General features: G+C 41.1%; 2 protein-coding genes and 2 long non-coding RNA genes across 5 annotated transcripts; 1 reads left to right on the top strand and 3 right to left on the bottom strand.

Annotated features, from left to right (window-relative positions):
- Positions 1 to 17,936: 17,936 nt before the first annotated feature.
- Positions 17,937 to 236,842, bottom strand: LOC142094976 (uncharacterized). Of its 2 annotated transcripts, XM_075177663.1 has the most exons (15): positions 236,736 to 236,842; positions 235,334 to 235,448; positions 234,477 to 234,561; positions 232,132 to 232,242; positions 231,398 to 231,514; positions 228,931 to 229,003; positions 228,345 to 228,405; positions 227,367 to 227,455; positions 226,233 to 226,376; positions 223,321 to 223,464; positions 222,626 to 222,690; positions 221,347 to 221,404; positions 220,517 to 220,580; positions 218,568 to 218,854; positions 217,129 to 217,335 (listed from the first exon to the last, which is right to left on the bottom strand). In XM_075177663.1, exons 2-15 carry the CDS (start codon positions 235,419 to 235,421, stop codon positions 217,312 to 217,314), a joined length of 1,410 nt encoding a protein of 469 aa, XP_075033764.1. In that variant the 5' UTR covers positions 235,422 to 235,448; positions 236,736 to 236,842; the 3' UTR covers positions 217,129 to 217,311. The 2 variants fall into 2 exon arrangements, with proteins under 2 accessions (XP_075033765.1, XP_075033764.1); XM_075177664.1 differs by lacking the exons at positions 217,129 to 217,335; positions 218,568 to 218,854 and adding an exon at positions 17,937 to 18,059.
- Positions 62,721 to 101,369, top strand: LOC142094975 (uncharacterized). The gene is made up of 4 exons (XR_012677727.1): positions 62,721 to 62,961; positions 77,900 to 78,098; positions 78,627 to 78,829; positions 101,319 to 101,369. It is a non-coding gene; the product is annotated as an uncharacterized LOC142094975 (long non-coding RNA).
- On the bottom strand, positions 97,713 to 177,257 carry BPIFB1 (BPI fold containing family B member 1). The gene is made up of 16 exons (XM_075177662.1): positions 177,188 to 177,257; positions 173,923 to 174,104; positions 162,424 to 162,538; positions 158,645 to 158,773; positions 143,818 to 143,973; positions 141,985 to 142,048; positions 141,414 to 141,477; positions 137,423 to 137,514; positions 124,192 to 124,368; positions 115,440 to 115,499; positions 112,683 to 112,850; positions 108,587 to 108,654; positions 106,362 to 106,404; positions 105,027 to 105,090; positions 102,786 to 102,862; positions 97,713 to 101,104 (listed from the first exon to the last, which is right to left on the bottom strand). The coding sequence occupies exons 2-16, from the start codon at positions 174,032 to 174,034 to the stop codon at positions 101,051 to 101,053; spliced, it is 1,443 nt and encodes a 480-aa protein (XP_075033763.1). The 5' UTR covers positions 174,035 to 174,104; positions 177,188 to 177,257; the 3' UTR covers positions 97,713 to 101,050.
- A 9,056-nt stretch (positions 236,843 to 245,898) lies between the features above and the next one.
- LOC142160522 (uncharacterized) lies at positions 245,899 to 271,670 on the bottom strand. Its single transcript, XR_012693256.1, has 3 exons — positions 271,629 to 271,670; positions 270,605 to 270,683; positions 245,899 to 246,150 (listed from the first exon to the last, which is right to left on the bottom strand). It is a non-coding gene; the product is annotated as an uncharacterized LOC142160522 (long non-coding RNA).
- Between the last annotated feature and the right edge of the window lie 16,688 nt (positions 271,671 to 288,358).

The following is a 288,358-nucleotide window of genomic DNA, read 5'->3' on the forward strand; positions in this document are numbered from 1 at the left end:
TGAGACCTTAAAGGACAAGCAAGAGGCCTATCGTTCCCTCCACAACTTCGTTCCCGCCACAACAACATACGCATTAGAAACCTGGCTGAAGATATGGCGCCTGCAGTTCTCTAAGCTTTCCTCAAGGCCCTTTTCCTACACCTCCTTCCGGATCTCTCTGAGGCGGGCTGTCTCATTGACAGAGCTCACCAAGCCCTGAGAGGCAAACCCTCTATCAGTCAACCTCCAAGGGATGTCATATTTTCGGTTGCACTACCTCCGCACTAGAGACCGCATTCTAACAGCTACCAGAGACCAATCCATTCTTTCCTTCAGAGACATGGATATCCAGTTGTTTCAGGACCTTGCTTCTTCCACAATCCAAAAATGAAGGGACCTTCAACCTGTCACCAGAATCCTACGCCAACACAGTATCCGCTACTGCTGGTGCTTTCCTTTGCAGCTTCAAGTTTTTGCTGCTAATACCTTTCACTTTGTTAAAACCTTGGATCAAGGTCAGGCCCTCCTTGCCAAGTTGGATATCCTCCCTGAGTCGTCTAATCTTCATTCTACATTTTCAATGACCCAACACTCAGCACCTCCACATCCAGAGTGGTGCTGTAGCTCTCGCCAATGTCCCCGGGATGCTGAGCTGACATAAGTTGTCTATCGTCTTGTTTTACTTAGTGTTTGTTTTCACACATTCTGTTTTTGCAGGTGATATTTTAACAATAGCTGGAACTGATTGCCCGACACTGCTGATTCCAGTTTTCTTATTTTTCAATTCTACCATGTATTTTGACTTCTTGATTCTGATACTCAGTTTCCATGTGTGTATTGTTTACGTTATTTTTACCTGTTATATTGCACCTAGTAACCTGATGTTATATTGTTTAACTTTGCCAACCTCCTACTCCATCAATAGGTGAGGCTGTACTCATAATTCCTTCTCCCCCCCCCCCTTACCTCTTCTCTTCCACTAGTATGTTTAGTTCAATCTGTGCTCTATTTATACGTTGTTCCCCTAGCACACTGCTCTCCGGTTAGATATATCTATTGCAAATTTTTTCTTAAGAATTTATTGTGGGTCCCTAGGTCCTGATCGCCTTCTCTTACAGAATCAGAACCACCCCCTACGCACCCTTTGTACGCTGTTTTATATATACTTTTCGTACTATGTCTTTGAATCCTCTTAGGATTCCTTTGCCTCCTTTCCCCTTTTCTCTCTTGTGGCTTTTTTCCATATATTTCCATGCTCTCAAATTGTCAGTTTCTGGGACAGACTAATGTTTTATCTACTCCTCTTTTGTGTTTAGCCATACTCTTGAGAACTGGCCCTCTCTCTGTGCCAGGGCCTTGAAACTGTTTTCCGTTAATGTTAATGGCCTCAACTCGCCACGCAAACAAACGATCCTGCTGGGGGCCTGTAGGAGTGAAAGAGCGCCAACCAGTAGCTCTGAATCACATTGATAAAATCCGACAGTCCTCCTCAGCAGTTGTCACCTATGACCCATCGGCTATAGTCCCGACTATTCCGAGAGTTTTACTCTTCCCTCTACAATCTCTCTGCGCCCCCCTCGGGGAGACCTCTCAGTTCCTACCCTGGAGGACTACATTCTAATCACTCCTCTTCCTAAAATCTCATCAGTCTACGCTGAATTCTGATATAACCTTGCCTAAGGTCCTGGCAGCTATTAAGTCTTTAAAAATATTGTCGGCTCCGGGCCCTGATGACCTTACCCCTTAAATATTACAAAAAGTTTGCCAGGGTTATTGGTCCGCATCTAATGAAGCGCTCGAGAGGGCTTCCTTTGACTCTGCCACCACTAGGGCTAACATAGTTGTTATCCCGAAACTGGGGAAGGATCATTCTCTTTGTGCCAGCTACAGACTACCATTACTTAATGTTGATTTGAAACTTTATGCCAAAATCTTGGCCTCCAGACTGAACCCACTCCTCCCTTCCCTCATTCATCCTCACCAGGTGGCTTTCATCCCAGGGCAGCAAGCCCCTGATAATACCAGAAGAGTTATTTATCTGATTCATGCGATTAATAAAGATAACCTCCCCTCTCTACTTATGGCGCTCAAAGCCGAAAAGGAGTTTGATCGCATTTCTTGGTCCTTTTTGAATGGGGTACTCGGAACAATGGGGTTCTCTGGCAAGTTTATGAATGGCATCTCGGCCTTGTATCATTCCCCCTTGGCCACAATCTCTGTGAATGGTCTGACCTCGGTGCCCTTTGCTATTTCGAACGGCACACTTCAAGGTTGCCACCTCTTCCCCCTTATTTTTGCTCTCGTTATTGAGCCTTTGGCTGCCAGGATCCATGCCAACCAGGATATACATGGAATACCTGTGGGCCCAAATGCCTATAAAATTGCATTTTATGCAAACAATGTCCTACTCATCCGACCTCCTCTCTGCTTTCTCTCTTGACCAAGTTGGATCTATATGGTCACTTTTCAGGCTACAAGATCAACTCGGAGAAGACGGAGATTCTGGACTTCAATGTCCCTGCCCTTGACAAAGTACTGTTTAGAGCACTCTTTCTCATTTCAGTGGCGTCTCCAAAAAATTAAGTATCTCAGGGTTTTTATTACCAAACACTACCGTCACCTTTTTCAAGCAAATTACCCTTGTCTCATTGCCCAAATAAAATCAGACCTTTCCACCTGGTCGTATCTTTATATTTCCTGGATCGGCCGTATAAATGCTGTTAAGATGAATATTCTTCCTAGACTGCTTTACTAATTCCAAACCCTGCCCATCCGTGTTCCCCTCGATGTTTATAAGTTTCTCCAATTTCATGTCTCTAAATTCATTTGGTCTGGTAAGTGTTTTCGGGTTAGGCCTAAAGTTCTTCAGAGGTCCTCCCAGGGTGGGGGACTGGGGATTCCTGATTTCCGACAATACTACCTCTCCGCCCAACTTGCTCAATGCGTCCTGAGATGCGGTTCAACAAATTGTAGAGTCTGGTCTAAAATTGAGGCTGAAAGTCTGGGATTACTGTCCACTTCCACCCTCCTATGGCTCGTGGCCCTAAACGCTCCCTACTCCAACCTGTCATTTCACACTCCCTATCCATATGAGTTTGCTCTTCTCAAAAGTATGGCCTGTTTCCTCACCCATCTCCTCTAATTCCAGCTACTGACCACAATCAGGAACTGCACGCATTAGGCTAATTAGCAAAAAGGCTATAAACCACATTAGGGCTATTAGACATCAGAGCTTTCAACTATACTAATTAGCCCACAAGCAGCAGAGCAAGAAGAATAATCTAAACACAAATAACACATCCAACTTAACCACCTCCACTCATGAGTACCTTGTAGGGATGGGACCAAAACCAAAACTCCACAGAACACACTATACCCAACTTACTATTCAAGTATAATAACAATAAATACAGTTTCATAAGAATGTGTGTGTGATTTTCAATTACAGTCTGATTTTATAAGTGATAAGTACTCACGGAGAAAGGTCCCACATCGGAGTGTTTGAGATCAATCTTTATCCTAGAAAAGTAGAAGAATTACAGAAATCCAGCTGAGCTGGCATCATACGGAGTTCAATATAGTAGACATATTAATCAAAGGAAGATTTTTTTTACATACATGAATGTATTCTTAGTTATAAGAAACAAATGCAGAATCAGCATTTATGGAAACATCAGTATCTGTTTTTCTAGCACATCTGAATGGCATAAGGTTGTCAGTCAATGTTTGCCTATTTATTCTGCATATGATATAAAACCAGGCTCTTCTCGTTCCATGCTCAAACTCCTGGAACATGTTTATATGAGTATACACTATAGAGTTTACGATTCTTCAACATTTGTTTTTTGGGAGAATTCTGTGTATATTATTCCTGATGGACTTTTTACATGCATAAAATTGATGTTTTTGTGTTAAATAAATAATTATAGCATATACTATTAAACACTCCAGATAATTTGGTGTTTATATAGTCTTTATTTTAAACAAGTGATGGAGGACAGAAGACGAGAGTATTCCAGGGAGAGAGGAGAGAGTGCCAGAGGAGAGGAGTCCCAGGAAGCGGCAAAGTGTCTGGGGACATGATCCCAGGGGAGAGGTTATGAGGGAATAGGAGAGACGGGATGCAACAGGCGAGTGTCCCAGAGGAAATTATGTCAGGGGATAGGATACCGGTGGGGACAGTGTCATGGATAAGGGTATTAGGGGAAAGAGAAGGGGGTGCACGGGGAGGAGGGAAAGGAAGTGGTGAGAGAATAAGGGTGGTGCAGAGGGAAGCAGTGGACAGGATACCTGGCGTGAGGGCTATTTGTTAGGAGAGAGGGACAAGGGTGCCAGGGAAGATAGTACAATAAATGCAGTACAACTGAATCTCTGTCTAGTATTGTAATTTTCAACCTTCTCTGTCGTGTTCTCCTTTTTTTATTCAGGTTCTCTCTGTCCCTTTCTCTGTCTCTTTTACTGCCTCTCTCCATCTCTTTCCGTCTCATTTATCCTAATTTATTTTCCATGGTGGATATGTTTCTTCTCACTTTCCTTGTGTGACGGCAAATTAGCTCAGGAACTTCACCACAGATGTCTGGCTTATTTGGTAATAGTCATAATGCCAAGAAAGTTGCCACTATAAGCTGGAATCTCTAACTATGAAAGACAATTCTAATTTAGACTTTTGTTCAGCAGGGTTTGGTTGAGCATATTTTATCCCAATATTTTATTTTCAAAAGTTGGGATGTATTCCTAGTGATTAGTGTCATGAATCCAAAACTATTTGCGTAAATACCAGGCACACTTGCACCATAGAGCATCTCAGTGCTAGTGTGTCAGGAACTCAATGTGCAGGAAAATACAGAGTGTGAGCGCTAGTTTACCATAGTTTAGTGACATGAGCACACTTGTTTCACTAGCCTAAGACACAGGGGTAAATTTATCTAACCTTCTAATAAAGAAAAGTGGAGGTGTTGCCCATAGCAACCAATCAGATTCTAGCTATCATTTTCTAGAATGTACGAGATAAATGTTAGCTAAAATATTATTGGCTGCTATGGGCAACACTTCTGCTTTTCCTTTTTAGGAGGTTTGATAAATTTACCTCACAGTCTAGCCTCCAGCTAATGGATCTCCTAGCTGGATTTGCTGGCTTCCTGTTCACAGTGTAACAATTGAAAAGAGATTTAAGCTAGCATGAAGTGAGAACAGTGTCTGAGGCTGCAAATACATCTTTATAAGAATATAGATGAGAAACCATATAACCTTATAACAGCTGTTTCACATTACCAACATAGTTTATATTTTAGAGACAAGCACCACACTTTTACAATTCCAAGAATATATCCCCCACCCAACACATAATAACATTTGCCTGTTCTTATTATCTCTTATTATTTACCTGCTGAGCTCCAGGTTCCCCACAATAACACCTGAAGTAACTGCAACCTTTGCCATAACATCAGTTGTCTGTCAAAAAGATGGATGAATATTAGCAACCAGAGGATGTAGCACATATGATCTGTTTGATACTGTATACATAAGATTACACCTAGACTCTGACATTTGCTATGGGTTACAGGACATTTGTTTATTGCACCATGTTATTAAATAAGCTATCTCTGAGGAAATCACCTATACGGTGATGAAACGCGTCAGCGGAACATCATACTCTGTCTGTTGATACCGAGTGCCTTACCATTCAGTGCATCTTTATTGGCAACTACCATTCCTTAACACTATCTAGAGAATCTTATTGAAGACGGGTGCGCACCTCTGTGACGTCGGATGTGCACGCATCACAGCGTTACCGCCCGCTGACAACGTGGAGCGATCAGGAGCAGTTTTGGAGCTTTGGTTTTACATCTTTTAAACCTACTATCTGGAGGAGGTTAATACAATATAGGCATTGGATTACATCCACAAGGGACTGGTCTTGCGACAAGATACCAGGGATCTGGTAAGAGACTTCCATATATCTTGATTACAACTATTGGAATCCCGCGACCACCTATTTAGTTGACCCTCCCGTTTTACAGTGGTACAGCTCCATACTATCTATCTATGACAATTGAGAACTTTGTCTCCACGAAATAGTCAATATACAGCGCTACATATAGTTAAGAAGAGTGGTTATATAAGTTGCTGGAATGGTTATACCATCATTATCTGACTAATTATATAGCATGTAGGTGCACCTACTTTGCTATTGTTCTGATTGGCACTAAGGTTTCGAAAACGTGATATATTGTAATTACCACACATATGGTTTTTAGTATGTTTTAATAAATGTATTTTTGATTGCATACTGTGCATGAGTGTTTTTTGTGGCAGACCTGGTATCCCATTGCTTACCTTGGGTGTTTATGTTATTAAATAAGCCCCCTAGTGTTAGTAAGCGCCCAGGGTAAGGTTTTAGGTGGCCAGCAGCACTTCCCAACACTTAAACTGTGTGCAGATGGCACAAATTACATTTCACTTGACAATATGTTTTGTGAGATAGAAATCCACAGAACTTTCACAACTGTTCAGTGGAAACTTCCCCTCGTCCGCATATGTTACCAGTTGAACTTGCCTTAAATGTTCTCACTCCTACCCAACCACACCACATAGCAGAATGAATTGACCTTATTATCCCAGCTCTGTTCATAGACAATATATAATGTGAATTAAAATACATAGATTGTAAGCTTGCGAGCAGGGCCTTCTCACCTCTTTCTCTGTTTTACCCAGTTTGTTTATTAGTTTACTGTGTTTGTCCCCAATTGTAAAGCGCTACGGAATATGTTGGCGCTATATAAATAAATAAATGATAACGATGATACAGTAAAAAATGGCAATCAGCTGACACCACATATTTGAAAGTGAACATGTCCTTTAAAGCTGTCTTATCTAATGTGTGGTTTTGTAGTTTTAACAGAAATGTTGGTTCAACTTACTTCCGTATTCTAACTTCTGTTTGAAATAAGCTGTTAGTGTATGCAGACTTTTGACAATAAAACTTACTTATTCTTTTGCATCTTAATTGGTTGTTTACATTGTTTGCAACATAAAAATCCAATAGGACTCTCTATGTATAACCTTTTAGAGAAAGTGTCTATTTGAGTGTTTAATCATGCTCATTACCAATACTTGAAACTAAACTAGGACCTTGAGTGTTGATTATACAACGGCATTGAACACTATGGAAAAAAGACAACTTAGAGGAGACCTAATTAAGATGTATAAATATATTCACATTTATCTTATGAACTTTTCATCCCAAGGATGGATTTGCCATGAGCATGGGAAGGGATTCTTTACTGTAAGGGTGGTTAAGGAATTCTCTAACAAAAAAGGTGGTGATGGCAAATTCACTACCATAGTTTAGAAATGTATTGGATGGATTTCTTGCAAGAAATAGTATCTATAGCCATAATTATTAGAGGGATTATTGATCCAGGGAATTTATTGAATTATTATATATTTTGGGTCATGAAGTAATTGTTTCCCTCTTAAGATTTTAAACCTACTATGTAACTAAGTGACAGACATGACTAATATGTATCTGTAATGCATTGCATGTCTTTTATAGAAGGTGTTAGGACTTTGTCCTTATATTATACCAGGCCTGCAGGATCTCTGTGTCACCAGAAATAAAATTAGAGAATTTCTCCTCCCCTGCAAGGAGTTAATCCTATTCCTCTGCTGGATCACCTGCGACTGCTTCCCTTTCTATTTATTCCTGCCCCTCATGATGCACCTTGATGGTCAATGTTTTTTGTTTGCTTTATCCTGAGCCCTGGACATTCTGCTTACCATTTTGTGTTCCTGTGTACCTTTGGCTACCTTCTATCATCATTCCATACCCACAGCTTACCTGAATTCCTTCAGCGTCTAGTTCACAGCATTTGCTTATGCCTAGTAATTTATTTAACTGCAAGTTTCCTTCCTTCCTTGTTCCTGCAAATTACCTGTTATCCAGTTTATGTTCAGGAACTGTTTATTTCTATCCAGTCACACCCCGGTATCTGTTAAACCTGGACTGTGTTCTAATTATTACCTGCTATTCCTGGATTGTGTTTGTTTATTGCATTACTGGTCATGTTCTGCAACAGTGTGTTTGTGCTTCAATAAAGTGGTACATCCTTCACCTATTCCAGACTTCTTTGCTATCATTACAAACACCCAGTTAATCATAACAGCAGGTAAGTTTTTGTCTGCAATTTTTCCCGCATACTTCCTATAGTCATGCACATCTGATGCAGAATTAGAGATGGGCGGGCTCGGTTCCCCGAGATCCGAACCCACCCGAACTTTGCCTATCCGAGTACCGAGCCGAGCAGGCTCGGTACTCTCCCACCCGTTCAGAATCGAAATCGAGGCAAAACGTCATTGTGACGTATTCGGATTTCAGAGCTCAGTTCTCGTGAGATTTGAAAAGCATAAATACCCGCCTACACAGCAATCCATCGCCATTTGAGGGAGAAAGCAGGGTTAGGTCACAGGCTGTATTAGAGCAGGGACAGAGCAATAATTGTACACTTTATTCTTTGTATTATTATTTCAATTATAATCTATTCAATTCTACTATTATTACCAATTCTATTAGCAATTGTTAGAGCAGGAAGAAAGGAGGATAGAGGAGGCTTTTTTTTCAATATTTTGCACTACAAGTGCTTTGGGGTCTCCCATATTCCCCAGTGTGAAACACTAATTTTTCTGGCTGTCAAAAGTGATATTTATCAGCAGTATCTATACAATTTTATGCACTGCAAGTGCTTTGGGGCGTCCCATATTCCCCAGTGTGAAACACAAATTTTTCTGACTGTGAAAAGTCATTAGCAGCAGTATTTATCTATACAATAGTTTGCACTACAAGTGCTTTGGGCTCATTAAAATGGAATCAAAGCAGTCCACATATGAGCAGAATCAGCAAGCAGGTGCTGGCACCAGTTCTGATGGTAGTGTTCCCAGTACGTGATCTGGGAAAGGTGATGTAAAAGTACATAGTCTTTTTAAATCAGGGAAAAAAACACACACCCAAAAAAAATGTACGGTGTTGAAGCGAAAAAGAAGTGTAACTGAGGAAAAGTTAACTGCCGATAAAAAAAAAATTGCCAACATGCCATTCTACACACACAGTGGCAAAGAAAGAATGATGCCTTCGCCTTTCTCTATTAGTGGCAGATCAAAAAATGTTACCGAGCCTTCTTCTTGTACGGTCACTCGTGAGCAAGCAAGACCAAGTAATTTGCAGTCTAAAAGTGGTGCACAACTACTGTTACGCGGGAAAGCCGAGCTGCAAGAAAACAGTAAGGCTCTAGAGGATAATGTATGCTCTGAATCAGAAATGACACCAATCCCTGTGGAGAGTCCATCAACAGTGGTATGTGTAATCATGACCATTCTGATAGTGTACCCATAAAGAAGGGCACTTTCAGCATTTCTGCTGATGTGTGCCTGAACAGCCCGAGTGTAGCCGGTGATACACCAAGTGAGGATGACACTTTGGAATTAGAAGAGGATGTGCGGGAGATTTGGGTATCCGACGAGGTTGCTGATGAGGATGCGGTTGATTGTGTAAGTCCTGCAGCAGTGTCCCACCGATGGCAGGTGAGGTTATGGCACCAATTTGCACTTTCCAAACACAAGCAGGGATGACGCAGGTGGCAGACCACAACAGTTTGACATCTGGGCTGGTTTGAAGGATTTGACCAAAACATTTGTGATCTTGACCATAACTCCAACCAATCCTACTATTAACATGCAAAGGATGGTGGAAGGCCTATCAGGGATTAAACTGTATTTTTACTAATTTGCACTCATAAGGTTTGGATGTAATATCCACCCAAAGACGAGTGCTCAATTGCTAAGAGTCATTGATGAAGAGGAAGACAAGCAGGCTTGTCTATAGAATTTGCAAGACCAAGTAATTTGAATTCCAAAAGTGGTGCACAACTACTGTTACGTGTGAAAGCCGAGCTGCAAGAAAACACTAAGGCCAATCCCTGTAGAGAGTCCATCCAACAGTGGTATGTCTAATCGTGAGCATTCTGATAATGTACCCATAAAGAAGGGCCCTTTCAGCAGTTCTGCTGATGTGTGCCTGAACAGCCCGGGTGTAGCCGGTGATACACAAATTGAGGATGCCGCTTTGGAATTAGAAGAGGATGAGGGGGAGATTTGTGTAGGCGACGAGGGCACTAATGATGATGTTGATGATTATGATGCAGACAGATGCCAAACTGCCTTTGTCCATTTCTTTTAATATTCTAATTCTACAGTCTATGCAGGCTGCTTTTTTTCTATTCAACTACAAGTGGAGTTCGGGGGGTCATAGACAGCCACCAAACTACCTTGGTCCATTTATTTTTTATATTGTTCAATCTATCCAGGCTGCTTTTTTTCTATTCAACTACAAGTGGAGGTCGGGGGGTCATAGACAGGCACCAAACTACCTTGGTCCATTTATTTTTTATATTGTTCAATCTATCCAGGCTGCTTTTTTTCTATTCAACCACAATTGGAGGGTGGGGGGGCTATAGAGACAGAAACCAAACTGCCTTTGTCCATTTCTTTAGATATTTAACTATAAGTGTAGGGTGTAATATACACCCAAAGACGATGGCTGCTTTGCCAATGTGCATAGATGGAGAGGAAGACAATCTGGTTTGTGTGTAGAATTAATGAAGGCCTACCTACCAGGAATTAAACTGTTTTTTGGATAATTTATTAGCTTTACAATAACATTACTTATCCAAGAAACAGATGGAGCACTAAATTTGGTTAGTTTATGCCCAAAAACATTGATTTTTCACCAAAATAGCAAAACAAAACCAAAACACGCAATGGCGGTTTTGCAAAACCAAAGCACGACGGTAATCAAGATCCAAAACCAAAACACGGGGGTCAGTGAGCATCTCTACTTTACAGACTCATTGTAGATATCAGATTGCTTTTGTTTTTCTATTTTTGATAACTTTATCTAGCTCTAGGGTTGAGGGGGAAGGCTTCTTGACCTGGCTAACCTTCAATCATCTCCTGCATATTCCTCACTTTAGGACAGGTGTTGGCAACCTTTTTCTATCAGAGTGCCGGCTAATATCTAGTCAAGCCCAGGTGTGCTGTTGGGTGTATATATATATATACATATGGCATAGGTACAACAGAATGAAGGCGCAATGGTGATGTTAACAGATATTACTGAACAAGGTGGGTAAATAATAAATAAGCATATGGATTCAGTACAAATCTCTGGGTTGGTATTCAACAAGATATACAATTCATCCAGTCTTAATCCAAATGTAAGAGAGTAACCAGTCATATCAAAACATGAATGTACAGGATTCCACTCTAAAAACAGGGTGGAATAGAAAAGTTCATGTGCAACTCGTACACACTTACTAGGCTGCTGTATCACAGCTACAATTCATTGTCATCAGAGGACAGAAATGTGCAAAAGGTGTATAAAAATTCAGTTCATCAGATAATACAAATCAATAGATGAAGGCGTACCAGAGAGTAATATAAAACCAGCTTATCTGTATCGGGGTCTCCAGGGGGGAATCCCAGCTCCGCCTAGTAGATCAGGAACGGACAAACAGGAACCACAAACGATATTTCTTAGATACGGCAGACGTTCCAAGTGTATACACTGCTCTCAGACTCCAGTCAACCAGATAAATAGAGATAAAGGAGCTATATAGTGTAGTAATTTATGTATACCAGATAAATATAAAAAACCCAATAATTGGGAGCGTACCAGAAAATAGTGTAAAACTGGCTTATCTGTATCAGGGTCTCCAAGGGGGAATCTCAGCTCCGCCTAATAAGTCAGGAACGGACAATACAGCGACCGCAATAGACGATATTTCTTAACCACGGACCGACGTCTCAATGGAAGTACCGCTCTCAAACTCCATTCAGCCAAAATGTTAAAAATAAAGGAGCCATATAGTGTAGTAATTTATGTACAATGGATTTATTCAGCAAACATAAAAATGCAAACTCACATTCAGCAAGATAAATAAAAGCTTATCTGTACTCAGCAGTTAGTCAACTTTTACCAGTATGGATCCCTGGAAGGTTTCTGGGTATTACCGGCGATCTCCGCACAGAAGTATCAGGTATATAACATCAAAAATGGTCAGGGTGGAAGTATGACCTAACTAGCATATACAGAGATAGTAATGCCTCAACGCGTTTCGTCTGGGTAGACTTCCTGATGAAGGAAACCTTCCAGGGATCCATACTGGTAAAAGTTGACTAACTGCTGAGTACAGATAAGCTTTTATTTATCTTGCTGAATGTGAGTTTGCATTTTTATGTTTGCTGAATAAATCCATTGTACATAAATTACTACACTATATGGCTCCTTTATTTTTAACATTCTGGCTGAATGGAGTTTGAGAGCGGTACTTCCATTGAGACGTCGGTCCGTGGTTAAGAAATATTGTCTATTGCGGTCGCTGTATTGTCCGTTCCTGACTTATTAGGCGGAGCTGAGATTCCCCCTTGGAGACCCTGATACAGATAAGCCAGTTTTACACTATTTTCTGGTACGCTCCCAATTATTGGGTTTTTTATATTTATCTGGTATACATAAATTACTACACTATATAGCTCCTTTATCTCTATTTATCTGGTTGATTGAAGTCTGAGAGCAGTGTATACACTTGGAACGTCTGCCGTATCTAAGAAATATCGTTTGTGGTTCCTGTTTGTCCGTTCCTGATCTACTAGGCGGAGCTGGGATTCCCCCCTGGAGACCCCGATACAGATAAGCTGGTTTTATATTACTCTCTGGTACGCCTTCATCTATTGATTTGTATTATCTGATGAACTGAATTTTTATACACCTTTTGCACATTTCTGTCCTCTGATGACAATGAATTGTAGCTGTGATACAGCAGCCTAGCAAGTGTGTACGAGTTGCACATGAACTTTTCTATTCCACCCTGTTTTTAGAGTGGAATCCTGTACATTCATGTTTTGATATGACTGGTTACTCTGTCTTACATTTGGATTAAGACTGGATGAATTGTATATCTTGTTGAATACCAACCCAGAGATTTGTACTGAATCCATATGCTTATTTATTATTTACCCACCTTGTTCAGTAATATCTGTTAACATCACCATTGCGCCTTCATTCTGTTGTACCTATGCCATTCTATTTCGGCCTTACCAGCCAGTGTTTTGAAGGAAGGCTGCCTCCTTACATGGAAGAGGTGTATATGTGGGATTGAATTGATTTAGTTATTTATACAATACTGTGTTGAGCGCCAGTGTTTACATCTTGTCTGCTACATATATATATACATATGTACACACATACACACACAGGGGTGCTTAGAGAAATTCAGGGCCCCGGTACAGCAACTTCATGGGGCCCGCCTTATAGTTGAGCATTTGGCGATGCAAAACTGCGAGTGGTCGTATAATTGGGGGCATGGTGAGCATCATTGGGGGCGTGTCTAGCAGGTGAAAAGCACTAGGCCACCCTCTTACAGCTTTGCTCACATATGTCCCCTCTGCCCACATGCTTTAATCACATGTGCCTTCCTCTGCCCACATGCTTTAATAACACTTGCCCCCTCTATGTCCAGCAGCTATAGTCACACATGCCCCCTCTCCAGCACCTTTAGTCACACATGCCCCTTCGCCAGACAAAAGTGGACAGCATGCCACGTCTGGCACGCGTGCCAGGGGTTGCCGACCCCTGCTTTAGGAGATCTCTATCTGGTAGGACACTAATGGAGTTTATGTCATGTTGACTTGAGCAAGATTATTGTACATAAAGCATACATTCAACCAACTATACTTTATTAGACTGCCAGTGTTTTGATTATCCCTATCATTTTTTCACTACTTGGGATTTTGTTGTTTATGCCTTTTTATGTTTCACAATTTTGTTTATCAAGTGTTTAGATGGTAAATTTATGAAGCATCGGTTTCTGCAAGTCCCCGGAAATCGGCAACTTTGCAGGGGAAATTTAAAGAGGCAATGGCTTTTAAAGGCAAGCTTTAATTTTCCTTTGCAAAGTTGCCAATTTCTTCCGACTTGCAGAAACCGTTGCTTCATTTAATTTTATAGTGTAATTTAAAGTTACCATTTAGTTTGGAATTTGGCTGAATCTTTTCTGAACGCATTCTGTGTTTGGCTGAATATTACAGTGTGGATTTAATGCACCACCAATAATTAGTAAATATGGAAGCACAGTAGTACACAATGGAAAGTGACAACTTTTGAGACTGATGGAGGAAACTATGGTGTAAGTACTACACTATATATTTTTTTAAATTCTTTTTAAATATAAGTGATAAACAATTTAGTGTCCCTTAAAAATGAAGACACTAAGTTTATCTACTTACTGCCCACTGATAGACATAGGACACAAGATGGAAAGGAACTTCTAATTGGTATTTAAAAATTTTCACAATGTCAGATCACAGAAGTGTATTCCTCATGAAATGTATGGAACATATTAAATCCCATGGTCTATTGGATTAGAGAGATCCAGAAAACTCTGTCTCAGACATAAAACTGAAGATCTTACTGTAATCCTGATGAACTTTCCTGGATTACAAGGTCCAGTTTTTAGTGGTGCAGCCTGTGGCTTTTCTTTCTATGCTCATTGTTGTGTTATCTCTTCAGAATCTATCTGGGCAACTGAAATTCAGAGTTTACCCTCATCCTTGTATCTTACTAACCCCTCCATACCTGGGTCTATTGTATATGTTCATGACCGCAATACAGTTTTACTATGCGTTTAAAACATTTTTAGCATTATTTTGGTGTCCTAGTAAATTTCATCTTTGATTTTTTTTTTTTTGCCACAAATATGACTTTCTTTTGGTATCCTAGTGAAATAACATTTTATTTTGTGTGGGTTAAAACAGGTAAATTTTGCAAAAAATATATGAAAACAATTCTCCCCATGGTTACGCAAATTAGGGAAACACCAGAAAGTTGCCTGGACTAATTCTCCCAAGTACAGGGAAAACAAATTTGTGTTTTATGTTAAGGTATGACAGAGATATAGGGCCTGAAAACAACACAAATTTTTATATTGTTGTACCTTTTTTATTCATTTTTATTTTATTTTTATTTACTTAATTCTCCTTTTGCCACATTGATTGAGAGTAAACTGTATCTGACAGTAGCTGACATATCAACAGCTAATAGATTCAGCATACAATAGACCGATTAGTGCTGACAGATTTGTTTTACAGCTCTATAAGCTTCTCTACCCATAGGGAAATTCCAGATGACATTTCCTGTGATCAGTGGGGGAGTCTACACTGCCCGCTGTGCACAAGGTTCTGGTGGCCAAAAGCCTTTACTAATATTTCCTGGCCACTTCACCAGAACCTGAGGCTGTCATTGACAGCTGAGCTCTGTGTGTATGGGTCGGGTGCTGCAGCAAATTTAAGTCCTCTGAGCCCAAGGTTGGGAGAAAGGATTAAAATAATTTACATATTTTCCATGTAAGGAGATATGTTCATGTACGTTTTCATTTTAAAGAAATATTATCTGTTTTCATTCATTGTTATTTGCATGTGAATCTCACGATGTGCTTCCAGACTCTTAAGAAGCTCTTGTATTATTGGCCAGGAGGATTTGGCATATTATATAGGCTTATAGAAGTAAGAAACTGAATACCAACATTTGTAATGCAGTAATTTATTATGACAAATGCTCTGTATGTAGAAGGCACTCCCCCTACATTATACATCCATAACTAGCGTGTACAAGCCTTGTGTTTATTAGTTACTAACAAATGTGTGTGCAAGCGAAGAAGAACTACTAATTGATTAAGAAAGGAGAGAGTCTGGACCTCCATGAGTTTATTATGATGCTCTATTGTGCACAAGTACAGTAATCCTATAAGAGAAAAAAAAGAAAATGCAATATGTTTATTTTTGCCATATCATTGAAATAGACTACATCGCATTGCAACTAGTTTCACGCATGCATCTCTTCAGCAGCCTCATAAATGCACAACAACGATTTTTTATGTTACGGTTTTTAAGGAAACTAGTCATTTGTGACCGCTTAAGATTGGGCTTGTGTTATTATCAATGGATGAAGTTGGAACACCTGTCATTATGGTATTAATTGAAACCTATGTTAAACATGTCTTCTGTACTACAAAAAGAACACTGCCCAATACCTCCAATCTAGTACTGGCTAGAGTACAGTATGTCAACATTAAGTAAATAAAGGGGTTTTGGTTTTTTTTTAAATCCATTTTTATTGAAATTTTTTAAGATATAAACATACTAAACAACAAAAAGAAAAGAAAAACAATCGTATACATATCGGAATTAAATGACGGAATTTATAAGATTACATTAAAGCATAATAATAATAAATGTGCTATATTCATTCAGGATCATACATCGTAAATGCTTATACATAAGTATGTTACACATGCAGGGTTTATTACATGGACTCAGATACTTATTATAAGAACTGCGGTAGCCATACATTTAAGTAGATAGAGCATCTGTACTAGATGACATAGGATAGAATGGAGACTCTAACCATCTGTACCATATATTCTCAAATTCCTTCAGAGCCTGTCTGCTAGTATAAACAAATCTCTCGTGCCTTATGGTGGTATTGACCAGTGCCTTCCAATTTTTAACTGTGGGACTCGTCGGGGCCAACCACAGCCTCACTATACAGACCTTAGCCAACATCAATAACTGTGAAATGTACATTTTTGTCAGTTTATTAACTTTCCCCTTCAATCGGACTCCGTCTTTACTGCATATGACTGGCCGGAGTTTCTGAAGTATTGGTACTTTTTGTTCATTGTTATGTATGGTTTCACCCTGTATAGTCTACTGTTAGTACTGTGTGCGGCGCTGCGGATACCTTGTGGCGCCTAACAAATAAATGATAATGATAATAATAACAATGATTTTTTATGTTACGGTTTTTAAGGAAACTAGTCATTTGTGACCGCTTAAGATTGGGCTTGTGTTATTATCAATGGATGAAGTTGGAACACCTGTCATTATGGTATTAATTGAAACCTATGTTTAACATGTCTTCTGTACTACAAAAAGAACACTGCCCAATACCTCCAATCTAGTACTGGCTAGAGTACAGTATGTCAACATTAAGTAAATAAAAGGGTTTTACTTTACGCTGATCTGCAGATCTGACAGGTCCTCCAAAACCCCCAGCAGTTTTGTTCTGTTCTTCTGTATACTATTAATATTGTGTTGGTTTGACATGTCACCGTCACTGTCCCAGCTGTCTGTCCAGTAGGTGTCAGTGTAAAGTATGTAGGGTAGGGGGAACTTATAACACCTCTGCCTGTGTGAAACAAGCCAATGATTGTAGTAACCAGAAGATTGCATGGAACTGCTGGTGGCTTTGTGGACCTGATACATAAAGAGAACTACAGATAAGTGTTAAGGATGGAGTTCTAATGTACATGTGGGAACCCACCAAATATAGTACATGCTGTGTTCCAATTATAATGATAGGTGTTCTAGCTGCTTCATCCATACACTGCCTGAAGATGAAAGTTATATGCCCCAGATTGTGACATCACATGAATGAGAATATGTATAATAATCACTGACTGATATTGTGCTATTGGTAAATAGGTTGTGTGAAGGTCACATACTGAGGCTTTAGTAGAATTATTCCTGGTCAACAGGGTTAAATGCTTCCATCAGGCTAACTGTTGTCTCACCACTGAAATAATTTATTTATCAATATGTCTTATACTTATGTCAGAAAGAGCAGGTATTTCTTAACCAGAGCAGCCATTTGTGAGATGACTCCTGAGTAATTAAAGAGTTGATGACTTTGCTCAGTTTCATGATGTTGCTACATAGTAATACTAAATTGGGTGAGGACAATTTAATATTTTTTAAAAGTAAAGCCCAGGTTTTGTCATGAGCAGGTTTGCATTTGTGAAGTAGCAAAGTCATTTGGTTTCTAAAGTTTTGAACAACATACAGGTCTTATTAGCTCCTAGATGTAAAGGAGATTACCGGGTGTGGTTTGCAGGGAGTTACCGGTCCAGGTGTTACCGGTGTTCCAGGTGTTCCAACTGGTAGTGCTAATGGGATTTTCACTTTAAGCTTACCTGCAAGTGGCATACAAACCATTAGCCATAGCAATCATTCCAAACAAAATTTATTGTATTAATACAACCTTATAAATATCTAGAAATCAAACCCATTACATTTATGGTAGATCAGCTGATTTAGCACAAGCTTTTATATATCTGATTGGATCTATGAATTAAGCTGATATTTAATGTAGTAAATGTTGGGGCTGGTTGAAAGCTTCTCTTGACCCCAGAAGGTTGGGGACACAGTATGTGTGTGCAATTTTAATGTAAGATCTAGATTACTTGTACACTACTGATGAAGAAAACTGCACCAGTTGAGTCTATTTCTTATTTACTAATTACTGGTATATAACCCTCAGGGCCGGATTAAGGGAATGGAGGCCCCTGGGCTAAGGGGGCCTCCATTCCCCCGTGAGGCCCCCCCCCCCCGTGATCCGAGCCGCCCCCAAGGCACTTAACTCCTTCTCCTGGCATTGCAGTCTTTCCCCGACGCGCTGTACGCTCCTTACTGAGGAGATCTCGTGAGAGTGAGACTCACGAGATCTCCTCAGTAAGGAGACTACAGCGCGCCGGGGAAGGACCGCAGTGAAAGTGCTCAGCAGCCTGACCGATCAATACTGTTGCTGAGCACTTTCAAGGGCCCCCTGTAGCCCAGTTAGCCCTAGGGTTAATCCGGCCCTGATAACCCTTAATATTATTTTAGGGCTGCACTCCCAGAACAATAACCATATACTAGCCAAGAGGAAGAGAAAAATGTTCTGATATTGGAGGCACTGATACTCGTAATACCAGAATATCTGTTTCTTTAAACAAATTAATTTTATTAAAAAAAAAAAAAAAAATATATCATCCAATCTGTGTAACAGAATTAAAATGAGGTGGAAACGAAGAAATTGACCCCTTTATCGGTTCTCAATGGTCTCCATATTTTAATATAGTCACACTATTAATTTTCACTTTGGAATATTAAGTTATTTATGTGACTTATGGCAAATGTGTGTCAAAATCAATTCATAATAATACCTATATTACACCAACTGATGTAGTAAATATTCTGTATAAATTCATATTCTTGTCATATTGTTCATATGAACTTGGGAGAGTTATCTGTATCTTGGTCCATTGCACTATTTAATTGTAATGTAAGCTACAGATCTCCTTATTACAGATGTAACAGTTCTTTATTATAATAATCTGTTAGGTGCCAACATGTGTTCTTAGAGCCGTAATCATATGAAGTTGCACTTAGATATTACACCAGCAATTTCCTTTGTGTTGTCAAAAATATATTATTCTAGACCTTTTTAAAAGGTAAAAGTTTATTATATCAGCACAGTTTCTTAAATTCTGTTATTATTAATCATGGATTATATCACCACAGTTTTTACAGCTTCTATAAGTTATTTCCAAGTCATGTGACTTTTATTCACCCTTTTTTCATATTGAAAAAGAAAAGCAAAACGTATGTCGTAGGATGCGCTATCATAGACGCCCTCTATGCCCTCAATGTGTCTGTTAGTAAATTAATGGGAAATGCTCTAGTGGTGTCTAGCCAGCAGCACATAACATTAATTCTTTTAAAGAAACAGACATAGATCGGTAGATTAAATGTGAGCTCTTGTACTGGTATTACTAGTAATAGTGTCTCCAATATCAGAACCTTTTTCTCTTCCTCTTGGCTAATATAAGATTTAGATTACATCAGCAACTGTTATATGTTAACTGTTAGATGTAATAGGGATTGAATGTGGGTATATCATCAGTAGGTAAGGTTCTGCAGATCTCAAATAGTACTAAACGAAGGTTTGGTTCATTTGTTAACATGTTCAGGCATTAAATATGGTTTACAACTACAGAAAATGGGGAGGAAACCTGTGTACACCCCCCATGTTCAATATGTGTTTCAAGTCTATACCACTAGCCCAATAAATCATACTTACATTTGAATTGATCCCAAAATGTATTAACAAATTGTTTGATAAGTTCAGAAACTGTGGTGATTACCTAAAAAAAAGCAAAAGAAAATAAGAACAAAAGAGACTATAAAGCAACAACCTTTGTCGCCTACTTGAAAAGAAAGTGTAAGGTAATATTTTCTGTGTCATTCCTCTCTTCCTCTATTAAAGTCAGGAGAAAATTACTATGTCCATAATACACAAGTACCAAGAGAACGGGAAACAAGAAACATACTCAAATGTTTGCTTTCTGTTTTAATAAGAAATCACCAAGGAGTTCTGTATAAAAAAAAAAGGTCACAGAAGGGGTTCTATTGTCTACTTTATATTGCTCTACAGTAGTACTATATAACTGGGAAGGTAAAGACTTGGTAAAATGGTCTTGTGACCATCAATTCATCATTTTTAGATTTAATCATACATCCAAACCATTTTTTGCAAACAAATTTTCAATAAAAGTACTGTTTTTAACACAAGGTTTGTTAGAAATAAGTTGAAAAGATAGCGCTTCATATTACAAAGGCAGTCACCTGTAGAAACAACACTGTATGCTTACATCACATACAGGTTACTACAAGTTGTCCTGCCCGGCCTTCCCCCTACACTGAACACAGCGTAAACACGGTTTAAACAGTTATTGCTATCGGTATAATTGATCCCTGTGAAGGGTTCTCTATTGCAAGAATATATTTAAATAGCTGATAATAGTAGCAAGTGTCAGTATATGTGTTGTTATGCTCATGACTAAAAATGAGGATCACATTTGTAAAAAGGGGGGTGGTAATTGTCGAAGTCAGCAAATTGGATAAAGTCATTTCAATTAAAATTGAGCAAACGTGGTTGTCTTTGTCTGAAAAGATGCGTACGGTACGCTACGGCATAAAAGGGCACGCTACGGCGTGGAAAGGCGTACGCAGCTGCAACACGTGGCAACAACAGTATTTAGCCTTTTACATACATTCGCACAAACACGCATACTTGTAAAATAGTACACATTAATGGTAGTTGCAACACATATAGTCATTTATGTCGAAATATAGTAGTATTTAAGTGTAATATTATGAGTTATATGCATATCAGTAAAACATATGGTACAGGTTGAAGGAAGCATATCATGTGTGGTATCATAACAATCCCCTTAACATTTGCTACTGTTCGGTTCACTCTGCGAAGGAATCGCAGAGTGCATACGCAAGTTATGAATTATAAGGAATTATGGACTATTAAGACTAAGGAACCTTGGCGGGAAGATCGGAGCCAACCCCCTGGAGACATGACCCCCTCCTTTGGATTCTTTAGGTTGAACTAGCCAATGATTGACAACTCCTTGGACCTTCCTGAAACCTGGACCAATAGAAGCAAGCTTTACCATCTGCATTGTGTTACTGTATTTCTGTGTGCATATAAGCAGCAGCTCCTCATCTAGTGTGCAGACATCTTGTCCCCAGACTTCAGGATTGAATGACTGTACACTGGATCCAGAGCGCCTGCGATAAGTAACGGCTGTACTTATTATCACTTCGCTTGAATATATTATACTACTTTTTGAGAATAAATCTTTGTGCGTTGGAAACACAAATCGAGGTTCGACAATCGTTATTGGTTAGCGACAATACACACATAACATAATGGTATGCAACAGTCTTGGTACTTACATCAGGGCATCCACAATTCTTATGTGTAGAGATCACTTTCATATTAGGATCAATAATAACTCTAGAAACAAAGAAAATGATAATCAGTACTAACCCTTCACATATGGTTAACCTTCAGTTATTCTGTTATACTTATTGCTGTGGAAGACTATTTATTAATTAGCAGAATACAATATATGGTCCAGAATATGAGCATAGTACAAGTAAACTCATCCAATATTTTTCTTTGGTAATTGCAACAATTTTTAAAGAGAAACAACAGTGTAAAAGCAAACTTAAATATTGTACACAATAGCGCTATAGACAATGTCTTAATTTTTACATAATTCCAACTTCTGGTGTAATGACCTCAAATTTGGATAACTGGGGATTGGATTGTATAACTTTTAGGAAACAAAAAACAGGCATGTATTGAATTTTATGTCATTGTCACATGGGTGTCCTGATTTTTCATTTAAAACATATAGTAATTAACTTTCTATTCCTTTCAAAATTACAGTGACAGGGGCATTTTTATACCTTAATGTGTCCTGAGTTAGTCTTGTTTTTGTTACGCACAAAAAAATGTTAATTTGTGGTGGTAACTCTACTTTAATGAGTTAAAATTTTGTGTTTTTTTATGTAAATTTGTGACATTGTGCGGGCAAATCTAGCCCTGGAAACTCATTACAAGCTGTTGTGACAATGAACTGTAGAATCTGAAAAGTGATCCAAGGTTCAAATGATTCATAAACATCTTATTTGATTTGCTGGTCAAAATAATATGGAAATGAGTCTTACTTTCCTTTGGTTACTATTCCAATATGTCCATCACTGTATGAAAGGTCTGCCTTCGCCGCTGCATTCTGTCATGGTAAAAAAGGAGAGAGACATTAGGGCTCATTTTACTAACACAATTTGTACTGAACCACAACAACCATTAAACAATTAGCCTTGTCCTGTCTACTGCAGGCTAGATAATGACAGTAAGGGTCTGCCTGGTTGCTATTGAAATGATGCACCTAAATGCAATGTCATAGCAAATGAGCCCGAGCGACTGGGGAATTTTTTTGATCGGCATATTGGTAATAGAGAAAAGGTGAAACCCCTACCCTACAATCCTTGTGCATGCCTTTAAATAACATGGGTCCATCTATACAATTAAAATAATTCTATTGACACTTGCTATTCATGACAGGAGGTAGGACAGAGTTGTTCTGTCAATTCTTGTACTGATGTAAAGCTGGGTACACACTACAGTAGTTTCATGCAGTTATCGTGCAGATCACACGACTGTTTGGTCAGATATAGCATTAGTGTGTACTCTCGCAGCACTCAGACAGTGCTCTAAGGAGCCTGTGCTGCAGCCAGCTTCACCTTATAGGCTATATGTGTTTGCCTGGAAAATGGCACATTCGAAAATTCCCATGTGACATGATCGATAGAGATTATTCATTGTCAAAATTAATGTTTATATTAGTTATTGGTTGACATCTTTACTTACAACTTCCACATCGATTAATGTATTAAGATAATTGTAGACCTCTACTTCTAACACTAGTTCTAGCACCAATCCACTTGCTGATATGTTGGATACTGGAGACGATTTTAATGACACTTTAATCCTGACTGGTCCTTGGCCCTCAGCCTGTAGAAAGGAGAAAAAAAATACTATTTATAGATACTAAAATATATTTAAACTATTAAAATCCAATTTATGTGCAATATAAAAATGAATGAGATATCTGCGGGTTAGGTGCACCCAGCCACATAAGTGTAAAGGATTGTAGAGAAGGTTCTTTCTTCCACAAGCTGACTCTAAAATTACCTTCAGAAAACATTGAGATATGGAACTTTAAAAAGGAAACTATCATGTGCCATGTACAAAAAGGTAAACCCCCATTAATGGTATTAATGGAGTTCAGAAGTGATGATCACTAGAATAAGAAGGCACTAAAAGGAGATATAAAGTATTTGTTGTAGTTAGAATGTTTACACCCTTATTTATTTAACTGGTGCCTCAGAGATCAACGCAGTAAAAATTATCAGGTGCAGCTCAGCTGAACATACACCTTTATTTATATAAAAGAGTTACAGTACTCATCCTTTATAAAGCCCCCATCCCTTAGCATCAGGTATATATTTTTTTTTTTAACTTCTACTTTATAAGGTAGTTTCTCACTATAGCAGCAGATTTAGCCTATGTTTTAAGCTGGTGGTATCAAAAGGGAGCGTTATACTAATTAGAAATTGACCAACATAGTTTGTTCTACTTCCTGGATGCATGAAAACACCTCTCCCTGGTGTTCCTCAATTGTGAATCTTGCTTCAACGCTGTATATAAGTTTCATTGCTTTACACACACTACAATCTACCGTCAAAATAAGACAAATATGTCAAATGTTTCTTAAGAAGATAAAATGATTTCCATAGAAACCTACAACATATTTCTCAGTGAGGCTTCAAATAGAAAGTGCAATTGCGCTACCCAATAGTAAGGCTAAGTATGTCAATAAATGAAAACTTACGTCTTTAAAAATGTCCAATTCCTTCCATGCAGTTTTATCAATTTCCTGTGAAATAAATAATAGAACAATATATTATGTAAGCATGACATAAGTCAATGTTATTATTAAGCTATAAAGTTCAACATCAAATGGATAAATATTTTGCTAAAATGTCCTTACCAGGGACACAGAGGGGGCTTTAGAAATAAGCACTTGGTTAGAAGGTGACATCACTTATAAGTTACTTTAATTGGCTGATTCTTTTAATGATTGCAGTCAGCTCATTTCTGTGTGTATCTAGTCTCAGGCTGTGCAGATAGATGGTGATGTGATTAGGACACACATCATACCTACACAGCAATTCTGACACTATTGGAAACTTTGGCTGCAATTTACAGCCCTCTTTATGTACAGATCATTATAGTGATGTCATCTAGTAGTCACATATAGCCTTTGTAAAGTTATTAAGTTAGAGCTTCTAGTTCCTGGAGAATAGATTTTTTCAATGCTGTGCTAACTATGGCATGATGGGGATCCTGCTGTTCTTCTGCCAGTTTGGAAAGGGGTCAATTAACATAAAAAAAATTGATTCTAATTATTTCAGATCTTTCCCTACATTTTTTTTTTTACGCTTAAATCTTTTTATGCTTGCTAATGTTACATAATCACTTACACATAAAGCATAAGGAAATGATATATTTTATTATAAAAATAAAATAAGATTTTAGAAAAAAAATATTCAACAGTGGTCATTAAAGAGAAAGGGGCTTAAAGGTCTATAAGCTTTGTAATTCAAATATATTCACATATACAACCATACAGAGAAGCATGTATATTACCTGATCAAACACTTTTTCGACAAGACCCAAAAACGGAACAATCACATTCAAAACATTTTTATGAACTGAGATTGAATGTAATTGACCTTCCATCATTTCATATGGAGTCGAATCCCAGGTAATTTTATTGCATCCAATAAAAGTCTAGAACACAAGATGATGATAAAATTGTTAATTATATTGTGAATTCTTAATTAAATATTCAAGGTTTATAAATTGTTTAAATGGGAAGCTTTATAATTTTGCTCTTTTATGGATAGGTTTGTTCAAGTGATGCAAGAGTTGTGTTGCACATAGCTCACAGCACAACATTATATACAGCTATACTGCTGAAACGTAAAGCAACATTTGTAACAATACAATTTATAGACTAAAACATAAAAATATAAGAGACACTATTAATATGCACTTTTCATCCCACTTACAGCAACATTTTCTCCTTTATCCAGTGAAAGTGGCAGCACGGTGGCTTAGTGGTTAGCACTTCTGCCTCACAGCACTGGGATCATGAGTTGATTCCTGAGCATGGTCTGTGTGGAGTTTGTATGTTCTCCCCGTGTTTGCGAGGGGTTTCCTCTGGGTGCTCCACTTTTCTCCCACACTCCAAAAACATACTTGTATGTTAATTGACTGCTATTAAACTGACCCTAGTCTCTCTCGGTCTGTGTGTGTGTATGTTGTGGAATTTAGACTGTAAGCTCCAATGGGCAGGGACTGGTGTGAGTGTGTTTTCTGTACAGCGCTGCGGAATTAGTGGCGCTATATAAATAAGTTGATGATGATGATGAGAAATGATGGTCTAGCTAATAGTGTGCTTAATATAGTGACAGATAGAATCATTGTTTTTTGTCTCCCACATTTGTATAGAAGGCTACTGGTAATGGAGGCAGCGGTTAAGACGTAAATTGCAAATTTTAGTACCACATAAAAATATACTTCATGGATTGTTTCTTCCTTTCCCTTCTACCTTCTTAATTTCAAGTGATTACTCCTACACCAAAATATGAACATAGTGAAACTATTTGAACAAGAGCTTTTAATCTGAAAGCAAATGAGGGAATTGAGTGCAGACAATGTTCACAAGGTATAACCTGGTTAAAGTTATAAATACAGGAAAAGGATTTTGACAAAAAAATTACTTACAGTAACGCTTGAAACAAGATATCCAGTCTTTGATACTATGCTTGTGATTTCATTGTGACATTGTAAGTTGTTCCCAAGTGTATATACAGCTGCAAGATACAATAGGAACAGCAGGTTTAACACAATCTATACTAAATGGTTACAATGACATAATATTTACCAAATAAAATCTAGACATACATTGTGTTTGTTTTATATCTCTGCTCTTGTTTACTTTGAATTTAAATATCCGGTGTGTGTTTAAGAGGAATTATATTTCATTTGATATTGAACAGGAATGTGTGTTCTCCTCTGTTCAAGTCCACTAATCTCCCTCCCAAAGAATAAAGTTTAAATTAGTAACTGAAACATAAATCTGCACAACTAATACATCTTGAATGACAGAGATGTGTTGTTGTCGGTACCTGTACTCAGTGCGGGGCTTCTCTAATGCACTAGAATAGTCACCTATGTGAGTACAGTACTTAGATGTGAGCGGCCGTTCCAGTCAGCTTGTGCAAATTCTTTTACACCAACAGTCATAGTGAGTTATTGATTCATTACTTGGTTGTAACTACTCAATAGTGCAAACTCTTGTTTTATTAGGAAAAATTAGCTTTTTAATTGGTGCAGCCAGGGTCTTTGCTGCATTACTTGTAATTACTTGTAATGCACCGGATAACGTAACCGTGAGATTAAGAACCGCACTTTATCTAAATATACTCAATATTTTGTATAGTCAGTCACTGTAGTGTAACACCTGGTGCAGAGCACTCCTTGTTTTCTGGATACTCCTGAGGGATTTTGTAAACAATCCCCAACAATGTAACCGCTGCAAAGTAACTACTGGAAACTAATTTAAGAGGAAGACAGAATCCTTCCTGTAAAGTTACATTTTGGACTATTTATGTCATACTTTTGAATGTTAGATTACTCTCATCAGCATTGTTTCAGAGGAGACACTATACAATATGGAGAACACAGCTGCTAGTTGAATAGTTATTCTTACCTTTGAATTTCTTGTTCTGTTCATTACAGGTGTCTATGACTATTTTCATGAGATCTTTACACTGCAATGTAAAAATAAGTTTGTTATTCACACAGTAAAACGGCACAAATGAGACACAACTTATAGAGACAATATCACTGCTACAGAGGGAAATCTTGTGTAAATTGAAATACAATTGCTATTGTGGTCTAGGAAGAGGAAGTTTAGATGAGTAAATAAATCTCCATATGTATTATTAGAAAGAGTGACACATATGCATAAGTAAAGCAATAAACACATAGGACGTCCTGTAAAGTCGAATGTTGAAAATACTTTTACTGCTAATTTTATAAAAAAAATTAATGACAGATGAAAATGTAACAGATATATTTCTATGGTACATTAAAGTATGTTCAGACCTGAAAGTAGAAGCAGCATCTACAACAATCAGAGATGGAAAACAAAGTGTTTACAACCCTACACTGGGGTATATTTAGCAAACCTTCTTAAATGGAAAAGTGGAGGTGTTGCCCATATCAACCAATCACATTGTAGATATAATTTATCTAATAGAAAATGATAGCTAGAATCTGATTGGTTGCTATGGGCAACACCTCCACTTTTCCATTCAGAAGGTTTAATAATTATATAGAATAATCTTAAAAATATAGATGTATTGTTTCTGTCTATATTATTCTATTCTTCTGACAGGTGAAACATGAAAACTGTTCTTTTCTTTTATTAACTGTCAGTAAATTTACTGATGAATGGCCATTAAAAGCTATAAAAACTCCCAAAGGATCTGTTTGTAAATAGAATTTCTTTCCTAACTCTTATGGTTGGTTATAGACACCATCTAGCAGAGTATCTATTGGTAGCTGTTTCTGAAGGCATACACCTGTCCGTCACCACCTTGTCATCTATCTTACATCTTCACATGCCCTTGTGCCTAGTAATATAATTATGCACTTTTAATGGAATTACTTGCAGAATATATTATTATTATTATATTTTTATTTTTCTTGTTATAAAGAAACTTAAAGCAATTTACAGCATTGGGTACATCATTATTTCCAGTTGTATGTACATAGAGGAATAAACCTAGGCATGCTACTTTACAGGATTGTGCTAACTGAATACACGCAGTGCACAAATATATTGGTTAAAAATGAGGCACAAAAAGGCCCTATCATTGTAGCTTTCAACATGCGTACTTACCGGAGCAATTAGTTTTTCTTTTATTTGAAGTAGAAAATCTGCAGGAATTGTTTGTGATCGTCGTGGTACCCTGTAAAGGGAAAACAAAAACATAATTTTATTATGTGCACATCTAAGATCGAGAGACTAATATGTACTACTCAGAGAAATGTCCACATAGGTAAAACAGTGTAAAATATGTGTTTTACTAAAGCCACATTACTATCCCCTAACAAAAAAAATGTTAAAGTGGTGCATTGTAACATAGGAGCCAATTTTTTTAACCAATTGGGGGTGCTCACATTACCCTCTCCCCCACCCACCCATATGACTGAAATGACATACATATACAGCACATCATATTGGGGGTGCTATAGCACCCACAGAGTTGGCTTTTATTGATTCATTTAAATATTCTCAGCGGAGGCCCAGTCTTTCCCTGTGCAATTCTGATCTAGAAAGAGAATGTTTAAAGCAAAATACTTCAAGTATGAGTAGAGTTACTTGTGTCCTGGGCTGCTTAGTAGTTTGCTTTATTCTTCTGCAAACCTGTAAGGTGGACTAACCCTTGTTAAAATATCCTGCACTGCCCTCTGGTCCTCTTACCTGATACCTAATACCAGATGGCAAAACAGCTCACAATGGTGAAGGGCTCAATACTCTTAGCCCTCTCACCGCAGCAAAACTGAGCCAATCACTGCTCCAGGCTTCAATTCGTAAGAGAGGAGGGCTGGTTATACCATGTTGGGGTCATCCCAATGTGGAATCCTTTGGCTTGTTTTCACATAATACAGATCCTGATGCATCCAAATTACCAGGAAACGTCAGAATCGGTAGCATGCCTGGATTTAATGGCATGGAGAATTTTCGGGTCAATTGCTGTTCTTGTTTTTCATTTCAAAATTATGGAAGTATTAACTAAGAGGCTTGCTGTGCATAATAATACACTTGGGATACGAAATTTGGATTAATTTATAATCCATGGCTCAAGCAGACGCCAATGCCCCCATAGCAGTGTTACTCTGTCACTGGTCACTACCTCAGTTTGGGCTGTGTGATATATGTGATCTCGGACTTATTGAAGAGACATCACGAGGACTATATTTTGTGCCCAACACTGTAACAGATTCTGGATACTATATTACTAATCTTGATTAGCACTGGCTTACCTGAGGTGCGGAGTCTAACGATCTCCCCGGTGTTCACCAAGAACCGCTGCAAGGCGGGGTGGGCTTCGCTGCCAGGAGTCGCAGGTCGCGGTCCCCAGGTTCGCCTCAAGATGTAGTACAGCGGAGTGAAGCGGTGGTAGCGGAGTCAAAGAGCCAGTTCGGTACACAGGAATGGAGTCAGGCAGAATCAGAAGGCAACTCGGAGTCAACAAGCCAGGTTCAGTACACGGGTCACAAGAATAGGAAAATGGTCAGCAAGCCGGGTCGGTACACAGGGAACGGAGAGCCAGGGAAGTCAGACAGGCAGAGATCAGCACACAGGAAGACACTGGAAGCTGGAAGACACTGCAATCCACGAAGAGCAGGAGCCAGGAACAGGTAAGTGTTGCTCTGACACTCAGCAAGTGTCAGAGTGAGGTTTTTATACTGAAGGGGATTCAAAATCCCCGCCTCTAGGGTTGTGGTCATGTGACCGCCTCCGGGTGCGGTCACATGGTCCTGAATGCAGAAGTGCGGCAGGACGGAGCGGCGGGGATCAGGTAAGTCTGTGACAGTACCCCCTGCCATAAAGGTGGACTCCGAACACCTAATAGGGTTTCAAAGGAAATTTTTTATGGAAGGATTTAAGTAGACGGGGAGCATGTAGATCAATGGCTCTTACCCATGAGCGCTCCTCAGGGCCGTAACCCTTCCAATCTACCAAGAACTGTATGTCACCTTGAACTTTACGAGAATCTAGGATAGTTTTAATCTCGTATTCAACTTGATCCCGATCCACAGCAGGAGGAGGAGTTCTGGATGAGGTGGAGAATCTGTTGGTTACCATCGGTTTTAACAAGGAGACATGGAAGACATTGGGTATGCGTAAAGAGGGAGGCAGACTCAATCTAAAGGCTACGGGATTAATAATCTCAGATATAGTGAATGGGCCAATAAACTTGGGAGCAAATTTTTTACTGGGAACCTTTAAACGAATGTTCTGGGTGGATAGCCATACCCTGTCACCAACTGAAAAACTTGGAGTCATTCTTCTCCTTTTATCGTAGAATTTTTTGGAACGAGTAGTTGCTTGCTTTAAATTTGTCTTGGTTTGTTCCCAAATATCAGAGAAGTTACGAAACAGAGAGTCCACTGCTGGAACTTCAGAAGATGAAACTTGAGAGAAGGTGGGTAGTCTAGGATGGCAGCCATACAGAACAAAAAAGGGGGAGTTAGAGATGGCCTCATGGAAATGGTTGTTATGGGCGAACTCGGCCCAAGGGAGAAGATCCACCCAGTTGTCTTGGTTACTAGAGATAAATATTCTTAGAAACTTTTCTAATTCTTGGTTGGTTCTCTCAGTAGCCCCATTGGACTGGGGATGATATGCGGAAGAAAAGTCAAGCGTAATCCCGGATTTATTGCAAAAAGACCGCCAAAATTTTGATATGAATTGTGATCCCCTATCGGAGACAATATGTTGAGGACAGCCATGGAGGCGAAATATTTCTTTAATAAAAATATCGGCTAAGGAGGAGGAAGAAGGAAGGCCTTTGAGAGCAATAAAGTGGGCTGTTTTAGAGAAGCGATCCGTGACCACAAGCACTACAGTACAGGATTTGGAAGGGGGAAGGTCCGTGATAAAATCCATGGAGATCTGTGACCAAGGGTAATCAGGAATGGGTAATGGGAGCAAGCATCCATAAGGCTTCTTCCTAGAGGTCTTGTGTTGAGCACATTTGGAACAAGCAGCAACAAATCTCTTCACATCCTCCAGCAAGGAAGGCCACCAGTAGCTTCGGGACAATAAGTCCCAGGTCTTGCGAATGCCGCCATGCCCAGAGAAGAGTGAGTGATGAGCCCAGTGAAGGAGCCGGGTGCGTAGATGTGGCAAGATGAATGTTTTGCCTGGAGGACAACCCTTTTTCAGGTGTGTAGCTGCCAATACTTGACATGGATTTACAATGAATTTATTATCTTCCGAGGATTCCATGTCAGCTGGATCAAAAGAGCGAAATAAGGCGTCTGCCTTCGTATTCTTAGATCCCGAGTGAAAAGTGATGTTGAAATCAAAGCGTGAGAAGAATAAGGACCACCTTGCTTGTCGAGGGTTTAGACATCGAGCAGTGCGTAAGTAAAGCAAATTCTTATGGTCGGTATATATGGTGATAGGAAATTGCGCTCCTTCTAGTAAATGTCTCCATTCGGAGAGAGCCAACTTGATGGCCAGGAGCTCTTTGTCGCCAATCCCGTAATTCCTCTCAGCAGGTAAAAAGCGACGGGAAAAGAATCCGCAGGGATGAAGTTTTCCAGAAGGACCTCGCTGTGATAGTACAGCTCCTGTGCCAACAGAAGAGGCATCTACCTCCAGGACAAAAGGACGAGAACAATCTGGCTGTTGAAGAATGGGTGCAGATGAAAAGAGAGACTTTAATAATATAAAGGCTTGGATAGCCTCAGAGGACCAAATACCAGCATCAGCAGATTTGCGGGTCAATGCTGTGATGGGAGCCACGAGAGAGGAGTACCCCTTGATAAATTGACGATAATAGTTGGAGAATCCTAGGAAGCGTTGAGTGGCCTTAAGGCCCGAAGGTTGGGGCCAGTCTAGTATGGCTTTCAATTTTGTGGGATCAATCTGTAGACCGGTGCCCGAAATAATATATCCCAGGAAGGGAATTTGTCTCTGCTCGAAGGTGCATTTCTCCAATTTGCAAAATAACTGATTTTTTCGGATACGAGAGAGGACCTCCAATACATGAGTACGATGAGATGCTAGATCTTGAGAAAAGATGAGAATGTCGTCCAAGTAGATGACTACAGATTGGTACAAGAGGTCTTGAAACAGCTCATTCATAAAGCTCTGAAATATGGCTGGGGCATTGCATAGCCCGAAAGGCATGACCAGATATTCAAAGTGGCCGTCTCGGGTGTTAAACGCCGTCTTCCATTCATCCCCCTCCTTAATGCGTATAAGGTTATACGCTCTGAGGTCAAGTTTAGAAAAGATGGTGGCACCCTTAATCCGGTCAAATAATTCAGAAATCAGTGGCAGTGGATACCGATTTTTAACGGTAATGGCATTCAGGCCTCTGTAATCAATGCAAGGGCAGAGACCCCCATCTTTCTTTTTTACGAAGAAGAAGCCAGCCCCAGCTGGTGAGGAAGACTTGCGGATGAAGCCACTGTTTAGATTTTCTTGGATATACTCCTCCATAGCCTTAGACTCCGGGAGGGAGAGGGGGTAAACCCGGCCCCTGGGAATGGGTTTACCAGGTATCAGATCAATGCCACAGTCCCAGATTCTGTGAGGAGGAAGTCTAGTGGCCTCTTGTTGACAAAAAACATCAGAGAAAGTTTGGTATGGTTCAGGTAGGAGAGTCACAGGAAATTCTTGGGAACGTCTAGGACTATTCGGAGGAACCACTCTCTGTAGGCAGCGAGAGAAGCAGGACTGTCCCCATGACAATATGTGACCAGATTTCCAGTCCAAGGTGGGAGAGTGGACCCGAAGCCATGGAAGTCCTAGGATGACTGGATTGGTAGACCTCTGTATTACTAAAAAAGAAATCTTCTCTCGATGAAGTGCTCCTATCTGAAGCAGAAGGGGAATAGTGCGTACCAGAATGGACCCCTCAGGAAGTCTTCCCCCATCAATGGCCATCAGAGAGATGGGTTGTTCCAACGCTTGTGTGGGAATAGCGAATTGTTTAACTACAGTGGCAGAAATGAAATTTCCTGCGGCTCCGGAATCTAGAAGAGCCGACTGCGGGAAGGTCTTTTGTCCTAACTGGAGGGAAATGGGAATAGACAGGCAATCATCACTATTGGGAACTGACTGACACTGAGAAAAGAGGCCCAACGATACAGCTCCAGAACTCGTTAGGCCCTGTCGTTTCCCGAGCGTTTAGGACAAGAACTCAGAAGATGGCCGCTCTCTCCACAATATAAACACAACTTGTTCCGAAATCTCCTCTCCCTTTCTTCGGCTGATAGGCGGGTCCTCCCAAGTTGCATGGGCTCTTCAGGAGGGAGAACCGGGGTTTGGAAGTTGGGGGCCAAGCGAATCATACTACGCCGCGACTGTTCCTTCTCGGAATTACGTTCCTTGAAACGCAAATCAACTTTGACACAGAGGGAGATAATGTCGTCCAAAGACGTAGGGAGCTCCTGGGATACCAACTCGTCTTTGATTCGGTCTGAAAGGCCCTGCCAGAATGTAGCTACTAGGGCCTCATCGTTCCAGCGAAGTTCAGAGGCCATAGTTCTGAAGTGGACCGCATACTGCCCCACAGACTGGTTTCCCTGGAGGAGACGTAGAAAGCCGGAAGCGGCATTGGACACCCTTCCTGGCTCATCAAATATTTTCTTGAAGGTGGACAAGAAGAGGTTGAAGTTATGTAGAATGGGGTCGTCCCTCTCCCATAAGGGGGAAGCCCATGCTAAGGCTTGACCGGACAATAACGAAATCACATAGGCCACTTTCGTTTTTTCGGAAGGGAAGTTCCCAAGTATAAGCTCGAATTGTATGGAGCATTGATTTAAGAATCCTCTGCAATATTTAGGGTCTCCGTCGAACTTGGGTGGGTTAGGTAACCGTAACTGCGAGGAAGAAGCTGCTGCTGCTGCCTGAGGTACAGGAGCCACTGCCGGCCCAGGTGATCCACCAGCCACAAGGGTGTTCTGGACAACATCCAACCGAGTGGATAGACTATTGAGGAATTTTAAAAGTTGCTCTTGGTTGGCTTCTTGCTTATCCATCCTTCCTACTAAATGCTCCAACAGATCTTTAGCTGTGGTATCCATGGTCAGAGCAAACTGTAACAGATTCTGGATACTATATTACTAATCTTGATTAGCACTGGCTTACCTGAGGTGCGGAGTCTAACGATCTCCCCGGTGTTCACCAAGAACCGCCGCAAGGCGGGGTGGGCTTCGCTGCCAGGAGTCGCAGGTCGCGGTCCCCAGGTTCGCCTCAAGATGTAGTACAGCGGAGTGAAGCGGTGGTAGCGGAGTCAACAAGCCGGTTCGGTACACAGGAATGGAGTCAGGCAGAATCAGAAGGCAACTCGGAGTCAACAAGCCAGGTTCAGTACACGGGTCACAAGAATAGGAGAATGGTCAGCAAGCCGGGTCGGTACACAGGGAACGGAGAGCCAGGGAAGTCAGACAGGCAGAGATCAGCACACAGGAAGACACTGGAAGCTGGAAGACACTGCAATCCACGAAGAGCAGGAGCCAGGAACAGGTAAGTGTTGCTCTGACACTCAGCAAGTGTCAGAGTGAGGTTTTTATACTGAAGGGGATTCAAAATCCCCGCCTCTAGGGTTGTGGTCATGTGACCGCCTCCGGGTGCGGTCACATGGTCCTGAATGCGGAAGTGTGGCAGGACGGAGCGGCGGGGATCAGGTAAGTCCGTGACAAACACTTGACTAAAAAGTATCGATGTAGGAAATCAAAAGGGCCACATGGTTTCCTGGGACATTCTTCAAGTAGACGCTAAACTTCTGTGCATTGAATACATCTATTTACATAAAGTTTATGAGACCGCAACAGAAATTTTCTAACCTATTTACTATCAGTAGTCTTATTATTGCTATAGTTATTGCTGTGGTTTGTTTTCACACATGCATATTATATAAACCTGGATTCAGATAAATTACACAGTGTATTTTGCTGGTTTTTAATAATATTTTGACAGCTAAAGATACATTTATTTTAATAACTTTTGAATAAAGGTTATGCACAAACCATATTAATATTCCTAGCATTGCAACACAATAGACGCAATACTTTTAATTTCTACTGTACATTGAATACATCTAAGGTCCATTGCCTTGATAGGAATTAAAATATTTGATTTATAACCTTTACATATCTTACTGCAAGCTATTGCCCTTTTATATCAGCCAATCCAAATTTATATAGACAGACTACACACAACCTTTTAAGGGTTATACATGCAGGAATTTTAGCCTGTCTAGCAAAGCATGTCTTCCAGCTTGAGAAAAACCTTATCTTATTCTTACATATGCATATATACTTTTCAATGCTATAAACATATAAAGCAATATGCATTCAAGGTTTGTTCATTATTTAAATGAACATTCTGGGAGATCAGTTATATAAACAGATCGGAGCGACCAGCTTGCTAATTGTCCCATTTTAACCTGCTCCATCTGTTCAACAGATTTAAGAAGAAAAGTTTGTGAAAGTGTATTAATGCTTTATGCTCAGATAAGACACATGACACTAAATGTTAGGAACCTAAGGTTAGGCTCACTTACCTCTTTATCTTCAAACTCACTTCTAACGTATCCATGTCAGTAGCCAATGAAACGGCTCCTCCTTTAACATTGAATGTATCGTCAAACGTTAGCTTAATCTCAAAATCCGCCCTAATCAGTCTTTAAATAGGAAAAGTTAAACAAACTGTTAATGAAAATATTTTATTATAATATTGATTTATTAATATATTTATATATTACACATTTAAATATTTATTGTGGTTAATTTGCAGAATCTGGTAGATATTAAGTAATAAATACTGTATAATCACAGGATTACAATGATACAATTATATTTTGGACCAGAGGCTCTTGACTTTCTTCCTCTAGGATCCATATTATATTTGTCAATCAGCTTTGAGTCCGTGGTGGAACAGTTTACATATTGATGTTATTTCACTTACTGAAGTGTACAAGTTTATTATTGTTAACAAATGTAACTAAAAGAGATTCACGTGTTATGCCGGTGGTTCCCAAACTGTGCGCCGCGGCGCTGTCACTGGGGTGCCACGGGCCAGACATAAAAAAAACCAAAACACATAAACTTACCAATCCGTCGGGCGCCGGGACCCAGCAGCCTCCTCTCTCCTGCAGCTGTCACTGAATATCGACGTCAGTAACAAGCTGCAGGAGAGAGGAGGCTGCTGGGTCCCGGCGCCCGACGGATTGGTAAGTTTATGTGCTCTTTCTTTTATCCTATGGCTGGCGCCTGGCGCGGGGCAGAGTGAGAGGGATCGTGGCAGAGGAGGGGGACAGAGGATGGTGACAGCGGGACAGAGGAGGAGGACAGAGGATGGTGAGAGGGGGACAGAGGATGGTGAGAGGGGGACAGAGGATGGTGACAGCAGGACAGAGGAGGAGAGCAGAGGATGGTGACAGCGGGACAGAGGAGGAGAGCAGAGGATAGTGACAGCGGGACAGAGGAGGAGAGCAGAGTATGGTGACAGCGGGGCAGAGGAGGAGAGCAGAGGATGGTGACAGCGGGGCAAAGGAGGAGAGCAGAGGATGGTGACAGCGGGGCAGAGGATGGTGACAGCAGGGCAGAGGAGGAGAGCAGAGGATGGTGACAGTGGGACAGAGATTGGTGACAGAGGATGGTGACAGCGGGACAGAGGAGGAGAGCAGAGGATGGTTACAGTGGGACAGAGGAGGGGGACAGGATGGTGACAGCGGGACAGAGGAGGAGAGCAGAGGATGGTGACAGCGGGGCAGAGGAGGGGGACAGAGAGCAGAGGATGGTGATAACAGGGCAGAGGATGGGGACAGAGGGGCAGAGGATGGGGACAGAGAGCAGAGGAGGGGCACAGTGGGGCAGAGGAGGGGCACAGCGGGGCAGAGGAGGGGGACACAGCGTGAGAGGGGCAGTGGAGGGGGACAGAGCGTGAGAGGGCAGAGGAGGGGACAGCATGTGAGAGGGCAGAGGAGGGGGACATTGTGAGAGAGGGCAGAGGAGGAGGGACAGCGTGACAGAGCAGAGGAGGGGGGACAGCGTGGCAGAGGGGGCAGTGTGAGAGAGGGCAGTGTGTCTGGATGCAGAGGGGGCAGTGTGTCTGGATGCAGAGGGGGCAGAGTGCCTGAGGGCAGAGTGTCTGTATGCAGAGGGGGCATTTTTGCATACAACTAAATAAGTATTTCTGTCCTGACCTAAATACTAATTACAATTTTTTGACCAAACTACTTCTAAAACAGGACTGCTCAATAATTATTTTGGAGGGGTGCCTTGAAAAAATTTGGAGACTCTAAGGGTGCCACGAACTGCAAAAGTTTGGGAACCACTGTGTTATGCTAATCAGTGTTAGTGATTCTGATACATTGCAACTTACACTTTTTATGATTGCATCAAACATTAAAATATATTTACTTATTTTCCTTCATTTACCAATTAATAAATTGACCTACAGATAGAAAATGAGTGATCCAAGAATATACAGATATGTAATCTTGAGCCATCTAATTTACTATTGCATTAAAGCTTATCAGATGGCTCCAGAGATAACATCCTGGACAGATTTGAAAAATCATTTCAATGATTAGATTTGTCTAAATATATATTTTAAAATATACTTACTGTGAAATGCTCACATTGCTCACAGCATGAACAAACACTGTATATCTCTTAGAAGCAGTATCATTCAGTTGGAGTACCACCTTTTCTATATCTGTGTCTAAAAGTACAATTCTGGCAGAAGAAAGTGCATTGATTAATCAGTGTGAGTGATAAAGGCATACTAACCTCATATGAGTTATCTAATGAAGTTATAAAGAAATACATTTATAAAAACATTTGCACATTTGCACATGCGCTGACTGCGCCTGATACAAACAGTAATTAGACATGTGTGTGTGTGTGTGTGTGTGTGTGTGTTACCATCCCCCACCCGCTTTCCCTTTACTTTCCAATTAGACATCTGTCTACAGGGAAGCGGGGCGGGACTGGAGAGGGGCAGGAATCAGAAGGGACCTCCTTTGGCTTTTGTTATGTGTAAACAATTTCATTGTCTCCCACAGATGTGTCTTTATCCTGAGACAGAGCATAAAAGCATATACAACAGACTTTGTTTTCTCGTTTACTTTTCTGCACGTATCTCAAATAAAGAAAGAACAATTTTGTGGTTAGTGCCTCTGTAAAGTTTGGAGGTTTATTTTTATTTCACAATTTGATTTAGCTGTATTTTTTGTTTAGTTAGACATTTGCGCAATGTTTGTCATAAGGGAAGGACGTGGCACACAATTCTCCCCTTTTTAGTAAGAAGAATGTACTGGGTGTCTTTCAAATAACAATCTATTATTTGACACTATACCAATCACATAGTAGTTTGGTCCAAATACTCTCCTGCTTTCAATGTTTCCTTTGCCAGTTGCTGTCAAATGCAGCAATCAATATAACACCAGGTTACATACTACCTACTGTAAATGTTACTAAGTGCAGTTTTTTGGTGGTTAAGGGGGAAAGAGAAAAAAGAAAGAAAAGACTGATAGGATGATGAAATAAAGTGTCCAGAGTGTGATATTCATGCATGAAAGGACATCTCTTCTTTTAGCAAAATATAGTATTTTGCTCTTTTACCTTTTGAGTTACATCTACCAATTATACTCAGCTGTAATAACTATGGTCAAGCTAGGGGTGATTTGAAATGACTGATGAGATCATAGACAGCTCACCAAATGGAACCAGAACTTGTTTGCTCAGGATGATCAACCTTCCAACCACCAGATGTGACATTAGTAGACTAAACTGTTAAACAGAATTATTCACTCACAATAGTCCACAATGGATCACTATTGCTGGCACTGTTTTTGGTGTGGGAAGGCTACAGTTGCTGAATGCTAAGAGAAGATGGCACTTGTGAAGATAATATGGGAAAGCTGTGGGAATCTTGAGAAGATACTAATTATGTCATTGCTGTGTCTTTGATAACACATTCACCACATGCATAATAGAGAAAATTATGTTTGCTTTTCCTGATCTTCTTTCCTTATTTGTTTAGTATTGTGTGACTGTGTCCTTCAAGCTAGTCCAGCTCTGCTAAGCCTGTGTACACACTTTGCATTATTACCCTGCCCCTTCACCCGCAGTTACAATTATCATTATTCTCATAGTATGACGTATGTATAGTAAATGTATTTCCAAAATTCATTTATTTATTTTTCACTCCATTGAGAACTTACTTTTGACGAGGGAGGAGACCACTGACCGCAATATTTCCAAGAGGTAAGTTAGACAAAATAGAGCTGTGTTTATCACAATTTTTCTTAATCTCTGAAAATAAAGTGAAATTTGAAAATATAAGTGCAATTTATTACTAAACATTTTGCAGTAAATGCAAATGCACAGATTATTATAGTTATCTCTTTAAAACACGTGATCCCATATGTGCTTCAGGGGCTGTTCTAAGCAGAGAACAGAACAGTAATTATAGGTATAATTGTACCTTGAGAGGGACTTGTTATATTCCCTGCTCTAAACATGCATCATTCTTACACAGCTATAGGATAGAGTTGCACATTGATAACATTATCATAAACAATGACTGAACACTTCTATAGCTTTACAAAGGAATAATAATTGAACACAGCTCCTCATTACAATGGAGAAGTCTTGTTTCTCACAAACTGAACAATATGAAATAAATAAATAACCAAATAAGTTTGATGTAAGAACTATCACGTATAGGCACACTTCATACATTTTGCACAAATATTTTGCTGCAGTTCACATCACAAATATTTGGCAACTGTTGCTACCACCCCTCCAGGAGAATCTGGAGGGGAGGACAGGTGGCAAGTGCAGGAGGGGACGTGGTAATGCAATCATGTCACTGTGACATCACGCAGTGGGGGGCAAGGCGCGATAATGCAAACCGTATCATTAACCCTCGCCTCCACTTGGGATCCAGTAGGGTGCCTCCTGGATTGTCTTGGAGATTAGGCAGGTGGCACAAACACTAGCGATAAATAATATTATACAAAAGTATGGCAAATCCACTTTTCGATATTTAATCAAGAAAAAATATATTAAGCGTGAAACTTACGTTTACTAATAGCATCGTGGGATGTACAGATTGTTGATTCAGTAACGCATATGAAAATGCCCAACAGAAGAACACACAATTTCAACATCTTGCTGTCTTGTATCGGTCAGAAGCACTAGAAGAGTAAAAGTGTATTGTCAAATCTATGTTACAGTAAAAGTAATCAAATATAAGAATACCATAATTAAATACCAAATTCTAATTGAATTTAATGTTAATTGTATGGCTTTCTTCATCTCATGGCACAACTTATAGGTTAATAGATTAATTTCCTGTAAGGAATAGCATCCACATGCACCTCTGCTATTGAAAAACTGACCAGGAGTGGGGAAAAAATGGGACCAGGAAAGACCAAAATTTTGCGTAAATGTATGTGCAGGGGTAGAATTCTCTTAAGAACTGCAAAACAGGAGCAAGTACAGGGTTTTGATATGGGGATTTTAACTTCACCTTTGATCAAAGTTAATGAATATACATACACAACAATAATACATACTAGAGAGGAGATTATAGACACATTATCCCCCCTGTCCTTGCGCTTGCCTATCATGATTGGTCCTATAATGAAGCAAGCTGAACAAAATGCAGTGTCTATATTAGTGGTTTTTCCCATGCTGGTAGATCTGGTAATGCTTAAAGGTGATAATATTTGTCTACGATTATATAGTTTGTATAAAGGACGAGCAGGGAGTTAGCTGCAGCCTCAAGCAGAAGACTGGCTGAGCACATTCCTGTTGTATTAATGCATTATTAGTTAGAAAGCATAACATGCTAAATTACTAAATTCACTAAAAATTATTTATGTATTGTGTTTAGGGTAAAAAACAGAAATAAGATGATTTTCCACTTTTTTGGTGGGAAATGTTCTGTAAAATATATCTATATATAATGGTCATATGGAATAGAGCAATTTTTTTATTACTCTTCTATGACATTACTAAAGGCTGCAAAGAGGATTCTGTAGATACAGCCTGTAAATAATTATTGCAGTAAAACAATCTGTAAATCTGTAAATTATTATTAAAATTGCTATATTCAAGGCATTGCTTGCATAAGTATATAGGATGGTTTTGATATATTTTATTTGTAAAATATACCAAAACCAAATACATACCTTCCCCCCCCCCACTCAAAAAGCACAAACAAACAAAGACTAGTTACACCTGTGGTGTGTTCTACAATTTGTGTAGCCCAAATAACTCAGATTCAGTATTTATTAGCCAGATGCTATAAGCCAGGGTTGTCCAACCCGCGGCCCGCGGGCCACATGCCTTTAAATGTGGCCCAGAAGGAGTTTTGGTTGTGGCAAGGGGGCAGCACTGCAAATGGAAAAAAAAATCCTGCAAAAAAAAGAAAAGAAACTACTTACCTTGCGGTCACGTGGTCACGTCAGCTGGTACTCCGGCTCCCTCCCTTGTCTCTCCTCCTCCGTGCGGTGCTCGCAGTGAATGTCGGGCGTGATGTCATCACGCCCAACATCCATTGCGGAGCGCAGCACAGAGGAGTCACCCGCGCGAGAAGAACAATCAGCACCACAGAATTGGAGAAAAGAAGAGTAGAGGACAGGAGAACAAGCCGATTAAAAGGTAAGTTAAGGGGGATTTTTTTTATTATTTCAAGAGACGCTGACCAGTGAATAAAAGTCACCTGGTCCTGGAGCATCATGGACCTTATCTCCCTGCTACATACTTCTACTTGTAATACTAATGGGGCATTATATATTATTCTCTTTGGCCCATTATAAGTTGTTATCCCTTAACTAACATAGTGGTGTAATTAGCAAAACAGGTCACAATTGGGGTCACAGTGATGTATATGTCAGGTACCGCAGGCCTGGTCAGGGCACCCTGATATACAATGCCTGGCTTAAATGCACTTTATTGATATTGCATCGAAACAATACAAAAAGTGATTATAGTATAATAACTAGAGAGGATTTTTTGAACAGGGCGATTGAAAGGTAAGTATAGGGGGATTTGAAAAATAAAAAGTGATATATATATATATATATCACTTTTTTTCTCATATATATGTGTTAACTATGTTTTCTATGGTTTTTTGGATGATCAGCTATCGTTATTGTTAGTGTATCTTATGTGCGGCCCAAACCAACTCGTCATCTTCCAATGTGGCCCAGGGAAGCTAAAAGGTTGGACACCCCTGCTATAAGCAATGCTCACATGCAGAAAGCTATAATTGTTGCTGCCCCATAATACAAAATGGTCAAAAAATTAAATTGTCAAAAACTGTGACATAACATTAATTTCTAACATTAGTTTATTACCTGTGTCCTGCACAACATCACTATCATACAGCCCTGTCCAGTATTTGGTGAATGATCTTACCTGGATTGTCAGGCAAAGATGGCTGACTTTCTGCTAAGTGCAGCTGATAGACTGGTACATGTAGATCTGTCCTTTATATACCTAGCAACCAGCCTTAATCAAGGAAACACCCTAGATTTTCACATGACCGTGTTATTTGTTGTACGTTGTCCAAAAAAATATAGTTCTTGGCAAAGGTTGGAAAGTGCTCACGAGCCATCTCCTTTTGAGAAACTTGTACAATATGTCATGTCTTAAACCAAGGTTTTTCATTCAAACTCAACTAACTCTTTCATTGAAATGCATGAACCTTATATTGATGAACATATTTCACCAATGAATCTACTACAAATCCATCAAACACTATAATCAATGGCTATTACTTTTCACATTGAGCAGTATCTACGACCTCTTTTCCTTTTTTTTTTAAAATGTAATAGCTCTGAATAAAACATCAGTAGATTGTTCGAAATTTAAAGCTTCATTAATAGCCAAAATTCAAGACCCTAATAATTTGGCAGTCTTCCTCAATATCCCTCCCTCATCACTTTTGACCTTTGGTAATTTTAAGGCCCTTTTCGCTCTTTGATGTTACTTAGTTGCAGCCAAACCTTTGTAAAAAATGTGTGTCAGCCAGTATGTTTTATGCTCTGGTAAGTGTGAGGCACTATAAGCAGAAACATAGCAGGTGATGTGTTTTACAGCTCTTGCTAGCAGTCATCTTAATAATGTTTACTGTTTTCTTCATTTCACATAGAGGGTGTGAGCAGCCTTTCTAAAAATAACTAGCATACCAGAGTCTTGCCCTTTTAAATCTAAACCTGCTTCTAGGGACTCAACATCTAGGAGGACCTGACAGGACTGTGCAATGATGCGTGCAGGAACATGTTGAGCAGAACCACCACTAAGTCATGGGAGACTCCACCCCACAGGTTTGCTTGGAGCTGTCCCACAGTGAAGATTTATCAAAGTTTCCCCCTTTCCCAATGGCTTCTATTCAGTTTTATCCAAGTTGGAAGGTTTCTCTGTTCCAAATCTCTTTGAACATAATTTTGCAAAGTGGCCTGCACTACATATGTGGTAGTGCCTTCACCTGGACCTTTATTCTTGCTTGGTCCATCAAGAGATTTGAGTCTTTCTCCAGGCCCTTACCTAGGTTCCAATGTAAACTTCTATGACCTGTTAGCTTGGACTGCAAGCAGTTTGGTTATCTGCACTATTCACTCTTGGATCAGTTTGAACAGTTCATCTTCTCTCTTGAATACTTCCAATCTGGGAGTCACCACAGTGAATCTCTTCAACAGATGTTCCTGAGCCTCCACCATGCTCTCCTTTTGGAGCACATCTTTTGGTAAGGCTAAGAATGAGATGGGCTTCCTCTCTGGCTCTGTAAATCAGTGTCTCCGTGCCACTCGATCATGGGTCAATGCTCTTTTGTGAAGCTTATGAGTGAATGAAAGAACCCCACACCCCTTATATGAGTGCGCTTACTTTCAAAGAAAGTTGTTACCATCTTCAGGGGAAAACAACCCTTAGGTAAACCTGCTTACTCAATTTAGACCATGTTGTAGGCTTTAGAGCAGGGCCCAGTTACCTCTTTGTCTGTTTTACCCAGTATTGTTTATTACTGTGTTTGTCCCCAATAGTAAAGCGGTACAGAATTTGCTGGCACAATATAAATAAATGTTGATGATGATGTTGATGTATCGTTCAGACTGTATAATCCTCCATTCATATGAAGAGATCCAATGACTTACTCCAATTCTCATACATAGATGTAATAAGAGAGAAAGAGGCACATAATGCATTACCTCTACACAAATCTAATTTAATAGGATTAAGCAATTGAAACCAAAATTAACAGGTGTGGTGTCTCTGTGATCAAATTTGGATAATCTAGACACCTACCAGAGCTTGTAGATCTTATTCCTATACAGCAGTTACTTTAAAGGGCCTGAACAGACAGCTGTGTTGCAATGCAGCCAGGGTGAAGGTCCTTAGATGAAGAGAAGAGAATTTGCAACACGTTTAAAACTTTGAACATCTTTTTCAAGGCCATACCATACCTACATCCTGTTTCCTTTTTATTGTCCACAAGATTTGATTGACATAAAATGATTCAGATAACCTTTTAACATAAATTTAATAAATATTGTACATATTTCAATCTTATAACATCTAATAAACAATACAAGGTGATATATACATTTTTTACACTTATGAATCCAAAGAAAACAATACAATAAAAAATGTAAACAAACTCTAATTATGTGAATTGAATTATCCAATCAAATAAATTCCATGTAATAAATCAGATCACATAATGTTGTCCGCAACATACACAAATTAGCCCATTGATGTGTATTGCTTTTAAACAACATCTCTACAATTCTCTGCCTTTTGGGTACCTTTGAACAGTACCACTCTTGCAAATAATGGGTAGTAGTGTCCCTCCAAGACTCGTACACTTCTTCATCTGGGACAGATTAGATATCAGAGAATGTACGTAGTCGCTTGTAACATCCTTTGTTTGGGGTTCTACCTAAACGATCCACTATTTTATTCATTTCCATCATAAAAAATGTGGTTTGGTTGGACCCAGGTGTCTCAGGAGACCAGTTTGCAGTGGTCTCCACACTTAGTTGAGATGGTGAGCAGGATAGGTAAGTGCTCCCTCTCACCACTGATCTCTATCACTTTTGTGTCTTTGTGCCTTTGTGCACTTCTAAGTCTTTTTTTTCTTTTTTGCAGGAATGAATGCTAATAAAGGACACTGTATACCTTTAACATTAGACAGTGTTTTGTAATGTTTTAAAAGACTTTTTGGATCATGTACCAATTTTGGTGGTGTTATATGTATGCAGAAGGTCCCTGATGTCTGTTCACAGGGTGTGAACTGTGTATTTATTCCTAATAAAGGTTTTCTACAAACAGTGTTGGTGTATTTATTTGCTATTACTTAGGATTTGTGAAACTATATGTTCCAGCAGGTGAAGGCGGCCAAGGCAAGCTGATGCTCGCAGACTATTGAAACTTTTAGGTGCTAATGTAAATAGTTGCTGAGCTGTCTGGGCCTGGAGCACATTATGACAAGGGGGTGCACATTGGGACCTGTATTATGACCATCCCGGCTTGGCATTGCTGGTTTGGCAGAGGGAACACACTCTCTCTGTCTCCCACACAGGCTGCATATCCTGCTGCACTTGTGTGCCCCTGATCCACATCTCCATGTGAAGGGGCAACAAGTGCATGTTGTGTTTATAATACACTTTGTCTTACTGCACAACATCATTTGTATCACAGAACACCCTGCCCACTTTGCAGGCAGGTAAGTGCCCATGAGCGAGAGTTTACCTGCTCTCTCAGGAGGCATGGAGGACTCTATCTTATTTGTGAAGTAGTGAATGCTGCTCGCTGGTCCTTATTTATGTCTTAAATAAATCATTACAGTAAATGAACAGTGAGGTTGCTATTGTTTTCTTTGTAATGATTTTATCACATTGACACTTGTACATATAGACACATGCATTCTCATACAAAGTTTCACCTTGACCGTGTTCCTTGAAAGTATTTACAGACCCTGATCTCTATTACCCCATAGGGTGTGTAAAAATTAGGCCATTTAGCCATACTTGCCTAGTCTCCTGGAATTTCCAGGAGGCTCTTGATTTTCTGGGAGTAGGCATCCTCCCGGATCCTTGTGGAGAGGGGTGTGGTGACATCGTCATGTCACCATATCCCCGACCCCACTATAAAAATTCCAAAATTTGTGGCATTGAATAGCGGTGGGTGGGGCTTAACAACACAATCACAGCATTAAGGCTCGCCCCCTGTTAGTCAATGCTGTGAATTTCAGCATTTTATAATAAGGGGCAGGGCACCCTCCTACCCCATGTCACATGACCTGTCCTCTTTGATCTCCCAGATGACAGGTCAAAAAAGTTGGTAAGTATGCATTTAGATGAAATAAGCTCTAAGACTAAACTGAGAATGCCCTCTATATATGCATTGTCCCGACCCCTTGTACTTCTTTAAAACATCTTGTCCTGCAACAGAAAAAGTAAATTTTTCAGTTGGGCAGAAAGTGAGGCACTTGCAGTAACTAGCTCCCATTCAGGAAGCAATGTCATGTTCTACACAGCTTATTCAACAGGAGCCAAATTTTGCATACATTCATTCTGTGCACATTAAGCCTTCGCTTACTTGTGTAAATGGCCATAACTGTGCTACACACACACACACACACACACACACACATACACATACACATACACACACACATACACATACACATACACATACACACACAATCTCCATAGGGCCCTGGTCCGGATACAAATTCATAACTTCAGTGCCACAATGGTTCAGAATGCCATAGGTAGTAGAGTACAAAAACAGCAAATTAAACAAACAACAAATAGCAAAATATATAAATATAAGCAAAACAGGCGCTAGGTGAAAACCAATAAGTAATAATTGTGAACAAACCAAGGAATCAATTAATGTAACATACAGTAGGCTGTCTTTAAGCACTTGTTTGCAGATGAAGAATCTAAGAAACAAAACAAAAAATGGAAGTGCCATACATAGTGTAAAAAGGTTTTTTAAACCAATATTATCAGGTATAGAGCAAAATAGCCGCATACCAAAACAAAGAATATAGAAGGCTTATCTGATATGTTTGATGGAGTGTGTAAGGAGTCTCCCTTGTCAATTTGTTATACTGTGATGATTATTTCAACAGAGGTCTAGAACTCAAAGGAGAAACAAGAGTGTGGTATGTTCCTTAAGAAAGGGAATCAATCACTATAATCTTAATTCCTCTTTTCAGGCTAATTTTAATAATTAAAAAAATTCATAAGAAGCATCCAAACGCCAATATCTTAGATAAATTATAAAAGGCTTATCTGACTTCCTTAAAATTGCACAGATGTTCCAATGGGGTATGAGATCCTGGCCAGCAGGATAGTCCCAGTGCAGGCTTGTAAAGGTTATACGATTCCAACCAGATGATGCTGACACGTTTCTTCCAACAAGGGGTCATAGACAGCACTGAGAAAGGTAGGTTTATATAGTCCCATAGCTCTAAAATCAACGTATGGATGTCACTTCCGCCCTTTGTCTAGCAACTCTAGATGATGTAATTTCTGGTCAAAAGATAAACAACATCCATGTACATATTCAATTAACACTATGGGGTAAATGTGTCAAGATGCGATTTTTTTTTCAGCATTTTAAAATCGTGGCATTTTAGTCAAATATTTCTCAAATTTATTAAACTGCGATTTTTACCCTGATCTTCAAAATCGCTGGTCATCTCTGGCGATTTGCTGCGATGTCAAACACTCCCATGTTTAGCTAACTCTCCCATGTTGTAGCTGCGAGTATAGTAAACCAACACTGTTACACTGCCTGTCATACAGCCGGAGGTCCCGGCAGCTGTCAACACTGTAAAAAATAGATAAAAGTTTTTTTGTTTTTTTTTAAAAAAGAGTGGGGTCCCCCCGCCCGGACATTATTAACCCTAGTGCTGCCAGCCTATTGCTGCTTCCGTGAAAATTGGGGGAAAAAATTGCGTGGCGTCCCCCCGATTTTCACTTAACCAGCACTAGGCAAACTAGCCGGGGTGGTTGACACTATAGCAGGGGGACACGTGGCAGCGCGTTGTATCTGGCATGTTTGAAAGTTAAACTCTGGAGAGTTTGCTTAATCGCAGCTTCATATATTTGACACTTGTATAGCTAAAGTGGCAAATAGTCGGGAATTTGATCTCTATCGATTTTGGGAATAGTGCTTTTGCCAGAAACACATCTCTGGAGACTTTATATGAAATCTCAGCTTCATACATCTGCGAGTGTCAACAATCCTGAGAAAATTGCTGATTTTGCAAAATCGCACCTTGATACATTTACCCCCAGGTGTCGCGACACATCAACTGAGCATATGTTTGCTATACAGTAAACAAAACTGCAATACATTACAAACATCGTTACTGGTATACCTGGGCGGGTACCCCTGACCTCTTCCTATGGATCCAGGTTGCTGTGGATGGATCCCCCCTGGCCTATCACACTGGCCAGAGCTGCTGGGTAGTGGGCAGAGAGGTGGTACTGGGTGCTTGGTACAGACCTCAGAACAGCCAGGAACAGATTAGAGTTTGGTCTTATCTGTTGGTCACAGGAATCAGCATAGAGACGTTTTCAAGCAGTTCTTTGAAGCAAATTCAGTTTATTTGCTGGTTAAAGGTACCAGTGATCAGTCAGATGAGAAAAGAAGAACAACTTTTTATACAAAACAGAGCCTTTTTTATACACATTTGGAAACTAGTCTTAGCAGGAGGTAAACCATCCTCCTGTCCCTTTAATCAATCTGGGCTGATTCATGCAGCCTGCACGTGAATCAACCCAGAGAGGTTTAAGACCGTTAACATTGTTGCTAGTGACAGGGGAGAGTATACTTCCCCCCCTGTCCACGAGCTGCCAGGGAGAGAGGGGCTCAGCCCACTCCCCTCCCCTGGTACCTGTCTGTCTGTCTAGGGCGAGAGATTTATCTTTTTAATCTCCCGCCAAAAGTTACTTCCAGGGACCCTGCTCCGGGGTCTGGCTCTGCTCCCTGGCCGAAAATATACCAGGGGAGAGCAGCCAGATTCTGGGGCAGCAGTCCCTGCCCTGTCGCTACTTGAAGCTCTTTGAGCTCCAAATAGGAACTTAGCTTCCTGGGACCCCCAGAAGGCGCTGCACCTCCTGGACCTATTTGATTACAGTAGGCTATCAAGTATTTGTGTGCTACATGAAAAAACAGCCAGTATTTAACTTTTGTGTAAAATAATAAACTAATTTGCACCCCTTGCATTGTAACATGGTTTGTCCAGGAGAACATTTACAACCCATTTTTGCTATATGAGATAATTTATACATATGAAACTGCTTACAGGAAAGAAAAAAAAAGTACACAATAAATTCCAAAAAATGAGAAATTTTACATATATGAACTACCTGAATCTGTATAAAAACAACATGAAGGAAGAAAAGAGATAAGATAACATTATGTTAGTATCTTACAACATCAATTAAAAGGTGAGTGTAGAGAGAGATGTATTGAACAAATAGTAACAAACTTGCATAAGGCAGATAGGGGTGAAGATACGCAGGAAACATGCAGCTTGCAGCAAAACTGTGCCCAGGAACATGGGTGAAACAGTAATGCTGCAGACGCAGAAGGACGAGATATGGTGACCTGGCAGATGGCACCTGATTGGGGGGTGTGGGGACGACAGGATAGGAGAGAGCAGTAAATTAAGAAGAAATAGGCCTCTGCCTGTGAGAGTTTACAATCTAATAAGTGTAAGATTTTGAGAACTCACTGTATAATGCACTCAGTGCTCAGAATAGTACCAGTAGTATATGTAATGAAATAAAGCAAGGCAGAATTTTTAAGAAGCAAGGTAAAGACTTTGTATTAAGATAAATATGAAGGGTGTTTCCACTCTTACCTCCATATTTGCCTTTTGACCAAATCTGTGTGTGTTCATTGGCGGAGTTGAGGTGGAGAAAATACGTTCATGTATGGTATGATATTAATCATTACAGTGCAGCCCGTTGCTCTGCTCACGCCCTCCACCCTGCGCCGAAAAACCTCAATATTACCTAAAGCCCTATTGCTCCAAAAACGGGCCACTATGGCTTTATGCATGTTAGTACATAGAATTCAACATATACAGTATACTGTATAAGACAATAGGAAAGGACAAAGCAGGAAGAAAAAGTAGGAAAGTAGGGTACAAAATAAACACTATCCTTCAACAGATGTACAGAACCGCATTTACTTTCATCAAATTATTTTAGATTGGCTTTGGTGCTTCCAGTTCTGAGAACTTGTATCCAGTGATTTAGGACTCACATGGAAATGTCAAGTGTAAATTGTGATGCACAGTTCTGGTATTTGCTTTGTACACGGAATATTTATCTTTAAATTATAATTGCATCAACTCCACCAGAAGCAGCCAATGTCCGTAAAGCTAAATTATGTAACCCATGGAAAAAGGAACAGATTTATTTAACTTGGATTACAAAATTACCAGGATGTTTAATATTCATAAATATTTCATATTTGCAGCTGTCAATCTATTAGGTTGTATTAGCTCCAACATTTTACACAGACAAAACATACACGTAAGCAGTAGATTTAGACAACCCAATTGTGGCTTCTTCACAGTTTTCAACAGGGAGCTGATATGAAGAAAAGTCTCTTGTTCAAACCGTATTAAAATTAGAGATGAGCGCACTCGGATTTCCTGAATCTGAGCCCACCCGAACGTTGCCGATCCGAGTCGGATCCGAGACAGATCCGGGTATTGGCGTCAAATGAAAAATTGAAACCGAGGCTCGGAGTCATAATCCCGCTGTCGGATCTCGCGATACTCGGATCCTATAAATTCCCCGCTAGTCGCCGCCATCTTCACTCGGGCATTGATCAGGGTAGAGGGAGGGTGTGTTAGGTGGTCCTCTGTTCTGGTAGATCTCCTGCTGTGCTGTTTAGTTCTGTGCTGTGCTATGCTGTGCTGTGTTCTGCAGTATCAGTCCAGTGGTGCTGTGCTCTGTCAATTTTGAGTTCAGTGGTGCTGCTGGGTCCTGTGTGCTGTGTCCTGTTCAGTCCAGTGGTCCTGTGTCCCGTGCTCTGTGCTTCTAAGGGCATAGTTATTTCCCCAATATTCCCAAGTGTTTAAAAAATAAAAATAAAAAGTTAATAAAAAAAAAATACCAAAAACTAATTCAATTTTTTTATAATTACAACAAAATTTGCCAAACCAATCCTGCAGTATAAGCCCATTGGTACTGCAATATTCTCAAGTTCACACATTCAGCAGTAAAAGTCCAGTGGTACTGCTGCAATATTACAAAGTTCACACATTCTGCAGTATCAGTCCAGTGGTGCTGTGTGCTGTGGTCTGTCAATTTTGAGTTCAGTGGTGCTGCTGGGTCCTGTGTACTATGTCCTGTTCAGTCCAGTGGTCCTGTGTCCTGTGCTCTGTGCTTCTAAGGGCATAGTTATTTTCCCAATATTCCCAAGTGTTTAAAAAATTAAAAAAAAGTTATAAAAAAAAATACAAAAAAATAATTGTAAAATTTTTTAATTACAACAAAATTTGCAAAACCAATCCTGCAGTATAAGCCCATTGGTACTGCAATATTACCAAGTTCACACATTCTGAAGTATCTTGTGCTACATATAATGGAGAGCAAAAATTTGGAGGATAAAGTAGGGAAAGATCAAGACCCACTTCCTCCTAATGCTGAAGCTGCTGCCACTAGTCATGACATAGACGATGAAATACCATCAACGTCGTCTTCCAAGCCCGATGTCTCCTAGTACAGGGCATGTAAAATCCAAAAAGCCCAAGTTCTCAAAAAATAGCAAAAAGAGAAACTTAAAATCATCTGAGGAGAAACGTAAAGTTGGCAATATGCCATTTATGACACGTAGTGGCAAGGAACGGCTTAGGCCCTGGCCCATGTTCATGACTAGTGGTCCAGCTTCACCCAAGGATCTTAGCCCTCCTCCTCCTCCCCCCCTACAAAAAATTGAAGAGAGTTATGCTGTCAGCAACAAAACAGCAAACAACTCTGCCTTCTAAAGAGAAATTATCACAAATCCCCAAGGCGAGTCCGAGGGTGTTGGTGGTTGTCAAGCCTGACCTTCCCATCACTGTACGGGAAGAGGTGGCTCGGGAGGAGGCTATTGATGATGTAGCTGGCGCTGTGGAGGAACTTGATGATGAGGATGGTGATGTGGTTATTGTAAATGAGGCACCAGGGGGGGAAACAGCTGATGTCCATGGGATGAAAAAGCCCATCGTCATGCCTGGTCAGAAGACCAAAAAATGCACCTCTTCGGTCTGGAGTTATTTTTATCCAAATCCAGACAACCAATGTATGGCCATATGTAGCTTATGTAAAGCTCAAATAAGCAGGGGTAAGGATCTTGCCCACCTAGGGACATCCTCCCTTATACGTCATCTGAATAACCTTCATAGTTCAGTGGTTAGTTCAGGAACTGGGGCTAGGACCGTCATCGGTACAGGGACACCTAAATCCCGTGGTCCAGTTGGATACACACCAGCAACACCCTCCTCGTCAACTTCCTCCACGATCTCCATCAGATTCAATCCTGCAGCCCAAGTCAGCAGCCAGACTGAGTCCTCTCCAATAAGGGATTCATCCGAGGAATCCTGCAGCGGTACGCCTACTACTGCCACTGCTGCTGTTAGTCGGTCATCTTCCCAGAGGGGAAGTCGTAAGACCGCTAAGTCTTTCACAAAACAATTGACCGTCCAACAGTCGTTTGCCATGACCACAAAATACGATAGTAGTCACCCTATTGCAAAGCGTATAACTGCGGCTGTAACTGCAATGTTGGTGTTAGACGTGCGCCCGGTGTCCGCCATCAGTGGAGTGGGATTTAGAGGGTTGATGGAGGTATTGTGACTCCGGTACCAAATCCCGTCGAGATTCCACTTCACTAGGCAGGCGATACCAAAAATGTACAGAGAAGTATGATCAAGTGTCCTCAGTGCTCTAAAAAATGTGGTTGTACCCACTGTCCACTTAACCACGGACATGTGGACAAGTGGTTCTGGGCAAACGAAGGACTATATGACTGTGACAGCCCACTGGCTAGATGCATCCCCTTCCGCAGCAACAGCAACAGCTGCATTAGTAGCAGCATCTACAAAATGGCTACTCGTGCAAAGGCAGGCAACATTGTGTATTACAGGCTTTAATAAGAGGCACAACGCTGACAACATATTAGAGAAACTGAGGTAAATTATCTACCAGTGGCTTACCCCACTTAGACTCTCATGGGGATTTGAGGTGTCAGACATTGCCAGTAACATTGTGCGGGCATTAAATATGGGCAATTTCCAGCACGTCCCATGTTTTGCCCACACCATTAATTTGGTGGTGCAGCATTACCTCAAGAGTGACAGGGGTGTGCAGGAGATGCTCGCGGTGGCGCGCAAAATTGCTGGACACTTTCGGCATTCAGCCAGTGCCTACCACAGACTAGAGGCACATTAAAAAAGCATGAACCTGCCCTGCCATCACCTCAAACAAGAGGTTGTGACGCGCTGGAACTCCACCCTCTATATGCTGCAGAGGATGGAGGAGCAGCAAAAGGCCATTCAGGCCTACACAGCCACCTACGACATAGGCAAAGGAGTGGGGATGCGCCTCAGGCAAGCGCAGTGGAGACTGATTTCCGTGTTGTGCAAGGTTCTGCAGCCATTTGAACTTGCCACACGAGAAGTCAGTTCCGACACTGCCAGCTTGAGTCAGGTCATTCCCCTGATCAGGCTCTTGCAGAAGCAGCTGGAGAAAGTGAGGGAGGAGCTGGTAAACCATTGCGATTACACCAAGCATGTAGCTCTTGTGGATGTAGCCCTTCGTACGCTTTGCCAGGATCCGAAAATGGTCACTCTTTTAAAGTCAGAGGAATACATTCTGGCCACCGTGCTCGATCCTCGGTTTAAAGCGTATGTTTTGTCTCTGTTTCTGGCGGACACAAGTATACAGCGGTGCAAAGACCTTCTGGTCAGGAGATTGTCCTCTGAAGAGGACCGTGACATGCCAAAAGCTCCACCCTCATTTTCTTCCACATCTATGGCTGCGAGGGAAAAACTCAGTTTTCCTAAAAGAGCTGCTGGCGGGGATGCTGATAACATCTGGTCCGGACTGAAGGACCTGCCAACCATTGCAGACATGTCTACTGTCGCTGCATTGGATGCTGTCACAATTGAAAAAATGGTGGAGGATTATTTTGCTGACACCATCCAAAAAGACATGTCAGACAGTCCATATTGTTACTGGCAGGAAAAAAAGGCAGTTTGGAAGCCCCTGTACAAACTGGCTCTATTTTACCTGAGTTGTCCCCCCTCCAGTGTGTACTCGGAAAGAGTTTTTAGTGCAGCGGGGAACCTGGTCAGTGAGCGGCGAAGGAGGTTGCTTCCTCACAACGTTGAAAAAATGATGTTTATAAAAATGAATAATCAATTCCTCAATGAAGTACAGCACTGCCCTCCAGATAGTACAGAGGGACCTGTGGTTGTGGAGTCCAGCGGGGACGAATTAATAATGTGTGAGGAGGAGGAAGTACACACTGTAGGGGGAGAGGAATCAGAGGTTGAGGATGAGGACGACATCTTTCCACAGTAGAGCCTGTTTAGTTTGTACATGGAGAGATGAATTGTTTTTCTGGTGTGGGGGCCCAAACAAACCAATCATTTCAGCCACAGTTGTTTGGTAGGCCCTGTCGCTGAAATAATTGGTTTGTTAAAGTGTGCATGTCCTATTTCAACAACATAAGGGTGGGTGGGAGGGCCCAAGGACAATTCCATCTTGCAACTCTTTATTTGGCATTATGTGACCATTAAACAGTCGTTTGCCATGTTCAAAAAGTAAAAGAAAATGTCAACAAATTCAAAAAATTAAATCAAAAGTTAAATGCCCTGTCATTATTTAAAACAAGAGGTATTGACGTGCTAGAATTAGTGTAGTGTTAATATGTTATAAACACTACACTTGGAACTTGGAGGAGGTATTGTGGCCCCGGTACCAAATTTAGTACCGGGGCCACCCCACTACGCAGTCCATATACTTGTTTGGTGGAATTCTGACCAGTTGAGGGTGTATTTATTATATTGTGGCCCCGGTATCAAATTGGGTACCGGGGCCACCCCACTACGCAGTCCAGATACTTGTTTGGTGGAATTCTGACCAGTTGAGGGTGTATTTATTATATTGTGGCCCCGGTATCAAATTGGGTACCTGGGCCACACCACTACGCAGTCCAGAAAATTTATTTGGGGAATTCAGAGCCGTGGAGGGTTTTTTATTAATTATATTGTGGTGACCACTCCTCTATGCAGTCCAGGTACATTATTCGGTGCGATTCATACCAGTTGATGGTTTTCTTATTATATTGTGGTGACCACTCCTCTACGCAGTCCAGGTATATTATTTGGTGCGATTCATACAAGTTCAGGGTTTTTAATTTATATTGTGGTGACCACTCCTCTACGCAGTCCAGATACATTATTCGGTGCGATTCAGACCAGTTGATGGTTTGCTTATTATATTGTGGTGACCACTCCTCTACGCAGTCCAGATACATTTATTGGTGCGAATCATACAAGTTCAGGGTTTTTAATTTATATTGTGGTGACCACTCCTCTACGCAGTTCAGGTACATTATTCGGTGCGATTCAGACCAGTTGATGGTTTTCTTATTATATTGTGGTGACCACTCCTCTACGCAGTCCAGATACATTTATTGGTGCAATTCATACAAGTTCAGGGTTTTTAATTTATATTGTGGTGACCACTCCTCTACGCAGTCCAGATACATTTATTGGTGCGAATCATACAAGTTCAGGGTTTTTAAATTATATTGTGGTGACCACTCCTTTACGCAGTCCAGGTACATTTTTTGGTGCGATTAAGACCAGTTGATGGGGCTCTTATTATATTGTGGTGACCCACTCCTCTACGCAGTCCAGAAAGATACCTCGTTGCAACGTTTTGGACTAATAACTATATTGTGAGGTGTTCAGAATACACTGTAAATTATTGGAAATGCTTGTTATTGAATGTTATTGAGGTTAATAATAGCGTAGGAGTGAAAATAAGCCCAAAAACTTGATTTTTGAACTTTTTATGCTTTTTTCAAAAAAAAATCCGAATCCAAAACCTTAAATCCGAACCAAAACCTTTCGGCAGGTGTTTTGCGAAACAAATCCGAACCCAAAACACAAAACACGAGACACCAAAAGTCGCCGGTGCACATCCCTAATTAAAATGTATCTAGGCAATACCTTCTATGATGAATACGGTACTAAGTAGAGATGGGCGGATTCGGTTTCCCGAGATCCGAACCCACACAAACTTCGCCTATCCGAGTACCGAGTCGATATCGAGGCAAAACGTCATCGTGATGTAGTCGGATCTCAGAGCACGTTTCTGGCAATATTTGAAAAGCATAAATACCCGCCTACACAGCAATCCATCGCCATTTGACAGAGGGAGAGAGCAGGGTTAGGTCACAGGCTGTATTAGAGCAGGGATAGAGCAATAATTGCTCTATTATTATTTCAATTCTATTCCATTCAATTCTATTATTATTACCAATTCTATTAGCAATTGTTAGAGCAGGAAGAGAGGAGGATAGAGGAGGCATTTTTTTCAATATTTTGCACTACAAGTTATCTGGGGTCTCCCTTATTCCAAAGTGTTTTCGACTAATTTTTCTGGCTGTCAAAAGTCATATTTGTCAGCAGTATTTCTAGAATTTGTTTGCACTACAAGTGATTTGGGGTGTGCAATATTCCCAGTGTTTTACACTAATTTTTCTGGCTGTCAAAAAACGTCATCTTTGTCAGCAATATCTATATAAGACAATATTTTGCACTACAAGTGATTTGGGGTGTGCAATATTCCCCAGTGTTTTACACTAATTTTTCTGGCTGTCAAAAAAAGTCATATTTGTCAGCACTATCTATATAACACAATATTTTGCACTACAAGTGATATGGGGTGTCCAATATTCCCCAGTGTTTTACATTAATTTTTCTGGCTGTCAAAAAAAAGTAATCTTTGTCAACAGTATCTATACAAGCCAATATTTTACACTACAAGTGATTTGGGGTGTGCAATATTCCCCAGTGTTTTACACTCATTTTTCTGTCTGTCAAAAAAAGTCATCTTTGTCAGCAGTAGCTATCTAATACAATTTCTGGCACTACAAGTGCTTTGGCCTCATTAAAATGGATTCAAAGCAGTCCACATATGAACAGAATCAACAACCAATTTCTGTCAACAGTCCTGATGGTAGTCTTCCCAGTACTTCATCTGGGAAAGACGATGTAAAAGTACATAGTCTTTTTAAATCAGGGAAAAAGCACACCCAAAAAAAATAAGTATACTTATAAGTATAAGTATAGGGTGCAATCGACCCCAAAATAGGAAAGGGACTTGAGGCATTTCTATATCACATACCGTCTTGAAATGCTGCTGTTTTGGCAATTTCTCAATAAGTGTAGGGCAGGGGTGGGCAAACCAGTCCTCAAGGGCCATATAACAGTTCATGTTTTTAGGATTTCTGTCTGTAGAAACAGCTGGGATAATTACTGACCCAGCCAAATAGATTAACTCAGCTGTGCATGATTAAAGAAATCCTAAAAACATGTACTGTTATATGGCCCTTGAGGACTGGTTTGCCCACCCCTGGTGTAGGGTGTCATACACAGACTGACTCCAAACTGGCTTTGTGAATTTCAATTAATATTGTACAGTCTATGACGGCTGAATTTTTTTGAATTTTCTACAAGTGGAGGGGGGCCTATAGAGACCGAAACCAAACTGCCTTTGTCCATTTCTTTAGATATTTAACTATAAGTGTAGGGTGTAATATACACCCAAAGGTGATGGCTACATTACCAATATGCATAGATGGAGAGGAGGACAATCTGGTTTCTGTGTAGAATTAATGAAGGCCTACCAGGAATTAAACTAATTTTTTGATAATTTATTAGCTTTACTTATCCAAGAAACAGGTGGAGCACTAAATTTGGTTATTTTATGCCCAAAAACATTGATTTTTAAACAAAATTGCAAAACAAAACCAAAACTAAAACCAAAACACGCAAGGGCAGTTTTGCAAAACCAAAACCAAAACCAAAACACGACGGTAATCCAGATCCAAAACCAAAACCAAAACGAAAACACGGGGGTCAGTGAGCATCTCTAACTTGTATAATGCACAAGATAAATTGCACTGTGACTTTGTCTATATATGCAGAATAAGCACAGCACATTTAAAGCACACCTATCATACAGAAGGAAAGTTGTACTGCACTAAACTGGTACTATCTCTAGAAACAGTTGACATTTTAAAATATAGTTTACCGGTCAAATAGGTACAAATAGTTTGTGTATGAGTGTGAATATTACTGAGTGTAAAATAGAGTTGATTTTTATTTAAATTTTTAAATTGTATATACAAAATTGTGAGTTTGAGTTAATGTGGATTATGTCAAGAAGTGTCAATAAGAAGTGACATTTAGGTGCTGCACATAGGAAAACTTTTGACCATTTTCAATAAAATTTCCCATTCTCCTACAAAATTTTGCATTCCCTTTTAGACAGTAGACAATTTAGAGTGTATGCAGAGCCGTAACTAGGGTGGTGCAGGCGGTGCCATCGCCTAGGGCGCAAGCCCAAGGGGGCGCAACAGCCGCCCGCTACCTGCCTCTGTGCCCTGGCTCAATCAAGCACTTTTCTTTCAGTAAAGTGCTAGCCACACCCACACATTAGGTTGGCCACACCCACTTGCCAAATGCCACTCCCACTTAGATGGGGGGCGCCGGTGCCCTGTCTCGCCCAGGGCACCAAAATGTCTAGTTATGGCACTGCCTGCCAATATTCCCAATTGCAAAATCTGAACCAATTAGGCCATGTTTCTGATCCAGGCAAATTAGATCCAATCTTCCCAAACCACACTCATTTTAGACGAGGTCATGACCCTTTCGGGGGCTGACGTCAGACTGAGTAACTTGCCGTTGCCTTGCAATGGGATGCTCCTGCGCAGAGAAAGCTGCCGGCCGGGTCTAGCGAGTCTGGTTGCCAGGAAACCAGACGCGACTTCCAGGAGGAGAAAACGCTTCCGTCCCTGTGCGGACGGAAGAGCACAGGGACGGCGCCTGACAAACAAATTATGTTGAACTCAGCATGAGCCCCTATAAGTTATACTACTATAAAATATAAAACAATTAAATCATATCACATCAAGTATATTTCAATTATTTGTTCCTACTTTCTGAATGTCATGCCTTTCAGCAATTGTTGCACATGTACTCTGAAAGAAATTGAAAGAAATTGTTTGTTTTGTAATAATTTTTTTTACTTATTCAAGTGTGTGTTACACCTATATATATATATATATATATATATATATATATATATATATATATATATATATATATAGCTGTTATATTAGTAGTGTAAAAGTACACTTTAGGAGAATGTTTTATGCTGTACAAAATGCCAGCATATAATTGTTGTTATACACTTTAAACTACACGTCCTATGCTGCTACGTAGCCTATGCACAGAGAAGGCAGCCATTTAGGGACTGAACCAATATTCATGATAATGCAGCCTACCAAGAGAATTGTCCCTTGGCAATACCATCATATGCTAAACAAGTTAACCCGTGCATGATACTCATGCATTCTAGTCAAATAAAGCTACTTAAGGTGTTAAAAAGGTTCTTGTCATGCATTTGGGCCATAGCCCAGGCCTCAACCACCAACCACTCCCCACTGTCACCCCCGGCAACCACCAACCACCCCCAACTGTCACTTCTCCTTCAAGAAATATATATATTTATTTTTTTAAATCTTTATAAACACTTTTAACAATTAACAAATTAAATTAACAAATTAAAAACATCTTAGTATACCAAATTTCAGCCCTTTCTGAATTTTTTTTTCCACACACACTAAGAATTTAGTAGGTCAGTGTATAACTCCGCCCAGCAGGTGGCGCTGCAGCTTGGTTTTATTTTTTCCCCACACACACACAGACAGACAGACTAACACACGCCACTAGACATTTATATTATAGATAACTGCATTTGTGCATGACTATGAATTTGCAACATATAGTGATGCTCAGTCACAAAGATATGCTTCTATTCATGTGACTTCCAATCTATTCTAAACATCATATACATAACTGAATTTAATGTAATGAGAAACATATAATTGGTCCCCAAAGGATTAGTTAGATAGATAGATAGATAGATAGATAGATAGATAGATAGATAGAGATTCACTATCAATAATGTGAAGGTTTAAGTATGACACCAGTAGCATATGTTGTAATATCATATTTCAATCATGTCAGCAAACAATGTATCAGCAATTGTCTAGAACACGGTGACAGATAATGCGGGGAAAAAACAAATAAACCTATTTTCGTCTCTGTTTCCATGGAAACAAGATCCCAGACATGTTTTGAAGTAATTTGTTGCTACTAAAGCACACACATTAGATACAAATAAACTGCAGATATCTATTTAAGTTTCTAATATTTTCAATGTGTAATTTAACAATGTAATTTTTTATACAAACCAATTAATCTTGCAAAAATAATACAAAGTAAAAGCATTGTTGAGCATACTTTAATGAGTTTTGTCCTTGCAGTATGTATTGTAAATTAATTTTATTTTGTGGGGAAAGTACGTTTTGTGAGTTTTATAATTCTGCACATTTGTGGATATTAAAGAAGTTCAAATTTTACATAGGAACCTGCCTCCTCTCCCCCCCCCCCTAATAGAACTGCAATGGTCCTATTAACCAGACTCTGCACTTCAGAAGATATCGCTGGGATGAGCACATTTGAATTTAATCTACACTCAATGTAGGACACCCATTCCTGCTGATGGAGTTCATGTGGCGGCCATCCAACAAACTACAACAGACATACTGGATTGAGTGTTGATTAAATGTAAACATGTCTTGATGCTCCCCAGCCTAATACAAGGAGCTAGGTCTTGTCCTGGCTCTCTCCCCTAGTTAGTACCACCCTTTATGTGTCTCCCACTTCCCTTTAGGTTGTTAGCTCTCATGAGCAGGGCCCTCTTTCCTTGTGTGCTCCTTCTACTGTTCCTTCACCCTCTGTACCTCTTGGCCTGCTTCGCTAGCCCTGTTTTCCCTGTTTTATTAATCTTCGGCCTTCTTGCTGATTTCTACTATCCCTTTCACTATCTGTCAGATATAATTTGATTTGCTTTACCCTGTCACCTGTGTTTGTATATATTTGTGTATCATGTTGTGTCTTGGTTCTGTTTTCTGTATATGTAATGTACGGCGCTGCGGACCCTTTTTGGTGCCTTATAAGTCAAAGATAATAATAATAATAATAATAATAATAATAATAATAATAATAATAGGTCGGGTGGGTGGTAGGCTGAGACATAGTACACTTGCAATTGATATTTGCAGAATTCCTGCTGGAAATTTATTGTGGGTGAACATCACCTTAATCTGCCAATGAAAAGATCATTATTTTGTTTATATGAAATCCTTCTCAAATATTGTGCTTTTGTTATATTATAGGTGCATTTTAATAGTACTAATTCTAGCCATAGGAATTACCCTGATAATTGTTCTGCCTTTTCTCTTTAATTGCTTTAAGCTTACACTAAATAAAAATATTAATATTATAAAAATGGTCAGAAATGTAATTAATTGTGGTAATACTTGGGGAATTAAGCAGATATTACTGCAAGCAATGAATAGGCATCAATCGTGATCAGTTTAAATACTCGTTTTTATTTGTAAAGGATATAAAAGCCACTTCTTTCTTACACTAAGACTGGAGACTAATCGCTTATTCTCTATTGAGGCAAACACTTCAAAGCCCAGCAAACTGGCTATGAGGTGGCGCAGTATGTACAATGACACAGTCTTTGAACTGGGAAGCTAGTTTTAAATCCTGTTTTAGCTCTTTGTGGCTCTTGGAAAGTAATTTTACTTGTGTGTGTCCCACACTGCAGAATCTTTGGGCATTTGATGTGCAAAAACAAATAAAAAAATATGTGCCCTGAGGTCTGAAAAAATTAGTAAAGCTAGGTACACACTACAGAAAAGTCAACGATTAACGATATACCAACAGCAGAATAAATTAAAAAAATCCCGATCAGCATACCGATTGACGTGTACACACTATACACGATTATCATCAGATCTCTGCTCTTCGTCTGTCAAAATTATCGGCTGCAAGGTAGTCCATAAAAGGCAAAAGTGGCAGCTCAGGTCTTAATTCATTGAGAGACATTCAGCCCGGCAATTGTATTGGGCAGCCTGTCTTGACACAGCACTGTGCCTAGTGCAGAACTGTAAGCTGGCTGTAAATACAGTGTGACAGCTTTATCTCCGGCACCTGAAGCTTAGCCCCAGGAACGGATAACGCTGCTCTAATCTCCTCACACTGCACTAATCTTATCAGTTCCAGTCAGCACACAGAGGGTTAAGACTACATGTGCAGGGGGAGAGAGGGGGGAGCAGCCCGTACCATCGATATCAGTCTCTTCTCTAATGCAAAACAGCCCCAGAGAGTTGACAGAAACCGTGGATCATGACAAGACCAGCAGCAGGCAGACCAGGTGAATGAGACCTGTCACTCTGAGATACATTATTGGCTGATAGTCGGGTGAATTCATACACACTGCAGGATTGGAAGGTGATTGGTCAGCAAAAATTAAACAGTACGACCAACCAAACGACATGATGATCAGCACTTTGGGGCGACTTTAGATCATTGTGTAAGTATACACACTACACGATATCTGATCAAACAGTCGGATGCCGGCTGATTTGTCCAATTATTGAACAAAAAACCTATAGTGTGTACCCATCTTAAGCAAGATCAAAGGGAGATAGAGAACTGTGAATAAAATACAATAGTCCACTTTCTAACAGGATTATGCAGGAGAATTTGCTATTGTCAGTCAAGTAGATGTTAAGATTAATAGGGTTCTTTGCATCATTGTGCTATGTTTTAACTTGAACAATCGCCTACTCTGTCTTTACTGGGAGGACTACTGAGATTGGAAGCCAAATAATGTTTGGGCAGGAGGGATCGGCTTTCAAGATCAGTATCACACGTATGTCAAACTAAACAAAACTAAACATTATATGGGTTGCATTATAGCTCAAATAAATATAATAAGGAGTAATAAGCATTGCTACTGTATATTCTAAGTGATCCTTCCCAAAGGAAACTGCAGTATTTTGTGGAGAAGCACATCCTGCAATCTATAAAATCTATGTCAGTGAGGTATTTCACATGAATAACATCTTATTTTCTAGGAGAGTTTTTGGAAGCGAACAAACATTTATTGCACTTGCTTGATCTGTCGGTCTATCAATAGACAAGACCTGCCCACTAGGTGTTTCTATAATGTTGCTTGTTATACTCAGGTAGGGGCTGAAAAACAACCTGGACCTGAAAATGGAGCTAGGAAGTACTGATATAACATGTGTTAAACTGTCCTCTAATACCAAGTGATTTCGTTAATTTTTCCTGTTGTGTCTCTTTAATGAAACAAATCACATAGCAGCAAGTGTATTTCCCAAAGCGTAATATTAAAAATTCCTGCAATCATTTTCTCTCCCACCAGATGACACTTTGAGGGAATTGTACTATCCATTGTTAGATGAACGCAGTATGCTGCGGTCTGTAAATCTAGACAGTAAAATTAACTAAGGTTAAGACCCTGAAGAGGGTAGGATGATAAAGATCACTAAGTGAGGGTTAGAGGTGAATAAGACGAGTTCTCAGGCAGACAACAGTTGAGCAACAAATTAACCACATTAAATGTTTTCACAGCTAAAGCACAGTATTAATACCTGGGCGGAATAGTGCATCACCAGACCACAAAGCAAACTTCTGGTAGTACAATGCCTTTCTAGCATTTTGAGAGCAGAGTGGGGGCTCTACTGAGCAGACATGCTTTCACACATACTCCCACTGTGCATGAACCAGTCAGAAGAGGCCTTCACTCTGCTGTTTTGAGAGCAGAATGGAACCTCAAGCAAAATGCAAGGATGCCAGGCAGGAAATGGAGCTCTGGGCCTGGGCCCCATAGTGGCTGATCTCCTGCACCCATGATAATTCTGACACTGTTAATAACTTTTACAGGCAAGACGTATTGAGAACAGGGGCCCTAAATAAAATAAATGTAGGAGCAATGAAAAGATAGATATAGTTACAGTTCGACAATTGAGGATCTATCTATCTATCTATCTATCTATCTATCTATCTCACACTTGGTGACCAGTCCTGCAGTCACAAGTTTGACTTCCAATAGATATAGCTGCTGTTACTCTGCTCAAACCGCCCTGTCTACCAGTCCGTTGAGTACAGCCGTTCTTTGGATCAGTGGTGGGGGGTAAATCAAATTACAGCCTGTGCAGAAGATACCAAAAAACAGACTTTTAATATAAATATGATTTTAATGTTCATTTGATATATTAAAATATTGTTTTGATGTTGTACTATTAGCATTTCTTGTGACCTATATCCTGTATTAATGATTAAAGGAACTTAGTAGTCACGATCATGCAGCTCTGTGTACCTTTAGTTAGAATATAGTTCATCATCATCATCTATTTATTGATATAGCACCACTAATTCCGTAGCGCTGTACAGAAAACTCAATCACATAAGTCCCTTCCCCATTGGAGCTTACAATCTAAATCTCCTAACATACACACACACACAGACCGAGAGAGACTATGGGCAATTTAATAGCAGCCAATTAACCTTCTACTATGTTTTTGGAGTGCGGGAGGAAACCGGAGCAACCGGAGGAAACCCAGGCAAACACAGGGAGAACATACAAACTCCACACAGATAAGGCCATGGTCGGGAATTGAACTCATGACCCCAGTGCTGTGAGGCAGAAGTGCTAACCACTAAGCCACTGTGCTCCAGGAATACTAGATACAAAACAGATAATAATAGTGTAATACACTATAAAGACACTTTAAAAAAAAATAATAAAAATAAATAAAAATAAAATAATATATATATATATATATATATATATATATATATATATATATATATACATACATACACCTTGACAATTGCACCTCGTCTTAGTGCCCATAGTGCATAGTGTCAATGACCAGTCAAGTCTTGAGCATACTGCTTCATGCTATCGTGAGGTACTGTCCAATCAGTTCACTGACTGTTGTGACTGGTTTGTGTAAGGAGGGTTCACACATGCTTCATATGCAGGACACATGGGGCGTAAAGGGAGAAAGTAAAGTTTTTCCTGGGTAACACATTTGGCGAATGAAATCATAGGATAATCATTCAACTACAAACAATGTAAACTGTAAAGGTTTAGCAGACATGCTCTTTACCCCTATAAATTTATTTGAATACTTATACAAGTAGCATATTTATTTTCATTAGCGGTGGTGAGCCACCCATTGGAGACAGCAATATACAGCTATATGACTTGGAAGTGTCTGATAATAAATGAAAGATGTAAGATGGATAGGATGGCATGTGATTGGATTATAAATCTGACTAGAATTCACATGTTTGGTATATAAACAGGGTAAACAGTTGAATAAATGAAAGGGTGTTGTATATTTCAAAAGGTGCACTAATTAAATGGAAGTTATGTTCTTTTTACTGTAGCTACATCTAAAAATCAGCTCATCCAAACAACTTGTTAAGTTACTTCAGTCTCTTCCTATTTAATAAACAAAAACAAATTTATTTAACAACATCATCAAAATTAAAAAATAAGATTTCTCCGAGTAATATTTTATAGACATGTAAGGTTGAAACTCAGTAATACATTACAGATATAGTAAGGTCCTTTTTTTTTTATCAATGCTTCCAATTATCACACATTAAAATGTCTCTCAAACAGATTGCAATCGAATACAGATGTCTCATTTATCATACAGGAGTGGTGCAACCTTTAATATTTTTGTTACAAATATTTAATGTAGAATTATTTTAAGTTAACAAAGTTTATAATCTTAATTGACCAATTTAAGTCGAATTTAAATACTTTTACACTGGATTCAAAAAATGCAAATATGTAGAGTTGTTCTTTTCTCTAAGTACTGTTTATTTTACTATCCATTAAAGGAACAGATCCTGTAAGTTAAATATTGTTTTCTTTTGCACAGACATTTCATCATCATCATCATCATCATCTATTTATTTATATAGCGCCACTAATTCCGTAGCGCTGTACAGAAAACTCAATCACATAAGTCCCCTCCCCATTGGATCTTACAATCTAAATCCCCTAACATACACACACACACACACACACACACACACACACACACACACACACACACACACACACACACACAAACACAGACCGAGAGAGACTAAGGGCAATTTAATAGCAGCCAATTAACCTTCTAGTATGTTTTTGGAGTGTCGGAGGAAACCGGAGCACCCGGAGGAAACTCACGCAAACATCATGTGCACCTAAAGCAGTGATCGGAAAAAATATATTAGTTAGGGGTCTAAGTTTCGGCTTATGGTATTGGGACTTTACATCACATTTGCAACATAATTTTGAAATTAAAAGATAAAATTGTCCCAAGTCAGAAAGCTGGCGTAATGTCGGTAATTTCTTTTGCTTAGGAGGGCCAAATGTGACCCTCATAAGACAACCTCCACCTGGTGCCCATTGATGATCTAGAGGGTGGTTTTAATCCGTTAGAGAAATCAGAGATGAACTGAGCAGCAAATCAGAAATTCCAGTCAATATGCTTAAACTACAGTAGCAAGGGAATTGGACGGTGTGACATATCTGCTAGAACATATCTAATAAGTTGATATTTAAAATTTTATGGCCTCAATCTTTTTTTAACAGAAATAATAATGAATAGAATCTATATGGTTTTCAGTGATTTCAATATTCTCAAAAGTATTTTAACATTTTAGAAAGCCGATACGACGGTTCCCTAATTAAATGTGTCTTTTTCTTAAAGCACATTTATAATAAAGACAATTTTTAATATTTATATATATAGGACTTTGTGAAAGGGGATTGCAAAGTTCCTGCAAGGTTCCATCTTCACTTGAATTAATATGATGAAAAGCAAAATCTTTGTGCAAACAGAGAATGGCTTCAGGCAAAAGCTGAATGGTAAATATTTTATTACGATAATCTCTTTACCAGATAAAAAGTGTACAGAAGGAATTAAATGGGTTTCCAGATTTTCTATGATGCATTTTATTTCCATTAAACAAGCTAGAAAAGCATGTTAAATGCACATAATCTAGCTATGTAGCAATTTAATGAACCACTATAAACGTGTAGTTAAACATAAATGGAGATGCAAGACCATAGCCCCAATGTAACCTAGAAAGAGGTACAATAAAAATTGGTCAGTAAGTTTGCTATTAGAGTATAGCTATTGTAGGCTCTGTTAAAAATGTTTTTGCTAAGGTAAAAAAAAGTAAGTCATTCTATGAAGGATAGTAAACTTAAATAAAAGGGTGCCTATGACCACACGTACCGTATTTCCCCAAGTATAAGACGCACCTTTTTCCCCCAAATTTTGGGTCTAAAAAAAAGGTGCGTCTTATACACTGCAAGCGCTACTTACCTTAATAAAGAAGTCGGCACCTGGTGTGAGAGAGGAGTCCCCGCTAATCGGAACAGCGTGTCTCCGCTGGCTGTTTCACACAGCTTGTCTCCGCTGGTTGCTTCACACAGCATGTCTCCGCTGGCTGTTTCACACAGCATGTCTCCGCTGGCTGCTTCACACAGCATGTCTCCGCTGGCTGCTTCACACAGCATGTCTCCGCTGGCTGTTTCACACAGCATGTCTCCGCTGGCTGCTTCACACAGCATGTCTCCGCTGGCTGCTTCACACAGCATGTCTCCGCTGGCTGCTTCACACAGCATGTCCCCGCTGGCTGCTTCACACAGCATGTCTCCGCTGGCTGCTTCACACAGCATGTCTCCGCTGGCTGTTTCACACAGCATGTCTCCGCTGGCTGCTTCACACAGCATGTCTCCGCTGGCTGTTTCACACAGCATGTCCCCGCTGGCTGTTTCACTCAGCTTGTCCCCGCTGGCTGTTTCACACAGCGTGTCTCCGCTGGCTGCTTCACACAGCGTGTCTCCGCTGGCTGCTTCACACAGCGTGTCTCCGCTGGCTGCTTCACACAGCGTGTCTCCGCTGGCTGCTTCACACAGCGTGTCTCCGCTGGCTGCTTCACACAGCATGTCTCCGCTGGCTGCTTCACACAGCATGTCTCCGCTGGCTGCTTCACACAGCTTGTCCCCGCTGGCTGTTTCACACAGCTTGTCCCCGCTGGCTGTTTCACACAGCATGTCTCCGCTGGCTGTTTCACACAGCATGTCTCCGCTGGCTGCTTCACACAGCATGTCCCCGCTGGCTGCTTCACACAGCATGTCCCCGCTGGCTGTTTCACACAGCATGTCTCCGCTGGCTGTTTCACACAGCATGTCTCCGCTGGCTGTTTCACTCAGCTTGTCTCCGCTGGCTGTTTCACACATCATGTCTCCGCTGGCTGTTTCACTCAGCTTGTCTCCGCTGGCTGTTTCACACAGCGTGTCTCCGCTGGCTGTTTCACACAGCGTGTCTCCGCTGGCTGCTTCACACAGCATGTCCCCGCTGGCTGTTTCACACAGCATGTCTCCGCTGGCTGTTTCACACAGCGTGTCTCCACTGGCTGCTTCACACAGCGTGTCTCCGCTGGCTGTTTCACACAGCGTGTCTCCGCTGGCTGTTTCACACAGCGTGTCTCCGCTGGCTGTTTCACACAGCGTGTCTCCGCTGGCTGTTTCACACAGCATGTCTCCGCTGGCTGTTTCACACAGCATGTCTCCGCTGGCTGTTTCACTCAGCTTGTCTCCGCTGGCTGTTTCACACATCATGTCTCCGCTGGCTGTTTCACTCAGCTTGTCTCCGCTGGCTGTTTCACACAGCATGTCTCCGCTGGCTGTTTCACACAGCATGTCTCCGCTGGCTGTTTCACACAGCTTGTCCCCGCTGGCTGTTTCACACAGCATGTCTCCGCTGGCTGTTTCACACAGCATGTCTCCGCTGGCTGTTTCACACAGCATGTCTCCGCTGGCTGTTTCACACAGCATGTCTCCGCTGGCTGTTTCACTCAGCATGTCTCCGCTGGCTGTTTCACACAGCATGTCTCCGACTGGCTGTTTCACACAGCATGTCTCCGCTGGCTGTTTCACACAGCATGTCTCCGCTGGCTGCTTCACACAGCATGTCTCCGCTGGCTGCTTCACACAGCATGTCTCCGCTGGCTGTTTCACACAGCGTGTCTCCGCTGGCTGTTTCACACAGCGTGTCTCCGCTGGCTGTTTCACACAGCGTGTCTCCGCTGGCTGTTTCACACAGCGTGTCTCCGCTGGCTGTTTCACACAGCGTGTCTCCGCTGGCTGTTTCACACAGCGTGTCTCCGCTGGCTGTTTCACACAGCATGTCTCCGCTGGCTGTTTCACACAGCATGTCTCCGCTGGCTGTTTCACACAGCATGTCTCCGCTGGCTGTTTCACACAGCATGTCTCCGCTGGCTGTTTCACACAGCATGTCTCCGCTGGCTGTTTCACACAGCATGTCTCCGCTGGCTGTTTCACACAGCTGTCCCCGCTGGCTGTTTCACACAGCATGTCTCCGCTGGCTGTTTCACACAGCTGTCCCCGCTGGCTGTTTCACACAGCATGTCTCCGCTGGCTGTTTCACACAGCTTGTCTCCGCTGGCTGTTTCACACAGCTTGTCTCCGCTGGCTGTTTCACACAGCTTGTCTCCGCTGGCTGTTTCACACAGCTTGTCTCCGCTGGCTGTTTCACACAGCTTGTCTCCGCTGGCTGTTTCACACAGCATGTCTCCGCTGGCTGTTTCACACAACTTGTCCCCGCTGGCTGTTTCACACAGCATGTCTCCGCTGGCTGTTTCACACAGCATGTCTCCGCTGGCTGTTTCACACAGCATGTCTCCGCTGGCTGTTTCACACAGCATGTCTCCGCTGGCTGTTTCACACAGCATGTCTCCGCTGGCTGTTTCACACAGCATGTCCCCGCTGGCTGTTTCACACAGCATGTCTCCGCTGGCTGTTTCACACAGCTTGTCTCCGCTGGCTGTTTCACACAGCATGTCTCCGCTGGCTGTTTCACACAGCGTGTCTCCACTGGCTGTTTCACACAGCATGTCTCCGCTGGCTGCTTCACACAGCATGTCTCCGCTGGCTGTTTCACACAACTTGTCCCCGCTGGCTGTTTCACACAGCATGTCTCCACTGGTTGCTTCACACATCATGTCTCCGCTGGCTGTTTCACACAGCATGTCTCCGCTGGCTGTTTCACACAGCATGTCCCCGCTGGCTGTTTCACACAGCATGTCTCCGCTGGTTGCTTCACACAGCATGTCTCCGCTGGTTGCTTCACACAGCATGTCTCCGCTGGTTGCTTCACACAGCGTGTCTCCGCTGGCTGTTTCACACAGCTTGTCTCCGCTGGCTGCTTCACACAGCTTGTCTCCGCTGGTTGCTTTACACAGCATGTCTCCGCTGGCTGTTTCACACAACTTGTCCCCGCTGGCTGTTTCACACAGCATGTCTCCGCTGGCTGTTTCACACAGCATGTCTCCGCTGGCTGTTTCACACAGCATGTCCCCGCTGGCTGCTTCACACAGCATGTCTCCACTGATTGGCAAAAGGACCTTAAGGTCCTTCAGGCACCTCCCACAGTCTCGGAGCTGTCAGTCTTTATGTAATACATCTTTTTTTTCATTTTGGGCCCCAAAATTAAGGTGCGTCTTATACATGGGTGCGTCTTATACTTGGTGAAATACAGTATATATATATGTTTTCCTTTATATGAACCTGCATCATCTCCATACCATCCAAAACAATTAACCAAAATCATATCATGGAAATCTCAATTTTCAGTGATCCGAGGAGACTATAGTTTATAAAAATAAATGCTGAAATATAGAGGAACAGTTCTAAAGAATATCTGTCCTAGGTCACAAATCTTCCAAATTCTGGATTATTATAAATATAAATGTGGCAACCTTGTACTCCCAAATAGTGTTATTGAAAATAGTATACTTGTTCTAAGTGGAATATAGTATTCATATTCCACTTAGAACAAATGTACAGTTGGTGCAAAAATGTAAGTATGATTATAGTGTTTAAAACAAACATTTGAAGGAAACATTAATAAAAACAGGGAGGTCAAATTACTTCAATGTAGTTCCCGTATACTGCATTTCCCTTAGGTAGATAGAGACATCTAGAAATTATTTTATCTACATGTTTCTTTGCAAACATTTGTATGTAAAAATATAACCTAAAACGGAAATTGTTACCGTATGCTATGACATTATTAGTTTAAATAGTGATGTATGTAAATAAGAATGCTTTCAGATCTTAAGAAAATCTTTATTTTTAATCACTTAATACTTTATTTGTACTATCTCCTACGCACATTTTGAACAGGGATTCTTAATGTAGGTTATAAAGTAGGTCAATGTAATATTAAAGCTACGAACAAGCCTAAACGCACATTTTTGTCCCCACTTGAACAAGCTACTTTTGCTTTGCTCCCCAGACTTTCAAATTCATAGCCAAATGTATGCCAGTGTACTGTCAATTAAAGATATACATGGACTTTTATTCTGATAGGCATAATATATATATATATATATATATATATACACACACAAGTTAACCCGTGCATGATACTCATGCATTCTAGTCAAATCAAGCTACTTAAGGTGTTAAAAAGGTTCTTGTCATGCATTTGGGCCATAGCCCAGGCCTCCTCAGGGGAAGAGCGTTACTTCCCGACGTAAGCGCCCATTTTTAACATGGTTTTTCTCCACATGTCACCACCTCATCATTCTTCTCCATCACCTCATCCTTCATCTTCATCGCCACATCTATCCAGATGTCTATCCAGACACAGGGATCTCTCTCAGCGGTCCTGAGTATCACACTCCTCTCACTCTGTCACCCCCAGCAACCACCAACCACTCCCCACTGTCACCCCCGGCAACCACCAACCACTCCCAACTGTCACCCCCGGCAACCACCAACCACTCCCAACTGTCACTTCTCCTTCAAGAAATATATATATTTATTTATTTAAATCTTTATAAACACTTTTAACAATTAACAAATTAAATTAACAAATTAAAAACATCTTAGTATACCAAATTTCAGCCCTTTCTGAATTTTTTTTTCCACACACACTAAGAATTTAGTAGGTCAGTGTATAACTCCACCCAGCAGGTGGCGCTGCAGCTTGGTTTTATTTTTTCCCCACACACACACAGACAGACAGACTAACACACGCCACTAGACATTAACGGCTGAATTTTTTACTATTTTCTACAAATGAAGGGGGGCCTAGAGAGACAGAAACCAAACTGCCTTTGTCCATTTCAATTTATATTCTACAGTCTATAACGGCTGAATTTTTTTGTATTTTCTACAAGTGGAGGGGGGCCTATGGAGACAGAAACCAAACTGCCTTTGTCCATTTCAATTTATATTGTACAATCTATAACGGCTGAATTTTTTACTATTCTCTACAAGTGGAGGGGGGCCTATAGAGACAGAAACCAAACTACCTTTGTCCATTTCAATTTATATTGTACAGTCTATAACGGCTGTATTTTTTACTATTTTCTACAAGTGGAGAGGGAACTAGAGTGACGGAAACCAAACTGCCTTTGTCCATTTCTTTAGATATTTAACTATAAGTGTAGGGTGCAATATACACTCAAAGACGATGGCTGCATTGCCAATATGCATAGATGGAGAGGAAGACAATCTGGTTTGTGTGTAGAATTAATGACGGCCTACCAGGAATTAAACTGTTTTTTTCATAATTATATAGCTTTACAATTACATTACTTATCCAAGAACTAAATTTGGTTATTTTATGCACAAAAACAATGATTTTTAAACAAAATTGCAAAACAAAACCAAACAAAACCAAAACACGCACGGGCGGTTTGGCAAAACCAAAACAAAAAAACCCCCACGACGGTAATCCAGATCTAAAACCAAAACCAAAACCAAAACACGGGGGTCAGTGAGCATCTCTTTATTTTTCTGTAACAAGAACATGTGCACATTTGACACAGTAAATTTTTAAAAATTAGTCTTTTCTACTATGCTGATAGATATGACAGTGATCAAAGTATCAAAATAAGTCTTTCATAAAATACACTACATCTATTCAAGTATTTATTAATGTTGTTGTAAAGGACAAAATAACGGTGCCATTTCAGTTGTCGCCTTTGTAGCAGAATGACTAGGCGCACTCATCAAGTGTTGGACAATAGTTTTTTTACAGTTCAGGTGCACTTTATTCAACAAAGCGCATTTATAAGCACACAATTATCAGTGTAATAAAAAAAAACTAAGGTCCTGAGTCATTAAGAGAGTAAAGCATAAAAAAGAAGTAAATTTGTACCTGGGCAAAACCATGTTACTTTGGAGGGGGAGGTATATTTAAAATGTGGGGACAGATTTATAGTTAAGGTAGGGCATGTCCTAAAAGTCAGTGTATAAATAAAGCTATCAAGTATTTGTGTGCTACATGAAAAAACAGCCAATATTTAACTTATGTGCAAAATAATAAACTAATTTGCACCCCTTGCATTGTAACATAGTTTGTCCCAGAGAACATTTACTTCTTTATTTGCCTTACTTTCCTTAATGACTCAGGCCTTATAATGTACTAATTGGGCCTGATTCATTAAGACATGCATACTGAGCATAACGTGCGTTTGTTTTAAACTATGGTCTGCATATGTCCTAATTCAACAAGGAGCAGATCTGAAGATACGTTGCTTGATGAATACGGTCGTAAAGACACTTCCGTGATGTGAAAACTGGCGTACTCATCACTGCGTCTTCCTTTGCCTCGATAGCTTGTTCACTGGCACACGTACGTTTGAGTACTCTATGCATATGTATTGCAAGCCATGGGAAATCCCCATGTTAGAAATAAGACCAGTGACGCTTAAGAGCTCACTTAGCTGCAGATCTCTTAGGAGCTAGTTTAGCGCGTCACACAAGTGGGAAACCAGCAATAAATATGGTAAATGAGGGTTTTGCAGTGGTATTTTAATTTCAATAAAAATGTTTACACTGTGTATGTGTTTTTTCTTTTTCTTTGGTGCACTACAGGTTACATCAGGCCCTGGGTGTCAGGGCACGCAGGCACTTGTGGTTACCAAAGTACCAGCATGACCTGGCAGCCATGGGTATGTTGGTGCTTGTAGTACTGCAAGCACCAGCATGCACAGACACTTATTGACAGCCTGGCATGCTGGGAACTATAGTAAACCATGGGACAAAATGCTTTTTTACCATTACATCTTTTTTTATTACTCCACACCCACTGCCCAGGGATGTGTGAGGAGCCCTAATGCTTTCAGCGCTGGCCTGGGTACCCCTGGGGGAGGGGTATTTTTTGTGGACATCATCCCCTTAGGGAACCCATGCCCATGTGGCTGACCTGGGGCTGGTTTGGCATTATTTCAGGTGGACCCTAGGCTGCAGGTTTCTCTGCTATAGTGTCACTATTCCTGGCTGGCAAAGCTCAGTGCTTGTAATAGTAAAATCAGGGGAACCCCATGCTTTGTACCCTCCACCCATGTTGCTAGTACCATGGGGCAGGGGCATGTCTTTTTTTTAAAAAAGAAAGTTTTTATTTTAACGTTAGTACACCATGCTTACCTACTTTAAATCCACCAGGGGATCCCGAAGGGGGGGGTCCTGTGGCAACTGCAGCAGGGGTCGTGGTGACCCCGTCCCTGCTATGAAATGCCGAAATTCACGGCACTGCACAGTAGATGTTGGGGCTTCATGACATCATTAAACCCCATCTCCACCAAGACCTGGGAGGATGCCTACTCTTCCGGGAGATCGGGAAGCCTCTCCGAAATTCGGGAATCTCCCGGAAATTTCGGGAGAATAGGCAAGTATGTAATACACATTTTCTTTACATTAATCAAACACACCCACAATTTTAAACAAATAAACAACTTTTTTTGAAAACGTTTTTCTTTCAACAAACTTTCTGGTAGTATAACCAGGAGAGTGCTGACAAAATTTAGCCTGGGGGACAAGACTAGATTCAGCAGCCTATTAGAAACATTTTAAAGGAAAAAAAAATGCAGGGAGCCCAGTGACCCAGCCCAAGGTAGCCCACTATGTGACCAACCCAGGGGGCATATGACCCCCTGCCCCCTAGCCCAGCCTGCCCCTGAGTATAACCTTGGGTGGGGGAAGTGGACTTGGGGGGGTGGGGAGTCTTGATCAGGGTCTGGAACCTGGAACTGGTGAGTTGTGAACTTGGACTGGGGGGCTTGAACTGTGGGGGATCTCTTAATCATCCGAAAAATAAAGAAAAGAAAACAATTAAAATAATGCACTCTTACTAAATTGATAAAACATATCCTAGCTCTATGGTTGTTCTTTGTTCACACTTTTTCCAAGCTCAGCAGAGTTCACAAGTGTTACATTACGTCAAATTCTCTGCAAAAGTTCATGTTATCCTGAACAAAGTAGTACCCAGAGAAATAGTAGTGTTTTGAGGCACATGCAGATATATATTATGTGTGGGGGGAGATGGTTGTACAAAAACAATTATTAGGCCCATGATGTTAGACACCTGTGGAATGTCAAACTTTGCCTAGGTCTAGGGTAAATCACATTTGGGAAAGAAGGGTTTTCTGAGGACAACACTTTTATGCTGCCAAAAGGAAACACCTGCACAGAACCTTATTCACTTTCACCAAATTGTTTTAGATTGGCTTTGATGTTTATAGTTCTGAGAACTTGTATCCAGTGATTTAGGATTCACATGTAAATGCCAAGTATAAATTGTGATGTACTGTGGTGATATTTTCTTTGCACACGGAACATTTATCTTTAAATTATAATTACATCAGCTCCATCAGAAGCACCGAATGTCTATAAAGTTAAATTATGCAAAACATGGAAGAAGGAACAGATTTATTTACCTTGGATTACAAACTTACCAGGAAGTTTTATATTTATAATCATTTCATAGCTGCCAAACTGTTTGATCCCATTAGCTCCGACATTTTACACATACAAAACATACACGTAAGCAGTAGATTTAGACAACCCAAACGTGGCTTCCTCTCAGTTGCAACCAGGTTATATCTTTAAGGGTCTTGATCCAACAATTCAAACACTTTATCCTTTACATACAGAGGGCCTTATTCATCAAGGAACGCAAAGCAAATGAAATGTGCAGGTTTTTTTAAAAGCACTTAAGCAGGGCCCCCCTATTCTGGGGGGCAAGCAGACAGCGCTGGCACATAAGTAGCGGCCCATCCATAAAGGGTAGTTTCTTTCGTATCAGTCCAACCAGATTATTTTTGCACTCTGCTGCCAAATATTTTGATATAGACACAGGCTGCTGACTAGGATTTTTGTTTTAGCAACCAATATGCAGCCCTGTAGCACTGTCATTAGAGATCTGCAGTGCAGGCAGCCTATGCAATGCGTGCACAGATGGCCACATCACATACTACTAGATACGTGCACTTCATCCATTGATATAATATTGTACTATTGTAGTACAATATTCTATCAATGGGTGAAGCGGCCGCATCTTGTAGTATGTGATGCGGAAGGGAAATCTTGATCAGGGTCTGGAACCTGGGACTGGGGAAATGTGAACTTGGACTGGGGGGCTTGTACTGTAGGGGATCTCTTTGTTAACTGGAAAAAAAGAAACAATTAAAATATTGCAATCTTACTAAATTTATAAAACCTATCCTAGCTATATGGTTGTACATTGTTCACATATTATGGCAAAGGTTCATGTAATGCTGAATATAATATTAGCCAGAAGAATGGCACTTTTTTGTAAAATAAATTATTAGGCCCATGGTGTCACACCTGTTGAGCAACAAACTTTGCCTAGGTCTAGGGTTAATCTTTATTTGGGAAAGAAAGGCTTTCTCTGGACAATACAGGTGCGTGAAATATAGAACTTATGCCTATCAATCTCAGCCTTCAAATCGCCCAGTAGCTTTGGCTGCCTTCTCTGCAGATCGCTCCAGCACCACTGTAATTGGACTATAATCCACCTACAGTTGAACTGCATCTGTATGCTTCTGTCTAATGCCACGTAGGCTTTTAATTTGTCATCATTCGTGATGTACTGAGCCGCGGGTTCAAAGCAACATTCCAGTGTCGCTGTCAGTACCCGCAGCTTCAAATGGGAGAATGTGGCATGTTTGCAAGTGAATGAGACCTTTCAACATTCTGTGCACTGATTGGTTCTCAGTGCCCGTATGGGTGTAGGCATGTCAGTCACAGATATCTTCAATACCATATGTAAGATGGCTGACTCACCTGCCAATTAATCACAATAATTATCCATTTCCAGGCAATTAGGGGTTTGGCAACGACTAGCCAATTACGGGAGAACACACCTGTATACTCTATATAGCAGCTGGAGAGTCCATCATTCAGTCCTGCCATTTTGTGATTTCTCATCTCCTAGATGTTAGAAAATTGGGATCATGATTTTTCATACCTAACTTTTATTTCAGCTGCTGTCATATTGGTGAGTACAAGGCCCTATGTGAGCCACTTTATCGGGCATTTAAGTAATTTTACTAATGACTGTCTTTTTAATCCTCTTTAGATTCATGTCTGACCAAGGACAGCCAGGCCCATGTTAAGCCTCTGGCTCCTCCACTTCAGGCTCACAGTGGATGCAGCCAAATTTTACACAACGGGAGGTTGAAGTGCTAGTCCAGCTGGTGGCGGAGAGGCTGCAGTCTACCACCCGGCAGCTCTCTGTCCCAACCAAAGGCTGAATATGGAAGGAAATTACCACACAGGTCAATACAGTGGCTCTAATTAGCAAAAAAACCCTGTAAATTTTAATGTGTGCACCACTAATTCATATATTGTGCTCTGTATGCCTAATACAGGTCTTTGTAAGTTTTCATTACCTTATAATCATTGTTTAAGGCAGTGGTTCCCAAACTGTGCGCCTAGGCTCCCTGGGGTGCCTTCGAGATCTCACAGGGGTGCCTCAGCCAGGGCCAGTGGTAAGCAAGGGTGGGACTACTTGGTAATTATTTTGGCTTAGGGTGCCTTGAACTGAAAAAGTTTGGAATCCACTGGTCTAAGGTATGAGTGACCAACATTGTTACTTCTTTTAAAAACTTTGCTATTATCATTTCTACTTTGTCACATTTTTGGAAATATTCTAATTAGGTATTAGTGCTGGCTGGCTTGATGTTATTAGTCTTTCACCTCTGGGGCAAAGACAGTTCTATCTATATGTATGTCTGCACAAGTCTTTTTTAAATATATTTTAGTTTAGACACTGCAGCTGTCTTATCTTTGAACCTTTCACGCAGGTGGCAAAATTTTAAGCATCTCCAGAAGGACAAAATAAGAGACCACAGCAGCCATGCTAGTGCAACAGGTGGTGGTCCCCCAGTCGAATTAGACCTCAATTCCCTGGAAACCACGGCATTGGTCTGAATTGATGAGCAGTTGGTGCAAGGCGTGGGCAGGATTGACACTGGAGCTAGCCCACCCCTAACAAGACCACTCACAGGTACATTTCAAATTACAATACATGACTAAAATAAATGATTCATTTTTGATTTACAGAAAACAAAACACACCTGAAATCAATAGCTGGCTTTTTTTAAAAACTTTTAAAAATTAGCACTTGCCAATTCTAATACTACAAAAAATGCTAAATCCTTGGCACTTATACTGCAAACTAGTCATTCTATTGTAGAATAAGAAAATGTTTTCAATATTATTGATTATTTTCTGCCAAGATCACTTTAAGATTTCTAAAGGATGCCTAGGTTGATACATTGATATATGACCTTAAATAAAAAACTTTAGAAAAGTTGATCCCACAGATACACACTGACTTACCTGCTAACTAGACAATTGCCTCCCCCAGATGAGTGGCACTTTCACCGACATTGACACTACCCTTACCCATCTTGCTGACCTATTAGCCCACTACCTGAGCATCAACCCGTCTGAACCAATGTCACATGTTTCCTCTCCTTCCCCAATTTCACAAATCTTCAGTCCCATCACTCTGGGAGACTTAAATACACAAGACCCTAGGACCTAATATCAAAACCTTAACAACTTCCCCATAATTTTCATCCAAACATTTCTCATCTTTTTCCAAATCAATTTGGCCACGCTGCCCCACTGGACTCCTAAGCACAAATGCACTATGTTTCCCAAACCCCCTTTTTCAACCCAGGCCCTTGTTTGGCCACAACAACATAATTGCCCCAACACACCTCTTTTGCCCAATTCACGTCTTTGAACCAATTGACCTCTTTGCTCCAGTCCACATGTTTTGCCAAATCCACCTCTTTGCCCCAATTCTCCTCTATTGTCCAATCCACCTCTTTGCCCCAATGCTCCTCATTAGCCCAATCCACATTTTTGCCCCAATACTTCTCTTTTGCCCAGTCCAACTCTTTGCCTTGATTCTCCTCTTTTGCCCAAACCTCCTCTACTGACCGCCCGCTATCTCTGTTGTACCTTCACTCTCTGTTGCACCTTCACACTCGAATGTACCTTCACACTCGAATCCACCTTCACACTCGGATACACCACTGGCCTCTGCTTCTTCCCCACTGTTGTCTTCCACATCATGGGTAACCAGAAGCCAGGTCAGTGTCATATATGACTTACAGTTCTGTGTGTGTGTTTTAAAGAGGAGTGATGAGCCAAGGGTGGAAAGTGTACGTGTTGTCTCCTATACAGGGTGACAGGAAAGACAAAATAAAAATGATTAGTAATGAGTTACTGAAAAGATCCAGTTGCACAGAAGTGCAATACCGCCAACGGTTTGGTCAACGGCGGTATTGCTGTCAGGATATTGCGCTTTGGCTCTAGGTCACTCTGCACATTGAACAGGGTGTCCATGATCACAAAAGGCGGGAGTCAATAGTGATGGACCACCTCTGCATCAGAAATCCCAAAGAGGCTGACACCTGGCCTGAAGACACTCTCCCTATGCCGGTGATGGTGGTCAAGTTGCTGGTTTTGGAGAGGACGACGCCTGTTGCCCGTCTGATCCTTATCCTGGGCATGCACCATGCCCATGCCTGGATATATGTGAGAGAGATGGAAGAAAAATTACCTCATGCCTTGCATCCTTTGTAGTCTGCTTGTACATTAAGCATTCTAAACATACTTACAGTTATGCATGACCTTAGAAGGCTCATTACATTTCTGCAAAACAAAAAAACAGCAAAATAATCATGACATGAAAATGAATAAATATGTAATTTTAATGACATCCAATAAAAAAGAAATAGGTATGGTACTACATAAGCGATGAAGGAGTTTGGAGGGAATATGAGGAGAGAACGGGGAAATCTAGCATTTCAAAAGCGCTATGCATGTCACTGGGGTGTGGCCACACTCCCATTGTTTCATGGTTACACCCCCATCATGCTGTCTCCACGACCCCATCCCTAAGCTGCCTACCCAAATGTTGGGAGCTATGTGATTTCTCACACCATTTGTGCTCCAGACCTCTACTGTTATTGCGCTATTCAAAGTCACCTCAGATTTCTGTTACACTTGGCCCTCAGCCTTGTGTTTTATATGGTGACAGAACTCCTCAATGTTTTCTAATATCCATATAATTCACATTAGGGAGTGCAATTTTTCATATATTACCTCAGCACATAAAGCTGAGAAACTGTATATAGTGATATATAGAGTGGTACAATAATGAGTGTCTGCAGACAAAAGTGATGGATGATGGAGGTTTCTTGCAAGTTTGGGGCTGCATTTCAGCCAATGGAGTTGAGGATTTTGTAAGGATTCATGGTGTCCTCAATGCTGAGCAATACAGACAGGTACTTGTCTATCATGTAATACCATCAGGGAGGCGTCCGATTGGCTCCAACATCATTCTGCAGCAGGACAACAACCCCAAACATACAGCCAAAGTCTTTAAGAACTATCTTCATCATAAAAAAAGAACAAGGGAACATTAGGGAAACACGTCCCATATTGAATATAGTACCATAGAAGTCACAATAAGCCATTTCTCCCTATGGAGTACTAATGCAATTTAGAAACCTCAGTTCAATTTGGATACTAATAATTTTTAATTTAAATATGTTCATGTGTCCATGATTTGATGCCTGTTTATGTCACAGTTAGATATTTAGTCTCTGCTCCATTGGTATAAGAGACTAGTCTTTCTCATTACTGTGTTGTAGCTGCATTATTTACTGCCATTGCCTGTTTATATGAGACTAAGCATCTGTGCAATATTTGTATCAGCATCTTATTTACGTATTATCTTTGCTATAAATGGTATTATATGCTTTTTAAATAGAGTGGTTCCCTCGGATTATTGCCTATTATTACATTATATTTTTTCTTTCAGCTCCTTGATACCTGTTTTGTGCTGGTGTTTCTTGTTTTTTTTGCTTTTACTTTGGGGCTCTCACTTCCCCATATCTAGCTGCAGTAAGGTTCTAGGTGGGAGAGATTATTCAGTTGTAGCGCCTGATATATTCTTTGTTAATGGCATAATCCAATGCAGGAATACTACTCCAACTTATGCATTGCAAAATCAATACATTAGACTGGCAGTCACATTCAGGATACCTTGTATCTGTGGACAATTTAAAAGTCCAGTGGGGAAGGAATATAGACATAAATTTCAAAATATCATGATAGATGTCAGATTAAAAGACAAAAAAGTAGGTCATTCCAATTAGGCACAAATCAACATTTGGTTTTGGGCATCTGAGAAAAATAATGATCCCCTTTTATTTTGTTATAACATAGCCTTAAAGTAGAACTAAAATAATTCTTCATCAGATGAGGAATATAGGCTTCAATTATTGTATAAGTGTGTGAAATATATATATTCTTTAATATTATTAGACAAAACATTAAAGACAATTAATCAGTACATTTAATAATTGTGGGTGATATAGTTAATAAATAGTTCTGTTGGAATAGAATTTAGAACTAATATTTGAAGAGTAATGTATCATTGACTCTCACAGCATGTTTCAGAATTGCCTTCAATAGGATGTGGTTATAAATGGATGCACCCAAAAAGGATAACATTACTATTATGTGTAATATAGTTTGTTTTCAAAGGAAGTCCCATTGTTTAATGTCTAAAGATCTATATGAACGTAATCAATTTTAACACATGTTGAACAGGAAACTTTAGTGTAATTAATTTTGTAATTTAAGGTTCACGAAAAGAAACAGAAATATTTTTCTTGTGTGACGGAAGGACGTTGTTAACTGCTAAAATCTTTGTTCTACTGCCATCTACTGGTTGATATTGAGTTTACTGTGCCTGGCTGATACCATAGAAGAAGAACAGTGAGTTGGGATGTCTATGAAGTTAAGGCTAACCCTATCCTGGAGGCATCATATCCTGATACCAACCCACTTATATTCATGAGATGTTGTCTATTTAAGGAAAGGTCTTACTTGATCTCATTAAGACTTTCATTAGTGATGGTTTGACTGGATTTAGTATACTGTGTTATCACTGAATAATTTATTTTGCCTTCCAAATAAACCTCATTACATTTTTTCTTAATCATCCCCTAGACTGGAAAATACAATTATTAATTTAATAACTTGTAGGTGGAATAATACCAACCTTCCAATAATAAATGGCATTTTACACAATATTCAGACCTAGATAGATGGATGCATGTAGGAGCAGCAATAGGATGGGGTATGTCATATACACTTCGTAGAGGATTGTATTTTGTGTTTGGGAGGGAAGTCTACTCATGGCTACCACCTGGTACAAATGAAACCTGTTATTTAGGTAAGGTAATATCAGGAACAGTGATAATACAAACACAGTTTTAGAAATACTCATGAACATGTTTTAATCAAATGTGATATGGCTTACAAAAATAAATATGAACAATTTTGTTTCCACAAGTAGGTATAGGAATACTGTCTGTCAGACTTCAAGAATATTCAGAAATCTAAGATAGTTAACGAAACTGGATTCTTTTAAGAAACTAAAAGAAGTGGTATCACAATTTAGTAAGGTAGCTTCACAAAATAGTATGACGCTTGACTTCTTAATAAAAGATAGAGGTGGAGTCTGTGCCATGGTAGGTCAAGAATGTTGTACATATGCAATATCTGATAATTATAATAGCACACAGGGACGTATTAATGAGATAACCAAACATCAGCAAAAAATTAGGAATATACTAGGAGAAGGATGGGATGCTTTTGGATGGTTAGGTAAAGTAATATCAAATATAATTGCAGATTTTATCCAATATGTAGTTATTGTTATGGTTATTGTACTATGCTTTATTACCGATGTATTATTTAAAAGAATACCAATGATTTCCAGTTTATGTAGAAAACTTTAAAATAAGAAAATTGTTCCAGAATATATATATAATAAGATAATCGAGAAAACAGGAGGGTGAGTGATTCCTTGTAGTTCTGTATGAAAAATACAGGCACTTGACCCAAACTTCTATGTATTTTTGTTGTACCCTTGTTTATATATGACCCTAAGTTGTTTTTTTTATTGTATAATGTTATCAACATTAATCAAAGGGAAAAATGATGTGGAAGCCAACTTGATTGACAAAATATTGACTATTTATGGTCAATATTGTATCAATTAAACAATACAATATACTTTTAGTTAGGAAAAAGTGTGTCCAATTGTGTTCTTTTCAGTATTCAGCTGGTAGAAGTCAAACGTTGACACGGTCTGAATAGATGTATAATTTGGAGAAAACTGGGGTGCCACAGCACTGTCACAGGGGTGCCGCAGCCATGGCTGCCTGTCCATCGGCCAAAAAAAGAGATAATAAAAAAAATACTTACCAATCCAGCAGCGGCTGGAACCAGACATCCTCCTCCCTTCTTACAACATGCTAGGTGTAATGTCATCACATCCGGTATTTTCAGTGAAGATTGTACAGAGAGGAGCCACAAACAAGAAGACAGAAGAGAAAGAGAAAGAGAAGAAATAAGGACAAGTAAAAGGTAAGTAAAGTAAAGGAGGGGAAATAATGATGAGAATCAGCATTGGAGGGCCAAAAAAATCATGATGGAGGGCACAGTGTGATCATGAAGGGGCACAGAATAAAGGTGAAGGGGCACAGTGTAATCATGAAGGGGCACAGTATAAAGGATCATGAAGGGGCACAGTGTGATCATGAATGGGCACAGTATAAAGGATCATGAAGGGGCACAGTGTGATCATGAAGGGGCACAGAATAAAGGTGAAGGGGCACAGTGTGATCATGAAGGGGCACAGTATAAAGGATCATGAAGGGGCACATTGTGATCATGAATGGGCATAGTATTGATTTATTATGTCTGATCTTATTCCTGTTAGCAGTGTAAATTGTTCTTTGACAGAAATATAATTGAAAAATATATTTAAAAATATTCTTTTCCCTTAAACTTATGTGTATTTTTTTTGCAAACAACTTCATACGTATTTCTTTCCTGACCTAAATACTTATTACATTATTTTGACCCAACTACTTATAAAAACGGGACTGCTTGCTAATTATTTTGGAGAAGGGTGGCCTTGAATAAATTAGCGAGACCCTAAGGGTGCCTCGAACTGAGAAATTTTGGGAACTAAAAAAGGTCATGAGAAAGGTCAAGCAAAATAAGATGAAGTCAGATTTATGATGCCACCACATATGCTCTAAAAAATGTTAATGTATGGGGGCGTGGCCTGGACGCCATTTCGATCAGTCCAGATATTGCTGAGCTCCGTATAAAACTTGTAAAAATGCTTAATTTAAGTGGTCTGACCCCAGCGCTGTGGATATATTTCAAGATCTAAGCCCTCCAGGCATCACCAACGACCTTTGAGGCTCAACATTTAGCCCTACAGGCTGACCGCTGATCGCCGGGCTGCCTGGCCTGGTCTATGGCCGGCGCTGAATATTAAGGAGACCCCACTGTGACGCTGCTACCCAGCGCTGAAAGAAGTTCTTCTGGAAAAGGTATCTTACCCTGCTTGTGCGGCTCCGGATCCTTCAGTGGCGCTTCTGAGACTTGTGGCCTATAACTACCCTCATCACCGCGGTCCCCAGTGAGCTAGAAGCCCTTCTGACTCGACTTCCTGTCCGTGGCGCATACAGCCTGAAGAAAGCAGACTTAGCTGCAAGTGAGTGCTCCCCGCTGCCGATCCAATAGGACCAGTTTGGAACCACTTGTGGGGAACTTGCCAGGGGACACTCCCATCAGTCATCTCTGATCCAACGCTTCAATAAACGGAGCACAGGGGAGCCACTCTCAGGGATCCAAGCCTGGATTTGTCACTCTCAACCCCTCCAGCGCTGCCCAGACTGCCAGCAGAACAGTCTGAGGTCTCCGAACCGGAAGTCCCCTTTCCACCATTGTGGCTTCGCTTAATGTAGGAGTAGCTGCGTCTGTACACCTCACAGCTCACTTGTGAGTATACACTGCCATCTGGTGGTGAAACAAAGAAAGTGCAGATAACTATATCTCTGAATTACATATAAGGGTTTTTCTAACCCCTTTACCTGGCACCTGCCACACAAAAGATATCTACCAAGGAGATCTTTCCTACATCTGAACCTCCTGACATCCCATCACATAGAGGTCAGACAGGAACTTATCTTTCTCTACAAGCTCCCACATGCCAATGTAGCCCTGACTATGGCCGACTAGCGAGCGCCCCCCTGGGGAGGGGACTCGGCTGTCTCCTGATCAGTACCACCCACATGGGTTTCCACCTGTACTCGGGGATGTCGATGTATATGTAGTCATTGTATAAATGGGGAGAGACAAAAAAACTCCTGCTCAAAAAGCACCGAAGAAAACTAGAGATTCTACACCTCGTGGTGCTTTTCAACAACTCTTCACTTCCAACGCCTCTACAACACCCCCACAAACAACACCTCAAACACCCTCACGGGATCCTGCAGATTCTCCTCAATCTACTTTGTCGGTATCTTCTATCATCATGTCAGAGAAAGGAGACTTAGGGGAGATTTTAACCCATCTGAAATCTCTTCCAACTAAAATGGACTTTCAAGCCCTAGAGTCCCGGATACAAGAGGCCTTGCAATCACAAATTGCTTCAATCAAGTCGGATCTTTCTCAGATGGCTGAAAAGATTGTTTCCATAGAGGACCACTCAGAAACGGTTGAACACGAATTGACAACCTCCAGAGTATGGTCACTCAACAATTCGGTGAATTTCGTAGAAGATTAGACGACCTCGACAATAGAGGCCGTCGCAACAATTTGAGAATAAGAGGTGTCCCAGAAGATATCCCCCCTCTTGGGATTACGGATGCTCTCACCAAAATATTTAATGAGCTTTTGGAAGCAGACCCAGATAATCAAATTATCTTTGATAGAGCTCACAGAGCGTTACACCCTAAGAGTTCTCAGGTTGACAACCCACGTGATATCATCTGCAGGTTGCACTACTTTTCAGTCAAAGAAGCTATCCTCAGGAAAGCAAAAGGTGTGTCTAGTATAGACTTCAACGGTCACGAAATTCAAATATTTCAGGACTTGTCCTGGTATACATTGCAACAAAGACGGGCTTTAAAACCCCTTACTGATGAACTTAAACAATGCTCCATCCGGTTCCGATGGGGATTCCCGTTGAGTATCCAGGTCAACCACGATGGGAAAACGGTGACCCTCCATAGCCACTCGGATGTTGGATCTTTCTGTGAAAACCTGAATCTGCCTAAAATCCAGATTCCTGATTGGGACAATCTAGGGATGGCGCAAGTCCCCCTCCCTGCCTCCAATGGAGGAGGCTGGCAGAAGGTCTCAAGGAATAACAGAAGATCTCGCCCAATGGTTCCAGTTGGTTCTCGGAGTGGGACTTGACATCGAAGTTGTGTTTGTTTTAGTTACCTTGTCTATTTACCACCACTACTTGTCCCAGTCTTGGATCATTGATCCTGACTAGGATTGTATAGTTGCATACCTCCCACATAGGTTGTCAGTTGCTTCTCTATTATTAGCAATGTTCAATATTAAGATTTCTGTTAATCTCTCTCTCCCCATTGATCTTAGTTACAATTATTTACACTAGTACCAATAATACTATTGAAATCTGAATGGTCTGAACCGGGGTTATCCCAGGCGAGCCATTCCATATACATCCCCCTTGAGTTTATTTTGATATCTTGATATTAACCCATAATTACAAATATAGTCTCATTTCTCATTTCTGGTCGGTAGACTCCTGACGTCCCCTGCTAACCCTTGATTTTTCCGTCCTGTTAGATTTGTCCAGGGGTCTTGTTGTCCCCTGGTCTGTGTGACGGTTGTTTACAATGTCTTCTTCTATGTTTCGATTATTAATGATATGTTTTTTGTATGTATTCTGTTTTCTTTCTCTCTTGCTCTTCTCCCCCTCCCCTTTGTGCTCCCCCTTCCTTCCCCCCTCCGGGAGCTTCTCTAGTGTCTACAAATTTGCTGGAGCGAATCCTTCCTCATGGTTTATACCCGGATTTCCAGATGTCATAATCGGGATCTCGACTGCCGACCTCCTCTTCAATGGATAAGTTGAAATTTATTTCTACTAATGTTAGAGGTCTGAATATACCCCAGAAACCTTCACGCCTTTTGCACACATTACATATAGATAAAGTAGATGTCGCATTTGTCCAGGAAACCCACTTTAAAAAAAGCCATGCCCCCACACTCGCCAACCACTACTACCCCACAGTTTTTTTTTAGCAATTACTCGTTATCCAAATCTAGAGGTGTCGCAATTCTTTTTGCGAAACACCTACGCCTCTCCGATATATCCACTACGGAGATAGTAGAAGGTAGAGTCCTGCTCGTTAAAGTAAAGATCTTTGACCAACAATTTTCTCTAGTAAATATATACGCTCCCAATACTTCCCAGGTTGCGTTCTTTACCAAAATTCTGACAAAGATTGAAGACCATTTAGAAGGTGTGGTTGTCCTAGGCGGGGATCTGAATTGGTCCTTTCTCCCCCAAATTGACTCCTCGTCTGGTGCTCCTAGGACCTCTCTTCGAGATGCCCGTAAGGTTAGGAGGGAGTTTCACGATCACCAGCTGGCCGACGCGTGGAGAATATTTCATCCTGCAGATAGAGATTACACCTTTTTCTCATACCCTCACTCCTCTTACTCTCGCATAGATTATCTATTTATAGACCACAGAAGTCTAGACCTGGTAGTCGACTCCTGGATAGGACAAATAACGGACTCTGACCATGCCCCGATATATTTGTCTATCAAATTGGTTTCTCCTCCCCCCAGACAGTGGTCTTGGAGACTCAACGAATTGCTGATGCAGGACCCATACTGTAGATCACAATTGAATGATGCTATCGGGGAGTATTTGGATATTAACGATAATGGAGAGACGTCCAAGTTGTCAGTCTGGGAAGCTCACAAATGTGTTTTGAGGGGGAAGTGTATTCAATTAGGCTCATTTCTCAAGAAGCAGAAGGACGAGGTTCGCAAAGCACTCTTGTCAGATATCAGGGATTTAGAAACTAAACACAAAAATACTTTGTCCCCTGAGACCTTGGTAGAACTCCACAATAAGCGGTCAACTTTAAATTCTCTACTAAATGACCGCATGAAAAAGGCCTGGCGGTGCTGTAGAAACAAATTTTATCAATGGGGGGATAAGCCGAGCCGCTTTTTTGCTAGAGCCCTTCGAGCCCAACGTAACCGCTCCTACATACATAGCATACAAGACTCTGGAGGCACCACTAGGCACACAGATAAATCCATTGCTGAAGCCTTCCGTTCCTATTATGCAAAGCTATATCACATTAGATCCCAGGTATCTGATAACGATAATGCCCGGGCTGAGGAAGCTATAGGAGATTATCTTCTGGGTATTGATTTTCCAAAAATATCCCAAGAGGCAAAAGATCTTTTAGACTCTCCCTTTTCTCTTACAGAACTAAGGGGAGCTATAAAATCTTCCCCCCTTGGAAAAAGTCATGGCCCTAATGGGTTCTCCATATCATATTACAAAACATTTTTGGATAAGCTATGTCCCATTCTGCTAGATGCTTTCAATGAAGTGTCGGACACAAAAGGTTTTTCACCACAGTCGCTGGAAGCGCATATTACAGTTATCCCTAAAGAGGGTAAAGACCCAGCTCTATGCCCTAGCTACCGCCCAATCTCCCTTCTAAACGTAGACATTAAACTTTATGCGAAGATTCTTTCAAACAGGTTAAAGAATCTCCTCCCGGAATTAATTACAAACGATCAAGTAGGATTTGTACCAGGCAGAGAAGCAAAAGAGAATACTACTAAAATTATTAATCTAATACATTACGCCTCTTCTGTTAACCTGCCCACAATTCTCTTGTCAACCGACGCTGAGAAGGCATTCCATAGAGTGGACTGGGGCTTCATGAAGGGGGTACTTCTCCATATGGGACTTGGCCCCTCTTGTTTACATAAAATTTTAGCCCTGTACAAATTCCCTTCCGCTAAAGTTAGAGCAAACGGCATTTTATCTGACTCCTTTACCATCTATAACGGCACTCGTCAAGGTTGCCCATTATCCCCTCTGATATTTGTACTCTGTATGGAAGCCCTGGCCAGGGCGATTCGATCTAACCCAAACATCACGGGTCTGCAGATTGGTAAAGAAAACTACCGATTGGCCCTATTTGCAGATGACTTGCTTGCGATCATCACAAACCCCATTACATCATTACCTAACCTGATGTTAGAATTCTCTAAATTTGGTACTCTCTCCAACTTCAAAATAAATTTCTCTAAGTCGAATGCTCTTAACATCTCAGCCCCAGAGCAATCAATAAAGGGCCTCAAATCAGCATTCCCATTTAAATGGCAGCCTTCACATTTTTGTTATCTTGGGGTTTCTTTCGCAAGGTCCAATGACCAGCTATTCCATCTGAATTTCCCCCCTCTCATAAATAAAATTAAAAAAGACTCGGCAACCTGGTCGTCCTCCAAATTCTCATGGTTTGGCAAAATGAACATCATAAAAATGAATGTTCTTCCCAAAGTACTCTACCTGATGCAAGCACTTCCGATCATAATCCCTCAGAGATTCCTTGATAGTCTCCAGCGTCTGATACGCGACTTTGTCTGGGGAGGTAGGAGACCCCGATTTAAGCATGCTCTTCTTTATAGGCGGAAGCATCAAGGAGGGGCGCAATTGCCAATGCTCCAGGGTTATCTTCAGGCAGTTTTCCTTAGCAGGATAGTGGACTGGACCAGAGGGGGTGACCTCAAACAATGGGTGGTTATTGAAAATGAATTTAACACAACTCCGCTAAATGTGGTACCTTGGTTATCTAAGATACCCAGAATCCTTCACCCAACCATCGGCCCAACCTTAAAAGTTTGGAAGAAAATCCGTTTTGGAAAAAGCATCTCAACTTTTCCTTCACCTATCACCCCCTTCGTGTTCAATCCAGACTTCCCACCGGGCCAATCGGGTTCTGACTTCAGAAGGTGGTCTCGGGCGGGAATCAAGGGCCTCGGCCAGCTGGTGACGAATGGTAGACCCCTCTCTTTTGCGGACCTACAGTCAGCTTTCTCGCTTCCCTCCTCTGAACATTGGAAATATGTTCAAATCTTCCATTACATTAATTCTATTAAAGGAACCGGAACTCTTAACAGACCTCCAACTCCATTCGAAAACTTATGCTTATCCAAATCTGCTCCAGTCCATATTATCTCTGAAATTTACAAAATTTTGTTGGAGGACCAGTTCAGTTCCCCGCCTCCTTTTGTCAGATTATGGGAACGGGACCTAGCGCCACATATAACCTCGGCATCCTGGCAAAAAATTTTCACAAATACACACTCCTGTTCACTAAGCATCTCAGTAATAGAAACTCACTATAAGCTCTTGACCAGGTGGTACAGATGCCCTACTCTGTTACATAAATTTAATCCCCAGTTATCTTCTTCTTGCTGGAGATGCTCCCGCTCCCTGGGTTCTTTATTCCATATTTGGTGGGAATGTCCACTCATTACCCCATTCTGGAACGAGGTCATTAGATTATCCAGTACTATTGTGGGACACGAGGTTCCCAAGGATCCTGGCTTCTGGCTACTTTCATACTCCCCTATTCAATCCTCAAAATATAAAAAATCTCTACTGAAACACCTCAACAACGCGGCCAGGGCAGTTCTACCTACTCGCTGGAAATCCCGAACACCCCCCCTGATTATGGACTGGTTCAATAGAATTGACTATTATATGTCCATGGAAGATATTATCCTTTCAGCCAATGACAAATCCACAGAATTCTTAGCCACATGGTTTTCCTGGATTGAATTTAAAAATTCAGAAGATTTTAAGATAGTTTGTTCTTTACTTGTCTGCGCTTGTTAGCTCCCCTCCCCTCTCTCCACCTTCCCTATGTGTCTTCTGCTCCCCCCTCCCCCCTATTTCCCCTTTCCTTTCTTGCTGTCAGTCTTTGTCTCCCCTTCCTTTGGGGAGTGTTTTTTCTTTCTAAGTCTGTGTTCTATTGCCAATTTAAAACTTTTGCGTAGTGAGTTACGCCAATGTTACGAGCTATTGATGGTCCATGTGTTACAAATGTTATGTACTGACAGTATCTCTTCCTAATGGATCATTCTTTTGGTCAAGTTTGTTATAATTCTTGCTCACTCGCAATGAAAATAAACAATTTAAAAAAAAAAAAAAATGTTAATGTACCGTATATACTCGAGTATAAGTCGACCCGAATATAAGCCGAGGCACCTAATTTTACTACATAAAACTGGGAAAACTTATTGACTCGAGTATAAGCCTAGGGTGGAAAAGAGCGCTAAATTAAAAACCTAAATGAAAATGATAGGTTCAATCTATGAAATCATTTCTAGCTAGATGACAAGGAACATTCATAAATGATTATGAAATCATTGGGTACAAACTAACTTAAATAAAGAGAGAGAGAGAGAGAGAGAGAGAGAGAGAGAGAGAGAGAGAGAGAGACAGACAGGCTTTCAATGCATACTGTGCATATGATGCGTTTTTATAGAATATCTTAGCAGCATACAGTTGTTCTATGATAGCAATATCTAGTGTCTCCAAACCTACGTCTGCTTACCTGTCAGCCGCCGGGAGGGAACATCAGTATAGTGAGCTGCCGCTGCTGAGATCAAGACAGATGAATGGAGAAGGCAGTGTCCAAAAGATGCCGCTATTCCTGACTACAGGTGGAAGCGGACATAGGGTGAGATTTTTTGTTACCTACCCGGCAGTGGAACGCATATGCGTTCCAACAACAGGAAGTTCGGCATTTGGAACGCAAGTTTGCGTTCCAAATGCCGAACTTCCTGTTGTTGGAACGCATATGCAGAAGTTGACAGCCAGGGACCGGACACCAGGTAAGTTCACCCGTGTATAAGCCGAGTGCCCTTTTTCAGCATACAAAAGTATGCTGAAAAACTCGGCTTATACACGAGTATATACGGTATGTTGATTTTTTTATCTCAAGGTAGCCAACGTGAATTAGAAACTTATTCTTTTACCACATTTGGAAACTGAATAAAAGTAAATATCATTACACTGTATAACAGATGTTGTGAAGAGGAATCAAAGCTTGAACTTATCTACATAAGGATACCTTTCTCTCTCTGCTTGAGAATTGTACGCATCTGATGTGAATGCAATAATGACTTCATATTTCATTCTGAAGATTTTGAAAGACTTGCCTTATCTGTGGCATGGCACTTTTCATTGTAGCTACAAATTTGCATTTTGTGGTAGTTTTAAAGAAAATTCTTCTTGAAAGTCCTTGCTTTACGCTAATTTTAGGACTGTCTGTGTTTCTCTAAGTTTGTCATTGGTGCCAATATGTATGATGCCAGCTGGGTCATCCTCAACTCCTCCCAAAAATCTATTGACCTGATCCACAACATGCCAAATCCAAACTCCCAAGATACAGCAAACTGCTCAGCCATCCCACAATTTTTTCAGCATATAAATACAATAGGGAGACGTATGTGGGGTTAGACGTGTGTGATTTCTGCACTAAGTGGGATTTTCTCACAAAGTGGACGAAAATGCACAGTTAGACAACACAGTTGGACAAACATTGGACTACATTTGACTTGCTTTTACTCCCAGCAATAAGCAACATCTGCCACAGCCTATTTCAGCACTACTTGTCTATTTATATGGAATACTGCTAAGAGGTAATTCTTAAAATATCCTTGCTTTTTGCTTTTACCCCTTTTTTCACAATGTTTCACAAATTGCTTTTCTTAGTCTCATTTCATGGCATGATCTTTAGGACTGTGTCATCTTTCACCCCCCCACCAACACACAAATTTGTTCATATTGCACCTGCATTACTCCACTCACCTCTATTTAACACCCATGAACTGTTGTCCTATTTATTATCTCTAACAAGTACAGCCTCCACCTGTCGCCAGAAAATAAAAGGCCACACATCTTACAATCCCCTTGCCTATCTTTCGCTCACTCTGCTTCTATTAGCTGGTGATATATCACCTAATCCAGGTCCCCCACACTCCTCACACACACATACATCAGAACACTACCGTTCTATAGCAAACCTCAAACACATCACCTGTCTACCCTCTCTTCCCAAGTCCTTTAAATGTGCCCTTTGGAATGCACGATCTGTTTGTAACAAACTTACCTCCGTTCATGATCTCTTCCTCTCAAAAAACCTCAACCTTCTGGCAATAACAGAAACATGGCTCATGCAATCAGACACTGCCTCACCTGCAGCACTTTCACATGGTGGCCTCCATCTCACCCACACCTCCAGACCTGAAGGCAGACAAGGAGGTGGGGTTGGACTACTTCTCTCCCCACAGTGCACATACACAGTTCTACCAAATGTCCCATCACTCACGTTCACATCTTTTGAAGTACATGCTATTCGCATTTTTAATCCATTCTCCCTACGTGTTGCGGTGATCTATCGTCCCCCTGGAGCACACCAACAATTTATTGAGGATTTCTCTGCATGGCTCCCTCACTTCTTATCTTCAGACATCCCCACCATCATCATGGGTGACTTCAACATCCCCATTGATAACCCACCTTCCAAAGCTGCTTCCAAACTACTCTCTCTAACATCCTCACTTGACCTCTCCCAGTGGATTGAATCATCTACTCATAAGGATGGCCACTGCCTTGATCTTGTTTTCTCTAGACTATGCTCAGTTTCTAACTTTATTAATACACCCTTCCCCCTCTCGGATCATCACCTTATCAGCTACACTCTCACCCCCACTGCTCTAACCTCTCTACTGTCTAACTCAACCAAGCCTCCTCATACTCGTAGAAATCTGAATTCTATTAATCTTCAACAATTTTCCACCTCTCTCCAACACCTTCTCTCCCCTATCTCTACATTCTCATCCCCTGAGATGGCAGTACCTCATTTTCACCTAACCTTAGCAACGGCCCTTGATCAAGTGGCTCCAGCGACACTTCATACTACACGTCGACTTCGATGTCAACCGTGGCACACCAAAGCAACACGAAATCTTCAAAAACTGTCCCGTAAAGCAGAACGTCACTGGCGTAAATCTCGAAGCTCTAATGACTTCTTCACATATACTTCTGTCTACCACTCCTATCGAAATGCTCTGGACACTGCAAAACAAACATACTTTCAATCTCTTATCTATGCTCAGGCTTCTAACCCCAAACGCCTTTTCAATACATTTAATCATCTTCTCAATCCTCCCACCCCGAACCCTCCATCTACTATCAGTGCTCAGGATCTTGCTACCTACTTCAAGGACAAGATTGATAAGATCAGACTAGAAATGGTATCCTCTTCCTCAACAAGCCATCAGCTCATTTCCTTCCCACTACCCTCTGACACCCTCTCTTCATTTGACCCCACAAATGAAGAGGAAATTTCTACGCTCTTCTTATCTTCCTACTCTACCTCCTGTCCTCTTGATCCTATTCCCTCGCAAATTGGTAGATCCCTGTCTTCTGTGCTCATTTCACCTCTAACTCAAATCTGTAATCTCTCACTCTCTACTGGCATCTTTCCATCACTATACAAGCATGCAGTGATTACTCCTATTCTAAAAAAACAAAACTCCGACCCAAACTCTCTCTCAAATTACCGTCCCATCTCTCAGCTCCCTTGCCCCTCCAAGCTTCTAGAGAGACTTGCCTACACTCGCCTCACACGCTTTCTTTCCGCAAACAACCTGTTGGATCCTCTTCAGTCAGGCTTTCGTTCTCAACACTCCACAGAGACTGCGCTGACCAAGGTTGTTAATGATCTGATCACTGCTAAGACTGAACGCCATTACTCTCTCCTAATTCTCCTTGATCTCTCGGCTGCATTTGACACAGTTGACCACTCTCTTCTCATACAAACGCTGCAATCCCTAGGTCTTCAAGACACAGTTCTATCCTGGTTCTCATCTTACCTCTCTAATCGCTCTTTCACTGTTAATTTCTCTGGAGCCACATCTGCTCCGCTTCCCCTATCAGTTGGAGTACCACAAGGCTCGGTGCTAGGTCCTCTGCTGTTCTCTATCTATACCGCTTCTCTTGGAAATCTAATAAGTTCCTTTGGCTTTCAGTATCATCTCTATGCGGATGATACCCAAATCTATCTATCCTCTCCTGATATCTCGACATCTGTGTTGTCCCGTGTAACTGACTGTCTTTCTGCCATTTCATCTTGGATGTCCTCTCGTCAACTCAAACTTAATCTTTCTAAAACAGAGTTAATAATATTCCCACCCGCCAACAAGAGCATACCTGACATTTCTATCTCTGTTGATAACATGACCATAAATCCCACCCCACAAGCTCGCTGCCTAGGTGTAATCCTTGATTCACGCCTATCCTTTGTTCCCCACATTGACTCTATATCTAAATCATGTTACATACATCTAAAGAACATTTCCAGAATCCGCACATATCTCACACAAGACACTGCTAAAACCTTAATTCATGCACTAATCATCTCCCGCATTGACTATTGCAATTCCCTCCTTACTGGTCTTCCCAAAAACAGACTCAAACCCCTAAAATCTATTTTGCATGCTTCGGCAAGACTGATTTTCCTTGCAAATAGCTATTCCTCTGTTGAATCACTCTGTATGTCTCTACACTGGCTGCCTGTCTTCTACCGAATCCAATATAAAATACTTTTACTAACCTACAAGGCCATCAACAAAGCTGCACCAACATACATCTCCTCTCTTGTCTCAAAATATCTCCCAACTCGGCAACTCCGTTCTGCAAAAGATCTGCGTCTCTCATCCACCCTCATTACATCCTCCCATTCCCGGTTACAGGACTTTTTTCGGGCTGCACCCACTCTATGGAACTCTCTCCCTCGCACAATAAGACTCTCCTCTGTTCTACAAACTTTCAAGCGTTCTCTGAAAACCTACCTATTCAGACAAGCGTATAATATTCCTCAACCACCATCTTAACCTCACTACCTTTAGCCTGTTACACAATTTCACACAAGACAACTACCCCCGGACCAACATTATTGTGTGACAGGATCATTTAGCTTATGAATCACCCTACCTTTGCAGTCTGGCTGGGCCAAGATGCAAAATGTATACTTAACCTCATGTGTCAATCTCCCATTGTCCCATAGATTGTAAGCTTGCGAGCAGGGCCTTCTCACCTCTTTGTCTGTTTTACCCAGTTTGTTTATTAGTTTATTACGTTTGTCCCCAATTGTAAAGCGCTACGGAATATGTTGGCGCTATATAAATAACTGATGATGATGATGATGATGATAGTTAAAAAGAACCCATGTAAATATAATTCTTCCTATAATATAAAAAACAGATGTTTATTCTGTGTGGTGTGGGGTGGTTGGAGTAAAGGTGGGTACATTTAAGGACAGATCTGCTGGTGAAATGTACAAAAGACCAAATGCAGGATATGGTAAATTGCTCATCTCTAACAGTAAATATATATTGCTGGTACTGCTATGGGAACAGTGCTGATCTATCAAACTATTTTAAATATAATTAATATGTTTTATTAAACGGTTTGCTGGTGTCTTTTTTTCATTGGAAGGAGCATTGCATTATAACTTTATTGTTGTTTTTGTTTAGGTGTAAAATAGGGAAACCTTTTCAAAACTGTTTTGTAGAATATTTTATCTTCTTCCGCATTTGACTGCGAATTAGCACATTTTGGCAGCTTAATTTGGACCTACATGTTCCAGTCCTACCACAATCACACCACACAGCTATTGAAAGACTATAATTTCCACTAAAACAAATTTACACAGACAGGGCCTAAGTCATTAGGAGAGCAAAGAGTAATAGATAGATATACCAGCGCTCACCCTAAATGAATAAGCTGCCAAATGGGGAACAAGGAGAGGTGATCCCTAAATCTCTCCAAATAACCACAGATTAATATATAACAACAGTCCCCGGCGCTAGTGTAAAATAGTAATGCAGAGACAGAGATGTAAAGGATAAATGAGTAAATTTATAAAGACAAACACATGTATAAGCAATGATATTTGCAAAAGCTAAATAAAAACAAGGTCTGCAGACACATTGAAAAATACAAACAATTATATGCATATAAAAAAACACAAAAATAAAAGAAAAAATGTGTTTATAAAAAAGAAAATTGTAGGGCCTGTAAGGCCCCCTGGAGGGGGAGATAAATTTAAAATGTGGGGACTGATTTATAGTTGGGGTAGGACAAGTCCTAGATCAACTTTAAATGTCAGTGTAAAAACAAAGCTATTAAGTATTTGTGTGCTACATGAAAAACAGCCAGTATTTAGCTTATGTGCAAAATAATAAACTAATTTGCACCCCTTGCATTGTCACATGGTTTGTCCGGGACACAATTTACTCCTTTGTTTGTCTTGCTTTCCTTAATGACTCAGGCCCACAGCGTGGAATGGAATTCCATGCAATGGCAAAACAAAAGTGTCACTCGTAGGTTATATCATTGAAACTTTACACCTCTTTGAAATGATTTTCAGTCATCTCCAGTTTAAACTCTACAGTCATCAGATTTGGATATTGAAATTGAAACATCGCTGTTTTGTATTTTCCTTGTGTTTTTGTGAAGAATATGTGCTAGTGTAAATAGCATTTCTAGTGCACATATTTGTTCATCTAACACCTACATAGACAGTCCAGTTTTTAGAACGGCCCTGTAAAATAAAATCTGCACCTACTTTTGTGGATTTGATGATCAGACTGGAATACACATGGAGGGAATAGTAAAAATGTCACTTCAAAATCATGCTTAATTCATGCCCCCTTCTTTCATTTCAACTTTCCTGTGTTTCCCTCAAAGTGTTGACCAGTTTAGTCTCACACCTATGTCTTAACTTAACCATGAGAGTTGAGATGAGAGAAAAAGCTGAATGGAGACCTATTCTGAGCAGCGTATGCATCTGACTGCTCTATTGAGGTCATTGAGGAGGCAAGAATGCCATGGCCCGGTCCACACCCAAAGTTTGCTATGAGACCCAGAGAGGCATTGCTCCACCCCTGAGCCGGGCATACCTAGCTGAAGAGGGGGGCCAAGAATAGGAAGAAAGCCAATTGTTGTGAACATAGAGAGCTAGGAATTATTTATAAAGTATAATTCATAACTGCAGTGTAAATATGTTATATCAAATGAATCCATTGATAAGCTTGAAATGTAAAATTTAAAGACAGAGTTTCTGATGTAAATGTGTTTGATGGCTTTGCACATCCCAGTGTGAGAAGATAACCATGCCACCTCTAGCAGCTTCAAAGATATTTTACTTACGGTCTTAGACACTTGAATAGACTTTGTGGGGCCGATCACAGCTGGAGATCCTGGTAGGCAGCATGTGAAAGCCTATACGGGTATATAGAAATATTAGCTGCCAAAGGAAAATCCTTCATAGTTCATATTTTGGGGGATCCGGGTGCTACTACATACTGAGGAGGAGAAATCACACCAGGGTTGTGAATGACAGGTACGGGTGGTATCCGTTAACAGCTACAATCACATATCTTTGGAAAAGGTATGTCACATTGTCATAATTCCCTCATGTTTGGTATTTAAATGTATGGGAGATTATGACTGGTTTTTTGAAGGGGGAGTTATGTCGCTGGGATATATCTGTGAAAAGATAAGACAAGTGAACACTTAGGAATAGTTTTGAACAGGCCTTAGGTGACACCCAGGGGACATCCCTGCCCCCTATTAGCATTAAACACTGCCCCTGTGAAGACCATCCCATTTCATTTTGCTTAAAAAACCTGTGTTGGGAAGGACAAGCGTAAGTTTCTTGGGGAATCAATCTAATTGAAGGACTGTCCATCTTTCCTGCCTACCCCCAGGCATACAGATTATAAGTAAGTTATGCTCTGTACTGTTATCCCTTTTGTTTTTATATCTGTTTGACATTTTTTATTTGTATGTCAAATCTTTATCTAACTGTTTTTTTTTTTATTCTCTGTAAGCATTGTGCTTTTTGTATATTAAATCGAAAATGTAATAGTTCTGTCCTTAATGCTCTTAACAAATTCATTAGCCTATTAGAAGAGATTGCTCGACCAAGTTAACCCTTGGAAGGCCAGTGTGTGATTTGTTGATACATCTGATTAACAAGCTGTGTGTGCTTGTATGTACATTTATGTAACAGTCTGGAGGTGTGAAGAGGTAACCCTTTGTGTGCTGGTGTGAGTCTTGCTAGTCTGTGAATAGCTGGAAGCCTGCGTGCCATTGTGGGACAGTATATTGGGGTCCTATTGCCCACATTCAATAGGCGGTGGCTGAACCTTGAAGTGTCTGGGGGTGTGAGAGCACTGTGTGGGGGCGATTCCATAGGTCTATAACCTGTGTAATAGGTAGGGAGAGACTGCGGGCTGAAACCGTGTGTGACCTTATATAGCAAACACCCCAAAGTCACGGCAGCTGGGAGCATGTTCATGACACTAATCATGTGATGTTTACATCCAGTAATGATTGTCTTGGTTTTCTTTAAATTTGAATTCCAATGGATAGCTGTTTATGAAATATTCATTTGGTTTTATTGCATGTCTTATTTCTTAGCGGAGCTGTCAAATTTAGGACTCTTAATCCTCAATCCTGTGTGCTAGTAAAATGGAGTCATTACCACATATCTGCTGTATGCTGGTAGCCTGGATGCAGAATGTTTGAGTACTTGAGCGGCAGGAATACATTTTTAGTATATTAGAGGAGGTATGTTTGATACATACAGCACCCGGCTGAATGGCCACAACACCTCCTCTAACACTTTTTGTTTTCCTAAGGCTTGTGGGTTCAAGACTTCTGCCTCCAGGTATGAAGCATTCTACATCAAGGTTTACTCATACATGCCAATTTTCAAAACTTCTACCCCACGAGAACCCTGGGGAGAAGCCCTCTCCTACCTCCTGTCATGTGACAGGGGGTAGGAGGGGGCGTGGTGACGTCCGTGAAGTCACCATAGCCCCGCCCCCACTATAAAATGCCAAAATTCACAGCATTGAATAGCGGGGGAGGGGCTTAATAATGCAATTAAGCCCCACCCTGCCATTCAATGCTGTGAATTTTGGCGAATCCGGGAGGCAAGTATGGGTTTACTGTATATAACATGCAATAATAAAGATATAACATTTGCTCTGCAGGCACCATTAAGTAACAATACACAAGCACTGGCTGCAATATTCCATTCTGGAATATTCTCTTTCTCTCCAAAGTGTTGCCGTCCAGACAGCAGAAGTTGTAAGAATGATTAAACATATTTATAGAAGGCTACTTCTTTTTTTACTTGTGAACCACTTTGGCAAACATTTGCTTTCAATTGCCCAAGATTTCTTCATATTGGACATCTGCTCCCAAGAGGAAGTAGTGCTAGAAACAAAAAGAAATTTTACTGCAACATTATGAAACCAGAAACTTAAATTGATATAATAGAGTAAAAACCTAACCCTCCAGAAAGCAATTTTTATATCTTAGATATACTGTATAAGAAGTCTTAATTTTAATTTATGACACTGCCATATAAGTTTTCATAATCTAACAATGTCGGTTTATAATGTACTGTAGTGTCCTTTTCTCATTCTAGGGTATATCCAGGGGAGTAATGGCTGCCGTGGCAATGGCTTCCGGGGCCTGAGGTCTAATCTTCTGAGAATTTGCAGGGGCCGGCGCATATGCAGTTGATCCCAGTTTGAGCAGACTTGAGACCTCCAGAGAGAGTTGCTGCAGCCTGTCCCCTCCCAAAAAATATTTTTGTTGTGGGAACCGCTGATTGCGAATTATGCCCCTGATTTCATTGAAAATGTCTAAAGTACAATACAAAACATTCTATAAAGCAGTAGCTCAGCAGTTAAGAATGCTGATCATGTAACAGTGACTGACACTAAGGTATTTGCTGGAGATCCCAGTTGAAATCCCAGTATCAGGTCTTTGTGGCTTTGGATGTTCTACATTGTTTCCCTGCAGTCACCAAACAAGATAGCAAATTTAATATTGCAGTGGGGCAGAGTCCAGTGTTCTGCATTTTATGGATTCAAGTGACTTCAGGAGACGTAGGGCACGTTGGGAATCCCACCCTTTGGCATGTTGGGGAACATACCAGGTTATGTGCTTTAAACTGAATAAAAAGAGCTCTGTTGACCATGTAAAGTATATCTGTACTTTTGGATGATCATTAGTACATCTAACTAGTGTGTAACGATCCTTATAAAGAGCTTTTCTGAGCAATAAACATCTCTGTTTAAAGATCATGCTTTGACGCCTATGTACCTGCTGTAATTCCTGTGAACTACAGATTGGTCCACTCTAATCCGTTATCCGACTATTCTGAGGTTTTGGACCCAGCATCTAATTACAATGCTCTGCCCGTACCCTGTCACTCTGGCCATTGTGAGGGGCCAGGGAGAACCATCCACAGCAACACTGATCTGCAGGAAAAGGTCATGCCCTAGTGCCCAGAAAGGGTGTGCTCTAGCAGCGGTTGTGTACCCCAAAGGTAGGGGTTCAAGGTGCCGGTGAAGTAGCCTAGTGGTGGCAGTAGAGTGCCCCATATTGCATTTAAAGAGGTGCGTTTTGGAACAAGAAAGGTGACGGTGGCGAGGCAGGCCCAGCTGTCCCCCGGCAACATGACAGGGTGGCATAGGAGGTCCATCCTATCACAGGCAGGGAATCCTTTTCTAAATAAATCTGTATAAAGAGCTGCAAACAATTGTATGTAGTATATAAAACCATAAATATGGTAACATTTTTTAAAATTATTTGCTGTTTTAGGGCCTGCTCTGTGAATAATGCTGCCTTTAATGAGGATTACATGCTACAGCATTAGGAAACACAATGAAGCTTAGTAGGGTTTATTACATATGGTAAATGGAATTTTTTTAAATTGAGCATTATAAAGATTAATTGTTCAGTGTGTTACGTATCTCTGCAAAATAAAATCCATCTACACAATTAAATTCATACTAAAGCTTGAATTCCATATTTCTTGAAGGATAATCAGTGCAAACAACTGCTATTGACGTTCCCTATAGAGAATAAAAGATTATTAACTAACCTCATATAGCTTTAGAACAACATTGGAGAGTTGCATGTGATCCGGCAGAGGCAGTGGGTAACCTTTCTTTAGGATTTCTGGTTGAATGAGAAAAGATGTCTGTGTAATTTGAACTTTCAGGTCCAAAATGAAGAAGCGCTTAGTAGCATTAACAACACATTTAATTAATAATCATTGTTACAAATCAGAGTCAACAAGTGAATAATCATATCCTTGAGCGGACAATTAGAATTTCTTTATTTATAGAGACTAGCGAAGACTTAAATTAAGGGCATCGGCCTCCAAATCTGTCCATATCTCTTGGTGTGATTATTTACTTCTCAGCTGTGACTGGATCACTTATAAGTAACTTAAATCTATTTAAAAGAAATAGCGCAGGGCACCTATTTATATAATTGCAAATGCACTTATTTTTGATATTGTGTATATTTTGGTAAGTGAAATCTTTATTTCTGAGACAAGGGAGGAAACTCATTTATTTTAACTTTGCTAGAGGAAATGCACTCATATCTGTAGTATATGTTTTTTTGATAAGCTTTTATTTTAGGCAGTCTGTGTGTAGTTTCTAGAGGATGTCCTCATTTAGGCAAATTAAGTCTATTCAATTTGAGTGACCAACACTTGAACACACCACAGGAGGTCGTTACTGTGAATTCCTGAGTGGCTTTTGTTTAGGGTGTTAGAACCTGTCTGAATATTGTAAACATCATGTGATGTAGGATATCACAGAAGTGTAAGTTTTATTAAGTATAAATTGCATTTAAAATCTAAGAACATCCTGAGATCTTATGGAAATCTGAGAAAATCAGTTTGATGTGGAAGTTAAATTGTGTTAGATGCAGGAATAGAGTACATCCTGATGTTAATGTTTGAATGAAATATTGCAGTCTGTGCGAAACCTTCTCTGATCAGGGGGCCGGCTTATCCCCTGCCAAGACTAGTCTCTAAAACTGTATACAAAGAGAGCCCTTTTACACTGAAATGTATCATTCTGATGTTCCATCTGACCTGACCACTGATACCTTTAATCAGTGGTACTGTACTTGTCAGGACACTTGAGCTAAATAAACATCACTCTGCTTCAAGACCCTGTTTGACAACTTCTTCACTATTGCTGTATTCATGTGACCTACAGATTAGACCCTAAATCTAATCCGTCCTCCGGCTTTTCTGAAGTTTGGTCCCAGCTCCTAGTACGACCGCTCTTCTCGCTACCCAGCCATTCTGGCCAGTGTGATAGGCCAAGGGGGATCCATCCACAGCATCCTGATCCATGGTAAGCGGTCAGGGGTATCAGTCTAGGTGTACCAGCACAGGAGTACACTAGCAGCGACAGTTACCCAGAAGGAACGTGGTTCTGGATGCCATAAAGGAGTTCAGTGGTGGCAGCAGGCTCCTCCTACTGCGACAGGAGCGGCATATTCAGAGTAATGAAAGGGAACAGTGGCAAAGTAAGCCCAGCTTGTTACCAGCAACAACAAACAGGGTGGCATAGACGGTCCATCCTGTCATATCAGCCAACTAGCTATTGTATCTATGATGTAGCTTTACTGTAGAAGGAGTACACAGACACACTGATCCAGCAACCACAATATGTTGATCCTTAGATAAAACATACATATAATGCTTCTCTTTTTGCTCTTTAGTGACTGTGGTCCCATGTCTGTCTCTTGGCCGCCCCATCTTTTTATGCTAATTATAACCAGACGGAGCCATTTGCTAAGCTACTGTAGAAGTCAGATTTCATTTCTGAAAGACATGTCCTGCAGCTTCCAGTCCTCTAGAGCTACAAACTAACTTCTAGTCATGCTTGCAAATTGCAGTCCGGAAAGAATTATCAAGCAACCATTTGGATCCATATGTAGAGACTCAAACTGACTTGATTTAGGAAGCACATGTTCAAATAGCTAAAAAGGGAAGTTCGACCTGAAGTGGACAGCCCATTTGCAGCATTTTCAGTAGTGTAGCAGCAATACTGAATATTTAGATTAAGCTACTTTACATTCAGAAATAATGTATGTCTTAGTGTACAAGTCCGCTTGTTCAGCCCTTAACATCTTTCCTGTTCTACTTTAAATTACTCATCAAGATTTACTTCATGAACAGACTATTTTGTCTCTAAACTTCACCCCTGTCTTTCCCCGTTATCCAATGACATAGGTTTTACCAGAATCTACATAAAACAACAAATAAACCTTTTCATGAAATCAAAGTCTACTTACACTGATTTTGTTTACATACCATTCACTTTAGGAAGCAAGATGTGTGAGATGTAATAGTTCACAGCATAATCTATGATCCCCACCTGTAATATAATTATCCAATTAGCTATCAAGAATAAGTGATTCCCAAAATGTGTCAGGAATATAGAAGTGATAGGGAAATGTTTTAAAAGAAGAAAATGAAGTTACAAATAAGCAGTGGAGATGATAAAAGAAAATTATTTTAATTAAAACAATGACACAAAATGGACTCCAGCTCTATCCATCACAATATTTTATGCACTTCAAGACCATATGGTTTTTGTTCCTTCTTATCCAAACCAGAATTCACATTTCACAATGCATCAATTTAATTGTACAGATTTTTTTTAGTTATTCCACACAAACTCCTTTTATATATTTTATATATTATTGTAGCCAGTTAGAATAGATATAGTTTTATTATATAGGATACAATGAGAAAAATATGAAAATAAGCTTTTCCATTATTCTTTCTGTAGTTTCACATAATGACAAAAACCCTACATATGCATCCTAACATATATTCGACAAGTGTTCATGGATATATAGGAGTATATTTACTAAACTGCGGGTTTGAAAAAGTGGAGCCTATAGCAACCAATAAAATTCTAGCTGTCATTTTGTAGAATGTACTAAATAAATGATAACTATAATCTGATTGGTTGCTATAGACAACCAATTTTTCTCCACTTTTTCAAACCGGCAGTTCAATAAATATACTCCATAGTTTGTGATGTTTAATGGCCAAGTGCGCCTTGTAAGCTTTTGGCAAGTTTCCTGCAGTGGGGTGCACTGCAAGTTTCTATAGTAAACTACAGAGAGCCACTCCAGCATTATCTGCAGTAACTTACTGTTGGGAACAAACACAATAATAAAAAAAGACTGTATTGCCAAACAAAGAGCCAGTACCATCAATACACCTCTAACATCATAATGCTATAAAGAGGCCAAGCTGTGACAGCATAAGAACTATAGCACATAACTACTCTATTCAGAGCACTCCATCTAATGACCACAATCAGGAACTGCATGCATTAGGCTAATTAGCAAAAAAGCTATAAACCACATTAGGGTTATTAGACATCAGAGCTTTCAACTATAATAATTTGCCCACAAGCAGCAGAGCAACAAGAATAAGCTAAACACAAATAACATATCCAACTTAACCACCTCCACTCATGAGTACCTTGTAGGGATGGGACCAAAACCAAAACTCCACAGAACACACTATACCCAACTTACTATTCAAGTATAATAACAATAAATACAGTTTCATAAAACTGTGTGTGTGATTTTCAATTACAGTTTGATTTTATAAGTGATAAGTACTCACGGAGAAAGGTCCCACATCGGAGTGTTTGAGATCAATCTTTATCCTAGAAAAGTAAAAGAATTACAGAAATCCAGCTGAGCTGGCATCATACGGAGTTCAATATAGTAGACATTAATCAAGGGAAGATTTTTTTTACATACATGAATGTATTCTTAGTTATAAGAAACAAATGCAGGACAAGCATTTATGGAAAAATCAGTATCTGTTTTTCTAGCACATCTGATTGGCATAAGGTTGCCAGTCAATGTTTGCATTTTTATTCTGCAGTCTGAGGCTGAAAAAAAATCAAGCTCTTCTCATTCCATGCTCAAACTCCTGGAACATGTTTATATGAGTATACACTATAGGGTTTACGATTCTTCAGCATTTATTTTTTGGGGGAATTCTGTGTATATTATTCCTGAAGGTCTTTTTACATGCATACAATTGATGTTTTTGTGTTAAAGAAATAAATATACCATATACAATTAAACACTCCAGATAATTTGGTGTTTATATAGTCTTTATTATTAAACAAGTGAGGGAGGACAGAAGACGAGAGTATTTCAGGGAGAGAGGAGAGAGTGCCAGAGGAGAGGAGTCCCAGAAAGCGGGAAAATGTCTGGGGACATGATCCCAGGGGAGAGGTTATGAGGGAATAGGAGAGACGGGATGCAACAGGCGAGTGTCCCAGAGGAAATGATGTTAGGGGGCATGATACCAGAGGGGATAGTGTCATTGATGAGGGTATTAGGGGAGAGAGAAGGTGGTGCACGGGGAGGAGGGAAAGGAAGTGGTGAGAGAACAAGGGTAGTGCAGAGGGAAGCAGCGGACAGGATACCTGGCGTGAGGGCTATTTGTTAGGAGAGAGGGACAAGGGTGCCTGGGAAGATGGTACAATAAATGCAGTACAACTGAATCTCTGTCTAGTATTGCAATTTTCTACCTTCTCTGTCATTTTCTCCTTTATTTATTCAGGTTGTCTCTGTCCCTTTCCCTGTCTCCTTTCCTGTCTCTCTATCTCTTTCTGTCTCATTTATCCTAATTTTTCCATGGTGGATATGTTTCTTCTCACTTTCCCTGTGTGACGGCAAATTAGCTGAGGAACTTCACCACAGATGTCTGGCTTATTTGGTAATAGTCGATAATGCCAAGAAAGGTGTCACTATAAGCTGGAATCTCTAACTATGAAAGACAATTCTAATTTAGACTTTTGTAGAGAGAAACTTTGTTGCTTTTAAATGAATTCCATACAGTTTACAGATACCCAAAATGAGTGGCAAATTGTCTCAAATTCTCTTAGTTTACACATTCAGTTGCAGCCCTTCTTTGGCAGGTCCACCTTATCGCCATTTCTTCTGTATTTTATGCCATGTACGGCACTGTGGACCTTTGGTGCCACGTTATAAATAAAAGATAATAATAAATAGTCATGTTTGTTGTTAAACAGCCCTAATTTTTGGACTCAGACATGATTGGAGCCTAGCAGCAATGAAGGTGCAAATTTTTGGTAAATAGAGTTTGGCTGGGTGAATCATGGTTTTGGTTGAGCATATTTTATCCCAATATTTTATTTTCAAACGTTGGGATGTATTCCTAGTGATTAGTGTCATGAATCCAAAACTATTTGCGTAAATACCAGGCACACTTGCACCATAAAGCATCTCAGTGCTAGTGTGTCAGGAACTCAATGTGCAGGCAAATACAGAGTGTGAGCGCTAGTTTACCATAGTTTAGTGACATGAGCACACTTGTTTCACTAGCCTAAGACACAGGGGTAGATTTATCAAACCTTCTAATAAAGAAAAGTGGAGGTGTTGCCCATAGCAACCAATCAGATTATAGCTATCATTTTCTAGAATGTACGAGATAAATGTTAGCTAAAATATTATTGGCTGCTATGGGCAACACTTCTGCTTTTTCTTTTTAGGAGGTTTGATAAATTTACCTCACAGTCTAGCCTCCAGCTAATGGATCTCCTTGCTGGATTTGCTGGCTTCCTGTTCACGGTGTAACAATTGAAAAGAGATTTAAGCTAGCATGAAGTGAGAACAATATCTGAGGCTGCAAATACATCTTTATAAGAATATAGATGAGAAACCATGCTAACCTTATAACAGCTGTTTCACATTACCAACATAGTTTATATTTTAGAGACAAGCACCACACTTTTACAATTCCAAGAATATATCCCCCACCCAACACATAATAACATTTGCCTGTTCTTATTATCTCTTATTATTTACCTGCTGAGCTCCAGGTTCCCCACAATAACACCTGAAGTAACTGCAACCTTTGCCATAACATCAGTTGTCTGTCAAAAAGATGGATGAATATTAGCAACCAGAGGATGTAGCACATATGATCTGTTTTGAGACTGTATACATAAGATTACACCTAGACTCTGATAGTTGCTATGGGTTACAGGATATTTGTGCACTGCACCATGTTATTAAATAAGCCCCCTAGTGTTAGTAAGCGCCCAGGGTAAGGTTTTAGGTGGCCAGCAGCACTTCCCAACACTAAAACTGTGTGCAGATGGCATAAATTACATTTCACTTGACAATATGTTTTGTGAGATAGAAATCCAGAGAACTTTCACGACTGTTCAGTGGAAACGTCAACTCGTCCGCATATGTTACCAGTTGAACTTTCCTTAAGTGTTCTCACTCCTACACCAACCACACCACATAGCAGAATGAATTGATCGTTATTATCCCAGCTCTGTTCATAGACAATATATAATGTTAATTAAAAATACACCACATATTTGAAAGTGAACATGTCCTTTAAAGCGGTCTTATCTAATGTGTGGTTTTGTAGTTTTAACAGAAATGTTGGTTCAACTTCCTTCCGTATTCTAACTTCTGTTTGAAATAAGCTGTTAGTGTATGCAGACTTTTGACAGTAAAACCTACTTATTCTTTTGCATCGTAATTGGTTGTTTACAACATAAAAATCCAATAGGACTCCCTCTGTATAACCTTTTAGAGAAAGTGTCCATTTCAGTGTTTAATCACACTCATTACCAATAATTGAAAGGAAACTAGGACCTCTTGAGTATTGATTATACAACCGCATTGAGCACTATGGAAAAAAGACAACTTAGAGGAGACCTAATTAAGATGTATAAATATATTCACATTTATCTTATGAACTTTTCATCGCAAGGATGGATTTGCCATGAGCATGGGAAGGGATTCTTTACTGTAAGGGGGGTTAAGGAATTCTCTAACAAAAAAGGTGGTGATCGCAAATTCACTACCAGAGTTTAGAAATGTATTGGATGGATTTCTTACAAGAAATTGTATCTATAGCTATAATTATTAGAGGCCATTTTGGGGATTATTGCTCTAGGGAATTTATTGAATTGTTATATTTTGGGTCATGAAGTCATTGTTTCCCTCTTAAGATTTTAAACCTACTATGTAACTAAGTGACAGACATGACTAATATTTATCTGTAATGTATTGCATGTCTTTTATAGAAGGTGTTAGGACTCTGTCCTTATATTATATCAGGCCTGCAGGACCTCTGTGTCACCAGAAATTAATTTAGACAATTTCTCCTCCCCTGCAAGGAGTTAATCCTATTCCTCTGTTGGATCACCTGCGACTGCTTCCCTTTCTATTTATTCCTGCCCCTCATCATGCATCTTGATGGTCATTGTTTGTGTTGTTTGCCTTATCCTGTGCCCTGGACATTCTGCTTACCATTTTGTGTAACTTTGGCTACCTTCTATCATTATTCTATACTCACACCTGAATTCCTTCAGTGTCTGGTTCACAGCATTTGCTTATGTCTTATTATCCTCTAACCCCCGCCGCCTCTTAGCCACCTTCAGAACTCTCCTGGTCCCCTCCCCCCCTCCTCCCTGACTGCCTCTGATTTTGCCTCCTTCTTCTCCTCTAAAATCGAGGCCATCCGATTTGAGATCTCCTCCTCCACTCTCTCTTCCACCCCTCCCACTCTTCCATCCTCCCCCCAACCACCTTCCCCTCCACTCCTTCCGCCCCACCATCGGCGAGGAAATCCACTCTCTCATTTCATCCTTCCCCCCCACTACCTGTCCCCTGGATCCCATTCCCTCCCACCTTCTTCGCTCCCTTTTCCCCACCACCTGCTCCCACCTCGCTCACCTCTTTAATCTCTCCCTCTCCACTGGCATCTTCCCCTCCTCCTTCAAACATGCTCTCGTATCCCCCATTCTTAAGAAACCTAATCTCGACCCTACTTCTCTCTGAAACTATCGCCCCATATCTCTTCTCCCCTTTGCCTCCAAAATTCTCAAGAGGCTCGTCTGCAGCCGTCTCACCTCCTACCTTTCTGAACACTCCCTCCTTGATCCTCTCCAGTCTGGTTTCCGCCCCCTCCACTCCACTGAAACTGCCCTGGCTAAAGTCACCAATGACCTCCTCTCTACTAAAGCCAGGGGCCACTTCTCCCTTCTCATCCTCCTTGACCTCTCTGCAGCCTTCGACACCGTTGACCACTCCCTCCTCCTTTACACCCTCCAGTCTTTTGGTCTCTCCGGCCCAGTCCTGTCCTGGTTCACCTCTTACCTTACTCACCGATCCTTCTCTGTCACCACCTCTGGGTCTCTCTCCCCCCCCATCCACCCTTCCAGTCGGGGTCCCTCAGGGCTCTGTTCTGGGACCCTTACTCTTCTCTCTATACACCTCCTCCCTGGGTGAACTCATCAGCTCCTTCGGCTTCAGCTACCACCTTTACGCTGACGACACTCAACTATACCTCTCCTCTCCTGATCTCTCTCCCTCCTCCTCTCTATGGTGTCTACCTGCCTCTCTGCCATCTCCTCCTGGATGTCCTCTCGATTCCTCAAACTTAACCTTGCCAAAACTGAGCTCATAGTTTTTCCTCCCTCTCATACCTCATCCCCTTCTGACCTCTTCATCACTGTCAACAACACCTCTATCTCCCCTGTCCCCCAACTTCGCTGCCTTGGTGTCATCCTCGACTCCTCTTTCTCCTTTGGCCCCCACATCCTTTCTCTTGCTAAATCCTGCCGCTTACAGCTGCGTAACATCGCTGGCATCCGGCCCTTCCTCTCCCAAGATGCCACCAAATGCCTTATCCACTCTCTGATCATCTCCCGCCTGGACTACTGCAACCTCCTCCTCACTGGCCTCCCCCGCTCTCATCTTGCTCCCCTTCGATCTGTTCTTAACGCTGCCGCTAGGCTTATTTTCCTTTCCCGCCGCTCTTCTCCTGTCTCCCCCCTCTACCTAGCCCTTCACTGGCTCCCATTCCCATTCAGAATCCTCTTTAAGCTCCTCACACTCACCTACAAGGCCCTTGCCAACTCCACTGCGCCCTACATCTCCTCCCTCCTCTCTATTCACACTCCATCCCGCCCTCTCCGTTCAGCCTCTGACCGTCACCTTTCTTCCCCCCTTATTACCTCCTCCCATCCAAGACTTCGCCCACGCTGCTCCCCTCCACTGGAACAAGCTCCCTCCCTCCATCAGAACTTCCCCTAATCTGTCCAGTTTCAAACGGGTCCTAAAAACTCACCTTTTTCTTAAAGCCTTTCTGTCTCCCACTTAACTTCCTACCTTATCTTCTGCCTCCGATCCCCTACTCTCCCTCTCTCCCCTGCGTCTCTCTGTCTGTCCACCCCTCCCCTTAGATTGTACACTCCTCTGAGCAGGGTCATCTCTCCTCCTGTTTCCACCACTTCTAACTCTGCTCTCCAGCTACTTAGCCCTCCTCCTTGAGGGTCCTCCACCCCACGTCCACTCTCGCTCCCTCCTCCCCCCTGTCTTCCGCGCCCTCCTTCTTGGGCCCCGTCATTTGCGGATCCTCCCCCTTCCCCGCCCTCTCTAGCTGTGCATTGAACTTATTGAGTTACTGTGCTTACTGTTTACTGTACTGTGCTGTCTCCCATTGTATTGTAATTTGTTTGTCCCTGTACGGCGCTACGGACACCTTGTGGCGCCTATTAAATAAAAATTAATAATAATAGTAATTTATTTAATTGCAAGTTTCCTTCCTTCTCTGTTTCTGCAAATTACCTGTTATCCAGTTTATGTTCAGAGACTGTTTATTTATATCCAATCACACCCTGGATTCTGTTAAAACTGGACTGTGTTCTAATTATTACCTGCTATTCCTGGATTGTGTTTGTTTATTGCATTGCTTCGTCATGTTCTGCAACAGTGTGTTTGTGCTTGAATAAACTGGTACATCCTTCACCTATTCTGGACTTCTTTGCTATCATTACAAACACACAGTTAATCATAACAGGAGGCAAGTTTTTATCTGCAATTTTTCCCATATACTTCCTATAGTCATGCACATCTGATGCAAAATATTACTAACCAAATTTAATAGGAAAAGAGGAGCCAGAGATGAGTTTGGTAATATTGCATAGGCTTGGATGTCCACCAGAGGGGAAAGAGTCATATTCCCTGCTTCTATGGTCAGAAATGGAGCAGAAGGGGATGAAATCTTTAGCTTCATCAGCATATTCGGGAACATCTTTGATATCTGAGAAAATGTAACAAATTAAATGGGTTTAGGAACATCATCGTCAAGTTTGATAAAACATCAATGTAGCCTATTTAACATCACTGCAAATATCACACATTTGCTGTAACTTATAACAGCTAATCAAATATTCTGTATGTCCAGTCTTGTGCAAGTTATGAGTAATAAACAATAACATCTAATTGGTAATCAAAATGCGGCACTTGTTTCATTTGTACCATGTTATGGAAATAACCTTAACAGGCTCCGAGCCTTTACAGAAATAGGGAGACCCATTTTATGTATATTTCATCATACAGTGTGAGAAGTGAAACTGATCACATCAATAATATTCTCTTCCAAATCACTGACAGTATTCTGTCTGTGATGTTATTGCATTAGATATGCTTAATGTTTGTAAACACTCCCTTATATGTTTAAGCTTGGATCTTTAGTGATGGTCCCTAAGACCATGGGGAATGTTGGGAAGTGGGGGTGGGGCGGTGTGCAATGTACCTAAGTCTGCAAATGGCTGAATAAAGAGCTCAGCAGTGCCCACCCATGCTTCAGTGTCCTGATGAACTGATTACAAGTAAATTAACAAAACATGGTGTCAGAAGTAGTTTTAACTGGACTGCTAGAGCTCAGAGTGTGAAAGGATCCTGCAGAAGTCTGTAAAGCTGTGACACGCAGTGTCTGAATATCTGCCTCGTGCTCTGGTCACATCAAACAGTGAGTAACTATGGATAGGCTGTCTCCTCCAGCAGGCATGCTCATGTCTGGCAACTTGTCCGAAAACTGGAAAAGATTTAAACAAAGGTTTAATATATATCTTGCTGCATGTGGAGCTGATGCAATGGAGGATAAAACAAAGTCATCCATCTTCCTCTATGTGATAGGAGAGGATGTCCTGGACATTTATAACAGTTTTCAGTTTGCTGAAGGGCAGAATATGGTGCTATCTTCTATAATGCAAAAGTTTGAAGATTACTTTGTGCCAAGGAAAAATGTGACATATAAAAGATATAAGTTTTTCACCTGTGATCAGAAGTCTGGAGAAGGATTTGATCAGTATGTTACAGAACTGCAATCACTCAGCAAAACCTGTGAATTTGGTGATTTAAAGGACTCACTGATTAGAGATCGTATTGTCTGTGGAATACCTGATAATGGACTCAGAGAAAGATTGCTGAGAGAGCAAGACCTAACACTAGACAAGGCAATGACTATGTGCAGATCTGCAGAAATGACCAGACTACAAGCCAAACAGTTATACAAAGAATCTGATACTACTGTACATGTGGTGAAGAAAACAGAGCCAAGCAAACCACCATTCTCTAAAATGAAGCAGTCTAAAATGCAATCTAATAGGAAAATCTGCAGTTGATGTGGAAATACTCACAATCCTAAAATGTGCCCTGCTTATGGTAAAACCTGCGGGGGAATTTGTCCATACAACATCGAGTCCCCACTATCCACAGTCAAATGGGTTGGTGGAAAGTTCAGTAAAAACTGTAAAGAGTCTAATGAAAAAAGCACAAGACGGCAAAGAAGATTTCTACAAAAGTCTTTTAATCTACCGCAGTACACCTTTACAGAATGGACTCTCTCCTGCACAAATGCTGATGGGAAGGAGGATTAGAGCAAATCTTCCGATAAGTGATGAACTACTTAATACGCATAACTCAGCATTGGTGAGACTGAGTAAGGTACGTCAACAGGAGAAACAGAAACTGTACCATGATAGGCGAGCAAAAAGCTTATCTGATCTAAGATCAGGTGACCAAGTCCGTCTCCGAGATCATGAGAAAGGCATTTGGATGCAGAAAGGTATTGTGCAAGCACAAGTAGCACCAAGATCTTATATTGTACGTACAGATCGTGGAACAGAAGTAAGAAGAAATCGGGTCGAATTAAGATCTCAACCCAACCATAGTGATGGCAACACGACTGGAGAATACCCTTCATCTGATATGTATGATGGACTTGATAATGGTGAACAAACCATGATGGAAGAAAGGTCCAACATGGTTGACGAAACACAGACTTTGTGTGAAAGACCCAAAAGAGAAATACGCAGACCTGAGAGACTCATTGAAACGTGTTAGATGATGTTTTTAATGTTATATCGTTGAATTGTTATACTGAAGGATACAGGGCTTATCTTTAAAGAAAAGAAGATGTGATGTTATTGCATTAGATATGCTTAATGTTTGTAGACACTCCCTTATATGTTTAAGCTTGGATCTTTAGTGATGGTCCCTAAGACCATGGGGAATGCTGGGAAGTGGGGGTGGGGCGGTGTGCAATGTACCTAAGTCTGCAAATGGCTGAATAAAGAGCTCAGCAGTGCCCACCCATGCTTCAGTGTCCTGATGAACTGATTACAAGTAAATTAACAAAACACTGTCTATGATGAGTGACAACTTCCTGATTTTATTCAGTTGCGTCCCACAAACAAATTTCGCCATTTTATATACATAACCTACAGTACATGAGACAGTGTCTTAGATAGCTTCATATTTTATTTGTTTACTTGTTGGTTAATAAGGTACAACTTGTTTACATTTATGTAGGCTATTTTGACAGAATGCGGTTATATTTCTTTACCTGCGGAATCAGTATCCCAAAGGATGATGTGTTCAGTCTGGTAGGAACCTCCTTTGGAATCTAAAATGAGATATAACAATATAATACTAGTGATGTAAACACTATGCTGTGATAGATGTTATTAGGTTTATCAACCTCTGACATCACTAGTGAACAAAGGTAACTATATCTTTCACAATGGTGGCAACAGTAGGACATACCGCATCCATGCCAACAGTGGCAAAAGTACAATATTTGTTCATATCCTGTGAACATTACTTTTAGCTTTTATGATTTCAGTTCCCTCAATAAAATTTTCATTGACCAGACATTATAAGGTCATGTGGTTTTATCTGACAGATGATGGGCAGAGGGAACTGGGCATATGCAAAGGACTTCAAAAGCCCTGGTGTTCTGAAGAGCAGAAACTTGTAGAACAGGTATCTGTTAGGTACACTCTGCTACAGAGTGTATCTGAAACAACAATAAATGTTAGGACAGACTGCAAGCTCCAGGAACCCAATACCATCACAGACTAGCTGCAAGCTCTGGGAATACTGCTGAATGCTGTAGGCATTTATTTAAGGACAAATATGAAACAATGTGGTTGCACTCTATAATAAAACCATACAGATATTTTTGCACTCTGCATGCTAACTGCAAATGATCTCCACTGACTCATATGTGTGATTGAAAAAACTGTAATGTGAAAAGAAAAAAACATATGTTCTGATCTCATAGCAACTATCCTGTCCCTGTAGATTATATTGGTTCTACAAGAAATCTAAAAAACAAGTACAAAACAAAAAACTACCAAATATAAGGCTCTTGATCCCAATGGATACAGTAACAATTTTTATACAACCTTCCGGGATGTACTGATACCGATTCTAACTAAATTCTATAATGCGGCCACTGAAAATGGGAGCTTCCCATAGGAAATGCTGGAAGCACAAACTGTCCCAATCCTAGACCCAGCTGAATGCAAAATATATAAACATAATGCACTATTAAATACTGATAGTAAATTAGACGCCAAACTTGTAGCAAACCGAATAAACTCCCTTATCCCTCATTTGATACACTCTGAACCGGTTGGGTTTATAATAGAAATGGATGGGCTCGGTTCCCAGAGATCCGAACCCAGGCTCGGTACTCTCCCACCCATTCGGTATTGAAATCGAGGCAAAACGTCATCGTGACATATTTGTATTTCAGAGCTCGGTTCTTGCGCGATTTGAAAAGCATAAATACCCGCCTCCACAGCAATCCATCGCCATTTGACAGAGGGAGAGAGCAGGGTTAGGTCACAGGCTGTATTATAGCAGGGACAGAGCAATAATTATACACCTTATTCTTTGTATTATTATTTAATTTCTAATCTACTCAATTCTATTATTAATTCCAATTCTATTAGTAATTGTTAGAGCAGGAAGAGAGGAGGATAGAGGAGGCTTTTTTTTAAATTTATTGCACTACAAGTGCTTTGGGGTGTCCCATATCCCCCAGTGTGAAACATTAATTTTTCTGGCTGTCAAAAGTGATATTTATCAGCAGTATTTATACCATTTTTTGCACTACAAGTGCTTTGGTGTGTCCCATATTCCGCAGGGTGAAACACAAATTTTTCTGGCTATCAAAAGTGATATTTATCAGCAGTATCTATACAATATTTTGCACTACAAGTGCTTTGGGGTTTCCCATATTCCCCAGTGTTTTACACTATTTTTTCTCACTGTCAAAAGTCATATTTGTCAGCAGTATCTATCGAATATAATATTTTGCACTACAAGTGCTTTGGGGTGTCCCACATTCCCCAGTGTGAAACACTAATTTTTCTGGCTGTCAAAAGTCATATTTGTCAACAGTATTTCTACAATTTTTGGCAATTCTACAATTACAAGTGCTTTGGGCTCATTAAAATGGATTCAAAGCAGCCCACATATGAGCAGAATCAGAAAACAGGTGCTGGCACCAGTCCTGATGGTAGTGTTCCCAGTACATCATCTGGTAAAGCCTATGTAAAAGTACATAGTCTTTTTAAATCAGGGGAAAAAAAACACACACCAAAAAAAATTTACCGTGTTGAAGCGAGAAAGAAATGTAAGTGATGAAAAGTTAACTGCCGATAAAAAAAAAAATTCCCAACATGCCATTCTACACATGCAGTGGCAAAGAAAGAATGATGCCTTCGCCTTTCTCTATTAGTGCCAGATCTAAAAATGTTACTGAGCCTTCTTCTTGTATGGTCACTCGTGAGCAAGCAAGACCAAGTAATTTGGAGTCTAAAAGTGGTGCACAACTACTGTTACGCGTGAAAGGCGAGCTGCAAGAAAACAGTAAGGCATTAGAGGATAATGTATGCTCAGAATCAGGAATGACACCAATCCCTGTGGAGAGTCCACCCACCAGTAGTATGTGTAGTCGTGAGCATTCTGTTAGTGTACCCATAAAGAAGGGTCCTTTCAGCATTTCTGCTGATGTGTGCCTGAACAGCCCGAGTGTAGCCGGTGATACACCAATTGAGGATGCCACTTTGGAATTAGAAGAGGATGAGGGGGAGATTTGTGTAGGCAACGAGGGCGCTAATGATGATGTTGATGAGGATGATGCAGACAGATACCAAATTGCCTTTCTCAATTTCTATTTCTATTCTAGAGTCTGTAATGGCTGAATAGTTTTCTATTTTACTCCTAGTGGAGAGGGTGTCTGATGCAGACAGATACCAAACTGCTTTTGTCCATTTCTTTTTATATTCTAATTCTACAGTCTATGCAGGCTGCTTTTTTCTATTCAACTACAAATAGAGGGTGGGGGGGTCATAGACAGCCACCAAAATACCTTGGTCCATTTATTTTTTATATTGTGCAGTCTATGCAGGCTGCTTTTTTTCTATTCAACTACAAGTGGAGGGCGGGGGGGGGGGGGGGTCATAGACAGCCACCAAACTACCTTGGCCCATTTATTTTTCAGATTGTTCAGTCTATGCAGGCTGCTTTTTTTCTATTCAACTACAAGTGGAGGGCTGGGAGGGGGGACCTAGACAGCCAGCAAACTACCTTGGTCCATTTATTTTTTAGATTGTTCAGTCAATGCAGGCTTCTTTTTTTCTATTCAACTACAAGTGGAGGGCTGGGAGGGGGGACCTAGACAGCCACCAAACTTCCTTGGTCCATTTATTTTTTAGATTGTTCAGTCTATGCAGACTGCATTTTTTCTATTTAACTACAAGTGGGGGGGCTATAGAGACAGAGACCAAACTGCCTTTGTCCATTTCAATTTATATTGTACAGTCTATAAAAGCTGAATTTTTTAGTATTTTCTACAAGTGGAGGGGGGCCTAGAGAGACAGAAATCAAACTGCCTTTGTCCATTTCTTTAGATATTTAACTATAAGTGTAGCGTGTAATATACACCCAAAGATGATGGCTGCATTGCCAATATGCATAGATGGAGAGGAAGACAATCTGGTTTGTGTGTAGAATTAATGACGGCCTACCGGGAATTAAACTTTTCATAATTATATAGCCTTACCATTACATTACTTATCCAAGAAACAGGTGGAGCACTAAATTTGGTTATTTTATGCTCGAAAACATTGATTTTTAAACAAAATTGCAAAACAAAACCAAACAAAACCAAAACCAAAACACGCAAGGGCGGTTTGGCAAAACCAAAACCAAAACACGACAGTAATCCAGATCCAAAACCAAAACACGGGGGTCAGTGAGCATCTCTAGTTTATAATAGGATGACAGGTATCTGATAATACTAAATATAGTAAAATTGAGGTTAAGAGCGAATTTGTGCTACTTTCTCTGGATGCATAGAAAGTCTATGATAGTCTACAATGGAAATATATGAAAGAAGTATTTGCCTTTCAAGATAAAATATTGAAATCAATTCTTGCACTTTGAAAGGATCATCTACCAGGAAATCTTGGAACCAGGGCCGGATTTACCGCTAGGCAACCTAGGCACCTAGCGGCTCTCGGGGGGCACAGCTGGGGGGGACAGGATCAATTTTTAAAAAAATGTAAAAAAAAAAATTCGGCCCCTCCACCGACTCGCGGCACCCCCCCCCCCGCGACTCATGCGCGGGGGGGGGGGGGGGGGGGGTGCCGCGAGGAGGGTGAGGGGGGGTCGGGTGCCACGAATCGGGTCCCGGCAGCCTCTTCTCCTCTCAGTGTCTCAGTGATAGAGAGAGGAGGAGAGGCTGCCGGGACCCGACGAGCGATCACGTGACTCTTTTTCTTTTTTCTTTTTTTTTTTTTTTAATCTGGACTGACGGAGGAGGAGCAGCGCGCAATAGAAAGGTAAGTAAAACAAGGGACAGAAGTGGTGATGGTGAAGGGGCACAGAAGTGGTGATTGTCACAGAAGTGGTGATGGTGATTGGCACAGAAGTGGTGATGGTGAAGGGCACAGAGGTGGTGATGGTGAAGGGCACAGAGGTGGTGATGGTGAAGGGCACAGAGGTGGTGAAGGGCACAGAGATGGTGATTGGCACAGAAGTGTTGATGGCGATTGGCACAGAAGTGGTGAAGGGGCACAGAGGTGGTGATGGTGAAGGGCACAGAGGTGGTGATGGTGATTGGCACAGAGGTGGTGATGGTGAAGGGCACAGAGGTGGTGATGGTGAAGAGGCACAGAGGTGGTGATGGGCACAGAGGTGGTGATGGTGATTGGCACAGAAGTGGTGATGGTGAAGGGCACAGAGGTGGTAATGGGCACAGAGGTGGTGATGGTGATTGGCACAGAGGTGGTGATGGTGAAGGGCACAGAGGTGGTGATGGTGAAGGGCACAGAGGTGGTGATGGTGAAGGGCACAGAGGTGGTGATGGGCACAGAGGTGGTGATGGTGAAGAGGCACAGAGGTGGTGATGGTGATTGGCACAGAAGTGGTGATGGTGAAGGGCACAGAGGTGGTAATGGGCATAGAGGTGGTGATGGTGATTGGCACAGAAGTGGTGATGGTGAAGGACACAGAGGTGGTGATGGTGATTGGCACAGAGGTGGTGATGGTGATTGGCACAGAGGTGGTGATGGTGATGGGCACAGAGGTGATGGTGAAAGGGCACATGTGATATTGTGAAGGGGCAAAAGTGACAATGAAGGGGCACAGTGTGATGATAGAGGGACAAAAAGTGACAAGAGCACATACTTGGATTTATGCGTATTATTTTTGCAAACAACTTAAGTATTTCTGCCCTGACTTCAATATTTATTATGTTGTTTTGACCCAACTACTTAAAAAAACGGGACTGATTGGTAATTATTTAGGGGTGCCTTTTTCTGCAGCAGGGTGGCCTTGCTCTTTTCACATGTTAGGTACGCCCCCAAAGATGCAAGCCACGCCCTCACCTCCTTTGGCGGCGTGCCGCCGCTGCGCAGCGGCACATGCTTTCATGTCTACTTAACTATAGGGGTATATGGTAGGCATGCGGCGGCACATGCTTTCATATCTACTTAACTATAGGGGTATATGGTAGGCATGCGGCGGCACATGCTTTCATATCTACTTAACTATAGGGGTATATGGTAGGCATGCGGCGGCACATGCTTTCATATCTACTTAACTATAAGGGTATATGGTAGGCATGCGGCGGCACATGCTTTCACTTCTACGTAACTATAGGGGTATATGGTAGGCTGCAAAAATATAGTGCTATGGATTGTTTCAGGGAGGGGGCCCAAAAACAGTATCCTGCCTAGGGCCCTATGAGGTCTAAATCCGGCTCTGCTTGGAACAATACAATAGAGCCTCTTTTTACAAACTAAATACTTCTAAATCTGATTAATATCACCAAGGTTAAGTTGATTAAGAGTAAGAAAATGTTTAAACACACATGGAAGTATGACTCATTATCATATTTAGGTATACAGTCACTGCAAAAACTGAAGGTATATTTGAATCTAACTTTCTCCCTTTAAGATGATGTTATTCCTGAAATGTATATGTTCCATAACATCCCATACATTACCCCATAGAAATATATAGGTAAACACCATTGCATAATGTCCACATATATCTAGAAGCATAAATCAGTGTGTATGGCATATAGCCTTATGAGTTCTAACCAGTGTTCAAAGTGGAATTTTATGGAAATAACATGGAATTGTAGAAGTGGCGGTATGGAAATTTAGAAGTGGCTATATGGAAAATGTAATGGGAATGTAAGTGAATGGAATTTGATAGTTTTACAATGAAGGCAGTAGGTGAAGTGGCGGCATGACATACCACCGTATACCAGTGGCGGATCCAGGGGGCGGGCGATCGGGGCGATCGCCCCCCCTAGCAGGGGCTTGCTGCTGACGGCTGTGCAGCCGTCAGCAGCCTTAGTGTCACTCACCGGACTGTGAGTGCTACTTCTAAGATAGCTAGGAACCGTGTCCGTCCATTATAATGAGGTACTGCGCATGTGCAGTCCCTTCTAACCTTCAGTTCTGTTCCTTTAACTTAATTGGCTGATCAGGCAACACTCCCTATATTAAGCACCTGTGGTCAATACCACGTTGCCTGATCTTGGAGTCTCATTCCTCATGAGTCTCTGAAGGTGTTCCAGTGCCTCCTCGTGTGTTCAGCTTATGCTGATTCCTGTTTGCCGTTTGTGGTTTCCAGACCACTTCTACTCCTCGTGTTCCTAGTGACTTCAGCAGCTGATTCCTATCCGCTGTCTCCGTATATCTACAGTTACAGATTACTGAAAACTCTCCTGTGTTTCATCGTGACTCCAGCAGCTGATTCCTATCCGCTGCCTCCGTATATCTACAGTTACAGATTACTGCAAACTCTCCTGTGTTTCATCGTGACTCCAGCAGCTGATTCCTATCCGCTGCCTCCGTGTGTCTAACAAGTTACAGATCTCTCCAACTCTCCTGTGTTACATCGCTACTGTTCCAGCTGATTCCTGGTAGCTACTTCAGCGTGTCTACAGAGTCCTGCTCGTCTCAGCGCTCCAGTCTGCATTCCACCTGCAGTCAGCTGACCCGCTGCCTACTGCTTCTACAGTGTGTCCATTCGTGTCAACTTGCCTGTTAAGCATCGAGTCTACGCTCCTCGGCTTCCAGCTCTGCTACATCGCTTCAGCTCTCCCGTGGTCTCCTGCTGTTTAATTCGATATACTACTGCTTCCTGAGTATTTTGTCGTCCTTGCTGGCCTACCTACAGTGCGCTGCACCTACCTGCCGCTTCCACTCTGCAAGGACTTCTCATCTCGTCAGTTCACTGCCGCTCAGGTATCCCTGCAGCTATCTCTAACAGCCTGCTCATCTGAACCACGGTATGCATACTTCTCATTGACTGTGCTGGTGTATTGCATATCCATCTGGACTGAGTTGTTCTCCTCCGGAGTTTCCATCCTCTGAGACTATTGCCATTATTGACTGTGTTTCCTTTTGCTGGACTATTCTAGTGACTTTGTTTATCTGTGCAGTGCTGTTCATTCATTATTATTATTGTGTGCAGTTCAACGTGGGATCAAGTTCAGTGTACCCGTGTAGACTCTGCATAGTATTTATCTCCTCGTGTCCTTCCTCACATATATATTCAGTGGTACAACTTGCTAGAGGCAGACCACTGATTCCTGTTTCCCTGTGTCACCAGTTGCATATATCCTCTCACATAAGCAGTGGTACAACTTGCTACACGCAGACCACTGACTTCCCCGTTACCTTCACCTGGATTCCATTCCTTCACTACAGACAGCGGTACAACTTGCTATACGCAGACCGCTGACTTCCACCTCCTTATTACTCCTGGACATTCTTCTCACTATAGCAGTGGTACAACTTGCCATGCGCAGACCACTGACTACCCTCACGTGTCCTTGTCCTTCCAGACCCTCGTGTTCAGTTACCTATTGTTTACCAGTGCTGCTAGTCATAGACTTTCTGAGCATTCTCTAACCATCTGCTGTTTCCAGTTCCATTATCACCCTGCCACCCGAGTATCATATACCAACTCTACTGCTCTGATAAGACCATCAGCGGGTGTCCTGGGTAAAGACTCCTAGTGCCCGTGACACTTAGAAATCAGAAAGGGGAAGGGGTATAAATCCCCCCCCCCTAAAATCGCCCCGGGTAGAGCAGTTGCCTAGATCCGCCCCTGCCGTATACACCACCACTTCCTCCACTGAATGGTACAAACAATAAGAGAAGGTTTATGACAGACCTGCTAACAACTCCTCTCCTGCACCTTTCAATCTAAATGATTCTCAATATACTTAAGCTCTTACTATGACTTTGAATGTTTGGATCCAATGATAGTATTATATTGGATATTATGTAGTACAACATATTGATGTTGTTATAATATTGGGTCTGTTCCCTCTGTTTTTTTGTAACCCCATATTTTTCCCTTGGTAATCTTCTATCCCCCTCACTTTTTTGCCTTCACTATCCCTAATATTTTGAAAAAGTATTTCAATAAAATTTTTACACCAATCAGTGGTCGAAGTGGAAAGTTAGAACTGGCGGTATGGAAAATGTAAGTCAATTGAATTTCAGAGTTTTACAGTGAAGGCAGTAGGAGAAGTGGCAGTATGGCATACCACTGTATACCAACCCACCCACACCACTGCCACCAATGAAATAGTAACAGCTAATATAAAAAATAATTCTAAAAAAAAAAAGTTTGAAAAAATTAAGGAGTGGATTACATTTAATTTTAAAAAAAGGTATTTCAGTTTAAAATATCAAAACATATGAATACCAAAAAAGAAGAAAATGCACCACAACAACTAAACACAAAACACAATATATTGTATTTCATACCATGTCATCGGTCACATTGTAGATGAGCATTCCAGCAGACTGGTACACAAATCCAGCTGTGTTAAATAAATAATCAGAGACTCCAAAATACACCATAAGGTTGTAGTCAGCAGGTAAGGACAGGGGTTGTGGCGAGAATGGTGGTGGGGAGCGATGAGATAGTTCAAAAAATTCACCCTGTTGATACAAATTGTAGTTTTGTATTATGGAGACATAGACATCTAATGACAAATAACACTCCTATCTATTCACCTTTTAAGCTCTGATATGATGTCATATGCTTATTGGGCTAAAAAAATTACTATGCATGCTAAAGCTGTATAATACCCTTATAATATATATTAGCCAAATATGCAGAGTTGAACGCATTTGTCTATACTTACACCCCATAACAGTGCAGAGACAGCACAGAGAAAACATAGAGATAGTATAGAAATAGAGTATAAATATTCTTGATGGTGTAGGTAGTAAATGCCAATATCACAATTCCAAAGTTACATGTTCCTCATACAAATTGAATTAAATCCATCTGTTCTTTTCCCCATTAAAAATCCGAGGGAAAGCTTCTTTTCAAGCAGTAGTACTAATTTGAAATGTCAATTACGTAATGCAAATAGATGGACATGACTTCATGTTATATAGCAGTCACACTCATGATTGAAGTACTATCAACTGAAGGGGTCAATATGCAATCAACCAATTTAGAAGCAGCTAGACAGTACATCATCATCATTGTGTATCAATGCATCAGCCCCTCAGCGCCCAGAATAGATACACGTCCTGACAGGTATATCAGCAGAATCGAAACTAGTCGGCAGAGTGTGAGCATATGAGTTTTCTATGAGTGGAGCTGATTTTCATCTACCCTGCAGTGTATTATCCAGGGCTAAACATCTTGATCTCTGTATGAGTAGAATGTGCTTTTCAGCTCCTTTTCTGGTAGGAGGCTAATTTATATATCCACATATTGGGCTGTTTTAGGACATTAAATATATTTGATTTGGAATTATTTTTTACATTTTATATATTTTTTTTATTTTACATGTTTTTTTTTTAACAATGAATATCAAAACATTATGCACTAGATTTCTCTCCCTTTTTCGATTTCTTCTCCATGGGAGTTCATCTGGAGTGGTGACTGCTGTCAGCCACATACAGTTGGTAGGAATATTCCATCTAGTCATCAACCTTTGGAAATAAAGGTTTAGTACAGGCCTGTCCAACCTGCCCTCCAGGTGTTGTGAAACTACAAGCCCCAGCATGCTTTGCCAGTAGATAACCTATTGATAGCTGGAAGAGCATGCTGGGACTTGTAGTTTCACAACATCTGGAGGGCCGCAGGTTGGACAGGCCTGGTTTAGTTTGTTTGAAGAAACCGCGTGGAGAAAATAAGAGAGGATTCCCTGTAATTCCAGGAGTTTTACTACATGCTGAATATCTACCACCTAATCGTAAGTGCAATTACAAAGGGGACAAGTGTTGCTGTAGAAGAAGAATCATCTGTATTCCTTGATGTTTGTACAAGATATGGGGATATTCTAAGAAGATTTTGAAGGCCTTACACCAGGGTTTCCCAAACCCAATCCTCAGGGCTCCCCAACAGTGCAGGTTTTCCATATCTCCTTGCTGGAGCACAGGTGTATTCATTACTTACTGACACATTGTACCAGATCCACAGGTGGTCCTAACTATGTCACATGTGATCCAGAAAACCTGCACTATTGGGGAGCCCTGAGGACTGGGTTTGGGAAACCCTGCCTTACACAATTAAGAGATTGCATGTTATTTTGTCACATATGATATGTTGGATCATGGTATTATGTTATTTAGACACATTTATGTTTAACTGGGAGAGCGCTCGCTGTATAGTGTTCTTTCTTTTTGCAATATTTAGTTAATTGTGTAGTGGCATATTTAGATCACTTTAGCTGCACTCCTTTGAGCGCTGAATTTTAGTAATTCTGTATCACAATTAATATCTTCATCTGCTACCAGAACTACTTGAATTGGATTTACGTGAACATGCCCTTACAGTACCTCCTCCATTCCGCCTCTCCAGGTGTACGGAGTCAAAAGTGTAAACTGCAAAGTCTATATGCAGATGCGAATGCATCTGTACTTGTGATGAGATGGGACTACAGTCACCATATTCCATCCATCACTATGAACTAAGTCTCTGTATTTGGACTTGGATCATCCCTGTGGTACCAATTGTAGCTGTCTGAACTTTTATTGCATTCACTGAGTTGAAATATATATTGCCCCTCTCAGCAGGGAGGATGGATGGACTACAACCAGTTGTTCCTAATTATAGCCAGGTGGGTTGCACATTTACAAGTTGCAAAATAATATGGCTGCAACACTGTTTCCTGGCCACTCTCCCTCCCACCATGAGATCAGGAAGTTTGAAGCAACTAAAACCTCTAAAAAGCATGGCAGGGGTAAAAAGAGGATTAAGTTCTGTGTTAAGTAGTTTAAGCACTTATTGTTTCCCTCTGGACTCTGCCAGATGTCTGGGCTCATTCTCAGCATCTGAACATCCGTCCCACACATTTCCAACCCCAGGCCAGGTCTCAGCCAATCGCAGGACCTTAGAATGACCTTGCAGGTTGGAATTTTTCTTTATGGGAATTTTGGAAATGTTAAAAGGACCCTGCAAAGGAAGCTCTCTGTGTTCAAGGATTCACTAAACTTGGTGTTAGAGTTTTGACTTTTACCAGCTCGATCATGATACCTGGTCTTGTTCCTGCATCTGAAACTCTGCTCTGCTAGTTCATCACTTCATCTGGATCTGCTCAAGGATCTGTACACTTGATAGCTCTATAGGTTCAGACAGCTACCATACTGATAGCGAGCTTGTGGCCATCTGGTATCAAGGATTTGGGACCAGATCTATAGCTGTGTGGGAAGCGCACACTGTACACAAAGACTCGGTCAAGCTGTTGGCTGAGTTTTTCCTCTGAAACTTCACAGGGGCAACGTCCAACGCTCAACAAACTGGTGTACTATCTTTGTGTTGTCCTGGTTACTGCATCTGGACCATTTTACGAACTTACAACTTGTCCAAATTAGCATTTTGCCCATTGAAAGTGTCAGGCAGCCGTCTCCGCACTGACACTTGGTGCAGGAGACAGACGCCTGCACATTCTTGGTGGCCGTGTCCTGTTGCCTAGCAACGTGACATTATCTCCGCTCACCTGTCGGCAGTCAGCATGTCTGACCGCAAAAATTTCGGCCTAATTGGCCTAAGGCGCATCCTGATTGGCCTAAGCCTTATGGTATATAAAGCAGCCTCTGACTCATGTCTAGTGCCAGAGTATTGGTTCACTCCTGCTCCAGCATTTCCTGAACTTCTAATCCAGTGTTCTTTGGTTCTGACTCGGCTTTCTGTGACTATCTGTCACGGGCACTAGGAGTCTTTACCCAGGGATCACCAGATGATAGGCTTACCAGAGCAGTATAGGTGGTAATATGGTACTCTGGTAGCAGGGTGATCACGGAACAGGAAATAGCAGATGATGAGATGCTCAGGAAAGTCTATGACTAGCAGCACTGGCAATATGGAGGTAGTAATACACGAGGAACTGTATGGACAAAGGACACGTGAAGGTAGTCAGTGGTCTGCGGTAGCAAGTTGTACCACTGCTATAGTGAGGAGGAATGTCCAACAGAAACGAGGAGGTGATGAGAGTCAGCGGTCTGCGGATAGCAAGTTGTACCGCTGTCTGAGTGAAGGAATGGAATCCAAATGGAGGTATCCGGGGAGTCAGTGGTCTGCGTTAGCAAGTTGTACCACTGCTATGTGAGAGGATACTGGAACAGGTGAAACTGTAAACAGGAGTCAGTGGTCTGACATCAGCAAGTTGTACCACTGAATATATATGTGAGGAGGTGCACGGGGGAAGACTGCAACACAGGATATACACAGGCACCTTATACACGATCCACAGTAATATGCACAATATGGATATACATATATATAAATGACTGATCAGGTCTGCAATCTAGAAAGTCTCTTGAAGTAGTCCAGCACAATGATAACACAGTCAATGATGGCAATAGACTCAGCGGATAGCAGACTCCAGAGAGAACCAAACACAGTCCAGCAAGATATGCAATACACAGCACAGTCAATGAGAAGTATGCATACCGTGGTTCAGCAGTAGCAGTCAGATGGGATTGCAGCGGTACCTGAGCGGCTGGAGGCCGACTGGATAGGAAGTCCCTGGATAGGTGAAGCAGCGGTCTAGCAGGTGCAGCGCACAGGTGAGTAGACCGACAGGGACACGAATCCACAGGAGTCAGCAACACGTGGAACTGGACTCATAGGAAACCCAGGAGAATGGAGATGATCCAGCAGAGGGTAGTAGAAGAGATACAAATCCAATGCTGACAGGAGGGTAGAGGCCAGTGGAACACGTGAAGGCGTGGAGAGTGGATCAGCAGGAGATGGACGATAGCGCTGACCACAGCGGCAGGACTCAGCGGCACACGGAGGTAACCAGTAGCAACCACAGGAACCAACAGCGATGGGAAACAGGAGTGCAGCGCAGGGCAGGAACTGTAGATCACGAAGTGTAGCAGATGGTAATGAAAAGCGGCAGTCTCGAGGAAGTCACAGCAAAGATGAGATGAGAGTGTAGTGCACGGAGGCAGCGGATAGTAATCAGCTGGCAGTCACGATGTTGAACACAGGCGAGTTGTAAGCAGGAGACTGTAGTGCACAGAGGCAGCGGATAGCAGTCAGCTGGCAGTCACGATGTTGAACACAGGCGAATTGCAAGCAGGAGACTGTAGTGCACAGAGGCAGCGGATAGCAATCAGCTGGCAGTCACGATGAGAAGCAGGTGAGTGAGGTAAAAGCTGGAGTGCACGGAGGCAGCGGATAGCAATGAGCAAACAGTCACATTGATATAAAATAACGTTGAAGTAGTGTAGAAGACTGTAGTGCACGGAGGCAGCGGATAGGAATCAGCAAACAGTCATGATGATAAAGTTGATGGTAGAAGTGGTATGGAACCACAGTAGTAGAAGTGGTTTTGGAAACCACAGGAATCAGCAGCACTGAATACACAAGTAATACAGGAACACCTTCAGAGACTCATGAGGAATGAGACTCCAAGATCAGGCAACGTGGTAGTGACCACAGGTGCTTAATATAGGGAGGTTGCCTGATCTGCCAATTAAGTTAAAGGGGTATACACTGAAGTATAGAAAAGGGCTGCGCATGCGCAGACCCTCAGGATGGTGGACGGCCACGGTTCCTAAATGTCCGGGAAGAGGCACTCACGGTCCGGTGAGTGACAGTACCCCCCCTTTTAAAGGTGGGCACAGAACGCCTGGAACCGGGCTTGTCCGGATTTTTGGAGTAAAACTTCTTCAAAAGGGCAGGAGCATTAAGATCTTCAGCTTTGATCCAAGAGCGCTCCTCAGGACCAAAGCCCTTCCAATGAACGAGGAAGTGAAGGACTCCTCGCGAAATTTTTGCATCTAGTACCTCGGTAATCTCAAAATCCTCCTCCTGATGGACTTGAACTGGCTGCGGAGCTGAGGGAGGAGTTGAAAAACGGTTGATAATAAGAGGTTTGAGCAAAGATACATGGAAGGCATTAGAAATCCGAAGACTCTTAGGAAGAAGGAGTTTCACACATACTGGATTGATAACTTGAATGATCCTATATGGACCAATAAAACGAGGGGCGAATTTCATGGATGGAACCTTCAAACGAATATTTTTTGTGGATAACCAGACACGATCTCCAATTTTTAGTGGTGGAATAGCCCGCCTCTTCTTATCAGCGAAAGATTTATATTTGACAGATGTCTTCTTCAAACAGGTTCTAACCTGAGACCAGATATTTTTAAAGGTCTGACAAACAGTCTCCACCGCAGGAACTTGGGTGGGCGGGAGGGCAGGAAATTCCGGAAAAGACGGATGGTGACCGTAGACCACAAAGAATGGAGTTTTGGATGATGACTCATGGTACATGTTGTTATGGGCGAACTCAGCCCAAGGGAGTAACTCTACCCAGTTGTCTTGATTGGCTGATGAAAATATCCTTATAAAAGTCTCAAGATCTTGATTGACACGTTCGGTTTGTCCATTGGATTGTGGATGGTAAGAAGATGAGAGTGCTAATCGTATGCCCAAGGTTTTACAAAGGGCTCGCCAGAATCTGGACACGAATTGTACTCCTCTATCAGACACAATCTCAGATGGACATCCATGGATACGGAAGATCTCTTTAATGAAATGTTCAGCCAGGATAGACGAGGAAGGCAAACCAGACAGAGGGATGAAATGAGCCATCTTCGAAAATCTGTCCACTACGACCCAAATAGTGTTATGGTTCTTACTAGGTGGTAAGTCAGTAACGAAATCCATACTAATATGGGTCCATGGTTTGGACGGAATGGGTAGTGGTCGCAGCAACCCTGCTGGGGTTCTGCGGGAGGATTTGAATTGCGAACATAATTCACAGGAAGCAATGAACTCTTTGACGTCTCTCCTCATTGAAGGCCACCAGTAACTTCGAGAGAGGATCTCAAAAGTCTTGTGTTCACCGGCGTGTCCAGAAAAACGAGAGGCATGGAACCACGAAAGGATTTTCCTCCTTAGAGTAGGAGGCACGAGGGTCTTCCCAAATGGTAGCGTTTTGGTGGATGAAGCAGCCAGTGAGATACATTTGGGGTCTAGAATGGTATGGTTGGAAACCTCTTCTATATCAGAGGACGTAGCAAAGGCTCTAGATAAGGCATCAGCTTTTTTGTTCTTGGCAGCTGGTTTGAAGGTAATTATTAATTCAAAACGGGAAAAGAAAAGAGACCATCTTGCTTGACGAGGGTTCAAGCATTGGGCAGACTGGAGATATGACAAGTTCTTATGATCCGTGAAGATCGTCACCGGATGGCGAGCTCCCTCCAACAAGTATCTCCATTCCTCTAATGCGGCTTTGATAGCCAGTAATTCCTTGTCTCCGATGGTATAATTCTTCTCTGCGGGTAGGAGACCCCGAGAATAGAAGGCACAAGGGTGGAATTTTTGCTGTTCCGAGCGTTGGGAGAGAATAGCTCCTAAGCCCACATTAGAGGCATCTACTTCTAGGAAAAAAGGGAGTGTCACATCAGGCTGACGAAGGATTGGAGCCGAAGAGAAGGACTCTTTTAATGTTTGAAAGGCTTGAATAGCCTCAGTAGACCATTGCTTAGGATTAGCCCCTTTACGAGTCAGGGCCACAATAGGAGATGCAATGGAAGAAAAGTCTTGAATGAAGCGTCTATAGTAATTGGCAAAACCTAAAAAACGCTGGATGGCACGAAGAGTAGTTGGCTGGGGCCAATGTAGTACAGCATTTACTTTGTCAGGATCCATCTTCAGACCAACTCCGGAAACAATATACCCCAAGAATGGAATCTGGGGTAATTCGAATGAACATTTTTCTAATTTACAGAACAATGAATTTTTCCGTAGCCTGGAGAGGACTTCTGCCACATGTTGGTGGTGAGAAGGCAGGTCCTGTGAAAAAATCAATATGTCGTCCAGGTAGACGACGACACATACATATAATAAGTCCCGAAAAATCTCATTGATGAAGCCCTGAAAAACAGCGGGGGCATTACATAGCCCGAAAGGCATTACCAGATATTCGTAATGCCCGTCTCTGGTGTTAAACGCCGTCTTCCATTCGTCACCGGAACGGATTCTGATTAAATTGTAAGCACCACGAAGATCCAACTTAGTAAAAATACGGGCTCCCTTAATGCGGTCAAATAGCTCAGTGATCAACGGAATGGGATACCGGTTCTTGATAGTAATGGCATTGAGTCCACGAAAATCTATACAAGGGCGTAATGATCCATCCTTCTTTTTGACAAAGAAGAACCCAGCTCCAGCGGGCGAGGTGGAAGGTCGAATGAACCCACGCTGGAGGTTCTCCCGTATATATTCAGATGTAGCTTGAGTTTCAGGTAACGAGAGTGGATAGACCCGGCCTCTGGGAGGAGTCTTGCCAGGAAGAAGATCAATCGGACAATCCCAAGAACGATGAGGAGGAAGACGTTCAGACTGAGCTTTATCAAAAACATCGGTAAATGAAGCATATTGAGGAGGGAGTCCCGGTGAAATAGCTGAAATGGAAGCTTGCTGTACCTTGAGAGGAATGACTTGGGAAAGGCAATGATGGTGACATTCAGGCCCCCAAGACGTGACTTGAGGGGTGCGCCAGTCAATCTGGGGAGAGTGACACTGAAGCCATGGAAGGCCTAGGACAATCGGACTTGTCGTAACAGGAAGAATTAAAAACGATATCTCTTCATGATGCAGAGCACCAATCTGAAGGGTTACTGGAGACGTACTCTGGGTGATGAGACCGTTGATGAGACGTGATCCATCGATAGCCGTCACAGTAATGGGAGTTTTTAAGGTAATCATTGGTAGAGACCATTGATTAACTAACGATTTGGAAATAAAATTTCCTGCTGCTCCGGAATCAATCAATGCCTGTGACTCAAAGGTCTTGGTAGCAAAGGAAATAGTCACATCAAAAGCGCAGACTTTAGATTTCATAGACGATGGAGAGGACTCCAGGGACCCTAACTTCACCTCTCCAGAACTAGTTAGGGCCTGGCATTTCCCGATCTCTTAGGGCAGGAGCTGAGGACATGAGTGGAATCAGCACAATAGATACAGAGTCTATTCTTGACTCTTCGTTTCCTCTCCTCAGAAGATAACTTGGAACGTCCAATCTCCATGGGAATCACAGCGGGTGACACTGGACGAAATTGAGGGTTAGAGCGAAAAGGTGCTTTAGCAGAAGTCGTTTTCTCAGCCTCTCTTTCACGAAATCTCATATCAACACGATGGCAAAGAGAGATCAAATCTTCAAGTGACGAAGGAAGCTCTTGGGTAGTCAGTGCATCTTTAATTTTATCGGAAAGCCCCTGCCAGAAGGCGGCAACTAGGGCTTCAGTGTTCCACTGAAGTTCAGAGGCTAAGATCCTAAATTGAATGACGTACTGGCCTACAGTATGAGATCCTTGTCGCAGACGGAGGATGCTGGAAGCAGCGGAGGTCACACGACCTGGTTCATCGAACACACTTCGGAATGTGGAAATGAATTTGGCACTATCTTGTAGAATTGGATCGTTTCTTTCCCACAGGGGGGAGGCCCAAGCCAGGGCTTGACCCGAAAACAATGAGATAAGATAGGCCACTCTGGAACGATGGGTAGAAAAATTTTGAGGTTGGAGTTCAAAATGGACTGAACATTGGTTAAGGAAACCTCTACAAGTTTTGGGGTCCCCGTCATATTTTGACGGAGTAGGCAGGTGAAGCGTAGGAGCTGTAGACACCTGGGATGGCAATGGGGAAACGGAGGAAAGCACAGGAGCTTCAATATTAGCTGTAACAGTCTGTCCAGATGTTCCTTGGGAGGTTAATGATTGGTAACATTGAAGTAACAGCTGTTGGCGAGCATCCTGTTGCTCCACACGGCTGACCAGATGCTGCAGCATCTCTTTAGCAGTAGGTTCCGTATCTGGGTCTGTCATGGCCTGATCTTACTGTCACGGGCACTAGGAGTCTTTACCCAGGGATCACCAGATGATAGGCTTACCAGAGCAGTATAGGTGGTAATATGGTACTCTGGTAGCAGGGTGATCACGGAACAGGAAATAGCAGATGATGAGATGCTCAGGAAAGTCTATGACTAGCAGCACTGGCAATATGGAGGTAGTAATACACGAGGAACTGTATGGACAAAGGACACGTGAAGGTAGTCAGTGGTCTGCGGTAGCAAGTTGTACCACTGCTATAGTGAGGAGGAATGTCCAACAGAAACGAGGAGGTGATGAGAGTCAGCGGTCTGCGGATAGCAAGTTGTACCGCTGTCTGAGTGAAGGAATGGAATCCAAATGGAGGTATCCGGGGAGTCAGTGGTCTGCGTTAGCAAGTTGTACCACTGCTATGTGAGAGGATACTGGAACAGGTGAAACTGTAAACAGGAGTCAGTGGTCTGACATCAGCAAGTTGTACCACTGAATATATATGTGAGGAGGTGCACGGGGGAAGACTGCAACACAGGATATACACAGGCACCTTATACACGATCCACAGTAATATGCACAATATGGATATACATATATATAAATGACTGATCAGGTCTGCAATCTAGAAAGTCTCTTGAAGTAGTCCAGCACAATGATAACACAGTCAATGATGGCAATAGACTCAGCGGATAGCAGACTCCAGAGAGAACCAAACACAGTCCAGCAAGATATGCAATACACAGCACAGTCAATGAGAAGTATGCATACCGTGGTTCAGCAGTAGCAGTCAGATGGGATTGCAGCGGTACCTGAGCGGCTGGAGGCCGACTGGATAGGAAGTCCCTGGATAGGTGAAGCAGCGGTCTAGCAGGTGCAGCGCACAGGTGAGTAGACCGACAGGGACACGAATCCACAGGAGTCAGCAACACGTGGAACTGGACTCATAGGAAACCCAGGAGAATGGAGATGATCCAGCAGAGGGTAGTAGAAGAGATACAAATCCAATGCTGACAGGAGGGTAGAGGCCAGTGGAACACGTGAAGGCGTGGAGAGTGGATCAGCAGGAGATGGACGATAGCGCTGACCACAGCGGCAGGACTCAGCGGCACACGGAGGTAACCAGTAGCAACCACAGGAACCAACAGCGATGGGAAACAGGAGTGCAGCGCAGGGCAGGAACTGTAGATCACGAAGTGTAGCAGATGGTAATGAAAAGCGGCAGTCTCGAGGAAGTCACAGCAAAGATGAGATGAGAGTGTAGTGCACGGAGGCAGCGGATAGTAATCAGCTGGCAGTCACGATGTTGAACACAGGCGAGTTGTAAGCAGGAGACTGTAGTGCACAGAGGCAGCGGATAGCAGTCAGCTGGCAGTCACGATGTTGAACACAGGCGAATTGCAAGCAGGAGACTGTAGTGCACAGAGGCAGCGGATAGCAATCAGCTGGCAGTCACGATGAGAAGCAGGTGAGTGAGGTAAAAGCTGGAGTGCACGGAGGCAGCGGATAGCAATGAGCAAACAGTCACATTGATATAAAATAACGTTGAAGTAGTGTAGAAGACTGTAGTGCACGGAGGCAGCGGATAGGAATCAGCAAACAGTCATGATGATAAAGTTGATGGTAGAAGTGGTATGGAACCACAGTAGTAGAAGTGGTTTTGGAAACCACAGGAATCAGCAGCACTGAATACACAAGTAATACAGGAACACCTTCAGAGACTCATGAGGAATGAGACTCCAAGATCAGGCAACGTGGTAGTGACCACAGGTGCTTAATATAGGGAGGTTGCCTGATCTGCCAATTAAGTTAAAGGGGTATACACTGAAGTATAGAAAAGGGCTGCGCATGCGCAGACCCTCAGGATGGTGGACGGCCACGGTTCCTAAATGTCCGGGAAGAGGCACTCACGGTCCGGTGAGTGACACTATCCTTCTGTGTTTCGTTTTGGTACCTCGCTGCCTGGCTGGTTTGACTATTTGGCTTGACCTGACTTCTCTCTGGATCCTCCCTGTGTACTGTACTGCTCGGTTGGATTTGATTTGGATTGATTGACTATGCTGTCTACTACCGTCGCTACACCAATGACTGTCTTTGAGAACCGCGACCTGCGCACCCTCTGCAGCTAAGCCCCAACCCCCTTGCGGGGGTCCCTGGTAAATACCAGGGGTACGTTAGACTCAGCCACTCCATTTTCAGTTGCGCCAATACCGATTAGCGGCCATCTCTGCAATTCCGTGTTTTACGGTTGTGCTTGTGCATTTCTGTATTAAGATACTATTTTAGCTGCTTTTGTGGTGCCCCAAAGTCCTGTTGAACAGCACAGAGGAAGTGCATAAACGCTTTTAAAATGCAGGGCTACAAGGGGTTTCTAGAGGCTGAGAAAGACACAGTGGGAAGGACAGTTGAACTGAAAAGACGTACCCAGGATGATATGCAGGAAGGAGGAGTGTTTGGTATAGCAACAAGAAAGGGGAAGCTGACATGAGAGACTGATCTGCTGCTGGAACTGATGACATTGCCAGCACACACGGCTGGAGAACGGCTGGAGACACACAGTGGGGCGTCCAAGACAGTCTCCACGAACTGCAGAACCTTTTCAAGATAAAATCCTAGCCTGCAGTGTACTGCACACACCCCAGCGTCAGAGGGAAGAGTGATGAGAGAACAGCGCCATCTTGTGACTGAATTGAGCAACAGTCCTGTGTTTTGTTATAATCTTTAACACTGCTTACAGTTTAACATCTACCCTTTAGAGAGAAAGTACAGGGACTTAATCGGGATTGTTAATCCTTCTGGAAACCTCTGCAGGACATTTAAACACTACAAAATTCCTGTGCACAGGTCAGCCTAGGACTGAGTGTAAAATATGGTAACGTTACCAGGGATAATATTGGTGCACCAAATGTGTTAGATGGATGTTAATGTTATGTGATTTACCTAAAAATTGATTTATTGATATTGAAGATGTTATATGTTAAATGCTATTGTGCTCTATGCTGATCAAACGATTATTTTGTCATTAACATTGAGCTGAAGGGGTCAGTGGCGCGGTGGCTTACCAAAACTATCCTTACCGCATTCTCAATAAACCCAAGTTGTTTGACCAATCCTTGTCCCTTTCATTGAAGTATTTATCTCCTGACCACCGGATATCCAAACAGAAAAGAAACTGACTCGTGTCTGGAGGACAAGGTAAGGGAAGAATTTCCCATCAGTCTCGACCACCACACTTTGCACCTAGCAGCTATACAATGTGCTTTAAAATGCTGTAACTATTGGGGCATTCCCATTGAACTAAAACTGTTATATTGATTAAGCAGTACTACAAACTGTCATTTGTAACTATTTTACTTAATGTATAATAGAGACTAAGGAATAAGTTGCCTTTCTATAGTGAAGCAGAATAAATAAATAAAGCCGCTGTTCACCTTAAGCTATTCATGCCGCCTAAGTATCCAACTTTTTGCTCCTCAATGTTACATACATTACTACTTAATATGTTAATGTGTGTTTTATTACTGCTGGTGGCTGTGTTTAATGGGATTTTATGCATTGAAATATGTAGAGCTTCTTGTGCATTACTATGTACAGTGTATAGCTGAAACATGTATATATCCACCTGACCTTTTCCTTGGCCTAAGGCTTAGCTATAAACCATCTTAGTTCTATCTACTTCACACTGTACCTTCAACTGCACATCCAGACTTTCAGCCGTCACAGTTGGAGGCACCAAAAGTGAATAATCAATAGCTGCCACGTTGTCAATTTTTGCTGTAACTGTACAACAGATAATATTTTCATTGGTAACATAAAAGTAAAATTTTCATGATTTCATATTCCCAAAATACTTCATATTATCTTATAATATTTCCTTTTACCATATAAATAAAACACAACATCTAAACTTGCAAAGGAACCAAACAGTAGCACGTCACAGAAAGTGGATAACCCACCATCTCTCTTATTATTTTGTTAAATGATGTGTAAAATTGAAAAAAATAAATAAGGGAAATGCATTTCAAGTTATTACAATTTTTCATTAGTTCAAGAAAGGTCATCTTTAAAAGGGCTACAGTATATCTACTGTCACACTGTGTTAGAAATCATATAGAACCACCATCCTAAAGTTTTTGTAGGGAAACATTAATCATTTTACTTTATAAAGTTGAAAAACTTCTACACTACAATTTGCATGAAGCTTAAACAATTTTCTTGAGGTAATAGATACCTAACTGTCTAAGTATGAAACACACCTGGAAGTCTTATATGAAAAGAACACAACAAAGGCCATTTACTAACTGCAAAATATGAGACACATATAGTTGACTGACTTGCACATATATACTGTATGTACACACTCATTTTCCTTTTTTCAGAAATACTTCTGTGCCGCTTTAAATACAGAATTCTCAATGTTGCTCTATTGCGTGATGAGCAAGTGAAGTGCCGGCCTTCACTCTGCTCACAATTTCTAGCAGTCTGGTTGGCAGTGTCGTCGGAAATGTCCGCTGTCTGTTTTAATGTAAGTCTGCATTTAATCCATGTTGCTGTTATAGTCATCAGAATTTATTTGTCTATATACTCGATGTCGGTAATAGACTTGTCAGAATAACGTACCCCACCCTTTATGCTTCACATTAGTAGTTTTTAATATATTTATTACATTGGTAGAATTGCATCTTGAAACAGAAATAACACAAGCTCTGCATCTGGGTGTCAATATAGTCGAAAATTTGATTCCTTCACTTTCAAACATGTGTAAAAATCAGGGGGGAGAGGATTTCTAGCGACCCACTAAATTAGAAACACTTGCAAAATGAGCAATAATATAATCTCATCTTGGCATATTGATGTGATACTAGGCACATTTCTTCACCTAAACTGCCCTGAGATAAAATTACCCATATCAGTCCATCTCCCATAAGTAGTGCAAAATTTTGCACCTCTGCAATCAGTGCCTTCTTGATGCACTAGCCGACATTTGTAGCTTCATGAATGACCCTTAGGATACTTCTACTGACCTTGATTTTAGTTCCCACTTTAACATGTATAGAAATTTACAAATATATACATATATATATATATATATATATATATATATATATATATATATATATATTTATTTAGATGTACTTCATTTAATATCTTTAAGGGGTAATTAAAAAAAAGTTCACATTTTGTACTAGCCTTCCCAAAGGAGATCTCTATAATAAAGAAGATGTTGACTTTCAAGTTACCAAAATTCAATATTGTTTAGACAAATTAAAATTTAACATGTTTAAAATAATTACCATTATCTTCCCTACATATATATTTAAGAAGTGGATACTGTTTTCTCTATTTAAATAAATAAAATACAGGGTTGCAAAAATGCAAAGCCTCTAGTTGCATTGACAGAGGGAACACTGACTATTTTATTTTTCCACCCATAATTTCCGAACTATTTTTGTAATCCAATATTGGATGTGCTCTAAACTCAACGATGCCTAATACTGTGTCAAATTTGTGGCAGATAATATGCTGAACTGTTTCTTTTTAAACATTATTCCCTAACCTGATTGTGGCTTCTTTCTATACCATACAAACTTCAAAAAAGAAAACTTTAACTATATAAAATCACTTTGTAAAAAAATGTGGATGTTTTGAAACCGGTAAAGAAAGTTAGGGACTACTATCATTTTAGGGCAGCAGTCCTACCTAAAAAGCATATCTTTGTATTTTTCGCCATCCTCTGCAATTCCATTGATCCCTCATCTTTCTATAGAATTTATCATATAATGTTCATATGAATTGGTTATCTTTCACTCCAAAAATACATACACTTCTCCTACTCATATTATATATTCATTGTAAATGGGATATTAACCTGCAGATATATTTCCTCTGATACAATTTGTGATATAACTTCATTCCATTTTATTATTTATTCCATTGTATTGCTTCCTGAACTAACTGCAGATAATCCTCATGTTAAAATTACAATGGTATCATGCCCAAAAAACTAGTTCGTACTTTCTGCTTCCAACATCAATGCTGAAAATACCAATATTATATGTGACATATTCTGCATCAGGCTTCATTAAAGTAATACATGTAACTGGAAACTATGACCTCAATATTTATATTCCATTAAGAACTTCAAAGCTCTCTGATAAAATGAAAACTAAACAAAAAGACTCTACAAATAACTACGTTTATGCGTTGTATTTATTAGGAAAGGGTTGAAAGAATTTTACTAAATGTTGAACTATTTTTTTTTACTAAATACACCCCTAAGTTATTATGATAATGATGCTTTATCTTTCATCATTATGTATTACAATTCTATGTATTTCACTTTTTCAATGAAGTTAAAAATGTTATTTATTTTCCTTTAGATGATAGATATTTTAAGCAAACTTGTGGTGCTTCTTTTTCAAATTTAGCTACTTCCAATTCTTGTTTTTTTAAATCACTTTTACATTTATTTTTAAAAGTAGGCAGCAAGTGAACAGTTAGTTCTTGAAATTGATGTTTTGGAAGCAGGAAAAATGTGCATGCATAAGGATCTGAGCGCCTGAGACAACGGTCAAAATGTAATGGCTACACGACTGGGTCAGAGTATCTACAAAACAGCAGGTCTTGTGAGTGTTCCCGATATACAGTGGCTAGTACCTACCAAACATGGTCCATGGAAGGACAATCAGTGAACCTGGCGACAGGGTCATGGGCGCCCAAGGCTCAATGATGCACATAGCAAAAGCTCGCCCGTCTGGTCCAATCCCACAGAAGAGCTATTGTAGCAAAATTTACTTAAAAAATTAATGCTGGCTATGATAAATAGGTATAGCAGCTTGTGGCATATCGGGTTTTGTAGCCACAGCTTGGTCAGAGTGCCCATGCTGACCCTTGTCCACCACCGAAAGTGCCTAGAATGGGCACGTGAGCGCAATCTGGACCATAGAGCAATGGAAAAAGGTTGCCTGGTCTGAGGAATCACTTTTTCTTATACATAATGTGGATGGCCGAGTGCATGTGAATTGTCTACCTGGGGAATAGATGGCCCCGGGATGCACTATGGGAAAAAGGCATTGTGATTCTCTGGGCAATGTTCAGCTGGAAAACATGTACTACCTACCTAAACATTGTTGCAGTACAAGTACACCCCTTCATAGCAACAGTATTCCCTTATGACAGTGGCCTCTTTCAGCAGGATAATGCGCCATGACACAATGCAAAAATTGTTCAGGAATTGTTTGAAGAGCAAGACAAAGAGTTCAAGATGTTGACTTGTCCTTCAAATTCCCAAGATATCAATGCAATCGAGCTTTTGTGGGACGTGCTGGGAAAACAAGTCAGGGCATGGAGGCTCCACCTCGAAAATTACAGTGCTGCTAACGGCTTGGTGTCAAATACCACAGGACCCCTTCAGAGGTCTTGTGGAGTCCATGCCTCAACAGGTCAGTGCTGCTTTGGCGGCATGAGGGTGACCTACACAATATTAGGCAAGTGGTTTTAATGTGTGGCCTATCATTGTACATGCAATCATTACAAGGGTTTTGAAATTTGTGATTAATTTGTGATTGTGGGGGGAGAGGCATTTATTTTCTTATGCATAACTGACTTTAAGTCTTTAAGCCTATTAGTGGTTACTTCAGTTAGTGTGTATGTGATTGTATGAGTATGAAATTCAGTACCTGGCAGGCTTTGGAAAACAGGCTCCAGTTGATTTTTAACTGCATCAATGACCTGTGGACAAATCTAAAGGGAAACAGGAAACATAAATACAAACTCTGAATATACACAATGATTAGCATTAGATTGTCAGACATAAAGGAGAGAATGCAGGAAACCCATATGTGTACATAATCACAAGTGCTGGACACAGATATCAGAAGCTAACCACAGCTACTATATACTTAGTAAATAGATATTTGCTCTATGATAGGGAAGTTTTAAAAGAGCAAGTATGTAAGTACTAATGTGTTTAATGAAGTATATAGATGAAAATATTTTTTTTTCAGGGATTATGTGGCTGCTGATAATAATGATGATAATAAAAATAATAATAATAATAATAATAATAATAATAATATTAATGTGCAATACATAGAAATATACAGAGCCAACAAGGATGTGGTGTTTCATTGTTGTGTAACAGTTATAAACATGGGAGCAGGGCTACATAAAGGTAATAACATGTACTTATATGTCCTTTAACTGGTGGAAACTAAAGATATATCTGCAATGTGCAATGATAGAAAATACCTCATTTTGCATGGTGTTCCTTAATGATGATGCAATGTTATCGTCAAAGAGGTTAATAAGCCAGCTATAAAAAGATTAACAAATTAAAAAATTGCAAATATGGTATCAACATATTATCTAACATTTTAACATGTTTTACAATAACATTCTGTAAAAAAAGATATCTCAAGTAATCTATTTTGCCCACTGCATGTTAAAAGAAACAGCATGCCCCCCGTCATAGTGGCAACCAGCCCCCCTCTCTTCCTGACAATCCTATGCTGGCACAATAATTAGTAAGATTGGAACTCTTGGAGATGCATACTTCCACCTCAGTGGCCCAATATAATAAACAGTGGTCAGATACTCAATTTTAGTATTTATTTCAATTGAATAAAAGACTCCCTAAAACCTTGTTCACCATTTTATTAAATATAAAAAATATTTCTTGATTTGTTGTAGTCGTTGGCCGCTAGTTATTGGCTGATGAATGGGAGTGATGCTCGTTTCATACCAGTCAGTGCTAGTGTGCAGGTGGGTCATTTTAAATGGGGGATTTTTAAGGGTTTTGTTTCCATTTGGATTATGACAGCTCCAGAAAGAAGAAAATGTTTCTTTTTGGTTATTTATAAAGTGGTGAACTAGAATTTTGGAGAGTCTACTTCAGTGGTCTTAAGCCCAGTACAGTGACCCAAAAAAGTATGTGCCTTGTGCTGAACACCTTGGCATTAGATATACCTATAGCAGGCAGGGCCATCTTATCCATTGGGCACGATGGGCAGCTGCCCGGGGGCCCCACGGGCAAGGGTGCCCCATAGGCATGGCTCTTAAAGAGAATAAATAATCCTGCAAAAAAAAAAAAACCTGCAAAAAACACCTTCAAGGGTCACTGAGCAGGTACATCTATCTATCTCTATCTCTATATATCTATATACATCTATATATCTATATCTATATCTAGGGGCCCCAGTGCACTGCTTTGCCCGGGGGCCCATAATGTTGTTAAGATGGCCCTGATAGCAGGGGTTAAGCCATCCCAGGCGCTGGGGCTGGTTGATGATGTGTGGAGGGGAGCATGCTGTCCGTTTTAGTAATTATTTATTTATTGTCTTTAAAGAGTGCCAGTAATGTGAAACCAGGGCCAGCACTGAGGTCTGTGAAGGGGAAAGAGCTGGTTCCCGTTATTACTATAGGAAATAATGTTAGAACAGCAGTATCCAAGTTGTAGTCAAACTGGTCACTGGTCCTTTGCAGTTGCCCAATTCTCCAGTGGGTTTTTATTAATTCGCTGAATATTTGGCATACCAAGATCGGTGAAATTTACTCAAATTTCAGAATTGGCCAAATGGATTCTCCCATCTGTATTACTTACCACCAAATCATTTTTAATTAAAAGATCATTCTTCTAAATTGGCCTATTCAATTTAGATAAATTTTCATGTAAAACATTTAGGACAACTTTCTTTCTAAATCACATATAAAAAAGCACGAAAAAGCACCTAAAGTGTATAAGAAGTGTAAATCTTCCAGATTGCAGTTTCTAGTGCAGTCTTGCTCTGTTGCAGATACATGCATGCAATCTGTGTTAATGGCACTATAAACTAAAATGAAACTATGTAATGTGTACTTGTCATAGGGATCACTTCTCTGCATGCAATATACATTGAGAATATGAGCAGTGTTTGCACAACAGCAAAAGGCACTAAAAACCAAATACATTAAAAAATATACTATATCTCTTATTTGGTGTATGGGCTGTGGAAACAAATGGTCTACATTCACTTAAGAAACTCTCATGCATACTCCCAGTGCAGGAAACCATTATATTATTGGACAAACAAAGAGGTAACTTACTCAAACCCGCCAGAAAAGTGCACCTGCATGTCTGAGATGTGGGCGCTGCAATCGGAAGCAGAAATGGTGGGTCTTCCAGATCCATCACTTCCTAAACTCAGACCTGTAGAAATAGAGATCCCTAAGACGTTCAAGTCAAAGCTGCCACCATCTGATCTATTAGTAAAAAAAAAGAGAAAAACACATGTAAACAACTTTCCTTTTTTTTTCTTCAAATCTTTTTATTGAATATTTTTCTCAAATACAGCTACATCAAGTCAAGAAATCAAAGAAGATATTTCCGTTACATTCTCCAATGTTTTCGATAACAAATAAGATCTTCATGACATTTTGGCATTACATATCAACATCAAATGGTAATATTGTCTAAAGAATTGCAATATAAAAGAATTTATGAAAACATTTTAGGTAATCTTGAGTATTTGTATATACGAATGTAACTGAACAATACAAGGCACTATTAGAAAATAAAAAAACAATTGAAATGAAATAAAACAAGGTAAACTGAAATAAAATAAAATAAAATAAAATAAGGTGGGGGAAAGGAGGGGGGGGGATAGTTGTTCTTTTAGAAAGTTAAGGATAGGGGAATCAGTCAGACCTTTCTTTTAGTTAAAGAAAATTTTATGACTTCAGAATTTTTAGGAGATTTTAGTTATCATTCTAAATATTTAGTCTTACTCTCCCTAACTTAATTGCCTCAGTAGATACCAGGTAGTGTATTCAAACAGTCTAAAGATGTTCTGCTGGACCAGTGGTTCCAGTGATTCGATATATAAGCCCCATTTTTTCTGAAACCTCAGGCCGCCTTTTTCTATATCTGGGAGAGTGGCTCTCCAGTCTAAGTATATAATATCCAGAATCTCCATCTTGAGCATTCCCAGAGTCGGGGAAATCGGAGATACCCAATGTATCTTAGGATCAGCTTTTTCGCTACTGTTACAATTACCGTCAGGGCTGCCAAGGAATCAGGGGATGGCACAAGATCTTTCCAAATAGTGAAATCAGCTAACAAAAGAGGTTCAGCAGTCAGCGTGACCTGTGACTGAAAAACGGGATTAATATAGTTTACCAGCTTATACCAAAATCTCCTGACCTTCCTGCAGCTCCAAAAGTTATGCAGCCAGTCTGCCTTTTGAGACTTGCATTTCGGGCAGAAACCAGATTCCCCCTCAACCATAAAGCGGCGCCTTGTTTGTGGGATATATGCTCTATGAACTACTTTTAAATGTACTTCTTGGAGGCTAGAAGTAGACAGTGATTTCCAAATACGTTCAAAGTGACAAGTTAAAGTGACCGGATCACTTATGCTGGGAATATCCCTTTGCCATGCGTCCACCGTTCGTCTCCAGGGGGTTGTGAGCTGCGTATATATTAGGTCTGCATAAACTAGGGGTGTGCACCGGGCACTTTTAGTGTTTTGGGTTTTGGGTTTTGCTTAGCTTGAGGTTTTGGGTTCCGATTGGTTTTGCCAAAACACCTGACGAAAGGTTTTGGTTCTGATTTTGGGTTTTGGGTTCTGATTTATTTTTTAAAAAGCATAAAAAGCTCTAAAATCCTGTTTTTTAGTTGTTTTCCACTCCTGCGCTATTATTAACCTCAATAACATTCAATAACAATCATTTCCACTAATTTCCAGTCTATTCTGAACACCTCACAATATTGTTTTTAGTCCAAAATGTTGCACCGAGGTAGCTTTCTGGACTGCGTAGTGGAGTGGGCCCGGTACCCAATTTGGTACCGGGGCCACAATACCTCCGCCTTCAAATGGTCTCAATTCCACTGCACAGCTGCCTGCTCCTACATCCTCTGCAGCATATAGAGGGTGTAGTTCGAGCGCGTCAATACCTCTTGTTTTTGACGATGACAGGTCATTTTCATTAATTTCGGATTTGGCAGCAACAGTCAACGTTTTTTAATATCTGATACGCATCTATCTGGACTGCGTAGTGGAGTGGCCCCGGTACCCAATTTGGTACCGGGGCCACAATACCTCCCTCAACTGTTCTAAATTCCACTGCACATATGGCTGCTCCTACATCCTCTGCAGCATATTCAGGGTGTAGTTCGAGCGCGTGAATACCTCTTGTTTTTGATGTTGACAGGTCATTTTCATTAATTTTGGATTTGGCCCCAACACTGAATGTAGTTTAATATCTGATACGCATCTATCTGGACTGCGTAGTGGAGTGGCCCCGGTACCCAATTTGGTACCAGGGCCACAATATATCACCCTCAACTGGTCTGAATTCCACTGCACAGATAAAAACAAAAAACATAGTATTAGAAATGGCACTTCCTCTTTTTTGGAACTATAAAAACAAAGAACATAGTAATAGAAATGGTAGTTCCTCTTTTTTGGAACTACAGAAACAAAGAACATAGTAATAGAAATGGCAGTTACTCTTTTTTGGAACTACAGAAACAAAGAACGTAGTAATAGAAATGGCAGTTCCTCTTTTTTGGAACTATAAAAACAAAGAACATAGTAATAGAAATGGCAGTTCCTCTTTTTTGGAACTACACAAACAATGACCGTAGTAATAGAACTGGCAGTTCCTATTTTTTGGAACTACACAAACAATGACCGTAGTAATAGAACTGGCAGTTCCTATTTTTTGGAACTAAACAAACAATGACCGTAGTAATAGAACGAATATACACAACGAAGGATAGGTGCAAATGAGGAAGGGAAAAGACACACAGGGATTGAGTGGTTAATATAAACAGTCCCAAAGTCAGTGTAAATACCAATCTTCTAATTCCACCTATATCGATATTCCAGATAGTGGACTTTCAGCAATGCAACCCTTTTTATTTCATACAGTCCTTGAATCATATGCCAACTTGCTTCAAAAAGCACCAACACGATATACTGTTAATCCTCTTAAAGACTCGCTCCTCTCTTCATCACAATGCCCATAGGGAGAGAGCAGAGAGAGAACTCATGGTGTTGTACGTTTAACTATTTATTAGATTTGAACATAGGGTTAGAAAGCACTCACATTTTGTAAGCTAGAACCGCTCTTATAAAGGTATCTTTCAGTTCACACATTCCTCTATCCAACGGCAGTCTCCAGCTCCTAAATCCCAGCCACGATCAAATTAGCCGGGCTTCAGATAGCCCAAAGAAACTCCGCAGCGTCAGAGGGGGCGTGGTCTGTGACGTGTCTTATTCTAATTGGGCCCAACGCGTTTCATCACAAAGTGACTTCATCAGGGGGTGTGGACAGTGTACATAGTCCGTTCTTTTATAGTCAATCCCAACCAATAGGATTCCTTTAATGTCGATGTCCTGAAATCTAGCTTGCAATATATATACGGTCTTCCTGACATGTTAAACGAAATGCAAACTAAAAAGGTTCCAATTATCATAACAGTTAATGCCCAGTTACAAACATCCTGTGCACAATAGTATGTCTTAATAATAAGTCTATTTCCTTACTTATGCTAATCTTATACATTCTCAATAATTTAAAATTCCTAAAAATTCCAAATGCTGTTAATAATCATTTATAATCGAAATATCAATATATTTAAAGTGCATTATGTATATTCTCCTATATAGAATTTCCTTTAAAATCTCTTAACCAAATGGGAGAGTCATTTTTGGTTGGTAACAAGCGATGTTAAGACCCTATACACGTGCATCGATCATAATCAGGGAACACAAAGTGTAAGATTCATGTTGGAGAAGGAAGGAAGACTAAAATCTGACCAAATTGATTTCCTAATAGAAAGTATTCAATTCATGCTTACTCACAACCACTTTTGGTTCGAAGATAGACATTATCTTCAGATACGAGGGACCACCATGGGAACCAAGTTCGCACCCAGTTATGCCAATATATTCATGAGTAGGTGGGAGGAGGAATATATTTGGGCAAATCCATCTCTGGTTGCGAACTTGGTCCTGTGGCGGAGATTCATTGATGATATCATATTCATTTGGAAAGGGAGTGAAGAGTCCCTCCAGGAATTCATTTTAGACATGAATATGAATGACAGGAACCTGTCATTCACTACTACGTGCAGTCGAGAAAGTGTTACATTTCTTGATCTAGACCTTTACATTCAAGAAGGTAAAATTGAGACTAAAACCCACTTTAAAGCAGTAGACTGCAATAGCTTTATTGAATTGACAAGCAACCATTACCCCAAGTGGCTGCAAAATATACCCTCTGGACAATTTACTCAAATTAGGAGAAATTGCTCCAATTTAGAAACCTTCAAACTACAAAGTGAAACCCTAAAAATGAGATTTGTAGAGAAGGGATACAAACCGAAGGAATTAGATCAGGCTATAGAGAGAACTTATGAGAGAGACAGAGAAGAATTACTTGCATATAAAGATAGACAACAAGGGGATACCACAAACCAAAAAAACTTCTCATTTATAACGCAGTATTCGGATTCAGCCTCACAGGTTAGAAAGATTTTTAGAAAACATTGGCATTTACTTTTGAAAGATGCCACCCTGGGGAAGATATTACCCAATCAACCACAAATTATATTTCGAAAAGCACCTAATTTACAACAAAAAATGGTACAAAGTCACCTACCCCGAAATCCATCTGGAGCAATAAAAAATTGGCTCACAGATGAAACCACTAAACCTCAATTTGTATACTGCAATAGCTGTATACCATGTAGAACATCTGGAATCAGAAGCACTAAGGGAGTACAAGAATTTAAATCCAACACTACTGGCAAGTGCTTTCAGATAAAAGAAAAATTGACATGTAACTCTGTGGGAGTTATTTACTTGATCACCTGCCCCTGTGGCATGCAATATATAGGGTGGACAATAAGGAAATTGAAAATTAGAGTGGCAGAACATATTCGCAATATAAAATTTGGGGGTAGAGACACATAGCTTGTCAAAACATTTTAAGGATACACACAATAGTGACCCATCAGGAATTAAATTTATTGCAATCAAAAAACTTAGGAAGGACTGGAGAGGAGGAGATTATATAAAAAAACTAAACTGTGAAGAAACTAAATGGATATATGAGATGAGAACATTGACGCCATTAGGATTAAACATTGATTTCGAATTGGCTTCTTTTTTATAATAATCTTTGTGGAGGTAGGAGGTTTCAAGTATGTAGAAAATCTTGCTTTTATTTTATTTATTTTTTAAGAACCCAAATAATAATGCCTATAATTCTAATTACTAACTAAGAGAAGATTATGAGATATAGGATATTTTCTGTCTATAAGAGATTTTAAAGGAAATTCTATATAGGAGAATATACATAATGCACTTTAAATATATTGATATTTCGATTATAAATGATTATTAACAGCATTTGGAATTTTTAGGAATTTTAAATTATTGAGAATGTATAAGATTAGCATAAGTAAGGAACTAGACTTATTATTAAGACATACTATTGTGCACAGGATGTTTGTAACTGGGCATTAACTGTTATGATAATTGGAACCTTTTTAGTTTGCATTTCGTTTAACATGTCAGGAAGATCGTATATATATTGCAAGCTAGATTTCAGGACATCGACATTAAAGGAATCCTATTGGTTGGGATTGACTATAAAAGAACGGACTATGTACACTGTCCACACCCCCTGATGAAGTCACTTTGTGATGAAATGTGTTGGGCCCAATTGGAATAAGACATGTCACAAACCACGCCCCTTCTGACGCTGCGGAGTTTCCTTGGGCTATCTGAAGCCCGGCTAGTTTGATCGTGGCTGGGATTTAGGAGCTGGAGACTGCCGTTGGATAGAGGAATGTGTGGACTAAAAGATACCTTTATAAGAGCGGTTCTAGCTTACAAAATGTGAGTGCTTTTTAACCCTATGTTCAAATCGAATAAATAGTTAAACGTACAACACCATGAGTTCTCTCTCTGCTCTCTCCCTATGTGCATTGTGATGAAGAGAGGAGCGAGTCTTTAAGAGGATTAACAGTATATCGTGTTGGTGCTTTTTGAAGCAAGTTGGCATATGATTCAAGGACTGTATGAAATAAAAAGGGTTGCATTGCTGAAAGTCCACTATCTGGAATATCGATATAGGTGGAATTAGAAGATTGGTATTTACACTGACTTTGGGACTGTTTATATTAACCACTCAATCCCTGTGTGTCTTTTCCCTTCCCCATTTGCGCCTATCCTTCGTTGTGTATATTTTTTCTGATACTTTTGGAGGTTGCAGGCAAATCTCCCTAGAAGGAAGTGGCTGCATCCCTATCCTTTCCCCCATCCCCCTTGTATGCGCTTGCCAAACGTTCCAATTGATGTAGTAATAGAACTGGCAGAAATCATGAACGTAGTAATAGAAATGGCAGTTCCACTTTCTGGGAACTACAGAAACAATTAATGTAGTAATAGAACTGGCAGTTCCTATTTTTTGGAACTACACAAACAATGACCGTAGTAATAGAACTGGCAGTTCCTATTTTTTGGAACTACAGAAATAATGAACGTAGTAATAGAAATGGCAGTTCCTCTTTTTGGGAACTACAGAAACAAGGAACGTAGTAATAGAACTGGCAGTTCCTATTTTTTGGAACTACAGAAAGAATGAACATAGTAATAGAACTGGCAGTTCCTATTTTTTGGAACTACACAAACAATGACCGTAGTAATAGAACTGGCAGTTCCTATTTTTTGGAACTAAACAAACACTGACCGTAGTAATAGAACTGGCAGTTCCTATTTTTTGGAACTACACAAACAATGACTGTAGTAATAGAACTGGCAGTTCCTATTTTTTGGAACTACACAAACAATGACCGTAGTATTAGAACTGGCAGTTCCTATTTTTTGGAACTACAGAAATAATGAACGTAGTAATAGAAATGGCAGTTCCTCTTTTTTGGAACTACAGAAATAATGAACAGTATATAAATAAATAAATAGTAAATAGCAGTACCTATTATTTTTTGGTACAGCAGCAACAGTGAACGTAGTTTGACTTTTAAATGGCAGTACCTATTTTTTTTTTGGTACAGCAGCAACAGTGAACGTAGTTTGACTTTTAAATAGCAGTACCTATTATTTTTTGGTACAGCAGCAACAGTGAACGTAGTTTGACTTTTAAATAGCAGTACCCATTATTTTTTGGTACAGCAGCAACAGTGAACGTAGTTTGACTTTGAAATAGCAGTATCTAGTATTTTTTAACTAATTTTTTTATCTTTTTTTTTCAATTATTTTTTTATAAAAAATTTTATAATTTTTTTAATTATTTCTGTATAAGTTTTTTTAATATTTTTTTAATTTTTTTTTATAACTTTTGAATAATTTATAAAAGACAATGCCCTTGGCAGAACAGAGCACAGGACACAGGTAGTACCACTGGACTCAGCAGGACAGAGCACAGGACACAGCACCACAGGATTCAGCAGGACAGAGCACAGGACAAAAGCACCACTGCACTCAGCAGGACAGAGCACTGGAAAAAATAGCCACTGGACTGATCAGCAGGACAGAGCACAGGACCAAGTAACCACTGGATATTAAGCAGGACAGAGTGACAGGACATAGGACACAGGACGGAGCACCACTAAACCTATAACCTCCCTCTTCAATGATCTGAGCCCGACTGAAGATGCCGGGCGCGAGCGGGGAATTTATGCAATCCGAGTCTCGGAGATCCGACGCGAGACTCGGACGTCAGAGCCTCAGTTTCATTTTTTTTTTGGTGCCGGAAATACCCGAACAGTGCTCGGATCCCGTCGGATCCGCATTGTTCGGGTGGGCTCGGATTACAGAAATCCGAGCCCACTCATCCTTAGCATAAACGTATCTAATCTTGAACTTAACATTTTTTAGGAAGGTAAGTAGACTCTCCAATCCATCTGAGCTCCCTGTAGGTTTTGTCTGAGCTATTATTGAATTTGTATAATGCCTGAGCTGCAGATACATAAAAAATTGAGAGTTTGGAACTCTTAACTTTTCCCTTAATTGACTGAACGAATATATATTACCACCTGGATCAAATATGTCTTATCGCCATTATCCCACCATCACGCCAAGTCAGAAAGTTAATGTTTTCCAAGCTAGGTTAGAAGGCTTTGTTGCCCCAGGTCGGGAGGAATTTTGTAGTCCTAAAATCTCTATTATACTTTTTATTGATATGGATCTATGCCTTATATGTATCTTTAAATATGATACTCTTAGCAAGTTGTGGTGGTATCTCAGATTTGGGCAGATGTAATAATGCAGCCGGGGCATGTGGGTAAAAAATAGTGTTTTCCAGGTTTTTATCAGTGTAACAGCTAAGCTGAAAAAGCCAATCAACTATATATCGAAATAAGGCTGCACGGGTAAATGAATTTATATCTGGTAGGTTAATTCCTCCCTGTATTTTTCCTAGAATCAGCTTACTTCTTGCTATACGCGGTTTCTTTGAGTGCCAGATGAACTTGGAAAATAACTTTGTACATGTATGCGTGTCTGACTTATTTAAACCTATTGGAAGCATTTGTATAGGGTATGATAATTTTGGGAAGACCACACTTTTAATAACTGCGTTACGTCCCAAAAGGAAAAGTGGGAGATCGTGCCACTTTGTTAGAAGCGCTATAATTTTTTGATAACCGGCGGGTAGTTGACCTCATATAATTTATGAAGCCTAGTGGGAATATAAATTCCTAAGTATTTAATTTTGATGTGATTCAGCTTGAACCGAGAGGCTAGAACCGAGTTATTTATTATTGATTGTACACCTGATATTGGAAGTATTTCAGACTTATCAAAGTTTATCTTATATCCTGCGAAGGAACTAAATTCCTGGATTACGCTCAAAATGTCTGGGACTGATTTTTCTGGATTGGACACCATTAGAAGCATATCGTCTGCAAAAAGAGCTAATTTAGCTTCCTGGTTGCCTAATTTTATACCCGTGTACTCCTTATTCTTTCTCAAAGCAATTGCAAGGGGTTCCAAAGCCAAAGCAAATAGTAATGGGGATAATGGGCATCCCTGTCTGGTTCCTCTTTCCACCTTAAATGAGGCAGAGAGAAAGACATTAGCTAGTATTTGTGTGGAAGGGTTACAATATAAAGACTTTAAAGTGTTAATATATTGGGCAGAGAATTTAAATTTGTGAAGGGTTTGGAACAGGTGGTCCCATGTCACAAGGTCAAATGCCTTTTCGGCATCCAGAGAGAGAAGTAAGGCTGGGTCCTCTCTCTCCGAACCTTCCAAGGCATGAAGACTCAGTAAAATCTTCCTGACATTAGTTACTGAGTGTCGTCCCCGTATAAAACCTCTTTGGTCATTGTGAATTAGACTTGGTAGTAGGATTTTGAGCCGTTCTGCTTGTATTTTCATAAATAATTTTTAATCTACGTCTAATAATGATATGGGTCTATATGATCCTGGTGACTTTGGATCACGTCCCGGCTTGGGGAGCACTTTGACGATGGCGCTATTAAAGTACATTGGAATTTTGTGCTCTGAGAGCATTAAGTTGAAACAATCTGTTAATAAAATCACAATCCTATCTTGTAGAATTTTATAGAATTCCCCGCTCAACCCATCTGGGCCTGGAGATTTAAAAGATTTTAGCTGCTTAATTGCACTTAAAACTTCTTCAGAAGAAAATAGGCTGAACCAGGGCTTTTGATTGTGCCTCAGTCATTTAAAGGTAAAGAGATTTTTCCCCAAAACTCTTCTTGCGCCCTGGTATCAGTAGAATCTTGTGAATAAAGTTTAGAATAAAAGGAACTCAGGATTTGTATAATTTCTGATCCTTGGTATTTAATGGTTCCATCTTGTGACTGCAAAGATGAAATATTGCTATTGGGCCTGGTTCCGTTTAGTAAATTTGAGAGGATTTTACCCGAATTGTTGCCAAATTTATAAAAGTTGAATTTACTTGCCATTTCTTGGCGCGTGCATTGTTGCTGTATTACTTGATCAAAGTGCACTTGTTTTTGTTTATATTTATTTTTATTTTCTAATGTGGGTTTTCCTTTATATGTTTCGAAAGCTTCTGTCAAATCACGTTGAGTGTCATAATGTTTTTTTTCTGGTCCTTGTTATACTTTGCTACATATGAGATAATTTCCCCCCTCAGGACTACTTTTGCAGTTTGCCAGAATAGCATTGGATCATCAGTATGCTGCTGGTTGTTATGTATATATTCGTCCCATGCTAGTTTTACCATGTCTTGAAATGTTGTAGAATTAGAAAGTTTGGCTGGGAATCGCCACTGCTTGTGCTTTCCTAATGAGATCCCTCGATCTATTTGTATCCAGATCATGGCATGATCAGAAAGACCTACTGGTTCAATGCCAGTTGCTAATATTTTATTAGCCAATGAGTGTGAGACCAAAAAATAATCTACACGGGAAAGGGTGTTATGGGCTGCCGATAAACATGTAAATTCTGAGTCAGTTGGATGTCTGACTCTCCAAATATCTACCAAACCTAATTGATCTGAGATATATTTTATACCAACTTGACTAACTGATCTCTTTTGTTTCGACGGAGCTGACCTATACAGGTATCTGGAGGCCACCATATTAAAGTCTCCACCATCTATGAGGAGCGAGTCTGAGTAGTTATAAAGCTTGTTAATCAATTTTAGGAAGAATGGTTTGGTTTGTTCATTTGGGGCATAAACATTACAAATTACATATTTAGTGTCTTCAATGGTGGCATTTAATACAACATATCTCCCGTCTTTGTCAACTATTTTATGATGAATATCTATCTTAAGATTTTTCTTAATTAAAATTGCCACCCCTCTCGATTTTCTGTTGTATGAGGCATATATCAAAATCTTATAACCCAACATTGTCAGCTTATCATGCTCTGCATCATTCAAATGTGTCTCTTGGAGTAAAGCTACATCTGCTTTAGACTTATTTAAATAGGTTAACAGTTTTTTCCGTTTAATAGGCGAGTTGATACCTCCCACGTTCCATGAACAAAATTTCAACGTTGCCATTTAAATTTCCTTTTCTTGTGTTTCAGATGCTAGGGAGAGGATTCTCCCAACCAATAAAATACATGTTACCCAGTTATCTGTGTGCATGTCCCCCTTTTTTTTTTTTTTTTCCCTTCTTCTTTCTTATAAAGAGAAACAACTATTTTTGATGAGGAATAGGGACAGATAAAAAGATCACAATAATATTTAGACAAGAACTGGTTCACAATAAACCTTGTGATTTCTGAGATCCCTTGAGTGAAAAGGGCTAATAAGCCCAGATGGTGCTTTGCCGGTATGGGGGGGAGGGAAGTTGGAAACAAAAAAGGAGTAACAAAACAAAAAAAACCCAGCATTCAACATTAACATCTAAACAGATTAACTATATAAAGGAGGGAGGGGGCCCACTCCGTCTATGGGAATAACTACCCATACAACTATAATAATAACTTGTAATAAGATCAAGTCTATGTCAGGGTATCAACACAACATAAGTTGGCAGGCAACATAACATAGAGTAGAGAGCTGTGTATGATCTTGGTTCGATAAGCACTAACACAGTGGAAGTAAGGCTATATCGTTAATTACAATACTTATGTAAAAACCTAGTTTCAGAGAGCACAAACATTTCAGCTACACAGCATTATCCTTGCCTATTATGCAGCATCACTAGTTAAGACATATTTCAGCTGGAATTTAGCTATTGGTTTCTTATTGAGCTAAACTTAACAGAGAAAAGATAAGAAGAACCAACAGGGCAACAAAGCTCTTATACGGTATTGCATGAAAAATAAAAAAGATCAGAAAGACATATTTACGCATTCTGAAGGCCAGCAGCTGGATTGTCTCTGTAATAGTAGTGTTCAGCTGATGGATAACAGCAATGGTTGTGAACCTTAATCAAGCTTATTAAACTGATGGATCAGCTTCCGCATCCAATTCTCTCTGAAAAGCCTGTGCATCTTCTGCAGTTGTAAAGTCTTTGTACTCTTGGCCGTCAAAGATCCTCAGGCGTGCCGGATATAGAAGAGCAAATTTTTTACCCTTCTTTACCAGTGAAGAACACACTGTGGAGAATTCCTTCCGTGCTCTAGTGACTTCCGCCGAGTAATCCTGAAAAAGCAATAGGCTATTACCTTCCCAAGTCATTGGTCTTACTGTCTTTGAAGCCGACCAAAGAGCATTCTTATGTACATTATTGAGACATTTAAAGATAACCGTGCGGGGTCGGTCCTTCTCTTGGCGGTCCCAATCTATGCACACGTTCAATTTCTATGTTGGTGAATTCTTCACTTATTCCTAGGATCCGGGGTAGTTCTTTTGAAACAAATGTCAGTAGAGTCGGGCCTTTAACTGCTTCAGGCAAGCCTACAAGCCGTAGGTTATTTCTTCTAGATCTATTCTCCAGATCATCCAGCTTGTTCAGCATTTGTTTTTGCGTTTTATATAGAGAAGCCGTGAGAGTCTTCTGTTCTTTAATTTCATGCATGTTTTCCCCAATTCCCATCTCGTTTATCTGAACCTGTTTTGCGGTCTGTGATGCTTGGTCTTTAAGTACCTGCTGTTGCATTAATGGTTCCATAGTCTCTCTGATGGCACGTACAACGGATTCATAAGAAAGAGCATGAGTATCCGTCGCTCTCTGGTTAGATTGTAGTGGCGATGGAGGACTGGCCGTTGCGTTAGAGGAGTTATCATTAGCATCTTTTTCAGTCACCTTACTACTCTGACCAGTATTCCTCGCTCCTCCTCTTTTTCGTTCAGAATCAGTACGTTGCTGTTTGCCACTTGTGGCTGAGTTGACATATCTATCCATTATTAGTGGTTAAGATCGTAGGACAATGTTTTAAGCTGGAGATCTTGACGTGACCTCAATCAATATCTGACAGAGTGGGTATTGGTCCCCCCAATTTACATAGTAACTTTACATCTCAGGAATTAGCTTCGTATCAGTCGGGGAATTGATGTGTAATTCCTATAGAATTTTTGTAGAAGGGTTGGGGAGTCAAGACAAGCTATTTGTCTGTGTTATTAACTATTAGAGATTTTCTGTTCAATGGATACACGCCTGAACACAGGACTGTGCTGCAATAATTTCTTCTGCCGCTAGGTGGAGCCCAACTCCTATTAATCTATTTGCAATTGAGTGGAATGTGGGCTGAGTAACAAGGTTTTCATTGTACAAGCAAATAGCAGAAAATATGCATTAAATCTCAAATATTTCACTTTTGCTCCCTTTCTTGCTTTGTTGTTTTTTTTTTTCTCCACACAGGTGAACCCCGCACTTTGCTATTTTTCTCCCTTTCCCTTTTTTTCTTCTCCCCTCTCTCCTTTTCTTCTATAGAGCGCCCTTTCTCTGCAAGTGACTTTTGCGTCAAACACTTTTCTGGGTATTTATCCCAGCTTGCAGGGTGCAGGAGTCCCGTTGAAGGTAAGCGCTTTTTAGTAATGCTGGTTCCTGCAGTATATGCAGAGTCGCGGCAGCGCTGAGAGCGGGTAGATGCGGTTTTATTAGCGCTAGCAGCGCTTCTATGATTACACACCTGAGAGACTTGTCTGGGAGGTTTTGCCGACTTGGTTTCTTGCGGGCCCTTCAACGGCGCCCTAGCGTGCTCCGGGGGGAAAGAGCTGACCGCGGACCACAAGGAAGCTGAGACTTCCAAATTCAGGTCTCTGAGTGATGTGGATTCGTTGGTGGGTGCTGGTGATCGCTGAGCGGAGACGGAGCTTCTAACAGACACGTCCGTCCATGTTGGCTCGTTAGCCACACCCCCCCCCAACAACTTTCCTTTTAATAAAGCTTTTACTATATTTTATTTTCAGTAGATGGCTTTTTGTCTTCTTTCATCCCATCTGAACCTAACCTTATTAATCAGTATGGGTATACAACAAAGCCTGCATCATAGAGAACATTATTCCATAGCCTTCACCAAAGAGATCTAATAAGATAGAAACAGTTGTCTATGACAACATGTTTTCAATATCTGAAATGATCTGGCTTTTGAACTGGTGTTTTTGAATGAATGGCTAGACAAAGGGTATATAAGTATTGGGTTGCATTTATCTACCCCAAATTCCTAGTGAGTGTTAAATCACCATATTTTTTAGCTTTTGTGAGGGGATGCTATGTTTATAGTAAGCACATGATTGTAAAAACCTTATGTTTAAGAAGGCTTGTATATTATTTATAGTGGAAATAACTGCTCCTTTTACCCCACCCCACCATAATACTAATAGTATTAATAATCGCTTTATACAGTGTAAGCTAGACTCAGGAAAAGAAAATGGACCATATTTATGACAGGCAATCCGAGACATGAATTGGGGCATATGCAGTAAGTGGTTTGGAAAGATTAGTGCCTCATGAGTTTGTGACTTGCTATTAGTTTGCTCATTCTGATAAGGGAGAAGTTGACCATTCAGAACTGTTGCATGCTGATTCACAGCCAGCTCAGAGACTAGTCTGTCATAGGCAGTCCTGAGCAAGAGGAGGATTAATCTATCTCTGAATAACATCATCCCCCTTAATATACCTGTCTTCAATATAGTTTCAGTCCCATGTTCCCTCTCCTCAGCCCATTTCCCATCTTCCCATCTATCATTACCACTGAAATGTGTGACATACTCTGTTTCAGTTTGAACCCTCTGAAAGCCCTTACTCAACCTGATGTCTGGCTTGATGAGCATGCAGTAAGTCCAGTACAAAGGCAAGCAGTGTAAGGAAAGGAGCCAGTGGAAATGTTTGTGCAGTGCTAGAAATGGCAGGAGAACAGATTTTCTATTTCTGGTCTATAGGGGGGATTTCAGACACCATATTGTAGGTTCTCCCTAGGGAAGACCTTATATATACTTTGTCAGAGAAGGGTCAGTTTTCCAAGTGGGCACAATTTAACATACTCAATACTGGCATTTCTTACACAAAAAGATAATGTACACTCCATCCTCCATGTATTTTAATGAAGGCCCCAGAGATGGAAAGCTTCAGGCCAACATTGGGCAAAAGTGTGACTTGTGAGTCAGGCAACTGGAAGTCGGTTATAACCATGCTGTAAAAGAACAAGATAAAGTATTAAAAAGCAGTTTTGAAATATGATTTCTGCATAACTTTATTCTGAACGCCAGTTAAATAAAAAAATGTCTTTTTTAAGCTTATTTCTCTAGAGATTTTAGTGTGCAACTAATTGCATAGTGCCACTTAGCTTGTTTCTTTGTTGTTTTTAACAAAACAAGGGAACAATAGACTAATAATTGCATGTGAACAAATACAATTTTACAACGCCATAAATAACAACAAGAAGAGGAAACAATTAAACTTCCATTACCGAATGTTGGTAACACAATCAAGGGAACTTATCTAGTTTTTATATGTTGATTGCAAGTATAAGTATCTTTTTTTCTGTATCTATTTTGCTATTTGCAAATGTAATTACTTGGGATCAGGATCATAACTAGTCATTTGCGGAGTTCATGGCAAAATTTTGCAAGGTCTCCCCATGTACTGTTCAAGGATGGAAAAAAATACATATACCCATAGAGCTTTGATAGCGGAGACGTGTCCCCCAGCTGCTATCCTTCTAGCAGCCACACCCCCAACTGTTATGGTAGTTATGCCTTCTGGTTGGATATGCAAATGCTTTGCTTATATATAACAGAGAGGCGATACTGCAAATTGGCTGACAGATTCAGGGGTCAATTAATAAAAAGCTGAAATGCCGGAGAAAATGTGTGTTTTTGCTTGTGATAGAGCTTTTATTTGTTTCAACCAATACAACAAGGATTACCACCGCCTATGACATTGTTAGCCCCGTCTGCGGTAATATCCCTCCGACAGTAAGATGTGCTGGCTTTTGCCAGCAATGACTTTCCCATACCAGTGCATAGAGAACCCTATTTAACCACTGCAATACCTGTTCTGTTATCTTCATCTCCGAAAAATCTTTACAAAAATGCTTTATTCTTTGGATACATTTTTTAAAATTTTTGAGGTGCCTATTTCTCACCCTATAATCCCCCCAAAAACTGCAGTTTTCAGGGGATTACCACATTGAAATAGTAACAAGGCTATTATTTATTAATAGACATCTCTGATATCTCCTGCGGTCCCAGCTTCTTCAATCGCTAATCCTGCAATTCTGTCCTATTTATCAACCTCTGAAATTCTTAAGATGGCGCTATAACCTACCTTACTATAAAATGGGACAGGTTCCTATTGGTGCTGCTGTTCTGGCTGAACGACGTTAGAAAATAGACACATTAAATCATTTCTTATCAATATGATAAGGAATGATATCTAATGTGACAGAAATATAATTGGTCATAACTAGACCCCTAAATATTTTAAATATTTTTGTTTTTTAAAAAATAATTTGTATCTTTTTTTAACTGCCGGCTAACGGATACGCATATCTACAGATATTGCCCTGAAAGAGGATCACATATGTCCCATCTGTCCTGATTTTAGTGGGACAGACCTGATTCATGCACCTAAAAAGGGGTGGTGCTTACATAAAAGAGGGAATGATCTTCACCCAAAAGTGTGCGTTCCTGAGTGAAGTGGGCTGGGGTTTGGATAGATATGGGGCAGGGCTTATTTTGTCCTGATTTTGCGTCTCTAAATGTTGTGGGGCATGGTGTCACCCCAGCAATATTTTTTTTAAAATAAATTGCTGCATAAGGGACTTTTTATCGCCGCAATAAGTAGTGATAAAAAATCTGCCTCATCACCAGAGGTAATTGATCATCATCATCATTTATTTATATAGCGCCACTAATTCCGCAGCGCTCTACAGAGAACTCATTCACATCAGTCCCTTCCCCATTGGAGTTTAAATTCTAAATTCCCTAACATACAGACAGAAAGACAGACAAACAGACAGAGACTAGGGTCAATTTTGATACAAGCCAATTAACCTATTGATAAATAGGTTTAAAAGCCTGGAAAGAAAGTTGGATTGCTGAACATTCATAACAAAAGGGGAATTTGTCTTGCAGTTTATTCAGGTAGATTGCAACTGTCTTTAAGGCTTATAACTGCTTCATGACAACAAACATTACTGCTAAAATATGCACAGGCATTGCAATGAAATACACAGATGTTTAAGCCCATGTTTTGTTGTTGTTTGCATTAATTCAATTATATAGATTTCTATTCCCTGACTTTTCATAAATATGTAGAACTGATATATTTAAAATACAACATTCCTCTTTGGTTGAAAATAAGCTATGAATGCCTATCGTACTATGTCCAATGTCTGCTTATTGTGTTATACACCTCAAATTCCTCATATCCATTTGTGTAAACTAACATTGCAATGTTAACCATAATTGCCTACTCTTCTAGAATGTCTGGGAGACTCCCGAATTTCTGGGAGTTCTCCCGGACTCCCGGGAGAGTAAGGCCACCTCCCAGTTCCTAATTGCCACAATAGTAAAGTGGCGGGGGACGGGGCTTAGGACGTGAATCGTGCACCAAGGTGGCCCCACCCCCTGCTGTAATTGGCTGGAAACCGTGAATGATGTCTTGGAGGTGGGGCCAAATTAGATGCCTCATTGGGCCCTGCCCCCAACACGCCCACCTCCCCTTGATCTTCCAGAGGAATCCTTGCCAATGTAAGCAAGTATGATGTTAACATCTTCAGGATTTCACTGCAGCACTGATGCTGTGAGTTTAACTCTTAAATATTGTGGACGTCTACATAGGTTTTCAGATAAATTTCCACTAGGTAAGAAGAGGATGTCTAAAACAATCCATATCTGTATATGCGGCCTCCTTTAGTTACTGGAAGCCATCATCATCTATGTATATAGTGCCTCTAATTCTGTAGCGCTGTACAGAGAGCTCACATCAAAAAGTAAAAAGATCTATGACAATAGATGGGAATATGGCAATATAAAGGAATATGGTAATAGATGGGAATAGCAGTAATCCCAGTAAAAGTTCAGGGTAACCTCTTACATCTTTTTGTGAAAAATCAGGAGTTATATACAAATGATTGTAGACACGCGCCCATTGTGCGCTTCCCTGTCAAGTTTATTTGTTACATAACAATGAATGTTGAATGTTGGGTTATATGATCAAAGTGGTTAATTTATCAATGAGTGGAAAGCCATATTGCCAGCAAAAATGGTTTTTGCTACCTTTTATTTAAGTTTCTCCCAATGCATGAAAGGGTTACCACCGATAACACTGCTTTTGATGGTGGGAATATATGATTCGCCGGTGATAATATTTCCATACCTATTGATAAATAGGCGCCATACTGTGGAAGAATTGCACACTTTATAACACCAGTAGACATTTATTGAGCATGTAACATCTTATGCAAGGACATAAAATTGAGATTAATAGAGATCTGCCAACCATTTAATATCTGCAGCGCCCTGTATATCATATTAACACTTAAAGGCACAGCTAAATTTACTATACCCGCTGCACAAAAGCATACACATATACATGGCAACAGTGGTCGAAGTGGAAATTTAGAGGTGTCGGTATGGAAAATGTGTATGAATGAAATTTAAAAGTTTTACAAAGAAGACAGTAGAGAAATGGCAGTATAGCATACCACTCTGTACACCACCACTTCAACAACTGCACGGCAATGGTTAACTTATTTAAATCATATATTCAGAACATTCAAAAACTGTTTTGCTATTCTGCATGAATGAAGATTTATTGAAGGGGAACAATGCTCACTTTTCGATTTTGTATTTCACGTCTCCGAGGATTCCAACATCATAGGTACCTGAGAAGTCCGGCAACTGAATCTTTGAGAGCTTTTGTTGCAGGACACTTATTCCTTCTTGGCGACCTGTGAGGAAACATGAAAAATACACTGTCATCTATCATGTTACCACATTTTAATGTGCATGTCTGAAGAACCTATAGCTGTTCTGCTGGCTCAGAAAGGTTGACTGAGACATCCACATATTGCTATGGGAAGACTGATTTCATTCGTACAGAAGGCCAGTTACAAAAATTAAAGAGCAAATTTATTTACAACAGTCAATTAACTCACTGCAACAAAATATTTGTGCACAGGCTTTTGCGAAGTCTTGCAGGAAGGTGCATATAATTGCAAGCCAAGAGTCGGCATCTGTGAGTGTGAAACTTTGCACTGGCTGATGGAAGGAGTTGGCAGGCCTGGAGTGTTCTTTGCTGAGTGTGGATTAAAACATAAGTGTGCCTACTTTTGTACCTATATGAAAATAGTATGTTTTGTGGAACAAGATTCTTTAAACCAGATAAAAAGACTGTCACGACTATGCACTGTGTACCTACTAGACTAGGCACTACTCAGAGGAAGGTGCATAATCTTACGTGCCCCGGGTATTCACCAGGGACCCCCGCAAGGAGGTATGGACTCCGCTACAGGAGACACGCAGGTCACAGTCCTTCCCTAAGTCGGATAGCGAGGCACGTGAGAAGAGTGGTCAGACAAGACGGGTTGGTAATGGTGCTGGCAATAGAGGTACACAAGGAGTATTTGAAGGGATGGTGAGACAAGCCGGGTCGGTAACGTTCAAGTAGCGCAGTACAACAGGGAGATCCAAAAGGGGTAGTCAAAACAGTCCGGATCAAAGGGTCACAGTCAGGCAGAGGAGTCAATATAAGCAAGGGTACAGGATACTGGAACGCTGGAGGTTGGTAAGTGGACCTGATACACTGAAGGTAGCCAGGAAGTGCCTTATAAAGTGGGAGCAACAAATGGGGAGCTGGAGGGCGACGGCGATGTCATCAGCTGCCGCCGAGAACTAAGAGTAGCGTCCTGTTGCCTAGCAATGGGACGCGCGTGTGTGGACAGCGGGGCTGGGCGGCCAGAAGTGACTTGTCTGGTTGCTGGAGGTAACCTTCACTGCACACCAGCCACTCTTTGCTCACATCTAGGGGTAAATGTATCATAATCCGGTTTCTTCAACTCGCGGGAGTTCGGCGAGATGACAGCTAAAATTTAAAGCGGCGCTGCCTTGCAAAGGTTTAGGTTCCCAAACCGTGCGCCGTGGCTCCCAGGGGTTCTGTCACAGGGGTGCCGTGGACTGGAAGAGGAAAAAAAAACAACTTACCAATCTGGCGGCGGCCGGGACCCAGCATCCTCCTCCCTCCTCGCTTCTCACTAAATGTCGGGCGTGAAGTCATCACGGCCGACATATTCAGTGAGAAGCGGCAGGTGAGAGGATGCTGGGTCCCGGGCACCACCGGATTGGTAAGTTTTTTTTTGTTTGTTTGTTTTTTTCTCTTCCTTGGCATGGCGGATGCAGAGGGGGCAGAGCAAAGATGCAGAGGGGGCAGAGCAAAGATGTAGAGAGGGCAGAGCGAGGATGCAGAGGGGGCAGAGCATGGATGCAGAGGGGGCAGAGCGTGTGGATGCAGAGGGGGCAGAGCGTGTGGATGCAGAGGGGGCAGAGCGTGTGGATGCAGTGGGGGCAGAGCGTGTGGATGCAGTGGGGGCAGAGCGTGTGGATGCAGTGGGGGCAGAGCGTGTGGATGCAGTGGGGGCAGAGCGTGTGGATGCAGTGGGGGCAGAGCGTGTGGATGCAGAGGGGGCAGAGCGTGTGGATGCAGAGGGGGCAGAGCGTGTGGATGCAGAGGGGGCAGAGCGTGTGGATGCAGAGGGGGCAGAGCGTGTGGATGCAGAGGGGGCAGAGTGTGTGGAGGCAGGGGGCACAGGGAATGTGGATGCAGGGGGCACAGTGTGTGTTAGCTGTAAATTATTCTTTGACAGAAATATAATTGAAAAAAATATATAAAAATATTCTTTTCCCTTGGATTTATGTGTATTATTTCTGCATACAACTAAACAGATATTTCTGTCTTGACCTAAATACTTATTACATTTTTTGGACTACTTATAAAACGGGACTGCTCTGTAATTATTTTGGAGGGGTGCCTTGAAAAAATTATGGAGACTCTAAGGGTCCCGCGAACTGCAAAAGTTTGGGAACCACTTCTGTAGGCAATAAGAGAGGTGAGATGAAATCCAACACCCACACCATATATGTCACATATATGTATTGTTGTATTTGTCTTTTAGGTATGTAACATTATAGTCACAGACAGAGCCGTCTGATATCGCCAGCTATATGTGAAATGCCGAATAACGAGTGTCATTTACAGTGGCAGTTTGGCAGAGCCAGGATATCATTGCTGTGTGACAGGTTTTATACCCCAAGATGTTGGCTTTGAGGGTTACAAAGAAATTGTCTGGACAATGAGCAGGTACAGTCTATAGGCATAAGTACCATTCCACATGTTTTTTGTTCCTGGTGTAGTGCAAAACACAAATACCCAATGCACAACACTAAACGAGCATGAGTATATTTAAACAATGAGAAGACAGAGGAACTGACTGTACAATCTTATGAGCGTGTTGGTTGGTCCTAAGGTTGTCTTAAGCTGAACTTTCCATATACCACCTAGACAGCTTGGAACACATATTACTAAAACTTGTAAAGAGTCTGAAACACCTTCAGCCCAACTAAGCTTCAGGCAAGTCTGAGCTCATTGAAGAAGAGCACGTAAAAAATAAAAAGGCGCGCTTAGCACAAAAGGACACACTGTGTACCAGCTTGATGTAAATTGTTCCAATTGTGTCTTTAAGTTAACAGACAATTACTTTTTGTTTATGCTAAAAACTAGAAATAACTTTTGTAATTTCATACTATTCATTTCCTTGGGACCATGTTTCTTTCCAAGGTAGTAGACATAAGTGTTTGTGATGTGTGCCTCAAGTAAATTGGGTGTGTATGTTGCTGGTGCAGAACTGCGAATTGTGAGGACACTGGGGGTCATCAATGCGGGTTAAATAAATCACCTAGGCAGATAGTGGGTGAAAGACATACATTACAAAACATTTCCTGCCCAACGATCATTTCAATTCCCTTTACTTTCAGCAGGGGCAATAGTTAGACACTGCTGCTATCCTTGTATACAATGTTCAGAGCCGTAACTAGGGCGGTGCCGTCGCCCAGGGCGCAGCAGCCGCCCGCTACCTGGCTCTGTATGTACAGGCTTTAACTTCCGCAGTGAAACGCTAGCCACACCCCCACGTTAGGTTGGCCACACCCACTTGACAAATGTCACTCCCACTTAGATGGGGGGCGCCGGTGCCCTGTCTCGCCCAGGGCACTAAAATGTCTAGTTACGACACTGGTCACAGATGTAATCATTTCACTCTGTTGGTGTCTATCTCTCATTATTTGAGATCAATACAAGCAGATCTGAAATTATCTTAGTCATGAGGATCAATGAAAATTAATTCAACCAAACAATGTAACATAATGTATTGGTATATATAAACATGCGATAACTGGTGCCTCTTAATTCTACTAGTTGCATATTTTGCAAAACATTTTATAGTTAAGAACTAAAAATTTCACCAAAATGATATTTATTTAAGTTTTGCAACATCAGTAATTCTTAAGGAAACACTGTTCCTGATTAAAGTATTAGGACTTCAGAACATGCTGTAAAGGATAACAATTTTCTGCCACTGCTGCTAAGCAGAACTTGACACATTGCAAAGTTTACAGAGCCTCAGGTTTTGAACATAGTATATAGTTGTGATAGGATGGACCGCCTATGCCAGCCTGTCTGTTGCTGGTGGGAACTGGCTGGGCTTACTTTGCTACTGTTCCCTTTCCTTATCATCATCATCATCATCATTTATTTATATAGCGCCAACATATTCCGTAGCGCTTTACAATTGCGCCCTCTAACCGCAGAAGGAGGGGCTTAAGCTGCTGCCACCACTGGACTCCTTAACGGCATCCAGAACCGCGTTCATTCTGGGTAACTGTTGCTGCTGGTGTACCCCGTTGCTGGTGTACCTTAGCTGGTACCCTTAACCTCTTCCTATAGATCAGGGTTGCTGTAGATGGATCTCCCTAGGCCTATCACACTGGCCAGAGCTGCTGGACTCGTGCGGGGGGGGGGGGGGGTGCCGCGAATCGGGGGAGAGGGGGACGTGTCCCGCGAATTGGGTCCCCGGCAGCCTCTTCTCCTCTCAGTGTCTCAGTGATAGAGAGAGGAGGAGAGGCTGCCGGGACCCGACGAGCGATCACGTGACTCTTTCTTTTTTTTTTTTTTACATCTGGACTGACGGAGGAGGAGCAGCGCGCAATAGAAAGGTAAGTTAAACAAGGGACAGAAGTGGTGATGGTGAAGGGGCACAGAAGTGGTGATGGTGAAAGGCACAGAAGTGGTGAAGGGCACAGAGATGGTGAAGGGCACAGAAGTGGTGGTGAAGGGCACAGAAATGGTGATTGGCACAGAAGTGGTGATGGTGATTGGCACAGAGGTGGTGATGGGCACAGAGGTGGTGATGGTGAAGGGCACAGAGGTGGTGATGGTGAAGGGGCACAGAATTGGTGATGGTGATTGGCACAGAGGTGGTGATGGTGATTGGCACAGAGGTGGTGATGGTGAAGGGCAGAGAGGTGGTGATGGTGAAGGGCAGAGAGGTGGTGATGGTGAAGGGCAGAGAGGTGGTGATGGTGAAGGGCACAGAGGTGGTGATGGTGAAGGGCACAGAGGTGGTGATGGTGAAGGGCACAGAGGTGGTGATGGTGAAGAGGCACAGAGGTGGTGATGGGCACAGAGGTGGTGATGGTGAAGGGCACAGAGGTGGTGATGGTGAAGGGCACAGAGGTGGTGATGGTGAAGAGGCACAGAGGTGGTGATGGTGATTGGCACAGAAGTGGTGATGGTGAAGGGCACAGAGGTGGTAATGGGCACAGAGGTGGTGATGGTGATTGGCACAGAGGTGGGGATGGTGATGGGCACAGAGGTGATGGGGAAAGGGCACATGTGATATTGTGAAGGGGCAAAAGTGACAATGAAGGGGCACAGTGTGATGATAGAGGGACAAAAGTGACAAGAGCACATACTTGGATTTATGCGTATTATTTTTGCAAACAACTTAAGTAAGTATTTCTGCCCTGACTTCAATATTTATTATGTTGTTTTGACCCAACTACTTAAAAAAACGGGACTGTTTGGTAATTATTTAGGGGTGCCTTTTTCTGCAGCAGGGTGGCCTTGCTCTTTTCACATGTTAGGTACGCCCCCAAAGATGCAAGCCACGCCCTCACCTCCTTTGGCGGCGGCACATGCTTTCATATCTACTTAACTATAGGGGTACATGGTAGGCATGCAGCGGCACATGCTTTCATATCTACTTAACTATAGGGGTATATGGTAGGCATTCGGCGGCACATGCTTTCACTTCTACGTAACTATAGGGGTATATGGTAGGCTACAAAAATATAGTGCTATGGATTGTTTCAGGGAGGGGGCCCAAAAACAGTATCCTGCCTAGGGCCCTATGAGGTCTAAATCCGGCTCTGGTCTAATCTGTAGGTCACAGGAATTCCAGCATGGAAGAAGTTGCAGGTGATGTTTATTTAGCTCCAGTCATCCTAACAAGGACAGATCACACTAGTTTAAGGCACCAATGAAGAGGTCAGATAGAACAAAAATGATGATGATGTCAGGGTTCCCAAGGTAAGACCATGGAGAGAAAGTAGGTGAACGAAGTGGTTTTATTAGAAACACAGGTAATACAAGTTCAGGATGCAATAACTGGTAAGGCAGTAATATAACCACAGATCTTAACAGCGGAATAGGCAATACTGTAAAGCAATGGTGAGATGCAGTAGCCAGCGGCTTGCAGGGTGGATACCTCTGGAAGAGAAGGAGAGATAAGTAGCCTGCGGATTGCAGGGTTAGATACCTCTGGAAAAGTGGTGAGATGACTAGCCTGTGGGTTGCAGGGTTGGATACTTCTGGAAAAGTGGTGAGATGACTAGCCTGTGGGTTGCAGGGTTGGATACTTCTGGACAGGTGGTGAGACGAGTAGCCTGCAGATTACAGGGTTAGATACCTCTGGAAAGGGGGTGAGATGGGTAGCCTGTGGGTTGCAGGGTTGGATACTTCTGGAAAAGGAAATGAGACTCAGAATCCAGGTAATGCTGAAACACTTGAGAGCAGACAGCAGGTAAAGATGGAAGTAAGCTGAACAGGTTACACTGAGAAGGAATGAGCTGCAGAGAGAAAAAGCACAAAGATCCACACAGATGTTTAACTCAGGAACTGGATAGATGATGAGCTGTGTCTGCGGCACTGGAATGAACAGCAAAACCACAAAGTCAGCTGAAAATCATCCTGTGAAAACAAGCTTAGTTCAGCAGGAAGGGAAACAGTTCAATTATCACAGTGGCCCCTTTGGTGGCATGGTGGTACTGCATACTATATATATGTATTCCAGACGGCCATCAAATGGGAACTTTAGGATGGGTCAAGAGTCGTATTTTAGAATTTAGGTCCTGTTGGAGATGTCCTCATCTAAGGAATGCAGAGATCCCAAAGCCCCACTCCTCCTTTTCTTTTTACCTTTCTTTTTACGGATTTTAGAGGGTTGCTGGAAATTGAGCGAGGCAAAAGACAATCTCACAGTTGGAGTAGTCTGAGATAAAGAAAGTGGCAAAGAAGAAGCACTAGGAGTAGGTTGTTCAAAGAATTTGCCAATTCTTTGAACACTGTTTCAGTAAAAAGTCGCAAACCCGACAGGATAGGATATTGGGTCTGAATAAAGGGGTTTGCCCATTCCAGGGCTTTTCCTGTGTTACGAGCCGCGGCGGCTCTGGGCACCACCGCGACTCGCTCCCCGCTGTTTCCTGTGTCCCGGTCATCGTCATGACGATCGGGACGTCACTTCCGGCCTACCCCGGCCGTTGCCAGGGCAATGGTCAGGACGCTGTCAGCTGTAGCGCCGCGTCCCGGCGTGCAGGGAAACCGGGCGCGCACGCTATAATTAAACACCCCAATCAGAGGGTGAATCATGGTCCTGCCCCCAGTCCTGTTTCATTGGCCAGCTTGTATTTATAAGGCAGGAAGGGGCAATCCTCCCCTGCCGGTTATAGTTCCAGCTTGCTGCCTTAGCCTGCTACTGTTATTGCTCTGGTGACTTTGGATTGATTTATTACTGCTGACCTTTGCCTGTTCCTGACTTCGATTATTTGCTTGTGACCCCTGATCTTCTGCCTGGATATTGACTACGATTATTTGCTTGTGACCCCTGATCTTCTGCCTGGATATTTACTACGATTGTTTGCTTGTGACCCCTGACCTTCTGCCGGAATACCGACTCTGCTGGCTTGCCCGTGACCTATTGGACTTCTGCCAGGTCCTCACTTCGCCCGCCTGGGTTCTCCACAGTCAGCACACAATTCACGACCCTTTGTTGTCTGCGGCCAAGTCTGTCCCCACCACTAGGGGCTCCAGCGAACACCAGACTTCAGAGTAGATTCCGGGTTTTGTGGTGCAGGCTGTTGGGGTTCCTAACACCCTGTAAATTTGAATAGCATTAAAAACACACAATTTTTTGGGTATCTATAAAATCTACAAAATTTTGCAAGGGTATTAAATTGCAGGATGTCCTTGTCAAAGTTTGGTAGCAGGAATTCAGCGGAAGCAGAGTCAGCAGTTTTGGCAACTTTAGGTGAAGGGGTAACCAGAACCTTGTGGGGGGGTTGATCTTGAACAAAGATCCTCAACTGGGACGGGAAGTGAGGACTTGGACAGAGCACATGACTTGGAGGAAGTTTTGGAGTGGGCAATCTTGTTGGAGAACTCCAGTTCAGCATATATATCCGAAGGCCCGGAGTGGGCACGATTTGGCAGCAGAGTGAGGAGCCTCGGACACGGCAGCAAAACTCTTGCTGGACCGCGCTGACTGGCAACTCGGGATGGACCGTCTTAAATGGCAACTCGGGATGGACCGTCAATAATGTCTTTGGAGCAGACTGGAGGGACAGGGCCCTCTCTGGAGTGAACTGGAGGTAAATTGCCCTCTCTGGAGGGGACTGGAGGTACAGGGCCCTCTCTGGAGCTGACTGGAGGGACTCTGCCCTCCCTGGAGCGGCCTGGAGGGACTCTGCCCTCCCTGGAGCGGCCTGGAGGGACTCTGCCCTCCCTGGAGCGGCCTGGAGGGACTCTGCCCTCCCTGGAGCGGCCTGGAGGGACTCTGCCCTCCCTGGAGCGGCCTGGAGGGACTCTGCCCTCCCTGGAGCGGCCTGGAGGGACTCTGCCCTCCCTGGAGCGGCCTGGAGGGACTCTGCCCTCCCTGGAGCGGCCTGGAGGGACCTCCCTGGAGCAGGCAGTAAGGGCAGCACCCCCTTGAAAGCAGACAATGTCTCTGGAAAGGAGACATTAGCTAGAGATTCAGCACTGGATGCCATTGCAGGAGACTCAACACTGGAGACAGAAGCTAGCAGCTGGGTACTGGAGACTGAGGCTGGCAGCTGAGTACTGGAGACTAAAGCTGGCAGCTGGGTACTGGAGACTGAAATGGCAGCTTGAAGCAGACTGGTGTCTTGGCACAATCGCCTGGAGCTAGTACCTTAAAACAGGTAAGTGGAACTGGTGGATTAGGCCTCATCCCAGGGATCAGAACTGATTGTAATGAAGAAGCGGAAAGTGGAGTGCAAACAAATCCAGAATGAGGAGTGCAGTAAGCAGAAAATGATTCTGTAGATTGTTTAGGTCTGTGGAGTGGACAGTCCTGTAAAAAATGTACATCACTGGCATAGTAAAGACATAGTTTTTTGGCCCTTCTGCGCCATCGTTTCTCTTCAGTCAGGTGGGGGAGCGTGGACCACCATTGCGAATCAGGAATTTGATACAGAGTTCTCGATTAACTGCGATTTTGTGGTAGAATTATTAGAAGGTGCTGCTTGCAACGAGTCAGAGGCAGACAAATTTGGTTGGGATAAATTAGCAGCACAATTAGACTCCCTATAGCAGGATACGGATTCAGAAGGGTGTACAGCAGTAATGCGTTTGTCCCTGGGAAAATAATTTTTCAGACCAAAGCAGGTACTCTAGCATGAGGTATTAGGGATGGAAACTGGAATTGGTTTAAGCAATCTCTTTAGCAAAGAAGATACTTGAGAGATTTGAGTGCGTATTTGGAGAATGTCCACTTGAAGCATCTGGAACAGGGGATTTTCGGAAGAAATAGTAGCCATGGTCTTATAATGTTGAATACGGAGTAAGGCAATACCCTGGGAATCCTCTACACAAGGGAAGAGAGCGTGCAGCAGCAGATTCAGTTTTATGGCCAGATCATACTGTCTGGGTTCCCAAGGTAAGACCATGGAGAGAAAATAGGTGAGTAGCCTGCAGATTGCAGGGTTGGATACCTCTGGAAAGGTGGAGAGGCGAGTAGCCTGCGGATTGCAAGGTTAGATTCCTCTGGAAAAGGTGATGAGACTCAGAAGTCGGATACTGCTAAAACACTTGAGAGCAGACAGCAGGTAAAGGTGAAATTAAGCTGAACAGGTTACACTGAGGAGCAATGAGCTGCAGAGAGAGAAGCAGAGATCCACACAGGTGTATAACTCAGGAACTGGATAGCTGATGAGCTGTGTCTGCGGCACTGGAATGAACAGCAAAACAACAAAGTGAGGTACACAGGTAAGTATAACCAGGAACAGGAGTCAAAGGTGATTGCTTCCTATCAGGTAGACAGACCTGTTGATCTGGCCCAAATTGCTGGGCGAGGCTGTCTTTTAAGGAGTAGCGGCAGGTGAAAATCATCCTGAGAAAACAAGCTTAGTTCAGCAGGAAGGGAAACAGTTCAAGCGCAACAGTGGTCCCTTTGGTGGCATGGTGGTACTGCAGGATATATATATCCAGAATTTCCAACATAGCTCCTGGTAAACAGGAGCTGCAAGAGGCAGATCATGACAGATACATTTCATTATACAAGGGCTCTCTTTTTATACAGTTTTTACAGTTTGGAAGGGGGTAAGCCATCCCCCTGATCAGATAGCTCCACACAGACTGCAAATATTTCATTCAAAGATTAACATCAGGATGTGAGATGTTCTTTAAACATGAATTTTAAATGAATTTTTATACTTAACAAAATTAACATCACATACTGTTTACATTGCTAAGTTTCCTGTCTGTCTAACAAGACCTGCACACAGGTAACAGTTCCCTGTTGTATAATCAAGTGTTGGTCACTCACATTGTGTAGGCTTACTTAGCATTTCCTGCTATCAGCAAAACACTCCCTCCCCACATATGCCTAATTTACAAAACCCCAAACAAGACATTTCCATACAAAACACATCCCAATGTAACACAACAGGTGCATTTGCAATTATATACATTGGCGCCTGCACCACTAATTGAAATATATTTCTACAATAAATTATTTCTACATGATCCAGCCACAAATAAGTTATTTATAAGTGAACCAGCCATAATGGTAATAAAAGCAGGGCCTGATTATCAAAGAGGCTGACTAGGTTGCAACTTATGGTGCTAGGTTTTTTTTGTGGGGGGGGAGGTGCAAAAGTCTTTATGGAGAAAAATTGTGACAGGGAGAGGTACAGTATATATTAAACTTCATTTTTAAATAAAATGGAATAGTTGTTCTCCAAAGTAAAAATAAAAGATGAAAGAATAATCTAGTAATGTTTTAATCTCGATGTATTCCAATGGTAAAGGCTGAAGACAAAGAGTCATCCTTGGGTGGGTGCTTGAGGATCAGCGTTTTGGAGAAACAAGGATAGCAACAGCTGCAGACGAGACAGTCACCTCTCCCATCTTACCCTTCAGTAGCACTTGTTCATGCCTCCATTCTGCTATACAGTTCCGATATTAATGACAATGAAATGAGTAACAAAGAATGCTGCGACCCTTTAAAATTGCAGAGTTTCAAAAACTTGGGAACATAAACAATGGGAGGGTGAAGGAACCTGGACTTTCTATTAAGGACAAGTTCTTTTTTACCTACTGTGTATTAACCTGGGGGGTGAGGGGGTACTATGAGAGTATTAGCCTATTGTGGGCTGAACCCTATGAAGGAGAGGGGGTACTATGAGAGTATTAGCCTAGGGTGGGCTGAACCCTATGAGGGAGAGGGGGTACTATGAGAGTATTAGCCTAGGGTGGGCTGAACCCTATGAAGGAGAGGGGGTACTATGAGAGTATTAGCCTAGGGTGGGCTGAACCCTATGAGGGAGAGGGGGTACTATGAGAGTATTAGCCTAGGGTGGGCTGAACCCTATGAAGGAGAGGTGGTACTACGAGAGTATTAGCCTATGGCGGGCTGAACCCTTAATCAGGCTTTAAATAAGAGCATCAAGTCAGAACACATGACAGCTAGATGAATTCTAAACTTACCATAGTCCAGCCCTTTCTGTGTGATCCGTACAACAAAGCCTGGGTTCACAGTGTCTGCTGTTCCACGCAGAGCCAGAAAAAAAAAGAGGCTTAATGTATAATCGACTGCCATCCCTGAGGTTCTAGTGCTGCCAGAAATCCAGCGTAAATTGGCAAATGGTAAACTTTAAACCCAACACAAACTGAAACAAAACAAAGAAGGAAGAGGTAATGAGGAAGTACAGATTTACTCGTGGCTGCCCCAGCAATGACTGTACATTAACATATACTAAAAATGTACTCAGTTTTTCATTGTATTTTTTTCACAAACTTTATTGTGTATTTTAAACAATATTTATTACCTGAACAATTTGCTTATTAGCATTACATTTTCTCTTTTATGCATACAGTTTATTTATCCTGTAAAATATTTAGATGCAGATGGTAAATAAGAATTAAAGACACTGCAACCTTTTCTAATTCTGCTTTGTATAAGATTTATATAGGCTAGATACCACTAGCGAATGGTAAAATCCTGCTGCAATATATTTTTTTAAACATTCACCCCTCAATATTTACATTAGTCAATTGCATAGGGAAGATATAGAATTTACTGTACTCCTGATACTAACAAGTCCACCTGTCATCTGAGTTCTTATAAATTCCCTGTTTTGCACAGTACATCTTGTTGTATGTCCTACTTTAATGCTCAGAACTGTATACACTTACTGCTGTATGCTGTATAAGATAAGTCAGTGGTCAGCAATACAAGTCTAGCCAGGGAAGCACACATTAGCATTGCAGCAAAACATCAGATAACAACTAGAGATGAGCGGGCTCGGATTTTGCTAATCCGAGCCCACCCGACTAGTGAGGATCCGACGGGATCCGAGCATTGTTCGGGAACTTCCGGGCGCCAAATGCATCCAAACCGAGGCTATGACATCCAAGTCTCGCGTCGGATCTCGCGAGACTCGGATCCCATAAATGCCCCGCTCGCGGCCGCCATCTTCATTCTCCCTGTGGTTACTGAAGAGGGAGGTTGATGTGCTCTGTCCTGCTGATAACTTTACAAAAGTGGTGCTTTGTCCTGCTGAGTGAATTAGTAGTTTGTCCAGTGCTCTGTCCTGCTGATTTATTTAGTCTAGTGGTGCTTTGTCCTGCTGAGTGCAGTAGTACTTTTTCCAGTGCTCTGTCCTGCTGATTCCAGTGGTGCTTTGGCCAGTGTCTGTGCTGCTGAGTCCAGTGGTGCTTTTGTCCTGTATTTGTTTCTGATAAGTCCATAGCAATTTGTTAATTAGCCAAAAATCTTTTAAAAAATTAAAAAAAAAAAAAAAAAATATATAATTTTTTTTTTAAAAAAAACCATAAAAAAATAATTGAAAAAGTATAAAAAATATTATAGGGCAATATATTCTTGCAGTCCCAAAATAGAGGACCTGCCATTTCTATTACTACGTTCATTATTTCTGTAGTTCCAAAAAATAGGAACTGCCAGTTCTATTACTACGTTCATTATTGCTGTAGTTCCAAAAAATAGGAACTGCCAGTTCTATTACTACGTTCATTATTGCTGTAGTTCCAAAAAATAGGAACTGCCAGTTCTATTACTACGTTCATTATTTCTGTAGTTCCCAAAAAAAGGAACTGCCATTTCTACTACTACGTTCATTCTTTCTGTAGTTCCAAAAAATAGGAACTGCCAGTTGTATTACTACGTTTATTATTTCTGTAGTCCCAAAGTGTGTGTGGTTATATGACTGTGCCAGCCCACTGGGTAGATGCATCGCCTTACGCAGCAACAGCAGCAGCTGCATCAGTAGCAGCATCTCCACAACGGCTGCTCGTGCCAAGGCAGGCAACGTTGTGTATCACAGGTTTTAGTAAGAGACACAACGCTGACAACCTCTTAGAGAAACTGAGGGAAATAATCTCGCAGTGGCTTACCCCACTTAGACTCTCCTGGGGATTTGTGGTGTCAGACAACGCCAGTAACATTGTGCAGGCATTACATATGGGCAATTTCCTTTATGGCTCCATTATCCCAGTTAAAAGGATTTTTACCTGTTAGTGTAATGATGTTATAAACACTACACTTGAAAGCTTGAGCCTTTAAATGAAAAAGTCACTCTTCTTTGCACGAAGATTTGCAACAGGGACAGTTTTTTTTGTTCCCAAAGTCAACAAAAAACACTTCGACGCTGTCTGTCTTTGACATACTTGATGGGATCTCAATGATGAATGCTCTGTACCATGGTCGTCGAAAACAAGAGGTAGTGACGCGCTCGAACTACACCCTCTATATGCTGCAGAGGATGTAGGAGCAGCCATATGTGCAGTGGAATTTAGACCAGTTGGAGGAGGTATTGTGGCCCCGGTACCAAATTGGGTGTAGGGGCCACTCCACTGCGCAGTCCAGATAGAGGCGTATCAGATATTAAAAAACGTTGACTGTTGCTGCCAAATCCGAAATTAATGAAAATGCCCTGCCATCGTCAAAAACAAGAGGTTTTGACACGCTCGAACTACACCCTGTATATGCTGCAGAGGATGTAGGAGCAGCCATATGTGCAGTGGAATTTAGACCAGTTGGAGGAGGTATTGTGGCCCCAGTACCAAATTGGGTACCGGGGCCACTCCACTACGCAGTCCAGAAAGCTACCTCGGTGCAATGTTTAGGACTAAAAACAATATTGTGAGGTGTTCAGAATAGACTGGAAATTAGTGGAAATGATTGTTATTGAATGTTATTGAGGTTAATAATAGCGTAGGAGTGTAAAAAAAACCCAAAAACTGGATTTTAGTGCTTTTTATGCTTTTTTAAATATAAATCAGAACCCAAAACCCGAAATCAGAACCAAAACCTTTCGTCAGCTGTTTTGGCAAAACAAATCAGAACCCAAAACCTCAAGCTAATCAGAACCCAAAACCCAAAACACTAAAAGTGCCTGGTGCACACCCCTAATAACAACACAATAGCAGATTACAAACATTAATTGTTTATGCAGCCCACGTGGTAGGTTCTCCTTTGACTAGGTATTCACTACCAACCAATCACAGACTAATACGCTACATAGAATGTGTGAATGCACGGTACTCATTCTCTGATATAAGAATTTCTAGATAAAAGACCAAAGAGGGGAAATTGCACTGAGTACATCACTAAGCTAAAAAGGGACTGTGTATGCACCCAAATTATATTTTAAAATGATTTGTAGCATATAGAATACACTTTTATGTGAGTATTTATTGTATAATTTTATTAATATATGAATATCATTCCTACCTGTTTTGTCCAGGTGCCTCAAGATCAGTCAGTCGATACTTAAAGATTTTATGTTGGTTGAAAGAACCCGTATAATATTCCAGAGATTTATTTTTGACAGAAACTTTCAAGCTCATTGATACATAATCTAAGCTTAACGTTGAACCAGTTTTTCAAGTTTCAATCTCGGTTGTTTGGCTGTAACAAATGGTATGCTGTGCTAAAGGTGAAATTCACCTTCGGTTATTAAATTCTTCTACTTCCCTACCGTAATATCTGGTAGGTGGCCTGTCTTCCAAAAATCTTTCTCATGTTAATGTAAGATACGTATAAAAATAGTGAGGTTCTGGGCGCTTGTAAAGGAAAGATATATCAATTTAATATGGATAGGTCCACAATACGTTCCGGCCGGAGCGTATTGTGGACCTATCCATATTAAATTGATATATCTTTCCTTTACAAGCGCCCAGAACCTGACTATTTTTATACGTATCTAACATTGTTGGGAGTTTAGGGGTCCCCCATACACTCTCAGGTTCGCATTTGGCTGCTTCATATATTTGGAGGAAGCGCAGCCTATCCCTCTTTTTCAACCTCTCATGTTAATGTAAGGATACACTCACCGTAACTAGGGTTACCTGTAAAATCAAATGAGATTGTCTATCTTGATCAAATACTTAAACTAAGAAACTAATTTATAGTTCAGAAGTATTTCTGTATGATTCAAATGAAAAATGAGAGTGCTATAAATCAATAAATTTGATTTAACAAAAAATAATATCACACGTACATATCAACTTTGCAGTGAAGAACACTTTATTAGCCGCTTGGTGCTTGCCTGAAGCTGTGGAGGGCATGAAGATCCGCTGATATGATGGACTTCCGCACATTGCCCACTTTTCTCTATGGGCCTGACTCATTAAGGAAAGTTAAGCAAAAAATTGAGTACATTTTCTTAATCAGGTTTTCTGGACAAAACCATGTTACAATGCAAGGGGTGCAAATGAGTTTATTATTTTGCACATAAGCAAAATACTGTCTGTTTTTTCATGTAGCACACAAATACTTGATCGCTTAATTGTACACTGAAATTTAAAGTTGATCTAGGACAGGGGTGTCAAACCTTTTAGCTTCCCTGCCCCACATTGGAAGACGACAAGTTGGTTTGGGCCGCACATAAGATACACTAACAATAACGATAGCTGATCACCCAAAAAACCATAGAAAACATAGTTAACATATATATATATATGAGAAAAAAAGTGATATATATATATATATATATATATATATATATATATATATATATATATCACTTTTTTTTAAATCCCCCTATACTTACCTTTCAATCGCCCTGTTCAAAAAATCCTCTCTAGTTATTATACTATAATCAATTTTTGTATTGTTTTGATGCAATATCAATAAAGTGCATTTAAGCCAGGCATTGTATATCAGGGTGCCCTGACCAGGCCTGCGGTACCTGACATATACACCACTGTGACCCCAAATTGTGACCTGTTTTGCTAATTACACCACTGTTAGTTAAGGGATAACAACTTATAATGGGCCAAAGAGAATAATATATAATGCCCCATTAGTATTATAAGTAGAAGTATGTAGCAGGGAGATAAGATCCATGATGCTCCAGGACCAGGTGACTTTTATTCACTTGTCAGCGTCCCTTGAAATAATAAAAAAAAATCCCCCTTAACTTACCTTTTAATCGGCTTGTTCTCCTGTCCTCTTCTTTTCTTTTCTCCAATTCTGTGCTTCTGATTGTTCTTCTCGCGCGGGTGACTCTTCTATGCTGTGCTCCGCAATGGATGTTGGGCGTGATCACATCACGCCCGACATTCACAGAGGAGGAGACAAGGGAGGGAGCCGAAGTACCAGCTGACGTGACCGCGTGACTGCAAGGTAAGTATTTTCTTTTCTTTTTTTTGCAGGATTTTTCATTAACAGCGCTGCCCCCTTGTCACAACCAAAACTCCTTCTGGGCCACATTTAGAGGCGTGCTGGGCCGCATGTGGCCCACGGGCCGCAGGTTGGACAACCCTGATCTAGGACATGCCCTATCCCAAATATAAATCTGTCATCACATTTTAAATTTACCTCCCCCTCCAATGCTTTTGCCTTACTTGCTTACTTTTGCTTAACTTTCTGAATGAAAGGTACTGGCGGTATCCGGGAACAGCTATAATCATATATCTTTGGAAAAGGTATGTCACATTGTCATAATTCCATCATATTTGGTATTTAAATGTGCGGTAGATTATGACTGGTTTATTGAAGGGGGAGTTATACTCTGGGTTATGTCTGTGAAGAATTACAAGGTCAAGACTTTGGCAATATTTGTGGGCAAACTATAGTGACACCCAGGCGACATCCCCGCCCCTCTATTAGCATTTACCCTGCCCCTGTGAAGACCGTCCCATTTGATTTTGCTTAAAAAACATGTGCTGGGAAGGGGCAGGTGTCAGACTTTTGGGGAAATCAATTCCAATTGATAAACTGTCCATCTTCCGAGCCAATTTCCTTTGGCCAGAATGCAATTCATGTAAGTGCTAATCTGAATGTAACCCCTTTTTATTTTAAACTGTTTGCTTGTGTATGTTTTATATCAGTTGTTTATTAATTATTTTTTCTTAATATATGAATGCCCTGTACTTTGGTATATAAAATCTATAATTTAATATGTTGCGTCTTTGATACTCTAACGAATCCATTAGCCTGTTAGAAGAAATAGCGCGACCAAGTTAACCTAGTGTGTGATTTGTTGATACATTTGATTAACAAGCTTAGTGTACCTTTGCATTTACATTTGTGTAACAGTCTGGAGGTGTGAAGAGTTAACCCTGTGCTTGCTGGTGTGTGTCTTGCTAGTCTGTGGATAGCTTGAAGCCTTGTGTGCCAGTGTGGAACAGTATATTGGGGTCCTATTGCCCATATTCAATAGGTGATGGCAACCTGAAGTGTCTGGGGGTGTGAGCGCTGTTTGGGGGCGATTCAGTAGGTCTATAACCTGTCTATAACCTGTGTGATAGGTGGAGAGAGACTGCGGGCTGGAATCGTGTGCAACCTCATATAACAAACACCCCAAAGTCACTGCAGCTGGGAGAGTGACAGCAGCGATGAGCGCGTGTTTGAAGGCAGAAAGGAAGATGCATGTAGAAAGAGATAGGTTGAAAAGGTGACAGCAAATGTTAGAGGAGAGAGAGTGGTAGAAGTGGGATGCAGCAGGATAGAGAGAACAGGTCGAAGAGAAGGGGAAAAATAAGTGGACCTCAAAGTCTGTGATAGGATAGAAGGTTGACAGAGTGGCAGGGGGCTTAAAAATGGGCTAGGATGAAAGTAGGGAGAGCTGTAAGGATGAGATATCATGGTGGATGAAGTCAATTTTCCCGTTGAAGTAAGAAGCAAAGTCATGGGTGGTGAGGGTGGGTCAAGGGGTTTGAGGTGAGGGGCTGAGAAGCGAATTTATGGTGGAAAGAGGCAACAGAGGTTTTTGTACTGGGAGGAGAAAAGGGTTTTTAAGTTTGGAAAGAGAGAGATCACCATAATAGAATGACATGGTGGATATAAATGGATAAGGTCTGTGTCGGAGCGGGACTTTCTCCAGAGGCACTCAGCAAAACAGGAGCATCTGTTGAATCCCTGGCTTAACTGCATCAACTGCATATAAAACATTATTTTATATGCCATTATTTTGTTTTTCCTGATTGTACATTTACAAGTAACTACTTTTTACCTGTTATTATTCTACTATTTATATGCCTTTATCTTGTTTTTCCTGATTTTATATTTACCAGCAACTACTTTTACCTGTTATTATTCTTGCCTATTTCCATTGTCCTTATTACCTCTCCTTCTGTTATTCCTTGCCTTCCACGCCCTACTTGGTTATTGTACTCCATCTTGCTATTGTCTCCCTGCTTATTCTTACCTGTTATCCGCTGTCCTTATTATCTTACTGTTCTGCTATCATTCTAACCTGTTTTCATTGTCCTTATTATCTCACTGTACTGTTGTTCCATGCCCTCCACGCCCTAATTCGTTATTGTCTTCCACCTTGTCATTGTCTTCCTGCCATTGTTCTTACCTGTTTTTCACTGTCCCCACTATCTCACTGTTTTGCTACTTTCTCTCCCTACTATGCCTCCCCGCTCTCACTCCATACCCATACTCTCCCCCCGCCCTACCTCTCCCGTTCCTGGCCGCCCTCCCCCGCGCGCTGCTCATCTTGCTAACCTCATCCCCATTTCCCCCCTTTCCTCTCCCCCTTTCTTCTGTGCCCTCTGGAATGCCAGATCCATCCGCAACAAGCTGACTGCTATCCACGACCTCTTTCTATCCAACTCCTTTAACCTTCTTGCCGTTACTGAAACCTGGCTCTCCGATTCTGATACTACTTCCCCCGCTGCCCTCTCCTATGGTGGCCTCTCCTTCACCTACTCCGCCTGGCCTGGTGCCCGTCTAGGCGGTGGACTGTGCCTCCTCCTCTCCTCCACCTGTACTTTTCGTGTCATTCCCCCTGAACCCTCCCTCTCCTTCGCCTCCTTTGAAGCTCACTCCATCCGCCTCTTCTACCCCATCCACCTCCGCGTCACTGTCATATACCGCCCCCCCTGGCCCCACCTCCCTCTTCCTTGACAACTTTGCTAGCTGGCTTCCTCACCACCTCTCCTCCGATCTCCGCTCGATCATTCTCGGTGAGTTTAACATCCCCATCGACAACCCCACCTACCCTGCTTCCAGCAAACTGCTCACCCTCTCTTCCTCCCTTGGTCTCACCCAATGGACCTCCTCCTCTACCCACTGCCTTGGTCACTTCCTTGATCTTGTCTTCTCATACCTATGTAGTCTCTCCGACTTCTCCATCTCTCCCTTTCCTCTATCCGACCACCATCTCCTCTCCTTCTCTCTCTCCTCTTCTCCTGCTCCCCTCCCCCTGCACAAACCTACTCTGTCCATACGCAACCTCGACGCTCCTGACACTGCCTCTCAGTCCTCCTCTCTCGATACCCTCCTTTCTCCCCTTTCCTCCCAGGCCTGCCCCAACCAGGCGGTCTCCCTCTACAATCACACCCTCACCTCCGCTCTGGACGTGGTCGCCCCTGCCCACTCCATCCACCCCCGCTGCTCCAAACCCCAACCCTGGCACTCCAAATTTACCCGCTTCCTCCAAAAATGCTCCCGTACCGCCAAACATCACTGGAGAAAATCCTGCTCCCTGGCTGACTTCCTCCACTTTAAATTCATCCTTTCATCCTACAGCTCTGCCCTCTCACTCGCTAAACAATCTTTCTTTAAATCCCTCATCTCTTCCCAGTCCTCTAACCCCCGCCGCCTCTTCGCCACCTTCAGCACTCTTCTGGCCCCCTCCCCTAACCCCCTCCCTCCTCCCTGACTGCCTTCGATTTCGCCTCCTTCTTCTCCTCTAAAATCGAGGCCATCCGACTTGAAATCTCCTCCTCCACTCTCACTTCTACCCCTCCCACTCTTCCGTCCTCCCCCCCAACCACCTTCCCCTCCACTCCTTCCGCCCCACCACCGGCGAGGAAGTCCACTCTCTCGTTTCATCCTCCCCCCACTACCTGTCCACTGGATCCCATCCCCTCCCACATTCTTCGCTCCCTTTCCCCCACCACCTGCTCCCACCTCTTTAATCATTCTCTCTCCACTGGCATCTTCCCCTCCTCCTTCAAACATGCTCTCGTATCTCCCATTCTTAAGAAACCTAATCTCGACCCCACTTCTCTCTCGAACTATCGCCCCATATCTCTTCTCCCCTTTGCCTCCAAAATTCTCGAGAGGCTCGTCTGCAGCCGTCTCACCTCCTACCTTTCTGAACACTCCCTCCTTGATCCTCTCCAGTCTGGTTTCCGCTCCCTCCACTCCACTGAAACTGCCCTGGCTAAAGTCACCAATGACCTCCTCTCTGCTAAAGCCAGGGGCCACTTCTCCCTTCTCATCCTCCTTGACCTCTCTGCAGCCTTCGACACCGTTGATGTCACGGGCACTAGGAGTCTTTGCCCAGGATATCACCAGATGATGGACTTACCAGAGTAATATAGTTGGTACTATGGTTCTCTGGTAGCAGGGTGACAACGGAACAGGAGAAACAGCAGATGGTGAGAGAATGCTCGAGGAAAGTCTATGACTAGCAGCAACTGGTAATGAGTAGATGAATGTACACGAGGAACCAGATGGACAAGGGAACGTGAGGAAAGTCAGTGGTCTGCGTATAGCAAGTTGTACCACTGCTATAGTGAGGTGGAATGTCCAGGAGTAGCGAGGAGGTAGTGAGAGTCAGCGGTCTGTCTATAGCAAGTTGTACCGCTGTCTAGGTGAAGGAATGAAATCCAGGTGAAGGTAGGTAACAGGAAAGTCAGTGGTCTGCGTATAGCAAGTTGTACCACTGCTTATGTGAGAGGAAACTTGAAACTGGTGTCACAGGGAACAGGAGTCAGTGGTTTGCGTCAGCAAGTTGTACCACTGCTATATATATGTGAGGAGGGGCACGAGGAGATGAATGTAAAGCAGAGTATACACGGGGCACACAGAACTTGATCCCACGATGATATCCACAATACAACGATAACTGACAAGCACTGCTTAAGTATACAAAGTCACAATAACTATCCAGGCAATAGGAAACAAAGTCAAAGGTAACAATAGCTTCAGTGGATAGGAGGCTCCGGAGGAGAACACAACTCAGTCCAGATGGATATGCAATACACAAGCAAAGTCAATGGAAAGTATGCATACCGCGGTTCAGGAGAGCAGGCTGTCAGAGAGACGTGCAGGCAGAGCCGTAACGAGGGTGGTGCGGGCGGTGCCGTCGCCCAGGGCGCAAGCCCAAGGGGGCGCAGCAGCTACCCGCTACCTGCCCCAGAGCATTGCACCTTTAACCTTTCCGCTGCTGGACAAACTATCTTGAGACAATCATAAAGATTACCTGGATGCAGCAGCCACGCGCAGTAATAAAAGGCTGGATTCTTCAGTCATTTAGTTTCACAGTGGAACGCATGTGCGTTCCACTGACAGGAAGTTCGGCATTTGGAACGCACATGCATTCCACTGTGAAACTAAATGACTGAAGTATCCAGCCTTTTATTACTGCGCGTGGCTGCTGCATCCAGGTAATCTGTATGATTGTCTCAAGATAGATTTGCTAAATCTACAGCGGTCAGTGTCAGGGCATCAATTCCCACAAACAATAAAATAATATAAAGAAAATAAAATGAAAATAAAATATAAATGATAAATACTTCAGTGTAAGTACTGAGAAATTTGTGATGTGCAATAAAGTTTAGTGAAACTGACGATATTTTCTGGCCTCGTTTTGGGTGTATCACATGACCAGAGCGAACACGCCAGGAAACTACACTGCGAAGCAGGCACAGAGCAGGTGGAACATCAACATCCTTAGGAGAAACAACTCTCCATTTATTACCTGGGATATAGCCTGACCTCAAGCGCGCCGAAGTACAGTCTCTAGATCTGCAGCATTGGGTGACATCGCAGTGATTTGGTTAAGAACTCATCCCACGGTACTATCAGTTACTTTCATCGGATAAGCTATTGTGCTAGAATCGGACTCTATACCAAGGAACCCAGGAATATAAACATTTATCATTATTCAATACATTTATAATGTATTATCGTTATGGGATATGACAGTTTACCTTCAATTACACTCCAAAATCACTGACATATGATCAGATTTCATGTAAAATCATCTATATACACAACTTGGTGTGAGAGTGTTTATATATCTACATTTTCATAATCAATTCCTTTATCTATTATTTCAAATATTTTTCACTTATTTATTTATTTATTTATTTATCATTTATATTTTATTTTCATTTTATTTTATTTTATATTATTTTATTGTTTGTGGGAATTGGTGCCCTGACACTGAGCACTGTAGATTTAGCAAATATGTGGTATTGAGATTTGGGGAGAATCTTACTACATGCTGCTTGTGACAGGGAAGGTAGACTGATTGAATTGGAGCGCTTATTCCTACATCTATTTTTGTATTTAATTTTTTCTCAAGATAGCTTGTCCAGCAGTGGAGAGGTTAAAGGTGCAATGCTCTGGGGCAGTCGGCTTCTGATACCATGCTGCCTCTTCACCTTGAGGAGCATGCCACCGTGTCCTCTGAATGTCACCCTCTTTCATATGTATATGGAATGATACATACTCCTTTTTAGCATTAATACATACTCCTTTTTAGTATTTTTGTATTGAAAAGCGCATTTTGATCTTTTGTTTTGGACTTATATCTAACTCTAGCTAAGGACCAATGTATTTATCTATATGTATTATATGTATACTCTACAGTTCAGACTCAGGTGATAATTGTTTGTTCTATACATGCAAGGCTGTTTATATTATAATATAATTCAGTAACATAATCAGGCTAGGCTGTACACTGTCAACCTGCTTGTATTTTACAACTAAATGTAAACATTGACATACTTCCTTACAGGGAAACAATGAACTTCATTGTATGTGTAACAGAATTCTTTCAGTTAAGTGCTAGCCACACCCCCACATTAGGTTGGCCACACCCACTTGGCAAATGTCACTCCCACTTAGATGGGGGGCACCGGTGCCCTGTCTCGCCCAGGGCACTAAATTGTCTAGTTACGGCACTGCGTGCAGGGATACCTGAACGGCTGAAGGCCGGCAGGAGGAGAGACCACTGGAGGGTGGAAGCGGTAATCAGGTTGGTGCAGCGCACGGCAGGTAATCCAGAATGAACGAAGCAATACTCAGGAAGCAGTAGTAAGTGGAACTGGAAACATGAAGTACACGGGAGAGTAGAGGCTGTCTGGTATCCAGTAGTAGAGGTGGAGGCAGTGGAGCGCTGACACGATAAACCCAGGAGAGTAGAGACGATCAGGAACTCTGTAGTGGTAACGGAGGCAGCGGATAGGAATCAGCTGAGTGCAGGCACGATGAACACAGGAGAGTTGAAGTGAACAGGAACTCTGTAGAAGTAACGAAGGGCAGAGGATAGGAATCAGCTGAGTGCAGACACGATGAACACAGGAGAGTTGAAGTGAACAGGAATCAGCAGGAGCTGAATACACGAGGAACACAGGAACACCTTCAGAGGCTCATGGGGAATGAGACTCCAAGATCAGGCAACCAGGTAATGATCACAGGTGGTTTAAATAGGGAGGGTTGCCTGATCATCCAATCAATTAAAAGCAACAGGTACTGAAGGTTTGAAAGGGCTGCACATGCGCAGACCCTCAGGATGGCGGACGGCCACGGTTCCTGCATACACGGGAAGTGGCACTCACAGTCCGGTGAGTGACAGTTGACCACCCCCTCCGCCTTCACACCCTCCAGTCTTTCGGCCTCTCCGGCCCAGTCCTGTCCTGGTTCACCTCTTACCTTACTCACTGATCCTTCTCTGTCACCACCTCTGGGTCTCTCTCCTCCCCATCCACCCTTCCATTCGGGGTCCCTCAAGGCTCTGTTCTGGGACCCTTAATCTTCTCTCTATACACCTCCTCCCTGGGTGAACTCATCAGCTCCTTCGGCTTCAGCTACCACCTTTACGCTGACGACACTCAACTATACCTCTCCTGATCTCTCTCCCTCCTCCTCTCTAGGGTGTCCACCTGCCTCTCTGCCATCTCCTCCTGGATGTCCTCTCGATTCCTCAAACTTAACCTTGCCAAAACTGAGCTCATAGTTTTTAATCCCTCTCATACCTCATCCCCTTCTGACCTCTCCATCACTGTCGACAACACCTCTATTTCCCCTGTCCCCCAACTTCGCTGCCTTGGTGTCATCCTCGACTCCTCTCTCTCCTTTGGCCCCCACATCCTCTATCTTGCTAAATCCTGCCGCTTCCAGCTGCGTAACATCGCTCGCATCCGGCCCTTCCTCTCCCAAGATGCCACCAAATGCCTTATCCACTCTCTGATTATCTCCCGCCTGGACTACTGCAAACTCCTCCTCACTGGCCTCCCCCACTCTCATCTCGCTCCCCTTCGATCTGTTCTTAACGCTGCCGCTAGGCTTATTTTCTTTTCTCGCCGCTCCTCTTCTGTCTCCCCCTCTACCTTGCCCTTCACTGGCTCCCATTCCCCTTCAGAATCCTCTTTAAGCTCCTCACACTCACCTACAAGGCCCTCGCCAACTCCACTGCGCCCTACATCTCCACCCTCCTCTCTATTCATGCTCCATCCCGCCCCCTCCATTCTGCCTCTGACCGTCGCCTCTCTTCCCCCCTTATAACCTCCTCCCATGCGCGTATCCAAGACTTCGCCCGCGCTGCCCCCCTCCACTGGAACAAGCTCCCTCCCTCCATCAGTGGATTTCGATCTGGGCTACTTTCTCAAATCTTAGTATACCTATTATTACACCAATTTGGCATATAGGGAACCCTATGTGAATGATATCACATCTTTGCTCTGGTATATGTAATTCATCTATTCATGTTTAGTTTACTATTGATGATTATAACCATCCATTATGCCCATTCATTTACATGATGCTCTTATTTATTTATTTATTAATCCTATATCCTATTGGTTTCCCCCTCCTTTTTTATGCCGATGTATAAACCATGTGTCTCTTTGTCTCAATAACTTATACACTATATTTGCCTGCCTTTGTGATCTAACTACGTTTGCTGGATCAATTGTGCAACTATCAGTTCCTACTGTCTGATCCTCTGATCATCCTTAATTGTCTAATTGGATTATTGGCACATCCAAATCTCATATATATATACTGGCTAGGAAGACCAGTTGGACTTTATTATCCCTGAGGAAGCCCACTGGCCAATGCCCCGGGCGAAACGCGTTGGGGTTAACAACATATTGAGCACAAACTCATGAGCCCGAGTCTCTACCATTTCCCTGCTTATCGAGTCTCACGGTGTTTTTGCGCATGCGCATGGAATTTGACATTCACCCACAGACGCGGAGATACATCTGCCAATAGAGAGGAGGAACGATCGGCTGGTAACTCCCCCTTTGTGTTAACACAGGACCTGGGACTACTGTTTCCCATACACGTGGAGCACTGACCGCCCGATCAGGATTTCCCCGGCCTCAACCCTCAAACGAGAAGGAGAGAGGCTCTCTCGAGAGTAGGAGGATTTATTCATCAGGATTGCTCACCAGCACTTGTTGGATGCCGCTTACCACCGGAGATAATTGTTCAACTAATCAACATTACCATCATAGATTGCAGGACTGCCACTGAGTGCCTGTCTGCAGCACAGACATCCGGACGTTCCCTTACTATGTGAGTAATTGTTCTCCAGATCCTTCACTTTTATCAGTATTACTCCCCTTTCACATTGGATAATACACTCTATTTTTACTTTTACTATTTATTTCTGATGCTGCTGGTATATTCATCGTTGTACCCAGTGTCGGACTGGGGCATGAAGGGCCCACCGGGGGACTGCAACGCTAGGGGCCCACCAGAGGGGGTGTGGCCAGCCATCATAGAGGCGAGACTAGACACTAAAGGGAGAGTGGTCAGCCCACGAAGGACAGCTAGCACCATAGTGTAGTATATAAAGAATGTAGTGTGCTCATCCTTCTCTTTTAAAATGAGAGGCTGACTGCGCACTTAGTTACTAACCTGCTCATGCTCCTCTGGGCGGTTGGATATCCAGAACTCCTACTCTCATCTGCCCTGCTCAAAGTTAAAAACCCACTACCGCGCAGGTTCAGAGAGCCCAGACGCGACTCTCTGCACCTGTGTGGTAGTGTGTTTAACGGGAGAGTTTGGCAAAAATGGGGAGGGGGGGAGGAGTTGCGCTCTACCCCTACTGTTGCAAGAGCAGCATTAACACAGGTTATCCCTCTCTACGAACTAATAATATACTGAAAGTTAAGTGCTCATTGACTTATGTATTATTCCAAGTGTAACGCTAATAATAAAATTTGTATTCTTTTATCTTGAATACAATTCGTATTTTTCTATATCTTGTATTAGGCTGTGAGCAAGAGGCTCGGTTCAATTAGTGGGATAACATTTAATGTTAGTTTTATCACAATTTATTGAATCCTGGTTAAAATACATAAAAATACATTAATATAGACAAATAAAATACTCCAATTAAACCACGGTATCTATATTATGAGGCATTGATTTCTATATACATACATATGGTATGGCATCAATTGAACATACATAAAAAATCAGACAAACCTAGGTATATAGACCTGGACTAGTCTAGCTACTGGGAGGCAAATGGCAGTGGGTATAAATGCTGCATTGATCCAGATATAACACAGTCACTAATATCTCAATAAAATAATGTTCATAGCATACAAGTCCAGTAGATGGGAATTGGTATTTCTTTAAGTCTCTGCTAGTGCAATATAAATATTCAGATCACTGTCCACATATATCACATGGTTATTGCTGCAATGCTTTCAAATTTAACTTTGTTTACTTGCAGTTTCAATGTATATAGAGATGGTGGCCGGGTACCCAGTGTGCTGAAATCAGAGGATGTTTCTCGTGGTCCGTGCTTGCTACTGTTGGAGAGGAAGGTGCCTGCGTTCCACTGTGGAACGCATCTGTCCCTTCCTGTTCTCGCGTATGTCCAAAAGATGAATTGTATGCAAGTTGGGAGTCAGCTGTTTTCTTAGCTCCTCCCTAACAACGGAGGGGGCGTTGCTATAATGTGGCGGGGCCTACCGGTGGATAGTCCTGCTGCCCTGCAGGCCAGTCCGAGCCTGGTTGTACCATACACCTTTATGGCTCCATAGTGAGCGATAGATTTATGTGCAAACCCCTGGAGTTTGATACATCATCTGTTCTATCTGTTGGTGCCTGCATCTATATGTATATGTATATATTGTATTGTATACCACATCAGTTTATGTTGTTGTTCCGGCTGGAACACATTGTTTATAAAGTACTACTATTGTTCAACTGCTTCATACTTTCATACAAGCGCCCTGAACCAGTCTAATCCTATATTTATACATCTTTGTTGGGGAGTTTAGGGATCTCCCATTCAATTTCAGGTTCTTTCTGGCTGCTTCATATACTTGGAGGAAGCGCAACCTATCCCCCCCTTTTGTACAATACACTGCAATAGAAGATTGTTTTCTAAGTGAACAGAACGGATTAAGCTAAAATCCTGCATCTGGCAGGGCCGCCGAGAGGGGGGGGGAGCGGGTACTAATTACCCGGGCCCGGCATGTCAGGGGGCCCGGCCCGGGCCCTTGCGCTGCTGATTTTTTTTAATTTTTTAATTTTTTTTTTCCAAACGTTTTTTTTCCTTTCCTTTTTTTTTTTTTTTGGCGGGGGGGGGGGGGGGGGGGGGGGGGGGTGGGGGGGGGCTCGGTCGTTGGTGGGGGGAGCAGGCTAGTTTAAAAAAAAAAAAAACATACTCACCTGATCGCGGAGCCGGCATCCCTCCTCTCTGCTGCTCTGTGCTCTATTCAGACTGTCTGAATGCTGGGTGTGATGTCATCATGTCATGCCCAGCATTCAGTCAGTCTGGAGCAATGGAGCACAGAGCAGCAGAGAAGACCAAGAGAGGAGAAAAGGTAAGTGAAGGGAGGAAAACGAGGGGGGCACAGAGGGGTTAAAAAACGGGGGGGGGGGGCAGCATGACAGAGGGGTTAAAAAATGAGGGGGAGCACAAGGGTTAAAAAACGGGGGGGCAGCATGACAGAGGGGTTAAAAAATGAGGGGGCACAAAGGGGTTAAAAAACGGGGGGGCAGCATGACAGAGGGGTTAAAAAATGAGTGGGGGCACAGAGGGGTTAAAAAATGGGAAAGCAGCATGTCAGAGGGGTTAAAAAATGAGGGGGGAGCACAGAGGGGTTAAAAACGGGGAAGCAGCATGTCAGAGGGGTTAAAAAATGAGGGGGAGCACAGAGGGGTTAAAAAACGGGAAAGCAGCATGTCAGAGGGGTTAAAAATTGAGGGGGGAGCACAGAGGGGTTAAAAAACGGGAAAGCAGCATGTCAGAGGGGTTAAAAAATGAGGGGGAGCACAGAGGGGTTAAAAAATGGGAAAGCAGCATGTCAGAGGGGTTAAAAAATGAGGGGGAGCACAGAGGGGTTAAAAAATGGGAAAGCAGCATGTCAGAGGGGTTAAAAAATGAGTGGGGGCACAGAGGGGTTAAAAAATGGGAAAGCAGCATGTCAGAGGGGTTAAAAATTGAGGGGGGAGCACAGAGGGGTTAAAAAACGGGAAAGCAGCATGTCAGAGGGGTTAAAAAATGAGGGGGAGCACAAAGGGGTTAAAAAATGGGAAAGCAGCATGTCAGAGGGGTTAAAAAATGAGTGGGGGCACAGAGGGGTTAAAAAATGGGAAAGCAGCATGTCAGAGGGGTTAAAAATTGAGGGGGGAGCACAGAGGGGTTAAAAAACGGGAAAGCAGCATGTCAGAGGGGTTAAAAAATGAGGGGGAGCACAGAGGGGTTAAAAAATGGGAAAGCAGCATGTCAGAGGGGTTAAAAAATGAGGGGGAGCACAGAGGGGTTAAAAAATGGGAAAGCAGCATGTCAGAGGGGTTAAAAAATGAGTGGGGGCACAGAGGGGTTAAAAAATGGGAAAGCAGCATGTCAGAGGGGTTAAAAATTGAGGGGGGAGCACAGAGGGGTTAAAAAACGGGAAAGCAGCATGTCAGAGGGGTTAAAAAATGAGGGGGAGCACAGAGGGGTTAAAAAATGGGAAAGCAGCATGTCAGAGGGGTTAAAAAATGAGTGGGGGCACAGAGGGGTTAAAAAATGGGAAAGCAGCATGTCAGAGGGGTTAAAAATTGAGGGGGGAGCACAGAGGGGTTAAAAAACGGGAAAGCAGCATGTCAGAGGGGTTAAAAAATGAGAGGGGCACAGATGGGTTAAAAAATGGGAAAGCAGCATGTCAGAGGGGTTAAAAATTGAGGGGGGAGCACAGAGGGGTTAAAAAATGGGAAAGCAGCATGACAGAGGGGGTGAAAAAATGAGAGGGGCACAGATGGGTTAAAAAACGGGGCAGTATGGCACAGTGGGGTTAATAAACAGGGGTCAGCATGGCACAGTGGGGTTAAAAAATGGTGGGCAGCATGACACAGTGGGGTTACAAAGGGGGGGGGGGAGGCATGGCACAGTGGGATTGAAAAAGGGGGGGAGCAGCATAGTATAGTCTGATGAAGGGGAGCCAGATGAAGGGGGCAAAAACAGCATGGAGGGCACAGTGTGATCATAAGGCATGGCGATGATGAAGGGGCACATTATTGTAATATTGGAGCTGGAGGAAGGCCTAATTATTAATCGTGGGTGCTATTGATTTAACGCTGGGGCTGGCTGTAATTTTCTAAATGTAGCCATTTTTTTTTCAAAATAGGTCCTTCAACATTTCTGGATCCGGACAAGCCACAACTAAAGAAAGCAGCAGCCACAGGTGGAGAAAGTGAGAAGAACAGGTAGGAGAGAGCAGCACAGTGTGTGAAATGTTGTGATTCTAGTAGGGACAATACCAATTTTTGGTGAATGTTGTGTCCAATGTAAGGTGTAGGCCAAGACTGAACTGTTTGTGTACACACTGCATTGTTTGTATACTACCCTGTGGTGGTAGATGTCCTGAAAGTCAGGAGTGCTTAAACATATGTGACGCTCCGGCGAATTGAGAGCCTAGTGGTTTTTATGTTAGCCACGCCCCAATGGCACGTTTGCCACGCCCCCAAATGCATGACCGCACCTCCCAAAATTTTTGCACTGCCGTTTGGCTAGCCACGCCCCTGAATATATGACCATATACGTAATCTTTTTTGGGGCTTACTTCACTATGAGGGGGGCCCCATGAATTTGTTGTACCCGGGCCCTGAATTCTTCTTGGCAGCCCTGGCATCTGGTGAAGTTCATTCAGAAATAGTTGCTAAGAACCTAGCACAGGAGGACACAACAGATAATTTCATCTGTTTTCTTTTCCTTTAATAAACCGTGTTACTAATATATTGCAGATTTACAACCAGAAAGTGCAATACGATTGAGAATCACTGTAGTCGTCATTCTGGACAACTAGTGTGTTGTTTGAAGCATACTGATTATCTGTTTGTCAGAGACTGCATAGAAAAACTATTATTAACCATTGTGTGTTGGCTTAATCAAAAGGAGCAGAGTATGCTTTGCATATTTGCCATACGGGGCAGTATGGTGGCTTAGTGGTTAGCACCTCTGCCTCTCAGCACTGGGGTCATGGGTTCAATTCACAACCATGGCCTTATCTGTGTGGAGTTTGTATGTTCTCCTTGTGTTTGCGTGGGTTTTCTCTAGAGATGGGCGGGTCCGGTTCTCCGAGAACCGAACCCACCCGAACTTTGGGTATCCGAGTACCGAGCTGAGCAGCTCGGTACTCTCCCGCCCGTTCCGAATCCAAATCGAGGCTGAACGTCATTGTGACGTCGTCGGATCTCGGGGCTCGGTTCTCGCGATACTTCAACTTTATAAATACACGCCTCCACAGCAATCCATCGCCATTTGACAGAGGGAGAGAGCAGGGTGTAGTCATAGGCTAATTAGAGCAGGGACAGAGAATACAATATTGTTCTTGCAATTGCTCTAACCAAAATCGCTAGTGCAGAGAGGAGGATAGAGGTTTATTATTTTTTCTTCATTTTTGGCACTCCCCAGCGCTTTTGGGGTGTCCCCCATAATTGTGCATAAATATTTCTGGCTGTCAAAAGTCATATCTGTCAGCAGTATCTACTAAATAATTTTTAGCACTCCTCAGTGCTTTTGGGGTGTCCTCCCTAATTGTGCATTAATATTTCTGGCTGTCAAAAGTCATATCTGTCAGCAGTATCTACTAAATAATTTTTAGCACTCCTCAGTGCTTTTGGGGTGTCCTCCCTAATTGTGCATTAATATTTCTGGCTGTCAAAAGTCATATCTGTCAGCAGTATCTACTAAATAATTTTTAGCACTCCCCAGTGGTTTGCGCTCAGAATGGATTCAAAGCAGTCCACATATGATCTGAATGAGCAACCAGGTTCTGTCACCAGTCCTGATGTTAGTGTTCCCAGTACGTCATCTGGCCAAGGCGATGTCAAACAAAAGAGTGTTTTCAAATTAGTGCAAAAAACAAAACCCCCAAAAAAATTTACTATATTGAAGCGAAAAAGAAGTGTAACTGAGCAAAAGTTAAGTGACGATAAAAAAAAAATTGCAAGCATGCCATTCTACACACGCAGTGGCAAAGAGAGAATGAGGCCTTCACCTTTGGCTATTAGTGGCAGATCCCAAAAAGTTACCCAGCCTACAATTGGTGCACAACTACTGTTACGCGTCAAAGCCGAGCTGCAAGATAACAGTGAGGCATTACAGGAGAATATTTGCTCTGATTCACAAATGACAACAATCCCTGTGGAGAGTCCATCCAACAGTGGGATGTCTAATCATGAGCATTCTGCTGATGTGTGCCTTAATAGCCCGAGTGTAGCCGGTGATACACAAATTGAGGATGCCACTTTGGAATTAAAAGAGGATGAGGGGGAGATTTGTGTAGGCGACGAGGGCGCTAATGATGATGTTGATGATTATGATGCAGACAGATACCAAATTGCCTTTCTCAATTTCTATTTATATTCTAGATTATATAACGGCTGAATAGTTTTCTATTTTAGTCCTAGTGGAGAGAGGATCTGATGCAGACAGATACCAAACTGCCTTTGTCCATTTCAATTTATATTGTACAGTATATAACGTCTGAATTTATTAGTATTTTATACAAGTGGAGGGGGGCCTAGAGAGACAGAAACCAAACTGGCTTTCTCCATGTCAATTAATATTGTACAGTCTATAATGGCTGAATTTTTTGGTATTTTATACAAGTGGAGGGGGGCCTAGAGAGACAGAAACCAAACTGTCTTTCTCCATGTCAATTAATATTGTACAGTCTATAATGGCTGAATTTTTTGGTATTTTATACAAGTGGAGGGGGGCCTAGAGAGACAGAAACCAAACTGTCTTTCTCCATGTCAATTAATATTGTACAGTCTATAATGGCTGAATTTTTTAGTATTTTGTACAAGTAGAGGGGGGCCTAGAGAGACAGAAACCAAACTGGCTTTCTCCATGTCAATTAATATTGTACAGTCTATAATGGCTGAATTTTTTGGTATTTTATACAAGTGGAGGGGGGCCTAGAGAGACAGAAACCAAACTGTCTTTCTCCATGTCAATTAATATTGTACAGTCTATAATGGCTGAATTTTTTGGTATTTTATACAAGTGGAGGGGGGCCTAGAGAGACAGAAACCAAACTGTCTTTCTCCATGTCAATTAATATTGTACAGTCTATAATGGCTGAATTTTTTAGTATTTTGTACAAGTGGAGGGGGGCCTAGAGAGACAGAAACCAAACTGGCTTTCTCCATGTCAATTAATATTGTACAGTCTATAATGGCTGAATTTTTTGGTATTTTATACAAGTGAAGGGGGGCCTTGAGAGACAGAAACCAAACTGGCTTTTTCCATTTCTTTACATATTTAACTATAAGTGTAGGGTGTAATATACATTCAAAGACGATGACTGCATTGCCAATATGCATAGATGGAGAGGAAGACAATCTGTTTTCTGTGTAGAATAGGCCTACCAACGAAGAATTAAACTGTTTTTTTGGATGGTTTATTACCTCAACAATTAGATTACTTGTCTCTAAAACAGTTGGAGCACTAAATTGGGTTAATTTAGGCCCAAAAACATGGATTTTCCCAAAAAATAGCAAAACAAAACCAAACAAAACCAAAACACGCAATGGCGGTTTTGCAAAACCAAAACCAAAACCAAAACACGACGGTAATCCAGATCCAAAACCGAATCCAAAACCAAAACACGGGGGTCAGTGACCATCTCTAGGTTTCTCCAACTGCCTTGGTTTTCTCCCACACTCCAAAAACATACTAGTAGGTTAATTGGATGCTATTAAATTGACCCTAGTCTGGGTGTCTGTCTGTCTGTGTGTGTGTGTTAGCGAATTTAGACTGTAAGCTCCAATGGGCCAGGTACTGATGTGAGTGAGTTCTGTGTACAGTGCTGCAGAATTAGTGGCGTTATATAAATAAATAAATGATGATGATATGAGATTTCATACAATTAACTTATTCATTTTAATTTATATCAATCATTCAACAGGAGAAGAGTGCTTATTAAGCTATGAATTTTTTATATGGACATTGTGTGATTCAGAAGCAAGGAAAGTACTCTACATGCATACTTTTTTTTTCAATAGATGCCACCACACCGTAATTAGTTAAAAATAAATATAGAGTGGAGATGCCCGTTAAGCTGAATAACATTCAGATAATGGTTACTATTTAGCTAGAATGATAAAGGCCCATTTTCACATCTCCACAATTACTCTTGTGAAACCCTTGCTGGTCATGTGGGTGGTCACTTAATTGGTGTGCCATGATGTGTTGTGGTAACCCATTCGTTGCCCTCCTCTTCTGCTCTATGTTTGGTTGTGGTATCCGTGACCAGAGGGTCCACTGAATACTCAGGTATTCAACCACAATTAGAATGGAGTGGACACTAGGTGTGTGCAGTGCAATGCCATATAAATGTTCGGTGCCAGCCGTCTCTTCGAAAAATAAATGAACATCTTTATTTCCATGCCATCTCCTCCTGCCCATATCATAACAGTCGAAATGGATATAGCACATAGACGCCAACTCCTCCATGACTTCGCCCAGATGCCTCCAAATGCATCCAACACATAACTTCAGTAGATGTTGAGCTCTGTAAGACTCCTTTACTCTTGCTTAACTCCATTATGAACCATTAGAAAGCTGCATAACTGATGTTGCTGGGTGCAGTAGTTTCACTCTGAAGTTACTTGCCCTCTCTTACTGGTGTCAGCAGATAAAGGAACTCATTAAAACAAAGAGTAACCGCATCCCTGTATCCAGGGACTCTCCTTGCCACAGTGCACCACATCACATCACAGGGACCATCTTGCTCAGCCCCACTGCTGCAGCTGGTCACACTGTACTTTCAAATGTCATATATGCAGGGACCCTTTAATACTTTGGGGAAATGCTGCAATAACTTATGTGACTGCATGGACAGTTATTCATGCAGACCTCTTAATCACATCCCGATAGCCAGGGTTCACTTGCTATAACAGGTTTCAAACCATAGGAAACCATCTACTTCTCACTGGGTGGACTCCGTTTCTCCAGAATAGCTACGCTGCCTAGTTGCAGTGACTCCCCCCTCTCACAGTATGGGGCAGGTTTCAAAGGGGCTCTATCACAGTACATGTAGCTTCCATCAGATCACACTCAACTCCTCCCCTCCACGGGTCTCTGCCAGCTCATTCATGCCTCTCTTCAGCCAACTTCTCACGGCAACTTCTTATCTAATGGCTCACATCTTTGGACTTTTGCCGATGGGGAATTTCACCCTCTTGTCCATACTCGTCCTAATGTAGCCCTCATGCACTCCTCCATGCTTTCATTAGCACTGGTTCATCTTCCTAGGGTACCCCTGAAGGTGGGGATACCCCCAGGGTCGGACTGGCCCAGCGGACTACCAGTCAAACCACCGGTAGGCCCGGCTACTGTACGGCCACACCCCCTTTCACCAGTGGGCGGTGCTTACCTGGAGGCCCCTCACATCGTCCCCGCTGCGTCCCCGCTTCTCAATTGCGATCACAGCTGCGATTGCAATTGAAAGATGACTGGCTGTCACTGACAGCCAGTCATCTTTCACATGTGATCGCAGCTGCGATCATGTGACCCGCCCTCTCACCCTGTCAGCTGATGTTCCTGCGCCGCTGAAAGGAGAAGAGCAGAGAGGCTGCAGCTATCAACTTTTGGGTAAGTATTAATGAGTTGTTAATATTGTTTGTGCTATATATATATATATATATATATATATAGTTAGTGTGTGTGTATATAGCTCAATGAAACACAGAGTACATTTAGACAAGGTATGTGGGAGGAAGAACAGAATCACAGCTGTTACTGCAAATCTAAAAGCACAACCCATGGGATGCTCTATAAATGGAAATCGGTTTACAATTGAGCTGATAATCTGTCCCAGACTTTGTAATAATGTTCTATATTTGAGCAAGGCAATAATATATGTTCTTTTATACAACTGACTTTCATAAGAAAAGTTGTTTACATTCTTCACTATGTGGTACTGATTACATTGTCACTGCTGCCTACTGGAACATTATGCAAATGTACTGTGATTTGTATGTATAAAGTATTGCTGGTAGAGTCACTAAGCAATGTCCCGGCTTTTAAAGTGACAACCTCTCGACACAGTGGAATGAGGATATTTGCAAGTACTTTCCAACACACAGAGATTCTCATATACTTGTTAACAAGTTACAGTGAATAATTTGCAGTTGTAGCAAAGGTTCCACACATACAGCAAATCAATATGCATAATAACAGAGCCGTTAAGTATTTTAATGGAACCCTTTTTCTATATAACATCATATTAGCAACCAACTATATCGTTTTTCCATTTGTTATGTTAGGATATGTTAGGATATGTGGGAAATGGATGTATTAAACGTAAATGCTAATAATTTATTGCTGGGGCTGTTTGGAGGGAGGGTAATAGGTTTATTTATTAAATGGGAATACTATTAATTTAATGTTGGGCAGTGGCGAACGCAGGGGGGGTTTCTGGGTCTCCAGAAAACCCCCCCCTTCCGCTAAACAGTGCTCTACATGTCGGCACTGTAGTATACAGCAGCCACGGCGCTGTCTAAGAAGCGTCCGCGGCGGTGCTGTATTGTATACAGCACCGCCGCGGACGCTTCTTTGACAGCGCCGCGGCTGCTGTATACTACAGTGCAGCCGAAACGGCGCTGCCACGCATGCGTGGCAGGTCTCTAGATTTTTTTTTTCTTTCGTGGGCGGAGGAAACCCCCCCATACAAATCCTCTGTGCGCCCCTGTTGGGGTTGGTTGGAGGGAAATAGATCTATTCATCAAATGTGAGCACTATTACTTTAATGTTGAGGCTTCAGAGAGGCCTAATTATTAAATGTGGGTGCTGTTTATTTAATGGCAGGGATGGTTGACGTTTCTAAATGTACCCATTATTTTTTCCAAATAGGGCCCTCAACATTACAAGATCCAGACAAGCCGCAACTAAAGAAACCAGCAGCCACAGGTGGTTAAAGTGACAACAACAGGTAGGACAGTCTGTCAAATGATCTGAGTCTAGTGCAGGCTTGGCTAACCTGTGGTACTCCAGGTGTTGTGAAACTATAAGTCCCAGCATATCCTTCCAGCAATAAGCTGCTATATATTGGAAAAGCATGCTGGGGCTTGTAGTTTCACAACACCTGGAGTGCCACAGGTTAGCCAATCCTGGTCTAGTGGGACAATCGTGATTTTTGGTGACTGTTCTGCCCAATCTAAGGGGCAAGCCAAGACTGTATTCTTTATACACACACTGCATTCTTTATATACTGCACTAAGGTGCTAGCTGTCCTTTGTGGACTGACCACTCCCCCTCTAGTGTCTGGTCCCGCCTCTATGATGGCTGACCCCACCATCTTTGGTGGGCCCCTTGTGTTGCATTCCCCGGTGGGCCCTTCATGCCCCAGTCCGACACTGGATACCCCTGCTGTCCAACACTACTCTCAGGGGCTACATCCCCCATTGTGGCTTCTACTCCGTTATTGTGGACTCAGAATTGCGTATCCCAGCAACCACTGTGTGACCACCATCTGCCAGGGACTCGGGACCTCCCTCCTCCTTCCCTGTTCCTGGCTACAATCAGGGTTGCCAACTCTGAAATGAAAAAAAAAGCAACTGCTTAGTGAAAAATAAGCCCAAAACAAGCCCAAACCAATCCAAAAAAGCCCAACTTACAGGGGACAGGGGTGTTAGTGTACTGAAAACCACAATGCTTATTGTTCATTATTAAATATATACATATAAACATTTCTACAATCTGTCTTCAATGTTTCCTCAATAGAACATTGGATAAAATACAAATAAAATACTATACAATGTTTCATTTAGCATCTGGTACAGTAAAACATTGACCAATTGTGATCTCACTGCTATTAAGATGCATTGAATTATAGTTAATAATTCCAATACTTTATTCATCTACTAAGAATAGTGACCAGTCAGGGACAAATACAAGATTACAAGTGAATGTAATTAGACTAATGCTCTGTTTCCTTGCAGGCAGAGGACATGCAGTTTCAACTTAGACAATTAATGTGTTAATATGTTAACCCTTAAACGAGGTCACATCTTAAATCCTGGAATGGTCCCGGCTGTGCCCTACATCTGCCAGGCACAGTGATACTAATACTAATATTCTACATAAAGACAGAGAACATATAAATATAATATACAGTATATAGAGAGACTATATGGTTCAAGATACATACTACAGACAGACGTACTGACACACACGACTCCTTTCTCCATTTTACATCCCCTGGTTACTGGGGCACTCAGCTATACCCACCCCATGCATTCCTGCACAGGTTCCCCACTAGATCGCTCCAGGACATCCGGATTTCACACATTCTTAAGTACCCGGACCTCTCTCACCTCTTCCCAGTTCTGCTGCTCCCTTCAGTCCTGTTGCCCTGGAGGCAGGGTTACGTAGTGTAGTGCGCTTATTGCAAATTGCAGATACAAATTCGAGCTGGGAGGTCCTGCTAATACACACCTGCCAACAGCTGAGGTCACGCCCACTTAAGAAGAGACCAGCAGCGTCTAACACTGAAGCGTTCTTAAACACAACAAGGCAATAAAACTTTTTTTTTTGTAAAAAATAAAGTGTTTTGACAGCGATGAACCCGAGCTTGTAAAGCCCAAAAACCTGCAACCCGTGGCAAGCAAAAAAACCCTGCAACTTAAAAAAAAACCAAGCCCAATTTTGCTTGTTATAAGCGGAATTGGCAAATATGGCCTACAATATGGCCACCACTTTACAAGAGTGGGAAACCAGAGTCTTAAATGGACTCTGGTTCACACGTGAGGCTCCCCTCACCAGCGCTGGTGCTTTTGCGCAGGTAAGCTCCATCCCTTTCATGATCAGATGGCTGTCCTCGTCATCGTGTCTAAATCTCTCAATGCCTGTGCCTCATCTTCCTACAGCCTTCCTGGTGACCTCACCTGCCGTCGCTGGGGAGGCTGAGCCGCAAAACAAATAATGCTGTAGGCGTTACAAGCTTTCTCAGGCTCTGTCAATTCTGAACGAAGCTGGTCCTGATTGGTTGGTTTCGTGACCTGTCATTAACATTGGGTTCCGCAAGGAGCAGTTCAGTGTCGCTAATATGTATTTTTGGGTGATGTCTGCTTCATAGTGAATGAATAGTGAATGAATAGGACTGAATTCTAATGAATTGAGCCTCAGAAAATCTATGTACTATTTCCCTGATGCTGTTACTGTTGAAAAACACCTGTTGATCTTTAGTATGGAAGGATTTTAGTGTTTTTCTTATCCTATACCTATGAAATATACCCACAGATATATTGGGATATATTGAAGGTGGTTTATGTAATGCTGGACATATTGTCAGTTATGTCAGTCACTTTCTCGATTGCTGATCAATATTCTATTGCTAGACTAATTGGTTTCTTATGAACGGAGGATATAACATAACATTCTAATATTCTTGTTTCTTATTCTGCAATTGCACATCCAACCGCCAGGTGTCGCTATAATGTTATTGTGAGTGGCGCAAGACACTGACATAATCACTCTCTCCTTACCAGTGCAAGTAGGCAGCAGCGTTTCATCTGTCTGACTTACTAATGTAACATCAGTGTAATCGGAAAGGTATTGTTTAATTGAGGGTGCAATATGCCCAGATAGCTGACTGATATCCCATGAAACTGTAATGTTTGATAGCACAACAGAACCATCACATTTTGTTTTTTAACTGATTTACACAGTCTGTTTTACAGATTTACAGAATTTTGTTGCATAATGTTCCATTTTATTATAATATTTAACAAAGACTGGTTTGACAGCTATTTTATGCTTTGTGTTCATTACGATCTATAGGGTAGAAGTAAGATATTTGTGGTTCTCAGACTGTTGTAAAACTACAAGTCCCAGCATGCACTGCAAGTGAGAGGTTGCTTACATATAGTATTGTTTTATGGAATACTGTAAATACCAAGTTATTTGAGTAATGAGGTGACAAATTAGTTAGAACAACCAAAAAACAGTTATCAGAAGTTGTGAAGTGGAATTGGTGGTAGGTAGTGGTAGACTGTGTCAGTCAGTGTCTATTTATGTAGCCAGTGTGCATTTGTTCTAAGTGTATAGACAAATTTATATAGCATTGTAATAGTTACACAAGAGAAGAGCAGGAGGGGAACATTCTACCTGGAAATACAGCAAGGACAGCATTCAACAATCATCTGCGAGTCCTGTTAACTTCCACCTCATGCACCTGCCTTGTGCACGGCCTGGACACTCCATGCTCAACTGTTTCTCAACCTTAATTCTTACAGCTGCAGTTTTTCTATGTCTTGTTAGTTTCATTTATGATGTTGCTTGTATTCCCACCTTCAAACCACACTTGCTGCTCCACTTACTTTGACTCTGCCACTGGCTCCTGGCTCCCCCTTTCCCAGTGATTACAGCTTCCTAAGTATACCTTCCATTTTGTCGAATGTTGTGTGCCCTCTCCATTCCTAACAAGTGTCACTGTTAAATCTAACTGAGTTTTACGTACCCATCCCTCATCTCTACTGTCCTACTATCTATTCCATTGCTGATCCTATTACCTCTTTTCTTCCACTTTTCTCTCCTGTTACCTCTGCATTCTCTCCCTTCACTTACTATTTCTTTTATCGCACCTCACTTCTGACCTCTCAATGTCCTTTCTGCCATACTTTCAAGTGTCTATTTCACCCTTATCTCTATCATTATTATGATTTACTCCACTCTCTCTTCTATCCTCTCCCTCTATCCCACTTTTTCCCTTGTCCACCTTCCTATATTCTCCCCTCCCCCTCTCCCTTCCCGTTCTCCTTCCTATCCCTCTCCATTCCTCTATCCTCTGCTCCTCTGCCCCAGATTTCAATCATTGCCTGTCAACAATATTTCCCACTCCACTCCCATTCCCCCCTCACCCCATCTCCCTTTAGTTCCCTTTGCTGCTTCCATCTGTTCCTACCTACACCCTCCCTCTTCTCTCCTCCCAGAAATCTATTCCCTCACATCATTCCTTCCTCCTCATGCATCTACCTCTCCCATCCATACCCCCCATATCAGTCTAAAATTCAATCCTCTTTCACCTGTTGCTCCCCTTCACCCATCCCTGGCCTCCTCCTAGATCTGTTTCTCATTCCAATCCCACCCTTTCTCCTTGTCATGCCCCTGGTTCAAAATCATACACACCCTTGCAGTCCAGCAAGTCCAACAAGCTGACCCACATCTCTCTTCTTCCTTATGTCTCATGTCTCCTGCTGTATCTCGGCCATCGCATTTTGGATGTGCCAGTGCTTTTTTAAGCTCAATATTTCCACGACTGAACTAATTGACATTCTCCCTGCAAGGGCTTCCTCACTTCCCCCCTCCTCCTTTTGTTAATAATGCTACCCTCCTTTCTGTCCTCATCCTATGCCTTAGGGTCATCCTTGACTTCTCCCTCTCCTTCCAACCTTACATTCTGTCTCTCTCTGGATCTTGAGGTTGGGACCTATCTCAGCATGGCCATTCTCAAATATTTTGTCCATGAAAGAGAAGAAGTGATCTCTCATCTCTGGCTTCCAGTGAAAGTTACTTTTAAGTGAATAAAAGCGTTTAAGTACTTGTACTCTGTTGTTAGGTAGGTGAGGTCTGTGGGTTCTAAATGGTAGAGGTGCAACCCAGCTGTTTGCCTCATCTTTCACTAGTTCATTCTGCGTTATTTCTAAGAATTGCTTATCCTCAATGGACATTGCCACCTGATCATCTTTCTGTGTTCTTTGGAAGACTGTGCACCCTAGATGATCTTGGTAGTTGTCACAGACGTGATTGTTACTAGAGGAGTCTATGACAGGAAAGTGTGGCAATTCTGTTATGAGAAAGCGATTATGACATGATTGGAAATATAAGGACGTCCATTTTCCAAGGTATGGTTAAGCATGCTGTTAACAGAAGCTGGTCTGTGTACGTTTCCCAGACATACATCTCCTATTATGACCCATCCTAGATCTAGTCGTTGAGCATAAGGTGCATTGTATGGACCGTTGATCTGGCTTCTGACTTTGTGGACCCCTAAGATATCTCTCCCTATGAGTAGAATTATCTGGGCTTGAGGGTCCAGTTCCGGTAACAGATGTGCTATACATTTCAAGTGTGCATGATGAATAGCTGCATCTGGTGTAGGAATTTCAGACCTGTTATCTAGGATCTGGTTGTACTCAGTGATAGTTGATAAGGGAAGACAAGTCTTTCCGTCCATGGACTTGACTTGATAGCCAGTAGCTCTCCTCCCTGTTGTCTCAAACTCCCTGCACAAGTCTTTAAGGAGTAAGGAGTGTTGGGGCCTTTGATACTAATGATTTCAAATAAGGTTGATCTGGCTAGAGACTTGTTACTTTGATCGTCTAGGATTGCATAGAGTTTGACAGCTTTGTCTGGCTGGCCCTTTGGGTAGACTCTTACTAAACAGATTTTGGAACAAGATCTGCCGCTTATGGCTTCTTTGCAGACTTCAGTACATTGTGAAGTGATCTCTGGTGTGACTGTAGTAGTGTTCCTTCCCTCTCCACTGTGCTCCCCGCCATGCTCGGTGTCACTTTGACTGTGTAATAAAGTCCATGGGAGAGGCCCAGGGTGTAGAGCTGTGTTGTGATCTGTGCTGTTGCACTCTGTGCAGTTGACACTGACCTTACGGACCATCCCAGTCCTTGGCGAAGTGGGATGTTGAAGAGCAGCACTTGTAGCAGATGTCGTTTTCTCGAAGGAAGGCTTTGCGGTTCTCCAGGGACTTCTCTCTGAAGGTCCTGCATTTCAGGAGAGGATGTGGTCTCCGATGTAGAGGGCACTGTTTGCTAGGATCCTTGTCTTTAGTCTCTTGACTGATATATCTGGAAGACCTGTGGAAGGAATCTGGAGGATACACATTAGTCTTTTGAACTGCAACTGACGTTTTGCGTGGGCTAGGTAGCATTGGAGTAGCAGCACCTGATACAGTAAAGGCAAAACTAGGATCGTTCCTGACCTTAGCTAGCTGGTGTACAAAGTCCACAAAAACAGAGAATGGGGAAATGGCACTTTGTTCCGCTGTTTGTATTTGGAGCCATGGGTGACCCATTGTTCCTGCAGATTGTAAGGTAGCTTTTGAACTATGGGGTTAATGCCTCTGGCTGTGTCAAGGTAGGCAAGTCCCGGGAAGTCTCCTTCAGACATGGCTACTTGAAGCTCCTTTAATAAGTCACTCAGTTCTCTAAGTCTCTGGTAGCCCTTTATAAGTAATCTAGGGAAATCATCAATTCTTTTGAATAGTGCAGCTTCTATTGCTTCTGGTGAGCCATAACATTCATCAAGTCTATCCCAGATCATCTTAAGGCTTGACTCTGGGTAGTTTATATTAATATCTCTGATCCTTTTAGCATGTTCAACAGACTCATTTCCAATCCATTTAATTAAGAGGTCTATCTCCTCGCTATATGAAAGGTCTAAGGGGTATATTTACTAAACTGCGGGTTTGAAAAAATGGAGATGTTGCCTATGGCAACCAATCAGATTCTAGCTGTCATTTTCTAGAATGCACTAAATAAATGAAAGCTAGAATCTGATTGGTTGCCATAGGCAGCTTCTTCACTTTTTCAAACCCGCCGCTTAGTAAATCTAGCCCTAAGCCTCTGATTGCATTTAGGAAGGAGGATCGCCAAGCTCTAAAGCTCTCAGGTCGATCATTAAACTTTAAAAGTCCTTGTGTTACTAGCTCTTGTCGTGCAGGAAACTTGGCAAAGTCTAGTGTGTCCTGGTTGGCTCTAGGATGTGCTGTCGGTGTATGAACATAGTGAGCAAGTGGTATGTGGTCATACCTGCTAGGATTGTCTGTTTCCAGCCGGTTTGTGTCATACCACTTTTGTCTGTAGGAGGCACTGCCTTTGTTGTAGTTTACAGACTCAAACTCTTGGTGTGGGGGAGGGATGTCCCTCGTGGTTTCACCTTGTGTAGAATTCTCTTGCTTGTAAATTTGCGGTTTGTTGTTCACATGTGGTTGCACTGCACAGCGTGTTAGACTTTTTTCACTGATAAAGTCTGTTTGCATACCTTGTGCTTCTGGAGGGTTGCTACTCATTTTGGAGACTTGATAGACATATTCTGATGTGCGTTGCAGTGTATCTTGGGATCCGAGCTCTGAGTCAAGTACATTGATGTTGCCTTTTATATCAGGGCGATCTGCAGTCTCCAAGAAGTCTACTTCAGCAATGGCAGCTGCGGCTTCCTTTTCTGCAGCAAGCTTTTCCATAATTGCCTCTAAGCGTAATTTCTCTACTGTCATTTCTGTCTCCTGACGTGATTTCTCTATTTTCAATTGCATTTCTTGCTCTGCAAAGTTGGAGCGCACTTTCGCGGCTACAGCTTTTGCGCGGGCAATGATGGCTGCGTTACTGACAAATGAGGATTTTGAGGAAGCAGGTGTTTGAGACCTTGTTTTGTATGAAGATGTCGTTTTCTGTGACATGATGTTGAGCGGTAGGTGTTTGCCTGTATAGAGATCACTATATTGCAGTATACAGGTAACTGCGAATACTGAGTGCCAGTTTCTGAGAAGTCAGAGTGTTGGCTCCTTTAAGGAGGTGCTTGACTATGCAGGAACTGCTTTATTGCTGAATCAGGATGACTGCACTGACAATTTGTAGGTTTCTGTGAAGTCAAGTGGCTGTACTCCTCTTGCTGAGTGGCCACTGTGTTGCAGACTGTAGAAACTGCTGAGTTGTCATATGCAGATAACTGAGTTGGCAGTGTAGCAGGTCTGTTAATCAGAATATATGTGTACCACTTGCTGACAGCCAATGTTTTACTGTTCTGTCTTCACTATAATCTTCTCTTTAGCCTGAATATAATCAGACAGACAGCATAACCACTCCTACTTCAATGTTGTTTATTCAAGTAGTTAAGAATGTTCTAATTCAAATGGTAAAACTGTAATACAGAAATGAGGAAATACATTTACAACATGAACAAATGTATTGTAATGCAAACATGAAAACACATGGCAAAAGTGCATAACTAGGGAGCAATCTTACCATTGATGCTGTGCTAAGGGGAGAGATATACTGCACCTCTTGCTTCTAAGCATGTGATATCTAAAATGGAGACTTGTAGCTACCCATGGTGCATTGGTAACTAAACTACAGAGGCTCTGAGAGTTCAATTTAAGTCAATAACAGGCTGACCACTATATGGAGTTTACACAGAATACATACATATGGAAATACATAACTGCTGAAGGCATAACAGCTCCCTGGATGTTTTGTATTCAACGACTCCTCCGCTAAAAGCTGAACACTGCTGATGCTGTGTTTACTACACTGCTGTTAAATCAAAACTACACTCCGTTAATGAGAAGTTTACCCAATAGTCCTTACTGTGGTCAATATTCCATTATTGACAGTTCTTCATTTTCTATCACCATCCATCATTGGGATTGATTTCATACGACTGATCCAGCTAGTGAAGTACTGTTACGTTATTTTCATATCTGATATCAAACTCTGATTCGGCCAGTGTTAAGCGGAATTCTCCGTCATTTATATTATCACACCATTGGGTTTATACCGTTAGGATAACCCGTTCAGAGACACCAGGTTGAACCCTTTGACAGCATTGGAATCAATTGGATCTGTTCAGTATTAAGCGGAACATCACTGCACCACCATCGTGCCTTTTATTAGAAGAATCTGTTTAGGGACATCAAGTCGGATTCCTCCATACTGTCTCGGCTGTCTTATAGTCATTATAACATCATTCAAACACTGCAGTGTTCAACTTGGAATCACCATTATATCATCAACCGTGAGTAGCTGGGCAATAATCCAGCATTATGATCAACGTTTAAACGGATTGATATTTACAACATACACCAAGTTGACTTTATTATTTATTTATATACTATTATTCTACATACTTTCCAGCTCTCTTTGCAACTCGGGAATTGTATTGTTTTCATATTATTTTCATATATTTCATTTTCAATTTTTTGTTTTTTTATGTTTGTGATTGTTCTCCCATATGTAACATTGTTCATATGTGCCATATAATCAGGTTGTTCTTATTTTGTATCAAGATCGCTTCTAGGATCTACTAATAAATGTGATTTCTATTTTACATTTTCTGGTATTGCCTCCTTCTAGGCAATAGAATGTGACTTTTTTTTCGTTTTTTAATATGGTTTTTATTGTTCATTAGCGCAGACACACTCTTTTTCTCTGACTGTATTATGCCAACTGTGAAGTTTGGTAGAGGGGGTATAATGGTATGAGGCTGTTTTTCAGGGTTTGGGCTAGGCCTATTATCTACAGTGAAGGGCAATCTTAAAGCTTCAGCATACCAAGTCATTTTGGACAATGGTATGCTTCCAACTTTGTGGCTACAGTTTGGGAAAGGCCCTTTTCTATTCCTACATGACTGTTCCCCAGTGCACAAAGCAAGGACTACAAATACATGGTTTGATGAGTTTGGTGTTTAAGAACTTGACTGACCTGCACAGATCAACCCCATTGAACACCTTTGGGATGATCGTCCAACGATCGTCGCCTCTCTTCCCCTCTGATTACCTCCTCTCACGCATGTATCCAAGACTTCTCCCTCGCCGCTCCTCTCCATTGGAACAAGCACCCCCGCTCCATCAGAACTTCCCCTAATCTGTACTCTTTCAAACGAACTTTAAAAATCCACCTTTTCTTAAAAGCCTTCCAGTCTCATGCCTAAACTCCCACCGGTCGGCTACCTCTCTTTCTCATCCCTTCTTCCCTTCCTCGACTCCGTCTCCGTTTCTCCCATCTCTCCGTCTCATCCATGTGTCTGTCTGTCTTCCCCTCCCTTTAGATTGTACGCTCCTTTGAGCAGGGCTCTCCTACCTCCTGTTTCCATCACTTTTAACTGGGCTCTCCAGCTACTCAGCTCACCTCCTCTCAATCCCTCTGCCCTCTGTCTCCTCTCGCTTCTCTCCGCTCCCCTCAGTGGCTCATAACCTGTCATCTGTGCCCACCCTCTTGGGCCCAAGTTACCTGCCTGAACTATCGCCAGCATTGATATGCTGGTAATAGTTATTAAAGGCAGTAGCATCACTCAGAAAGTTCAGGATAATTAGCTGCATGGGTGTGGTAAGTAATAGCACATCTGTCAAACAGAGAGCTGAAGAGATACTTGTTGCTATTTACCTAACAACTAGCCTAATCACTGAACTGCACGATTAATCCTACACATAGTTGCTGCAGTAACGCATATCTGACAGATCAGACAAACAGGAGAGATCCTATTTCTAAACACTTCATTTATTACCACTTCCCACTCCTGCCTCCAGGTCTTTGCCCAGACTAGTCACCAGCTGTGGAACAATCTCCCACACACTTTCACGCTAGTCTTTATTCTCAAAGGCTTTAAGCGTGCACTTACAACTTATTTCTTTATTCAAGCCTATCAACTTTCCTCTTAACTCCCTTGTCTTAGCATTCACCCCCACTCCATCAATTAATACCTGTAACAATCCCATCCAGGCTTGCTACTTTCCCTGTCTGCTCTGTTCTCCTGTGGATCACATGACTCACCTTCAGGGTGGGTCATTCAAACCTGCTCTATTTAAACTCAGCACTGACACCTGCTCATTGTCAGTGCAACTTGTTTGCTAGCCTGACTCCATGGACTCCTGTGTATTCCTGAACTCTCCTGTTGGATTCCCTGTGGGTGACCCTGCTTCATCAAGCAAGTGCTGGTAGCACTATCTTTGGGACTCTCCTGTTTGCAAGTATCTTTACGCATCATTTTACAAGACCTGTTTATTATGCCAAGTGTGCAGATTCTCATCATTGAGATATACTGAACTGCCATCTCACCTATACTACTGTACAAGAACTTATTTGATACCTTCTGGACTGTTCCACTGATGCTGCTATTTCTACACTCTGCGGTGATCAGACTCTTACCTTGCATATATGTTGTAGTGCTAATCTCTACTAATTACCGGACGCCTGTGGTATCCTGAACATTGTTTCTCACCATCTCTGTGTACAGAACTTTGCTGGTCTCTATACTTGTCTTGTCACAGCTATCACCATCCATGCTGCATACTAACTACTGCCAAACACCAAACCATTGCCACGCCCTGCCGTGACTAACTTACATATTCTGACGTGCACAGAACCTGCTAGTAGTCAGCCGTGGACTCCTTCTGTGCTCAGTGGATGCAATACATATTCTATATGTTTTATTGATACTTGCATTTATGTCCCATATATATATATATATAATGCCTTGTGATTTGCAATACTGCCGTGTTTAATGCTTAACCATTGTAATGTTATATATGACAATCTGCTTATCTCTAACATCTCATTACTATTTGCTACATTGTTTATTATGTGTTGATATGTACTATGCTCATATTCATTGAAGTACATATTAAGCAGACCCATTGCCTTGTGTTCTTATTCTCTAAGCATCATATGATCCTGACTCAGCTAAGTCACGTGCCCAGGCCTTCGTGGGAACCGCCCACTAGGCCTGATATTATTCCAGTCCATAACAATACCATGCTATTTGTGTCTCCCCCTCTTTCCTTGTGTTCTTCTTCTAATACTCCATCTCCCTCTGACCACTTTTTTTTTTTTTTTTTTTTAAATTAAGTATTTTTATTGATTTTTTTTTTGTTACAGACACAACTAAACAAAGTCAACCTATCTATTTCCTAAGCCGAGTGAACATAGACTAACGAATGCATGTACTCATTAACTTTAAATCAGATCGAAATTTAAAACCAATATATTGGACAACAGACAGAGGCAAACTTTAAGGCTGACGGTCTGATCACCAACCCACAGAACTAGATGGCGGAGGACTTCACCTATAGCAGCCGCCTTTCCCTTAGAGCTTAATGTGCTCACCGGTACTCGGATGCCCCCAGGACTTAATTCCAAGTGTAGTGTGGGTTGGTAATGCAGGCCCGTAGTGGCAGGCCAGGAGGCAGCGGGTAGTCAGACAGTAGCCGAGGTCAAGGGTCACAGGCAAGCAGAGTAGTCAGTAAAGACGTCAAGGGTAAGGGTCACAGGCAAAGTAGCAGAGTTCAAGGTATAGGCCAAAGGGTCAGGGTCATGAGCAAACAGGAGAGTCCAAAGTCCAGGCAGGGGTCATACACAAGAAATCCAACAGAGTATCCACAGGACAGGGTACTAACAGACAAGAGCAGGTCAGCAAGACTGGGCAGGGAGGCTAAGCCCTCCCTGCCTTAAATACTAGCATCCACCGTAGCTTATCCCTATAACAACACTCAGGAGGAGACTGATTGATGGTGGACAAATAAATCAGCCCGCAGGCTTGCAGAGGCGCGCCCGGCTGTTCTGAATAGCCGGGGCACAAGCGCTGTCATTTCGGCGTCTGGCCGTTGCCCTGGCAACCAAGTGCAGGAAGTGACGTCCCGGTCGTCCCAGTGACAGGCAAGGGATGCCAGAGAGGGAGGCGGTGAGTCGTGGCGGTGCCTGCGGCTCTCTAACACAAACAGGGTATCTCATAGCTCGTACCAGTCAGTCAAGTAAGTAGTTTGCCTCCTAAGTAACATAGTAGCGCTGCGCAGGGCTGGAGAATATCTCTGAAGCAAACGGGAAATATCAGGGGGGGCAACCCATAGAGCTCCCACTCACACCCCAAAGTCAGCATCATTTTGGTGGCAATGAAGGAGAAAATTAGACTTCTACTAGGGATGCCAAACCTTAATATTTTTGCAGAGCCTCCCTACTCTCCTACATAAATCTTTCATGCTTTCAGACGTCACTTACTGGGGCAATCCAGACATGTGTACTGGGAGGTTCTGGCGCCATCCACCCCTGTGCTATGGTCACCTTGGCAAATAAGGGTAAATTGAATACGTACCTAAACAGTGGCTTACCAAAGTGTTTCTCCAGTGTAAGCTCAAATAGACAGGCCCGCGAACACAAAGCTACAAAGCAGTGGTAAACGCTAGGGTGGAGGAGATGCAATGCTATACCGATCTTTAAAAGGCATGCACTGCAGGACATAACCAAAGCATATGTCAGAAAGTGCCAGAGGGGGCATTACATTTGGGACAGTGGGTGCTAGTACGGCACCCCGTATTGTTCAATCTATCAGGGGTGAAATACACTCTATGCAAGATATAGAAAGGCTGGAACTGTAGACATGAGGTGGCCTCTTTAGTTCTAATTATAATAATGCCCCAGGGTATGGATCCCCACTCTCCGCCATAGCACCGCCCCCTCAATCTTAGCCAACTCCTGCAGACCATCATTAAACCACAAAGGAGTGCTTGGGTCTAATCCCTCTCCCTCCTGAAAGCCATGGGTCAGTGAATAGACCAAAAAAGACTTACATACATTAGGGGCCACCCTGCTTGACCTAGTGTTAAGACTGAGAACCCGCAAGTCCCCCAGGGAAGGGACCGTCTGCTCGCCTAAGAAATGCTAAAGAGATGCCCCGGGCAGTCTCCGAGCCAAGCAAGCAGCTGAGTGAGTTGGGAGGCTAAATAGTAAAGCCTGAGATTCAGAAGGGCCAGACCCCTGGAGCATTTTGACCTACAAAGCGCGGTGAATCGAACCCTCGCTCTCTTGGAACCCCACACCAGGGACACCACATGTCGATTAATATTATGGAACACTTTAGATGGGAGGTACAACAAGGAATGTTGCAATGGGTAAAGATATTTAGGCTGGACAACAAATTTTTTTAAGATTGATTCTCCCCTTCACCGTGAGGAAGCTTTTGCCAGGAATGACTATTATTCATAAGGTATTCGGTTATCGGGTCAATGTTAAGCTGGACATATTCAAAAGTATTCCCAGTCACCCATGTGCCCAGTTATTTTAACCTAATAGAGCACAAGAGGGTTTGATAGGTAGTAGTGTCTCGCGGTAGCATCCCACCCAGGGGAAATAGAGTGGATTTGCTCCAGTTGATCTTTAGACCAGAAAATTTGTCAACCATCTATAGTAGACAGATCACAGATGAATCCAGGTCCTCTAAGAAAACCAACATCATATCTGTGTATAATGCTATACTGCCGGTGACTCTCTCCATCCAGAGGCCTCTAAAATCAGGATGTGAGCTGCTAAGACTTACCAATAGCTTAATGGCCAGGGCAAAAACGGCAGGGGACAACAAACATCCCTGATGAGTTCCTCTCCACAGACCAAACAGGGGAGACGTATAGCCATTGACACAGATCCTGGCAGCCGGCGCTGAATAAAGTAACTGAATCTACGTCGCCTCTTTGTCACCTTCAACTAACTTATCTGCACCTCCTCCCCCTTCTTCCCCCACAGCCACCTATTTCAAAGACAAAATCAGCATCATTTGACAAGATATTGCCTCATGTCAATTTCCACTCACTCTACCCACCTTTGCCTACACTCCCCAATCCACCCTTAATTCTTTCTCTCCAGTGCTGTACCATGACATACATACCAGTTACAGATTGTACATCAAGCCATAATAAGTCACTGGCCTCTTCCTTCCTCAGGACATGATAAAGTTGTGCACCGAGCTCAGTCCATAGTGTACATTGCCATGTAAGACTAATTGCTGTTAGGATGTTGCAATCTTCTTATAAACCACCTCCAAACCTTCCCCTCCAGGTGCTATCCTAACATTTTGGCATCACTACAGTGACTTTGTTTCTTCATTTGTATTCTTAACATAGTGACATCTACCACAGCAAATTATATATTTGAAACATGTGGATTAGTTGCAGTTTTTAAAAACTTATGTTTGTCATTGGATTAACAAATGTTATGCCTACTTATTGGTGTATCTGTCACACTGTTATTTCATAGGTAAAATTACTATGACTTTACAGACTCCTTGTAGATATCAGATTGCTTTTTGTTTTTCTGTTTTTGATAACTTCTAGCTCTAGGGTTGAGGGGCAGGCTTCTTGACCTGGTTAACCTTCAATCATTGCCTGCATATTCTTCACTTTAGGACAGGTGTTGGCAAACTTTTTTTTATCAGAGTGCCGGCTAAAATCTAGTCAAGCCCAGGTGTGCTGTTGTGTATGTATATACATATATACACACACACACACACACACACACACACACACACACACACACACACACACACACACACACACACACACACTGCTGCCTAGAGAAATTCAGGGCCCCGGTACAGCAACTTCCTGGGGCCCCCTTATAGTTGAGCATTTGGCGATGCAAAACTGCGAGTGGTCGTATAATTGGGGGCATGGTGAGCATCATTGGGGAAGTGTCTCAGCAGGTGAAAAGCACTAGGCCACCCTCTTACAGAAAAATGCATTACTCACACATGCCCCCTCTGCCCAGCAACTTTGCTCACATGTGTCTCCCTCTGCCCAGCAGCTATAGTCACACATGCCCCTTCTCTGCCCAGCAGCTATAGTCACACATGCCCCCTCTCTGCCCAGCACCTTTAGTCCCACATGCCCCCTCGCCAGACAAAAGTGGTCAGCGTGCCACATCTGGCACACGTGCCAGGGGTTGCCGACCTCTGCTTTAGGAGATCTCCATCTTGTAGGACGCAAATGGAGTTTATGTCATTTTGACATGAGCGAGATTATTGTACATAAAGCATACATTAAATCAACTATACTTTATTAGACTGCCAGTGTTTTGATTATCCCGATCATTTCTTCACTACTTGGGATTTTGTTGTCTGTTCCTTTTTTTTTGTTTCACAATTTTCAAGTGTTTATCAAGGTGTTTATCAAGTTTTGGGGGTAAATGTATGAAGCATCGGTTTCTGCAATTCGCCGGAAATCGACAACTTTGCAGGGAAAATTTAAAGAGGTCATGGCTTTTAAAGGCAAGCTTTAAATTTCCCCTGCAAATTTACTGATTTCTGCCGACTTGCAGAAACCATTGCTTCATATATTTACCCCTTGGTCTCAGACAAATCCTCGAAATTTGGCCAGACGAATCTTTAGACTTTTTCCCTACTTAATTTTTATAGTGAAATTTAAAGTTGCCATTTAGTTTGGAATTTGGCTGAATCTTTTGTGAACGCATTCTGTGTTTGGCTGAATATTACAGTATGGATTTAATGCATCACCAATAATTAGTAAATATGGAAAAACAGTAGTATGCTGGACACAATCTAAAGTGACGACTTTTGAGACTGATGGAGGAAACTATGGTGTAGTACTACTATATATATATATATATATTATTTTTTTTTTAATTCTTTTTAAATATAAGTGATAAACAATTTAGTGTCGCTTAAAAATGAAGATACTAAGTTTATCTATTTACTGCCCACTGGTAGAGAGGACAAAAGATGGAACGGAACTTCTAATTGGTATTTAAATTTTTTCACAATGTCAGATCACAGAAGTGTATTCCTCATGGAAAGTATGGAACATATTAAATCCCATGGTTTATTATAATAAAGAGATCCAGAAAACTCTGTCTCAGACATAAGACTGAAGATCTTACTGTTATCCCACTGGATTTTCCTGGATTATAAGGTCCAGTTTTTAGTGGTGCAGCCTGTGGATTTTCTTAATCTTCAGAATCTATATGGGCAACTGAAATTCAGAGTTTACCCTCATCCTTGTATCTTACTAACCCCTCCATACCTGGGTCTATTTTATATGTTCATGACCAAAACACAGTTTTACTATGTGTTTAAAACATTTTTAGCATTATTTTGGTGTCCTAGTAAATTTCACCTTTTGTTTTTTTTTTGTTTTTTTTTTGGCACAAATATGGCTTTCTTTTGGTATCCTAGTGAAATAACATTTTATTTTGAGTGGGTTAAAACAGGTAAATTTTACAAAAAAGATATGAAAATAATTCTCCCCTTGGTTACGCAAATTAGGGAAACACCAGTAAGTTGCCCGGTTTTTTGACTAATTCTCCCAAGTACAGGGAAACCAAATTTGTGTGTTATGTAAAGGTATAATGGAGATATAGGGCCTGAAAACACTCATTTTTATATTGTTGTACCTTTTTTATTTCATATGTATTTTATTTTTATTAAATTCTCCTTTTGCCACATTGATTGACTGTAGCTGACATATCAACAGCTAATAGATCCAGCATACAATGGACCTATTAGTGCTGACAGATTTGTTTTACAGCTCCATAAGCTTCTCTACCCATAGGGAAATTCCAGATGACATTTCCTGTGATCAGTGGGGGAGTCTACACCAGGGCCATCTTAACAACATTATGGGCCCCCGGGCAAAGCAGCGCACTGGGGCCCCTAGATATAGATATAGATATATAGATGGATACAGATACAGATATAGAGATAGATAGATGTACTTGCTCAGTGATCCTTGAAGGTTTTCTTTTGCAGGATTATTTATTCTCATTAAGAGCTGTGCCTATGGGGCCCCCTTGCCTGTGGGGCCCCCGGGCAGCTGCCCATCGTGCCCAATGGAAAAGATGGCCCTGGTCTACACTGCCCGCTGTGCACAAGGTTCTGGTGGCCAAAAGCCTTTACGAATATTTCCTGGCCACTTCACCAGAACCTGAGGCTGTCATTGACAGCTGAGCTCTGTGTGTATGGGTCGGGTGCTGCAGCAAATTTAAGTCCTCTGAGCCCAAGGTTGGGAGAAAGGATTAAAATAATTTACATATTTTCAATGTAAGGACATATGTTCATGTACGTTTTCATTATAAAGAAATATTGTCTGTTTTCATAAATTGTTATTTGCATAGATGTGAATCTCACGATGTGCTTCCAGACAATTAAGAAGCTCTTGTATTATTGCCCAGGAGGATTTGGCATATTATATAGGCTTATAAAAGTAAGAAACTGAATACCAACATTTGTAATGCAGTAATTTATTATGACAGATGCTCTGTATGTAGAAGGCACTCCCCCTACATTATACATGCATAACTAGCGTGTACAAGCCTTGTGTTTATTAGTTACTCACAAATGTGTGTGCAAGCGAAGAAGAACTACTAATTGATTAAGAAAGGAGAGAGTCTGGACCTCCACGAGTTTATTAGGATGCACATTCACAGAAATCCTATAAGAGAAAAAAAAGAAAATGCAATATATTTATTTTTGCCATATCATTGAAATAGACTACATCGCATTGCAACTAGTTTCACGCATGCATCTCTTCAGCAGCCTCATAAATGCACAACAATGATTTTTTTATGTTCCGGTTTTTAAGGAAACTAGTCATTTGTGACCGCTTAAGATTGGGCTTGTGTTATTATCAATGGATGAAGTTGGAACACCTGTCATTATGGCATTAATTGAAACCTATGTTAAACATGTCTTCTGTACTACAAAGAGAACACTGCCCAATACCTCCAATCTAGTACTGGCTAGAGTACAGTATGTCAACATTAAGTAAATAAAAGGGTTTTACTTTACACTGACCTGCAGATCTGACAGGTCCTCCAAAACCTCCAGCAGTTTTGTTCTGTTCTTCTGTATACTATTAATATTGTGCTGGTTTGACATGTCACCGTCACTGTCCCAGCTGTCTGTCCAGTAGGTGTCAATGTAAAGTATGTAGGGAAGGGGGGACTGATAACACCTCTGCCTGTGTGAAACAAGCCAATGATTGTAGTACACAGAAGATTGCATGGAACTGCTGGTGGCTTTGTGGACCTGATACATAAAGAGAACTACAGATAAGTGTTAAGGATGGAGTTCTAATGTACATGTGGGAACCCACCAAATATAGTACATGCTGTGTTCCAATTATAATGATAGATGTTCTAGCTGCTTCATCCATACACTGCCTGAAGATGAAAGTTATATGCCCCAGATTGTGACATCACATGAATGAGAATATGTGTAATAATCACTGACTGACTGATCTTGTGCTATTGGTACACAGGTTGTGTGAAGGTCACATACTGGTGCTTTAGTAGAATTATTCCTGGTCAATAGGGTTAAATGCTTCCATCAGGCTAACTGTTGTCCCACCACTAAAATAATTTATTTTTCAATATGTCTTATACGCAATGTCAGAAAGAGCAGGTATTTCTTAACCAGAGCAGCCATTTGTGAGATGACTCCTGAGTAATTAAAGAGTGGATGACTTTGCTCAGTATCATGATGTTGCTACATAGTAATACAAAATTGGGTGAGGACAATTTAATATTTTTTGAGAAAAATAAAGCCCAGGTTTTGTCATGAGCAGGTTTGTATTTGTGAAGTAGCAAAGTCATTTGGTTTCTTAAGTTTTGAACAACATGCTTTATACAGGTCTTATTAGCTCCTAAATGTCATGGAGCTTACCGGGTGTGGTTTGCAGGGAGATACCGGTGCAGGTGTTACCGGTGCAGGTGTTACCGGTGCAGGTGTTACCGGTGCAGGTGTTACCGGTGCAGGTGTTACCGGTGCAGGTGTTACCGGTGCAGGTGTTACCGGGGCAGGTGTTACCGGTGCAGGTGTTACCGGTGCAGGCGTCACCGGGGCAGGCGTCACCGGGGCAGGCGTCACCGGGGCAGGCGTCACCGGGGCAGGCGTCACCGGGGCAGGCATTCCAACTGGTAGTGGTACTGTGATGATCACTTCAAGCTTAACTGCAAGTGGCATACAAACCATTAGCCATAGCAATCATTCCAAACAAAATTTATTGTATTAATACACCCTTATAAATATCTAGAAATCAAACCCATTACACTTATGGTAGATCAGCTGATTTAGCACGAGCTTTTATATATCTGATTGGATCTATGAATTAAGCTGATATTTAATGTAGTAAATGATGGGGCTGGTTGAAAGCTTCTCTTGACCCCAGAAGGTTGGGGACACAGTATGTGTGTGCAATTTTATTGTAAGATCTAGATTACTTGTACACTACTGAGGAAGAAAACTGCACCAGTTGAGTCTATTTCTTATAGACTAACTACTGGTATATAACCCTTAATATTATTTTAGGGGTGCACTCCCAGAATAATAAAGATATATTAGCCAAGAGGAAGAGAAAAAGGTTCTGATATTGGAGGCACTATTACTAGTAATACCAGTATATCTGTTTCTTTAAAAGAATTAATTTTATTTAAAAAAATAAATAAAATATATCATCCAATAGTAAAGTAGTAATTTATTTTCCAAGAAATATAAAGTTAAATATGTTTGAAAACAGTAAGAAATCTGTGTAACAGAATTAAAATAAGGTAGAAACAAAAATTGACCCCTTTATCGGTCCTCAGTGGTCTCCATATTTTAATATAGTCACACTATTAATTTTCACTTTGGAATATTAAGTTATTAATGTGACTTATGGCAAATGTGTCTCAAAATTAATTCATAAAAATACCTATATTACACCAACTGATGTAGTAAATGTTCTGTATAAATTCATATTCTTTTCATATTGTTCATATGAACTTGGGAGAGTTATCTGTATCTTGGTCCATTGCACTATTTAATTGTAATGTAAGCTACAGATCTCCTTATTACAGATGTAACAGTTCTTTATTATAATAATCTGTTAGGTGGCAACAGGTGTTCTTAGAGCCGTAATCATATGAAGTTGCACTTAGATATTACACCAGCAATTTCCTTTGTGTTTTCAAAAAGTATATTATTCTAGACCTTATAAGGTAAAAGTTTATTATGTCAGCACAGTTTCTTAAATTCTGTTATTATTAATCATGGATTATATCACCACAGTTTTTACAGCTTCTATAAGTTATTTCCAAGTCATGTGACTTTTATTCACCCTTTTCTCATATTGAAAAAGAAAAGCAAAACGTACGTTGTAGGATGCGCTATCATAGACGCCCTCTATGCCCTCAATGTGTCTGTTAGTAAATTAATGGGAAATGCTCTAGTGGTGTCTAGCCAGCAGCACATAACATTAATTCTTTTAAAGATACAGACATAGATCAGTAGATTGAATGTGAGCTATTGTACTGGTATTACTAGTAATAGTGTCTCCAATATCAGAACCTTTTTCTCTTCCTCTTGGCTAATATAAGATCTAGATTACATCAGCAACTGTTATATGTTAACTGTTAGATGTAATAGGGATTGAATGGGGGTATATCATCAGTAGGTAAGGTTCTGCAGATCTCAAATAGTACAGGAGTCTAAACGAAGGTTTGGTTCATTTGTTAACATGTTCAGGCATTAAATATGGTTTACAAGTACAGAAAATGGGGAGGAAACCTGTATACACCTCCCATGTTCAATATGTGTTTCAAGTATATACCACTAGCCCAATAAATCATACTTACCATTGAGGTGACTGCAGAATCCGTTAACAAATTTTTTGACAAGTGCATGAAGTATGGTGGTGAGCTAAAAAAAAAAAGCAAAAGAAAATAAGAACAAAAGAGACTATAAAGCAACAACCTTTGTCGCCCCCTTGAAAAGAAAGTGTAAGGTAATATTCTCTGTGTCATTCCTCTCTTCCTCTATTAAAGTCAGGAGAAAGTTACTCTGTCCATAATACACAAGTACCAAGAGAACAGGAAACAAGAAACATACTCAAATGTTTGCTTTCTGTTTTAATAAGAAATCACCAAGGAGTTTTGTGTATAAAAAAAGCACAAGGTCAGAGAAGGGGTTATATTGTCTACTTTATATTGCTCTACAGTATTACAATATAACTGGGAAGGTAAAGACTTGGTAAAATGGTCTTGTGACCATCAATTCATCATTTTTAGATTTAATCATACATCCAAACCATTTTTTTGCAAACAAATTTTCAATAAAGTACTTTTTTTAACACGAGGTTTGTGAGAAATAAGTTGAAAAGATAGCGCTTCATATTACAAAGGCAGTCACCTGTAGAAACAACACTGTATGCTTACATCACATACAGGTTACTACAAACTGTCCTGCCCGGCCTTCCCCCTACACTGAACACAGCGTAAACACGGTTTAAACAGTTATTGCTATCGGTATAATTGATCCTTGTCAAGGGTTCTCTATTGCAAGAATGTATTTAAATAGCTGATAATAGTAGCAAGTGTCAGTATATGTGTTATGCTCATGACTAAAAATGAGGATCACATTTGTAAAAAGGGGGGTGGTAATGGTATGCAACAGTCTTAGTACTTACTTCAGGGCATTCACAATTCTCAGGTTTAGGGATCCATTTTATAGATTTAAAAAGAACACTAGAAACAAAGAAAGTGATAATCAGTACTAATCCTTCACATATGGTTAACCTTCAGTTATTCTTTTATACTTATTGCTGTGGAAGACTATTTATTAGCAGAATACAATATATGGTCCAGAATATGAGCATAGTACAAGTAAACTCGTCCCATATTTTTCTTTGGGAATCGCAACAATTTTTAAAGAGAAACAACGGTGTAAAAATAAACTTAAATATTGTACACAATAGCGCTATAGACAATGTCTCAATTTTTATATAATTCTAACTTCTGGTGTAATGACCTCAAATTTGGATAACTGGGGATTGGATTGTATAACTTTTAGGAAACAAAACAGGCATGTATTGAATTTTATGTCATTGTCACATGGCTGTCCAGATTTTTCATTTAAAACATATAGTAATTAACTTTCTATTCCTTTCAAAATTACAGTGACAGGGACATTATTATACATTAATGTGTCCTGAGTTAGTCTTGTTTTTCCTACGCACACACAATGTCACTGGCATTATGGAAGGTTGGTCAGTAAATGGTAAGGAGAAAAATAAAATGTTAATTTGTGGTGGTAACTCTACATTAATGGGTTAAAATTGTGTGTGTTTTTTTGTAAATTTGTGGCATTGAGTGGGCAAATCTACCGCTGGAAACTCATTACAAGCTGTTGTGACAATGAACTGTAGGTGATAGCGTATTGAGCATTTGGCTTTTGCATGGTCACAGAAGGCCTCGTTGACATTTATAATAGGTGAAGTTTGGGGATAGGGAGGGGAATGCGGCCCTGTTACCTTATAGAAGGTTGTCTGTCACTTCTTCTGTGGTGATAGTAGTTGAATAGAATCGGGTTATGTAGGCGCAAATAGGGAGGGAATTGTGATGGGGCCGGGATAAAGGGATAATGTATGTGGGTTACATATATTGTTAGTTAGAATACTGTCTGCAATCGGATTGGGTATTTTTGTGCGGGATTAATGCCGTTTGTAAAAGCAGTATCTGGCAATTACATCTAATATCCTTTTAATTTATGCTAGGAAAATAAACTACATGTAAGTAAGGATACATAGAGATGTGCTCAACAGGTTTTTGTACCTTTAAAGTCAAGTTAAATCCTATTGTATTTGTAACATTTTAAAAACCAGAATCTGAAAAGTGATCCAAGGTTCAAATGATTCATAAACATTTTATTTGATTTGCTGGTCAAAATAATATGGAAATGAGTCTTACATTTCACTGATTACTATTCCAATATGTCCATTAATGTATGTAAGGTCTGCCTCCACCGTTGCATTCTGACGTGGTAAAAAAGGAGAGAGACATTAGGGCTCATTTTACTAACACAATTTGTACTGAACCATTAAATAATTAGCCTTGTCCTGTCTACTGCAGGCTAGATAATGACAGTAAGGGTCTGCCTGGTTGCTATTGAAATGATGCACCTAAATGCAATTTCATAGCAAATGAGCCCGAGCAACTGGGGAATTTTTTTGATTGGCATATTGGTAATAGAGAAAAGGTGAAACCCCTGCCCTACAATCCTTGTGCATGCCTTTAAATAACATGGGTCCATCCATACAATTAAAATAATTCTATTGACACTTGCTATTCATGACAGGAGGTAGGACAGAGTTGTTCTGTCACTTCTTGCACTGATGTAAAGCTGGGTACACACTACAGTAGTTTCATGCAATTATCTAGCAGATCACACGACTGTTTGGTCAGATATAGCATTAGTGTGTACTCTCGCAGCACTCAGACAGTGCTCTAAGGAGACTGTGCTGCAGCCAGCTTCACCTTATAGGCTATATTTTTTTGGGCTGGAAAATGGCACATTCTAAAATTCCCATGTGACATGATCGATAAAGATTATTCATTGTCAAAATTAATGTTTATATTCGTTATTTGTTGACATCTTTACTTACAACTTCCACAGAGAATAATGTGTCATGACCATTGTGGAACTCTAGACTCAACAATAGTCCTAGCGTCAATCCACTTTCTGATATGATGCATTCTGGAGTCGATATCAATGTCCCACTAATATTGACTGATCCTAGGCCCACACTCTGTAGAAAGGAGAAAAAAAAGCTATTTATAGATACTAAAATATATTTAAACTATAAAAATCCAATTTATGAGCAATATAAAAATGAATGAGATATCTGCGGGTTAGGTGCACCCAGCCACATGAGTGTAAAGGATTGTAGAGAAGGTTCTTTCTTCCACAAGCTGACTCTAAAATGTGCCTTCACAAAACATTGAGATATGGAACTTTACAAAGGAAACTATCATGTGCCTTGTACAAAAAGGTAAACCCCCATTAATGGTATTAATGGAGTTCAGAAGTGATGATCACTAGAATAAGAAGGCACTAAAAGGAGATATAAAGTATTTCTTGTAGTTAGAATATTTACCACCCTTATTTTATTAACTGGTGCCTCAGAGATCAACATAGTAATAATTATCAGGTGCAGCTCAGCTGAACATACACCTTTATTTATATAAAAGAGTTACAGTACTCATCCTTTATAAAGCCCCCCTCCCTTAGCATCAGGTATATTTTTTTTTTTTTTTTATTTATTTTTTTACCTTCCAATTTATAAGGCAGTTTCTCACTATAGCACCAGATTTAGCCTATGTTTTAAGCTGGAGGTATCAAAAGGGAGCGTTATACTAATTACAAATTGACCAACATAGCTTGTTCTACTTCCTGGATGCATGAAAACACCTCTCCCTGGTGTTCCTCAATAGTGAATCTTGCTTCAGCGCTGTATATAAGTTTCATTGCTTTACACACACTACAATCTACCGTCAAAATAAGACAAATATGCCAAATGTTTCTTAAGAAGATAAAGTGATTTCCATAGAAACATACAACATATTTCTCAGTGAGGCTTCAAATAGAAAGTGCAATTGCCCTACCCAATAGTAAGGCTAAGTATGTCAATAAATGAAAACTTGCGCCTATTAAAATGGCCAATCCCTTCCATGTAGGTTCATCTATAACTTGTGAAATAAATAATAGAACAATATATTATGTAAGCATGTCATAAGTCAATGTTATTATTAAGCTATAAAGTTCAACTTCATATGGATAAATATTTTGCTAAAATGTCCTTACCAGGGACACGGAGGGGGCTTTAGAAATAAGTACTTGGTTAGAAGGTGACATCACTTATAAGTTACTTTAATTGGCTGATTCTTTTAATGATTGCAGTCAGTTAATTTCTGTGTGTATCTAGTTTTAGGCTGTGCAGATAGATGGTGATGTGATTAGGGCACACATCATACCTACACAGCAGTTCTGACACTATTGAAAACTTTGGCTGCAATTTACAGCCCTCTTTATGTACAGATCATTATAGTGATGTAATCTAGTCACATATAGCCTTTGTAAAGTTATTAAGATAGAGCTTCCAGTTCCTGAAGAATAGATTTTTGCAATGCTGTGCTAACTATGGCATGATGCAGGGGGGGATCTAGAAAATTGTTGTACCCAGAACGATTTAGTGGGGGAAGCGATTTAGGCCCTGCCCCCTTTCTGACTTCTGAGGCTGCCGGTGGCTGCATACTATGTGCAGGTCTGCTCGGCAGTGACAGGAAGGGAGAGTGTGCTGCCTGGCTGCTATGATTGTGTTTAAAACACAATCAGAGCGGCCGGGCAGCACACTGTCCCTGCCTATCACTGCCGAATGGACCTGTACATAGTGTGCAGCCGTCGGCAGCAAGCCCCCCCCCCCCCTGGATCCACCACTAGCATGATGGGGATCCTGCTGTTCTTCTGCCAGTTTGGAAAGGGGTCAATTAACATAAAAAACTGGATGCTTTTATTTAAAAGAGCTATGAATAACATTGATAAATACATATATGGAAACATTTTAGGATCTTATTAGAACTGAAGATAATGGAGATAAAGTTGTGACCATGGAAGGAGTTACTGTCTTACACACACCCGCTTTCCTATTAGATGTCAATTCACTTTTGGAAGACAAACTTCTACCAGACCCAGCATCATTGTTCTATTTGACCATCTGTAATACATCTTAGTGAATTGTCTCTCACTCACACACATTGATCTTTTTTAACAACTTCATATAAAACAGTTGCATTGTATTGTGTCTGGCCAGCTTTAGGGTTTAGACCCTGTTGTGTTTATATTACACGTTTTTCACTTTTTTTGAAGTCCTATAAAATGCATGTACATGGATGTGACACTAAAAATCACTGCTCCAATTGAGTCCTTACCTATTTGCCGTTCTAGCTGCATTACATTTTTTTAATGCTAATTATTCTATTTCAATGCCTATGATATGCATTTTAGAGATGGGTTTATAATTTTCAAAGACATGTATCCAACACGTATGGTATCTATGCATTTTGACTAACGTTAAAGCTGCTATTTCCTTTCTGGAAATATGAAATTGTGAACTCAAGGCAGCAGAAGAATCCAGAAAGGCCGGGCTTCAGAAGTAGTACGGAGCTATAGAGAGGAGCCAGGACAGGACAATTGGATTTGAATTCCCTAATTAAAGAGCTATCATTCATGTGTCAAGGTTAGGAAACATTTCCAAGTGAGTTGTTTCGAATTATATCAGATCTTTCCCTACTTTTTTTTTTTTTTTTTTACGCTTTAATCTTTTTATGCTTGCTAATGTTACATAATCTCTTACACAAAAATCATAAAGAAATGTTATGTTATTATAAAAATAAAATAAGATATCAGAAAAAAAATATTCAACAGTGGTCATTAAAGAGAAAGGGGCTTAAAGGTCTATAAGCTTTGTAATTCAAATATATACACATATACAACCATACAGAGAAGCATGTATATTACCTGTTCAAACACTACTTTGCCAAGACCCAAAAACGAAAAAATCGAATTCAAAAATTTTTTATGAACTAACATTGAATGTGATTGACCTTCATTCATTTTATATGCAATCGATTCCCAGGTAATTTGCAGACTCCCAATAAAAGTCTAGAACACAAGATGATGATGATAAAATTGTTAATTATATTGTGAATTCTTCATTAAATATTCAAGGTTTATAAATTGTTTAAATGTGAAGCTTTATAATTTTGCTCTTTTATGGATAGGTTTGTTCAAGTGATGCAAGAGTTGTGTTGCACATAGCTCACAGCACAACATTATATACAGCTATACTGCTGAAACGTAAAGCAGCATTTGTAACAATACAATTTATAGACTAAAACATAAATATAAGACACTATTAATATGCACTTTTCGTCCCACTTAAAGCCACATTTTCTCCTTTATCCAGTAAAAGTTGCAGCACGGTGGCTTAGTGATTAGCACTTCTGCATCACAGCACTGGGGTCATGAGTTTGATTCCTGAGCATGGTCTGTGTGGAGTTTGTATGTTCTCCCCGTGTTTGTGTGGGTTTCCTCTGGGTGCTCCACTTTTCTCCCACACTCCAAAAACATACTAGTATGTTAAGTGACTGCTATTAAACTGACCCTAGTCTCTCTCGGTCTGTGTGTGTGTATGTTGTGGAATTTAGACTGTAAGCTCCAATGGGGCAGGGACTGGTGTGAGTGAGTTTTCTGTACAGCGCTGCGGAATTAGTGGCGCTATATAAATAAGTTGATGATGATGATGGTTTAGCTAATAGTGTGTTTAATATAGTGACAGATAGAATCATTGTGTTTTGTCTCCAACATTTGTATAGAAGGCTACTGGTAACGGAAGCAGCGGTTAAGAAATAAATTGCAAATTTTAGTACCACATAAAAATATACTTCATGGTCTGTTTCTTCCTTTTCCCTTCTACCTTCTTAATTTCAAGTGATTACTCCTACACAAAAATATGAACATAGTGAAACTATTTGAACAAGAGCTTTTAATCTGAAAGCAAATGAGGGAATTGAGTGCAGACAATGTTCACAAGGTATAACCTGGTTAAAGTTATAAATACAGGAAAGGGATTTTGACAAAAAAATTACTTACAGTAACCCTTGAAACAAGATATCCAGGCTTTGATTCTATGCTTGTGATTTCATTGTGACATTGTAAGTTGTTCCCAAGTGCATATACAGCTGCAAGATACAATAGGAAAAGCAGGTTTAACACAATCTATACTAAATGGTTACAATGACATAATATTTACCAAATAAAATCTAGACATACATTGTGTTTGTTTTATATCTCTGCTCTTGTTTACTTTGAATTTAAATATCCGGTGTGTGTTTAAGAGAAATTATATTTAATTTGATATTGAACAGGAATGTGTGTTCTCCTCTGTTCTAGTCCACTAATCTCCCTCCCAAAGAATAAAGTTTAAATTGGTAACTGAAACATAAATCTTCACAACTAATACATCTTGAATGACAGAGATGTGTTGTTGTCGGTGCCTGTCCTCAGTGCGGGGCTGCTCTAATGCACTAGAATAGTCGCCTATGTGAGTACAGTACTTAGATGTGAGCGACCGTTCCAGTCAGCTTGTGCAAATTCTTTTACACCAACAGCCATAGTGAGCTATTGATTCATTACTTGGTTGTAACTACTCAATAGTGCAAACTCTTGTTTTATTAGGAAAAATTAGCTTTTTAATTGGTGCAGCCAGGGTCTTTGCTGCATTACTTGTAATGCACCGGATAACGTAACCATGAGATTAAGAACCGCACTTTATCTAAATATACTCAATATTTTGTATAGTCAGTCACTGTAGTATAACACCTGGTGCAGAGCACTCCTTGTTATCTGGATGCTCCTGAGGGATTTTGTAAACAATCCCCAAAAGTGTAACCACTGCAAAGCAACTACTGGAAACTAATTTAAGAAGAAGACAGAATCCATCATGTAAAGTTACATTTTTGACTATTTATGTCATACATTTGAATTTTAAATTACTCTCATCAGCATTGTTTCAGAGGAAACACTATACAATATGGAGAACACAGCTGCTAGTTGAATAGTTATCCTTACCATTGAAGTTTTTGTTCTGTTCATTGCAGGTGTTTATGACTAACATTAAGAAATCATTAAACTGCAATGTAAAAATAAGTTTGTTATTCACACAGTAAAACGGCACAAGTAAGACACCACTTATTTACTGATGAATGGCCATTAGAAGCTATATAATACTCCCAAAAGATCTATTTGTAAATAGAATTTCTTTCCTATCTCTTATGGTTGGTTATAGACACCATCTAGCAGAGTATCTATTGGTAGCTGTTTCTGAAGGCATACACCTGTCCGTCACCACCTTGTCATCTATCTTACATCTTCAGCAATATATGCCCTTGTGCCTAGTAATATATTTATGCACTTTTAATGGAATTACTTGCAGAATATATTTATTATTATATTTTCCTTTTGTTATAAAGAAACTTGAAGCAATTTGCAGCATTGGGTACATCATTATTTCCAGTTGTATGTACATAGAGGAATAAACCTAGGCATGCTACTTTACAGGATTGTGCTAACTGAATACACGCAGTGCACAAATAAATCGGTTAAAAATGAGGTACATAAAGGCATTATCATTGTAGCTTTTAACATGCATACTTACCGGACCAATTAGAGTTGCTTTTATGTTTGAAACTAGAAGATTTGAATTTAATGTTAAAGATAGCGCTAGTAAACTGTAAAAGGAAAACAAACATCAATTTATTATGTGCACATCTAAGATCGAGAGACTAATATTCAGCAAACAGATGTTGTATTGTCCCTATATATGACGATGTTTCTATGGTGGTTATGTATTGGAAGGGGAAGAAAGTTCTTCTGCGGAAAAGAGGTCAAGGTGCAGGAGAAAAGCAGATACATTGTCCTATTGATAATGATTATCTTCCACACTAGAGTCCTTTAATCGATTTTATGTAGCAAATGATTGACACAGAATGGCCAAAACAAGATAGTGGTGTCTAACTTACAGTAAAATAATATTCTTACAAAAATCTGCTACAAAAACTAGTGCTGGTGCTGCTTCCTGTAGTATGGATTCATAGTTTGCTGAGAAAAAAAGGAGAGGGAGACATACTAACTAGGGAAGGCACACCTCATATGTGTAGTCAGATAGTCATTTATTGAGGATTAGTATATTCCAAAATAATTTTCAAAATAATTTTGGTATATACTAATCCTCATTAAAATTACTATCTGACTTCACATTGTCCTATTGTTCTATATTTCCTTCCTCAGATCCAGTGTGTGTTCACATGGATGTTACTACTCAGAGAAATGTTCACAACAGTATAAAATATGTGTTTTACTAAAAACACATTACTATCCCCTAACAAACAAATGTTAAAGTGGTGCATTGTAACATAGGAGCCAATTTTTTTTAAACGATTGGGGGTGCTCACGTTACCCTCTCCCCCACCCCCCCATATGACTGAAATGACATACATATAAAACACATCATATTGGGGTGCTATAGCACCCATAGAGTTGGCTTCTATAGATTCATATAAATATTCTCAGCAGATGCCCAGTCTTTCCACATGCAATTCTGATCTAGAAAGAGAATGTTTAATGCAAAATACTTCAAGTATGAGTAGAGTTACTTGTGTCCTGTGCTGCTTAGTACAGTTTGCTTTATTCTTCTGCAAACCTGTAAGGTGGACTAACCATTGTTAAAATATCCTGCACTGCCCTCTGGTCCTCTTACCTGATACCTAATACCAGATGGCAAAACAGCTCACAATGGTGAAGGGCTCAATACTCTTAGCCCTCTCACTGGAGCAAAACTGATCCAATCACTGCTCCTGGCTTAAATTCGTAAGAGAGGAGGGCTGGTTATACCATATTGGGGTCATCCCAAAGTGGAATCCTGTGGCTTGTTTTCCCATAATACCGATCCTGATGCATCCAAATTAACAGGAAACGTCAGAATCGGTAGCATGCATGGATTTAATGGCATGGAGAATTTTCAGGTCAATTGCTGTTCTTGTTTTACATTTCAGAATTATGGAAGTATTAACTAAGAGGCTTGCTGTGCATAATAATACACTTGGGATACGAAGCTTGGATTAACTGATAATCCATGGCTCAAGCAGACGCCAATGCCCCTAGACAGTGTTACTTTGTCACTGGTCACTACCTCAGTTTGGGCTGTGTGATATATGTGATCTCGGACTTATTGAAGAGACATCATGAGGACTATATTTTGTGCCCAACACTAGACTAAAAAGTATTACTGTAGGAAATCAAAAGGGCCACATGGTTTCCTGGGACATTCTTCAAGTAGACGCTACACTTCTGTACATTGAATACATCTATTTACATAAAGGTTAATGCGACTGCAACAGAAATTTTCTACCCTATTTATTAATTTACTATCAGTAGTCTAATTATTGCTATAGTTATTGCTGTGGATTGTTTTCACACATGCATATTATATAAACTGGGATTCAGATAAATTACACAGTGTATTTTGCTGGTTTTTAATAATATTTTGACAGTTAAAAATACATTTATTTTAGTAACTTTTGAATAAAGGTTATGCAGAAACCATATTAATATTCCTAGCATTGCAACACAATAGAAGCAATACATTTAATTTCTACTGTACATTGAATACATCTAAGGTCCTATTTCTTGATAGGATTTAAAATATTTGATTTATAACCTTTACATATCTCACTGCAAGCTATTGCCCTTTTATATCAGCCAATCTAAATTTATATAGACAAACTACATAAAATCTTTTAAGGGTTGTACAGGCAGGAATTTTAGCCTGTATAGCAAAGCATGTCTTCCAGCTTGAGAAAAACATTCTGACATATGCATATATACATTTCAATGCTATTAACATATAAAGCAATATGCATTCAAGGTTTGTTCATTTTTTAAGTGAACATTCTGAGAGATCAGTTATATAAACAGATCGGAGCGACCAGCTTGCTAATTGTCCCATTTTAACCTGCTTCATCTAGATTTAAGAAGAAAAGTTTGTGAAAGTGTATTAATGCTTTATGCTTAGATAAGACACATGACACTAAATGTTAGGAACCTATATCCTAAAGCTCACTTACCCCTTTATCTTCACATCCACAGATGCCGTACCGAGAAGAGCCAATGAAGCACATCCTCCTTTAACACTCAATGTAATGTTAGCCGTTATCGTAGCATTAACATCGACCAAAGGCTTACTTTAAATAGGAAAAGTCAAACAAACTGTTAATGAAAATATTTTATTATAATATTGATTTATTCATATATTTATATATTACGCATTTAAATATTTATCGTGGTTAATTTGCAGAATCTGCGAGAAATGAAGTAATAAATACTGTATAATCACAGGATTACAATGATATCATTATATTTTGGATCAGAGGCTCTTGACTTTCTTCCTCTAGGATCCATATTATATTTGTCAATCATCTTTGAGTCCGTGGTGGAACAGTTTACATATTGATTGATTTTATTTCCCTTACTTAAGTGTACAAGTTTATTATTGTTAACAAATCTAACTAAAATAGATACACGTGTTATACTATCCTGATACATTGCAACTTACACTTTTTATGATTGTAGCAAACATTAAAATATATTTACTTACTTTCTTTCCTTTACCAATTAATAAATTGACCTAAAGATAGAAAGTGAGTGATCCAAAAATATACAGATATGTAATCTTGAGCCACCTAATTTACTCTTGTATTAAAGCTTATCAGATGGTTCCAGAGATAACATCCTGGACAGATTTGAAAAATCTTTTCAATGACTAGATTTGTCTAAATATATATTTTTAAAATATACTTACCCTAAATTGCCCAATCTGATCACAGCATGAAATGCCAGTCCATATTTATTAGAAGTGGCATCATGTAGTTTGAGCACCACCACTTCTATTTTTGCGTCTGCAATTGCGAAGCTGGCAGAAGAAAGTAGAATGATTAATCAGTGTGAGTGATAAAGGCATACTAACCTCATATGAGTTATCTAATGGAGTTATAAAGAAATACATTTATAAAAACATTTGTACATAAAGGCTTTCTCTTCATGTGCTGACTGTGTCTGATACAAACAGTAATTAGACATTTTGAAGCACCACCTTTGTTTTGTTGTCAGAAAACACCTTCTCTGTGTGTGTTACCACCTGCCACCCCCTCCCCTTTACTTTCTAATTAGACATCTGTCTACAGGGAAGCGGGGCAGGACTGGAGAGGGGCAGGTATCAGAAAGGACCTCCATGGATCATCTTTGGCTTTTGTTATGTGTAAACAATTTCATTGTCTCCCACAGACATGTCTCTAACCTGAGACTTTTCTGCACACATCTCAAATAAAGAAAGATCCATTTTGTGGTTAGCGCCTCTGTAATGTTTGGAGGTTTATTTCACAATTTGATTTAGCTGCATTTTTTGTTTAGTTAGACATTTGCACAATGTTTGTCATAAGGGAAGGACGTGGCACACAATTCTCCCCTTTTTAGTAAGAAGAATGAAAAGAGTCCCTAGAGACGAACGCACTTAAGCAGCATACTTGTGTGTTTTCAATAGCTTGCACTTACCCTTTAGGGTTAAATTATCCTGGGATCAGGCTGACCAATAGGGGAAAAAGTGGGAGGGCTGGTCACATAGATAGATATAGATATATATATATATATATATATATATATATATATATCTATCCATATCCCCTTGGAAAGAATCCAGATCTTTCTGCTTCACGAGATACCGCCCACCCACCCTTGGATTCAAGTTCTGTTGGCTTTGTGTTTTAATCACTGTTTTTTACCGCGTCTCAGAGCAGGCACAGTAGGTAGGAAGGGCACTGCTGGCAGCGGCTGATGAATACGGCGCTATCGCTGATTGGCCTCAGGTCACTGCCCCCTTTGAGGTAAAGCGACTCTTGGTCATTTTTGTGTGAGGGATCCGTTAATGTGAGTTGTGAGGGGGTGGGGTCACCTGCCGCCAGATTTAGCGCCGGCCAAGCAGTTAGGGAGTAGCCCGGTTTTTTGTTATGTGGATACAAGGCCAGTTGCCATGTTCACACTTGGTTCAGCTATCAGTTGTTAGCTGTCTCGCAGTGCACTTTATCCGCCACCAGTTCAGATAAATAAACTGTGTCCTAATTTTGCCACGTATTACAGTCTCTGTGTCGTTGTTTTAGTTATGTTAAGTAAGTAATGGAAGATTATACAAGGTATGGGAAAGGTTTGAAATGAGGCATCCAAGTTATGATGGTTATGTACTGGGTGTCTTTTAAATAACAATCTATTATTTGACACTATACCAATCACATAGTAGTTTGGCCCAAAATACTCCCCTGCTTTCAAGTGTTTCCTTTGCCAGTTGCTGTCAAATACAGCTATCAATATAACACCAGGTTACATACTACCTACTGTAAATGTTACTAGGTGCAGTTTTTTGGTGGTTAAGGGGGAAAGAAAAAGAAAGAAAGAAAATACTGATAGGATGATGAAATAAAGTGTCCAGAGTGTGATATTCATCCATGAAAGGACATCTCTTCTATTAGCAAAATGTAGTATTTTGCTCTTTTACCTTTTGAGTTACATCTACCAATTATACTCAGCTGTAATAACTATGGTCAAGCTAGGGGTGATTTGAAATGACTGAAGAGATCATTGACAGCCCACCAAATGGAACCAGAACTTGTTTGCTCAGGATGATCAACCTTCCAACCACCAGATGTGACATTAGTGGACTAAACTGTTAATCAGAATTATTCACTCACAATAGTCCACAATGGATCACTATTGCTGGCACTGTTTTTGGTGTGGGAAGGCTACAGTTGCTGAATGCTAAGAGAAGATGGCACTTGTGAAGATAATATGAAAAAGCTGTGGGAATCCTGAGAAGATACTAATTATGTCATTGCTGTGTCATTGATAACACATTCACCACATGCATAATAGAGAAAGTTATGTTTGGTTTTTCTGATCTTCTTTCCTTATTTGTTTAGTATTGTGTGACTGTGTCCTTCAAGCTAGTCCAGCTCTGCTAAGCCTGTGCACACACTTTGCATTATTACCCTGCCCCTTCACCCGCAGTTACAATTATCATTATTCTCATAGTATGACGTATGTATACTAAATGTATTTCCAACATTAATTTATTTATTTTTCTCTCCTTTGAGAACTTACTTTAAAAGAGAGAGGGAACCGAGAAGCTTTCCAAGATTAATGTTAGACAAACTAGGGCTGTGGTGATGACAATTGTCCTCAATCTCTGAAAATAAGGTGAAATTTGAAAATATAAGTGCAATTTATTACTAAACATTTTGCAGCAAATGAAAATGCACAGATTATTATAGTTATCTCTTTAAATTACGTGATCCCATATGTGCTTCAGGGGCTGTTCTAAGCAGAGAACAGAACAGTAATTATAGGTATAATTGTACCTTGAGAGGGTCTTGTTATATTCCCTGCTCTAAACATGCATCATTCTTACACAGCTATAGGATAGAGTCGCACATTGATAACATTATCATAAACAATGACTGAACACTTCTATAGCTTTACAAAGAAATAATAATTGAACACAGCTCCTCATTACAATGGAGAAGTCTTGTTTCTCACAAACTGAACAATATGAAATAAATAAATAACCAAATAAGTTTGATGTAAGAACTATCACGTATAGGCACACTTCATACATTTTGCACAAATATTTTGCTGCAGTTCACATCACAAATATTTGGCAACTGTTGCTACTACCCCTCCAGGAGAATCTGGAGGGGAGGACAGGTGGCAAGTGCAGGAGGGGACGTGGTAATGTAATCATGTCACTGTGACATCACGCAGTGGGGGGCCAGGCCCGATGATACAAACCGTATCATTAACCCTCGCCTCCACTTGGGATCCAGTAGGGTGCCTCCTGGATTGTCTAGGAGATTAGGCAGGTGGCACAAACACTAGTGATAAATAATATTATACAAAAGTATGGCAAATCCACTTTTCGATATTTAATCAAGAAAAAATATATTAAGCATGAAACTTACGTTTACTCATAGCATCGTGGGATGTACAGATTGTTGATTCAGTAACGCATATGAAAATGCCCAACAGAAGAACACACAATTTCAGCATCTTGCTGTCTTGTATCGGTCAGAAGCACTAGAAGAGTAAAAGTGTATTGTCAAGTCTATGTTACAGTAAAAGTAATTAAATATAAAAATACCATAATTAAATACCAAATTATAATTTAATTTAATGCTAATTGTATGGCTTTCTTCATCTCATGGCACAACTTATAGGTTAATATATTAATTTCCTGTAAGGAATAGCATCCACATGCATCTCTGCTATTGAAAAACTGACCAGGATTGGGGAAAAATAGGACCAGGAAAGACCAATTTTTTGTGTAAATGTATGTGCAGGGGTAGAATTCTCTTAAGAACTGCAAAACAGGAGCAAGTACAGGATTTTGATATGGGGATTCTAACTTCACCTTTGATCAAAGTTAATGAATATACATACACAACAATAATACATACTAGAGAGGAGATTATAGACACATTATCCCCCCCCCCCTCTCCTTGCGCTTGCCTATCATGATTGGTCCTATAATGAAGAAAGCTGAAAGAAATGCAGTCTCTAAATTAGTGTTTTTCCCATGCTGGTAGATCTGGTAATGCTTAAAGGTGATAATATTTGTCTACGTTTATATAGTTTGTATAAAGGACGAGCAGGGAGTTAGCTGCAGCCTCAAGCAGAAGACCGGCTGAGCACATTCCTGTTTTATTAATGCATTATTAGTTAGAAAGCATAACATGCTAAATTACTAAATTCACTAAAAATTACTTATGTATTGTGTTTAGGGTAAAAAACAGAAATAAGATGATTTTCCTCTTTTTTGGTGGGAAATGTTTTGTAAAATATATCAATATATAATGGTCATATAGAATAGAGCAATTTTTTTATTACTCTTCTATGACATTACTAAAGGCTGTAAAGAGGATTCTGTATATACATCCTGTAAATAATTGCAGTAAAACAATCTGTAAATCTGTAATTTATTATTAAAATTGCTATATTCAAGGCATTGCTTGCATAAGTATATAGGATGGTTTTGATATATTTCATTTGTAAAATATACGAAAACCAAATACATACCTTCCCCCTCCCCCTCCAAAAGCACAAACAAACAAAAACTAGTTACACCTGTGGTGTGTTCTCCAATTTGTGTAGCCCAAATAATTCAGTATTTATTAGTCAGATGCTATAAGCAATGCTCACATGCAGAAAACTATATTTGTTGCTACCCCATAATACAAAATGGTCAAAAAATTAAATTGTCTAGAACTGTGGCATAACATTAATTTCTAACATTAGTTTACTACCTGTGTCCTGCACAACATCACTATCATACAGCCCTGTCCAGTATTTGGTGAATGATCTTACCTGGATTGTCAGGCAAAGATGGCTGACTTTCTGGTAAGTGCAGCTGATAGACTGGTACATGTAGATCTGTCCTTTATATACCTAGCAACCAGCCTTAATCAAGGAAACACCCTAGATTTTCACATGACCGTGTTATTTGTTGTACGTTGTCCAAAAAAAATAGTTCTTGGCAAAGGTTGGAAAGTACTCACGAGCCATTTCCTTTTGAGAAACTTGTACAATATGTCATGTCTTAAACCAAGGTTTTTCATTCGAACTCAACTAACTCATTCATTGAAATGCATGAACCTCATATTGATTCATATTTCACCAATGAATCTACTACAAATCCATCAAACACTTTAATCAATGGCTATTACCCTTCACATTGAGCAGTATCAACAACCTCTTTTCCTTAATTTTTGAATATGTAATAGCTCTGAATAAAACATCAGTAGATTGTTCCAAATTTAAAAGCTTCATTAATAGCCAAAATTCAAGACCCTAATAATTTGGCAGTCTTCCTCAATATCCCTCCCTCATCACTTTTGACCTTTGGTAATTTTAATGCTTTTTTCGCTCCTTGATGTTACTTACTGTTCTACCGGAAAGCTTGTTTTTTTTGTCTTTTTGTTTCTTAGGTGCAGCCAAACCTTTGTAAAAAATGTGTGTCAGCTAGTATGTTTTATGCTCTGGTAAGTGCGAGGCACTATAAGCAGAAACATAGCAGGTGATGTGTTTTACAGCTCTTGCTAGCAGTCATCTTAATAATGTTTACTGTTTTCTTCATTTCACATAGAGGGTGTGAGCAGGCTTTCTAAAAATAACTAGCAGACCAGAGTCTTGCCCTTTTAAATCTAAACCTGCTTCTAGGGACTCAACATCTAGGAGGATCTGACAGGACTGTGCAATGATGCGTGCAGGAACATGTTGAGCAGGACCACCACTAAGTCATGGGAGACTCCACCCCACAGGTTTGCTTGGAGCTGTCCCACAGTGAAGATTTATCAAAGTTTCCCCCTTTCCCAATGGCTTCTATTCAGTTTTATCCAAGTGGGAAGGTTTCTCTGTTCCAAATCTCTTTGAATATGATTTTGCAAAGTGGCCTGCACTACATATGTGGTAGTGCCTTCACCTGGACCTTTATTCTTGCTTGGTCCATCAGGAGACTTGAGTCTTTCTCCAGGCCCTTAATTAGGTGCCTATGTAAACTTCTATGACCTGTTAGCTTGGACTGCAAGCAGTTTGGTTATCTGCACTATTCACTCTTGGATCAGTTTGAACAGTTCATCTTCTCTCTTGAATACTTCCAATCTGGGAGTCACCACAGTGAATCTCTTCAACAGATGTTCCTGAGCCTCCACCATGCTCTCCTTTTGGCGCACATCTTTTGGTAAGGCTAAGAAGGAGATGGGCTTCCTCTCTGGCTCTGTAAATCAGTGTCTCTGTGACACTCGATCATGAGTCAATGCTCTTTTGAGCAGTTGTGCTATCCTAGTCTGGTCCAGTTACAAGATATGATATAAAAGCAATATACATCAATAGGCGCTAGATTGCGTACCTATAACAATTTCTTAAAAAACCCTATGATACAATCAATATATGAGAACTGTCAAATTAAAACAATGAACCAAATAAGTCCATTTAGAAGAAAATATGTATCTTCCATGACATGTCTTTTCAACATAAAGAAGTGCCTCAGAAGCTCGAGATATACCGGTATAATGCAAAGGAAAAGAAAAAACATATATAGTGTAGTATTTCGTGATATTTTGGCATAAACATCCCTGTGTGAATCTCATACCAAAAACAAAAGTGATATAGGAAATCAAGTAAAAAAGTTTGAGTGAATGAAAGAACCCCACACCCCTTATATGAGTGTGCTTACTTTCAAAGAAAGTTGTTATCATCTTCAGGGGAAAACAACCCTTAGTTAAACCTGCTTACTCAATTTAGACCAAGTTGTAGGCTTTTGAGCAGGGCCCACTTACCTCTTTGTCTGTTTTACCCAGTATTGTTTATTACTGTGTTTGTCCCCAATAGTAAAGTGCTACGGAATTCGCTGGCACTATATAAATAAATGTTGATGATGATGTATTGTTCAAACTGTATAATCCTCCATTCATATGAAGAGATCCAATGAGTTACTCCAACTCTCATACATAGATGTAATAAGAGAGAAAGAGGCACAGGATGCATTACCTCTACAAAAATCTAATTTTTTCAGGATTAAGCAATTAAAAACAAAATTAACAGGTGTGGTGTCTCTGTGATCAAATTTGGATAATCTAGACACCTACCAAAACTTGCAGATCTTATTCCTATACAGCAGTTAATTTAAAGGTCCTGAACAGACAGCTGTGTTGCAATGCAGCCAGGGTGAAGGTCCTTAGATGAAGAGAAGAGAATTTGCGACACGTTTCAAACTTTGAACATCTTTTTCAAGGCCATACCATACCTACATCCTGTTTCCTTTTTATTGTCCACAAGATTTGATTGACATAAAATGATTCAGATAACCTTTTAACATAAATTTAATAAATATTGTACATATTTAAATCTTATAACATCTAATAAACAATACAAGGTAATATACACAATTTTTACACTTATGAATCCAAAGAAAACAATAGAATAAAAAATGTAAACAAACACTATTTGATTATATGAATTGAATTATTCATTCAAAGAAATTCTATAAATCAGATCACATAATGCTGTCCACAAATTAGCCCATTGATGTCTATTGCTTTAAAACAATATCTCAACAATTCTCTGCCTTTTGGGTACCTTTGAGCAGTACCACTCTTGCAAATAATGGATGTCCCTTCAAGACTCGTACACTTCTTTCAGAAAAATGTGGTTTGGTTGGACCCTGGTATCTTAGGAGACCAGTAAGCAGTGGTCTCCACACTTAGTTGAGATGGTGAGCAGGATAGGTAAGTGCTCCCTCTCACCACTGATCTCGATCACTAGTAGCATGATCATATCTATTTCTTAACAAACACTTTGCCTTTCAGATCTGCGTACTTCACTTGACGTATCTGTATGACATGATCGTCTGGCACATCTTCCAGTGCTCCCTGTATCACAACACTTCTCTCACTAGAAATAGATATGTTATTACACCAATCTTAGGATCCTCATCCATCAGTTCAGCCATCTTGATAGCAGATGTGAATTCCTGTTCTAAGCAGTGTCTTCACTGTATCCCCTGCACAGCTGTGTACATCAAAGCATGTGGTGAAGAGCGAGAGGTAATCTCAAATGCAGTGCCTCCACCCGAGGTATACTCACTCTTCAGCTGTGAAAATCTTGGCAATGTCCACCAGGTTTTGACTTCTGATATGTAAGAAGATAATAAATATATCAATATCTGATAACATTTAAAATGAGGAACAATACGTTGCTTGTAGGTTATAATGATGAAGAAGAAAACAACTCTATAACAAGTTCATGTGTCAACTAGAGATGATCAAAAATCAATAAATACTGTCCTTTAAACAAAAAGAGGGCAAAATGAGTACAATGCAAATGGAGTGGAGTAATCAGCTTGAATAATCTGGCAGCTTTCTTTTTAAGGTTGGCAGCTCTTTCTGTGAAATGTGCATCTTTATCTGTGAGGCTTGCAGATCTGCCAAAGGGATGTGTGACCCTTCTCATCTTCTATAGTGTTTCTACACTGTTAGTGCCCTATGTGTCTCTGACTGACTCTTTAATATTTTCTCCCACTGTACTCACTCTCAAAATGGTATGTTTGTTCTCTGGATTACACTGGAAATTTGGCTGCACTGCATTTCAAACTTTCACATCTGCACAGGGTATGGCGATGGCCAACCCTACATACTCTACAGATGCACTCCTGTGCTTTTTCTCCTTCTTCAAATGCTATCCCACCTGGTTCAATCCCATAGAAGCGCTACTGTAGCACAAACTGCTGAAAAAATGAATGCTGGCTATGATAAAAACATGTTCCAAACATACAGTGCATCCAGCTTGCCGTGTATGGGGCTACATAGTCGCAGACCATTCAGAGAGCACATGCTGTCCTCTATCCACTGCCGAAAGTGCCTACAATGGACACGTGACTGCCAGAACTGGACGATGATGCAATGGAAGAAGGTGGCCTGGTCTGAACCACATTTCCTTTTACAGCATATGGATGGCTGGGTGTGTGTGCATCATTTACCTGGGGAAGAGATGGTACCAAGATGCACTATTGGAAGCAGGCAAGCCAGGCAGAAGCAATGTGATGCTCTGGGCAATGTTATGATTGGAAGCCTTGGGCCCTGGCATTCATGTCGATGTTACTTTGACATGTACCACCTTTCTAAACATTGTTGCAGACCATGAACACCCCTTCATGGCAACAGTATTCTCTGATGGTAGTGACCTCTTTTAGCAGGATAATGTGTCCTCCCAGACTGCAAAAATTGTTCAAGAATGATTTGAGGATTATGACAAAGAGATCAAGGTGTTGACTTGGCCTCTAAATTCTCCATATCTCAATCCGATCGAGCATCTGTGAGATGTGCTGAAAAAACAAGTCCGTGCCATGGAGACCCCACCTCACAAATTACAGGACATAAAGGATCTGCTGCTAATGTCTTGGTGCCAGGCAGGGCCGCCATCAGGGGGGTATAGGGAGTACTGCAGTACGGGGCCCAGCAGCAGAGTGGGGCCCCGCCAGCCATGGGCTGAAACAAATTTATTAGAGCAGGAGGCATCCACAGTGAATTAAAGGTAGTAATTTCAAGGCAGCAGCTGCTCCTGAGATGTGAGGTGGTGTGGGAAGAGACCTCTGCGTGTAATTAAGGATGCGGCAGCAGGCCCACTTGTAGGCAACATATTTGCCTCCACTGCCAAGATGTCGGGACCCCACAGCTGCCACCATTTACCCCAGTCCCAGCTCCCCAGGTGCCCGGCTCCCGGACAGAGGGTTGTGACAAAGCAGATAGACTCCCTACAGTATCGCTGATGTCATGTAATTAATAACATCACAGCGCTGTCAATAGAAGGGAACCGAAAGGAGACAGCAAGAAGACGCAGAGAGGTAAGTAAGCTACTGCAGGGATTCGATGGAACCGGGGATAGGGGGTGACTGTAGAGAATCTGGGGATGCAAATGTTGGGCAGAGATAAGGGGGGATAGGAGAAGGAAGGAGGGGTGCCCTGCCTGTTACATTTGTACTGGGCCCTGCAATTTCTGGTGCCAGGTACCACAGGACACCTTCAGAGGTCTTGTGGAGTCCATGCCTCGACAGGTCAGAGCTGTAAAGATATTTGCAAACTGTTTCTGCAGTTGTCCATTTTTGTCGAGGTCACCTAAAATTTATTTTGTCAGAATTTTGTGTCTTTGTGCACTTCTCAGTCTTTATCTTTTTTTGCAATAAAGAATGCTAATAAAGGACAATGTATATCTTTAACATTAGACAGTGTTTTATAATGTTTTTATAGACTTTTTGGATCATGTACCAATTTTGGTGGTGTTACTTGAGGATATATGTATGCAGAAAGTCCCTGATGTCTGTTCACGGGGTGTGAACTGTGTATTTATTTCTAATAAAGGTTTTCTACAAACAGTGTTGGTGTATTTATTTGCTATTACTTAGGATTTGTGAAACTATATGTTCCAGCAGGTGAAGGCTACCAAGACAAGCTGATGCTCATAGACTATTGAAACGTTTAGGTACTAATGTAAATGGTCGCTGAGCTCTCGGGGACTGGAGCACATTATGACAAGGGGGGTGCACATTGGACCTGTAGTATGACCAGCCCAGTTTGGCATGGCTGGTTGCTGGTTTGGCAGAGGGAACACACTCTCTCTGTCTTCCACACAGGCTGCATATCCTGCTGCACTTGTGTGCCCCTGATCCACGTTTCCATGTGAAGGGGCAAGAAGTGCATGTTGTGTTTATAATACACTTTGTTTTACTGTGCATGTGCAGCAAGACAAAGTTCTTTATTTACGTCCAGGAGGTGGATGTGATCACTGAGGCAGGGCGTGGCTTATTGACATGATTTGTATCACAGAACACCCTGCCCACTTTGCAGACAGGTAAGTGCCCATGAGGGAGAGTTTACCTGCTCTCTCAGGAGGCACGGAGGACTCTACCTTATTTGTGAAGAAGGGAAATAATTTTTCCTTATAAAATGCTGCTGGCTGGTCCTTATTTATGTCTTAAATAATTACAGTAAATGAACAGTGAGGTTGCTATTGTTTCCATTGTAATGATTTTGTCACATTGACACTTTTACATATAGACACATGCATTCTCATACAAAGTTCCACCTTGTCCGTGTCTGATTGAACATATTTACAGAGCCTGATCACTGTTACCTTACAGGGTGTGTAACAATTAGGTCATTTAGCCATACTTGCCTACACTCCTGGAATTTCCGGGAGGCTCTTGATTTTCGGGGAGAAGGCAATCGCCTGGATCCTTGTGGAGAGGCGTGTGGTGACATCATCATGTCACCATATCCCTGGCCCCACTATAAAATACCTAAATTCATGACATTGAATAGCGGTGGGTGGGGTTTAATGACACAGTCACAGCATTAAGGCTCACCCCCGGTTAGTCAATGCTGTGAACACACACACACACACACACACACACACACACACACACACACACACACACACACACACACACACACACACACACACACACACACACACACACACACACACACACACACACACTATGGTGACCTGGCAGAAGGTACCTGATTGGGGGGTGTGGGGATGACAGGATAGGAGAGGGCAGTAAATTGAGAAGAAATAGGCCTCTACCTGTGAGAGTTTACAATCTAATAAGTGTAAGATTTTGAGAACTCACTGTATAATGTACTCAGTGCTCAGAATAGTACCAGTAGTATATGTAATGAAACAAAGCAAGGCAGAATTTTTAAGGAGCAAGGTAAAGACTATGTATTAAGATAAATAGGAAGGGTGTTTCCACTCTTACCTCCATATTTGCCTTTTGACCGAATCTGTGTGTGTTCATTATCAGAGTTGAGACGGAGCAAATGCGTTCATGTATGGTATGATATTAATCATTACAGTGCAGCCTGTTGCTCTGCTCACACCCCCCACCCTGCGCCGAAAAACTTCAATATTACCTATAGCCCTATTGCTCCAAAAACGGGCCACTATGGCTTTATGCATGTTAGTACATAGAATTCAACATATACAGTATACTGAATAAGACAATAGGAAAGGACAAAGCAGGAAGAAAAAGTAGGAAAGTAGGGTGCAAAATAAACACTATCCTTCAACAGATGTACAGAACCGCATTTACTTTCATCAAATTATTTTAGATTGGCTTTGGTGCTTCCAGTTCTGAGAACTTGTATCCAGTGATTTAGGACTCACATGGAAATGTCAAGTGTAAATTGTGATGCACAGTGCTGGTATTTGCTTTGTACACGGAATATTTATCTTTAAATTATAATTGCATCAACTCCCCCAGAAGCAGCCAATGTCTGTAAAGCTAAATTATATAACCCATGGATGAAGGAACAGATTTATTTAACTTGGATTACAAAATTACCAGGATGTTTAATATTCATAAATATTTCATATTTGCAGCTGCCAATCTGTTAGGTTGTATTAGCTCCAACATTTTACACAGACAAAACATACACGTAAGCAGTAGATTAAGACAACCCAATTGTGGCTTCTTCACAGTTTTCAACAGGGAGCGGATATGAAGAAAAGTCTCTTGTTCAAAACGTATTAAAAAATATCTAGGTTATTCCTTCTATGATGAATACGGTACTAAGTCACTTACGTGATGTAACACTGACGCATGTAACATTGTGTTATTATTTGCCCCTCTAACTAACTCACTGGCAGATGTACATTTGTGTACAACATGCATTTGTATTGCCGATAGACAGTGGAATGCACAGTTCTGCAATTCCTTCCTTACACTCATGTTTCATTATCATAGTTATTATCATAATTTCATACTAACCCTACTTATTAATCCTTTGTATGATGCAGTATGTATTATGTTTGTATGATATTGTCTGATGTGATAAAAGCATATATGATGATAGTGGGAGAATGGCTGTGCTGTCATATACTGTGTGATTATAATGGCTGTGCTGCCGTATACTGTGTGATTATAATGGCTGTGCTACCGTATACTGTGTGATTATAATGGCTGTGCTACCGTATACTGTGTGATTATAATGGCTGTGCTACCGTATACTGTGTGATTATAATGGCTGTGCTACCGTATACTGTGTGATTATAATGGCTGTGCTACCGTATACTGTGTGATTATAATGGCTGTGCTACCGTACACTGTGTGATTATAATGGCTGTGCTAACGTATACTGTGTGATTATAATGGCTGTGCTAACGTATACTGTGTGATTATAATGGCTGTGCTACCGTATACTGTGTGAAGATAATGGAGTAATGGCTGTGCTGCCGTATACTGTGTGTTTATAATGGTTGTACTACCATATATGTGTGAGGAAAGGAAAGGATTATCACCAAGACAAACTGCATCTCATTTCTCACACTAATACGGGAAGAGTTACTGTACTGTTTATCCCTAGTTCCCTCATCATAGACTTCATTATGAAAGGAAATGTGTTGTAGTTAATGCCCAGTCAAAAGGACAAATGTATTTCATATATTCAGTTATGTTCCAAATCTGCCTTCATTATGGTACAATTGTACATTAGTATATATTTTTACAAAAAGAAAACACACACACATTTTTTTGTAAACAAATAACTTTTTATAAAATCATTTTTGGATTTATGGTATTTCTTTGCTGCCTGGAAAAAAAGAAAAAAAATATTTTACAGTCACAATCTTATGACATTTTTAAAACCTATTTTTGCACTATGGGTGCACTTTCTTCACACATTTTCTCAGCAGCGTTCAGAGATGATTCATAAAGGTTCATGTTTATGCTGAACACAGTAGTAGCCAGATGACTGCATTTTGGAGGCACATGCAGATATATTGGGGGAAAGGGATTTCTTGGTAACAAACACTTATTAAGCCCATGGTGTCAGACACCTGTGGAATGGCAACTTTTGCCTAGGCCTAGGGAATGTCACATTTAGAAAAGAAAGGCTTTCTGAGGACTGTACTTTTATGCTGCAAAATAAAATAATTAATATTAGACTAGATTATAACACCAAGATACTTACATACCCCTGCAGGGACCTGGGCTTGGCTCCCTGCCTCCTCCTCCTCCTGGGCCTCCTCCAATTGCGGTTCCTCAGGACCTGGGGAAAGGATTCATGGTGGGTTGGGAAAAGGGAATTTTCAAGGCTTGAGGAAGTGGAGAGTGGCAAATATGAAATTTCTTGGCCCTCCTCCTGGGCCTTCTACAAGGCCTCATCCAAGGGCTCCTTCCTAGCACCTTGATGTTGGTGGCGCAGGCAGCGATGATGGAGGCGTTCTGTTGGAATAAATATGACACATTATTTATAAAGGGTACCTCGGTCTCCCACATACATAGAGCGGTGGTAGTCATTGCAGAGACAGCCACAAACCCGACACCACTTACCCCAACATGGATTACACAAATTTCTCAACCCCGACAGACCTCTAAATCTGACTGTTAAAAAGCTGAACTTTATCCAATGTGATGAATGAAGATGCCGGGACGCCTAAATGACGTCACTTTCAAGGGCGACGGTAGTATTTCTGGTGTTAAAGGGGTAATGCCTGGAGACATCGCCTGTACAATGTGTTTTAGTAACACTTCTACATTGTACAGGCGGCGCCTCCTGCCATTATCCCTTTAACTCCAGAAATACTACTGTCGCCCTTGAAAGCGATGTCATTTAGGTGTCCTGGCATCTTCATTTGTCGCATTGGATAAGATTTAACGCTCTGTCAGGGTTCAGAAGTTTGGGTAATCCATGTCTGGTTATGAGGTTTCGGGTTTGTGGTAGCCGCATTACCGTACCCAAGCCGCATAGAGACATACATATAATATTAGGATACAATGTGAAATATCCATTACCACACATGGACCATCATTGGCCAAATAAACACACCTCTACACCACATTCATATGAACTTGACCTTGGAGGTTTATATTAATCACATAGTGAATCAGAAACATCACTATTACGAAGCAGGCCTTGTACTTTGTCCAGTGAAGGTTATTACAAGCCATTATAGCTTTGTAATGGCCCAGATATAACAGTAATCTTATCTTGGGAAAAAAAATTCTGAACTTACGCCTACACCAAGACAAGATGCTAATATTTCCCCATCCGAGAGGAGGGGTACTGTCAGGCGCCGTCCTCACACTTTCATTTTGTGACGGGGACAACTGCCTGTCTCCACTGTGCATCATCTCCCATTGCCTAGCAACGGGATGCTTCCTCTTCTTCCCAATGCTTTCTGGGCGCATGTGCAGGAGGAGTCATCTCCCATTGCCTAGCAACGGGATGCTTCCTCTTCTGCCCAACGCTCGCCGGGCGCATGCGCACTAGGAGTCATGTCCCATTGCTAGACAACGGGACGTTCCCCGGCTTGCTTGTTGGTGGTCAGCTACATTCTGACCACCGAGTTACCTGCTGCCCAATCAGGGCTGATATATTAATATATATAGAAGGCTCTGGTGCCACTAGGGTGCCAGAGTATTGGATCAATTCCTGCTCCAGCGTTCACCCTTGTTGTTCCTGCCTCCTGTTAGTGGTGCTGGCTTCTGACCAAGCTAGCTCTTTGATTTACCCCTTTTAGATCACGATTTGGCTCTCTTCTGCTCATTCTGGTTTGACTTCTGACTTGCCCTAACAATTCACTGGATCACTCCTGTGTACTTCTTTGACTGGCTGGTTTTGACTTGGATTGTTTGAACACTCCTGTCCACACCCGTCACTGCGCTGGTGACTGTCAGAGAAAACCACGACCTGTACACCCTTTTCAGCTAAGTCCATACTCCCTTGTGAGGATTCATGTTGAATACCGGGGGTGCGTTAGACTCGGCGCCTCCAGGATCAGTTCTGCTAATACCAGCCAGTGGCAACTTCCAAATAGTTATCCGTGGCACAATTGCAGGAGAATGCACCTGCAAACCCTATATAACAGCTGGAGAGACCATCCTTCAACCCTACCATTTTGTGATCACATCCTTTGTGTGATACAGGCTTTGTGTGAACAATCAATCAGTTCTTTCCATCTGCCTTCCATGCTAATCTATTGGTGAGTACAAGAACATATGTGGTACAATGTATAGGCCATGAAATGCTTTTTATGAATTACTTTTTTTTTTTCCCTGTTTAGAATTATGGCTGTGTCCAGTCTCTCATTAACTGAGGAATGCTGTGTTTGGTCATCACTACCGTCCGTGAGTTAGACTTGACGCTCAGCAAGTGCAAACCTTACGTCTGAAAAACAGCGTACTTCTATGAGCTTGAATCGTAAGTATCTACAGTTAAACTCCTTTACTGTACATTGACTATGTGCATCCGCCCTGTACCCTCCTTGTTCCACCCCTGAAATCATAAGCTGTCGTAAGAGTCCTTTGCGCTCGTAGATAAATTGGATGCTGCTGTGTTTTCTGGCGTAATGTCCGGTTCTGGGCACGCGAAGAGCGATTTTACGCAAAATATGCAACATATCGGCATTCACACTCCTTAATTAATCAGGCGCTGGGTCTTTTAAGTAAAATGAACAATTGCAAAATAATTTAAAAAGCTGCACAGATGTAGTTGTGTGTATTGTGTATCATCTATATGCAGAAAAGTTTCTGTAGTTTGTGTCTTTTTCATTTAAATCCAAAAGCATTTCAAAAAGAAAAACATAAATTGCAGTTGGAAACATTCTCAATGAGAGCTAAAGGTTGTGAAAAATGATTAAAGACAACACAATTATTTATTTTTCTGTAACAAGAATATGTGCACATTTGACACAGTTAATTTTGAAAAATTAGTGTTTTCTACTATGCTGATAGATATGACAATGATTAAAGTATCAAAATATGTCTTTCATAAAATACATTCCATCTATTCAAGTATTTATCAATGTTGTTGTAAAGGACAAAATAACGGTGCCATTTCAGTTGCCGCCTTTGTAGCAGAATGACTAGGCACACTCATCAAGTGTTGGACAATAGTTTTTTACTGTTCAGGTGCACTTTATTCAATAAAGCGCATTTATAAGCACAAAATTATCAGTGTAATTAAAAAAAAAAAAACTAAGGTCCTGAGTCATTAAGGAGAGTAAAGCATAAAAAAGGAGTAAATTTGTACCTGTGCAAAACCATGTTACATTGGAGGGGGAGGTAAATTTGATATAAAATATAGTTGAGATAGGGCATGTCCTAAAAGTCAGTGTATAAATAAAGCTATCAAGTATTTGTGTGCTACATGAAAAAACAGCCAGTATTTAACTTAAGAGCAAAATAATAAACTAATTTGCACCCCTTGCATTGTAACATAGTTTGTCCCAGAGAACATTTACTTCTTTTTTGCCTTACTTTCCTTAATGACTCAGGCCTTATAATGTACTAATTGGGCCTGATTCATTAAGACATGCATACTGAGCATAACGTGCGTTTGTTTTAAACTTTGGTCTGCATATGTCCTAATTCAACAAGGAGCAGATCTGAAGATACGTTGCTTGATGAATACGGTCGTAAAGACACTTCCGTGATGTGAAAACTGACGTGCTCATCACTGCGTCTTCCTTTGCCTCGATAGCTTGTTCACTGGCACACGTACGTTTGAGTACTCTATGCATATGTATTGCAAGCCATGGGAAATCCCCATGTTAGAAATAAGACCAGTGACGCTTAAGAGCTCACTTAGCTGCAGAGCTCTTAGGAGCTAGTTTAGCGCGTCACACAAGTGGGAAACCAGCAATAAATATGGTAAATGAGGGTTTTGCAGTGGTATTTTAATTTCAATAAAAATGTTTACACTGTGTATGTGTTTTTTTTTTTTTTTTCTTTGATGCACTACAGGTTACATCAGGCCCTGGGTGTCAGGGCACGCAGGCACTTGTGGTTACCCAAGTACCAGCATGACCTGGCAGCCATGGGTATGTTGGTGCTTGTAGTACTGCAAGCACCAGCATGCACAGACACTTATTGACAGCCTGGCATGCTGGGAACTATAGTAAACCATGGGAAAAAATGCTTTTTTACCATTACATCTTTTTTTATTACTCCACACCCACCATGTGAAGAGCCCTAATGCTTTTAGCCCATGTGGCCGGCCTAGGGCTGGTTTGGCATTATTTCTAGGGGACCCTAGGCTGCAGGTTTCCCTGCTATAGTGTCACCATTCCCGGCTGACAAACCCTAGTGCTTGTAATAGTAAAGTCAGGGGAACCCCATTCTTTGTACCCCCCCATGTTGCTAGTACCATGGGGCGCGGGCATGTCTTTTTTAAAAAAAGTTTTTATTTTAACGTTAATACACCATACTTACCTACTTTTAAAACATCCAGGTTATCCCGAAGGGGGGGTCATATGGTAAAGGCAGCAGGGGTCGTGGTGACCCCGCCCCCTGCTATAAAATGCCAAATTTTACGTCTGTGTGTGTGTGTGTGTGTGTGTGTGTGTGTGTGTGTGTTTAGAACATAAGGTCCATTGGGGTTGGAGCTTACAGTGTAAATACCCCACCATACACACACACTAGGGTCAATTTTTGTCAGAAGCCAAAAAATGTTCTTTTTGGACTTTGTGGGAGGAAACTCGAGTACCCTGAGTAAATCCACGCACACAAAAGGAAAGTCCACACATATAGGGCCAATTTTAGGAATTAAACTCACCCATTACATCAGTGATGTGAGGCAGCAGTGTTAACCACTGTGCTACCATGCTGCTACTAATAATAATATAACTTGGTTCAGAAATGCCTTTGTGCACTGTACATCTCCATAGAAATCAATGAAAATCAATGTATACATAGGCAGTGTTAAACACAATAAAACATAAACTATTAAAACAACCATAACACTTAATCTACTTAGCAAGTTGGATGACAGAGCAGGGATAGGGCAAGGTTCAGTATGTTCTACTTTATTTGTTTTTTTATCATTATTAGCCTTTCTTTATAAGGCGCCACAAGGTGTCTGCAGCACCTTTTTGCAGCACCTTTTGCAGCACACATTACAAATAATAAGATCGCACTAGATATAACAGAACAGTACAATAAACGAGTAACACCATAACTCCTAAAGCTATCAGCACAGCTAGTAGTTTCCAGCTACAGAAAGGCTGGAAGGGGAAGAGGGTGCAGGGTATATTCGGCACAAGCTGAAAACCAAAAGTGTGGGCACAGCGAAAGAGGTACATAGATAAGCAGGAGTAGAGTCAAGGGGCAGAAAGTCCAAGGAGAAGGTGGGCAGAATAGCTGGAGCAAAAGTTATAGGTAGTAAAACAGGAGGTAAAAGGGTCATGCTCGTAAGAGTTTACAACCTAAAGGGAAAGGCAGACAGACAGTAGACACAGCAGTGAGACAGTGAAGGGGATTTGCTGGAAGAGGTACGAGTGGAAGAGATGGAGAATGAGAGGGTGACAGGGCCGGACTGGCCATCTGGCACTTCTGGCAAATGCCAGAAGGGCCGATGGCTATATGGGCCGGCCCGACTCCCCCTGTCTTCTTGGTGGCTGGTGGTGGCTGGAGGAACCAGCCACCTCTGCTGCGCGCTCCCCAGCTCCCTCCCCCGTTATGCTGTGCAGCCAGTTACACTGGTGAGTTTCCTGTCTTTTTTAATTTGTTTTTTTTTTTTACTGAAGACGGGGGAGGGGGGGGGGGGGGTCGCGGGGGTGCCGCGATTTTCGGGGGGGGGGGGGGGGGTCGTGGGGGTGCCGCGATTTTCGGGGGGGGGGGGTGCCCGCGATTTTCAGGGGGGGGGGTTTGCGGGGGTGCCGCGATTTTCGGGCGGAGGTGCCTGCGATTTTCAGGTGGTGAGAGCCAGGGAGTGCTGGGAAAGGGAGTGAGAGCCAGGGAGTGCTGGGAAAGGGAGTGAGAGCCAGGGAGTGCTGGGAAAGGGAGTGAGAGCCAGGGAGTGCTGGGAAAGGGGGTGAGAGCTAGGGGGTGCTTGGAGAGGGGGTGAGAGAGCCGGAGGGGGTGCTGGGAAAGGGGATGAGAGCCAGGGGGTGCTGGGAGAGGGGGTGAGAGAGCCGAAGGGGGTGCTGGGAAAGGAGGTGAGAGAGCCGAAGGGGGTGCTGGGAAAGGGGGTGAGAGAGCCGAAGGGGTTGCTGGGAAAGGGGGTGAGAGAGCCGAAGGGGGTGCTGGGAAAGGGGGTGAGAGAGCCGAAGGGGGTGCTGGGAAAGGGGGTGAGAGAGCGGAAGGGGGTGCTGGGAAAGGGGTTGAGAGCCAGGGGGTGCTGGGAGAGGGGGTGAGAGAGCCGAAGGGGGTGCTGGGAGAGGGGGTGAGAGAGCCGAAGGGGGTGCTGGGAAAGGGGGTGAGAGAGCGGAAGGGGGTGCTGGGAAAGGGGTTGAGAGCCAGGGGGTGCTGGGAGAGGGGGTGAGAGAGCCGAAGGGGGTGCTGGGAGAGGGGGTGAGAGAGCCGAAGGGGGTGCTGGGAGAGGGGGTGAGAGAGCCAGGGGGTGAGAGCCGAAGGGGGTGAGAGAGCGGAAGGGGGTGCTGGGAGAGGGGGTGAGAGAGCCAGGGGGTGCTGGGAGAGGGGGTGTGAGAGCCGAAGGGGGTGAGAGAGCGGAAGGGGGTGCTGGGAAAGGGGGTGAGAGAGCTGAAGGGGGTGCTGGGAGAGGGGGTGAGAGAGCCAGGGGGTGCTGGGAGAGGGGGTGTGAGAGCCGAAGGGGGTGAGAGAGCGGAAGGGGGTGCTGGGAAAGGGGGTGAGAGAGCTGAAGGGGGTGCTGGGAGAGGGGGTGAGAGAGCTGAAGGGGGTGCTGGGAGAGGGGGTGAGAGAGCGGAAGGGGGTGCTGGGAAAAAGGGTGAGAGCCAGGGGGTGCTGGGAGAGGGGGTGAGAGAGCCGAAGGGGTGCTGGGAAAGGAGGTGAGAGAGCCGAAGGGGGTGAGAGAGCCAGGGTGGTAGGGGGTGCAGGAAGAGGAGTGAGAGAGCCGGGGGGTAGAGGGTGCAGGAAGACGTGTGAGAGAGCCAGGGGAGTAGGTGGTACAGGAAGATGTGTGAGAGCCAGCGGAGAAGGTGGTGCAGGGGGTTAAGTGAGAGGGACAAAGGAGAAGATGGTGCAGGGGCATAGGTAAAAGAAAGTGTAAAGAGAGAGACATCTTAAGAATGGGAATGTCAGGGATGCAGCCATCATAAAACACAAGTAGTAATGAAGAATGGAAATGCACAGAGGGGACAAGTGTTAAAAAAAATAAAAAAATCAAGCCTTCATACTCCATTCACTTATATTTTCTATACCCCCACTCCTAAATTTCTGCTTCGACCACTGCCCTCTATTCCTGCTCCCGACTGCCTGTGTGAGCTGACAGCTGCTGATCCCTCCTCGCCCAGCGCGCCCACTAGGAGAACAGAACACAGGATGCCATAATCAGGTAAGTTCATATATTTTCTCGTGTGCAATATGTTTTTAACCATCCTTTCTTGAACTGGGGACACTACAGCGTATCCAATAATGTTTAACACTATGTATTGCTCATTATTGCGCTGTAATGTTTTTTGCATATTTATCTGTACAGAGATTTTTAATTAAGAGGAAAAAACATTGCTTGTCATAAATTTTATCTGTAATTGTGTCAATATATCTATTTTTGTTTGCATTGTAAATGATGTATTAAGCTGCTCTTGGGACTCACACTCAGTATCTGATATGCTGTAGCAATTTTTATTTGTGAATGAGTTTTTATCTGAGCTTTACTAATGATTTGGGGGCACTACTATGCCATAATATGATTTGTGGGCACTTCTGCATGACCAAATATGAATTGAGGGTAATACTATGTGGCATAATATGAACTGGGCACACTACGGTGTGGCATCATATGAACTTCTGCCAAAGGCAAGTCTTTCATTGTTGAATATGATGGGAGCCTAAAGAAGTTGCTGTATCGGGGCCCAAAATTCCTCTTGTCAGCCCTGCCTGTGAGTCAAGGGGGTAGACGCCTCCAGGTAAATAATCTAAATGTTTCCTATCTAATCAAACTGATGGATCACATCCAATTATTTCTCACCCACCTCCTCTATCCCCCTTAATTTATATACTGTGTTATTTAAAATGAATAGAAAAGACGCATATCCAATTACTGTAGTAAAACAAAAATATTTTTCTCTGTCATTTTGCTGTAGATGGAAATACTTTTAATGCGGCCGTGTGGATTCAACTGATCATTCAATAGTTATGTTTTTTTTAGATATATGTTAGTTTTATTTCATGTGGAATGATTCATGAAAATTCTGCCATTACTATTTAATTGAGGGAAAAGGGTACCTGTTACCTATGTGTGTAAGTACTTTGTTCGTTGTTGCTATTTTGTGGGAGATTTGAAAAAAGCAAAACATTGTTTCCTACAGTGGCGTCTGTATAATTGGTGGTATTGCTGTAGTATGGGGGGGTGTGCTGATGGCAGTGTTGTAGTGTGTTTGGTGCTAGTATTGCTAATAAGTAGGAGAGGGTATTGCTATAATGTGGGGGTGATGCCGGTTGCTGTAATGTGGGGGGTGATGCCGGTTGCTGTAATGTGGGGAGTGATGCCGGTTGATGTAATGTGGGGGGTGATGCCAGTTGCTGTAATGTGGGGGTAATGCTGGACGCTGTAATGTGGGGGGTGATGCTGGTTGCTGTAATGTGGGGGGTGATGCCGGTTGCTGTAATGTGTGAGGTGATGCCGGTTGCTGTAATGTGGGGATGATTGATGTAGTATGAGTGTGTGTGGGGGGTTATTTATTGCTGTAATTTGGGTACTAATAATGTATTGTCATGGTGTTTATTGATGTAATTGGGGTGCTAATAATGTAATGTTGAGGGTCATTAGGAGAAATAAATACCCCCCCCCCCCCACACACACACACTCATACTACATCATGTTGTACTGCGCCAGCATCAGTGTGCAACAATATAGTGCATGGAGCCCACAACACGTGGGCCTGTGTGCTTTAAATGCCAGGGCTGATTTTTAGTCCCAGTCCGGCCCTGGAGGGTGAGGTAATCTGGTGAAATGGCTAAGTAGATAGCTATAAGCCTTTAAATATAGGTGGTTTTCAATACTGTTTGAAGCTGCACAGACTAGGGGATAGTCTGATAGAACGGGGGAGATCGTTCCAGTGGAGGGGGGCAAGCTAGGAGAAATCTTAGATTCAGGAGTGAGATGTGGGCACATCTCCATAGAGATCATTGATGGTCAGTGATTAGCAATGAGGGCTTCTGTCTCCCCTGGTCAGCTGTCAAAAATGGAACAGGAATATTGTGAAAATTATTGATTTGTGGAAACATGTTACATTGTACTGTTCCTTTTATTGGGTGCTCAATGTAAATTACAGTATTTGAAAACTATAATAATATTTTTTAGAATCTATGTTGGTACCAACATAGAGTTTACAAACTAATAACTTTACTGGCAAGCAGGGGAATCTATCATTTGGTACTAGACCCAAACCAACTTCCTATTGGGAACGTGTAAATTCGGTCTGTTTCGTGTAAGATCTTTGGGGCTCTCTGTTGGATATAGCGCTAAAATACACTCAGAATAATACTGGTAGTGTATATGAAGAAATTGAAAGCCAGGCAGTAATGTTAAGAAACAGGTTACATATTTTATATAAAGTATACTGTATACTGTAAAACAACAGTAAGAAACCGTAGTAATTAGAGTGCAAAATAAACACTATCTTTCAAAAGGTGTTGGGGATTACACAAAGGAAAACTACAGCATTCAGAACCCCATTTTCACTAAATTGTCTGTAGATCAGGTTTAATGTTTCAAAGGCTAAGACTTTGCATGGTATCCAGTGTCTTAGGATTCACGTGGAAAAGTGTAATTTGTGATGTGCAGTGCTGGTATTTGCTTTGAACACGGAATATTTATCTTTAAATTATAAATTCATCAGCTCCACCAGCAGCACCCAAAGTCTACAAAATGTAATTAAGTGTATCAATGGGAAGAAGGAACAGATTTATTTAACTTGGATAATATAATTACCAGGATGTTTAGTATTCACAATTATTCCAGCTGTCTTTCTGTTTGGTTGATTAGCCGCCAACATTTTACGCAGAGAACAGTTGTAAGCAAGATTTAGGTGACCCAACATGACTTCTTCAGAACTGCAACCAGGCATAGTTTTAGGGTCCTTGTTGGAACCACTCATTCATGTTATTAGATATTTTTAAGCAGACAGACAATCAAAAGGTGGAGCTGCACATAAATGGTTGTGTTTGATGTGTATGTTTATGCACTCAAGTATGTGTGATTTGTGTGTTTCTCATTTAAATACAAAAGCTTTTTAAACATACAATTGAAAATTATAGATTGGAACATCCTCTATTATACTCAAACAATCTATACAATGATTAAAGACAAGTCAATTATTTCTGTTTTAGAATGAGAACATGACCACATTGAACCTATTGTCTTGCTGCAATTGTCAAAATTAGTGGTTTTTATTATGCCAACAGATATAAGTGATGATGCTTTTTTTTATAACGTATACCACTCGTATAGACATGTTAAGGAAACAAAGGTGTAGTTTCAATTGCCACCTTGGCATTGAATAGCACACACTCTGGGCCTGATTGTCCAATAGGCTGACTAGGCTGCAGCCTAGGGCGCAAAACTTTTAGGGGGGTTGCAAAATTGTGACAGGGCAAAATATAACTTGAAATTAATTAAAAAAAAAATAAGGGAATAGCTATTCTCCAAAGTAAAAAGAATACCAGAAAAATAAGTAAGGTTTTAGTAAGGTTTTAATCTTGACATAATCCCATGATAAAGGCTGAAGACAATGAGTCCTCCTTGGGCGGGCACTTGAGGATAAGTGAGTAGGAGAGACAACTATGAAGGAAGCCAGGTTGTAAATTATGGACAAGTTTGCTTTACCTACCACGTATTGCGCTGGCGTGGAAGGCAATGGGGGCGCTATGAGCATATTAGCCTAGGACCTTGATCAGTTGATCAGACCTTGCACACATTTGAATTGGGTTGAACAATACTTTCAGTGGGGTGTGTTCTTCATCATTCAGGTTCACGTCATTAAAACAAGCACATTTAAAATCACACAAATACCACTATAATATAACAATATACATAAATAATATCTACTAATTATGTTCAAATCAGACTAGCGCAGTGCAACAAATATGAAAAAGAGAAAAAAATAGTAAACACTTTGTGGTGAACTATACAAACTTGAGGGGCCCCTCTGACTAACTATAACTAGAGATGAGCGGGCTCGGATATCTGAAATCCGAGCCCACCCGAACATTGCCGATCCGAGTCGGATCCGAGACAGATCCGGGTATTGGCGCCAAATTCAAAAATGAAACTGAGGCTCTGACTCATAATCCCGTTGTCGGATCTCGCGATACTCGGATCCTATAAATTCCCCGCTAGTCGCCGCCATCTTCACTCGGGCATTGATCAGGGTAGAGGGAGGGTGTGTTAGGTGGTCCTCTGTCCTGGTAGATCTCGTGCTGTGCTGTTTAGTTCTGTGCTGTGCTGTTTAGTTCTGTGCTGTGCTGTTTAGTTCTGTGCTGTGCTGTGCTGTGCTGTGTTCTGCAGTATCAGTCCAGTGGTGCTGTGTGCTGTGCTCTGTCCTTCTGAGGTCAGTGGTGCTGCTGGGTCCAGTGCTGTGTCCTGTTCAGTCCAGTGGTGCTGTGTCCTGTGCTCTGTGCTTCTAAGGGCATAGTTATTTCCCCAATATTCCCCTGTGTTTAAAAAAAAAAAAAAAGTTATTTAAAAAAATACAAAAAACTAATTTAATTTTTTTTAATTACCACAAAATTTGCACAACCAATCCTGCAGTATAAGCCCATTGGTACTGCAATATTACCAAGTTCACACATTCAGCAGTAAAAGTCCAGTGGTACTGCAATATTACAAAGTTTACACATTCTGCAGTATCAGTCCAGTGGTGCTGTGTCCTGTGCTCTGTCCTGCTGAGTTCCGTAGTGCTGCTGGGTCCTGTGCCGTGTCCTGTTCAGTCCAGTGGTGCTGTGTCCTGTGCTCTGTGCTTCTAAGGGCATAGTTATTTCCCCATTATTCCCAAGTTTTTAAAAAATAAAAAAAAAGTAAAAAAAAATAAAAAATTAAAAAAAAAAAAAATATATAATAATTATTATAACCAAATTTGCAAAACCAATACAGCAGTATAAGTCCATTGGTACTGCAATATTACCAAGTTCACACATTCTGCAGTATCAGTCCAGTGGTGCTGTGTCCTGTGCTCTGTCCTGCTGAGTTCCGTAGTGCTGCTGGGTCCTGTGCCGTGTCCTGTTCAGTCCAGTGGTGCTGTGTCCTGTGCTCTGTGCTTCTAAGGGCATAGTTATTTCCCCATTATTCCCAAGTTTTTAAAAAATAAAAAAAAAGTAAAAAAAAATAAAAAATTTAAAAAAAAATAAAAAATATAATAATTATAACCAAATTTGCAAAACCAATCCAGCAGTATAAGTCCATTGGTACTGCAATATTACAAAGTTCACACATTCTGCAGTATCAGTCCAGTGGTGCTGTGTCCTGTGCTCTGTCCTGCTGAGTTCCGTAGTGCTGCTGGGTCCTGTGCCGTGTCCTGTTCAGTCCAGTGGTGCTGTGTCCTGTGCTCTGTGCTTCTAAGGGCATAGTTATTTCCCCATTATTCCCAAGTTTTTAAAAAATAAAAAAAAAGTAAAAAAAAAAAAAAAATTTAAAAAAAAAATAATATATATAATAATTATAACCAAATTTGCAAAACCAATCCAGCAGTATAAGTCCATTGGTACTGCAATATTACAAAGTTCACACATTCTGCAGTATCAGTCCAGTGGTGCTGTGTCCTGTGCTCTGTCCTGCTGAGTTCCGTAGTGCTGCTGGGTCCTGTGCCGTGTCCTGTTCAGTCCAGTGGTGCTGTGTCCTGTGCTCTGTGCTTCTAAGGGCATAGTTATTTCCCCATTATTCCCAAGTTTTTAAAAAATAAAAAAAAAGTAAAAAAAAATAAAAAATTAAAAAAAAAAAAAATATATAATAATTATTATAACCAAATTTGCAAAACCAATACAGCAGTATAAGTCCATTGGTACTGCAATATTACCAAGTTCACACATTCTGCAGTATCTTGTGCTACATATAATGGAGACCAAAAATTTGGAGGATAAAGTAGGGAAAGATCAAGACCCACTTCCTCCTAATGCTGAAGCTGCTGCCACTAGTCATGACATAGACGATGAAATGCCATCAACGTCGTCTTCCAAGCCCGATGCCCAATCTCGTAGTACCGGGCATGTAAAATCCAAAAAGCCCAAGTTAAGAAAAAGTAGCAAAAAGAGAAACTTAAAATCATCTGAGGAGAAACGTAAAGTTGCCAATATGCCATTTACGACACGGAGTGGCAAGGAACGGCTTAGGCCCTGGCCCGTGTTCATGACTAGTGGTTCAGCTTCACCCACGGATCTTAGCCCTCCTCCTCCTCCCCCCCCCTACAAAAAATTGAAGAGAGTTATGCTGTCAGCAACAAAACAGCAAACAACTCTGCCTTCTAAAGAGAAATTATCACAAATCCACAAGGCGAGTCCAAGGGTGTTGGTGGTTGTCAAGCCTGACCTTCCCATCACTGTACGGGAAGAGGTGGCTCGGGAAGAGGCTATTGATGATGTAGCTGGCGCTGTGGAGGAACTTGATGATGAGGATGGTGATGTGGTTATTGTAAATGAGGCACCAGGGGGGGAAACAGCTGATGTCCATGGGATGAAAAAGCCCATCGTCATGCCTGGTCAGAAGACCAAAAAATGCACCTCTTCGGTCTGGAGTTATTTTTTTTTTTTTTTTAAATTCTTTATTTGTTAGAAAGAGGAAATATAGTAGTACATAATACCAATTATACAGTGTGTGTAAGCATAACGTTACAAATGATATAACGACACAGTGTCAATCTATTGGTAATTATAATAAAGCAAACAAATAAACTCACTGTTTCCTCTTTTTTTTTTTTTTTTTTTTTTATAAATCTAAATGAACAAGCTTTGACAAAGGTAGAGAAGGGGAATAGGGGGTAAGACAAAGACTGGACAAGGGATAAAACAAAGGTAATAAAGGTAAGGAACAGGAAGAGGGGGAGAGTGTGAGAAGCTCTTCAGACTATTTTCAATTACTTCTGCAGGGAATGCTAGTAGCTGAGAAAACATGTCATTACCTTATATGGAATTTGGAATTCAAGGAAGCAGTTTTTAGATGTGAGACCCTCCATCAACCAGGGTGGGAGTGTAAGAGAGAGTCTTAAATTCTTCTGTTTCCTTAAACTCCAACCATCTAAACCATATGGCTGTGTAATCTGAATATTTGTCGTTCACAGAGAAAATAATATCGTCCATTGACATATAGAACTCCACTCTGGTGAACCAATCCTTGACTGAAGGGGGAGCACGGGATCTCCAGTGCGTTGGAATAACCGCTCTAGCTGCATTGTTTAAGTGTTTTAAAAGTGATTTCTTATATGTTGATGAAGGAATTTTAGACAGAGATAAGAGCCAGAAACCCGGATCTTTGGGAACCTCGTAACCCACGATGATCTTAGATAGCCTGATTACTTCCTCCCAAAAGGGAGCAATACGAGGACATTCCCACCATATGTGTACCAATGATCCAAAGGCCCCATTACATCTCCAGCATAGTGAGGACATCTGAGGGTGGAATTTATGTAGTGTGGAAGGGCATCTATACCATCTTGTTAGAAGTTTATATTGAGTTTCCACAACTGAGGCACTCAAGGAACAACCATGGGTATTTTGGTAAATCTTAGGCCACGAGGTTTGCGTTATATAAGGTGCTAAATCTCGCTCCCAGGGACCTGTGTAGGATGGAGCCACTTGAAATATATCGTTCATTAGAATTTTGTAGATCCCTGAAATGGTATGAGAGGGTGCATCTCTGGACAGACACAAAGCCTCAAAAGGAGAAGGCTCCCTAGTCAAAGATCTGCAACCTCCCACTGACTTGACATAGTGCGCTACCTGCAAATATCTCCAGTACTCATTTGAAGGTAATGAGTATGTAGACTGGAGTTCCTGGAAGGAACAAAGTTTCCCATTGACCACCAGCTGGCCGAGGCCAAGAATCCCAGCTTCAGACCATCTAACAAATGAGATTCTAGACAAGCCAGGAGGAAAATCTGGGTTATACAGGATAGGAGTCAAAGGGGAGGGGAAGGCCGCCACGCTACTCCAAGTGCGAAGTCTATTCCAAACCAACAAGGTGGGTCCAACCGTAGGGTGATTAATCCTAGGAATCTTAGACAACCAGGGTAAAGCACTCAGGTAATTTCCACTACTACTACCCTCTAATTCTACCCATTGCTTAGCATCACCCCCTCTGGTCCACTCCAGAATTCTACTCAAGTAAACTGCCTGGAGATAACTTTGAAACATGGGCAACTGAACGCCCCCTTGGTGCTTTCTTCTGTATAAGATAGAATGTTTGAATCTAGGTTTCCTCCCTCCCCAGACAAATTTACTGACCAGTCTCTGGAGATCATCAATAAATTTCTTCGGGACCTTAATTGGTAGAGCCTGCATAATATATAATACTTTGGGTAATATGTTCATTTTTACGATACTCATTCTACCAAACCAAGAAAACTTTGGAAGAGACCATGAATCTAGTTCTCTTTTAATTTTGGACAATAACGGGGAGTAGTTCAATCGGAATAGATGTTCATTATTTTTTGCAATGGAAACTCCTAGGTAGCGTATGTGTGATGTTTGCCATTTAAAAGGGAATGCTCCCTTAAGACCTGCAATCATTTGTTCTGGAGCGGAAATATTAAGTGCATTTGACTTGGAATAGTTAATTTTAAAGTTAGAAAGATGGCCAAATCTTAAGAATTCTGACATCAAATTAGGGAGAGAAATAACTGGGTTGGTGACTATTGCCAGCAAATCATCAGCAAATAGAGCTAAACGATATTCTTTTTTCCCTATCTGCAGACCCGAAATGTCTGGATTACATCTAATCGCCCTCGCCAGAGCCTCCATGCATAAAACAAAGATTAGAGGTGATAATGGACAACCCTGACGAGTTCCATTAGAAATTGAAAAGGAATCAGATAACATACCGTTTATTCTGACTTTAGCTGTGGGAGAATTGTATAAAGCTAGAATTCTGTTTAGACATGAGGAGCCCATTCCCATATGTTCTAGAATCCCCCTCATGAAACACCAGTCCACCCTGTCGAATGCTTTTTCGGCATCTGTTGACAAGAGGACTGTGGGGACCGAGGAGATGGAGACTGAGTGTATAAGATCAATTAATTTGGTTGTGTTATCTCTCGCCTCCCTTCCAGGAATAAATCCCACTTGGTCATTGGAAATTAAATTTGGCAGAAGTGTTTTTAGCCGATTAGAGATTAATTTGGCAAACAATTTGATATCTATATTTAATAGAGAAATCGGACGATAGCTAGGGCACAAGGCGGGATCTTTCCCTTCCTTGGGGATGACTGTGATGTGAGCTTCTAATGACTGGGGTGAAAAACCATTTACACTTGAAACATCATTAAGAGCATTTAAGAGGATGGGGCCAAGTTTTCCCACGAACGCTTTGTAGTAGGAAATCGAAAAGCCATCTGGGCCAGGGCTTTTCCCTAGAGGAGAGGATTTAATGGCCTCCAAGAGTTCCGCAAGCGTGAAAGGCGAATCTAGCATATCCCTCATTTCTTTTGAGATCTTGGGGAAACTAATATCTTTCAAATATTTATTTATCTCTTCTACCCTAGATTCCTCATTATTTCCCAAGTGTGCGGAACGAATGTTATATAGATGGGAATAATATTCCCGGAAGGCTCTCGCTATAGTTTTGTCAGTATGCTTCAGGATTCCCTTAGTGTTCTGGATCGAATGAATATAAGTAAGGGATCTTTGGGCTCGTAAAGCTCTTGCCAGTAGACGTCCCGGTTTATCACCCCATTGGAAGTATTTATTCCTACATTTTCTCCAGGCTAATTTCATCCAGTCATTTAACAATTTATTTAAAGTTGATCGTTTATTTTGTAGCTCCGCTAAAGTCTCAGGAGAGAGGGACTTCTTATGTTTAGTCTCCAATTTTTTAATGTCTAAGAGGAGAGCATCCCTGACCTCCGCCTTATGTTTTTTAAGAAAAGTACCTAGTTGTATGCATTTACCCCGGATGAAGCATTTATGAGCCTCCCACACCACCAATTTAGAGGTCTCGCCGTTATCATTTATAGAGATAAATTCATCAAGAGAGGACTCTAATTGGGCTTTACAATAATTATCTTGTAAAAGTAATTCGTTAAACTTCCACATCCATTGTCTGGGAGGGGGAACAGACATGTTGATCGTCATATAGACTGGAGCATGATCAGAGTCCGTCACTTGCCCTATCCAAGAGTCATCAACCCAGTCGAGAGATTTATGATTGATAAAAAGATAATCAATCCGAGAGTATGATGCATGGGGGTGAGAGAAAAAGGTATAATCCCTATCGGAGGGGTGGAGGATACGCCAAGCATCAGCCAGCTGGTGGTCATGAAACTCCCTTCTAACCCTACGAGCATCCTTCAGGGACATGCTAGGTGCACCAGTAGACGAGTCTATCTGGGGAGTCAAAGCCCAGTTCAAATCACCTCCCAACACCACTACTCCTGGAGTTATTTTTATCCAAATCCAGACAACCAATGTATGGCCATATGTAGCTTATGTAAAGCTCAAATAAGCAGGGGTAAGGATCTTGCCCACCTAGGAACATCCTCCCTTATACGTCACCTGAATAACCTTCATAGTTCAGTGGTTAGTTCAGGAACTGGGGCTAGGACCCTCATCGGTACAGGGACACCTAAATCCCGTGGTCCAGTTGGATACACACCAGCAACACCCTCCTCGTCAACTTCCTCCACAATCTCCATCAGATTCAGTCCTGCAGCCCAAGTCAGCAGCCAGACTGAGTCCTCCTCAATATGGGATTCATCCGAGGAATCCTGCAGCGGTACGCCTACTACTGCCACTGCTGCTGTTGCTGCTGTTAGTCGGTCATCTTCCCAGAGGGGAAGTCGTAAGACCGCTAAGTCTTTCACAAAACAATTGACCGTCCAACAGTCGTTTGCCATGACCACAAAATACGATAGTAGTCACCCTATTGCAAAGCGTATAACTGCGGCTGTAACTGCAATGTTGGTGTTAGACATGCGCCCGGTGTCCGCCATCAGTGGAGTGGGATTTAGAGGGTTGATGGAGGTATTGTGTCCCCGGTACCAAATCCCGTCGAGATTCCACTTCACTAGGCAGGCGATACCAAAAATGTACAGAGAAGTACGATCAAGTGTCCTCAGTGCTCTAAAAAATGCGGTTGTACCCACTGTCCACTTAACCACGGACATGTGGACAAGTGGTTCTGGGCAAACGAAGGACTATATGACTGTGACAGCCCACTGGGTAGATGCATCCCCTTCCGCAGCAACAGCAACAGCTGCATCAGTAGCAGCAACTACAAAATGGCGGCTCGTGCAAAGGCAGGCAACATTGTGCATTACAGGCTTTAATAAGAGGCACAACGCTGACAACATATTAGAGAAAATGAGGGAAATTATCTCCCAGTGGCTTACCCCACTTAGACTCTCATGGGGATTTGTGGTGTCAGACAATGCCAGTAACATTGTGCGGGCATTAAATATGGGCAATTTCCAGCACGTCCCATGTTTTGCCCACACCATTAATTTGGTGGTGCAGCATTACCTCAAGAGTGACAGGGGTGTGCAGGAGATGCTTGCGGTGGCGCGCAAAATTGCTGGACACTTTCGGCATTCAGCCAGTGCCTACCGCAGACTAGAGGCACATCAAAAAAGCATGAACCTGCCCTGCCATCACCTCAAACAAGAGGTTGTGACGCGCTGGAACTCCACCCTCTATATGCTGCAGAGGATGGAGGAGCAGCAAAAGGCCATTCAGGCCTACACAGCCACCTACGACATAGGCAAAGGAGTGGGGATGCGCCTCAGTCAAGCGCAGTGGAGACTGATTTCCGTGTTGTGCAAGGTTCTGCAGCCATTTGAACTTGCCACACGAGAAGTCAGTTCCGACACTGCCAGCTTGAGTCAGGTCATTCCCCTGATCAGGCTGTTGCAGAAGCAGCTGGAGAAAGTGAGGGAGGAGCTGGTAAGCCATTGCGATTACAGCAAGCATGTAGCTCTTGTGGATGTAGCCCTTCGTACGCTTTGCCAGGATCCGAGGGTGGTCACTCTTTTAAAGTCAGAGGAATACATTCTGGCCACCGTGCTCGATCCTCGGTTTAAAGCGTATGTTGTGTCTCTGTTTCCGGCGGACACAAGTATACAGCGGTGCAAAGACCTGCTGGTCAGGAGATTGTCCTCTGAAGAGGACCGTGACATGCCAACAGCTCCACCCTCATTTTCTTCCACATCTATGGCTGCGAGGAAAAAGCTCAGTTTTCCCAAAAGAGGCGCTGGCGGGGATGCTGATAACATCTGGTCCGGACTGAAGGACCTGCCAACCATTGCAGACATGTCTACTGTCGCTGCATTGGATGCTGTCACAATAGAAAAAATTGTGGATGATTACTTTGCTGACACCATCCAAGTAGACATGTCAGACAGTCCATATTGTTACTGGCAGGAAAAAAAGGCAGTTTGGAAGCCCCTGTACAAACTGGCTCTATTTGACCTGAGTTGTCCCCCCTCCAGTGTGTACTCGGAAAGAGTTTTTAGTGCAGCGGGGAACCTGGTCAGTGAGCGGCGAAGGAGGTTGCTTCCTCATAACGTTGAAAAAATGATGTTTATAAAAATGAATAATCAATTCCTCAATGAAGTACAGCACTGCCCTCCAGATAGTACAGAGGGACCTGTGGTTGTGGAGTCCAGCGGGGACGAATTGATAATGTGTGATGAGGAGGAAGTACACACTGTAGGGGGAGAGGAATCAGAGGTTGAGGATGAGGACGACATCTTGCCTCAGTAGAGCCTGTTTAGTCTGTACAGGGAGAGATGAATAGCTTTTTTGGTGTGGGGGCCCAAACAAACTAATCATTTCAGCCAAAGTTGTTTGGTAGGCCCTGTCGCTGAAATAATTGGTTTGTTAAAGTGTGCATGTCCTATTTCAACAACATAAGGGTGGGTGTGAGGGCCCAAGGACAATTCCATCTTGGACCTTTTTTTTTGCATTATATGACCAATCAACAGTCGTTTGCCATGTTCAAAAAGTAAAACCAAATTTAAAAAAATACAAGAAATTAAACCAAAAGTAAAATGCCGTGTCATAATTTAAAACAAGAGGTATTGACGTGCTCTAAAACTACTGTATTGTTGTTTATATTTTATAAACACTACACTTGAAAGCTTGAGTCTTTCAATAAAAAAGTAACTGTCCATTGCACGACTATGTGCAACAGGGACATTTTTTTGGGTTTACAAAGTCAAACAATAACACTTCGACCCTGTCTGTCTGGGGTCTCTCAATGACGAATTGTCTGTACCATGTTTGGAGGAGGTATTGTGGCCCCGGTATCAAATTGGGTACCGGGGCCACCCCACTATGCAGTCCAGATACTTGTTTGGTGGAATTCAGACCAGTTGAGGGTTTTATTATTATTATATTGTGTGGACCACTCTATCTATACCACACTACAACTCTATATACCACTCTATTTCATACTTTAATTCTATTTCATACTTTAATTCTATTTCATACTTTAATTCTATTACTAATTACCATAAAGAGGAACAAAATAAACAAATTTTACCAAAAGTATAATATGACTTAGACTTACAAACACTACACTTTAAAGATCGTGCCTTTAAATGAAAAAGTCAGTCTTCATTGCACGACTATGTGCAACAGGGACTTTTTTTGGGTTTACAAAGTCAAACAATAACACTTCGACCCTGTCTGTCTGGGGTCTCTCAATGACGAATTGTCTGTACCATGTTTTGAGGAGGTATTGTGGCCCCGGTATCAAATTGGGTACCGGGGCCACCCCACTATGCAGTCCAGATACTTGTTTGGTGGAATTCAGACCAGTTGAGGGTTTTATTATTATTATATTGTGTGGACCACTCTATCTATACCACACTACAACTCTATATACCACTCTATTTCATACTTTAATTCTATTTCATACTTTAATTCTATTTCATACTTTAATTCTATTACTAATTACCATAAAGAGGAACAAAATAAACAAATTTTACCAAAAGTATAATATGACTTAGACTTACAAACACTACACTTTAAAGATCGTGCCTTTAAATGAAAAAGTCAGTCTTCATTGCACGACTATGTGCAACAGGGACATTTTTTTGGGTTTACAAAGTCAAACAATAACACTTCGACCCTGTCTGTCTGGGGTCTCTCAATGACGAATTGTCTGTACCATGTTTGGAGGAGGTATTGTGGCCCCGGTATCAAATTGGATACCGGGGCCACCCCACTATGCAGTCCAGATACTTGTTTGGTGGAATTCTGACACGTGGAGGGTTTTTTAATTATATTGTGGCCTCGGTACAAAATTGTGTACCGGGGCCACCACACTACGCAGTCAAGATAGATAGATGCGTATCATAGATAAACTGATAAAGTACATTCAGTGGTGTGGGGCAAATTGAAAAATATTCAAAATGCACTGACATTATCAAAAACAAGAGGTTGTCACACGCTAAAACTCCAACATGTATATGATGGAGAGGATGGAGGAGCAGCCGTATGTGTAGTGTAATGCAGACCTGTTGAAGGTTTTTTATATATTTTATTGTGGTGCCCAGTGCCCACTCCTCTACGCAGTCCAGGTACATTTATTGGTTCGATTCATAAAAGTTCAGGGTTTTTAATAGATATTGTGGTGACCCACTCCTCTACGCAGTCCAGGTACATTTATTGGTGCGATTCATAAAAGTTCAGGGTTTTTAAGATATTGTGGTGACCCATTCCTCTACGCAGTCCAGGTACATTTATTGGTGCGAATCATAAAAGTTCAGGGTTTTTAATATATCTTGTGGTGACCCACTCCTATACGCAGTCCAGGTACATTTATTGGTGCGATTCATAAAAGTTCAGGGTTTTTAATAGATATTGTGGTGACCCACTCCTCTACGCAGTCCAGGTACATTTATTGGTGCGAATCATAAAAGTTCAGGGTTTTTAATAGATATTGTGGTGACCCACTCCTCTACGCAGTCCAGGTACATTTATTGGTGCGATTCATAAAAGTTCAGGGTTTTTAATAGATATTGTGGTGACCCACTCCTCTACGCAGTCCAGGTACATTTATTGGTGCGATTCATAAAAGTTCAGGGTTCTTAAGATATATTGTGGTGACCCACTCCTCTACGCAGTCCAGGTACATTTATTGGTGCGAATCATAAAAGTTCAGGGTTTTTAATAGATATTGTGGTGACCCACTCCTCTACGCAGTCCAGGTACATTTATTGGTGCGATTCATAAAAGTTCAGGGTTTTTAATAGATATTGTGGTGACCCACTCCTCTACGCAGTCCAGAAAGATACCTTGTTGCAACGTTTTGGACTAATAACTATATTGTGAGGTGTTCAGAATACACTGTAAATTAGTGGAAATGCTTGTTATTGAATGTTATTGAGGTTAATAATAGCCTAGGAGTGAAAATAAGCCCAAAAACTTGATTTTTAAACTTTTTATGTTTTTTTCAAAAAAAATCAGAATCCAAAACCTTAAATCCGAACCGAGACCTTTCGTCAAGTGTTTTGCGAGACAAATCCGAACCCCAAAAATAACGAAAATCCGGATCCAAAACACAAAACACGAGACCTCAAAAGTCGCCGGTGCACATCCCTAACTATAACACACTAAAAAGACTATAAGGAACAATAACATCTGACAGACATGATTGTTTGTATTAAAAGCTTAACAGATCACTCGCATCCAGTTAGCACACAGACACTGAAAGATTCTGTAATAACTCTTCCACACTGATGTCATTTGGAAATTGTTTTTTACTCCAGTCCTCCTTGTCAGGAGCTGCAGGACAATGAAAGTTCCTCATAGTGGAAGGATTGAAAGGAATTACCCAGTACAGCCAGATATGAGTTGTAGTTTATAATCCGTACTTTGTGTGTTCCTCACCTGCTAATTACCAGATGGCTCATCCAGATCTTGCTCCAGCCCATTTTGTCCATTTACTTATCCAAATTTTTTAATTGTAGATTAAGGGTCAAATGAGAAACTAAGTTACAGAACTGTACAGCGTCAACTCTGCTCATGTTCAAACATCTGAAGACGTAGCCGCAAACTCACCAAGAACTGACAACGACATTTAACGCATGGATCCATACCCTCACTAGTGATGTGGTATTTGCTGCCATTGGGAATGGCTTTAGCATTCTTAAAATATTACTCACATGGGCACTTACACCTTATGTTGCACCACACACTCTCTGAACACACTTAACCATCCCATGAGAATACCTTAAAAACCCCCTTGCACTTATTATTCCTCCCCCCAGTCTGCGATCGAAATCATACATGTCCACTCATCCCCAAATGTTTTATAGATTAAATAAATGGCTGTATATTGGAACTATGCAATCCTGTCATCCATCACCAGCTGTGCCTCCACAACTAGCAACATTTCTGGGCTAATGTCTGTATCTGATGTTTCTCCCTAGATGTCGTTGCCATTTGGCCTCTTCTCCTCTGATCCCCTCTGATTCTGCTTACCATGCTGTAGGCATTAGGCACAATCTTTTGTGGCCAAAAAGGAGTTACCATAGCAATACGTGGGTTTCCTCCGGGTGCTCCGGTTTCCCCCCACACTCCAAAAACATACTGGTAGGTTAATTGGCTGCAATCAAATTGACCCTAGTCTCTCCCTCTCTGTCTGTCCGTGTGTGAGTGTGTGTCTATAGTAAGGAATTTAGACTGTAAGCCCCAATTTGGCAGGGACTGATGTGAGTGAATTCTCTGTACAGCGCTGCGGAATTAGTGTCGCTATATAAATAAATGGTAATAATAATAACCCACTTAGTTATCAACTTTTTGCGCTGCAAACCCACAAGTGTATACTTTGGTAGATCACCATTTCTATATAAGCAAATAGCAGGTTTGATATTTGTCAGTTCTGTAATGCTTCAAAATACATTGTGTTAATTAGGGGATCATAGTATTCAGGTATTCTTAACAGTGCAGAGAAGTTCCTTCCAGCTTTGTTTGTAATAGAGAAATCCTTCTGCACCTTGCTGGACTTAACCAGAATTAACCTTTGTTTTCTGCTTAGGGGTATTCTTGCAATTGCAATACATTATATAACTGTAAAATGATTTCCCTAACTTCTATTGACTTTTAGTTTAATTATACTTTGCTACCTGCACGCAATGCACCACTTCCTCATGAGCTCATTAGTCTGATCTTTTCCATGAACATAGGACACGTGCAGTGTCGGACTGGGGCATGAAGGGCCCACCGGGGAATGCAACACAAGGGGCCCACCAAAGGGGGTGTGGTCAGCCATCATAGAGGCGGGACCAGACACTAGAGGGGGAGTGGTCAGTTCACAAAGGACAGCTAACACCTTAGTGCAGTATATAAAGAAAGCAGTGTGTGTATAAAGAATACAGTCTTGGCCTGCCCCTTAGATTGGGCAGAACAGTCACCAAAAATCACGATTGTCCCACTAGACCAGGATTGGCTAACCTGTGGCACTCCAGGTGTTGTGAAACTACAAGCCCCAGCATGCTTTGCCAATACATAGCAGCTTATTGCTGGGACTTATAGTTTCACAACACCTGGAGTACCACAGGTTAGCCAAGCCTGCACTAGACTCAGAACATTTGACAGACTGACCTACCTGTTGTTGTCACTTTTACCACCTGTGGCTGCTGGTTTCTTTAGTTGCGGCTTGTCTGGATCTTGTAATGTTGAGGGCCCTATTTGGAAAAAATAATGGGTACATTTAGAAACGTCAACCATCCCTGCCATTAAATAAACAGCACCCACATTTAATAATTAGGCCTCTCTCAAGCCTCAACATTAAAGTAATAGTGCTCACATTGGATGAATAGATCTATTTCCCTCCAACCAACCCCAACATTAAATTAATAGTATTCCCATTTAATAAATAAACCTATTACCCTCCCTCCAAACAGCCCCAGCAATAAATTATTAGCATTTACGTTTAATACATCCATTTCCCACATATCCTAACATATCCTAACATAACAAATGGAAAAACGATATAGTTGGTTGCTAATATGTTGTTATATAGAAAAAGAGTTCCATTAAAATACTTAACGGCTCTGTTATTATGCATATTGATTTGCTGTATGTGTGGAACCTTTGCTACAACTGCAAATTATTCACTGTAACTTGTTAACAAGTATATGAGAATCTCTGTGTGTTGGAAAGTACTTGCAAATATCCTCATTCCACTGTGTCGAGAGGTTGTCATTTTAAAAGCCGGGACATTGCTTAGTGACTCTACCAGCAATACTTTATACATACAAATCACAGTACATTTGCATAATGTTCCAGTAGGCAGCAGTGACAATGTAATCAATACCACATAGTGAAGAATGTAAACAACTTTTCTTATGAAAGTCAGTTGTATAAAAGAACACATATTATTGCCTTGCTCAAATATAGAACATTATTACAAAGTCTGGGACAGATTATCAGCTCAATTGTAAACCGATTTCCATTTATAGAGCATCCCATGGGTTGTGCTTTTAGATTTGCAGTAACAGCTGTGATTCTGTTTTTCCTCCCACATACCTTGTCTAAATGTACTCTGTGTTTCATTGAGCTATATACACACACACTAACTATATATATATATATAGCACAAACAATATAAACAACTCATTAATACTTACCCAAAAGTTGATAGCTGCAGCCTCTCTGCTGTTCTCCCTTCAGTGGCGTGGGAACATCAGCTGACAGGGTGAGGCGGCGGGTCACATGATCACAGCTGCGATCACATGTGAAAGATGACTGGCTGTCAGTGACAGCCAGTCATCTTTCAATTGCGATTGCAGCTGTGATCGCAATTGAGCAGCAGGGACGCAGCGGGGACGACGTCAGGGGCCTCCAGGTAAGCACCGCCCACTGGTGAAAGGTGGTGTGGCCGTACGGTAGCCGGGCCTACCGGTGGTTTGACCGGTAGTCCGCTGGGCCAATCCGACCCTGGACACGTGTACAAGAACATTGTAGCAGTGATGGATAGAATGGTTGTTTTCTTTCAAGAGATTTATCTGCAGCTCTTTTCAATGCACACACAATTTCTAATGGGAGATTTCTAAAACATTTATATTAAGAAATGCACATTAATGTATACACATACACAGTTTTGAAACTGAATTTGTTTAAAGAATATAATAATTTTACTTAAATATCAATCAATGTAAAAAATCAGTTATCAATTTCACAAAACAAGAAAAGTATCACTGTGTATATGTGTGGATGCATACAAAATAATGTAGATGCAATATAATCAGAATTAGAGCATAAGCCATAATGGAGCCATGTAGGTCAAACTTGACTGTACGATTATCCTAGATCAACAGTGTGCATTTTTTGGGCCATATTACGCTACTTCCCAACATTTCAGAAAGCAAATTCGGGACAAAAATAAGCTCCACCCATTCCTCTAAGAACACACCCTAGATCTGCAGAAACCCTGCAACAATCCTTCCAACCACAGCCATATTCAGAGTAAATTATCTTTTTGACAAGCCTCATTCCTTTTGGGGTCTGCTAACTGGCACATTCCTGACAAAATCATAACTATTGGGGGGTATATATCATATATATACATTTATGTAAGGGACAAAGCATTGACTAATGACTGCATTCTGCAACACTTAGGGGGAGATTCAATTAATGCCAATGTTATGGCAGGAATCACCTACTGTTATTGCCGGCAATGTGCACAGCCGGAGATCGAGATGATGTCATCATTCCACATCACCGGCAATTGAATCTCCCCTTTAGAGTGAGTTCACCATGCTTGACAGATGCAAACATTCAGCTTTGCTGCAGACAAACTAAATTAGTGGCTCAGGTAGAGTTGGACACTTTTGCACCCAAAGTGTTAACAGGAAAAGTTGCAAACATGTAAAAGCGGATTTATGTCCATATGTTTGGTTGGATGCATCTTACAAACTGCAGTATTCAGGGGATTACCATATTATCAAGTAACAAGGCTACTTATTATTGGAACATATGACATATCTGCTGTGGTTCCAGCCTCATCGATTGCAAAGCCAGTCCCCATAGGTGTTATGCCCTATTTATCAAGCTCTGAAATTTGGAGCTTGACCTCAGAAGTTAACGCTATGTGAGGATGACGTTAGCTGGTTTATCCAATGGGGAGAGCATCTCCTCTCCAGTTGTAAAGAGTCTCAAGTGTAAGATTCAATCAAAATCTGCATATGAATGCATGTATATGCATATTTTGGTGGGGACACCATTTAAAATACATATTTGTGGCACTACAAGGGGCAGCATGCACTTTAGCACAAGTAAGAAAGGACCAAATATTCAGTTCACAAACAAACAGCTGTTAGCAAGATTATTTCATTTACGAACAAATAGCAGTTTTCTCTTTCTATAGAGGATTCCAGCCTCTTTCCCCAGATAATGAGAGAGTGACTGAGCAAAGTCACACCCTTTTAAACTACAACTTGCAGGTGCAACTATTAATTAGCCTATTGTCTGACTGGCAGGTCAGAAGACCCGAAATGGGCCTAACGAATGGAGCCCTTCCCTCTCTCTTCACTCATGTCAGGAAACCCAGGATTTGGCTCTTGTTGAGCCCAAAGCTTTTAAAGAGCTGTCTTTTCAATACCAGAAGTTTTTCCTGGAGTTCAAAGCACATAGGTTCAGAAAACTAGGAATTACATACAGTCCATCAAAGATTTTGGCAGCGAATATACTTCTCCTACTGTCTTCATCGTAAAATCTAAAATTTATCAAATTCCATTCACCTACATTTCTCATGCATGAAGTGTCATTCACTAAAAATATATATATATATATATATATATATATATATATATATATATATATATATATTCAAACCGGCTTTTTTACATTATAGTCAATGTTGCGGTCTCACATCCAGATCTTTTTCAAGACAAATTTACATAGAACAGCAGACAAATATATATGTATATTGTTTGTCTCACTCATGCTGGAAAGTGAAATTCTAGCAATACTTTGAGCAATGCTTTAAAATTTCAAAAAGACAAAAGTGACGTATAACAAACATCTACTTGACCCCTCAATATCATCTTTCATTTGCTTTTCATCTGCTGCAATAGGCCGAAAATATTGTCATTCCATAGAGATGGAGGCGCCTAATGATGTAATCCAGGGCACGTCAGTTAGATCTCCCCTCCCGGAGAGGAGATCTTAAAGGTAGGTAAGCATGGTATTACCTCCCTATTTCATTACAGGCAGCTGAAGCCCCTCTCACACACCAGTGTCCTAATGAGACTACAGTCATTGTTACATGACTGGCCCTTCCAACCCCACAGTGCATTTGTGCAGAGCAAGAATGCAATTATACACATGTCTATTTAACCCTTTCATATCTGGAAGGTTTTCAACCGTTCCTGACCAGACCGTTTTTTTTTTCATTTTGCTAATCTGCCATCTTAACTAAGAATAACTGTTTAATTTATTAGTTTACAAAAATAAATGTTTTTATTAAGACACGCATGGCTTTATTTTGGTAGCATATTAGAATATGTATTGTATGTGCCTTGACTGAGCAGAATTAGAAAATATGCACTTTTACATGACATACTGTTACCCATTTAGTACAACTCCAAATATTTAAACCAAACTTTAATTGGCTGTGTCACCCTTGGTCTCCCTTGAGTATAGCGATACCAAATAACAAAACTATATTCAAGGTCTCACATAGTTATAGGGTCCAGTAACAAAGGTGGATATGTTAGTTTTAAAAGTTTTCTTTTTACCAGATAATATGCTAGATTTGGAAGACGGCACAAACATATAAAAAATATTTGTCCTACTACTGCAGTCATGGGTGCCCTCACACATTGCAGATTTAGGAACTTCCCCTACAATATCAATTTGCACCTACTATTGCAGGGATTATAGTGGAAAAAGTGAAAAACAAAACTCCAAAAGGTCATACTATTACCACTTTAGAACCAGCCCTTCACAATTTTTCTACTAAAGTATTATAAAATGCACTGCACTATGCTTCCTTTCGGCTTAAAACATTTAAACTTAACAGAACCTTATATAAACCAATAAAGACACATCACCAGATTAAATGTTTTGGAATAAGAGACATTTTTATTAAATTAGGAAGGAAATAAGTGGCGGACGAGAGCAGGGCAGTCAGGTAGAAGAGTATAACCAATAAAGGTGGAAAGGTCAGACCATAATACCACCAACCCAGGATAAACCTTATCTAATGGCGGCTGCTACAATCAGTCCAAGCGGATAGATTGCTCCCCCTCAGAACCAGCTAATGGCCCAACGATAACATCTGGGCCAAGATGTCCTCCTCACAGGTATTATTTCTCTCAGCCAGCTACTTCATGTTCATGCGTGAACGAGTTTGAATTGTAGGGTCTAGGCCAACATGAAATCAATCAGATCCGCTAAGTGTTAAGAGCAGCGCTTCAAAGAGTGAGACCCATGGGTCATGGCTGGAGTAGGTCATGGTATCCGTGTATTTAAAGTGATTCAGAGGTCCCAGGGGAGTCTGATTAATGGAGGTGCTGCTTTTAGGGATATGTGCCTGATTAAGTGTGAGTATGAACTTCTACTCCATCAACTTTGTCTGAGTTCTGACAGTGGTGTTCCAGAATCCAGTGTGAGAGGAGAAGCCACATAGGGTCAGAGAATAAATTTGACTGAGACTACAATGCAGGATATCCGGATAAGTTTGAATTCTACGTTGTCTCCGGCTAACCTTGTCTGATTATTGTACAATATTAATATATATGGCAGGTCCAGAGCTGTTCTTTTGATTATGACCTTCCCCTATCACTTCTAATAGAAAACTATGAACTTATTCCTACTGGACCAATAAAGTTAGTAGCTAACCTTTATCTAAACATCTGTGCCTGAGGGGACATCAGGAATATCTTTATTACATTAGACAAACCTAGAAATGTACTTTACCTTATAAAGTGCACCGGGAAGATGCAGAGAGAAATCTACTACATGGCCACATGCAAACCAGGGCCACCCATTCATATCTTAAATATCAAGTGTAATCTCATTTTTTCATGTTGGCATAAGATGAGGGGCACTAGTCTGCCTAACCCACTTCGTTACCAACTTTTTGTGCTGCAAACCCATAAGTGTATACTTTGGTAGATCACCATTTGTATCTAAGCCAATAGCAGGTTTAATATTTGTCAGTTCTAATAGGCTTCAAATTACATTGTGTTCATTAGGGGATCATAGTTTTCAGGTATTCTCAACAGTTTAGATAAGTTCCCTCCAGCTTTGATTGTAATAGAGAGATCCTTCTGCACCTCGCTGGCCTTAACTAGAATTAACCTTTGTTTTTTGCTTAGGGGTATTCTTGCAATTGGAATACATTATATAACTGTAAAATGATTTCCCTAACTTCTATTGACTTTTAGTTTAATTATACTTTGCTACCTGCACGCAATGCACCACTTCCTCATGAGCTCATTAGTCTGATCTTTTCCATGAACATAGGACACGTGTACAAGAATATTGTAGCAGTGATTGATAGAATGGTCGTTTTCTTTCAAGAGATTTATCTGCAGCTCTTTTCAATGCACACACACTTTCTAATGGGAGATTTATAATGTAAATGTGGATAGATTATGACATACATATTAAGAAATGAACATTAATGTATACACATACACAGTTTTGGAACTGGATTTCTTTATAGAATATAATAATTTAAGTTAAATATCAATCAATATCAAAAATCAGTTATCAATTTCACAAAACAAGAAAAGTATCAATGTGTATATGTGTGGATGCATACAAAATAATGTAGATGCAATATAATCAGAATTAGAGCATAAGCCAGGGTTTCCCAAACCCAGTCCTCAGGGCTCCCTAACAGTGCAGGTTTTCTGGATCACATGTGACATAATTAGGACCACCTGTGGATCTGTTACAATGTGTCAGTCAGTAATGAATACACCTGTGCTCCAGCAAGGAGATATGGAAAACCTGCACTGTTAGGGAGCCCTGAGGACTGGGTTTGGGAAACCCTGGCATAAGCCATAATGGAGCCATGTAGGTCAAACTTGACTGTACGGTTATCCTAGATCAACAGTGTGCATTTTTTTGGGCCATATTACGCTACTTCCCAATATTTCAGAAAGCAAATTCGGGACAAATAAAATCTCCACCCATTCCTCCAAGAACATACCCCGGATCTGCAGAAACCCTGCAACAATCCTTCCAGCCACAGCCATATTCAGAGTAAATTATCTTTTTGACAAGCCTCATCCCTTTTGGGGTCTGCTAACCGGCACATTCCTGACAAAATCATAACTATTGGGAGGTATGTATCATATATATACATTTATGTAAGGGACAAAGCATTGACTAATGACTGCATTCTGCTACAGGTTATGCACTTAGGGGGAGATTCAATTCATGCCAATGTTATGGCAAGAATCACCTACTGTTATTGCCGGCAATGTGCGCAGCCGGAGATCGAGATGATGTCATCATTCCACATCACCGGCAATTGAATCTCCCCCTTAGAGTGAGTTCACCATGCTTGATAGATGCAAACTTTCAGCTTTGCTGCAGACAAACTAAATTAGTGGCTCAGGTAGAGTTGGACACTGTTGCACCCAAAGTGTTAACAGGAAAAGTTGCAAACATGTAAAAGCGGATTTATGTCCATATGTTTGGTTGGATGCATCTTACAGACTGCAGTATTCAGGGGATTACCATATTATCAAGTAACAAGGCTACTTATTATTGGAACATATGAGATATCTGCTGTGGCTCCAGCCTCATTGATTGCAAAGCCAGTCCCCATAGGCGTTATGCCCTATTTATCAAGTTCTGAAATTTGGAGCTTGACCTCAGAAGTTAACGCTATGTGAGAATGACGTTAGCTGATCTATCCAATGGGGAGAGCATCTCCTCTCCAGTTGTAAAGAGTCTCAAGTGTAAGATTCATTCAAAATCTGCATATGAATGCATGTATATGCATATTTTGGTGGGGACACCATTTAAAGTACATATTTGTGGCACTACAAGGGGCAGCATGCACTTTAGCACAAGTAAGAAAGGACCGAATATTCAGTTCACTAACAAAAAGCAGTTAGCAAGTTTATTTAATTTATGAACAAATAGTAGTTTTCTCTCTCTATAGAGGATCCCAGCCTCTTTCCCCAAATAATGAGAGAGAGTGACTGAGCAAAGTCACACCCTTTTAAACTACAACTTGCAGGTGCAACTATTAATTAGCCTATTGTCTGACTGGCAGGTCAGAAGACCCGAAATAGGCCTAACGAATGGAGCCCTTCCCTCTCTCTTCATTCATTTCAGGAAACCTATGATTTGGCTCTTTTTGAGCCCAAAACTTTTAGAGAGTTGTCTTTTCAATACCAGAAGTCTTTCCAGGAGTTCAAAACACATAGGTCACAAAACTAGGAATAACATACAGTCCATCAATGATTTTGGCAGCGTATATACTTCTCCTACTGTCTTCATCGTAAAATTATCAAATACCATTCACCTACATTTCTCATGCATGAAGTGTCTTTCACTAAATATATATATATATATATATATATATATATATATATATATATATATATTCAATCCGGTGTCTATGTTTCGGTCTCATATCCAGACCTTTTTCAAGACAAATTTACATAGAACAGCAGACAAATATATGTGTATATTGTTTGTCTCACTCATGCTGGAAAGTGAAATTCTAGCAATACTTTGAGCAATGCTTTAAAATTTCAATAAGACAAAAGTGACGTATAACAAACATCTACTTGAACCCTCAATATCATCTTTCATTTGCTTTTCATCTGCTGCAATAGGCCGAAAATATTGTCATTCCATAGAGATGGAGGCACCTAATGATGTAATCCAGGGCACGTCAGTTAGATCTCCCCTCCCGGAGAGGAGATCTTAAAGGTAGGTAAGCATGGTATTACCTCCCTATTTCATTACAGGCAGCTGAAGCCCCTCTCACACACCAGTGTCCTAATGAGACTTCAGTCATTGTTACATGACTGGCCCTTCCAACCCCACAGTGCATTTGTGCAGAGCAAGAATGCAATTATACACATGTCTATTTAACCCTTTTATATCTGGAAGGTTTTCAACCGTTCCTGACCAGACCATTATTTTCCATTTTGCTAATCTGCCATCTTAACTAAGAATAACTGTTTAATTTATTAGTTTACAAAAATAAATGTTTTTATTAAGACACGCATGGCTTTATTTTGGTAGCATATTAGAATATGTATTGTATGTGCCTTGACTGAGCAGAATTAGAAAATATGCACTTTTACATGACATACTGTTACCCATTTAGTACAACTCCAAATATTTAAACCAAACTTTAATTGGCTGTGTCACCCTTGGTCTCCCTTGAGTATAGCGATACCAAATAACAAAACTATATTCAAGGTCTCACATAGTTTTAGGGTCCAGTAACACAGGTGGATATGTTAGTTTTAAAATTTTCATTTTTACCAGATAATATGCTAGATTTGGAAGACGGCACAAACATATAAAAAATATTTGTCCTACTACTGCAGTCATGGGTGCCCTCACACATTGCAGATTTAGAAACTTCCCCTGCAATATCAATTTGCACCTACTATTGCAGGGATTATAGTGGAAAAAGTGAAAAACAAAACTCCAAAAGGTCATACTATTACCACTTTAGAACCAGCCCTTCACAATTTTTCTACTAAAGTATTATAAAATGCACTGCACTATGCTTCCTTTCGGCTTAAAACATTTAAACTTAACAGAACCTTATATAAACCAATAAAGACACATCACCTGATTAAATGTTTTGGAATAAGAGAAATTTTTATTAAATTAGGAAGGAAATAAGTGGCGGACGAGAGCAGGGCAGTCAGGTAGAAGAGTATAACCGATAAAGGTGCAAAGGTCAGACCATAATACCACCAACCCAGGATAAATCTTATCTAATGGCGGCTGCTACAATCAGTCCAAGCGGATAGATTGCACCCCCTCAGAACCAGCTAATGGCCCAACGATAACATCTGGGCCAAGATGTCCTCCTCACAGGTATTATTTCTCTCAGCCAGCTACTTCATGTTCATGCGTGAACGAGTTCAAATTGTAGGGTCTAGGCCAACATGAAATCAATCAGATCCGCTAAGTGTTAAGAGCAGCGCTTCAAAGAGTGAGACCCATGGGTCATGGCTGGAGTAGGTCATGGTATCCGTGTATTTAAAGTGATTCAGAGGTCCCAGGGGAGTCTGATTAATGGAGGTGCTGCTTTTAGGGATATGTGCCTGATTAAGTGTGAGTATGAACTTCTACTCCATCAACTTTGTCTGAGTTCTGACAGTGGTGTTCCAGAATCCAGTGTGATAGGAGAAGCCACATAGGGTCAGAGAATAAATTTGACTGAGACTACAATGCAGGATATCTGGATAAGTTTGAATTCTATGTTGTCTCCGGCTAACCTTGTCTGATTATTGTACAATATTAATATATATGGCAGGTCCAGAGCTGTTCTTTTGATTATGACCTTCCCCTATCACTTCTAATAGAAAACTATGAACTTATTCCTACTGGACCAATAAAGTTAGTAGCTAACCTTTATCTAAACATCTGTGCCTGAGGGGACATCAGGAATATCTTTATTACATTAGACAAACCTAGAAATGTACTTTACCTTATAAAGTGCACCGGGAAGATGCAGAGAGAAATCTACTACATGGCCACATGCAAACCAAGGCCCCCCATACATATCTTAAATATCAAGTGTAATCTCATTTTTGCATGTTGGCATAAGATGAGGGGCACTAGTCTGCCTAACCCACTTCGTTACCAACTTTTTGTGCTGCAAACCCATAAGTGTATACTTTGGTAGATCACCATTTGTATCTAAGCCAATAGCAGGTTTGATATTTGTCAGTTCTAATAGGCTTCAAATTACATTGTGTTCATTAGGGGATCATAGTTTTCAGGTATTCTCAACAGTTTAGATAAGTTCCCTCCAGCTTTGATTGTAATAGAGAGATCCTTCTGCACCTCGCTGGCCTTAACCAGAATTAACCTTTGTTTTTTGCTTAGGGGTATTCTTGCAATTGGAATACATTATATAACTGTAAAATGATTTCCCTAACTTCTATTGACTTTTAGTTTAATTATACTTTGCTACCTGCACGCAATGCACCACTTCCTCATGAGCTCATTAGTCTGATCTTTTCCATGAACATAGGACACGTGTACAAGAATATTGTAGCAGTGATTGATAGAATGGTCGTTTTCTTTCAAGAGATTTATCTGCAGCTCTTTTCAATGCACACACACTTTCTAATGGGAGATTTATAATGTAAATGTGGATAGATTATGACATACATATTAAGAAATGAACATTAATGTATACACATACACAGTTTTGGAACTGGATTTGATTATAGAATATAATAATTTAAGTTAAATATCAATCAATATCAAAAATCAGTTATCAATTTCACAAAACAAGAAAAGTATCAATGTGTATATGTGTGGATGCATACAAAATAATGTAGATGCAATATAATCAGAATTAGAGCATAAGCCAGGGTTTCCCAAACCCAGTCCTCAGGGCTCCCTAACAGTGCAGGTTTTCTGGATCACATGTGACATAATTAGGACCACCTGTGGATCTGTTACAATATGTCAGTCAGTAATGAATACACCTGTGCTCCAGCAAGGAGATATGGAAAACCTGCACTGTTAGGGAGCCCTGAGGACTGGGTTTGGGAAACCCTGGCATAAGCCATAATGGAGCCATGTAGGTCAAACTTGACTGTACGGGTTATCCTAGATCAACAGTGTGCATTTTTTTGGGCCATATTACGCTACTTCCCAATATTTCAGAAAGCAAATTCGGGACAAATAAAAGCTCCACCCATTCCTTCAAGAACATACCCCGGATTTGCAGAAACCCTGCAACAATCCTTCCAGCCACAGCCATATTCAGAGTAAATTATCTTTTTGACAAGCCTCATCCCTTTTGGGGTCTGCTAACTGGCACATTCCTGACAAAATCATAACTATTGGGAGGTATGTATCATATATATACATTTATGTAAGGGACAAAGCATTGACTAATGACTGCATTCTGCAACAGGTTATGCACTTAGGGGGAGATTCAATTAATGCCAATGTTATGGCAGGAATCACCTACTGTTATTGCCGGCAATGTGCGCAGCCGGAGATCGAGATGATGTCATCATTCCACATCACCGGCAATTAAATCTCCCCCTTAGAGTGAGTTCACCATGCTTGATAGATGCAAACTTTCAGCTTTGCTGCAGACAAACTAAATTAGTGGCTCAGGTAGAGTTGGACACTGTTGCACCCAAAGTGTTAACAGGAAAAGTTGCAAACATGTAAAAGCGGATTTATGTCCATATGTTTGGTTGGATGCATCTTACAGACTGCAGTATTCAGGGGATTACCATATTATCAAGTAACAAGGCTACTTATTATTGGAACATATGAGATATCTGCTGTGGCTCCAGCCTCATTGATTGCAAAGCCAGTCCCCATAGGCGTTATGCCCTATTTATCAAGTTCTGAAATTTGGAGCTTGACCTCAGAAGTTAACGCTATGTGAGAATGATGTTAGCTGATCTATCCAATGGGGAGAGCATCTCCTCTCCAGTTGTAAAGAGTCTCAAGTGTAAGATTCATTCAAAATCTGCATATGAATGCATGTATATGCATATTTTGGTGGGGACACCATTTAAAGTACATATTTGTGGCACTACAAGGGGCAGCATGCACTTTAGCACAAGTAAGAAAGGACCGAATATTCAGTTCACTAACAAAAAGCAGTTAGCAAGTTTATTTAATTTATGAACAAATAGTAGTTTTCTCTCTCTATAGAGGATTCCAGCCTCTTTCCCCAAATAATGAGAGAGAGTGACTGAGCAAAGTCACACCCTTTTAAACTACAACTTGCAGGTGCAACTATTAATTAGCCTATTGTCTGACTGGCAGGTCAGAAGACCCGAAATAGGCCTAACGAATGGAGCCCTTCCCTCTCTCTTCATTCATTTCAGGAAACCTATGATTTGGCTCTTTTTGAGCCCAAAACTTTTAGAGAGTTGTCTTTTCAATACCAGAAGTCTTTCCATGAGTTCAAAACACATAGGTCACAAAACTAGGAATTACATACAGTCCATCAATGATTTTGGCAGCGTATATACTTCTCCTACTGTCTTCATCGTAAAATTATCAAATACCATTCACCTACATTCCTCATGCATGAAGTGTCTTTCACTAAATATATATATATATATATATATATATATATATATATATATATATATATATATATATATATATATATATATATTCAATCCGGTGTCTATGTTTCGGTCTCATATCCAGACCTATTTCAAGACAAATTTACATAGAACAGCAGACAAATATATATGTATATTGTTTCTCTCACTCATGCTGGAAAGTGAAATTCTAGCAATACTTTGAGCAATGCTTTAAAATTTCAATAAGACAAAAGTGACGTATAACAAACATCTACTTGACCCTTCAATATCATCTTTCATTTGCTTTTCATCTGCTGCAATAGGCCGAAAATATTGTCATTCCATAGAGGTGTAGGCACCTAATGATGTAATCCAGGGCACGTCAGTTAGATCTCCCCTCCCGGAGAGGAGATCTTAAAAGTAGGTAAGCATGGTATTACCTCCCTATTTCATTACAGGCAGCTGAAGCCCCTCTCACACACCAGTGTCCTAATGAGACTACAGTCATTGTTACATGACTGGCCCTTCCAACCCCACAGTGCATTTGTGCAGAGCAAGAATGCAATTATACACATGTCTATTTAACCCTTTTATATCTGGAAGGTTTTCAACCGTTCCTGACCAGACCGTTATTTTCCATTTTGCTAATCTGCCATCTTAACTAAGAATAACTGTTTAATTTATTAGTTTACAAAAATAAATGTTTTTATTTAGACACGCATGGCTTTATTTTGGTAGCATATTAGAATATGTATTGTATGTGCCTTGACTGAGCAGAATTAGAAAATATGCACTTTTACATGACATACTGTTACCCATTTAGTACAACTCCAAATATTTAAACCAAACTTTAATTGGCTGTGTCACCCTTGGTCTCCCTTGAGTATAGCGATACCAAATAACAAAACTATATTCAAGGTCTCACATAGTTATAGGGTCCAGTAACAAAGGTGGATATGTTAGTTTTAAAATTTTCATTTTTACCAGATAATATGCTAGATTTGGAAGACGGCACAAACATATAAAAAATATTTGTCATACTACTGCAGTCATGGGTGCCCTCACACATTGCAGATTTAGGAACTTCCCCTGCAATATCAATTTGCACCTACTATTGTAGGGATCATGGTGGAAAAAGTGAAAAACAAAACTCCAAAAGGTCATACTATTACCACTTTAGAACCAGCCCTTCACAATTTTTCTACTAAAGTATTATAAAATGCACTGCACTATGCTTCCTTTCGGCTTAAAACATTTAAACTTAACAGAACCTTATATAAACCAATAAAGACACATCACCAGAATAAATGTTTTGGAATAAGAGACATTTTTATTAAATTAGGAAGGAAATAAGTGGCGGACGAGAGCAGGGCAGTCAGGTAGAAGAGTATAACCGATAAAGGTGGAAAGGTCAGACCATAATACCACCAACTCAGGATAAATCTTATCTAATGGCGGCTGCTACAATCAGTCCAAGCGGATAGATTGCACCCCCTCAGAACCAGCTAATGGCCCAACGATAACATCTGGGCCAAAATGTCCTCGTCACAGGTATTATTTCTCTCAGCCAGCTACTTCATGTTCATGCAAGAACGAGTTCAAATTGTAGGGTCTAGGCCAACATGAAATCAATCAGATCCGCTAAGTGTTAAGAGCAGCGCTTCAAAGAGTGAGACCCATGGGTCATGGCTGGAGTAGGTCATGGTATCCGTGTATTTAAAGTGATTCAGAGGTCCCAGGGGAGTCTGATTAATGGAGGTGCTGCTTTTAGGGATATGTGCCTGATTAAGTGTGAGTATGAACTTCTACTCCATCAACTTTGTCTGAGTTCTGACAGTGGTGTTCCAGAATCCAGTGTGATAGGAGAAGCCACATAGGGTCAGAGAATAAATTTGACTGAGACTACAATGCAGGATATCCGGATAAGTTTGAATTGTACGTTGTCTCCGGCTAACCTTGTCTGATTATTGTACAATATTAATATATATGGCAGGTCCAGAGCTGTTCTTTTGATTATGACCTTCCCCTATCACTTCTAATAGAAAACTATGAACTTATTCCTACTGGACCAATAAAGTTAGTAGCTAACCTTTATCTAAACATCTGTGCCTGAGGGGACATCAGGAATATCTTTATTACATTAGACAAACCTAGAAATGTACTTTACCTTATAAAGTGCACCGGGAAGATGCAGAGAGAAATCTACTACATGGCCACATGCAAACCAAGGCCCCCCATACATATCTTAAATATCAAGTGTAATCTCATTTTTGCATGTTGGCATAAGATGAGGGGCACTAGTCTGCCTAACCCACTTCGTTACCAACTTTTTGTGCTGCAAACCCATAAGTCTATACTTTGGTAGATCACCATTTGTATCTAAGCCAATAGCAGGTTTGATATTTGTCAGTTCTAATAGGCTTCAAATTACATTGTGTTCATTAGGGGATCATAGTTTTCAGGTATTCTCAACAGTTTAGATAAGTTCCCTCCAGCTTTGATTGTAATAGAGAGATCCTTCTGCACCTCGCTGGCCTTAACCAGAATTAACCTTTGTTTTTTGCTTAGGGTTATTCTTGCAATTGGAATACATTATATAACTGTAAAATGATTTCCCTAACTTCTATTGACTTTTAGTTTAATTATACTTTGCTACCTGCACGCAATGCACCACTTCCTCATGAGCTCATTAGTCTGATCTTTTCCATGAACATAGGACACGTGTACAAGAATATTGTAGCAGTGATTGATAGAATGGTCGTTTTCTTTCAAGAGATTTATCTGCAGCTCTTTTCAATGCACACACACTTTCTAATGGGAGATTTATAATGTAAATGTGGATAGATTATGACATACATATTAAGAAATGAACATTAATGTATACACATACACAGTTTTGGAACTGGATTTGATTATAGAATATAATAATTTAAGTTAAATATCAATCAATATCAAAAATCAGTTATCAATTTCACAAAACAAGAAAAGTATCAATGTGTATATGTGTGGATGCATACAAAATAATGTAGATGCAATATAATCAGAATTAGAGCATAAGCCAGGGTTTCCCAAACCCAGTCCTCAGGGCTCCCTAATAGTGCAGGTTTTCTGGATCACATGTGACATAATTAGGACCACCTGTGGATCTGTTACAATATGTCAGTCAGTAATGAATACACCTGTGCTCCAGCAAGGAGATATGGAAAACCTGCACTGTTAGGGAGCCCTGAGGACTGGGTTTGGGAAACCCTGGCATAAGCCATAATGGAGCCATGTAGGTCAAACTTGACTGTACGGGTTATCCTAGATCAACAGTGTGCATTTTTTTGGGCCATATTACGCTACTTCCCAATATTTCAGAAAGCAAATTCGGGACAAATAAAAGCTCCACCCATTCCTTCAAGAACATACCCCGGATTTGCAGAAACCCTGCAACAATCCTTCCAGCCACAGCCATATTCAGAGTAAATTATCTTTTTGACAAGCCTCATCCCTTTTGGGGTCTGCTAACTGGCACATTCCTGACAAAATCATAACTATTGGGAGGTATGTATCATATATATACATTTATGTAAGGGACAAAGCATTGACTAATGACTGCATTCTGCAACAGGTTATGCACTTAGGGGGAGATTCAATTAATGCCAATGTTATGGCAGGAATCACCTACTGTTATTGCCGGCAATGTGCGCAGCCGGAGATCGAGATGATGTCATCATTCCACATCACTGGCAATTAAATCTCCCCCTTAGAGTGAGTTCACCATGCTTGATAGATGCAAACTTTCAGCTTTGCTGCAGACAAACTAAATTAGTGGCTCAGGTAGAGTTGGACACTGTTGCACCCAAAGTGTTAACAGGAAAAGTTGCAAACATGTAAAAGCGGATTTATGTCCATATGTTTGGTTGGATGCATCTTACAGACTGCAGTATTCAGGGGATTACCATATTATCAAGTAACAAGGCTACTTATTATTGGAACATATGAGATATCTGCTGTGGCTCCAGCCTCATTGATTGCAAAGCCAGTCCCCATAGGCGTTATGCCCTATTTATCAAGTTCTGAAATTTGGAGCTTGACCTCAGAAGTTAACGCTATGTGAGAATGACATTAGCTGATCTATCCAATGGGGAGAGCATCTCCTCTCCAGTTGTAAAGAGTCTCAAGTGTAAGATTCATTCAAAATCTGCATATGAATGCATGTATATGCATATTTTGGTGGGGACACCATTTAAAGTACATATTTGTGGCACTACAAGGGGCAGCATGCACTTTAGCACAAGTAAGAAAGGACCGAATATTCAGTTCACTAACAAAAAGCAGTTAGCAAGTTTATTTAATTTATGAACAAATAGTAGTTTTCTCTCTCTATAGAGGATTCCAGCCTCTTTCCCCAAATAATGAGAGAGAGTGACTGAGCAAAGTCACACCCTTTTAAACTACAACTTGCAGGTGCAACTATTAATTAGCCTATTGTCTGACTGGCAGGTCAGAAGACCCGAAATAGGCCTAACGAATGGAGCCCTTCCCTCTCTCTTCATTCATTTCAGGAAACCTATGATTTGGCTCTTTTTGAGCCCAAAACTTTTAGAGAGTGGTCTTTTCAATACCAGAAGTCTTTCCATGAGTTCAAAACACATAGGTCACAAAACTAGGAATTACATACAGTCCATCAATGATTTTGGCAGCGTATATACTTCTCCTACTGTCTTCATCGTAAAATTATCAAATACCATTCACCTACATTTCTCATGCATGAAGTGTCTTTCACTAAATATATATATATATATATATATATATATATATATATATATATATATATATATATTCAATCCGGTGTCTATGTTTCGGTCTCATATCCAGACCTATTTCAAGACAAATTTACATAGAACAGCAGACAAATATATATGTATATTGTTTGTCTCACTCATGCTGGAAAGTGAAATTCTAGCAATACTTTGAGCAATGCTTTAAAATTTCAATAAGACAAAAGTGACGTATAACAAACATCTACTTGAACCCTCAATATCATCTTTCATTTGCTTTTCATCTGCTGCAATAGGCCGAAAATATTGTCATTCCATAGAGGTGTAGGCACCTAATGATGTAATCCA

This window comes from Mixophyes fleayi, chromosome 6 (genome assembly GCF_038048845.1).
Source record: "Mixophyes fleayi isolate aMixFle1 chromosome 6, aMixFle1.hap1, whole genome shotgun sequence".
Lineage (NCBI taxonomy): Eukaryota > Metazoa > Chordata > Amphibia > Anura > Limnodynastidae > Mixophyes > Mixophyes fleayi.

Coding starts and splice junctions, on each gene's coding strand:
- BPIFB1 (XM_075177662.1), bottom strand. CDS start 174,034: ATGGCAGTCGATTATACATTAAGCCTCTTTTTTTTTCTGGCTCTGCGT. Junction 141,478..141,984: donor GGAACACCATGCAAAATGAG/GTATTTTCTATC, acceptor GTTTCCCTTTAG/ATTTGTCCACAGGTCATTGA. Junction 115,500..124,191: donor ACAATGTGACCGATGACATG/GTATGAAATACA, acceptor ATCTCATTTTAG/ATTCCAAAGGAGGTTCCTAC.
- LOC142094976 (XM_075177663.1), bottom strand. CDS start 235,421: ATGCTGAAATTGTGTGTTCTTCTGTTGGGCATTTTCATATGCGTTACT. Junction 227,456..228,344: donor ACAGAACAAAAACTTCAATG/GTAAGGATAACT, acceptor TGTATCTTGCAG/CTGTATATGCACTTGGGAAC. Junction 218,855..220,516: donor ATTCTGCAGTCACCTCAATG/GTAAGTATGATT, acceptor TGCCACTTGCAG/TTAAGCTTGAAGTGATCATC.